The following is a 215,104-nucleotide window of genomic DNA, read 5'->3' as shown; positions in this document are numbered from 1 at the left end:
TTAAGTTCCAAACTATTTTCCTAAAAATATTTATATAAAAAATCATGAATTTGTTTGTGTTGTTGCTATGGAATTCAGTTAAACTGTATGCAGATGCAGATTCTATTAATAAGAAAAAAAATGAACTGTGTACTCCAGTGAACAAAGATTACCCTATGTTTGTATTAGAAGGTTGCTATGGCAGTGCATATGGTTTTATTTGGTGGAAATGTGTGGTGAAGTAGAAGGAAGTCATATGTATGCAAGACAAACAAATTGCAGCAAACAACTCAGAATAAATACTGAAACTGAAAGGGTAGTTGTGGATGACATTAAACCAGGAAAACATCACATGGGTAATGCAGCTTTTTTCCTGCCAGCCTCTCTATAATTTGGTAAAAAAGGTTGCACTCCTGCTGTGTCCCAGCTCTGTCAGACTGATCTGTTGGACCATGGCAGTGTTTCTAATGATGTTTTTCCTTGTTAAAGCTCATTTCCTGGGCTAGCTCTATGGATCATAACACTTGTTTTGGAAGCAAAGTTTCATTGGCTGGATCTGTCTGTCTTTTTTTACCACTCATAATTGAACCTGCTGAAAAGCAAATTACATTTGAAAGACCAAATAGATTTTTCAGTAGACTTAACTAGCAGTAATATAAACCCTGGAAGCTGCTGGAGACTTGACTATACCAAGTTCCTGTTGGTGCTAGAAGGGGTAGGTTTTTGGAAATTTTTTGTTTCTTTTGTTTGTTTGTTTTTAATTTCCCTAATATGGGCACAGCACAAACAGTGCTGCTGTTCTCACTCTTAGGTATACCCTTTCAGGCTAGGCTTGCTGCACATTGGCTGGTGCTGTGGGAAATTTTTCAGTGAGTTTGTACCTGCTGTGTTTTTTTCAATAGATAAATAGGATGTCAGGACCCAGGTTTCTCAATCTGTCTTCTTTTAAAGCTGCTTCATTTTCTTTCTTTCAGTACCACCAAGGGAAGAAAAAGAAAAGTTCCTCCACAACACTAGCTTGTTTTCTCTTTGCCCAAAACAAAAAATCCAGCCCACCCCTTCCCCAACAAATCTTGGCTATTGCTTGATGGGGGTGCATTTTTTAGGGGGGAGGGGAGTGGGAAATGTTCACTGTATTAAAATGTTTAATTTTGCTTAGCACAGTATTCTCAGTAATGTGATGAGCTGATATTGCCAGAGTTCTCCATATAATATTAGTGGAGCTTTTCGGAGAAATTGGGATCGTTGAGCCACCCACGCAGGCAGCCAGTGTTGTCCCATGGCATGTCAGTATTAGACTGCAAAGCTGATTCCAGCTTGTTTTTTGTCCTCTTTGATCTTAGTTAAACAAAGATCTGTGATCTTTACCACAGAATTTTCTTCCAATATAGCAAGACAGAAGTTGGCTTCTTATTAACATAAATAGCTTTGTAAAAGCTAAAAGATGGTGTCAGAAGATGGTGGTAGTACAATACTTTACCTGTCTTCTAAACAGTTCAGAGGAAGGTATTTGCTGCCAGCTACTGTTGACTCTAGGAATTTTTTTCTAGACTCTAGATACATATTCTGAGATCCTTCCATAATTTCCCTTTTGAAATGCTCTTTCTTCTCCCATGGACTTTCAAGACCAGGCATGGGCAGAGTTCTCCCACTTACCCCACTGCAGCGGGACATAGTAGATAAAACTGTGACCTTCTGACTGCAGATGTAACTGCTGCTTAATACTGCTGCTCTAAAAGTGGGGGTGACTTGCATTTGACAGACTCCCAGCACTGGTATGTAAATATTGTAGTGCTCTGTGGCAGCAGCACCCAGCCTTGCAGTCCCATGGACTGAATGGGTATTGTGGGGTCAGTCCCAGGGGGTGCAGTTCAGCACACTGGCCCAAATTTGGCTGTGCACTAGCCCTATTCCTCTTGCCTAGATCTGGCTGCCATCTGACCTGCAGGGCTACCTTAACTGGCCTTTGGGGCTCCCCACAGGACTAGAAGTTTGGCAGCAGGGCGATTTAGCTTTTAATCTTGCCACCGCTCCCTCTACAACATTTCTAGATCCTTGGGAAGCCTTATGGGGCAGATGACACAACTCTGAGGGTTGGATCTGGCCTTTGGTCCACAGGCTAAGCATCCCTGCTCCATGACACACAGAGTTCCAGTACCTGAGCTCTGGCCATGTGTATATTCCCTAGAAAAACATGATATTACACAGCCCCAAAGCAATGGAACTTCAGTGAGGGTAAAAGGAAGAGCAACAGGACTTACTCCTTTCTGGGTATTTAATTTTTTTAGCTTATTAAGTTTGATTTCTTTTTTCTTTGTACCACTCTGTTTGAAAGAGATGTCTTGTTAGTGTGTCTACTCTAAATTCAGTCTAATGAGCTTTCTGGGCATTTATGATCTTATTTTTGCACATGCTTTTTAGCCACTAAAATGCATTTGGTGGTGCAGTGATAGCATGGTGATATCAGCACAAATCTATTAGCTTTACCACTGCAAACCTTTGAGAGTTAGTACTACAGTTTGTTTGTCAAAGCTTTGCAATACAGTGGAACTAGGTCACCTGCCTTCTGAGCAGATTGGATGAAGATATTTGCTCCCAGCTACTGCTGATAACAAGCTGGGGTAAGAATGCATGTCATGTTTGTATCTTACATCAACACCGCTTTTATCCTGAAGGAAAAGGAAACAAATGTGGTGGAAAGAGGAATAAGCAGAAGCATAGCAAGGTCATTCAGTGCCTGGGGTTGGGGGGGTTATACCAACCACTGTAAAGTGGGGGAGGGGAAGGGAAGTCTTACTTGCCCAGGCTGTCTGCACATGGAATGCAGCTGGTACTGCTGCCACACTGCTGTAACTGGTGCCTTCCCCGTGCAGAGATCCTGGGCAGCAGAAGGTGTTTGGGGCAGGGGATGGCATTCTACCTACTCTCCAGATACACTGCTGGGTGCAGAGCTGCTCCTATGGCCAGGCAGGGGTAGTGAAGGGCTGTCCCTGCTGTAACAAACACTCCAGGGGGAGAGGATTCTGGTGTCCCCTTGTAGTTAGTGCTCCAGGTCTGGTGCCCCACTCATCCCATCAGAGTAACATTACTGTGAATATGTTTCTTTTTAGTCCATTTGTTGAATCAGCAAAGTGGAATCTATTCCTCAAGGGTCTTCTGTGAATCTGTGAGATTAAAATAAGTTTAGGGCTGGAAGGGACCTCAAGAGATCATCGGGTCCAGTCCCCCTGCTCTGGGCAGGAAAGACTGCTGGGGTAAAATAACCCCAGCAAGGTGTGCGTCCAGACTCCTTTTGAAGATCTCTAGGTGCCTGCACCACCTCCGCTGGGAATCTAGTCCAGAGTCTGGTCACACAAGCCGTGAAGAAGTTTTTCCTAATATCCAGTCTGAAACCTTCTTCTAGGAGTTTGACCATTGCTCCTGGTTTTCCCCTGGGGCGCTTTAGTGAATAATTGTTCACCTAGCCCTTGATGCTTTTCCCAGTATATTTCTAAGCTGCCCCCAAATCCCCGCAAAGTCTTCTAGGCTGAACAGTCCCGTATCTGTCAGCCTTTCCTTGTATGGCTTGCTCTTAAGGCCTCTAATCATATGAGTGGCGCTTCTCTGGACTCTCCCAAGCTTCTCCACATCCTTCTTGAAGTGCAGTACCCAAAACTGGATGCAGCACTCCAGCTGTGGCCTTACCAATGCCAAGCAGAGTGGGAGAATAACTTTCTTAATTTTGCTTAAGATGCATTGGTTGATGCATGCCAGCATGTTATTTGCTCTGCTAACAGTAGCATCACACTGATGGCTCATATTCATTTTATGGGCAATTATGACCCCCAGGTCCCTTTCAGATGTTTTGTTTTATCCAATATTTTCTTTCTCCTCTTCCCTCTTAATTATATATTGCTATTTAATTTTGCTTGTAAGTAGATGTTACAAAATATTCTTGAATGTGTCTTTATTTTTCTTTCTAAGCCTCTATTGGCACACTGAAGGTTTTTTCTGCATCATAGTTAATATTCATTTGTAGTTTGGTGGGCTGTCTGAGCAGAAGTGTTTAACAATGCACTGAGTTTGTAGAGGAAATGCTCCTTTTAGAGAGTGCAGAGATGGCTTTAAACCAATTTACCACATTCACTTCAACTTACCACCTGTGCCTCAAATAGAGGAACAGAATAACTGAGGACCAGGCCCTATGTCTTTCCATCAATTAAAAATAGACTCCGTACTTGCTATACATGGCCAGCCTTCTATTATGAGCCAGGGAACTTGTCCATCTCTGTATGGTGCATGTTGTAGTGTATACAGTGTGACTGAGTAAAATCCAATGATTGAGGAGGTGGAAGCATTGCTAGAAGACAGCTGTGCTGGGCAATGTTTGAAGCTTAACTGAGTTTTTTCCTTTCTGAATTCTCATCTGTATTGTTAATTACAGATGAGAATTCCACTGCTATAGAAAGGATGTGGACAAGTAGGAGAGAATCCAGCAGAGGTCAACAAAAATGGTTCAGTGGCTGGGGGACATGACGAGAGGAGAGGCTGAGGAAATTGGGGTTATTTAGTCAGCAGAAGAGAAGACTGAGAGGGGATTTAATAACAGTCTTTGGAAGGGTGGTTTCAAAGAGGATAGAGCTTCTTGTCAGTGATGGCAGATATCAGAACAAGGAACAATGGTCTCAAGTTGCAGCAAGGGAAGCTTAGGTTAAATATTAGGAAAAACTTTCTCACCAGGAGGGTAGTAAAGCACTGGAACAGCTTACCTAGAGACGTAGTGGAATCTCCATCCTTGAAAGTTTTTAAGACCCAGTTAGACAAAGCCTTGGCTGGGATGATCTAGTTGGGGCTGGTCCTACTTTGAACAGTAGGTTGGACTAGATGACCTCCTGAGGCCCCTTCCAGCCCCTATGATTCTATGAATTATTCTAGTGACTTCTGTTCCCGGCAGTGCTACAGCCCAATTGATATTAATAGGATTGTTCCACTATAACTGAGCAGAAGAAGGGGAGGGTTTTGCTTGTTTAGGTTTCTGTTGAAGAAATATGTTTTCTCCCTTTTAAAATCTCAGCAAGTTTCTAATCCTACCATTTTGGTCTGTGATTTAGTTAGATTTCAGCAGTGCTATGGCAACAAAGTTTGGAGCCGTGGGGCAAAGCCCACAGCAACAGCTCAGCCTCACCCTGTGCAAAGATTCAGGGGCACACGCTCCCTCCTTCCCCCCCCCCCCCCCCCCCCCCCCCCAATGCCTGCCTGGGAGTACACACAGCGGCAGGAGCTGCCCTTCCCCCATCTCCGCGCCCACTAAAACAAGCTGCTCATGGCTCCATCCCACACCCTGCCCCATTTGGGCAGCATCTGTTGGCACCCCTTTGCTTTGACACCTGGGGCGGTTGCCCCACTCCCCGCCCCCCTGCTGCTGGATTTCAGAAGCTCTGGATTTCAGAAGCTAGTTGGGGTCAGACTTGGTCTTGTTACTTCCAGGGAAATTAAACTGTTTTGGATGGCTCAGTGTTTTATGGTTTCCTTCTGATCTAGTACTGAACCAATGTCCCCAACATATTGCTGGAAAGTACTGCTGGATTTGGAGACGAGAATAAAAGTATTCAGGATCTCCATTTTTAATAAAAATGTCATCATAAGAGAACACATTGTTAATGCTTTTATCCTAGCTATACTCTGATATGGATTTTTGTGTGTGGTCTATCTTGGAAAAATTTCCCTTGTGGCCTGAGTTAGATAAAAAACTCATAAAAGAACATATAAAATTACTTTTCTGTGTTGGCTGATGCATTTGAATCCCATAGATGGCTGGATTTCAGAGGTGAATGGAGTTGTTAATATATTTCATGCATATAAAGTGCTTTGGGCTACCTCAGGGTGTTCTATAATACAAACTGTATTTAGCAGTCCCAGATCAGTAAACAAAATTCTTGCAGCACTTGCTTCATCTGTTCATGAGTTGTAATTATTTGTCTGGTGTCTTCAAAGTTTAGGTACCTTAGTGATGGTTCCTTCATAATCTGTACACAGTTCATCTGTTTCTGGGGATTTTGTGCATGTATTAAGTGGGCAGAAAAATAATTTGCATGCATAAAGGTGAAAAATTGTAATGTGCCTAAGTTAAAATGGCTATGAAGCAGAGCAGGCAGTAGTTTAGCATAAAGGGTCAATCCTGCAAGGTGCTGAGCTCCACCTCCCATCCGTGCAGATCTGACTCCTGTCCCTTCTGATGCAATCATCAGGAAATTTAACTGTGAAAGTCTACCTGTCTGCTGAGCAAGCAGGTTTATAACTTCTCTTAGTGGGGTGGATTCTCCTAGTAGAGACACTCCTGACACAAATGTCACCTGTCTTGAAATGTAAAGTCTGCTTCAAACCCTAGGGGCACTATAGTCTGAGGCTTTTATAATATGCACAAAATGTATTTTTCCCTATCCTGGTTTTTAGAATGGTTCAATTGTTTCTCTCATAGTATTGGAAAAAGAGATGCAACCTGGGGCAGTTACCAGGAATTGAAAATTTCAACCTAAAGATGTAAGTTTGGCAAAGTCATAAGCAGCTGTCATTGTGGTCTTATAATGGCAAATGTTGGGAAACCTGTAGTGCTAGATAACAGCCCTGCATTTTATATGGGATTGCCTGGCTCTAAGCCTGTATCTGAAGCTGCTTTGGGGGAATAAAGGTGGTCAGGGATTAGTTCACTTTTAGCAAGAAGATAGCTTTTGAGGTGAACATCTTCACACATCTGCTCCCCATCAGTTTGCCTGTTTGTAGTACAACTTCAGAGGAATTCCAGCAGAGGTGGCTGAATATATTTCTTGAATCTGACTTCCTGGTGAGTGCTCTAGAGTTGCCTGTAATTTTTTCCCCTTTTTCAGGGGAAGATAACATAAAAAGATGTTTTTCTTTGTTGCCTTATGTGAATAAGGTAAATAAACATGCAACTCAGTATGTGTTTTATGGTACTGATTGTTTTAGTATGTAAGAGGAACACTGGGCACAAGAATAGATAGAACTTTGGATTACTTTGGCATTTGGGTTCTGTTCTGGTTCTCATCATTGCAGTGTTTGAGCATTTCTTATGTGAATAATTGGCATGTTGAGTTCTTGACTGGATTTCATGGAGTCTGGCCCTGGTTACAGGAAGTTCCACTCAGAGTAGAATGGTTTGTTTGGTATTGTTAGTGGGGGTGTGTGAAGCATGTAATGACCTACTTTTAGACATGCTGAGCACCCCTAGCTCCTCTTTACATGAGTGGTTTAGGTACCTCTTAGAAGTAGCCTACTGTTCTTTTAGCATCTGTTAAACAGGAAAGAAATCATGGGCCTTAAAAGGGGATTTCCATGTTTTATTTTGCTATTTGTTTGGTAAATAAAATTACAGTAATGATCATAAAACATAGTTGTATATCCTGCTGTTTATAGTTTGAAGGAAGCCCCTGTGCATACTGTTCTCTGTTCATGTACAAAGCACCTGGTTTTCTGTTAGGGCACCGGAGAGGAGGGAGATGCTTGAGGAAGAATAAAGATTTTTATAGCAGGTGTGTAGGAGGAAGTGGAAGGTAAGGCTGATGATTTCTCTTACAAGATACTTTGCTGCAGCATTCTTTTTCTCTGATGCTTAAAAAAAATGTGCTCTTCAATATATTCTATAAGATGCATTCTCTGAGTAAAATCCTGAACCATGAAAGTTTTGTTGCTGACTTCAGTGTAGCCAGAATTTTCCTACCCTCTTTTAATAGGATAATTCCATTTTGTATACCCTAGTTCCTATTAATAGGGCCTACTCCTCCAATTTTTGCTCCCTGATTCCAGTTAGATTACTCCTGTTAGTGAAGATTATAAGATCAGGACTGTAATTTACTAAGCACTAAAAGCCAAAAGTATGTCATTCATGCTGGGACATGACTACTATTCTGTTTTACACTAGACTTGGAAGTGCCATGTGTATATTTAAAGGGCAGTCACCCAATTTAAATATGGGTATATTAAAATATAATAACCCATTGGTACAAACATACTAAAATTTGGGTTAGCTAAGAATGTAGCTATTATGTGCTTACCTTTGAGGGACATGTCCCTTTAATTCCTTCCCTGCAATAAGCCAGCACATGAAACCAAAAGGTAGCATGTTGGCAATACAGTCTATGCATCTGATGTATAAACTATTTGCTGCTGAATTTGAATAGAAGCCCACAAAAGTGTTCCATTGAGTTTCACACCTTTACTACCAACAAATATTGTACTGATAAGTTTTTGGTATGGCTAATATTGGTGGCCAGGTGGTAAATTCCAAAACAACTAAAGTTTTGAATGCCTCGAGGGAGAAAACCTGACTGAGCAGAAAATACGGTTATAATTTTTCCAGCAAAGCATCACCTGCCATATGAACTGAGCTTTGGCTACTTGTTTGATTGATTGAATATTTATGTCAGACTTTCATGGGAAATTAACCTTAACCCAGCACCAGACTGTCAATTTGTCTTTTGCCATGATATTTAGTAACTATTTTACTTCTGTGAAAATGCAAAATCCCTCATCTGTTTCTGTACAAGGATTTGCTTTCCTGCTTAAGAGTATTGTGAAATGTTTTGCTAGAGGACTATGTTGACGACCAAAGAGAGGAGGTATGAGAAAAGGAAACCTACTCTGTCATAGATTTATTGTTAGCCCTATCTAGTCTGCAGCTTTATAACATCCAACATTAATGTAAACAGTGATGCAACTTTCTCAGTGTCCCAGACTCACATGAAGAAAAATACTTTTTATTATGTTTAACTATTCAAAGGGTAGATGATTGACTTCATTCATTTCAGTAAAACATTAAAGTGTTATTTTATATGTATACATTCTCTTCTCTTCCTTTATGTGTGTGTGTGCATGTATATATAGATATAGGAAGAGAAGAGAATGTCTGTCTAGCTTTTACTCTCTCTATTGGAAAAGTACTTGAAATTCCTAGCATTCTTCTCCTGTTAAAGGCATGTTTACTTTTAATCACTGGGTTATTAGGATTAACACAAGTCATTGCTTCAAGCTCATTTAGTTTGAATTTAGTGAAAACTAACTACCTCCTACAGACTCTGTGAAACATTCTTTTTCCACATAACTATTAATTTGTAAGAAGCAACTATTGTAAGTAATGTGATCCCTGGCTAGTCACTTCGTCTCACTATTTCACAAAAGTGTGCACGTATTATATTCTTGTGAAACACCCTATTTTACAAATTCCAGCAGAACTTGAATATTATGACAATATGATAAAATCAAATAATTGATATGAAGACTATTTTGCTAAACACAACTTAGAACATTCCCTAATCCACAAAGAAAGTTAGAATAATCGTTATTTCCACAGTAGTGCTGGTCTTAGTTTTCAGAGGGACTAAGAGTTTATAGAAGTTTAAGCTTTTAACAGAGTAAGTCCATATCTATTACTGTTCAAAATATTCTGCTAAGAATAGGTAAATATTTCTTTATTAAATGATTAATTCCATAAATAATTTTTTTTAATTCATTGAATATAAAATTAAAATCATTTACAACTTATTCCAGTATTATGGGGGGGTCCAAAAAAAGCTACATTTTGATAAATAAAATATTCAGCTTTAAAACAACTGATTTCTGTTTGCTATTAAACTAAAGTTGGTACATAATAGCTGCCACAAGTGAACACTCCAAAGTGCCCACCTAAGGAAGGAATGTAACTTCCAACTTGTGTTTGGGGGGTGGGGTGGGGAGGGAAGCATAATGTTAAAACTGAACAGTATTGACAAATTTAAAGTTTTCATAACCAGAACAAAGATTTATCTGATCAGTTACAAACAGAAAACAGTATATCAATATGATAAGGTGCTCCAAAAAGAAGCAATGAAGTTGCTCCACTATTATGAAGCTTTAAATATGCTTATATCTCTGCTGCATTAGTGTCCAGTTGCACAGTGCACTCTTGTATTATCTCAAATGTTGCCCTCACAGGGACAAGGCACCATTTTCCACCATTAAAAGTTCCTTTTTCCATTGCTTGTTACTTAAACTCTGTTAACATCCCACCCCAATCACAATTTAGTCCCTAAATTTGTGGATGTCGTTGAAGAGTCTGTAGTAGGGGTAAGCTTCATTCGCATGTGGACAGTTGTAGTTGCATCTGCAAGACTGGATCATCATGATGTTCTTAGTGAAAGTTTCTCCATCATCACAGCGGAACCTGATCTTGATAGTCCTGGTCTGCTGAGGAGTACAGCATCTTCCATCCACACAAGAGCCACAGTATTTGGGACGATACTTCTTCACACTGGAACAGCCAGCGTAAGTGAACTTCACTGGGGATTGGGACTTCTTAGTCTTGGTGCATTTTTTCCCCTTCTGCAAGAAAGAGATGGCAAATAATATGGTTAGTAGAAGGTCTGTCTCCAATCTCCCACCTCTACCCAGGTCAGTTATTTGGCAAGAACGCCATCATAGGGATCGATTTACCTTTAAGGAGCCATAGCTTGACTGTCCACATGGCCGCACTTCACATATTCTGCTCTCCTTGACAAGTTTGCAGTCAGGATTATCATTCGTGACCCGGGTAGAGAGGCCAGTTCCACAGGTCTTTGAACACTGGGACCAGGAAGTTGTTTGAACAATGCACTTGGGACTCTCAAAGGTTTGACTGTGTGGCTCGGATCCAAAGACTAAAAAGAAAAAAAAGTGGAGAATTTGGCATGAGTTTCTCAAGTATCTTGGCTCCATCCCCCTTCTACTAAACTCTTCCCTTCCAGCCCAGCCCATGACCATCAGGCACCAAGTTGCCATACTCACCAGGCAGCATTTTCAGCCCTCCTTTCACAATGGCAATTAGCTCGTTGTTCCTGGTTAGTTCGCCTTCTGAAGCATCCAGACCCAGCTCTTTGCTGAAGAAGCCTTCCAGGTCCTCCAGGCCATCTTTGCTCTCATCACACATCCACTCCTCACAGCACTGGCCAGGGACTTTGACCAGCCGGGGGCTGGGGCAGCCCAGGTTGGGGAGGGAGAGCTCTTGGGGGCAGAGTGGGATGCAGCCTACAGCTCCATCGATGCACGTACACTGGTGCTTGCAGTTGGGCTGGAAGCTTTCTCCATTCTGGTAGATTTTGGAGTTATATTCACATGGCCTCCCCTCGGACTGGGCTGCAGAGGAACAAAGAGTGAGGAGGGGAGTTAGAGGTGAGATGCTCTTTTCAAGGCAGGCAGATTTGCTGCTCTGTTAAATTCGCTTTATGGTAACATCCCCCAGAGACTGGAGGCTAGAACAATAAGTTAGTCAGGAATCACTTTTCCTTCTGCGCTTTTAGTGGAGCCCAGACATACTGAATCACATTCCAGACTGCTGAAGTCATGTGCCTTTCTGCCAAGCTACCAACAACAAAGCATAACCATACATGGACTCCAAATTACTAAACTTCGCCACTCTGGGGACTGTTATTTTTTCAAGAAAGCCAAGCCACAAGTCTCTTACCTCTGCAGATCCCCTTCAGAGCCGTGGGACTGGCGCCGAAATTGCATTCCAACCCCTTGGTGTGATCGCAGGGCTGGCTCTTGCTGCAGTCCTCGTTGAGTTGTTTAGCGCAGACCTTGCAGCATCCGCAGCCGTCCAGGACCAGACCCACTCCCGGGGCGCACTTAGGCACTTGCAGGGGGCACTGGCAGACTGCTGGGCACGTGGAGAGTGCCTGGGGGGGCCAAGCAGTGCGCGCCGGTGAGTCTCGGTCCCAACCCGCACACGCGCAGCCCCAGCGTACGAGATCCGCGCCCCCCCCGCACCACGGCCGGGTCGCCCCGGCACGGGCCCGCTTGGCGCAGGGGAAAAGACCCGCCGCGCTGCGAGGGCGAAAGCCCGGGCTGAGTCTGGAGGTGACGGGCGAACTCACCAGCCTGCACAGGCAGAGGAGCGCGGCGAGGCGGACGAGGCTGCGGCCCTGGCAACTCATTGCTAGCGGATGAGGGGTCGCGGGGGTGGTTCGGACACGAGAAAGGAGCCGCGGGCTGCTCCGAAGTCCTGGCGGGCCGGGAGGGCGCGGGTGGGCTGTGACGGCGGGCGGGCAGGGGCTGACGGGTCCGCTCCTCTCGGGGGTCCCGGCGCCGTCTGAGCAGGGAGAGCGCGAGCGGCTCCTTATATAGCGCGCGGCCGCCGCGTGCTGCAGCTGCACTGACGTCGCGCGTTCCAGAACGCCGGAGCATCCCGCGTTCCAGGCATCTCCGGAATGTCTCTTGGCGCGGGCCGCGGCCAAGCCCCGCCCCGTCTCGCTCGCACCTTCCCCCGGATCCGCCGCGACCCTCCCGGGGGTGCTGCGCGCTGTGCTTTAGGGACGCCGGGGCTTCGGGGCCGGGCGCTCTGGCAGGGGTTCCGGAAGGAGGCAGCACATCTGCCGGGGGGGACGAATCGGTGCCTGCTTCGGATCGCGGCCAAAAACGTTCCGAGCTAGCGCCGGAGAGCGCGGGTGCGCGCCTGCCGGGGCCGGGCGCCTGCCTGGCTGCCTGCAGCGTTTGTGAATGGGGCACGTGCACGAGCCCGGCTCCCCCGCGCCTGGCGCGGCTCCACGGAAACCTCTTTTTTTGTTATTGTTGGGTTTTTGTTTTGTTTTTGGTTGCGGGGGTTCCCCCGCGTGTCTCGGTCCGCCCCGCCTCCCCCCCCGCCACGGGACTGCATCCCCCTCCTGGACCCGCTCCCCAGCCCCCGCCCTCGGGAGGCCAAGTCCGAGCACTTGTGCCTGTAATGCGCCGCCCGGGCGGAGAGGAAGGCGCGGCAGGGATGGCAGACGGGGCGGCCGTCGGCCGCTGCCCTTTGCCGGGATCCCGGGCAGCCTCGCAGTTTCCCTGCCACGGAGCTGTGCCCGCAGCCCCGAGCGCGGCTCCGCGGAGCAGTGAACTCCGGGTGACCCGCTGGGCGGTCGCGGTCAACATCTGCCGGAGCCCGCATTAACTGGGTAGGGGAGCCCGCCCGCTTCATAGGACTGCTCCCATCCGGCGGGCGGGCGGGCAGGGAGGCTCTGCGGGCTTTTCTGCTGTGTTCCCCCCTAGTCAGTCAATCTCCGGGCCGGTGACCGGTTGCAGTCGCAGCCCTGGAGCTCCCCGCCCCTCATTTCTCTGCATAACCAGGTGCAGCGCCGGGCTGGGAGCCCCGTGCCCGGGTGCAGGCCCACGGCGAGGCGGGAGGGGCCCGGGCCCGGCGCCCCCCGCTCCGAGCCGGGGGTTTCCTTCCCGAGGGTCAGGGTCGGGGCCGGGCGGAGAGCCGCGAGCTCCCGTTGTGGCGTCCTTTCTTTTGGGCTCGGGGCGGTGTAAATGTTTCCAGATGGTGATTTCGAGCCCAGACGTAACAATATTGCCATATTTGGTAGAGCAGTAGCCCGCATTTTCCACATTTTTCTGCTGTTATCCAACCACAAAGCATTCTTGACAGCTTGGGATGGTGTTAAATATAGACCTCGCTTGTGTTCCCAGGGCAGGAAATTCTTTGGAATTCCTGTTTTTCACGCAATCCGTCTATCATGATTTAGGAGGAATTGCAGTCCGGAGCCAACTGGCTTGTGCTGCAGTTTGCTGGTTTATTAGGGCGGGTGGGGGTGGGGAGCGAAGCCGTCGGGGCTGCTGCCCGGCACCGTTACAATAGTCCCCCATTCCGAGGATTTTTCTTTGCAAATGAGATTATTGTTCCTAACACAGGTTTGGGCTTTCTTCTCTTTTCTGCCTCCAAGGCCTGGAGGGGTGGGAAGAGCGGGCTCGGGAGACCGCTCAGCCTCCCAGTGCCGTGAACCGCAGCTGGGGGGGGGAGCCGGCGGAGAGGGAGGGCATGCCAAGAGGAGGGGGATCTGATGAACCTGTCTGCGCGGCATTTCCATACAATGCGTGCCTGTGTGCGGCTCGGGGAGGATGGGGAAGCAGAGCCCACCCGCCCCGCTGCTCGGAGCAGGCAAGCCCAGACGTCTCGTCGCCTGCTCCTTTCCCCCGCCGAAAGGGTGACGGAGAAGAGCGCGGCGCCGCGCACGTGTGTCAGGGTAAGGGGCTCCCGGGGCCAAGCCTGGTCAGGGGGTCGCCGCGGGGCCGCTTCCTTCCTGCGGGCGTTGTTTGTCATTGAGCACGGCGGCAGCCGCGGCCGGGGGCTCCTCGCTGCCTGCGGGGCGGAGGGGCGCGCTGCTGGCCACGCCCCAGGGGACTGAGATTTATATTACATTACATGACATGATATAGGTATATCTGATGTTTATATTACATGACACGATCTAGTTATGTTTCATTTTTATGTTATAATACATTACATTTTATTATATATTATATGATATTAGGGGCCCTGTCTTCAGCGGAGGCTCGGAGCAGCGGCCTGAACCTTGCCGGCGGCGTTTCCGAGACACGCGCGGTTTCGTTGCGCGCGGCCAGGCCCGGCCCGGCCCCCGCGGGAGCGGCCCCGCGATAAACCCGGAGCCACGAGCAAACCCGGCTCAAAATGGTGGCGCGCGGGGCTGCTGGCAGCCCGCCCCGGGGCCGTGCAGGGTGGCGCACGCCCGGCGCCGGCCGAGGGCATCCCTGGCCCGGGGGCAGGCGCTGGCCGCGGCCCTGCTGGGCCCGTGCCCGGGAGCGGGTCGCTGCTGCCAGCGCCGCGCGGCCGCTTCCAGCTCCCGCCCATATTTGGTGAAAGCCTCGGAGCGTCGTCACCCGCCCGCGGCTGGGCGTGAGGCAGCCGCCGCCTCCAAGCCCTTCGGAGCGGGCGGAAGTCGGAGGCCCCGAGCCCGGCCCCGGCCCCGGCCCCGCGCGTCGCCTCAGCCCGCCCCCGCCCGGCCCGGGCGCTGTGAGTCACCGCGTGACGCACTGTGAGCTCTGCTCCTCTCGTGCCCCCCAGCTTGGCGGGGTCGCAGCCTGCGGCCTTCCTCCGGGCCCGGCCCGCGCAGCGAGCGGGGGCCGGTCCCCAGCACCTTGCATGTGTTGTGCGATCCGCGCCGGGTAAATTTGGCCGGCTACAGGTGCCAAGTAATCGCGCCCCCCCCTCCCCCCCAAGCGGCTGCCTCGCTGTGGAAAGAACCAACCTGCTAGAAAGTTAGTGCTTGAAAAGGGAACAGCTGTATAGATGGTTTCTAGCCAGCTTTAATTTAATGCAATCGAGCCCTTCCTTGAGGATGTCTCTATTTTGTGCATCCCACGGGAGCCCTTGTGCCTGGGTGTGGGTGGAAGCAGAGGGCAGCCGTGGCCCAGGCGCAGGAGATTGGGTTGGCAGCACCCAGCGTGCTGCACAGTTGATGCCTTTCCAAGGAGCCTCCTGTTGATCCAGCTGTACCTCGGCTGTCACCGCCAGCTTGTCCCAGCACCCTGCTGCAACCCAGACACAGCTGCAGAGGGGCTGGTCGGGGGCTCCCTGTCTCCTCTTGAATCTTTTCATTAGTTCTTTTCATTCAAGTAAAGCTAAAGTGATGCGTGGGTCCCTGGTTCTGGGCCCTGTTTTCCCAAAACAAATCCCATATGAGCAGCAGCACTGCTTCCTGTCCTTTACACACCAAAGTGCCTCAAACAAGAAAGGAGATTGCACTCAAAAGCTTGCTAAGAACTTTTTTCCAGCTTCTCAGTTGATCTAAGAAAAGATATCACATCTGCTCAAAGAACCTTGTCAAACAAAAAGGGAGTTTTAGTCTCTAGTCACATATTTGTTGGACTCTCTCTTGAGAATGCCACTGTGGTGACAGGTTGTTTGCGTTCATACCTATCATAAAGAATTGGTGTGACACCATTGCGTAGCCACCAGTAACCTTTAGATTGAACAACTTTCAGTGTCTGTTGACTTGGCTGAGTTACAGCTGGTAACTAGGAGGAGAAAGACTTCATATCCTGTTTCCAACCTCAGAGCTATCCAGTCCTCCAGGTTTCCCTGTTGTGAGGTGTATGCTTTTTTAGGATGCCTTAATTTGAAGATCTACCAATTGCTTTTGAGGTGGAACCCATTGCTGATACAGTTTTATCCAGGATGACTAATATTCTGTGAGAAGTGCTACTGTGATGTAAACTGTTTCTATTACTTACTGTTGGGAACAATTTTTTAATATGGCAATTTTCTTGTAATAAATATGCGGAGACCTCTAAAGCAGAAGAAGATACACAACAGAATTAAATTGGGTTTAACAGACTGGTCCTATCTTTCAGGGATTCATGCAAATATTTGGTTTTTGTTATTTTTTTTTTTACAATCAACAGATACCCAAGTTTTAATTGAATTTTGGCTTTAATGATGCTCAATAAGTCTCACACAAACGTCAGTGAATACAGTGTTGTTGAAACATTATCTCACTTTACCAGAAATTTCACAGTATTTCAGTGGAAACCTGTAAATTGGACTTAGTTTGCTGAAAACAGAACCAGTAGTCACTGGAAAAGCTGTGAATGTTGAAACAAGTCTGGGCTGAATTTTAAGTAGTTAACAAAATCTGAAATTAAGTGAGCTTCTTGTGGGTTCAAGGTACCTTGTGAGCCTTTCATTCACCACTGCTGCACACATTTCCCTGTTGTAATCCACACATATACAAGACTGTTCCTACTTCTTCAGAAATATGCTTTGGAGAAAGAGATTGAGGGAAATAATGTTCTGCCCTAAGATGATGATGTCCACTAGAATCTAATTAGAGTCAAGTGTCAGAATTTTTGAGACACTGGATAAATTGGAAAATGAACGCTACTCAGAACAATTCACATAATGAAGAGTATGTTAGTGGCTTCTCCTATTTTGTGCATTTGCTGTTTGTTTGATAGAATCTATTAGGAGCATATAAAAGCAGGGATTTGGAATGGTTGGTTATACTCAGGTTGTGCTAGATTGGGGGATGTATATCATAATATTCATTTCACGGGCCTGGATTTTTAACTTTTATTTCTCCAGGGAAACAGGTTCGCTGTGGCCAGACCAGGAAAATGTCATTGAGGGGTGGTACTGGTCACCCACCTAAGAATTTCAGTCTTTCAAAAATATTTTCAGGGACATTGAAGTTTTGAGAGGAACTGTATGGAATAGATTTTCCTGTAGGTGCTACTGGTTTAAGTGAAAGGATGTGCCCAGAACTGAAATGGAAACATCAAAGGGTCATAATTAGGTGAATTTGAGGGAAGGTTCTGATTAAAACCAGAACTCAAACCTTTCTGTACTGTCTTTAATTTCCTCTTTCCCATTCTCTTTTTCTGTTGCTCATCCCCTACCATGTGTTTCCTCCATCTCCCCTCCTCTCTGTTCTTCTTTTCCCTGTTTCAGTTTCTTCTCTCACCAGCCTTTCCTCTTTTCATGTTTACTTACCTTAGATTGGGCCTCTTCTGCTGCTCCTGCCAGGCCACTGGTTCCTGCTACACTAAATCTGCTCTTCCAGAGTCAATAGCTCCTCTCAGTGACTCACAGGAGGTGCAAATCCAGTGGGGCAAATTAAGCATACAAGCAAAGCAGCAGAGTAGCAGGGAGGCCTCAACCTCTAGCATTCAAGTTGGTTCCAGTTTTTACTGCTCTGCCCAGAGTTACTGCAGAATTCTTTGGGTGCAGAATTTCCTCTTTGCCTTCTTCCCTTCCCTAACACCAATTCTACCCATCGTTTTAGCTGAGCTCCAGCCTGCCAGCTCTCTCAGTCTGGCCATTGCCTGTATTTTCTGGTATACTATATATCTATATGCTATATAGTGCTGTCCACATGTGTAGAGGAAGTCTGACTTTTCAATACACTGCACCTTTCCCTTGACTCCAGTACTGTGGAACTGGGGAGGAAAATAATGGCCTCTATCTAGCCCAACAGGAAAAGGAGATAAATTAATAAATCTCAGAATTCATTAAGTTGTGCTGATTCTGTGTGAGTAACAGAGTTCTGTAATGAGTAACTTAGGCAGTAGGCATAAACCACTGTCTTGTCTGGCATGACAGCAGAGTGGAATCAAGAACCATCCTTTTGTTTCTTGTTGTTCCTGTAAGATAGCAGTTAAAAGAGTGGGGGGAACAACCAGTCTCTCCCCAGTGGAAAATTCATTCAAAATTTCATGGGCTAAAACTTGCTGTTCTTCAAGTATGTTGCTATGTGGATTCCAGTCTGTGTGTATGTGCTGTTTTTTGAATAGCAGTGTTCCCTTGGGCCACATCTGTATGTGCATGCCCTCTCACCTCAGGACACAGAAGGCTGAGTAACCACAACTGTATCTTTTGTGGAAGCAAGAAGGAAATAATTGGGCCACCTCTGGCATAATAGTTCAGCTTCAGATTCAGACTTCCTAGAAATTCTGGTTTTCATTTAGTTGTATAAAAATGTTTTATGTCTGTCATATTTAGGACTACCATTTCTGCCAAAATGGTGGCCTCAAACTGTACTCATCCTGTAACAGTTGAATTTCTCTCAATAGGGGCCAGCATTTATACACCCTAAATCCATGATCAGTATAGAAAAGGATCGTGAATATGTCTGTCTGACCTGAAAGGTATTCAGATAACCCACTGATGGGCACAGTCTAAGAACCTGGATAAAACAGAGTAGAAAGAATCAAGCAACGCAGGGAATACCATCAGTGTTTCCATAAGTTCATATGGAACAGAGAATGATGCACATATGAAGAGGTCAGAGGCCCCGGGGAGCTTCAGGGGATTGTATAAATTCAGAAATTAATGATGTGAGGTTCTCAACACCTTGTGTGTGGTTCTCAGTGCATTTACTACACTCTGCAATCATGGTGGGGGAAAGGTTGAGTTTTCAGATTTGACAATATGTGTATTCAGCAACTGGGAAAATCTAGCCTTGTTATCTAGGCCTGATTACAACCAATGCACAGTTTTTTAATTGTCTGCACAAATATGTGGCTCTGAAGCACAGAAGGTGTCTTTGGGATGTACATGTGCCATGAGCTGGCTGGCGTTAGTAGAAGTGGGCAAGGGAATCTGAGACAAGGGCTTTCACCTATAAGCAACATTTTAACTTTGATTTTCAACAGCGGCAAACGAGAATGTTTGTCATAAGAAGATGCAGCGCATTTTAAATTTAGGAAGAGCAGACAAAACTCTGCATATACAGGGAAAGTACATGGATAATCTAGAGTAGATAAGGTAATGGCAGAGAAGCCAGGCCATCTGACTCCTAGTTCCATTTAAGATGTAGACATACATAGGCCAACACAGCAAGTTACAACCATTACAGACCACAGCCTAGAAATGTTCTTTACCCTGAGATTTGTTCAACCTCAAAAAAAATTCTTTCAAGGCTGCATGGTGGCAGATGTCATGTCAAGCTGTCTGAAAGCCCGTGTTGATGTCCCATTTCTTTTGGAGTTTGTTCAGTTCACCTTTTATTGAAATGTAAGTTGGCAGACAAATATTGCTCCATCTGGAAATGTTGCACACAGAAGGTCCAATCTTGAAATCTGGCAAAACTGCAGAAGTCAGTTGGGGTGGGCAGCAATTTGCCCATTCCTGGGTAGGAACCTTGTTTCAACAAACACTTGTAAAACGATATGAGCTCTCCAGATTGCCAGAGAGTCCTTGCTTTTTCAGATGACCTTGTGAACACACAGAGGGAGTCTGTGGGAGTCTTTCTATTGCAAATTCTAGATACAGGGTTGTTCCTAAAGTATGCAGGGGATGTAACTTGTAGTCTAGTGATACCACCTTTAACATCTTGAAGGAGAGGGATATCAGTCACTTTACTGCAGATCTAAAACCCTTCTTTATGTTGTCTAGGATGGGGTGGGCAAAATATGGCCCGCGGGCTCGATACAGCCCCCCAAAGGATCATATTTGTCCTGCGGCGGGTCCCTCAGCCCTATCCTGTGTGGTGGAGCTCGGGCAGTGTGGTGGCTGGACTTAGGTTCCCAGCAGCCTTGGTGGTGGTGGCTCCTTCTGGCAGCCACTGCCAGTGTCACTGCCGCTGCTGGACCTGGTGTCACTGCCCAGGCACCCCATCCTGTCCTCCTCACACCCCCTTCTGGGGCCACTGGATGGAGTGGGGTCTTCATGGAGACCAGCCAGGACCCCCAGGGGCAGGGCATGCTTGGCTGGGCAGATGGGATGGGGCTGCAGGCATGTGGGGAGTGATATTCAGGAGCAGGACGGGGCAGAGCTGGGGCTGGGATTGTGGGGCAGTGACAATGCCAAGCTGTGTGGGGAGCAGATTGCAGCTCTGTCCCCGGGCCCTGGCCCTGTACTTTAACTGTCTCACAATCCAGGCCCCTGTCCTGGCCCCTGCCCATCCCCTTCCTGGATGATACTCCCCACCTGCCCACTCCCCATCCCATCCACTGGAGCTGAGTTTAACCTGCCCGTGGGAGTCCTCCTGGCTGGTCTCCTTGGAGACCCTGCCTACTTGGCTGCTCCATCCAGTGCCCCCAGCAGTGTGTGCATGGCAGACTGGCCAGGGCTGGATAGGATCAATTGCTCCCCACCCCTGCCTGCCAGCCCTGGTTGACACCCTCTCCCAGCACACAACAGATCACCAAAACTTAAGTGGCCCTCCAGACAAATAATTACCCACCCCTGGCTAGGAGGAGGTGGTTTGACCTTCTGAAGCGTTGGGCAGTAGAAGGCATGCTTTTGTCTTGTCAGAGTAATATAACAAGATCCTCAAAATGTCCAATGTGAGGAGTCTCTTCTGCCCTGGAGAGGAATGGAGTTTTGGAGAGAACACAGGTGCATTAATAGACGGGTTCAAATGAAAGCCTTACAGTCTGGGGATTAAGCATAGGACAAGGTTTTAAACCAACTTTATTTCTATAGGTTGTTGTATAAGAAGGGTCAGTAACAGGAGTTTACCAACCCTTTTATCTTGAGAGTGGGAGATAGAATCATAGAAAATTAGGGTTGGAAGGGACCTCAGAAGGCCATCTATTCCAATCCCCTGCTTATAGCAGGACCATCTCCAACTACAGCAGCCCAGCCAAGGCTTTGTTAAAAACCTCCGAGGATGGAAGTTCCACCACTTCTCTGGGTAACCTGTTTCAGTGCTTTATTACCCTCCTAATGAGAAAGTTCTTCCTAATATCTAACCTAAACCTCCCTTGCTGGAACTTGAGATCATTGTTCCTTGTTCTCGTATATGCCACCATTGAGAACAGTCTAGCTCCATCCTCTTTTGAACCACCCTTCAGGTAGTTGAAGGTTGCTATTAAATCCCCCCCTCAGTCTTCTCTACTCCAGACTAAAAAAGCACAGTTCCCTCAGCCTCTCCTTATAAGTCATGTGCCTCAGCCCCCTAACCATTTTCATTGCCCTCCACTGGACTGTCCAATTTGTCTACATACTTTCTGTAGTGGGGAGCCAAAACTGGACATGGTACTCCAGATGTGGATTCACCAGTGCTGAATAGAGGGGAATAATGTCTTCCCCCGATCTGCTGGCAATCCTGCTAATACAGACTGTTAGGCTTCTTGGCAACGAGGGCCCACTGTTGGCTCATATTCAGCTTATTGTTCACTGTAACCCCTGGGTCCTTTTCTGCCAGTCAGTCCCCAGCCTGTACCGGTGCATGGGGTTGTTCCATCCTAAGTGCAGAATTTTGCACTTGTCCTTACTGAACTTCATGAAATTTCTTTTGGTCCAGTCCTCCAGTTTGTTGAGGTCTCTGAATCCTAGCCCTGTCCACCAGCATATCCACTGTTCCCTCCACCTTAATGTTATCTGCAAACTAACTGAGAGTGCACTCTACTACATCTTCCAGGTGTAACAATGATGTAAAGATTCAGAAATGGAGTCAGAGTGGGGCTCCATGAGGTTTGTAAGGACAGTATTAAGATCCTGTGTTAGAGTGGGTTCTCTCCTGTGTAGTTAAGCATAGAGTGACCCCTTTCGGATTCTGGATAAGAAAACTGGGTATTACTGTATGGGTAAGGCAGCCTGCAAGGTAGACTTTGATAGGATTGTCTACAAAAATCCAGGGTGCATTAAATGCAAAGTATAGTGAAGAATTTTGAGGTTGTGTTGGGATACCCATATGGAAAATCTTTGTCATTTAGAAAAGTAAATTATGTGCAGAGTTTTCTCCTTTGCAGTAGGATCATTTGTATGTGAAGGAAACAGTTGCATCCGTAGCACTCAGTCAGCCAACTGTTAGATGTGTTGACTGCAGGTCAAGTGAGGCTTATCAGGAAGGTGCTAAGTTTTTCTTCAGTGAAAGATGTTTTAGTGTTGGGCAAGTAGCTCCTGAAATATTTTAAGTCATGAGGGGCTGGTGCTGGAGCTGAATAAATGGCTGCTTTGGTGGAGGGTGATAATGGGACACTGAGAAATTAAACTTTTTTTTTCCAGAGGCTGTAATGTCCCCTCCTCTTCAGGCACTTATTTTTGTTCTTCCCTTCTGTAGATGAAGGTCTGACAAGACATACAGAGGGTAACTGAGATTTCTACACTTATTCAAATTACAGGAGGGAGACTGGTTCCTGGACACCCCAGAAGAATGTCCCCAGTATGCCCCCTGGGACCAACATAGTGCTTTATCCTGGTAAGAGTGATGCAGCAGAGGTTGACCTGACCATTGATGTTTTGGAGGGGGATGCTTCAGAGCTCTAAACTATGTCTGCTTTGTAGAGAGGGACCTTCTTTCTGACTGATGTGATTTGAGAGGAGAAGACTCCCTGTTGGAGGGAGGGAAGAGGGTTTGCTCCAGTAATGAAGAAGAGCAGACACCTCTCTCAGTTCCACAAAGAATCAACATAGTTCATAAGCAGCATGAACCTTTGAAGTAACCTTGGAATATATGCCAGTGCCAAGTGCAAAGATTTCAGTATTGATGGTATTGGAGACCTGGTTGCTTCCCTCTGCATAGAAGCCACAGATATCATTCGAGATGTCATTGATGGCAACTGTAAATACCAATAGCAGTGTTGATGCTTCTTCTGGTGTTGATGTGGGTAGAGATGCCACTCTTGACTAGTTACTGGTATTTTCACACAAGGTGACTTCTGTGAGTGTGACTTTTGCTTTTTCCATGCTGAGCCAGAGATTGAGTTGTTGTCACTCCCGTTAGGACACTTAATATTTGTTCCCTGGCAAGCAAAGGAGTCAGCCCATATCCTGATATTGAGACCTCCCTTGCTTTGGTGAGGAAACAGTTATGATCCTTAGTGCTAAGGTTATAGTTGGAACTAAGGTGATTTTTGATGCCAGATCCCTAATTGGTGATGCTGAGGATTTTTGCCAGTAGAGGGAATTTAGGCTGGCAAATAAGAACTCTCTCTCCGTAAAGGTTGTTAAGCTCTGGAACAGATTATCCAGAGAGGTTGTGGCATCTCCATCCTTGGAAGTTTTTAAAAGCAGGTTAGATGAGTTTGGGATGGTTTAAGTACGGGTTTGGACTAGGTGATCTCTTGAGACTCCTTCCAGGCTACTTTTCATTTTCTAGGGTCACTGTTGCATGGGAGCATATCATAGTTCTCTGGTGGTCCTGAAAGAAATAAAGTTGTTGGTTTTTTTGCAGTGTTTTGTGGACTGTGCCCTTCATTTGTAAACAGTAATACTTCAACAAAAAAGTCTGATCAGATTCTCTGTGGCAGAAAATACACAGACATGATGTCATCCTTGCAGATAGAAAGGATTTACAGACCCACAGATCACATATGTACTTGAGGGGTGTTCCTCAACACAAAGTAGCTATCTGGGAAGAGAGCACTCATCCCAGGTTTACATGCCTGTGAACAGTAATGGCCTTAGGGGAGGACAAACGGGGTGACTGCTCAGGGCCCCACACTTCAGGGAGCCCAAATTTTGTGGGGGTGAAGTTTTTGCAAGGAAGTGGCTCTATTTGCATTTTAACACTCAACTGTGTATCTAATTCCCCCAAAGAATATTAAAAAGATCCACGATACAGCTGTGGTGGGTTAATATTTACTTCAGTGCATACCTCTAAGGGCCCCAAATGACTCTGTTGCCCGGGCCCCCAACAACCCCGAGGCCATCATTGCTGTGAATTAAGGAGATGTGCTAATCCTGGCTAATCTTGGCTTGCTTAGATTATAAATCTGAAAGATGTTTCCAAATCTGTTTTGGGGAAGTGAAATCAAATTCAGTTTCACATGGAGTATCCCCATCATCTTAGCCATTTGTGGGTAAAAGAAGCCTCAGGGGAGCAGTCCACAAAGCACAGCACCAGGCTGTCAAAGCTGATGTGCCTGTTGGGCCAAACCCTTGCTCCAGCTGCATTCTGCTGAACCTATAGCCTGTGTCAGTTTATGGCTGAGTCAGGGGGAGAAAGTTATTCTCTGAGCCAGCCAAGGAGCAAGGATATGGCTGCCTGTCCTCGAGAATTGGAGCCACAGGAAGTAGTGTTTGGAGGTGATATCAGGTAAGTGCTTTTGCAGACCCTATCACCTTTCCTATGATTTAGGTACCTTTTTAATTGTACCATAGTAGAGAAATAATGAGTCCAGGTGCTAAGTGTTGAAATCATAGAAGGGTTACAAACAGTTGTGTTAACCAGTGCTAAAGTCTAGTTCCCGTGTTAATTATAGAAGAAAGTTAGCATGATTGAAAGCTTCTTGCTTTCGGAGCAGCTTCCTTGTATGTACTGTTATACCTTTGACCCCTCCCCTTTATATCACGCTAGTGCACAGTGAATGCTAGCGTATCATGATAGCTAGCCCTGTCTAATTGCCCAGAACCAGGGTAGGGTATGATCCTGTACTTGGGCAGAATGCCCAATGACTTCAAAAAGGAATTTTGCCCAAGTGGAACTTCTGGATTGGATGAAGAGTGAAGCCAAAGTTATTGTCCCTCAAGATAAGTAGTGGGCAGATACCCTCCCCCACACACACCGTCTGTACCTCCTGGTGACAGGATAGGCTGATATCCTGTGAATTTTCAAGATATATCTCTGTTTTTACATAGTACACTGTGAAAATCAGAATCTCTAATTAAAAATGCCTCTTGCTGGTGTTACAACTAACACTTTGAAATTATTTTCACTAAAAGCAGTAAATGTTTCATGCAGAAATTTACTTTTCCTCGTCTATGCTGACTTCACTCATCTGACAGGGAAGCAGCCTGATCTGTTTATAGTCAGTTCCATGTGCTAGCACAATGCTGCAGTGTTTGGCTCTCAAGCACCGCAGGCAAATGTTTAAAAAAATAAAAGTGCTCCATTGACATTTAAAAAAAATCATGAAAATGTTTCTATTAATATTAGCTGGTGTAAAAGCTTCCTTTAAAAACCCCAATCCTACATTTGAGGCCTGAACGATTGACAAAATAAAGAGCTAGATTGTGGTTAGTGGGGATGTGGACTAAGTCTTCCCTGGCTGGCATAATGGACCAAAAGAATGACAGGCCCTGTGCTCAGGGGGAGTACAGAGCTGCTGCTGAGATGCTCCCTCTTCAGCAGGAAAGGAAGAATCAGGAATAGACAAAGATATTGCTCTTCTAATCCCCAGTAGCAAACTGTGCACAAGAGGAAGTTCCTGTGCATGCCAGAATGCTTCTGATCTTTCACACTGCCCCTCATGAAAGGCTAAGTGCCTTGAGCCCAATCTAAGCCAAAGTTTGCATAGTCAAAGCATTATTAGCAATATTATAAAAATTGAGAGCCGCTGCTCTTGCCAGTGTAGAACAAGAGCCACTAGCGTTACTGTCTGTGGAAATGTGCAGGTCTCTTCTCATTTGACAGGACCTTCTCAAGCCAAAAACATTCAGGGCAGACACTTATCATTCATATAGCCACAGGATTTCTCAGAAAGCCAGTTACAGATTTGAGGGGATTTTTAAGGGTTAGCAGTGTATCTTCATCAATATTCAGTGGGGGGCAAAATTATGATCTCAGTTGTATTGCCTCTAAAACTGAATTACCTAGTTGAAATCAGTGGAATTCAGTTTTACATCCTTGTAAATGTAAATGAATCCAGAGTCTGCACTGAGATTTTGTGAAAAACTCCCAAAGACTGAGGGAATAGGAAGACACCCTGTCTCACTCTTGTTCTGTCTGTGCAGTTTCCCTGGGCTGAGAGATATCCCTTGAGCTGTTTTGCTAATCTAGTTAATCGGAGCAAGGAGGATTATAGTAATGCCTACGAGGAGTCACTTGGGCTAAGCTGCCTGCTTGACCTAGCTGGAAAGGTTCCTGATGGATGGAAAGTATATACTGGGAAGTAAGAGTCTGTGTTAAGGCATGTCTATTGGTAAGTTGTTTATGATTAAATACAGTCACTTACTGTGGACTGAGATTAATTATTATTTAATAGTGAATAGAGCATGTGAATAAAGCCAGGAGCCACAAGGAGACTGTTTTTTTCTCCCTCCAGCCAACACTTGTAGTGAATGAATCTGTCAAGCTGTGCTAAACCTGGCACTCCAGTGGCCTAAAGAGTAACTGTAACAACTGTGGGAAATACTCTTAGTATGGGGGGCAACATAACCCTGATGTAGGTAGCTCTGTGGCACCCTTCTGTCTCACTCCCAGCATAGGGCCATGTCAGCAGTAGGAAGAAGAGTTGTAGTAGTGCTGAGCGCTCTGGCTCCTCAGAGCTGTAGAGACAGCCATGTAAGCCTGTTGTAAATTAGTTATGCCCTGTGGCATAAAGCCATTTTGCCCTCTTAAGTCCTGCACTGCACTTTCTGAGAATCCTAGCACAGAGCCTGGCTTGTAGTGTTTATTACGCCTGTTTCTGGATACTTTGGTGAACTTTGTCCTCCCCTTGATTATGTGGTAGGCCCAGTAGAAGAGCTGTGGCCCCTCTATTGATCAGGTCCTGCATGCTTGAGGGCTTGGTCCTTAGTGGCAGTGGTATATTGAAGTCTGAAGGCCTTGGGAGTTGTAGTCCAAGGGTCAAGGAGCCTTATCACAGGTCGGTGCACGGTTCTATACAAAGCAAACTTGCGGCTTAGCGAGCCCAGGTCAGTGATAGGTGTGTGGGCAGAAGGACCAAGCCAATAAGTGATGGAACATGAAGAGGCCTGGGGGAGATCTAGGAAGGAGAAGTGAAGGGTTGTTTAGGAAGAGGCCTGGGTGAAGTCCTAATAGCCAAATAAGTCACCATGAAAATTAGACCCAGGGACAAGTGAAGCAAATCCAGAGGCTGAAGCTGACAGTGCCTCACTCATTAGGGTTTTGGAGACTGGGATAGTGGGACCAGTTGAACTCCCTTGCACCCATACAGTGTCACCAAGAGTGTGCAGGCATCTGCTGCCTGAGAGGGAAGAGGGCTCAGGAGTCTGAGGAAGGATTGAAGGAAGTCATGTCCAGGAGAAAACTTGCTGAAACTATTGAGCTTATGGAAGATCTAAGGAAAAAGTTAAAGAATTGTTTTAGCTGGACTCTGTTTCCCCCTGGGAAGGGAAGCCTGTACATAGGGGTTTATACAGAGACCTTCATCTAGAATTGCCTAACAACAAGTTGCTTTAGTGTAGAAGTTTTGTAGACTGCAGTGTTGTAAAACCAAGGTGCCATGTGAGGGAAACTGTGCTAAAGTGAAGAAAAATCTCCAGCTGGAGAGCCCTGCTAGAGTAAGTTTCTTAGGAGTAGAATAATAGAAACACGTTTGATTAGACTCCAAATTTAACTTTTGCTTTTCCAACCCCCACCCTCCTTCATTATAAGCTATTTGTGAATAATGATTCAAACAACAATTATGCCCCATGAACATTTGTGAACAGTGATCTTCAGACCCATGCTGAGATCTGCTTGTTCCAGAAGAAAAGAGTTTGCCTAAACACACTCTTATGTACTGGGTATTCAGCAGTGCTGCCTTCCGCTGTATTTCTCATCTCCTGTGGCTGGAGTGGCATGTAGGTCTGCAGCAAAACAAAAAATCTAACGCCAGGTTTCCAGAGGTTGAAAAACTAGCACATTGACCCACTGTGTGCCTGGCAAGAGATTTTCCTTTGCCTGAATATCATGCTGTCTGAAGGCAGTACAGTTGGTGCACAGTCCATTCCTCAGGGACAGCTGGCAAAATGACAGGAGACTTAAAAATGAATGTATTGTCAGCTTCAGCCTGGATGTAACCATCATTTTAATGCTAATGCACTTTCTCCTCAGCCAGCCTTCTGTCTGAATGTAGAGCACCAAAGCATCTTAATATTTATGGGATTTTACTAGATTAGTTAAAAACTGAAGAAAGGGACAGTTCATCCAGTAGTGGGGGGTGTTAAAAATGCCACCTCAGATGAAATATTATGGGAGCGAGTAACTGTAAATAAGAACTTTGCCTATGAAATGGTTTCTTATGTGAATTTGGGATCAGGGCCAAGAGAATGTCTAGGTTCTGAGGAAATTTATTAGGCCAGGTCAACAGTATTTCTGGGACTTAGGAGATGAGGTGGCAAATAATTTGCCTTCTTGCATCGGCACTTCCGCAATTCCCTGCCCTCTTTTGGCAGGAATTCTACTTGTAAAACTTCCAAGATGGTGCTGCTTGCATTTCATATTTTCTGGTTCCCGGATTAATAGTTGGGGTGGGGGGGAAGCTGGGAACTGGTCTTTGTGCTGTCCCAGCCTTTTGCTGTGACTCTGAGCAGATTCTTTGGCCTCTCTGTGCCTCAATTCCTATCTGTAAAAGGTAATAATAGCAGTTCCCTGCATCACAAGTGTGTTGCATGGAAAATGCACTGAAATGGATACTAGAGTGATAAGTACCACATAAATACAATAATAGAGCCACTAATGAACTGTATTAGTATGTACAAGACCTTATGCTCCTAAGCAGCTACCAATGATGGATGATCCTAGTGAGGCAGTTCTCCCCTTTGAGCACCATCACCTCATCTGGGTGGATACCTTGCTGGGTCCAGGTCCTTTCACCTGGGGAGTCAATTGCCCCATAATATCTTCCATTATGAATTGTCTACGGTAGTAGGTATATTGTGATCCTGGTTATGTAGTAAGTATATTCTGACCCTGGTTTCATCCATTTCAAAATTGGATTAGGGTTAAGATTACCTGGCTCTTAGACAACTTCTGAGGGAGAAGAAAAGAAATGGGGTTTAGCTTCTCAACTCACACTGATGCTCATGTTTCCTGACCTAATTATCTTGGTGTCATGAAACTTGTACTTTAACTGGTACTCTAGTTTAACAGAAGTTTAAGTACCCCTGCTGCAGATATTTTATGATATATGCATTAGGGATACATTGTACTGTGCCATATACAGTCAGACTTTCATGTGATCACATAGAGTACATCCATAGCCTGTTGGTAATGCACTTAACCAAAGTGTGGGAAAACTCTCCAACTTGAACTTGGTTTTGTATCTTTTTGCCATATGAACCTCTTTTAATGTTTGTCCTTTCCTTCACGTGGCTATTGCTTGCTCCTGTACAGCAATTATTGCACTTACATATGTAAAATCTATTTTGTCTCTTTTATAACAGACTATTTACAGCATAAATACAAAAGCAGACGGTGCTACCACAGAGAAATAACAGTGCAGTTGTGGAATTTTCTTTTTGCAACTAGTGTCTGAGATTAATAAACTATTGAATCTATCATGCAGGAATCTCAGGTGTCCTGTGTAATATAATAGTAATGCCTGTATATTTAGCTATCAAAATCTTTGTGCTGTGACTTCCCAAGCACCCTCATTACTTGTTGGCTTCCATGAACAATGAAGACATTGACCTCTTCTCAGGACTAAGTTCTAAGGAAATGACCTTCCAAAATTATGTATGTAAATTGTGCTTGTGTACTATTATTGTACATATATGTGCAGTATGTGCATCTAGCCATTTTGCAAGCTGAACTATGGTGTTTTAACACATACATTTTTTAAGCCAGTCCTAGAAGTTAAGGTTGTATTATTTTTTCACTGGCATGAAATGTGAACATTTATTTATTGACAGAGCTAGAGCTGATCGTTTTCCCTGACCAAGGCTGAGGCATTAATCCCTTTCAAATGAAAACAGGATATATTCTGATTCTGTACATAAATTGGGTTAAAAACAATCAGTGTCTGCTCCTTGGCAGTCGCGGTGAAGTGCTCACTCTCACTTGCTCCCTCTCTCTCTCTCTTTCTCTCTGTATGTATATACCTACCCCCCCCCATACACACGCGCGCGCGCGCACATAAATGAAAAGGGGCTGAACGCCCAGAAATTCTCTTGGCAGTCCTGCTGTCTGGTTAGAAAAGGAAGTGAGCTACAAAATTTGAACATTCAGTTCTAAGACTTGAAAGATTTCTGGATTTTATTACTGACTCAACAGGGTTTTCATTATGAATGTGGCCAAGAAGAGAGGTTTACGCAATAGGAACATATTGTAGTCAAACACATTTGTAATTTTACACTTTAAATAATTGAAATATTTAGGTAAACTTCTAAATGCACAAAAAGTTAAGTGTATGCAACTGTGGAACAGGCAAACAAATACAGACGGATGTCCCACCCCTTATCCTTAGTCCACCCCCTGCGCAAATGGAAATGTTAAATGCCAATGGGAGTTGTAATTGACTTGAACAGGAGCAGACTTGATATGTATGCATTTGACAGAGCATATATTAAACTTAGGTTGTTGATCAGTCCTTGAGGTGCCTGGGATGTTGTCAGCCTTAACTTTGACTTTCTTGCTCCTAGTTTTTCCATGTCAGTGCAGTTTAAACTACTTTTTGTGCTGAGTTTATTTTGTTTTCATTTGCATCAATGGTTGTAGAAAGGAAAATATTTTCAGAAGCAAATTGCCACCTAGATCATGAAGAAAACAAATGTTTTATAAATGGGCTATGTTTTCAGGGCTGACTACGGGGTATAAGCTGCTGTCCTCTTGCTGATATTTCACCCTGATTCAGTATAGGATCTGCTATGTCATGTCAGACTATAGGTCTGTTTAACTTGGTATCCTACCAATCCTGATGCTTAGGAGGAATTTGAATCCCCTTCCCAGAAACAGGCTTCTGTCTAATTTTGCACTTTTAGATGTGTGGAAATTTCTTCCTAACTTAAATCCTGAAGAGTCACTCTTTGGTAGTTCTTTGTTCCCTCTCGCACAGTGTCTTGCCAACTTTGTGTGCTAGGAAAGTACTGTTGTTTCCATTTTACAGATAGGAAACTTGAGGCACAGAGAAATGTCATGACTTGCCAAAGGTCACACAGGAAGACTGTGGTGGATCTGGAATTTCTTATTCCTAAGAAATTGTTCCAACAAACAGCCTGTCACCTGTCTGTATTCAGGGACAGACTGTTCATATTGCCTTAACTTGCAAAGCTACAAGTGGTGATAATGCTCATCAAATTCTACAGCCACATATTTTGCCTTTCTGGCTTTCTGTGTCAGTGAATTCCACAGAATAACTAAAAATTAGTTTTTTCCTTCATCATTCTGAATAGTTAACTGGCTTCTAATGCTTTTGAAATCCCCCGTCATTGTAAGTCCAGCCACATGTCTAATTATTTTTGTTGCTGTCCTCCAAACCTTTTCAGCTTGTACTTTATTTCACTGAGGTGACCAGAATTGCATCTGAGGAGCGCACTGTTCTTTAAGTTAAATAACCTCTGCATCATATCTTTTTCTATATTTGCTTTAACTGGCCTGTAGACTAGGCTGATGTCTTTGCTTACCAATCTACAGTGTCTCCCTAATTTCTGTTTCTCTGAGGATCTGAAATGTTCAAAGCACACAGGCATTACTGTGGGGAGTAAATGAATTTATGGCTTTATCTGCTCCCTACCCTGCCTTTTGGGTGAGCTTATCTAGTTAGGGGAAGCCACTTGGTAGCAGTCCCTGCATTTTGGGAGTATGAGGGCTGTGACTCTGAGCTGTCTTTTATGCAGGAAAATAATTGGAGGCTATGAGAGGCTCCTTACTCTAATTCATCTCCACTTGTTGACTGTCCAGAGCTAGCCATAACTTAGGTCAGAGATGCTAAATAATAGCATTAGCATTAGCATGCTAAATAATAGCATTAGCATTTTGAAGCTAGTAGCTACACAGAAAAATAATATACCACCCACACCATAGCAAAACCTTGGCTCACGTATGTAGTAGAGTTATATAAAATAAAGTCAATGGACATTGCTGTGTGGGTTTGCACCATGGAGGTTTTTTGGGGCCCTTCTAGATGTGTAAGTAGAAATGTGATGAGATCTGATATACAATCCACACACTTCCTTCCTTCGATCCACACTTGTACTTCCTGCCATGCTGCACATGCATGACAGGAGGTGTGATTGTGGGATTGTGAATAAAAGCCCATCATGCTTTATTGTGGAGGCAGGGGTTGCCCAGGATCATGAGCTCCCCCTGCACTGGCAAATAAGTTTCTGTAGCTGGGACTTCCATCAGCTGATAGGGCTCCTAGCTAGAGGGGTGCTCCAAGGGGCCCTATGGCAGGGAGACTGCATCTGTTGCGATCTCCTAGCTGTAGGGATACTTGGAGCACCTCTATGGCTAAGAGCCCTGTCAGCTGGTGGGACTCCCAGCTGCAGGGACATGTTATCCCACAGCTGTGGCAGCTCTGAGCTCCCAGGCTCTGGGGTGCACATGAGCCCCTGGCTGGGGGCCCCAATCAGCTGATGAGCTTCCAGCCACAGAGGCCCTGTGCCACGTGGTGTGATAGTAAGGAGTCACAAAGTTTCATAGATTCATAGATGTAGGGTCGGAAGGGACCTTGCAGATCTTCCTAGTCCGACCCCCTGCCCTGGGCAGGAGAGAAAACTGGGCTCAGATGACCGCAGCTAGTTAATCGTCAGCCTCCTCTTAAAGACACCCAAGGTAGGAGCCAGCACCACTTCCCTTGGAAGTTGGTTCCAGATCCTAGCCACCCTGACTGTGAAGTAGCACCTTCTAATGTCTAGTCTGAACCTACTTGCTAATAACTTATGGCCGTTATTCCTTGTTACTCCGGGAGGCGCTCGGGAGAACAAGGTCTCTCCCAAACCCTGCTGGTCCCCCCTAGTAAGTTTATAGATGGCCACCAGATCTCCTCTCAGCCTTCTCTTGTGAAGGCTGAACAGGTTAAGGTCCTGTAGCCTCTCATAGGGTCTGCCCTGCTGTCCCTGGATCATGTGAGTGGCCCTCCTCTGGACCCTCTCAGTGCTGTCCACATTCCTCCTGAAGTGCGGTGCCCAGAACTGGGCGCAGTACTCCAACTGCGGCCTGACCAGTGTCGCATAGAGGGGGAGGATCACCTCCTTGGCCCTGTTTGTGATGCATCTGTGGATGCACGACAAGGTGCAGGTTAGCCCTGCTGACCGTGTCCTTGCATTGGCGACCCATGTTCATCCTGGAGTCGATAATGACTCCAAGATCTCTTTCTGCCCCTGTGCTTTTGAGAATAGAGTTCCCCCGCTTATAGGTATGCTGCTAGTTCTTACTGCCCAAGTGCAGCACCCTGCACTTGTCAGTGTTGAAACCCATCCTATTCTCATTTGCCCATCCCTATAACTTGTCCAGGTCCAGCTGTATCCTGTCTCTCCCTTCTAGCGTGCCCACCTCAAAATCTTGATGTCATCTGCAAATTTAAACAGTGCTTTTCAGCCCCTCGTCCAAGTCGCTAATAAAGGAATAGAACAGTGCGGGCCCAAGGACTGAGCCCTGGGGGACTCCACTGCCCGCATCCCTCCAGGTAGAATATGACCCATTCACCACCAACATCCCTGTAGTTATTCTACATATATTTTGTGGAATAACTTTGTAGCTTATTCTTCCATCAGTCATGCCATTAATTGATTGAACATATAGCTAGGTGACAACTTAAAACATGATTAACTGGTTAATTGTGTCTTAAGTGTAAAGTGTAGATGGGGCCTTGTTTTTTTTAATCAAAGTCAGTTCCTTTAATGAAGGGATGCAGCTGGTTTTGTGATAAAACCCTTACAGGTGACATAAGCTAATACTCTTTTCTTGCATAAGGAAATATATGTAACTAGTTACAAGTATAGCTAGCTGCAATCCATCAAATGGAAGAGGCTCTCATACATGACAATAATCTGTAAGAAAACATAACCCTTCAGGAACTTTACTGGGAAAGGGTTTGCAATTATTTGAACTGCACTTGTTAGAAGAAGGGTAAAGCTCTGATTCTGGTCATTATTAACATGGATGCTAATTAAACTTCAGGACTCTGTGGAGCCCAAACTACTGCCAACCCTCATTTTTTTGGCCCGTATAGAGTTGCACCTCTAGCTTTCAATTCCCTTCTTATTCCATCACAACTAAGATAACTGCAGTGCAACCAAGTGAAACATTGGCCCATGTTAAATTACATAAAATGTTTTTAGGACACACCTGAGCATCTCACTTTATCCAGTACCTTTACTGAATGGCAGTATTATTGCTGGCCACAGCAACACCATTGCCCACCACTTTCCATTGGCTACACTGCCTTCCTTTTTTGGCTAGAAACTTTCCAGCACAGTAAATAAAACTTCCTTCAAAAGATGTATTACTGGACTTACTGGCATGTGGAAATGCCATCCACACTCTTCACAGAACTGCCTGAGCAATACTGTTCTTTGATCAAAGAACCTTAGCAGCAACCTCTCCAGGGGGCAGCACATTTTAAATGGTTTGCCCAACTAAAACTTGTAGCCTACAACTTAGTTGGGGCTGACAACCAGGAACATGTTACACACTGCATGGTCATTTGGGATGCTACAGTTGGTTAATCTAGCTATCACTAAGGGTTGAACTGCATCACCTAAACTCCCCTCAGGGAGTACCATGTGCCACAAGGTTAGGACTATAGAAGAGTTAAATTACCCTTGGTTGTGAGGAGAGGCAGGAGGACCAGGCACTATAAGAGCTAAACTGACTTGAAGCCACAAATTGGTGATGAGTTTGAATGAAATACTGTCTATGTTCTTAGACACCCATAGGCCTTTCCTTCTTCCTCAACTGGATTTAAAGGGGCACTTCCATTTGAAATCAAGTCAATTTAATAACAAAGTATTGTTACATGCACCTGAATGTACCTGTCAGTCTTTGTCATGTTACTGTCACATTTTCCAGTGTGCTTTCAGTATTGTTTTTATTGTGTTGCTATTCTAAAGACAAGCGGGGGAAACTTGGCTGTACAGAGGAAAAAGTGATACTGATTCCACCAAAAGCTCCAAATAAATGGTTTGAGAAAAACCCAGAAATCTTTTTTCCTCTAATCTCCATCAGTTTTTGTCATTTTAGGTGTTCATAACAGTAGTTTATTTTTTTTTAAAAACAGCTTGAATGAATGTGATTGCTGAACTGATGGTGTTTTTTAAGATGGCAAATACATATCAATAGTATAAGGAAAAAGACTCAAATATTTTAAAATAAATAAACATTCCTTGGAAAATGGGAAAATATGGTATTTAAAAACACCAAACAAACTTTGGTCTCTAACACCCTCTCTGTCTCATCTTTCTGACAAGTATCTGAGCTGCCTGGCATATTAAATCTTATATTCCTTAGCAGCCTGGCCACTAACCCAGAAGGGTTGGGGACATCTGAAACCCTCCATAGCGTGATAGTTCATATAAGGACTTCTCTTGCTTGCACCTGTGCAGATCAGGTTACAAAACAGATGTACTGATGCCCATGGAATTACAATCAGAATCAGGTTTACATACTAGATATTACATACATAACTGATCAACTTGGGCATTAGAGTGAAGGTATCCTCTGGTCTTCCACTGCAGGAACCTGATTGCTTTGAATAATAAGAGTTAAAATAATAGTCTGTAGCTTTCTCATGGTGCTTCTGATATCAAAGTAAGAAATGCTTCTCTACATTTTACAGCTAGACAGACAGAAGAAGCAGTTTGATTAAGGTCACCCAGTAAACGTGACAAAGCCAGGAGTAGAACCCAACTTTCCTCAGTGGCTGTAGTGTGCTGTTTCCAAAATGACTAAAACTTCCAATGCCTAGAGTCAGTATGCTCTACTAGGAAGGTAAAATGGGGTTTGGATAGATAAGTGATGTTTATGTAATGTATAAGTTGGGAAAGATTGTCTGAATGGAGTTATGGATTCTCTAGTAAAAGTTAGATTGCACTTGAGAAGTGTTGTTCTGTTATTTGAGTAGCCTAAGCCAGAGAATATATGTGCTCTATAGAGTCATTGTTGCATAGCTCCTTGTTTAAAAGGAAATTTTTTTTAAATTTACTTCCCCACAAAAATAGCATAAATGCAATAACAATTTGAATTATTATAATGAGATTTTTTGTAGGTGGATACGGGGCTCCAAACAAGATCAAATAACATAAACCCAATACCCAACCTTCTAAAAAAGACTAGTGCACCAACTCTCTATAAGTACAGAAGAAGAAACAAAATGTGGAGTTTTTATGTCAACTCTAGTTTGACATACAGAATTTGAAAGAAAAAATTAAAACTTTTCTACTTAAAGGTAAAAACATCTGAGACTTCAGTCAGAGCTCACGGACAATCTGCAGGTTTCATAGATTCATAGATGCTAGGGTTGGAAGGGACTTCAACAGATTATTGAGTCCGACCCCTAGCCTAGGGGAAAGAGCACTGGGGTCAGATGACCCCAGCCAGCTGCCTATCCAGCCTTCTTTTAAAGACCCCCAAGGTAGGGGAGAGCACCACCTCCCTTGGAAGCCCATTCCAAATTTTGTCCATCCTTATCGTGAAGAAAAGGTTGTACCAGAACTCCAAGGAGGGATAAAAGTGGCTTGAAAATCCACATAATACAGAGAATAAGTTGCTTCTGGACCAACTGAGATCAGCTGCTGTAAGTTGTACAGACTTTTGATAGGCCTTTGGGGTTGTCACCAAGATTACTGGAGTGCAGTGTGTTGTAGCCACAATCTTTTCTAGTTCACTAGGTTGCCTTTGCACATCCTCTGTGGTAGGTGTAGTGTGGAGCCTGCTACAGTTGAACAACCTAACGAAAGCCTACATTGTCTCTGGTTCTTTGCCTCCCCCTCTCTCCCAGCGCACCTGCATCATGTTACTTCCAGATATTCTAAAAGAAAGCACTTGCCCTACCAGAGAAATGGCACATGTATGTATCTGTTGGGGTAGGCTTGTTCTGTTTTGGGGAAACAGAGAGATCCAAAGCGAATTTGTGATGGAAAACCAGTAACTACTTTAACAAATGGGAGACCACTGTCTCTCCCTAATGAAAGAAAACATTTCAACTACAACAATAAATCCACTGGAAAATCCAAGTTCATGCAAAGAGTGGGGTAAGTGCAAGCTTTTTATTTCCCCTGTGAAAACCAGCACCTGATGTGAGGTAGAAATTTTAAATTTAGTTTCCATAGGATTCTTGTGAGACTTCTCATTTTTTGTCATCACACACATTGTGATATATAAAGGGCTTTGTAAGTTAGAGGGAAGAAGATGCAAAAGATTAAGGGCTATTTTATAAACAGTGGGCCACATGTAAAAAAAAAAAAAAAAAGCAGGTTTGGCACGTGCTGAATCCATTCCTTTCTGTGGAGGAAGAAATAATTTCTTTCACATATAACTGAGTTTTTTCACAATGTGCATTGCTCAAAGCAAGAATAATTGCCTGGAATCCCCAACCCCCAGTGCTCTCTGCACACTCCCACTTCACCTCACATTCCTTGAAATGCACAGCCACGAACAGCATCTTCTTTAGAAATACAAGACCTTGACGCAAGGTCTGCAGTGGAATTTGCACTCTCTCAGATGCACCTCCTGGCGAGGTCCCTGGGTCAAGTACTGCAAGCTGCAATAATAAAGCCTGGCTAAGACTGACCAGGGCCTGTTGCTGTCACACACTTCTCTAAATTACCTATACAATCCTGAATGAATTAAGGGTGATTTTATACTCTAGGAATAGAGTATAACTCATTGCCATGGCATCTGCCACCCTGAACACTAGACAGCGATGTCCTCTAGAAAACCTCTCAGGAGCTGAAAGCTTGTAATGTACAGTGTAAAGAAAACAGGTGATGAACTCTGGATATGACAGTAACTTAGATCAGTGAAAGTGTCATACAGTTCTGTAAGAGCTAATAATAACTGATACTGAAGTCAAATAGAGTGCTTCTAGATTTTGAGTGGCTCTGGAGATGCGAGAATGGATAAGACAGTACTAGTAAAATCTAGATACAAGGCTAACTCACTTTGGCCATCTGTGCCATGCAGTATCTTCAAGGCACTGAATATGTGTTAGAGGTCATGTCAGGTAGCCTACTCATCCTTATATTTAGGTGGAAGGCTGACGGTGGCATGCTTGTGAGGATTCCTCAGGCTTCTTCTACAGCAATCCTGATTGCGAAGTGAACATAGCGACGCACACAGTGCTGCAAAGTTTGAATCTCATCTTTCTGGCTCATCTTGGCTGGTGAACCTTATAGTCTTAAAATAGCAATTATCTAAGAGGGAAAGTCCCACAAGTTCTTGATAACTGGATTATAAAAATAGCCATCAGTGCTTGTATGACTTCCAAACAACTCTTGATCCACATTCTGGCTAAGCCTTGTGGAAATGTATCCATCATCAAGAAAGTGATGCAAGCGTATGGACCAACTGGTGGCTGAAGTTTCTCTTAAATCTGCCTGGCATCAAGCCAGTTATTTGTCTCTTTGCAGGTCAGGGAAGGTGTAACTATAAACATTATGTGACCACCACATCAAACAAGAAGCCCAACCCTTGTACTTGTACTTGTGACATGAGAGTGTCACAGAGACTCTCATGGACTCAGAGGGACAGCCTTCCATCTTCAGTTCCCTCTGTGCAAGAATGAAGTTTATTTCCTACCGATGGGGACTTTTTACCATCTTGTACCATCTACACTTTTCCCAGAGCCTGACAAAGGGACTTTGATCCTGAAAGCTTGCAGAAAAGGACAATTTTCTTGCCATTTTCCAGTTGGTCTAATAAAAGGTATCATTTTGGAACCAAGAGTTCTAGTTTTTTGTATGTCTTTTTGTCTCAGACCAACACCGGGCTACCAAGTACACCCCCCAACCCTTGTACTTCCATTTTTCCAATTTGGAGATGAAGTATGGGGCAGTACTCTGAGGTACGTTATCTGTCCTTTCAATCATCTTATATTTTCTGGACTCTCCCACTTACTTCTTTGAATTCTCCCACCAAAATTTGGACCAATCTTTTTTGCTTTCTTTCCTTTTATTTTATATGTTTATTTTATAATGCCTGTTACAGTAGTATCTAATCATGTTTCTTTACAGTAGTGATTAATTTGATTAGCTTGAATCCCAGAGCTGCAATGACATCAGTGATGCTAGTGCAAAAGAATGGAAGTCTTAATAAGCTTGAATGACAGGGTATCCTGTCATCTACTCATTCGGGCTTTGTCTGAAGAGGGAGTGCTAGTGGGCTATTTTAACCTATTTATACATGCTTAAAGTCTAGGTAATGAATATATTTAGGCCTTGCTGTAATCCCCATTGAAATCAATGGTGAACTTGATGAGAGGTGGATCAGGTACTTATCTGTTTGACAAATAGAGCCCTAGGACCCAATTCCTAAACTTACGGCACAGCTGTTGAGACATTTGAAGTTTGCCTGACAACGATTGCAGGATGTGGGCCCGAATAAAACTGTTGTAATAAAATAAAAAATCCTTGAGCATCTTAGTTTTGAGGCTCATTAAAAATATAGACATGGAACTACTAGTGTTTCAAACAGGCAAGGATAAAATTGTTTTTGGAGCAAGGCATGTAGAAATTTTTCCCAGCAAAAACAAAAATTAGATTTACAAACTTTTGTTAGTAATGTTTATTTGGTTTGGTTTTTTGGGGTTTTTTGGAACATATCTATACAAACAAAAAAGACCTAATGCACATACAATTATTAAGGCATAAAAATGTTTGTGATATAGCTTATTTTGCTGAAGGAATCAGTATAAGTTATATGGGCAAAAACACTTTTTTCCTGTTATAAACTGTCGCTGTGCTAGGAAGCTTTGCCAGTAGAGCTATACCAGCCAGTCTTATCTAATGTGGACCTGCACTAAAGAAAATAAACATTCAACATTCCTTAATGCTATTCAATAGTATTATTTTATAATAGTAAACACTTTTTATGTGTTTTAGCTGATTATAGACAAGGACCAAATCTCAGACCTTTAAAGTTAGTCTTGTGTAGGCAGACAAAGGCCATGTGTAGTTTAAACAAATAGAAATAGCTTGGTTTTCAAAGGTGCTGAGCATCTCAGTTCCTATTAAAATCAATAGGAACTTCAGGAGCTCAGCATCTTTAGAACTGTATCTTCTACTGAGGACCCGGTGGGCCTGATCCTGAAATGAAAGGTGAGGAAGCATTCACCTGACTCCTTAATTGCAGGCGTGAGTTCTAGGATTGACAATCCTGATTTTAGGTTTCAAGGTTTGAAAAAAATGTTTAAGCTGATTTTATAGCTGAGTTGTGCTATGGCTGGATTGAGAAAACTGAGGCTCAGAGCAGGTTCCTTCAAGCAGTTTTACTTTCTGCTTTTACTTTGATTCAGTTTCACAATATTTCAGCTGCTTTTGGAATGAGATAATCTGTTGTTTTCAGAACTACAACTGGGTATTCTTTTGACAGTTGATTTCATGCCATCTTTGGTACCCATTATATCTTACCTATAACTCATTTTGAGACATGAACAGATATTTAACACATGGCAAAGTAATTTTGTCCCTGAAGAATTCAATATATATATCATTACTGACTGCATCCCAGAGCAGGTGTCCATGGAAAGGGATGACCATTTTCCATCTGTTTGTTTTATTCTTTGGCTTATTTGTCACCATTAAATGATTACTTCAGTGACAGAACTCTCAAACTATGCATTACTGAATTTCTATTTCAGCTGGAGAGCAAGATGATAGCCCTTTGGAATGTACACTATTAAGGGAAGAAAAATGAGGACAAAGTAGGGGCTTTTGGTTTCTCATGCTTATGCATGATCTTTTTTTTTAAATATTCTTTTGAAGTTTGGTAATGATTCCACACTCGCATAGGTCCAGCTTCCCCATGATTTCAGCCTGTGATTAAACTGATTTAAACAGAAACCAGTGCAGGGATGGTTGAATGAAAGATTTTTACTACAGGCCTCTGTCCTGCAATTGCAAATACATGTGTTAGGACCAATGTGTCCAGAGTGGGTCCAAATGAATAAAACAAAGCTGTATAGAGGAACAGCAGTTTACCCCCATACTTCCAGGAGTGGCATGTCAAATCTGACTCCAGTAGAGGTCAGTGCTCTACATTTCTGTTTACTTAAATAGGAGGTAAGAATGGCTAGCCTTTGACAAAACCAGGGATTAGCAGTGTGCAGTGGTCACATTCAGATTTAAAAGGCAGCTTCTGTGGGAAGATAAGATTGTTAAAATGACTATCAAGATAGGGGAATCAGATAGCTTAGGGATTTAAGTAATGGGGCAGCCTGTCGCTTTTGGGGCACTGATTTGCATTGAGTTCAGGATGGCAATGACTGGAAGCGTTTCATATTTGACAGCCTTGTGGCCTTTGTGAAATGTGTCATGGTCTCAGGCCATTTCCTCACGAACAGGAGCTCATATCTCAGAGACTGCCATTGCAATGGGCTGTAATTGTGAATGACAATTTCATTGGGAATCTGAACCACAGGAGCCAAGACCTAATGATGGAAAAAAAAAGAGTTCATCCTGATAGAGAATTGCCTGGATTAGGGTTGAAAGATACTGCTGAAACAAAGCTGAGCCTTATTCTGTCCTAGTTTGGTGCCTAAATAAAGATCTGTTACCAAACCATTTTCACAAGTATGAAGTACCTTTTCCTAGGTACCTTTCCTCCAATATTACAAATCCTACTGTAAGGGGTGTTTGTTGTGCACCTACCTGCCAGTTTAATTCTTTAGACACTTTTTCTGATGCAGTACAAAAATAGCATAAAACCAGGATATATTCCAATGCATCCAGTACTTAGAGCAGAAAGGTGAACCACGAGTGTTTGTGAGAGAGATTTGTGAATAGTAGTGGAGCACCCACTATTAAAATTCATAGTCTGTGATGTGTGTGTTGTACAGCACATTGGGAAACTGTGTCCTGAAGTGCTGTAGATTATGGAGAAATGAGCAGGAAAAAGATTAATTGTGAGATGCATTTCACACTGTTTACACAAAACAGGGACCCCACCCTACCCACCTAGAAATATGTGAAGCATTTTTTTGAGTCAAGGACTGGAAAGTATCAGAAAAAGAACTGATGGTTAGAGAATATATTTCAACTATTTTAAAGTAAATAGAGTCTGTTTGATGTTGTGGGATTATTGAATAAATTGCATGTATGACACAGTGAGTGGTAGGATAGTATGGTCATTACTAATGTCCTTTGAATATTTGGTTAACCACTGTATAATCCTGCTACATACAGTAGCCTTTCCAGGGAGAATTTAGATCTACCCTTTTGGGCAGGATTAACTGTTAGTTTCTTGTTTCAGCAACTTTTCAATTATTTGATTCCAATGCTAAAAGCTTTCCATTTTGGAAAAATCATGTCCTTTTGACATCTGACTCTAAAGAATTGTTCCATGCCATAGCTTCCTAGTAATGAACTGGGAGGTTACCTCCTGTACATGGCAGAAGAACAGGTAGGGAAAGTCTGTCAGAATTCGGAAGCCATATATATGCTCTACTGCAAAAGTGAAATTCCTTTTTTTTTTTTACTGAGTTCAGCAAAACGCACACAAAATGCATTAACAACAGTGAACTTTGCATTTCCAATCAAATTCTTGTAGGGATATTAATATAAAAATTACTCATCTCTAATTCTTCTGTTCTTACTTTCTTCTATTGGCATTTAAGAAATATCTTGCTGCTCTCATCCTCTTCCTTGTGTCTTATCCTTTTCTTTGAAATACTTCATGGCAAAGTCTTCCTTGAGATCTACCAGGGGAGGATGCACAATAGGGCTGTACAAAGCTTCAGTAGCTGATTTGAGTTGGACGAGATTCAGCCCGATTCAGCAGCTGAATCTCTGAGTCTGGATCGAATTGGGAGACCCATTAAAAGCTCCAAATCAAATTGGAAGCCTCCGAATCGATTCAGAGGGGTTCAGCACCGATTCAGAGATTTGGCCGTTGACTATACAGGAAGCAGTCATCAACGATGCTGGACACTGCTGCCTCCAGCTGGTAAGTCTATTGTAGTGGATGGAGTGGGGATGGAAGGGGTGGGGGGGGCAGATCAGTGCCCCCACAGCGAGGGAGGGATTGGGGCTGGGGCTGGGGCAAGCTGCCCAGCTGGGGCAGGGGGGCGCAGGACTCGGGGAGGCGGGCTCCCATGCCTGCGCACCTCCAAGAGGGCACGAGAGGAGGCATGTGCCCCCAGATCTGCACGGGGTGGGCTGGGCCAGGCTGCACTCCATGGGAGCTGAGCCTTAGCAGCTGGGCTGTGCTCCACAGCAGGTGGAGCCTGGACTGTGCCCCAGGTGGCTAGCCCCAGCCGCAGACTGGAGCGCAGCCCTGGTTCCGCCCGCCCTGCAGAGCTCAGTGGAGCAGAGGCTATGGGGGGGCTGCAGCCCCCCTAAAACTCCCTATAGCCCCTGCTGCCAGTCCTGCCTCAATCCAGGTGCATGCACCCACCCCCATGTCCTGCTGCTGCTCACCTAACCGGGGTGAGTGGGGCAAAGCTGCGGCTTGTCCAGGAGGCACAGAGAGGCTGGAGCGGCTTCTGCTGCTGCACGCCACTTGTCTGAGGCAGCACAGCCCCTGTTCCTTTCACTGCCTGTCCAGAGCACAGCCCGGCCCAGCCCGCCCTTGCAGATCTGGGGGCACACACCCACTCCCATGTCCTCCTGGACCGGCGTCAAGAGCCACTGGAGGAGCCACCAGAAGAGCAGCTCCCAGACTGGTGGCACACACTGGTGGGATTCCCCCTCCCCAAGTACTGCGCCATCCCACCCTGGCTGGGAAGCTTGTCCCAGCCCCAATCCCTCCCTCACTGTGGGGATGTTGATCTGCCCCCCCTACGCCCCTTCCTTCCACCTGCTGCCCACCACAACAGACTTACCAGCTAGAGGCAGCTGTGTCCAGCATCGTCAAGGACGGCTGCCTGTATAGTTTATGGCCAAATCTCCGAATCGGTGTCGGATTTGAATCCAAAGCAAATACTTGCTGCTTCACACAGGCCTAATGCACAACTGCATGTTATGTAGAATCAGGGAAGAAGTTGATCCACTTTCCCTTCAGGGTCTGACACTTCCTTGCAATAGTGTTCTTGCTTTCAACATTTTAATATAAACAGTATGAGATTTCTTTTCCACCTAGTTAAAAGCACTGACCACTGAGGGATGAAAGCTAGATGCTTCTGCAAAAGGTGAATGCTTCCAACCCAAAGAGTGTCTAGGCAAATAGACATTTCTGGGGCAATACCCATGCACAGCAATACTGACATTTCTAATAAGAAAAATTATACTTATCAAATGTTATAAACAACTATTATTAATATGTTTCTTTCCTTTCCTAGAATGACTGTAGTTAGAAGTAGAGATGACTTGTTATCCTTTCCAATAACTGTTTTTATATAGACAGTGCCCATAAATTTGTTAGGTGCTTTACAGGAATACAGTTTTCCTTTTGAGCAAGGTCAATAGCCAGACATCTTACAGTGAAACATTGGGAAAGCTTCAATGAGGTTTCAAACAAAAGTAAGAGAAGGGAGTGGGGGAGATAGGAGTGGAGGATGAGAGAAATAGTTATATTAGCATGTGACTCAGGTTTGACAGGAGCACATCTTGCAAATCTGTTGCAACTAATAGCATTTGGTAAGTATTCATTTGTTTTCAGTTATCTCACTTGTGCAGGCAGTATGGTAGAGGTGAGGTTTAAAGAGGGATGTAAAAGCAGATAAGCAGCAAGGGCTTAGCAAGGTGTTCCACAGTTTGGGACTGTGTGTATGAAGAGATAGAGGTGGAAATAAGAAAATGAACAGGGTCTCAAAAAAGTAGTCTGAAAGTGGATCAGCACGCAGGAGATAGAGATATAGACTGGGAAAGCTGAGCAAGGTCTTTGAAAGAAGAACAAGGGGACAGAGCTGCACATGAGGTAAGTTGTAATAGTCCCACTGAAGGCAGTGGGAGCTTTGCCCCTGGTCATTAGTTGAGGGTCTGCCCCAAGACCCTTGAATATGAAGCAAGACAGCAAAGGACTCAGAAAGAAAGTGGACCGATGGACAGAGTGGTTATCAAGGAAGGTGGTTTTTCTCTGTAGGTGTAGCAGATGTGGATATGGAGTTTACCACAGAAGGCAGTATTGTAGTGAAGGCAGGAAGTTATTAAGCTGTAGACCAGCCAACTTGGGACAGAAAGGCCAGGTTGGATTTTTGGGTATATTGTGGAAGAAGAAATGTGTTGGATGGAAGAAGATAAGGAAATGGAGAGTTAGAGGTTGATGGAGCAGCAGGAGAAGGTTTAGAAGGACATGAGGATTCAGTCTGTCACCTGTTGAATGATCTGTATGGTCTAACTTTCAATAACACTTTTGATTTATCGCTGTTCTTTATTGTGAACTTAGTAGGAAAAAGTCCAGAATACAAAAACCTCCGTAACCATTAGTACTAATGCGGTCCATTCTTGGTAGTTGCAACAGAAAGACAAGGACATGACTAAGGGACATAGAAGCTAAGCTGTCCTAGGGGGTTTGAAGAACATTAGTAGGATAATTTGGGGAAACTTCCTTTGTAATGGCTTGTACTGTACTTGTGTGGATTAGTAGAGGACTTCAATCAATGGCCATTAATTCAGACCCTTTCATCAGCCTTAAATCCATTAATAAATGTTAAAAATATGTATTGCTATCACAGCAGCAGTTGTCCCGTGCAGCTGTTTCTAAATACGTGTAACACATTTTCTATGAAGATAACTCATTCATAGAAAATCCAAAGGTTCAATCATATATGCAAATAAATTAGCTAGTTATAAAACCGACTTACACAGCCATTATTACCTAGGTGGCTGCACCTTGAAGACACCACTTCAGTCATTAAATCATCATAGCAGAACGAATATATCCAAAAGGCCATCCAGGTATCCTTTTGTTGGATATACAGTGCACCCAAAGGGCATCCTGCTCACTCAAAATTTACAATGACTTAGGACAATTAATGCCACTATGCCTAAGTATTTTCTATGCTACAATGGATTAAAGAAACCCATTCACATTTAAATAACCTTATATACCCCTGAAAAGCTTTTGAATTTACCCTATTTTTACTTCAGTGGCTCCCACTTTATCCCTTTATTTAGAGGACTATACAGTGAGCCCTTGTCCTTTCATCACAGACTTCTCATTCAGCAACTGATGATTTCCTTTAGCCTGTGCTAGATATTACTTCTTCCTTCTGAGACTGCCTGCTATTTCAGAGGTCTACACTTTCTCATATTTAACTTTGTCAGACTTTTTCTATAAATTGCCTCACAAGACTGGTTGTGAAAAATGTTATAGGTTTTATTCGAGAACTTTTCACCTCCATCACCTTGTTCCAATTACATAATGTAAGCTTTGGTGCACTATTTTGTTGATCTGTGTGCTCTGTCATTGTAAATTGAATTAAATTGTTAATAAAAATAAATGTTAAGATTTGTCAAAAAATTTCTGTCCAACATACCTTTTCACATTTTTTATTAAGAGTAGCTGATCTTTAAAATCCAAAGGCCCTGTTTATGAAAGACTTATCCTGCTTACTTTGGTGCTAAAGATTACAGGAATCAAACAGAAGATAAGCATACAACTCTCAGGTTGTTTTTGAGATCATATTAATTTATAGCATTCACAAAGGGAAATTTGCCTTGTGTGCAACATAATAAGGGAGCTGACTATAAGAAAAGGCATTGCTGATCCCAGCATGCAAAGAATTATGATCCAAGAGTCACAATCATAGAAGAGTACTGGGAAATTTACCAGAAGTCCCCACAAATGTCAGGATATCACTCTTTTCCAACTTGTAGTCCAGGCCCCTCCATTCAACCTAAATGGTTTCCATGCCAAAATGAATTAAACAGCACTCTGCACTTCTACGTCTGATATTTATGCATTCCTAAACAAAAAAAACCCACTTTTTATACCTTTTATATAGATCTGCTAATATTCCCTTGCTTCATGTGCATGTTTTGTGATGTGATTTGGATTTGTACATGCAACTTGATGTTTCTATGCGCACAAAGAATTATGCAGGCAAAAATGTGGTTGGAATTGTATGCTTCAGTTAAGTACTGACTCACTTGGGGCATAGACAGAAGTGCAGCTCCATGCTGCAACTCAGAACGTTTTGCAGGAAGTGCTCTGAGTTACAGTGATCCCTGGAACCAAACAGAAGTTCACTGTTGGGTCCAGGCGTGAGGGAAATCTAGCTGGTTGCTGTGAGCCTGCAGCTGGTTTCCCCTAGCAATGGTCTTCTTCCCTCCCAGCCTACGCTGTTTTCAGAACGGGAGAGGGAAAAGCAAGCAGAGGGAACTCATTCTAGGGTTTCCCCAGCCAGCGCTGGAGGGTGTGTGTGGGGGGGGGGAGGGATTGGAGCCCCCCCACTTCAGGGGAGTCTCCAATTCACCCATTCCACCCTCCAGCGCAGGCTGAAAAAACCACAGACCTAACTCCCTTCACTCCCTTTCCCCCTCGCCTCCGGAAAACAGCAACAGGTTGGGAGGCAGTGCAGACAGAAGTTACTGAAGACACGCCGTGTTTTGAAATGTCTTCATCTGAACCCTCATTCTGTCTGTGCCCTTAAGCTCATGTTTAACCTTAAATAGGTTCTTTAAAGCTTTGCTGGATCGGGCTATTAAGAGGCTTGGTTGCAGGTCCTTTAAACATTATGCCCATAAAGTCATTGTAGCTGTGATTATTGGTAAACACAACTTGTGACTGCCTTCCAAAATGTGGTATACAACTGAAAACATCCATGTCCTGATATGCTAGAAATATTACTTAGATATATGTTCCAAATACTAATTTTAAAATAGAAGAACAAACATACTTGAATGTGCAAAAATGGAAGAGAATTTGCACTCTCTCATAGCTGTGTTGGCTCTGCTGGCCTAACTGGAATAAAACATTATTTCTGTCTCTGAAGGTAGAAAACATGACTGCACTTGCACAGGGCATGGATATAACAAGTAAAGAGGTGTCATTTTCACAGAATTGTTTTCCAGAGCAGAACTGCACATTAAAGCTGTGTTTGTACAACTTTGAAAATAGGAGCAGAGAAATGATGCACCTGACAACAAAACAGTGCTCATAGCCTACCTATAGGTATCGCTAATCCAACATATACAAAAAATGTTTATACCATTTTTTCTTCTTTGACAGGTTCCCTTGCATCTTGTTTGGATTTTTTCCTTTTGAACCAGACCAGTGTTTTTACAACACCCTTCCAGTCAGATGAGTATTAGCACTTTTTCTTCTAACATTCTTTTTTAAATTACATTTGCAAAAGTTTCAGAAAATGGCTTTTCTCTTGTTTTTCTTTCTTTTTTTCCCCCTCAGTGAATGTTCTTCATATCTACTGGCCCACCAAGAATTTGTGGTAGTTGGTAAGTGTAAAATTTTCATAATGTATTGTTCTAGCATTAGCTTTATAAACATGTATGTGATGCTGCTAATTACATAGCCTTTCACTAGTGCAGGTGAAGGCACACTGCATATTGTAAAGGAGAGTTTCTTACGTCAGCATTTGAAAAATACTTAAAATACCCTTTCAGTTCACAGACAAGTTAGCATCACTATGAATGACTCAGGAAGAAAGATTAGCTCCCCATGGCCTTTTCTGATCTCTATTTCATGTATCTCATAGCACGCTGATCTCTACTTAGTTCTTGCCAAATATAGATTGAACTACTGGTATCCGCCTACCCTCACTGATTTCATTAACATCAATCCATCCATTTTGCAAGTGACTATTCCCAGTCAGGTCCACAGTAAACTAATAGAAATGATAAAATAATAATCCTTAGCTTGTAGTGGCTTTTTTTTCCAAAGCGCTTTGTATACATTCGCTAATTAACATTAGGTTTAGGCCTGAATAAGACCTGTGCAAAGCTACATCTTTTTGCTCAAAGTCATAATAGAGGTGTTACTGGAAACATTCATCTTATCTGTGTCTGTCCATTAGTCACTGTTATTTATAGAGTACCCAAAAATGTGCCAGGCACTCTACAAAACATAAAAAAATCAATACAGAACTTTTGCCTAACCCACTCTTTCTGCTTTTCATCTCAGAAGTGAAGTAGAGCAACATTAGAGATGTAAAAAAACTGAAAAACGTAGATAAAAACATAGTGCTACATTTTCAAGGGTATCACAAACAAACCTTTACATGTAGAAATGAAACAGGTGTACATTAATTTTCCAGCACTCTTTGTCTGTGCTGATGATAGAATTAATTCATATGATACCCAACATCAAGAGATGCACATGCAGGTGTTACATGTACTCACTTGCAGGTCCAAAGATGCAAACCCACTTTTAAAGTAAAGCATATGAAATCTCAGTCATGGTTTTGCTATTTTTTCATTCTGTGATTATTGTGTCTTCAAATGGTGACGCAGGATTTCAAGCATAGCCTACTGTAGCCATTACTACAAATGATTATCAGGTGTTTATTGAAATGTAAAGCACCAAGTTGAAAATGATGAATAGGCAAAAGACAGTTTCTGATGGAAACTGCAATGGATAAAGATCCAGGCAGGTGGCAAAATTCAGTGGAAGGCAAGAATGAATTTAAAAAGCATTAGAAGAAAGAAATGTGGTAGGGAGAGAAGACAGTGAAACAAAAGTTTTTTGTGCAAGTCTTGCAAGGTGGCTGGCTTGCTATTTGCTATTGTCCTTCCAAAAGGGGAGTGTTGCTGATTTGCACACTTTGCTGCATGTCCTCAGGACTGAAAGGAAATCATTCATCCATGGAGTCATGCGCTATCAGGAACAGGCTTCTGTGTCTGTTAAAGAAATATGTCAGTAGTGGTATCAACAAATATTTGGACTTTGAAGAGTTTAATGAATTTGGAAAGAGGGATGTGTCAGGTATAAAGAGAGTTGTAGGATTACTTCTATAAAATAATTCACACAGGACACTGGCAGCTGGGTGAACTTTTAATTGCCATCTAAAGCTCAGGATGTTGCCAGAAAACAAACAAAGCTATTGATATCCATCTGGGCATGAAATTTCTTCTTAGTATAGCATCTTGACATGTAGCTTCATTCTATGTCAGCTTTGCACAAGCTGGATTTTCCTTAGCCTTCAGATTTCAATGATAGGTCAAATAAAATATGTGGACAGAATCTTAAAAAAATAGTTTTGAATACTGCCCCCCTCAGTTCACACTGTGCTCTAGCTCTAGGTTTTTCTATAAACCCAATCACTCTATTTTGGGAGGCACTTGGATACTAGAGTGTACACACAAAGATCTCTTTCTAGTCAGCTGGAACTAGACTATGTTTATTTTATATGACACGCTTGTTTTTAAATGTGGTGTTATTGAAGGGAAAGTAAGATCAAAGAGCTGGATTTTGCATTTTACTTTGAAGGCACTGGCATTTATAGTCAACATGATCTCTTCTGGGGGTGGCTTCCAGATTCATGGGCTAGTTGCCAGGAAAGCTATTTCTCTTACGCACATGTATTTCTGCCCTGCAGTTGACAGTTTCATTGTTCCATTGGAACATAGCTGCTGTGGAAGTTCATGATCTTAAAACAGAGACACAATGGGAGAAATACATATGAAGACATAAATTTGTCAAACTGTAACAATTTAATAAGAAAACATTGAAGGGACATTTTTTGCAATGGGAAAGGTAGAGATGTTTTTGCAAAACCAGAAAGACCAAAAAACCTTGCAGGTACCTACATTTTTAAATGCAGAGAGAACAGTTATGTGCTCAAAGAGGTTATTAGACAACTAATATAAGACTTATTTGACTTGTATGCAAGCCTATGCATTTTGGCATGTAAAAATAAGTTTCAGAAACAGGAAAAAGTCTGCTTTAAAAATAGGAGAGAGGGAGATAAAGTGTTTCATTCTGTTCAGCAGTCATTACCTATAAATACAAGCATTTCCATCAGTTGCAGACTCAAAGGACACTGAGAACTTTTACAACATTCACAGGACATGCAAATCATGATCACTTAAAAAAAAAATTAGGCCCCTGGCAGACGTAAGTAGAGCCGCAATGAGATCTGATGCAGGATACCCACAATCATGCTCTTTGCCATGCCACATGTGCATTACAGGAGGTGGGATTGTGAATTAGATACCATCACCTTATTGCTGGTGCAGGGGAGCCTGGGATCACAATCCTGGGCTCCCCCTGCACTGGCAAATAGCAAGCTCCTGCGACTGGGAGCCCCCAGCTAATCTGGGCTCCTAGTGGTGGGGGAGCACCATGCACTCCTGCAGCTGGGAGCCCTGTATGCTGATCAGGCTCCCAGCTGTGGGGGCATACCATGTGCTCCTATGGCTAGGATCTGCATCACCTCATCCAGGCTCCCAACCACAGGATGTGCCCCTGAGCTGGGGGCCCAGATCAGTTAAAGGGGCTTCCAACCACAGGGACACATGTTCAATTATAGATTCATAGATTGTAGAGTCAGAAGGGAGCATAGTGGATCATCGTGTCCGACCCCCCGCCCGGGCAGGAAAAAGTACTGAGGTCAGATGACCCCAGCCAGGTGACTATCTAGCCTCCTCTTGAAGCTTCCAAGCTAAGTGATAGCACCACCTTTCTTGGAAGCCCATTCCAGATCCTTGTCACCCTTACTGTGAAAAATTTCTTCCTAATATCTAACCTAAATCCACTCTCAACTAGTTTACACACGTTATTCCTAGTCACACCCTGGGGCGCCCTAGTAAACAGAGCTTCCCCCTATTCCCCGTTGACCTCCCCTAATACATTTATAGGCGGCCACAAGATCTCCCCTCAGCTGTCTCTTGTGAAGCCTGAAGAGATTCAGCTCTCTCAACCTCCCCCCACATAGGGTCTATCATGAAGGCCACTAATCATGCAAGTGGCCCACCTCTGGACACTCTCGAGATTCCCCATGTCCCTCTTGAAGTGTGGCGCCCAAAACTGGACACAGTACTCCAACTGGTGCCTGACCAGTGCCATATAGAGGGGGAACATCACCTCCTTTCATCTATTAGTCATGCACCTGCTAATGCACGACAAGGTGCAGTTGGCCTTGTTGATGGCCTTGTTACACTGCCGGCCATACATTCATAGATTCATAGATTCATAGATGTTAGGGTCGGAAGGGACCTCAATAGATCATCAAGTCCGACCCACTGCACAGGCAGGAAAGAGTGCTGGGTCTAGATGACCTCAGCTAGATGCATATCCAACCTCCTCTTGAAGACCCCCAGGGTAGGGAAGATCACCACCTCCCTTGGGAGCCCGTTCCAGACCTTGGCCACTCGAACTGTGAAGAAGTTCTTCCTAATGTCTAGTCTAAATCTGCTCTCTGCTAGCTTGTGGCCATTATTTCTTGTAACCCCCAGGGGTGCCTTGGTGAATAAAACCTCACCAATTCCCTTCTGTGCCCCCGTGATGAACTTATAGGCAGCCACAAGGTCACCTCTCAACCTTCTCTTGCGGAGGCTGAAAAGGTCCAGGTTCTCTAGTCTCTCCTCGTAGGGCTTGGTCTGCAGGCCCTTAACCATACGAGTGGCCCTTCTCTGGACCCTCTCCAGGTTATCCGCATCCCTCTTGAAGTGCGGTGCCCAGAATTGCACGCAGTATTCCAACTGCAGTCTGACCAGCGCCCGATAGAAGGGAAGTATCACCTCCTTGGATCTATTCGTCATGCATCTGCTGATGCATGATAAAGTGCCATTGGCTTTTCTGATGGCTTCGTCACACTGCCGACTCACGTTCATCTTGGAGTCCACTAGGACTCCAAGATCCCTTTCCACTTCCGTGCCACCAAGCAGGTCATTTCCTAGGCAGTAGGTATGCTGGACATTTTTCCTCCCTAGGTGCAGCACTTTGCATTTCTCCTTGTTGAACTGCATTCTGTTGTTTTCTGCCCACTTGTCCAACCTGTCCAGGTCTGCTTGCAGCTGTTCCCTGCCCTCTGGTGTGTCCACTTCTCCCCTCAGCTTTGTGTCATCCACAAACTTGGACAGAGTACACTTCACTCCCTCGTCCAAGTCACTGATGAAGACATTAAAGAGTATTGGTCCAAGAACCGAACCCTGCGGGACCCCACTGCCCACACCCTTCCAGGTCAAAACTGACCCATCCACCACGACTCTCTGAGTGCAACCCTCTAGCCAATTCGCCACCCACCGGACTGTGTAGTCATCCACGTCACAGCCTCTTAACTTGTTCACCAGTATGGGGTGGAATACCGTATTGAAGGCCTTCCTGAAGTCTAAGTATATGACATCCACCCCTCCTCCTGTGTCCAGGCGTTTCATAACCTGGTCATAAAAAGAGACTAGAGTCATAAAAAGAGACTAGACCATGTTCATCTTGGAGTCAGTTATGACTCCAAGATCCCTCTCTGCCTCCGAGCTGCTGAGAAGGACACTCCCCAACCTATATGTGTGCTGTGGATTCCTCCTTCCCAGGTGGAGTACCTTACATTTATCTTTATTAAATTGCATCCTATTTCTCTCTGCCCATTGATCCAACTTGTCCAGGTCAGCCTGAATCTGTTCCCTGCCCTCCAGTGTACTAACTTTGCCCCATAACTTGGTATCATCAGCGAACTTGGAGAGGGTGCTCTCCACGCCCTCGTCCAAATTGCTGATGAAGATATTAAATAATATCGATCCGAGGTCCGAACCCTGAGGGACCCTACTTCCCACCTCCCTCTAGGCCAAGAAGGAACCATCCACCACCGCTCTCTGGGTGTGGTCCCTAAGCCTGTCAGCCCCCAACCCGACCATGTAGGCATCCACTCCACAGTCTGCTAGCTTCCCAATCAGGATAGGGTGCGAAACTGTGTCGAAGGCCTTCCTGAAGTCCAGGAAGATGACATCAGCCTCGGCTCCCGTGACCAGGCAGTGTGTGACCTGGTCATAGAAGGCTACAAGGTTTGTCAGGCAGGATCTACCTGTGACAAACCCATGCTGGTTTCCCTTCAGCATCGTTTCCCCTGCTGGGCCTGCACAAATGTGTTCTTTGATTATTTTCTCTAGCATTTTCCCAGGAATAGAGGTAAGACTGACTGGTCTAAAGTTACCTGGCTCATCCCTTCTCCCTTTCTTGAAAATGGGCACCACATTGGCCGTTCTCCAGTCCTCAGGGACCTGGCCGGAGCACCACGAGTGCTCGAACAACTGTGCCAGCGGCTCAGCTATGAGCTATGGCCAATTCTTTCAGCAGCCGTGGATGGAGGTCATCTGGGCCTGCTGACTTGTACCCATCCAGCTTCTCCAGGAGCTCCTTAACTATTTCAGAGCTAACCATAGGCGGACTTGTGCCATGTGGACATCCGTCAATGATCGAGGTGGGGGAATTGGCTCGGTCGGTACATAGAAATACTGAAGCGAAGAACTCATTGAAGAGCTCTGTGTTTTTCCCCGCGTCAACCACCAACTGTCCTGATTTGTCCTGCAGGGGCCCTCTGTTGCTCTGAGCTTTCCTTTTGCCCACTATATACCTGAAGAAGGACTTTTTATTGTCTTTGGTTGTTGAAGCCAGCCCACCTTGGCCTGTCTAACTGATTCCCTGCAATAGCGCGCCAGGGAGATATATTCCTCCTTGGTGGCTGCTCCCTGCTTCCATTGCCTATACATCTCTTTCTTTGCCCCCAGACTCTCCTGGAGTTCCCTGTTCAGCCAAGGGGGCTTTTTTGCCCCCTTACCTCCCTTCCTACGTAATGGGATAGACTCCTTTTGAGCCTCAAGGATCACTCCCTTGAGATACCTCCAACCCTCCTGGACCCCCATTTGCTCTATGTTCTTGAGTTGCATCCCCTCACTAACTAGCCTTCTAAGCTTGCTAAAGTTGGCCCTTCTGAAGTCCAACACCTTAGCCCCACTAATTACTTTACCCACCCTTCGCTGGATAGTGAACTCGACCAAGTGATGGTCACTATCTCCCAGGCTACCATGAACTTGCATGTTCCCCACGAGATCATCCCCTGTTGCTAAGACCAGGTCAAGCAAGGCGCTACCCCTGGTGGGACTAGACACCACCTGGGTTAGGTGGAGGTCCTGCACACAGTGTAAGAACCTCCATGAGCGGCTTGTTTTGGCTGTCTGCTCCTCCCAGCAGATATCTGGGTAGTTTAGATCTCCCATGACCAGCGCCTCCCTCGCCTATGTGGCATCTGCTAGCTGCCCAGAGAATACATCGTCTAGCTCTTGATCCTGATGAGGAGGCCTGTAGTAGACCCCCACAACCAAGTCCTTTTCCCCTGGCCCCCCCTGGATCCTGACCCACAATGCCTCGGTGTTCCCCTCCTCCACCCCGGCCTTAATGGTGAAAGACATATACTGCTCCTTAACATAGAGTGCTACCCCCCCACCTTTTTTCCCCACTCTGTCACACCTGTACCCCTCAATGCCTACCACCCAGTCGTGTGTAGAATCCCACCATGTCTCGGTTAGTCTGACTAGGTCATACTGGGTGCTAGCAAGCAAGAGTGCGAGCTCCTCCTGCTTGTTCCCCATACTCCTGGCATTTGTATAAAGACATTTTATCCCCCAAAGGGAGCTCTTGGTGCCTCTGTGCCTTGATGTCATGTGTTCCCTTTATTACTTACCTGGTGTGGTCTGGTGCCTTGTTTATGGTTTACCAACCCTTTAATAATTACCTGGTGCAATCTGGTGTCTTGTTTGTGGTTTACCAACCCTGGGCTCTCTTCGACCACCAGTTTCCTGACCCCCGTCGAGCCTAGTTTAAAGCTCTTCGGGGGAGATCAGCCAACCTGCGGGCGAACAGATACTTACCTCTGGGAGAGAGGTAATTAGCGGTATGATAGGAACCAGCCACAAAGTTATTACACATTTTTGTGTAATAACGCCATTAATTGTATTAATATGTGGCTGGGTGACAACTTAAGATGTGATTAACTGATTAATCACATCTTAAGTGTAATATGTGCCAGGGCTTTAGATATGAATAATCCAGATTAGCGTGAAAGTTTGTATGGTGTATTTGTGAAGGGAAGTCAGTCCTTGCAAAAAAAATCCCCTTCATAGACATCAATTAATATAATCAAATGGAGAGAAATAAAGAAAACTTATGGGTCTCATTTTTTTCTCTCGTGTTTTATACTGGTGTAATGGAATTACTCCTGATTAATACCATTGTGAATGTGAAACCAAGCTGAAATGCCAAAGAAATCATTCTTAATTTAAAAATAAACAGATTGTTAATTTCTAATGACATCTTAAATCACTAAATTTATAGGCATATATTTAAAAATTATTTTTCCTGATATATCAGGGAAAGAACAGCTTCCAGTGAATAACATACTCATTGCTTAATTCCATCTTAAGTTGTTTTATTTGTTTTCAGGCCCACGCTTTAAAGGGATTCTACCTGACGTACTAGGAAAACTTAGTGTTTCCAGATTTGTACGTGTCCTCCTGGAAACACTGATTTATTTCCTGGTCAGTTCACTGACTAATCCCATTTACCAAACCTACACAGTAAAGCAAACCATATACGTAGACAAGATAATGGAAAAACCTACTTTCAGCTCTGTACTGGCCAAATGTGAAACATTGGTTTATTTGTATTAATTTGCTATGAAAAATATGAATTTCCTAGTGGTTAATTTGATCCTGAATTTGATGTCATACTATGTCATTTCTTTAAATCACAGAATATTGTTCACATTATAAATATGTGCATGTGTCCTCTTTTCTAATAGGGAGATGACAGTATTTGTTATATAAAATAGCTCTCAGTGTTCCTGCCTGAGATTCTTCAAAGAATTAGTTCATCAGAAAGTTCTTCACCAATCCTCAGACAGGCAGACAGGCCCTTGAAGGTATTGTAAAAAGGACACTCACAAATGAGAGTGTTAAATTTGAGTCACCTTTAAAAATATTGCTCTTTTAAGTAATGAAGAATAAAGGAATGCTTTTTTCTCAATTTAAAAAAAACGGATTTTATTTCAAATGATTTCCTAATTGAACGGCTTACAGAAGTATGTAATCATCATCTCCATTACTGCTGTTAATGGGCCTTTGTACACACCACAATATCGGCCTTTAAAGTGGCTTAAATGCCCTTTTGCACAACTTTAATGGCATTGCTGTTTGCACACTTGGCGTATTCCGCTTTAAATGACTTTGGTATGTAGCAAACTAAAACACCTCCAAGGTGGTTTAGTTTGTTACCTAACAAAGTTCAACAGTGCACAGGGCACTGGAAGCCAGAGTGCTTGGGGCTTAGTGGGCCCTGAGCTGCTCGTGGGCTGTGGGTCCCAGCAGCAGCCCATGCAGGCAGGCTCCACTGAAGAAAGAAAAAAAAGAAGCGGTGAGCCTGATCTTTTTTTTTTCTCCCTGGACCCTGCCTGCCTGCCTGAGCTCTGCGGGGGCCCAGTGCTTTCCTCCACGGCTACAGGGGGGGCTAGTGCTTCCCTCAACAGCTGTGGCACCTCCCGGGACCACATGGGTCGGGTGCCAGCAGACGGATGCCGCCTGGGGGGCTCCCACACAGCTCAGGGACCACTCAGCCTGCCAGCAGCTCGCCCCCACACCCACCGCTGAAGAGGCAGGTAAGGATTGGACCCCCACCCTTGTGAATATGCCATGGGGATTTTGTTTGGTTTAATTCTGCCTAAATTGAATTGGTGTTTAAAAACCCACTATTTCAAGTTTAGGGAGAAGTAAACCAAATTAAACCACCATGGTGTTTACAAGCAGCCTTAGTCTCTGCTTAGCAATAATTACACTTAAGTTCTATAAATCTTGTGTAACCAATAACATAATGTTTATACTTTTTCTAATTACGATATAAAAATCAGGCTTCTTCCATTTTCACTTTTACTGAATTGCCGACAGCGATATTTTTTCTATGATCCTGAGTGAAATAGGAATTTGACAGTTCTTAAGGATGAATATATATAGCAGTAAGGAGCAATGCTGGAAGACCATATGAGTACATTTCTGCTGAATTTTTGGTACCTGTAGAAGAACTGCAGGGACAGCTACCCAGAAGTGTAGCAAGCTCCTGCAGTGCCTTGGGTAGAGTGCAAATCACTGGAGAGTGGGGGAGAGGTGTCTTATGTGCCCCAGCTCCACGCTCTGGCAGCAGCTGCTGAGGATCAAGCTCACCATGTGCCAACTGCACAGGGCACCAGAATGCTTCCCTCTCCAGAAGTCTTTGTTATGGCAGGTGTAGCCCTGGCATAGAGGCTGCACAGCCCTGTGCACAGTAATGTCTGCGGGGAGGGGTCAAGAGGAATGCTTCCCCTCCCCGATGAGTTTTGCTACGGGAGACAGCTTCTCACCCAGTAGCATATGTAAAGTGGGGGAAGTGAACAAGGCACCAGGAACATCCCCCACGGAGCTGAACACTGCACACTGGCCCCACTGCATACTGGCCCCCAACACTGCAGTGGCCCCACAACAGAGTTTTCCTGCAGGCTGGTTATACATGGTGGGTACCATTCTGCTTGACCTCTTCCCCCTATTCATCACTGGATACAGGACTGCCCAGATTCTATGGCTGGGCTGTACCTGCTGTAGCAAAGACTTCTGGGGGTGAGTGCCAAGAAGGGGCATTCTGGTGTACCCTCTCTTAAGTTTGTGCCTGGGGCAGGTGCCCTGCTCACCTCCCCCTGTAGTTACACTGCTAGGGCTACCTACTGTCAGTGCTACTTCTCCCTTTTTCAGTTACCTAGTAAGAAGTATCACAAGTTCTCTGTATTGATCTCAGACAATCTGAAACACAGATAAACTAATAAGGTCACCAAATGTAACAGCAATACAGCCATATGTAAGAACTAATTCATAGCTAGAGGTTCTCTATAAAGACATGGTAAATGGAATATTCATTTCATTCAAATGAGACTACTAACAGTGCTGATCTTTGTTGTCTCTGCCAACAGTTAAGGTGGTTCAGGTTGTCACATAATGCTAAAACTGGCATCAGACATTTGTAAAACAGAGATTTAAAAATGCCAACAGGCCCAAGAGACATGAAAGCTGAAAGGTAGCTATGCAGTGAAAACGCGGAATGCTTGCAATGCTCTGCTTAAGGATCTTACATGCTCTTTATTAAACTGACGGAGAGTAACAGCTAACTTTTTATATCACATTAGTTTAAACTTTTTGAATAGTCAGTAATTTGCAAAACGCTGGAAATCTTCAACATCCCCAAAACCTAGTTTTCCTTTGACATATCAAATTCACAGTGAAATAAGGGGTACAAATTAGCATAGCTTCCTGAAGATGAATGAAGAGGTACCACTACATAGTCGCAAACCAATGGTATGGTAGAGTTTCCTGCTACTCAGATATAAAATACAAAACTATTTAAAGTGAAAGGACAGCATTGTTTGTATTTAAATATATTTGCATGGCATTTTTTTCCTAAAAGTCCTGGATACTTCTTTCCTAAATGCTTTAAAACATTTTAGCATCCAAATGTTTAAAACTTTTAATGTCAGGAATGTATCTGATATTCAGCTAGTTTTCTATACCCTACAATATCTTCACTTTGGTCTAAAACCTGTAAACTTTATTATGCTCTTATTGACCAGCCCTGTGGCACGTGTACAGTAAAGAGGAAATCTGTCCTGTTTCACTTGCTAAGGAAATCCCCTCCCAGCTAGCAATAGTGAATCAGGGCCCAAAAGTTTAGAAGCTGTTGTTGCAATAACCACTGAGCAGCCTGCATCGCAGCAGCATGGGGGCACAATGGTGAATCTTATAGCCCTACTCCTTCCTTATCTTTTCAATTTCCCCACTATTACAACATACATCAAGGCTCCCTGGGAACCACATAGAGGTTCACGCCCTTGTGCGGACTTGCCTAAGCCTTCTTTTTCCATCCCTAAAGAAGGCAAAACTTTGCCTCCCATTGCATATGGTTCCTTCTGCAGCCACTGAAGTGATAGCAAGATTTACCCCTTATGGGTTGAATTTCCTCTTAATAAATATATGTACACGCCAAGATCGCTTTTTTTCTGCCTCTTTGTTTTGAATATAGAAGCATTAGCTGTTGCTGCTAAAATGTTAAATGGTATCTTACTTAGTAAAACATATTCTAAGTTATCCTCCTATTTTGTCAGTCTGTTAGTGCAGTTGGAGAATTGCAAAGCCTTTGTTCCATCTCACTTCCCAGTTGTTGACAACATGTGCAATTTCCTTGATTACAAGGGAAACCAGCTAGAATGGGAAATTCTAGTCCTTAATGAACTGTGCCTTAACTACCCCTTGTCTTCATTCCTTTTCAGCTGCAGAATTAGTGGTAGCAATGCTTGATGGTGACTTGCAAGCAGCAGCTTCAATATGCAACTTATCAAGAATGAAATCAACAGCTGGTATCCTCTAAAGATTTCCTACTGGTATCACTTACCACATTAATTACATTCTGAGCGTGCATCCAATGGACTGAGCTGTGTGGATTTTTTTTTCTCAAATCTGAATAATCTATTGAATGTCTCCCTTTGAAGAAAGAAGATTTTTTTTTCTGCCATCCATTCTGTGATGGATTACACCAAAGATCTCTGCATCAACCCAGGATGAGTTGATATGGAAGCACATCCTTTCTGGTTATACAGCCTCCTCTCTATATATACACTCCAGACAGTATATCAATACATCTAGGAATAAGATCTATTGGAAATATTTTGTTTTCTTAGTTTAATTTGTGATGTATTAAACTGTCTGTTTGGCTCCAATCCTAATCATAATACCAGTCAAACTGGCAGAAAAACCTACTCTTGGCCTTGAAAGCACAAAAAGGAATCAACAAAATTGGTGACTTACACATAACCCCACCTCATGCCCTCCCGGACGAGCAGCAGGAGCAGCAGCAGGAGCTGCCAGATTAGCACTGGACAAGTGGTGCACAGCGGCGGAAACCACTCCACCCCACATCCCTTCCCACACTCCCCAAACCAGCCGTGGCTCTGTGCCACACCTGCCCACCCCTTCCCTCCCTCCTCCCCTCCCCTGCCCCCTCACACTACTCCAGACTTATTAGCTGTACACAGCTCTCCACGCTGCCGCCTCTGCTCCTCACTGCCTACGTGCTGCGCTGCAGCTGCCCACATGCACGGGCATTTATTGGACAAATTATCAGCCACATCAGGCCGATTTCCAGTACAGAACATTCTCTTCATATCGGTGCCAATCTGATATCAGACTGAAGTATCAGTGCACCTCTACCTGAAAGATGAAGATATGACATATTTCAAAGATTTTTGTCAGTTAGGTTCATCAGCATCAAGAATGTACCAAATATTTAAAGAACAGAATGAAACAATTAGGGGATGAGAAAGTCCAGGAACTGGTTCTCAAGCAGATAGCTCTCCTAGGTAATTTGAGGTCCAAGCTAAGTATCAAATTCTGTAGCAGTAATGCAAACATTATTGTATCATAATTCTGGCTGTCCAAGGTTGTCTTGGGGGACGATATTGTGGAGAACAGCAGTCTCCCACCTGGCTGGCTCCCTACTGATCACACCAGGAGAAGCTATACACTGGTGTGATGACTTAGCAGAAGAAAAATCGTAGATTTGACTGAAAATTCTCAAAAGTGCCTCAAGTCCCAATGACTTCTTTAAAAGAATGTATCTTTGTTTCTAGAGAAAGGGTTAATGTAATTTCTTGTCATCAGAACAAACACAACAAATTAAACGGAGAAGGTCCTCAGCATCAGCTTCAGACTAGTAAACCCCAACTCTCCAGAGGATTTCTACCTCTTGATCTCCCTAGTGGACATCTTGCAGCTCTTCTCCTGAGCCTCAAGGCAAGGCTAAGAAGACGCTATACTAGAATCCTCCCCTCATCCCCAGCCACGAGGGTGTGTCCCTGTATTCAGCCTCACAATCTTAATCAGGTGGATGAGGTTCATTAAATATGGGCTATGTACTGTCAGTGCTATTTCCTGTAATCTTTTTGCTTTAATTACTGGTTTAAGATCAGTCTCTCAGAGGGCAGATGTTACTGCCATCAGACTTCTGACTCCCTCAGAGAATGTTCTTATGCCTGGTAATATTCACCTGTGTTTACAGATACCCATTTTAGAGGCTCTTTAAATTGGAAATCACATTAATTAGATAAACTGTCTTTGTACCCTAATGGGTTTTTCAAGCAATCTTCACCCTGCTAAGATTTGAAGACTTCTTGGCTCATCTACACGAGATGCTTAAGGTGCAGAAGCCTAATTCTACTACACAAAACCCATGTTAATGCACAGTAGATTTTGTCTAATGTGTATTAACGTCACTAAAAAATCATTCATCTGCACTCATGTATAGTAGCACCGATTACATTGTCATTATGGGTACTAAACCTAATGTGCCATAATTACGACACAGTAAGGAATGTCTAGATGCACCCACTAAGGGAGAAACTGCCTTTTCCTGCCTGGTGCGAGGTGCTGGACCCAATGATCTTCTGAAGTCCCTTCCAGCCTTACAAACTATCAATCTATGAACAGCCTGACATATTCTTTCTAGTTGTCTGATATTGCCAGTTTGGCAGGGTTGCCATGCACCTCATTTTCACTGGCACAGTGTCATTTTAAACATCTGTCCTGGGCATCCCATCTTTTTTTCAGAATGGATGCTTTTGTCTCATTTTCAGTGGGAATGCAATGGTAGTGATGCTCTCCAGCCATGGGCTTCCTAGTCCTCTGGTATCCTGCAGCACTCCACCTCCCCACTCCTGTGACTTCTTGAAGCACAGTCCTTTCCAACAGACACATCCATGTTCTCCCATGCACTCAGCTGAGACTGGAGCTCAGAGACAGCAGAGCATGCTGGAGAGCAGCGGGGTGGGGGAGGGTTGAGCAGAAGACCTGCATAACTGGGATGCCAGAAGACCTGCATAGCTCCCCCACCAACATTTTTCAGGGTTTCCCCTTTTTAAGACTTAGGAATATGCTCACCCTATGTTTGAGGTAGTCACCAAGCAACAGATTTCCATTTCCCATTTAAAGCAGGACTGTCCAACTGGCAACTTGCAGGCTGAATACAGCCCATGAAGGGACAGTTGCAGCCCCCAGGCTCCTTCCCAGGGACCAGTCCCCCAATCACCCTGGCTGCAACAACAGCCAGAGTCTCCAGGGTCCCCCTCCTTCCTCTGCCACTTCCTGTCCTCGTTCCAGGAGACGGGGGCAGAGCCACACAGTGCAGAGATGATGAGGCAGCCATAAATCTGTCCCGTGCATGTGGATGGAGACCAGGCCTGCACAGGAGGGGAGATCACTTCCACATGGGGCAGTGGTGGGGGTGGGGAGGGCACTGATAAAGTGGTGAGTGGTTGGGATGCCTGCAAGGGGGCACATTGCAGTGGGAAGGGGGAATCCTGCCCAGATCGTGCAGCAATGGTAAGTGGAAGGGGGAGGCTGAAGGTAGCAATGGAAGGGATGCCTATTCAGAACAGTGCAGGAAGTGTCCTGGCAGCATGTGGCCCATGGCTTGCCTGGTGTAACCTATGAGGTGTGTGGTCCACAGAGACTTAGAAGTTGGACAGACCAATATATTTTTAAAGTCTGAAATTACCTTTCCCTTCCCTATCTCCTCCAAAGCTTTCCCCTCATATCAGATTAGTCAGCAGAAGATTGGACCACCCTTCCTAAATCCCTCAATGTATTTTTTAAGCTCTTAAAACAGGTACTGCATTTTTAATATTAATCTAGCTGCTTTCACGGGCTCTCCTATTCACATTGCAGGCTTACCATCGAAAGGGCACCACACTCCAAACGGAGGTTTAAATTCAACACTTCAAAATTGTGTCCTCAATCCTGTAATGAAATCTATGCAGGTCCAAGCGATCACAGCAATACTGGAGTCGCAGTCTGTAATTTTAAACCATTTGTCTTGTGCTCCATAGCGTTGAGTAGTAGTGATCAGGAAGTGCAAATGCTGCATGTCAAATTTCTTACAGGTCTGTACCGCTGCCAATAGGTGAGCATTTCCTATCTCAAAATATATTGCAATTGTGCAAAATGAGAATACATTCTAATGATCCCTGTTCCAGCAAGTAACATTCCTGTCAAGTCCATATTAATTATGAGCTGCAAAATGTTCATTGGCATTTTATGGCCAGCCTAAAAAATAACATATATTATTACAATGCTGTCATTCACTTGCATGGAGGACTACTTTCTTTCTTCATGTACTTAGCATGTAAAAGGTGTCACATGCCAAGACATTATTGCCTCATTTTTTTCTAGGGCAACCACAATGATAAAGCAGAGCACACTTACCTTAATTCCCCTGTCTCATCTTTCTAGTATTCACAGATTCACAGAAGTTTGAGGCTGGAAGTCTTGTATTTGTTTCCTTTGTCTAGAAAGTGCATCTATTAGTGAGCTAAATGTCACCTTCTCCACTCTTATGTAAGGAAAGTTGAATATTGTAATGCAGTATAAATTCCAATGCAATAATGGTCTTACTTTCATCTATATACCCTTTCAGCCATGGTAATATGAATTTGTGGTACACCACACTCCTAAATTTGTGGTTTTCCTGGCTACTAAAAGTGACAGGTTTCACTTACAAAGAAGGAATTACAGAACGTGGTGAGAATAATGAGATGCTATTACTATCACCGAATTTATTTTACAGAATTTAACAAGAATCAACTCCCCAAAAGTCTGTTTACCCAACTGTTAAAATCCAAAAGTTCATCCAAGCTGTACTAGTATAGCTTAATGTAACAAAGCAAGTGGGAAGAACATAAATGCTAAGAATGTATAGTGCCTTTGAGTTGTTTCTGTGCTCCTTGATGCCATATGTATTGGCAAGAATGCTGTCAAAGCTGATTGCTAAAGAAGCATCTTTGACAGCATTTTTCCCAACAACTGCTTAGCTGTCAGTTCATGGAAATTACTGCTTGTCTTGAGTATGTAAAATGCCAGCTGAGAAAGTGCCTGTGGTTCATTATACCACAGGAGATGAAACAAATATTGTGCTTATCCTGAACCAATGTGTTTAGAGTGAATTGTGCAACTAGGCTATGGATCTGTAACCACTTGGTTAGGTACCTCAGCTCTGCAGTCATGGACGAGAAAAATCAGAATAACCTTGTACTCACAAAGGTTTCTTCGAGAGCAGAGGTTCCCAAACTTTTTCTTATTGCATACCCACTTCCAGATTTACCAGCTGCCTGTGTACCCCTACCAGCATTTGTTTTATATTTAACCCCTTAAATGCCTATTATTGTTATAATGAATATTTAATCTGCCATTACACAATTTCTCCCAGGTACCCCCTAGAGATGTCTTGTGAACCCCCAGGGGTACGTGTACCACAGTTCAGGAACCCCTGTTTTAAGGGATGAAACATCTAGAAGAGATTAGTCATTGCTACCTAAAGAACAAATAATTGGTTAATGTTCAATGCGCAGTGAAAATGCAGAGTACTGTGGAAGTTATTATTTCATCCAGGTGATGGTCAATGAGGTGACTCAGATTGCCTGCCTGTAGTCAGTTAAAGCATTTTAATTCCTGTGATTTTACCTAGATTATAGAGTTGCTACCCTAATATTAAGATCTTTAGCAAGAAAACTATTTGTCTAAATGATTGAGTTATTTTATGTGATATGGAATTTTTTGCATGTGAAGCAATAAATCATTAGTCATTTGGGCAAGCCACTTAACTTCTTTGCATCAATTCCCCTACCTTTAATATCAGATAAATAGTGCTTGCCTCCCCCACAGAAATGTTCATTAGGACCTAATGTATCATTACTTAGGAAAAAAATCCCATTAACACTAATAGAAATTTTGCCCAAATAAAGCATGTAGGATCTAACTTCTTATGTTTGTGCAGCATTCTGATTAAGTGATTTTCAGAAGGCATTGGGTTCTGTTACAATTGGCACTGAGCTGTAAAGTAGTGGTGGTATTTTCCTACTGAAGTGAAAGAAATTATTTTAAATATATATCTATAAAAGAAATTCTAAAATTCTACCAATGTCTTCTCCCTGCGATTCTAGTCCAGATTAACTTCTCAGTAACAGAAGACGTTGCTGGTTGAATGCCTGAATTGCCTTTTTGTTCTGATCTTTCCTGACAATTTTATACAGCATTTTGTTAACATGAAGATAGAGGTACATATATAAACATTTAGAGAGAGAGAGGTGTTGAGAACTTCATATGTAAATGATGGAAAGTATGTTCAAACTTTACAGCATTCTAGCATGACAGAGTGCCCAGGCTGTTTGATATGCTTTTGCACTAGGCACTGATCCAACTTTTAGTTTGTTACTATCACATAAATTGTTCAACGGCAGTGAACAACTATGGTCTTCAGTTCTATGGCCATTACCTGATTTTTGGCACAAATTCTGAGACCTCATTGACTCACTAATTAATGGAAAGTGGCACAGAAACATCAAAAATAAAACGTGCTTTGTTCATTCTACATGACACAGTCCAGCAATAATTTTCAGGATCTCTGATTTGTAATTATCTTCCACCAACATTATTAATCATTTTCTGAATGTCATGTCAGAACTATGTGAATGTTACCAGTATACCGGATTATATAAAACAGGTGAGTTACTTCAGTGTTTATTGTTAACTCTTCTGTTTTCCCAAAACTTTAAATCATTTCTTCTTTCTTTTGTATCTCATGCTTTCTTCTGAAAGTGACTGCTATTCAGATATGCTTTCAGAAGTCCACTCCTGTAAAGTAATTTTCTTCTGTCTCTCCTATAGCTAACATCAGCTCTCAGTGTCTATCAGCAGATAACTCCTGTCATGTCAGTAAAAAAAAATCCACTTTTTTGTGAAAAGACAGCAAGGATGCCATCTGCTAGTCAGAAAACAAATGGTGTAATAAGGAAAATGTCCTAAATGAGTTCAACAACAAATAAAAAGAAGCAAAAGAACAACAAGGACCAAAAGATACTAATTAAACTATATGAATTTTGTGGAAACTAAGCAGGGAAAACATATTACATGTTTACATTTAAAAATCTTTTTTTTTTTTTGTGATGACACAAAGGCTTTTTTTTGTTGAATTCATTTAGGGAACATTTCTTATTACACCATTTCTTTTCTGGCTAGCAGATGGCATCCTTGCTGTCTTCCACTAGCTCCTATCCAACAAAATGTATTAGGAAAATACTCATTACATATAATGAAGTAGTCAATACATTATATGGAGATAAGTATAGCTGACCCATTTTGTATTAGTGCTTATGATTTTAACACTATTCCCATAAAATTATGGAGATGCATTCTGTTGTGTAGCGTTAACTCATGAAGTAGCTGAATTTCTTCAAACTTATCATAAATATGTTCAATTTTGCTTCACCTGCATGTGTTCAAAGATGAGTAATAATGCTTATCTATTGAAAATACATCTCAGAATCATAGAAAAGTAGGGCTAGAAGGGCTTTCAAGAGGTCGTCTAGTCCAGCCTCTGTTTGAGGCAGGATCATCCCTATCCAAGTCATCCCATATATATCCTTGTCTAACTGATTCCTGAAATTTGTCACACAACTACAAGGTATAGCATCCTAACCTGCCACACACAAAGCAAGGGGACAAGTGTCAGTGTCGTACTGCTCCAACAGTTGTTAAAATATGCTCAAGAGATCTAAGGATCATACAGGGCCATGCCCCCCACTATAAAGGAAGGTAACCCCCCCCCCCACACACACACACACACACACAGTCCACACCAATCTGACCATTGGGTAAAATTCCTTCCTGACTCCAAATGTTGTGATAGGTCTGACCCTGAGTGGAGGGGTAAGACCCTCTAGTTCAAAACATCCAGTTTTTGGTCCCAGCAGAACCACTGACACCCCCCAGTCAAAATCCTCAGTCTTCATTGCAGTCAGTGCCCAATGTTTCTAAGGAATGTGAGGGGAACAAAACCCCTCCAACATGTATAGCAACCAGATGGGAAAAGAAATTTCCTTCCAGGACTGATGTGGCAACCAATAAAGCCTAGAAACATGGGAAATAGCAATCGCATAGCTAGTCCTAGATCAACCCAGATCACTGCTGGTCCCTTTTTCTTGAACACCTTCAATAATGGATATTTCACAATTTTCCTATGCAGTCTATTCCACTGCCTCACTGTGGAATAGTGAAGTTTTTCCTGGTAGCCAATCTAAATCTGCTTTGTTGCAACTTCAAGCTATTGGTCCACATCCCACTTTCTGCAGCAAGAAAGAATAGGTGATCTCCATCTTCTTTGACAGCCCTTCAGATATTTGAAGACTGCAATTTGTCCCCTCTTAATTGCCTTTTCCAAAAGCTGAGCATGCCTTATTTTCTTCAACCTCTCAAGTCCTTTATTATTTTTGTTGCCTGTCTCTAGTCCCTATCTAACTTCTCTGCATCCCTTTTCAAAATGTGGAGTCCAGAAGTACAAGCAGCACTCTAGATGAGGCCTAACCAGTGCCAAGTAAAGAGGCATAATCACCTTCTGTGGCTTGCACCCAATTCTATTGATGCAGCCCAAAACTGTGTTTGCCTTCTGTGCAACTAGTTCACACTGCAGACTCATATTGAGTCTGTGATCCACTGAGATTCCTAGATCCTTTTCTCTAGGGCAGATATCCAGCTCGCTGTCACCCATTTGGTATTTGGGTTTTTTTAATTATTCTTCCCAAAGTGTAGTATCGTGCATTTGTCAACACTGAACGTCATCCCATTAACTACATAATATTTTTCCAATCTCAAGAACCTTCTGAATTGTGCTCCTGGTTTTCAGTGTGTTCGCAGTCCTTTCCTCTTTCGTGTCTCCTTCAAATTTGCTGATATTAACATGATCAAGTATGTCTTGATTTATATTTAAATTGCACCTGCATCTTTTTCTGTACACTTAAAGGGCTTCAAGTAACACTTTGTTTAACAGTATGTACATTATTTTTATAACTTTGTCTCAATATGCTTATAACACTTATGTTTAACATGCACTTTTTTCTTTTCACAAAGACCTCTGTCCATACACAGCTCATTTGGTGTCTCTTCCTGCTCCCGTCATAAAGCAGAATGGCATACAAAAAATACAAAGATTAATATCTAGTTTTAGTCTTCCCATACAGAGTAGACACTGTCTGAGAACATCCCATATAAGTGATAGTTCTTGTAAGACAACCACACTATGATTCCAAATTATATGTGTGCATGATGACAGTGATATCACTGACTATCCCATATTCCTTATATATTTTTGTGAGATTAAAAAATGTAATAGTTTATAACATAATTATAGCTACACTCATGAATGTCTCACAAGCTGAGCTGTTTGTGATTTCAAGGATGCTATTTCTTATGGAATTCAGATATTTATCTTGATTACTGATTGAAATTAACATTTATTCTTCCAGCTAAAAATCATGCTAACAAAAAAGCCCCCCAAAACTCAAGCCAGTGGCCAAGATTTGTTGCAATAAAAATTAAAAATAAATTTTCTTTAATTAAGGTGGAATCGTCACACAAAATTGCCACACTCTGCCACCATTTCTAATTTTTTCATCAAGATTTTCATGAACCTAACAGTCTCCTAAATGACAGCATTCTTTTTTTTATTTAAAAATATTTAATATCCTTATTTGAATGATATTCAGTTAATTGCACTCATTCAAATTACTATGCATAATTTAATCTAAAAGCACCCATACAGACTATTTGGAGAGTATGTAATATATATATATATTAATTCATTTATATAGATAGATATACAACATATATATTCTATATTATATAGAATATGTATGTATATATATATTCTATTTTGAAAACTGATTTGTTTTGATTTGCTTAGTTTCACTTTTTATTTTAAGTACTCATGCTAGTTAGTATATTTCAAAATACTGAATACTGAGTTATTTCAATGATAGTATGTCCAAAGAAGCCATTGTAGGTTTGTCTGAATCATCAAACCTATTTTTGAGAGTTCAGGTCTCAATTCTTATCTGTCCTAGTTTTCTCCTTCATTACAGGAAAGCAGATTGAAAAGTAGGCTTGATGGTAAAAGGGAAACAAAAAAATAAAAGGCATCGTGTGCTCCCCAGTGTTGAAAGAACTGAGAGAAATAGGGGGAGAATGGCAGCAGCAACAGAAGTGGGATGATGTTGGTGCTGATGTTGATGCTGAAGAAGCTCTCATAGTTTTTTCCTCAGAGGGAACCTGAAAGATACTTGGCTGAAGATCCCAGATAAAGCATAAGAGGAGACATTCCAAAAGAAAATGTGACTCTGGGAAAAGTTAAGAATTTTTATTTTTGAGTGGACAGCTGTGTCTTTGTTTGGGGTCACTGAACTACACAGGCTGGAGCAGAGAGGATCTAGGCTCCCTACTGATGCTACTTCATGGAGATACCTAACAACAAAGATTAAGGGAAGAAGATGATTTGGTCAGATGAGTAACTCCATCCATCCAAACCACCCTACCACCAGAAAGAGTGATTATAAAACAGCGTGAGGAGACTGAGGCAGAGCTGTGCAACCTGACCAGGGACAGGTAAGCAACCTTTCTACAATGTCCAATTTAGAGTTTAATTAACATATCTAAATATGTGCAGGTGCAAGCGATTTGAATGTCTAAATTGCCTGGTAATTATTTGAATCATTGCAAGGCAAAACACAGAGATACAGTTATGGAATCAGGTGTTCAAGTAAATACTTCTGAAGTTAACTAAAATAAACGTGAAGTAAATGTGGATTTTGCCACTAACTTAAATGGAGTTAGAATTCCCCTTGGGAGTTCGTATTGTTATTTAAGGATGACTTGTGACCTAGTCCTGGAAATAGCTCTGTGACAGAAGCAAGTCTTCTAATAAAATCAATGGCAATGCTCTAGTTCTCTTCAGCAGTGCTGACTCTGGCCATTTCCTGGTGAAAAAAAATGGTAGACAATGATGCTGTGCAGAAACAATGTGATTTTAAAGTTCATTGTTCTGAAGATGACATTCTCTCTAGAGTACTATTACAGGGGAAAGTCTAAGCTAAGTGTCAAAATTTCAACTCACTGTTTCATCTTGATACATAATTTTTTTTTAATTATCATGTTTTCTGGGTTGTTTTTTTTTAAAAAGACCCTAACCCTCCCATCCCCTGATGTTTATACAGGGAATTTGTGTGAAAGACAATCATAGAAAATGAGGGTTGGAAGGGACCTCAAGAGGCCATCTAGTCCAACCCACTGCTCAAAGGAGGACCCATCCATCCCCCTTATATCATCCCAGCCAAGGTTTTGTCTATCCAGGTCTTAAAAACCTCTAAGGATAGAGATACCACAGGGTAGCCTGTTTCAGTGCTTTGTTACCCCTTTTCGTGAGAAAGTTTTCCTAATATCTAACCTAAACTTCCTTGCTGTAAATGGCTAGCTGGTTCAATTTTCCACAGAAACTTGAAAAACAACTTTTGTACATTGTAATATAAAGAAGGTAATTGGATTTTTTTTCTTTAAATGCAGCAGGCAAGATGTCAAGAACTAAATGACACTTGGGAAGGGGAAACATGCCACCATTTGTGTACAACCTCCATTTCTAAAGATGTGTGTGAAGTGGTGAAGGAGGAGCCCTGAGATGTAGAAGGAGAATACGGGAACACAGCCACCCGCTAACTTAACCCCTGGGAAATCTCTCTCAGGCTGCTGAAAAGGCCCCTTCTTGGTTCTTGACAAGAAACCTCTTTAAAAATACGGTTGTGAGCGGTGAGAACAATTTTAAGCAACTGCTCCGGGGCACGCCCCAGCAGCAGCTCCTTTCCCAGCTGTGGTGGCAGGTGAGCGAGGCCGGGTGGACCCATCTCTCCTGAGGCTGAAGAGACAAGGGGCAGCTCAACCCGTGTCTTTCCTGGCCCCGGGGGTTTGGCGCCGTGCGCGCCCAGAGCAGCGCCCGAGGGCTTGGGCAAGGGTGCGGCTTTCCCCGCCCCGCGCCCCGGGCCGCCCATCTTTCACAACACAATACAGGTAAGCAGCAGCCTGCCAAGAGCGACCAATCCGCGGCTCCCACCCAAGCAGCCAGCCAATGAGCACTGTCTTGGACCCGGCCCAATGGCAACATTGCTGGTGGGCAGCCAATCCGGTGCGGCCGGTGGCGCCCGGCAGCCCTGGGGGAGGTGCGCGGAGGGTGCGGGCGCGGGCGCTCCGCAGCGGGCGGGCGGGCGAGCAGGGTCCGCGGGCGAGGAGCATGGCCGGGCTGGGCGGCGGGGCCGGCTTCGGGCGCTGCAGCCACGCCGTGGTGCGGGCGCTGCCCGAGTCGCTGTGCCAGCAGGCGCTGCGGGTGGAGAAGGGCGGCGCGGTGGACTTCGCCCGCGCCGAGCGGGAGCACCAGCTCTACGTGGGGGTGCTCAAGCACAAGCTGGGGCTGCAGGTGCTGGAGCTGCCGGCCGACGAGAGCCTGCCCGACTGCGTCTTCGTGGAGGATGCGGCCGTGGTGTGCGAGGAGACGGCGCTGCTCACGCGGCCCGGGGCGCCCAGCCGCAGGAAGGAGGTAGGGGGGGTCGTGCCCGGGACCGGCGGGATGCGCTGCGCTGCGCTGCGCTGCGGCGGGCGGGGCCGAGGATGCTCCGGCCGCGCGGGACCTGCCCGTGGTCCGCCGCCGAGCTCGTCTTCTCGGGGTGGGACGCGAGAGGCAGGGCTGGGCACCCCCTGCTGCCTTGAACGCGTTGGGGTCCTGTATCTTGGCTGACCACGCTGGGAAAGGCGCTGGCTGCTCCCAGCCCGGGTCATGCCTGCCTGCCTTGGTTTTGGGGCCTGCACACACAGGTGGCCACCCTGGCATCTTCCGGGCCGGCCTCACCCAGTCCTTTCCTGCACACACAATTCTCCACTGTGGTTCCTCTTGTTGGCTCGGTTGTGCAAGGATTGGCGTTGCATTGTCATCTGTGCAGAAATCAGAGTGCTGGAGAAGCTGGGCTGCAAGGGGCCTCGAGGTCACGTAGTCCAGAGCCCTGCCCGAGGCAGGACCATCCCTGTGCAAACCCACCCGTACAGTCCATCACCTAAACTGTGCCTCTGCTATTGTCAGCTCTGATGCAACACAGAGGAGCATCCAGACCTGCCACAGGTAAAGCAGGGGAACCCTGGCAGCCAGCGCCCTGCTTCCGTGAAACATTGTCAGCATGTGCTCAAGAGATACCAGGTAGAGGGTCATGCCTCCCGGTGCAGACAAAGGCAAAATGATCTGAGCACTGTGAAGTGAAACCCTTGCGTGAAACATGACAATCTGCTTTGGCTACACTTGTTTAAAGTATGCCATCAGGTCAGTTGCTCAAAACCCTTGTAAGTGTAAATGATTTGGTGACAGAAAAGCCAGCGATACGTTCAGAAGACATCTAAACTTTATTGAGCATCACTTTTAAGTACCATAGCCTGTACAGGTGTTGGGTAGCTGGACACCCAATTGTATAAACAAGCTTCCACGTCATCCTTTATTCCATTACAATACCGCCCTTTCTCCATCTCCGTGTGATCACAGTTCTGATCCTTTTGATTATAGTGTCTTCCACTCAATTAAATACTGATTTTTCCCTTTTTCATGTAAAAACATATGTAGATCCAGTTTATCCTGTTTCAGCTTGCTGATGTTCCTGATGCCCTTTGCTCAACATCCAGAACAGAAGCGACTCATGTCAGAAAGCACCTTAGCATTCCATTCAGACAGGCAGGGGAAAGATCAGTCAGCCAGAAAATGAAATAAAAGCAGCCGGTATGGTCTCATTTGGGAAATGGCTGAAGCAGATTTGAAGTGAAGAAAAATAGGGGCTGTTAGATAATATAATAACAGCAAAGATAATGCAATAACAACAGAGATCCTTCATGGAACAAAGATCCAAATGTGGTCATCACAAAATAATTAATATTGTACATTATAACCTTACTCTAACTGAACTGTTTTAAGCAGCACATGCTGTAAGACGCACACATTTTTTTTTGTTCCTGGCTCTCCCTGTTCCTTCGTGTAGGTTTCACAGTATGAGGCTGCCTAACAGAAAGAGGTTTTTGTTTCAAGTGCATCATATTTACCAGTAGGTTATGAACAGCCATCTATATATCTTGTGCTGGGGCTGTCCATCTTCTAAGCAGTTGGGGTCTGAATGCCCCTGGGCCGCAGCAATGAGGACTGCACACCCACAACCCACTCAAGGGCAAGCCACAGGCTCCCTGGGCTGAACTGCCATACTGCATTGCCCTGCCACATTCCCCTGGGGCAAGGGGCAGGCAACAAAAGCAAGAAGAGGGATGGAGAGCCCTGAGTTTCAGCTGGAATAATGGAGGAACTGGTGGCCAGCAGCAGGGGGGGTCTTAACCCTTCACTGCCTGCCAGTTGGGCAGCTGCGACTTACAGTACTTTGTGGAAATAAATGAACAGTGTGAACTGTGACTCATCCTTTCTCTTTTTCCATTGTGTTGACTTGTGCCATGTTCTAACTTGCAAAGCTCCATCCTTTGAAATGGACCTGCAGTTGCAATTTAAGAGTAATTCTAATATATCATTCAATGCCTTATATTATTTTAATGGAGTTAAATTTATCTTGATCTCATGTGTTTCAAAAAATTTGAAACAAAGATGCCCTAGTGCCAGTGTTCACATGATGCATGTGTGACAATACATGCAATATTAAAGTGAATGCTTTAGGGCTCTGTCCTGAACTCCTGAATTGCTACATAGTAGAAACCAGTGAGAAATCTGAGATTAAAAGGAATACAGGGCTGCTATACACGTGCAGGGAAGCTGCTCTAATGCGCTGAAATTGTAGTGTCAGAGCAGACTTGATTAATCAAGTCCACTGGAGTGTGGTAATTACCACACTCCAGCAGACTCCAGCATCATGTGTATCAGTGTGCCCATGCTGAAAAATGATGGCAAATGATTCAATCTCATTGAATGAGCTTTAGTTTAAAGTGCCCCGCCACCATTTTCGGTACACTGATACATGTGACACTTTAAATTAGCATGGCTCTCAGAGCCATGCTAATTAAAGTGTCCGTCCATTCCCCCACCCCACAAAATTCCAAACTTCTGTTTGCTAAGTTGAACTGTGCAATACATCCTTGGGTCACCAAACTATCCCCTTAGCTTTTGAATACCTCTGGGCTGCTGTCTGTCTGGGAGAAGTGAGATGGGGTTCTGAGTAAGGAAACAAGCTAAAAAATATTGTGAGACTGTAGATGCATTAAATTGGGATTGGGCCATACCATCTATTCAGATAATTTATGAATGATCATGTAACCCTTTTCCTTCTAGCTGTTGTCTTGGCTCATATGAGAACACTGACTGTAAACTGTGGAAGTTCTGTGAAACAACACTCATTACAAAAAAAACGGGGGGAGTTTGCATTTAATTTTTACCTTTTTCTAAAACAAAAGTTGATTTCACCAAATATTTCATTAAGCAATGAAACTGTCAGAGAGATTGCACAGACATTGCATGTGAATACATAGAGGCAAATTTATTTGTATAAGTGCATCCAGATGTGCACTTAACAGAGTTGTATATGCGTACAATAGTTTACTTTCAGATGCAGCTGTTTCTCAAGCAGACATTATATATGTTATCAGTGATCCTATGTTTTTTCCAGCATGACTATTTATGTTTGAATAGAGTTCCTTTGGACTTCCAAGGAGCTTGCTGTAGGGATAATGGACCATGCTGGCTTCAAAATAGAAGTTTCATCTTGCTTTTACTCATAGCATTGGTACCACCATGTTAATAAGCTGAAATAAAGGGACAGATTAAAGCCTGGGTCCCGGTCTATGCTCAGAAGGATCCCAGAAGCTTGCAAAGGAAAAAATCAGGTAAGGGGACAGTGCAAAATGTGACAGTAGATAACAGGCTTCAGCTTCACAACTAATCACTACTGGTGGCAATGGCAGGAGGTTAAGCTTCCTCTGCAAAAATAAAAGCTGGAGGCAGGCCAAAGGCAGGGAGTGAAACCATCTCTTCCCCACCCTTGGGTCTATCTTGTGCTGATGCAGAATGACCTTAGAGAGGATCTGATGAAGTAGTGTAACTAAATCAGGTATTGGCTGTAGCTGTTTGCTACACCATACATACACTACAGATCAAGGACTAAGGAGGGGGCCAAGAACGTGGAATCTGTTGTAAAACCAGTCGATTTTTCTTTCTTTTTGTTCCCTTTCAGTGTTCCTGCCTAGTAGTTCAGCTGGGACTTTAAAGGCAGGTGGCAAGAATAGACAGCTGAGGCTGGGGAAGCAGTTAAAGAGGGGTTATGTAGGAGGAGCTTAGGAAGGAAAAGGGGGGCTCTGCGGGGAGAAGGTCTTTGTGCAGAGTTAGAATAACATTATGGTGGACTAGGCCCAGTTACTGCTCCTGGTAATAAAACCAGCAAACAAGGAATGAGGGTAATCACATACTGCTTATTACATGTGGCAGCCAGGTGAAACAAAATTTAATTTTCCCATTAACCAAAAATACAAGACATGACATTTCTTTTTGTAACCCTACATACGTGAAAACTGTTTTAGACATAATTAGAAGTTATTAAAAAGGATGGTGCTGGAGGGGGTTGCATATGGTAACAAATTATCTTTAAATGAGACAATTAATTAATTAGATTGATAAGATAGAACAAAAAGACTGTATCATCTGTATTCTGTTCCCCAATTGACTTTGTGATCACACTACTACTGAAATTAACTATGATGGGAAATATTCAGTCAAAATCATCAATATTTGTATATCTGCAATATATGTTTATTCAAACTGACTATTGAAAGTCTATAAATAAAACAGTGAAAAGTTTAAATAAAAAGGAGTTAAAACTTGACCCTAACCTTTGAAAAATAAGCACATTTGCAGAGATGCTTCTCATAAATGTAATATTGTTTGTAGGAAAGAGGTGGGGATTAGAGAGCAGGTCCAAAAAAAGAGACATTTTACTTAAAACTAGATGTGTACGCATCCACAATTGCAATCCCAAAGCAGTGGCTGCCCAGAAGTGCACCAAACTGAACAGAGAAGAGCCAGGCTTCCATTTAAGCACCTTTTGGATCTAAAAGTTAGATGAGATGGTTTCAGAGTTCTCTGAGGGACCTCAGAGGTCTTGTAGATGGGTTCAGAACATGACTAACATACAAGGCATCATTCAGTTCAGCACAAAACACAACAGTTGTTTATTCTTTCATTGCAGAAAACACAGGAAATACATAATAAACTAATGGTTAGAGCATTAATACAGAAAGTTCAAGGTCTGTCTCTGCTTGAAGGATTTTAAACCCTCATCTGTGTCCCTGGAGAGTGCCTTAAACACTATGTGAGGGTGCTGTGCTTCATGATGGCTTACTGTGTAATAAGTCAAGATTCAAGGAGCCAGGAGAAAAGTAAGCCAGAGAAAGCCTAACTCTGTAGTCTAGTGCAGTGGTTCCCAATCTGTCGAACCAACTGTGGTACACATTAACACCTTTATTATAATTACTTTATATGACAAGAATTTACTGGTGATACTTAAGGTTGAACTGAAAAATGTGCTGATGGTACTTAAGGTTGTATCATTTTAAATTGGTGGTGCGCAATCTGCCAGAGTTTGGGAATTACTAGTCCAGTAGTTAGAGCACTCGGTTAAAGGGGTGGGTAGGGGTAAAGGTGGGGGTGGAGTTGGGGGCAAGTCTCGGGTTCTGGTCCTTGCTCCCTGAACTGTTTATGCATTTTATGTTAAACAGTCATTGCATAAAACAAAAATAATCCTAAATCCTTTTGTTGTTTTTATTCCAAAATCCAAAACTCTACTGACAGTGAAAAAAATAATTGTCTATTGTGTTTGGGAAGAGGTTTCCTATGATTTAACTTGGGTATTCTAAGACAAACTAGACAATCAAGACCAATCTGAAAGTCGATTATTAATATCGTAAGATCTACTTGGAACACTTCAGTAGGTATAGATTACTTGCCTTCTTTGGGTAATGTGTACATGTGTGCTTATGAATTAAAAAAGGGGGGTTGGGAAGGAGGAAGCCCATATTCTACGCTATAGGGGGACTTTATTAATTTGCTCCTATAGCTGGAAGATCCACAATGAATTGTTGATTGTTTGTTTTTTTTATTTCAAAAGTAACTGAACAAACAAATCCAGTCCAGGATATTGCACCATAAAGGATCTATTGTTTGCTTGATATTGTAGTTCTTAATTATTTATGACAATACTTCCTAGTGGACATGAAAGTGCCCAGCAGCAGTCAACTATGAATCTTGGCAGAGAAAGGAGGAGAGGCAACCATTTCTCTGTTTGTGTCCACTACCCTTTGTTTGTTTCATTTTTTTTCTGGTAGTCACCAATGTTAAAATTGCAGCACTAGCTGCACCTCTGTTCCCTTTCTCTCTCAGTGCATTCGTTTCATATCAGACCTCGTGCTTTTACCTATCTCGGGGCAGAACTCTCCTCTGAGCCAGAGACTTACAGTATGTTTTTATATCACTCCATGCTTTCCCCACAAATCCAGCTGAGCTCTGCACCTGTGGTTCTTTTTGAGAGTCTGTGACAAACCCTATCCAGTGATCAGAGCTTTCTCAAAACCAAAATATTATTTTAACCATAGAACATCTAGGAGAAAGAAAGTATTTTTAAAACAGATCTACCTGCACACCTGTTCTGCCTAAAGCCCTTTCCACCCTGAGATGGTTGGCTACAAAGGCCTCTCTCCTTCAGTGCTTTAGCAGGTGTTTTTATCAGTCTGGTATCTCTAACCTGCTCCAGTACAATTACCTGGCCTCCTCAGACAGTGTCTCTTAATTGAGCCCTTGCTCTTGTTGATTCCTGGGCTTGTGCTTCTTGACAAACCCCGCCCAATAGTTTTAGCAGGTGGTTGAGTCAGAATTCTTGGAGGCAGTAACCTAGTACAACCCTCACATGCTTCTGGAAGGGCTTGTCTTGAGATGATCTTCTTAACTTCTCCTTTTTTTTTCCTGACAGTCTGCTATTACGCTAAATCAAGAAATAGCCCCTGATCTTTTGGAAATTCCAAGTCAAATTTACACATTCTGGTTGAGGTTATGAAAATGCTGTCATTGAATAGCAGTATACCAGTCAGCCCTATACTGTCAGGGATGTGTCAGATTTCCTTCAGACCAGAGGCCACAGTTCTGTAGGGTTTCCACTAAGATGGAAGTACTTTAGAGCAGAGAGATGGTTGTAGCCTAGAAGTCTAATCAAACCTCCTGTGATGTGAGGGAGACATGGGGGACAGGTGTTGGGATCATTGGCTCTCTCCAGAAACATTACCAAGAGATTATCTGTTGACATCACAGAGCTTGAGGGACTCGGTGATGTGGGAAACTCATACTGAGTGCAACTTCCATTCACACACAAATGCTTGAACTTCAGCAACAAATTGAGCTATGATTTCTGTTAGTATATTGAAAGGGAGGCTCTGATTCCATTGCTATTAGGGAAGAGGAAGGAAGCTTGATAATCTTTGTTTTGTTTGGTTTTGTACTTTTTCTTGCCTCATTTTGTGAGGTAACCTTTTACATCTAGAGGTTTTTTTTTAAATGATGCAATTATAATTGCAGCAATAAAGTGTTGTGCAGTATGCAAAAAGAGAATACCATTATTGCAGCTTTAAGTTAGCGGACCTACACAAGGTGACAGACACAATGACAAATTTCCCCGAAAGGACGGTGAAAGCAGTATGAGCAAATAGTAGCATGTAGTATTTATCTTATCAATTCCACCATTTTTATGGTCATAGTTTTGCAATTCTGGTTTCTTCTAGTCAACATGTCTCAAGAGTAGGGTAATACTGGGAGCTGTAAGTTTTGGAAATAGACTACTATGAATATTATCTGCACAGCCGATCTTAGGGGTGGACAGAGTCAGCAACTGCCCAGGGCACCGTGGTCGAGGGGCGCTGCACACACACATGCAAACCTTTGACCTGCCCTACTGCTTGCTCCAGGTGGGAGCCATCAGGGAACTTCAGTGGCAACTAATCCCAGGGGTTGGGAAGTGGGGCCCACCCCCTCCCCGGTTGCACCCAAAGTTGATTTGAGCAGGCTAGCCAGGGCAGCAGGATAAAAAACCTCCAGGCAGTGTCTGTGGCAGGTGCTACCAGGCAGCATGATGGGCTGAGAGGAAAGTGCTAAGGACAAGGCAGTGGTGCCCAGTGAGAAGGCAGCACTGCTGGGCAGCCTCAGCTTGCGCATCAAGGGCTTCACCGTCACCAACCTGTTGGCGCCAGATGCTGAGCTGCAGCCCCGCCCCCCACTACTGAGAGTGTGCGTGGCGCTGGGTGGTGGTACCCTCTGCTGGGGCTAGAAGCGTTACTAATATGCTAGGGGTCTAGGGCTATAGTGTTCTCTTTAGGAGCCAAGCAAAAACAAATATAACTGAATCTGTGGGGCAGTGTTGGTGCCAGGGTAGGGCAGGCATCTGGTACTGGGGGAGGGGCCGCAGCTTATTATCCCCCAAGCCTGGCCACAGACAGAACTGTTCCCTGCATACAAGTCCCCCAACTATGACTCCAAAGTGCCCCTCACTGCTCTTTATGCATTGTCCTGTAGCCTCAAATGTCCCCCTAGCCTCTACTCTGTCCCCTGTTATCCCACATATCCCCAGGTGCAGCCCCACCCCATTTTGCCCCAAACCCATCAAACCCTTACATCTCACTGAGCCCTACCCTGGCCCCTGACTGTACCCTGTACAGATTTGTTCTTATCATACCCCAACTCCCTGGCCCTTCACCATCCTCATCACACTCCACTGAGCCCTGTCCTGCTCCTCTGACCATTTAAACCTCACTTCAGTGTTTTACACCCCCTGGCATCTCCTCACCCAAAGTCCATCTTGCTTCCTCTCACTGTCTCTGGTTTGTGGGTTCGAATTCCCTAGGAACAAAGCCACCCAGTATAGGTTCCTAGATAGCAGCACAACATTATTGGACATGCTGGGCAATGAGCAAAGAAACATCACCAGAAATAGATACAGCTAGTATTGATTAGAGAAGATTAAAGGTTGTTAACCCCTATGAATTGAGGAGATTAGCAGGAATCAGGTAGGTAATAGTGAGCAATGAAGTCAATTGACTCCCTCAGCTCCACCTGAACAGAAGTACAGCTCCCTGCTGGGCAGTTTATTTTAAACTGTGGGGCAGGAATCAAAGTGGGGGGGGGGGTGCAAATGCATCCCCAAACCTTCCCCCCTGGATCCACCCCTAATTGCACTAAAGTAATTTAAATTAAAGGGAACTAGATATACTTGTTTGTTAGGGCAGGTTGTAGCCATGTCCCTTTAATGGAAATAAATTACTGTAGAGTTGTATAAATTCCATGGAATGATTTGTTGTAATAGCAAAGATTAACCTTTTGGGCATAGCAGAAATAATTTTTTACCTTAAAACCAAGGAGACCACCAAACAGCATTAGATACTTTGGTTGATAGCAAAAATCCTAAACAGGAAGCGGTTTCTAGGAATGTACCAGTTTTTGCTCCAGGTTTTTTTGCAAAACAAGAAAAACAGAGATGAATTCAAGCTTGGTCAGTAAAGTGAACACATTCCAGAATTATTTGAGCAGGGTAAAAAAATAAATAACCTTAATCACAGCTTTAAGAGTTTAATGGAAAAAAAGATCTGATTTCAAGATATTAAATGTTGTTATTATCGGCCTAAAAACTTTTGTTTCCAAATTAAGACTTCTTGGAATTCGGAGTTTATTCAGCAAGTAAAATCTTAAAAAAAAACAAACAGTTCCTAATGCAAATAAGTTGGTATTTGCTCTAGCATTGTGCAAACACTGACATGCGAACTTTTCAAGCTAAGTAATTATGAATGAAGTATTGTGGTTAGTGAATTTATTCCAGTTACAGAACTTTTGGTTTTAACACTATGTTCAGAATCAGTTACTCCAGTGTGAACTCTTCAGGTCATGTTCTAAACACAGCAGGGTCTGTTAATCTGAGGAGCTTTGATCAGCACATTGCCCTCACTGTCTTTCTTTGGAATAGCACAAAATGGCACTACACCATCCTTACCCTGTGTAGGCAAATGGAAATTCAAAGGCTTGGCTAAAATACCACCCCCATGCTCTCTCCCCCTCCTACATGGAGCTACTTTAGTGGAGAGTGATGCAGGGAGCCTCTGTCATAATAGAAAATTTTATATAACTCATCTCTTGATGGTTTTGGGGAAGAAGTTAAGCAAACAGAAGAAAAAAAAAACCTCTCCTTAGGGCTCCAGAAGGGAATGAAAAGTAGACATGCCTTCCAGTAGCTAGAAGGGACAAGAAAACAAATGACCTTCCTGCAAACCTATCAGTCAGAAGAGGGGAAATCACATCTCTCTATACAAACAGTAAGATTATATCTGCAGAGAAGAAGCCATCTGGCAATCCCTTCCTCTGTAAAAGCAAGGAAAGAGCCCTCCATTCATCTTTCAAGTATCTGTGATTAGTTATAACTCATTCTATTGGTTGTATTCCATGTATTTGGTAGCTCATTATGATAGTTCTGAGATAGAATGACTAGGCTGTTGACCGGTCTTGTGGTTCAGGAGTACAGCCCTATTTTCAGGTCCTACTTTTTTTGTATTCAAAGGACATAACTAGGCATTCCCAAAAAATACCTGTTTTTGTTTTGTTGAAGGGGGGTGACTCAGAAGGGGTGGTAAATTTCACTCCCAAATTTAGTAAATCAGAGCTACTCCCTTATACGTGAAGAAGTAATATATGCAAACTTTAAACATCATGGATAAAGGCACTTTAACTTTCCAGTGTTTCAGTAGTAGAATTGTAATCCCTACCAAATGAGATGAAATTCAGCAGTGCGGTTTTTTTAGTCAGCTGAAAGTTACATAAGGCAGTTTGAAGATATAAATCAGAATAACATACTCTTATTCAGAGCCTTTCCTTTCCAAGTGCTTCATGGACTATGGACATGAAGTACTACTGACGTGCAGGTATCTTCAGAATGCAGCAGGGCAACCAGTGTACCATATTGCCATGTGGGAGAGGATCAGAAAAGAGAATTTTTGCAAAGCTCTTTGGGACAAACTTCTGTTTCTACAGGAAATGCTGCAGGACCCTTAGTGCTCATGAATAGAAGGCAAGATGCACTCGGGTGCTTTTTAATTCCTTTTCCAGATTATTTCTTTAAAATAGTCCTTCTTTCTGCACAGTAAATTGAACAGAACCCAGTTTCTCTGACTCTGAAGAGTGAAAGGTGGAATTGACTGTGCCAGGATTGGAGCTTGTGATTCCATTTTGTATATAACAGTGCTTGGATGTGTGAAACAGGACAGCCAGTCAACTACTAGGGACAGATCAGTCCCAACTATAAATTACTTATTTCAGATATGGATACATTGACTAATCAGTTCAGGCCTCTGACGAGGCAGAATTTGTCCTATTGTGCAAATGTGGCAATACAAGAATTACAAACATATAAATGAAGAAATGTATATAGGACTGGAAGCATCTTAGATGAGTTGTTTGGTGGCATTGCTGATGACTGACTCCTTGGGCATAGCATAGACCTGGATAATTCTGTAACACTATGGTGCTTGTACAAAAAGGAGTAGGAAAAAAAGACAAGTGTTACCAGGTATCATAAATTCTAGACTCCAAAAGAATGATGGATAGCGATGTTCTTAATAAGAAAAAACTAATCAAAGTGCTGGCTATACAGACTAGCTCCCTAAAGTTAATTAGGATAAGTGATTTCTTTACAGGGCATTCTAATGCCAGAGCCTTTCATTTGCTCACTGATAATTTAAAATGGAGTGTAACTGCATAGTTGGCAAAGACCAACTGGCATTTCCACAGAGGATTAGAGCTCACTGGTCTTGGAACTGAGGCAGAAGAGACTGAAATTTTTCATTAACACTTAGAATAATTCAAATTGTCACAGTGGCTTAAATCTTGCAAATCTTGTACGCTCACACTGACCCCTCTGCTTATTCTTCATGTACTGACTCTGTCAGCGCTATTGACGAGCCTTGGCATGCTGTTGTGAATACCTATGATATATTTATTCCCCTACAAAGGATTGATTTTTTTGATATAACTAGCGAATAAACCCAACCAACCTAAAAGCTTTAAAAGAAGTCAGCAAGAAATTGGAAGTAGGATAAAGGTCTTTCTACTCCTTGTGTATTTTGCTTTCCCTTGAATTCTATACTTTCAATTCAGTTTAGAGTCTTGTCCAAATAAATCTTAAGCATATTGATGCTTCTAATACAGTGGTTTTCAATCTCGGGTCTGCAGACTGTCTAAGGGGTCTGTGAAAGGTGATTTATGATCAATCAAAAGTATGAATACTGACACTTACAATTCAAAGAGACTCTTACCTCCATTCTAAATTTCCAAAGGGGTCTGCACCTCCATTTGAAATTTTTTAAGCATCCACAAATGAAAATATATTTAAAACTACTGCTCTAACACATCTTGTGTTCTCCACTTATAATTTTCCATATGATCTCCTCAAACACTGCTAGCTGCTTAAGGAGAAGTCAGGCAGTTCAGCTCCAGAAGGATCAGCCCTCAGCTGATGTGGCAGGTGCTGCTGGCTGATTCAAATTGCCTGACCCTCTTCTCTCAGCTGAGCTGGGTGAGCAGCCAGTAATGCCTGCCAGGTCAGCTAATGGCCCAATATCACTGGAGCTGAACTGCTTTGCCCCTCTGTTCGAGCCAGATGGATGCTCAGCTGACTCCGCAGGTGCTGCTGGTTAAGGTCAGGTCCTCAGCTGACCTGACAGATGCTGCTAGGAACCCACCAAACTCAGCTCAAGGAGAGAAGAGGGGCCAGGAAGTTCAGTTCGGGCAGCAGCTCCTGCCCCATCCTGAAACTAGGGGGTTAACAGAGCAGCCACAGTGTTTTGCTTCATCCCACACCACTACTGCAGCTACCTGTGTTTTCCCTGGGAAAATAATAGACATTACTGATATTTTCAAGCAAAGACTGTTCTTCATTCCGCCTTTCAAAAACAAGTCGCGTATCTTATTCAGGGGCATGCGGTATGTGAAAAATAAGGGTAATTACACATTTCTTCAAGAAATCTGACAGACTTTTCATTTAAATAGAGTTTCAGTCTTTCTGAGAATATTCTGAACTGGGCAGAAAGGAATTTAATGTTTGTTTAGAAAGAAGGAGAGGTCAGGAAATTAAACTGTTGGGTGTTGTTCTGAAGCTTCAAAGACTAGATTTTCAGTATCCAAACTATCTACTGCTGATTTAAAAACTTAATGTACACCCAAAGAAGCCTACAAAAGCAAGGGTTTATTGCAGCATCTGTAATTCTAACCAATTCTTGCAAAATCTTGGGGTTGAAGATGTCTCAATCTGAGGGTGTGGAGGGAAAAAACCCACGGTTACTGTAAAATTACTCACCCTGGATTTTACTGTATAAAATTTTATTTCCCTAGCAAGGCTCAAATGAATGATCTGCTTTCTCAGTCTGGCTGTCTGTAGTAGGTGCTATAACAGGATTTCACTATTGGTTGCTGGGGAGGAAAAGGGGAGCCAGTGTGCACTGAGCAAACAGCTACCTTGGGATGAAATTGGGAGTGGAAGTGTGGACATGCAACACTTACTCCATAGTAAGTCATCTGAGGGCAAAGCTGTTATCTTTTTTTGTGGGTTAACTTTACACCAGAAAGCAAAACCTTATTCTGTAAAAGGTCTATACATTGTGTGACTGCTCCATTTTTATTATGGAGCAAAGTCAGTTTACTCCTTTGTAAAGGTGTCCTGTGCTCTGAATTCTGCTAGAAGGGGTGGACTTTGTGAGTAGTCTCATTTACTTCAATTCTTCATTCTGACTTCTAATTCCCTGTTCTAACAACTAAGTTAAATGTGTCTAGATAGACTATGATAGAGAAATAGATCTCGTCTTTAAATAAACCACTCAACTTCTCTTTGGTAACCTTCTCTACTGTAACACAAACAGAACCACCCTGTGAATGCACACCCCTAGAGCTCACCTACCACCCCATCCTGGAAACAATTAGAAGAATCATCAAGCAATTATAGCCTATACGGAATAAAGAAAATACCTTGAGAGAAATATTCCTAGCCCCTCAGCTCCTGGCTTTCAAACAACCCTGTAACCTTGCTCAACTCATCAATAGAAGCAAACTCCCCAGTGTTCAGCAGACATAAAATGGGATGCAGCCTTGCCTTAACAATAGATACAGAACCTGTCAATACTTCCCCACTGTGACAACAATCAACATCCCTCACAATGAGCCCATCAGAATCCATGGTTCTTACACATGCCTTTCCCAAAATGTGATGCATTTGGTCCAGTTCACCAAATTCCCACATGGGATCTACCTGGGTGAAACTAAAGAGCAACAATGCACCAGAATGAGCTCTCACAGGAAGACACATTAATACCAGTAGGAGTGTTTTTCACAGAACAACATTTCCATTTCTGTCCTCGTTATCTTTGTGCTTAAGGGAAATCTACCAAGCACCTTTAAAAGGAGAGTTTAGGAACAAAAATTCTTAAGTTGGACATTAAGAACTGAAGACTAAATACCGATATTGATTTTATGGCATACTATAATCTACCCAATTCCTGAAATTCTTCCTTCACAATACAGGTGATAATGACCTTTTGATCCATCTTACTCTCCTATTAATCAAGCTTCTTTCTTTCTGCTATTTTTTGTCTGCTACCCCTTTCCAATCTCACAGCCCTACCCACTGTTTTTAATAACTGCTGTGCCTGCTTCTTTCCTCAGACCTGATGAGGAATGGCTAACAATTGAAAGCTTATCTAACTATATCCAAACCATGCAGTTGGTCCAATAAAAGATATCACCATGGGCGACTGGTGCCTCTTAATACTGGGGGGGCACCAGCGGCTGATCATCAACCGTGGGGGGAGAGTTCCCGGGGGGGGGACCCCAGCAGCCAGTGGCAAACCTGGAAGTGCTGCCGGTGCTTCTCTTGGTGCCCCCACAATCTTAGGGGGGCACCAGCCGTTTCCCCCCACTCCTCGGCCAGTGAGCACCAATCTCACGAGGGGCATGTGCACCCCCATGCCTCCTCTATGTGTTGCCTATGCCACCCATAAAAATCCTTGCTTCTGGAATATGATAATAATTTCAGTAGATCTCTTATCTCTTTCTTTTTTTGTTGGGTTACTATAATTGAGTAAGGCAGCCAGAGTTTGGCTCTAAATCCTAGGCAACCAAAATGAAATAGTGTATATGTTGGTTTCCTAGTAAAAATTTAAGTTCTTGTATGTTTTACTGTGCCTAGAATTATTTCTACAGTGATGAAATTAGAAATTACCATGTTTCCAGATTTTTCAGTGTTTTCAGTGTTTTTGTTATATTATTAATGTGAATATTAACTAATTCTAAACGAAAGATGGTCCAAAATATCTTGATATAAAATTTCAGTTTTGTTCATTGTCTACTATAAGCTTTTAAAATGTTATTAATTTATCCTCCCACCAAACCCTTTATACTAAATCATTTAGATGCCTTTGTAGTTTTTATAATATGCAGTAAGAATAGCTCAGACACTAGGTCTCTTTCATCATTTGGCACTCTATGTAATCTTTGTCCTGAGAAACTCCCTATATGCAGCTCTTTTGAAGGACCTTTAATGCATCTTCCACCACATCATCCAGAAACATGCACCTAACTTGAATTGTCTGCTATTCTACAAGATGATATAATATAAACCCTCTTGTCTTATCCTGTATCCTATTAAATAAATCTTCAGTCTTTTGCCCTCTTCACATACTTGTTCTTTCCTCTGCTCTTCCTTTGTCTTCTGCTAGCTTTCTAAGGTTAATATTTTCCAAATTCTAGAAATAAGTCTTTGTTCACACTTGCCTCCCTTAGTGCCTCCTTGGTACTTCCTCTTACCTTATTCACCCTCATTCTACAATTCTTAATGTTTTATGTTGAGCTAATGTAATTCTCTTGACACTCATTTAGAAATGTATATGAGCCCCAGTTCTGGCAGGAAACAGGCTAGCTCACTTTAAAATATACTCCCTTTCCCCCTTAGGAGCCAAACTGGGGTGGGGAAAGTAACCTCCAGACTCTTAGACAAATACAGAATTAGGAGAAATAGCACAGATTCCATGTGTGTTCTTAACAAACTTACAAACTTCAGTCTTCCTTCTTAGCAAGCAAAACAGTGCATGCAGCACTTAGGCAAGGATGAGTGCTTAAAACAGTGACTTCTCTTTTGCAGACACATGCAGACTTTAATTTCTCCCAATACCATTATTTTCCCTTTCTGGTTTCTCACACTAACACTGAAAGAGGCATTCAGACTTCAGTGCAGACACAGCATGACTCCATTGAGCATATTGCAGGAAATGACCACATAGGAAGCTTTAATCTGCGTTATTCCTTTGACTTTCAAAGTAGTCCACGGGCTCTTGTGGCTCAGATCAGCCTATGAAGACAGTGTCAGAGCTTCCGTAACTTTCTCTTTCTATAGGCTTTTTTGTCATTGATGTGAATTTGCTTTGTAAGTCATGTATAAGTATGGTCAGAAAGGAAAATTAGATTATTAAATGTATGACATGAAGCATGAGTCATGCATATCTATGAGAACTTTAATTATCCATAGGTCATTCCAGTGCCTATAGACATCTGTACTGAAGTGTTTATTTGATGAAGTCTTCCAGAACCTATTGTTCTTAAGGAAGCTGCCTAGCAGTTCCTATACAGAATTGGAACCTGTGTTTTTACACAGGGAGCACATTTGTACTCAAACCAAGTAGAATGGGAGGAAGAACCTCCCTCTTTTCCCCCACCCCTACTTTGGGCAGCCGTGGCATTGGACAATCATGATTCTACTGAATGGCAAAACCAAGTGCAAGTATTTTTGATTAATTCTACTGTCCATTTATGCATTCATCTTTTATATAATAAGTACATTTGAGAGAATTGGAAGATGACAGTATGACTTTGGATAACTGAGTCATGCCAGAATTCAGAAGAATTTGATCAAAATGAAAGATGTGTATAAACCAGGTGTATTTCTCAGAAAACAGTAGTTAAGCACAGCGTTATGACCTTGGGGTCAGGAAGGGACACAGAGACTGTTTTGAATCTGACCCACTCTAGCCAGGGGCCATGGGCAGAGACTGTGCAGTAAGCCAGGCTTGGCAAGGGATAGCAGCAGTGCATGGTTTCATCCTTCCAGTGCCTGCTCCCTGTCTGGTTCTCCTCCTGCTCCTGTGTCCGCTGCTGCAGGGGGCGGAAGGAGGAACCTGCACACTGCTGCCATTGTCCCCACCTGAGCCCAGTTCTTTCCACAGCTTCACCCTGCAGCACAGGGCAGAAGCAAGTCAGAAGTAGCTTTGTAGCTCCCCTTCCCTGCATTGTGCCTGCATCAGCCAGGGACAGCAGCAGCTGTGCACAGATTCCTCCTTCCAGCTCCTGGTCCCAGCCAGCACTGAAAGGAGAATCCTGTGCTGCTGCTTCCACTATCCCCTGCTGGCACCCTGTACAGCCACAGTTGGAGGAAGACAGGAGCGGCTCTGCAGCTCCCCTTGCATCCAGATCAGCTGAGGACTGTAGTCGCAGGCAGGTGTGTTGGCACAGACACCCCTTGGACCCACCCCTCTGCGTACATGAACTATATCTTTCACTCTATCAAACATACTGTGTTTTGTTAAAAGAAGGCAACTGGTCATCTTTGGTTTTCTCCATTTGTTTTACTAAATACTGTACTAAAATCCAAGATAAAAAATAGATATGTATCTAGAGAATAATAAAAGAGCTCCCGGGTGAGTTTTACAGTGATTTCATAAACGTCAGTTGCTATCCACTGGGTAGCATTACTTTAAAAAAAAAAAAAAAGACTCAATGTATTCTGTTTTGGAGGGCCTGTATAAATCGATGCTAAATGGTTAATAAAATAACTGGCCATCCACCTCTGTCTCTGTTTAAAGCCAACCTGAGTTCTTTGGCAAAATTAAATTGTCTGTCTTAGTTCAGTCCCAATTGGCCACTGTAGCAAACTGAAACAAAAACAGCAATGTAATTTGACACGATGCGCAATTCTTGAGAACTCTTTTCTGGAGGGGGTCAGAACAGGGCTGTCATAGAAACTGACTGAAGTGTCATTGTTCTTAAACTCCCTATTAAAAAGGGTGGGCTTCCTAGACAAAACACTTGGAGTGTGCTTTATTTTGGTAGGTCACTCATAGCAAGACTGTAGAAAATGTCACTTCCATGAGCACACAAGGTTCTGTTTTAGTGAAAATGATAGTAACATTTATGCCATTATTATTGCTCTGGGCAAAGACCCTTTATTCATTGCAGTTTAATGCACTATTTTATGTCTTTGCATCTACCTAAGTGTGACAGTGGCTCTTCTAAAAGGTGTAGCACAGCAGTGCTCAACCTGTGGCTCATGGGGCAGAGCCAAGTCATTCAGCCTGCATGGCTCCCATGAGTCCAGACATGGTGGCAGGAAAGCAGTGGCAGCTTTAATTGCCGCATCTCCCAGAGCCAAATTTCTGGACTCGTGAGGATCCTGCAAGCTGGATGTTGTGGCCCTGTGGACCAGATCATGCCAGTACACAGGGTAAGGCCACAGCCTTCAGGGTCAGACTCTGGCCAGATTTGGCATGCAGGGCTGGGTCAGCATGCGAGATTACACCCAGGGACCAATGCTGCACACAGCCCAGTGCTGGGTCAGGCCTGCAAATTGACCCATACATGGGATTTGGCCTGAGGGGCAGTTCTGTGCCATTCATCCATCCCATGGGGCCACATTGTCTGAGCACCATTGGTGTAGTAGACAGATACTGTTGCACAAGGCAGTGTTGTTCTGTATCAGAGCTGTCCAGCTTCTAAGCAACTGGGAGCGCCATACTCACTGTGGACCACACCAGCAAGGGTCCCCCTGGACTGCACACTGCATAGGCACCACCCCCTATACTGCACTGTGTATGTATATGCTCTGGCCTCACTCTCAGCATGTGTATGCTCTGGCCATATGCTGTACCATGCCACCCCATCCCCTGAGGTAGGGGAATGTAACAACTAGAGGAGAGAGGAGGAACCTGGAGCCCCTGATTAGTGCTGCAGCCAGACTGACGGCAGCAGCAGCTTGGTGGTGACAAGGTAGGAGCCCGGAGGTCACAAATTAAGCCCTTGCAGGCTGCATGCACCTCACCAGCTAGACAGCTCTGTTCTAGATCATGCAAAAAACTGGCTGGAGACACCAGTAGAGAATCACATTACATTTTTGTGGACATTTGAAGTCTGTTTTAGATTGGCTAAGCTGAAGTACTGAAGAGAAGGACCAGTTGGCTGAATATGAGCCAATACTGTACTCTTGTTGCAAAAAAATGTCAACAATATACTGGGTTGTATTAGCAGGAGTGTCACTTGCAAATCAAAGGAAGGGATTATTTTGCTCTGTTCAGCACTGGTGAGGCATCATCTGGAGTACTGTGTCCAGTTTTGGGCCCCACACTTCAAGAAAGATGCAGACAGATTGGAAAGAGTCTGGTAGAGGGCAAGAAAAATTATTAGAGGCTTGGGAAGCAAGACTTCTAACAACAGAGTGAAAGAGCTGTGGTTATTTAGTCTGGAGAAGATAAGACTGAGAAGGGATTTAATAGTGGTCTTCAAATACCTGGGGTAATTACAGAGAGAATGGAGATGAATGAGATTTTCTCTGTGACCAGAGGTGACAGGACTAGGAGCAATGGATTCAAACTTCAGTGGAAGAAATTTAGGTTAGAGATTAAGAGGAGCTTTTTGACCATGAGGGAGGTCAAGCATTGGAATAGGCCGCCTAGTGAAGTTGTGGAATCTCCATCCCTGGAAATTTTCAAGAGCAAGTTGGACAGAGACTTGGCTGGGATGGTTTAGTCGGGGATGATTCTGCCTCGAGCAGAGGGCTGGACTACATGATATTGTGAAGTCCCTTTCATTTTCTGTTATCCTAAATCTTATGCAAATTAGATTGCTCTGAGTAAAATGTTGTCAAATAACTACTGTAGCCATGGAAACCCTAAAAATATATCTTTTTTCTTAAGGAAGAAAGGAATATCAGCTGTTAAAATTTATTCTAAGTTCAAATACCTTTAGTTGGGACAGTTTACTTTAAATAGTTAAGGGATAATTACTTTAAATTTGGGTTTATTGATTTTTCTGTATTCTAAATAGGTGACTTTCCCAACTGGACTGTATAGCATCAAACCTCTATCCATTCTTGAGGTGTGACTTTTTTTTTTTTTCCCACTAATAGTAAAACAAAAAAACCCAATTTAGGCCTCATGCCAGATTAGGTTGTTCCTGGGGATCCTAGTGTAGTGATCATAAGATTCAGTATGATTACTATGCATATAGGTCAGTACTACCCAGTCTTCTCTGTTTCAGACCACAAATGCAGTCCTGTTAAGGCTTTTATTCCATCCAGGCTCAAACAACATGGCAGATGATACCATCCAGAGCCACTACTTGCACTATCTCCAGGAAAAAAAACAATAACTTCTTCCAGCCCTGGTTCAAGATGTGGTTTGGCATCCCAATGCAGATGTCAAAAATGTTTTGATACCACATTAAAGAAATAATGATTCTACTTCTAATACCAAAGCTTAGATATCCTATCTTATTTCATCTTCTTGCATGTGATATTTTTGTCACAACAACTTTATTAAACTGTTTAAATTATGTAAAACAGAGATTTTTGAGGAAGGAATTAGATATCTGGTTTCCCCACATTACCTGTAAAAATATACTGAAACCCCAAGCTTTCAAAAAAGATTCCAGGAAAATGACTGGCAAGGAATACTAGGTGTACAAAGCTCTTATCTGGAGAATCGTAGAAATAAGGAGCTGGAAGAGACCTCAGGAGGTCACTTAGTCCAATCACTGCTCAGTGTGGGAACATCTCATTCTAAACCATCCCAGACAAATATTTATCTAACCTTCACTTGAAAACCTCCCATGATGGAGATTCCACAGCCTCTGCAGATAATCTGTTCCAGTTTTTAGTCACCCTCATATTTGGACAGTTCTTTTTAATATCCAATCTAAAGTTCCCTTATTGCAATTTATGGCATTTACTACTTGTTTTGTCTTTCATGGATTCAGAGAATAGTTGATTGCCATCCTCTTTGAAACAACCCCTTTTGTATTTGAAGACTGTTCTCCCTCAGCTTTCTCTTCTCTAAGCTAAATAACTGCACTTCATCCAACCTTTCCCTGTACATCATGCTTTCTACACTTCTGATACCTGTTGTTGCTGTCTTCTGCACTTCTTAAAATTTGTTCACATCGTTCTTGAAGTGCAGTGCCCAAAACTGACATAGTAAGACTTCCCAATGCTGAACAGAGTACAAGATTCGCTTCTCCAGACAAGCATGTGTAACTCCTAGGATGCTGTTAGCTTTTTTCCAGTAATACTACGTTGTTGACATCTACTCAACTTACAGTTTCCTGTAAACCATAGGTCCTTTTTTGCAGTAGTGCAGTAGCCAGTCATTCACCAATTTTTATTTGTGCCTTTGATTGTTCAGTTCTAAGTATAGTACTCTGCACTTGCCCTTATTTAATTTTATCAAATTTATATCAGATCACTTCTCTAAATTATCAAGGTAATTTTGAAACCTAATCCTATCAAGTGTCTGCTGCCCCATCCAGTTTGGTATCATGTTCAAATGTGCTAATTAGATTCCATTCTCCAAGTCACTAACACAAATACTGAATTGTATGAGACCTAGGACAGACCCTGAAGATACCTCCTGCCAGTTGGACATTGAGCTACTGATGACTATTTTTTGAGCATGATGGTCTTTGGAGTTATGAACTCACCTTACAGTAGTTTAATTTAGACCAGGGATGCCCAAATCACCTGGGGACCATAGGGCTCCTTGTGGGTAAGATCCAGCCTGGGTCATCCAGACAGCCACTGTGGGCAATGCAGCAGTGGTGGGTCTGGCAGCAGTGACTGGTAAGGAGTTCAGGGGAGGGAGTCTACATGCACAGTGGCAGTCGGGGGCCAGCAGTGTTAAGCTTAGTTTGCTGCTGACAACCCTGGCTAGCAGGGCCAAAGGGTCCACTGATGGCCCAGCCGGCCAAACAGAGAGCCTTTGCGGGCTGGTTCTAGCCCATGGGGCATCTGACACTCCTCATCTAGACTCTATTTCCTTAGCTTACATATGAGAATGGCATGGGAGATAGTGTCCAAAACTTGCTAAAAGCAAGGTATATTACATCCGCTGCTCTCCCCCATCCACAAAGGTCAACAACTTGGGCACCTATACATGTGCCCGATACCTGCTCTGATGTGTTCTAATTACAACGCTCCAGCAGCCTCGCCGTCACATATTCAGCACCCCCGTGTTTCCAAACGGTGGTGGAAGCACTTATAACTAAAATTTGTCAAATGAGCTTTAGTTAAAACCCCCCCGCCACCATTTTGAAGCGCGAGATGTGGAATCCTTGTGATGCTGAGGCTGCTGGGGTGTTCTGCTTAGAGCAGACTTCATAGACTTTCATAGACATCAGACTTGATTAATTGAGTCTGATCTGATGCGTTCCAATTAGACTTGTAAAGTTGGGGAGCACATGTAAAGATGCCCCTTGTCTATAAGAACTAGGAAGAAAATTCTGGAAGAGCAAGGATCCAGGAGTCTGTGGAAAGTGGATTTGCTGGAGGCTAGTAATATTTCCTTTGCCCTAGGGATACTGATGCTAGTTGATAACCTGCAAATCCTGTTGTAGAAGACAAGGGCTTTGGCCAGGATTTTTTCACAATAGCATAATATGAAGCGAGTTTGCTTGAAAATATCAATATTAAAGACAACAAACACACATTCAAAGGGCACAGGAGGCCCAAGAAAAGAACCATTCTCTCTTTTCCGTGTGGTTACACAGTTCACTGGCTCATGAAGAATTTTAAAAAATCAGCAACTTTTCACTGCAAGCCTATGGCAAACATCCACAAGAACCATCTTAGATGCCTTTCTAGGTAGGCTTGATGAATAGCAGGTTGCCAGGAACAGCACCCATCTTGTTTTCTGAGATAATGCCACAAATATGCTGAAAACTTTTTCTGACTAAAAGGTATACAATTTTCTGACTCGTTTTACTTCTGGATAAATAATGCTTTTAAAGAAATATTTCAACACAAACATGAATTCAGTAATGCAAATGCCATTTTTAAAGCACTTTTCTGTTGCAGGGCTCCCCATGAGTCTCTGTGCAAACTGGAGATCTCAATTGATACCAAGATGTAATTCCATGACTTGTGCAATGGAAAACCTGGCATAGAGCTATGATTTTTGATGACTTCCTAATCAAACTAAACAGAACTGCAAAGAGAGGCTCACAGAGTTTGCAATTCAGGTTCTTTTAACTTGACTCTTCTGAGAAGGCAAGAAAAGTTCTTGAGATGTCGATGCATCTGTTTTGGTGCCAGGTATTTGGCTATAATATCCAGTTCACTATGGGAATGTCAAATTAAAACACAAAAGTCATGGGATAGAGAGGAGAGAGGGAAGCTCTTGTTGTCCATCTGAGCATTTTAACTGGTATATCTAAGGAAGGAAGATGCCACAGTTTTCATCTTTTAACCTTCTTCCCAACTCTGACATTTTCCAAACCGGACTTTATCTTCTGAGAGCTCTGTGCCTGTGAGAAGCTTGGCATGGATGCCAGCTGCTACCAAAGAACACAGAAAAGCTTTTTTGTGTTTGAACTGCAATCTGTCCACACTTGATTTTAAGCACTAATGAGACTACTTGTAATTCTACACCATGTTTCTCAGATTTTAACCTACTTTCTACTGTGCTTAATTTGCTTAGGGTCTGTACAAGATTACTGCATGCAACTCAAGCACCTTTACCAAATATGATTTAATATAGTTTTTAAATGTTCTGCTGATGTTTGTAATCCAAGAAGTATTTCTATTGAAATCTTAAAACAATATAATTAAGATGGGATGTGAATATATGACTCTTTTAGTAAAGGTATTAAGTAATGTCTTATTTAGATGTGTATTTATTTAGATACTGAACTGATAAAAGGTTGCCAAGTTGAATCCACAGAAGTGGTATACAAAAAAAGACTAATTCTGAATGTCCTAGTGTTATACAATGCACAGTGCTTTTTTTTTTTTAAGATGTTATGTTAATAGAATACAATAGCAGTGGATTCAACAGCAGAAGATTCAACCTGAGAAATAACTTATATTTTACTCTTCAAAGAGATACAAATGTTGGAAAGACATTCTGAGAACCCAGTATAGCTCAGAACAGGCACAGAAAAGAACACTGCACAATTAAGGTGAGTGAGTGGCAGGGTTTGCTTGCTAATATCATTTACTGGGCTGACTCTATAGTTAGGAGAATTATTAGACAATTTTGTGCACAAAGTGCCCTTCAAGTCTGAGGAAGAAGCAGATACAGCCTGAACACCAGTTAAAACAATATTTTCCTGGGCCATTACAGCTCCAACATTATTAGCCAACTAAGAAAAATGTGTAATTGAATTCCAGATTTAGCTCATGGGTGTGATCCAGAATAAAATGATCAATGGTTATGTTTGTAAAATATTTGGATGCCAGAAGCAAAACTGTTCAAAACTCTAAGTGAGATTGTGTCTTGGTTTCAAGACACAGGGAGATGAGTAAATAGAGGGCAGTCCTGCAAGGTGCAAGTACTTCTAGGTTTATAAACAGTTTCCTTAAGGCTACTTGTGCTTAAGTGCTGTTTTGGGCTGAACCAGAGTACTTGCCACCTTGGAAGAGTACCTACATTAATGATGTTGTTCAGTATGGTAAGGGCTGGATTACATACAGTATTATCATGGCAAAGATTATTAAGATTTATAGTGATTTTTCCTCCCAAATACCAATTGGATGATTTGAGACACTGAAATAAGTGTTTGGCTAGTTGACTGCATTCATGAATATAAATTTCATAGTACTTTCTACAAACAAATGTTTAGAGCAAGCTAAAATAGAGTTGTGCATGGAACTCTACAGCATATTTATCATCTTTGTAACTGTATATTCCATCTGTGTCTTCTTGCTAATCTGGGAAGGAAAGTACTACCTTTTCATGTATACATATAGCACTGATGGATCATCATCTTCAGTTGTTGTAGAGACATTGACTCACAGTTCAAATGAAGCTCCCTATACATTGATGCTATCATGGCTAATAGGTAGTTAGCCATGTAATCTGAAGTCAAGCAGAAGGCAGGGCAGGATGGCACTTCAGTGATTACCTGGTTCCGAGAGGCATACACAGAAAGAGACTGTTCAGAGAGTCTGTGGCCAATGAAACTTATTCCTTTCTGAGCGAGTTATACCTTAAGGTGCCTCCCTGCCTTTCATTATGACTAATAGAAAATGGATGCATGGACTTAATTTTTCAGAAGGATGAATGCAGGAGTGAGAGCGCTTCTGTGCTATGCTAATTGGTATTAAATTAAAGGAAAACTTCACAAATACTCCGGCTATTTAAGGTAGCAAGTCATCACTCCCCTTTCATGCAAGATGATGTAAATGATAACTTATTGAGATGAGATCAGCCGCATAATCTTTTTCAAGTGTTTTAACATTTCTGAATAATAGCTTACGTTGTGGTATGTGCCCTGTGACCTCTAGCCAAGCCTCTGAATGGGAAGTACAGATGTTCAGTATCTCTGAAAACAGAACCTTTTTATTTTAGAGTCTAAATATGATCTAGGAGCCCACTCATCTCTACACGCATGGATTTGGAAATGTTGGCCTCTGCTTTTAAGTTTCTCCTTGGAACTTTAAATAAGATTTTGGGAAATTCTCTCTACTAGCTGAAGGTAAGAGTGGAATCCCACTTCCTCTGCTACTTTTGGCATCAGAAAGCCAAGTGTGATAGGAGGGGATAAATTGGATGATGCAGCTAAAAATATATCAGATTAGTATTTGTTTGTTGTAATAGCAGGTCACAGTGGAAAGCTACTGTTTAAATGAAAATAGTTCAACATATTTGTGAAGGAACTTTGAAAAGGGAAGGTAGGTTCATACTGGTCTCTTACCTGTGCAAAGCACTTAATCATTAGCCTATTGTCTGTCAATGGGATTATTCCTACGCTTACAATCGAGTGTGTACTGAAGTCCTCTTACAAAGTGTGAGGGCTAATATAGTAAAGAAAAACCTGTCTAGGGAATATTATTCATGGTCCCAGTCTTGAATCCTAGGTTCAGTTTATGGAGTGCTTTGCTTGCAAGCTTACATGCTAGCAAGAACTGTGGTGATCACTCAGCACTAACAGTGCTATAGTTAGTAATCATCAGAAAAAGGGACAGAGAGACTTGTAGACTGTTACAGCCTTAACTATTGAACATGGATGCCATGTTCAATATGAGACACCAGTAGGGATGACAGATAAATTTGTCCAGTTGCATCTGAGACTGGCACAATAATTAAACAGAAAAAAATAGGAAGTATGGAAACTCTCTGTATGACAACCAGGATGCAAAAGCTTTTTCAGAAACATATATGAAAGATTGATAGGCTTCGATCTAAGAACTCTACATAGAGTATATTGACCTCCCTTCTTTTTCTCACAGACTTGCTGGAAGTACTCCAGACTCATGGGAACTTCAGTATGTGCAGTTCAAGGATTACAACTGTTGTTGCGTTCTATAGCCTTATATTTAGCAAAATGAAGTAACTTATATTTTTACATAGGTATGGTCTGACCAAACTTCATTTTGGGTAACATATTTATTAGTGGGGTCTTTAAGAACAGATGTTAAGTGGTTAATTAATTGTGATTCTTTTAACATGCCAAGTAAGTAAAATACCCATCACAACACAGAGCGGCATTCAGTTATTTCGAAATTCTAAAAATTTAAAGTTTTTTCCACTTAAACTTGCGTTTCTGGGCTTTGGCCTGAACTCTGAGTGGAAGTGCCAAAATACCGCGAGAGCGTCTGTTGCTGCAGTATGTCTGGCCCAACCAGAAGCAGGAAATACTTGTGAGAGCCTGTCTCAAGAGATTGCCAGCCAGTTTTGAGGTTTGCCTGTCGCTATTTATTAGAAGAAAGTGGAGAGCAGAGAATGTAGCTGAGAGAGAGAATTTGGAAGGCATGTAAAAATGGCCAACTAGAAATGATGGTAGACTTTTTTTTTTACACTGAAACAAGAATAAAATGAATACACAAAATAATCTTGAGTCGCTTTTCATTATCTCTCAGTGATGGTGGAAATACAGGTGAAACACAGGGAAAATGCTGTGAATAGAGTAAAAAGGCCTAAGCTCAAACTGGTTTGTCTGGTACTATAGCTTTCCTATCTTGCCATGACCTCTCTCATGGCTGGCTTAAAGGGAAGCAGGATCAGGCCTCTATTGCTAAATTCTTTGGTTGCCTTCTGGGATTAGAAATTCCTTGTGTACTACACTAAACTCCTTTACACTTTCTCACTACCACCATCATGACTAGAGGTACATTGGCAACAGTAACAATATAGGCGCTAGCATAGAAAGGCTGGTGCTGTTTTATCCCATCTGCTGTCTCAAACCAGGTTAAATTATTTTGCTATCAAAGCCTACACTAAACTAAGAGGCCAGCGGCAGTTGTATGCTACTGCTCCCACTATTGTCACTAATGGTGAGGGGTTTTTTTAAAGATCTAGTATAGAAACATACATAGTTGCAGCTGACTAAAAGAGGGGGTAAAGTCTCAGGATACAACAAAGGATTGACAAAAGGAGGGAAGAGGTATTGGATGAGGTCTTACAAGGCATTTCTTCTATCACAGCTGGAGAGAAAGCATTTTAGGACAATTTTCTTTCATTTCACTCAAAAATAAGATAGTACTTCACTTCCTGTTAATGTAGTGTGCTATTAAATGCAGATGTGTAAAAGTGTGAAACTTCATTGAGAGCACAGTTAGGCCAGTGAGCATTTGTGAATATTCTACCCTCATTCCCAACTGCTAAAACTATCTAAAGCTTTGTTTTATTTTTAAGGATGCTTTCCCATAACAATAAGGAATCCTCACTTTTAACACAGCTGACTTCATCCTTTTCCTTTTGGCTGTTGAGAATGACCAGTGGGTGAATACCTCTGATTTTTGTTTTTATTTCTGGTGTTATGTACCTGTAGAAATAGAGATTTCCCAGTGTCACAGATGTTGTTATAAAGAGAAAAATAACCTATTGCAACTGTCAATGCTAATTTTTTTCAGTTTTCTGCAGGCTTTATTTATACAAGTTCCATTAGCGTAAATTTTCTTGAAAAGGTATTCCCTGTGGATCTAACTGTACTCCAGTACAACCTCATTTGCAATTGAAATCTCTGTGCAGTTTGGAGTTTAGCTCAATCACAATGTTGTAATTTAGTTTGTAAATTGAGTAATTTAGCCACTACTTCTTTTAAAGGATCCTTAACAAAGCTCTAATACCTACAGCATACATTTTTCTTCCACTGCATTAGACTTTCTAATTAAAAAAAACTGTGCTTGTTAGGCAAACTATTCCTTAGTGGAGCTAAAGAGAAACTAAAGGTATTTTAATTGAGTTCCATTTTATTTGGTGGGGAAAGGCAGCTGTTTTCTTTCCCTTATAATAAATTTAGTGACTTTTCTCATCAAGTACCTTTTTAATTAAAGATGCATAATATTCAGTACAAGGCTACAGCAAAAATGCAAGTGATTCTGTAATCCAGTCTATGCAGCTGGGCCCTTATACCAGACTACTGTACCATTTTCAGTTATTAGGACTCTACAAAGCACCTACATCATCTCATAAGGTCTCTGTTGTAAGGTCAGTGCCTACCTCTCATGATGTACTCATTATTTTAACTAGTATACAGCGCCAGCCTTTAAATCTCTACCCTTTAAAAAAATGCTCCAAGTGTCTCTTAAGAGTACGTTATCGTTAAATTTTAGTTCTTCATAGGATAGCATGTAACTTAAGTTCTATATATACACAACTTTGTGCCCATGTGTTTAAAAAAAGAAAAGAAAACCTAAAGAGCATGGTAACTTCACTTTTGGAGGAGGCAGTAAGGGTCTAGAAAAAACATTCCTTGCAAGATCCACAGATGGATTAGGTAACAGAGGAATGTCTCAGATTTTCAATATAAATGTATACATTTCAGTTTAATGATTTTGTTGTTGTTGTTTTTATGAAATTTTCACAGATTTCACAGCCATTAGGGCTGGAAGGGACCTTGGAAGGTCATAGAGTCCAGCCCCCTGCCCCAGGGGCAGGAAGTCAGCAGGGATCATAGGATCCCAGCAAGATAAACATCCAATTTTCTCTTGAAGGCATTCAGAGTAGGTGCTTGAACCACCTCCATTGGCAGGCTATTCCAGACCTTGGGGGCTCGAACAGTAAAGAAATTCTTCCTTATGTCCAGCCTGAAACTCCAACCTGAAAGGAGTTTATAACCATTAGAGCTTGTCGTTCCTTGGGGCACTCTGGTGAACAAATGTTCCCCCAGATCCTGATGGACACCCCTTATAAACTTATAGGTGGCCATCAGATTGCCCCTGAGCCTACACTTTTCCAAGCTGAAGAGTCCCATAGTTATCAACCTGTCATCATAAGGTCTGTTTTCCTGACCTCTGATCATGCACATAGCTCTTCTCTGGACACTCTCAAGCTTCTCCAAATCCTTTTTGAATTGTGGAGCCCAAAACTGGACGCAGTACTCCAGCTGCGGCCTCACGAAGGCCAAGTACAAGGGGAGAATGACATCCTGGGATTTGCTTGAGAAGCATCTCTGGATGCAAGCGAGCATTTTGCTCGCTTTACTAGCTGCAGCATCACATTGAAGGCTCATGTTCATCTTGTGGTCAATCATGACCCCCAAGTCACTTTCATCCATAGTGCTAGCCAGTATAGCACTGTTGAGCCTATAAGCATGCTGCAGGTTTTTCCTCCCAAGGAAACGTTCTTCCCAATGTTAAACACCATCAGGTTCTCTTCCGCCCATTTCCTGAGCTTGTCGAGGTCAGTCTGGATCGCCCTCCTGTCCTCAGGTGTGGATGCTTTACCCCAGAGTTTGGTATCATCAGCAAACTTGGCCAGTCCACTTCTGACTCCAATATCTAAAGATGTTGAACAATATAGGTCCAAGGACAGAGCCTTGAGGGACCCCACTGGTCACAGGGCACCATGACAATTGACTTCCATCAACCACCACCCTCTGGGTCTGACCACGGAGCCAATTCCTCAGCGAGAGGATCATGGTGGACCCGAGGCCACAGTTGGCCAGTTCTGCCAAGAGGTGATCATGGGATACCAGATCAAAGGCTTTTTCAAAGTCAAGATATATGACATCCATCTCTTCTCCCTTGTCTAGGTGATAGGTCACCTGGTCATAAAAGGAAATAAGATTGGTCAAGCAAGACCTATCCACAACAAACCTGTGCTGGCTGTCCCTCAGGATGTTGCCATCGGCCAGTCCATTAAGAATGGCCTCTTTGATTTTTTTCTAAGAGCTTCCCCAGGATAGAGGTCAGGCTAATGGGCCTGTAGTTTGGCAGATCCACTTTCCTCCCTTTCTTGAAGATAGGCACCACATTGGCCTTCTTCCAATCTTTGGGCACTTCACCAGAACGCCAGGAGTTCTCGAAGATCTGTGCCAGGGGCTGAGCTATGATGCTTGCCAGCTCCTTGAGTACCCTGGGGTGCAGACTGTCAGGGTCGGCTGACTTGAAGGTGTCCAACCTCTCAAAGTGTTCTTTCACAAGGTCAGCATTGATGGAGGGCAAGGAATCTCCCTCACCTGGGCCTCCCTGTCCTGTGATGGGCAGAGGCATCCCGTAGGACTGGTGAAAAACCGAAGCAAAGTACCCATTTAGTAGGTTACAGGGGTGTAGGTTGTAGCCGTGTTGGTCTAAGGACATAGGCAGACAAGGTTCTTCGGGTGAATCTGATATCTTTTATTAGACCAACTTAAATAGTTGGAAAACAATTATTAAGCAAGCTTTCAGGTTCAAAAACCTTTTGTCAAGCTAAGGAAGTTTCTGCAGTTGGTGTGTGCTCTTCCTTTAGTAGGTTGGCTTTTTCCTGGGCATCGGTCGTCAGTTGTCCCATGTGGTTTAGCAGGGGTCCAATGTTGCCCTTGGTTTTCCTCTGGCTCCCCACATATCTAAAAAAGGACTTTTTATTATCCTTGATCCTAGTAGGCAGTTGGAGTTCTGTCGCAGCCTTGGCTTTCCTGGTTCACTCCCTGCAGGTCCGGATCAGTGTGGAATATTCCTCCTTGGAGGTGGATCCCATCCTTCATCTTTTGTAGGTCTTTCTTTTTAGACTCGGGTGGTCCGCTAGTTCCTTGCTGAGCCAAAGAACAAATGAGCAAATGTGTCCTTATATTGCAGTAATTATAAAAATAGGGAAGGGTGGACCTTGTGAGCATCTTCTCCCCTGCACCACGGTAGGGCCAACTAACATCTACATAGCTCCTAACAAATATTTGTCTTAATGTCTTATTACCATGTCTTAACGTCTCATGTTAAGGAAAGAGAGGAGCGGCACCTATAGGTCAGGCCACAACTAGGTCAATTGTTGAAGACTGTTAACACCTGAAAAAATCTTCCCTGAGGAGAACAAAGGAGTAACTTCATCCTAAATAAAGCATATCTTCTCCAGCTTCTGTATAGCTGGCTGGGGTTTGAACTGGAATTCCCTAAGAAAAACAAGGCAAATAAAATAATTATTTTCTTAATGGTTTTTTAAAAACAATGAAACTATTTAAATCTATATGAAGACCAAAAGTATACTCTAAATTATTAAAATATTTTAAGTTAAGAAATAAAACTCAAGTAGGGTGTGTTTGGTACCAAAATTTGGAAGAAAATCAAATCACCAAAGTAGGGAAAATCACGGACTAAACAACTGTCGCCAGAGATTGTTGAAGTGATAAACCAGTTTTGACAGTAGCACCCTTTTCTGCAGACACGCTATTGTCTAAATTTCAGTTTATTTATCAAGTTCAGTTTGATAAGTAGTTCAAGTTAGAAAAAAAACCAACCCTGTTAGCAATTGAAAATTCAGAAGAAAAAGCCCTCTTCCAAACTAAGCATAAAAATTAAGTGTGAAAGGATTAGATATCTTAGCTCTAAAATCATAAAGTTCTTGAAAGGAATGGTGACCAGAAAGGCTTAGTGACCACTTAATTCATTAAATACAGATAATTGGTTTTAAAAAAATCAGTGTTTTCAAAATGTAAAATGTGTTGATCAGTTTTTTCATATATCTTCTGCACATTTAATGTAGTTTTCTTTAACTAGTAAAAATAATTTTAAATGCTCATTCTATGGATTTTAGTTGAATTGCAACTGGTACCCAGATGCATATCAACACAAATCATGAGTAAAAATGAATTGTTCACCAGTCTAATAAAATCCAAACATTTAAGAATCTGATCATTTTATATGAGTGTGTGTGTGTGTGTGTGTGTGTGTGTGTGTAATATATTTCTCACCTGAGAAGTTGCATCAGGCACCTTACCCTACTGAGGCTCAGGAATGCTTAAGGCAAAAGTTGTTGACAGATGTTCATTTAAAAGCATGATGGGATCTTATCCTCAATTCCATCAGTCATGTCTCCTGCCATGCCTCAAGTGCATCTACATGTGCAGTTACCCCAGTGCAATAAACTCCGACATAGTTCGCAACACAGTCAGCTACTCCTGAGTGCAGCATTGACATGTACCTGGGATCACAGGAATTTGAGCAAGGACAGAGCAGCCTTGGGCTGACCAAGTCGGTCTGGGAGCTTAGCCGTGGGTTTTGGGAGGCGGTGACAGAAGTTCTGGCTGGGGAATGAGGGTGTTACACTGCAGGACTAGCTGGCATGCAGGCCCCGCACTGTAGTACCCTGGTGGCCCAGCCAGCTCTGGTCACTATCTACATGGGCATTGTGGTGGCATAAGTTACTCCACTGTGGGATAGTACTTGTGCCCAAATATGGATGCATGGTGGACTAATTTCTTGTGCCCAAATATGGATGCATGGTGGACTAATTAGCTCCACAGCAAAGCATCACCATACAGCATGCATGGCTGGTTCAGTTCTATGTGCTGTGGGCAGTACACAGCAGCCCTGGGCTCCCTGTGCACATGGCCCCTGTGCACATGCCCACAAAGTAAAGGAAATATTAGAAAAACTAGTACGTCTTATCGGATCCAGAATCCTCTGAGCTGTGCAAATGCTAGAAAGAAATTTAAATCTACCTTTTCTTTTTCTGGGCTGGTTAGTCATCCTTAGAAGGAACCCATCTGATGCTTTTACCAAAAAAAAAAAAAAGGAGAATTTTCCTATTGAGAGTCATAAAACAAGTACCAGTTCCTCCTCAGTACAAGCCCTTCATGGCCCCCCCATTCACTGGGATTCTTAGAATTCAAACATATTTTCAATATATTTGATTCTCTGCCAGTTCCAACCATTGAACTGCTGCCAGCTTTCACTTTACCAGGTCTGCTAAAGAAACAAAAAAAAGTTGTTCCCAGATTCTGCCATCAAATATCTGTATCTTGGCATCTAGCCTGTCCAGTACTGCTTTTAGATTGTGATCTAAAAGCAGTGAGTCAGTTAAGTGGCTTGAGTATAGAACTGGGAGCCAGTAATTCTCTATTCCAGTTTCCAGTTCTGGCTTTTGCCTTGGCTAAATTAATTGAGCAGTCAGGGCTGTCCAACTAGTGAACCATGTGCTGTGTGGGGCCCACAAGGGATTAAGTTGCCATTTTCTGGGCTCTCACCTGGCTGCTGCTCTTCCCATTGTTACAGCTGCAACAACAGTGGACTCTCTGGGCTCCCCCTACCCCTACAGTAGTTGCCACTTCCTGCCCTTACCTCTCAAGGGTGTAGACCAATGCAGTACAGGAAGCTGAGGGTGAGTCTAGGTCTCACACATGGATGCCTGCACGTGGCAGTGGTGAGAGGGAAGGGTGCCCTTAAGGGCACACATTGGAGTGGAGGGTCAGAGATATTGCACCTGTGCAGTGCAGCAGTGGAGGCAGTGCCCAATGCTGTGATCGGGGCAGGTGCCCACGTGCAGAGCAGCAGGGAGGTGTGGGGAGAGCATCTGCACAGCCCAGTGCCCTGTGATTTGCCTGATGCAACTTGTGCAGTGTATAGCACCTGGAGGCTTAGAAGTTGGACAGCCTTGGAGCGAAGAGGTTCAGTTTTCCATACGTCTACTACAGAGAATATATATCCCCCACATTGCAGCAAAGTAGTGTGGATTAATTAACATTTGTAAAGTTACAGAGAGAGACCTAGTACATATTAACAGGGTAATTTTAATTGTATTAAATCATATGTCTGTCATTTGAGCACTTCAGAAATGGCAATCCCCTTCAGATCATCTCTCTCTCTCTTTTCAAGTAGGTATTCACTTTTCTTAAAGGAGCAATCCTGTCTGTAAGATTGGTAGATGTTTTGTTTTTAAAGGTAAAATAAACCATTGGCTCTCCTCATCTGACTTCCTGTATAACAGGCCATAGAATTTCATCCTTACTCCTCCAAGTTCAATAACTTGTCTTGGACCATACTCACAAGACTTATAACTATAGGATCCACTTCTGTAGTCCTTTATGTAAGCAAAATTCCTAAGAAGTAATCATGCAGAGTGGTGATATAAACACCACTCTCATTGGCTCTCATTCTCTGCTGGTCTTGACTCTGGTCTCTTTTTGCATGTGTTGTCTGGAAATAGGCTCATATTTCTGAAGGAGGGAGGCTCTCATTTCAGTGCTGGTAAATCCTGCACATGATTTATTTGGATTTCAACACAGAACCGGAAAGTCGGTTGGATGCAAAGGGCTATGTTCACCCTTCTGAATTAGGCTTTCATTACAGGCTTGGATAGACATGGAGCTTCACTAGAGCACTTGTTTCTCCTCTCCCCTCCAACTTTATCTTTATGACCAGTTGGTCAATGTAGGATTGGGCCCCAGGACAGGATACCCTAGTACAGCACAGCTCATGAGCTGTTATGGGCAACCTTAATAAATTTGCTAGACATAATTCTAATATTCTGTAACATTTAATAGCAAAGTGCTTTCAGTTGATTTCTTAACCATTCTATTGAAAGGCTGTAATTCTGTTCCACTCTATAGACAGGATGTGATTACCTATTGAATTCTATAGTCCCTCTCTTAGAATGATCACACTAAATAAAATCCTGCAGTATTGTTCAATGAATTGAGATGATCTATACACTTCATCCATAAAAAGCAATGTAGCACTATTGGTGAGTATTTCTAAGGTATACACAATGGATTTAAACATGAAAATCTGAGTGCTACAATAAGCTTATATGTAAATCCAGGGCCTATACCTGCAAAAGCTTTGGGCAAGATGAAGTGGCTTTTTAAGTTAATGGATCTATGCAAACTTTACCTTAACTGTGGGTCTAGCCCATATATTTCAATATGTTTGCACCAAGCAGTAGGCCCCCATCCCACTATTTTGGAGGACTGAACCTTCAGTTACTAACTGAGTAGGTGTTCTTTGTCCATGCAAAGTATGGTTCAAGTGACACAATCTGGAGATCCAAGTTTGGATTCTGGATTTTTGCAAATGAAGACAGTAATTTTGGTCTCATTATAGCTCTGCCTGTACACAAAATGAAACAAGCACACCTTCTCACACAGTTGGTAATCTCTGCTTTAGGTGCCTGGCTTGTACTAATGTGAGTGTTGGCCTGTTAGGGAAGGTGCACTAGATCCAAGAACGCTGTGCAACCCAACCTTGAGGCACCTAAGCTTGCTATACAATGGCTGCAGTGAGGTAGGTGTTTCAGAAAAGTGAGACCAAGAACCTGCATGCTGAGAGATGGGCCACTTAGAGCTAATTAACAGAGAACTCTGGAACTCGAAGCCTGAAGGTATGTCTGAAAGTCCCCCATCTCTGGAGCTTGAGCACCTGAGTCAGGGCTGCAAGCTGGTGTCTCCATCCATTCAGAATCCTCTCCAGAAGGCAGGTACCTAAAGTTACTCTTTGTAATAACTAAGCAAAGTTCACTGTTTTCCTTTTTAAACCAGTGATGGTATTGTTCATATTATATACAGTAGCTTAGTGGTTAGAGCAGTTGCCCAGGAAGACCTGGATTTAATTTCATCCTCAGCACATAGGGTTTCAAATCCACATTTCTGGTCTCCTACTAGGGCACCTATACATATGATGGACATGTAATTAGCACACATCGGAGCAGAGGTCCATCACATGTATAGGTGCCCTAGTAGGAGATCAGAAATGTGGATTTGAAACCCTGTGTGCAGATTAGCACACATCGGAGCAGAGGTCCATCACATGGATAGATGCCCTAGTAGGAGACCAGAAATGTGGATTTGAAAACCCATGTGCTAATTAGCACACATCGGTGCAGACTCAATCAAGTTTGCTGGAGTGTGCTAATTAGTACACTCCAGCAACCTCCATGTTGTGTATTCAGTGAGATGTCACTGCACTATAAACTAACCTGGGCTGGGCTGAAGCTATGCCCCTGTATAGAGAGGAATGCAAACTTCCTGGGCCCAGAAGAAGAGCAAGTAAGCAGAAGCATGACTTCGTAGCTTTGTAATTGGGGCATTCAGTTTGGAGGCCCTGTGTTCTCATGCCTCTGCCTAGGTTTGTTTATGCATTTTACAGTTCCTGGATGACAACAGAAATAATCATGAGAGAAGGGACTAGAATCCAGGACCCTCTCTCCCAGCTGAGAGCTCTAACTCCTAAATTAGTCAGGCCACTTCAGTTGTAGTGCTACTCTTGCAGAGCTAAATGTTGATGAACCCTAAGATATGTTAAATGACTGAAGAAATTCATAGGACAGAAGTAAAAATAAACAGAAGCCAAAAATGTAGAAAAAGCCTTAAGTTCATGAATGGCTCTTTATCTCTCCTCCTCTATATTTTACTTCCCGTAAAATATTTCAGCAGCTTTATACAAACGTTCCAGTTTTACTTAGTTGGGGACAAGGAAGTGCTGTACAGTAACAGTTATTGGGGGGAAAAATGTTCTGTGCTATGTTGGTCTTGGACTTCCGTAAAGTATTTTTGTTCCAGATGTTAAACTGTTATTTTTTCAGAAGCCTTGTTAAGTTGCCAGAACATTAGATTTTTTGAAGGATTTTCCAAACCCCAGCTGATTATCACAACACACAGGAATCCAAACTCAGTTTTGGCTTAGAAGCATCTCAGCAGCTGCAAAAAATGTGTGAAGGCACAGGTTCACAAAACTATCCTCCAATGCCCTTATAAGGTAAAACAGTTAAGTGAATTCTATTTTGTTGCCTGGTATAACACTGGGATTCACATCAGCCATTGAGTAACATGCACTAAATGTCATAAACTGTTTACAGCAGAAATGTAACTTCAGTGCACTCTGTATTTTAAATGATTGCAAGTCCCTTGAGTAGAACTGTACTATTTTTTAATATTACAAAAATTTGAAGGTGGAAAAATTACATTAGGGTCATATTAAGAATCTATATTGATTCCAAGAAAGGATAGCCCAGTCAAAATTTAGATGGAAATACACAGCCACCCATTGGCTTGTTGTTTCCAGGTGTTAGAGCATGCAGTGATCTGTGGTGCCTGCAGAACCTGGCAGAGATCACACATTACTACTTGATTTAAAGTAATGTAGTGGGATATTTTCCTATTTAGTTCCCAGTATAGCAGAAACTTTTGTGCCCCAGCACATTACAGTTCCTTCATTGACATTCCTTCAGTCCTTTGATCTAATCCGCATGGAATAAATTCTGTTATGCTGCTGTTTGTCCGTTGAGATTGGACCAACACCATCTCAGTGAAAGTCCATGGGAAACTTTGCTACAAAAGCAATAAATGTGTACAAGTAACTGATTCCCACCCCCTGTCTCTGCTGCTTTGTGCATCTCCTTTTTTGCCTGTTTGCTGTAATCTCGAACCTGGGGTCCTGGCCTTGATGGTACAGCTGCTTATTTCAGCCAGCCACCCAGGTTAGTCAAAGCTCATGTGAAGCCTCCAGCAAGGCCTAACCTTCCACCCTGTCACTGGAATGGTCTGCTGGGGTCCGCTGACCCTCTGCTTCCCACACGTGAACAGGAAGCATCTGGGCAACAGGACTCAATCTGATTCTTGCTTGCTGTTGTCCCTGGTTTGTACCAGTCTCTGACTCCACTCTCTGTTCGATCTTGCTTTTCAACCTGGCTTGCTGTCTGATGGTGCTCTTTGCCCGACCTCCTGGGTTTCTGATTCGACTTGTTCCTAAACCCTGGTCTTGGATTGACCGCCTAGCTTTCTGACCTGGCTTGTCCCTGGATTCTGCTCACGCTTCCTGAGCCCAGTTGTCATGCTGATCCCTGAGTAGACCCAGACTGGGCCACCCATGATCCAGCATGACATTTGCTTGATAGGACAAAAATTACAGAAAAGACAAACATTTCTGTGAATCTCTGTCTCCATGACTTGCTGGACTTCCCTGCCTCATTTCTTCTGCTGTGAAAGGTTGTCATCCTGCACAAACAGAAGCTTCTGGCTGTCCTCCTGTTAAAGGCAGCACTCAGCTTAGTGTGTTCAAATTCTTCTTTCTAACCACAGACCATTTTTTAGAGGTAAAGAATGCCAGTCAAGTCAGGGTGCTATGTTGTACCAAGGCAGTCTAACAATGAGCCAAGTAGAGCTGCTGCTTGAGGCCTTCCCAGCAGTGTTCTCCTTGTGGAATGTGGGTGATCCCAGAATTAGTAATATAATGATGGGTGGGCAACCGGGGCATAAGCCCTGGGATATGCCTAATGGAGAGGTACTAGAATGGCGCCTCACCCTCCCTTCCCCTCTCTTCCCTTGTACTCTGCACCCTCCCTGAAGTGGCTGTGGCATGGAATTGGAGCAGCTTGTAGTAGAGGAACAGCATTTTGAGCAGGGGTGGGCAAAATGTGGCCCGGGGGCTGGATGCAGCCTGCCAGGCCATTCTATCCAGCCCGCGGGGCCTCTAAAAAATTTAGAAAATTAATATTAATCTTCCCTGGGCTGCCTGCCATGTGGCCCTCGATGGCTTGCCAAAACTCAGTAAGCAGCCCTCTGCCCAAAATAATTGCCCGCCCCTGATCTAGAGCTACACTGTAGCTGGAGGACATGTCACCTTTTTTTGTGCTGAAAACAGGGACCCCAAAGATGGGTATCTTAAGGTCAAAATCTACATTTCCCAGTGAAAATGATCATACATGTAAAAGCACAAATTCACCAAGTGAATACAAATAACTTATTATTTCTAGGGCACAGAAGCCCTTGTCAAGATTTGGGCCCTGGGGTGTGTGGGTGGGTGGGTGTGAGTGAAAGACTGTACAAATATTTCAAAATAATCATTTACACTCCTCTCTTGAGACCCTGTTATTTCAGTCTGGGTTGTATATTAGAAAGAGCTGTAAATATGTAAGGTATACAAGTGGAGAGGAGGAACATCTTCGGTGTGACTGTTACTTTAGTGCAGTCTAACAGTTTACTACATTGGCATAAATAAAAGGAGATTTAGGCCCAGTCCCCTTACTCAAATTAGATAATCTTCAATAAAGCATCTAATCGATATCACTGGTGATTAACCTACGTCCCCTGTAGACTTCCTTAATTATGCTCTCCACAAATCATCCATTTACATTTCAAGCCAGTCAAAAAAGTCTTGTCCCTAGTTTACATAAGATTAATCAAAGTGTAACTATTTTGTTTTAGATGTACCATTATTCTAATTAAGTGAAAATAACCAAAGAAAATAAATCAGTTATCAAATCAAGATATTAAAGTTCAATTGTATTTCTTTCCAGACTCGATAGAGCTGTTGGAATGCATGCAGTTCAACTTTCCTTTATGATATAATAGTTTAAAAGAGATCAGGGTACATTTTACCATAGTGTCTAGCAATGTGAGTTTATTCAGACCTTTTGGCAGACAGTTCTGCACACTCTAGCTAAAACTGTGAATCATCCATTGTTGGCTGATTCCACTCTAGTTGCTAAGAGATCTGTCAAGTGCATACTGAGGCTTAATTCTACATTTGCTCTAAGAAGGGCTAAATGTATTAAATTGGAAGATGTCACATCCTTCCTAAACAAGTAATTAAGGCGTTGCTGTGATCCTGTCTGATGGAGAAGGGAGGAGGCTGTTACCAGATGGAAGACTTAACTGGTTAAAATTGGTCTCCTCTGTCTGAGTACACTAGACATTGCATGCAGGTTTTTCATAACTTGGTACATAATGGAAAGGGAATAATTTTACTTGGTGAAATACTTATCCTTCCATAAGCCTCTTAAAATGATCTCAAACTTCTGCATGAAGCATAATTTTTGTATTGTAAACACAATATATCATGTAGCTCTGGTGCCATTTGCTCACTATTCTACAATTTAGTGTTCTCATTTTTAAGCACATTAATAGAAGAAACAGGCCAGTTACTTGTGGTGTCACTTGTCTTTTATGGCAACTTATTTAGAACCCTGGGGTCTGTCCTAAGTAGCTCCAAGCCTCACAAACATGTCTGCTACAACCCCCTGGGAGAAAACAATTATGCATCTTTTAATCCCACAGGCTTGTAACAAACTGAGTAAAACAGCTATTTTCTTGCATGTGTGGGAAGGCCTTTTTGGAAATAATTTAAAATGATACTTTAAAAAAATCTTTAATCAACATTTTAAAACTGTTTATTTCTAAAAACAGGCTGCTCTTTCATACTTGCATTGTGCAATGGTCTGGGAAGAGAGTACCATAATGTTCCATTAGACTCACTACCCTCTTCTTCCCCTACAGTCAGTGAGAAATAAAAACCTTTGAGTCATAATTTGGCAGCCTGTCTTCAGTGACGTTCAGACTATCCCGCTCCCACTGACTTAGGCCAAAACTTACATTGGTTGCAGTAAAAGTAGTCTGGGCCCACTATACTGAGCAAATGTATACTCTACATAGATTTATACAGTCAGGAGGAGCCATTATCTTCAGGCAGTGGGGGTCAACCTTTGGCCTGCTATAAATTAGCCCTGCATCCTTTCTGAGTGCCACTTCAGTCCCATTCCCCTGTCCAGTCTGCTGCTCTGGATTCTGCTCTCTGCCCTGTACTCCCCGCCCAATTCGCTGTTCTCCTTCCTGCTTCCTGTACTACCTGCAGCTGTGCTGCCTGTCCCTTCTTCAGTCTGCCGCATGCCACATGCAGAGGTGGTCTGTGCTGCTTGTGGCACACATGCTGCAGGTTGGCCACCTCTGTTTTAGGGTATATCTGGACTGTTGGCAATAGCATGGTGCTGACCCATCTAGGCCTTCCTGATTGCACATTTCAAATATAGAAATAGGCCAGCAAGGCTGCTCTGCCCCACTGTCAAGCATGCCAGACACTGAGATCTTGTGCATGGGCAGTCACTTTTTCTATGATTCCTCCTACTTGCCTGTACCAAGTATATATCTTTTAGATATTTTAATATCTTTCAGTATTTTGGAAGACTTCTTATTCCCCATCTAGCATCCATGCCCAATCTAGCATGTAGGGCCATGTTGTCTGGTTTGCCAGGCTCCCCACAGGTTCAGAAATTTAGCAGCAGGGAGTGGCAATTAATGCTCCCATCATTCTCCCATTGCCCAGTGGGCTGGATGACATGACTCCACAGCCCAGATGGCCTACGGACCAGGGGTTGAGCACCCCTGCAATACAGAACCCTTCAGCAGCCAAAATGCCCGGGAAGCCAGGCTCCCTTTCTTTTCACTTCTGCCTGTTCTTCTTGTCTCAGTTAGTAGTGTCTGAAAGACTTATACAAGTATGCAAATGTGGAGGGAAGTTCCAAAAACGTCCACTAACATCTTTGAAAAAGTGGATCTTGCAATGAGCCTTTGCCCTCCAAGTTTCCAGTGCAGTTCTTAAAATCATTATTGTTCTATTCATTAATATATATTGACACACATGAACACATGATGCATACACTATCTACACACTCACTATACATACATACATGTAGTGTATATGTGTGTGTGTTTGTGTACAGATACATACACGTATGTGTATATATAGTGCATATATATGTATGCATCTATATAGACACATAAGTGTATACAATACTAAATACATATTATCCCTATCAGTACAGTTCAAGTGTGTGTGTGTGTGTGTGTGTGTGTGTGTGTGTTTACACACAAACAATCGAACTGTACTGATAGGGTTAATATATATTTAATACTATATATTTTTCCTATATACACTTATGTGTGTATATAGTGCATATACTATATATACACATAAGTATATACGCTTATATACTTATGATGATATATATATGCACTTATATGTACTATATATATTATATATATATTACATATATATATAATTGAACAGTACTGATAGAGTTAATATATATAATATATAAACTACATGTAATATATATTATCCTTATATATAAATAAATAGGTTTGTTTGTGTACATGTCGTGAAGATTTTTTTTGTGGTTGTACCAATTAGCATGTGTCCAATTGAATAGCATGCTCAGACTGCTACGAAAGTTTGAAAATCTGCTGTGGAATGAAATCTAGATGGTGTTGGAGGTAATTGCTTGCAAGTATGGCTCTCCATAGCAGCAGGCAAATGAGCAATAAAGTTAGCAAGAATATGGGAACTATTTGAACTTTCTTGCTGAATGTGGCCAAATGATGGGAATGGGGAAGAAAATACTGTCTCTAGTTACTCCACAAGGAAGCGGGAGGGAGTATATTTTCTTTTTCATAGACTCTTTGTGTAAGATGCGCTCGTTATCTAAGAGCTATCCAGTTGACATAGATAAGTGATATGCGGTCACACTTGAGAGCCTGCAGTGCCACACTGCAGTGTAGCCCAGTGATTCTGGAAGCAGTCTAGCTAAGTTACCCTACTGAGTAGTTAGGAAGCTTGGGCATCCCTTCCATATTGCTCACTTAGAGTTAGTTCAGGTATCTCCACATCAGTAATCCTCAACCCAGCACATGGGCCACATGTTACCCATGAAACCCTCGGACACTGTGCCACAGGAAATTAAACCATTAAGACCAAGGTTGACAGAGAACAAAGTACAGTGTTACCCACAACCTGTTGCTGCTTATTTTAAGTTGTCCCTGAGCCAACAAAAGTTGGGGGCAACTTCTCAATTTACTAACATGTTCAGTGCAAACATAATATGTACTTATTGGCTTGTGTGGGCTGGACTGAGGGCTCTTCTAGATTGCGCAGGTAAAGATGTGATCAGATCTGATATGTGATCCACTCAATTGCATCTCCTGCCATGCCACACATGTATAGTGGGAGGTGTGATTGTGGGATCCAGCATCAGATCTTAGCATGCCTTATTGCCAGTACAGAGGGAGCCTTTTTGCACCTGCAAGTAAAAAGCACCTGCAGCTACAAGCCCTATAGATAACTGGACTCACAACCACAGCAGTGCCCCAGGGCTGCCAGAGTGGAGAATCCCAATCTACAGGATTCTCAGTCCTAGCAGCCACTGCTGGGACAGAGGCCTGTAAACTGTGGGATTATTGGTCCCAGCAGCTGTGGGGTGCTTCTGGGGCTGAATTCCCTAAGCTGTGGGACTCCCAGTCCCCAGCTACACATGCACATTGAAGCTGGATAGTAACCAGCTATAGAGTTACTGCACATTTTTGAGTTCTAACTTTATAGGTGGTTGGACCTTTTCATGGCATGATAGTTACTTACACGTGTAACTGGTCTGAATTAATTGCACAATTAACCAAATATGCATACATCCAGGAAATGAACCTAGGTTTTCCACATGGCAGGCAAGATTGCTACCACTGAACCACAACAGCAGATCAGCTGTAGATATATGGATCCAGAGCAGATGGAAGAGTTGGGCAGCCTTCCTCCTTCATACTCCTGTCTAGGCATACATATCAAAAGTCTGGGCGACCTCTCACACATACACCATGATCCAGAAGGATCAACGGTTGCCTACTATTAACCAGTTAATTGCATAATACATATCACATGTAGAGGGGGCCTGATGAGTACTTTGAAGAATTAAGCCTTCTCTGCAATAGCAGTGGCTATATGTACCACTCAGCTGTGAATGGTATACCTCATGCTGTTTCAGTAGTGACACCTTTGGACAGGTGGCGGTGATCATTGAGTCTGATAAGGTTCTCAGGAAGTGTCACTCTGATGGAGCGAGGATGCATCAAAAGGAAGCTGGGTACTCGTCATTCATCACTGAATTGAAGCATCACCTATCAGAGGAGAATGACAAAAACAGAGAAGATAGCTTAAATGTTAATGTATTCACAAATTAGCTTCCTAACACAAAGCTTGCTTTGTACCTGAAGCAGAATTCTACAAGTTATATGAACTTCCAGATTTTCTTACAACATTTCTTTTTGGAATGGAGTCTTGAAACAACAATATGTCATGTTAGTTCCACAGGTTGAATGATTTTGCTAGTATTCAGTGATGTTATAATTTCCATTTTGTGTAATTTTATAAATCACAACATTTCCTTTTATTTTCTACACTATGGTAAAATTGCATAATAAAATACCGAGAAAGGAAAAGCTATTAGGATAACTATAAAGGAATACTTGAGTCCACAGTATACTTGGATAGTGTTTCAGCAGACATGCTCTGTATTCCCACATGAGTCTGGAAAATGAACTTCTGTTGCATTCTGTCTGTCAGCTACTCTGTTGTTGTTTGCTCTATGGCTTAAATGGGTTCAGACTGTCCTGTGACACAGGTGGAAGTTTTAAACTGTGAATCTGCTGAAAAGATTGCAGAGGAACTGCTTCTCAAAAGCAGTTTTGGATGGCAGTCTGATGGCAAAAAGATCTGGTAAGGAAAGACAAAACTCAGATTCTAGAATATAATCTGGCAGAATTGTCACCAACAGTTCTTTGAAATGTTCTGATTTGCATGTAATCAAACACTGACATGGGGCATTCTGAGATGCAGGAGGCACAATTAAGCAATGTAGGACATTGACTTTGGTTACTACAATACTGTATTTCTTTGAAATGTCAGAACTGGCTTTTCTTCTTCAAAGTAGTTTATACTGAATAACATTTCTGTTTAACACATTACCTTTAATGAGCATTTAAAATCCTTAGAATTAACTGAACTAGAAACTAGTTTAACTATACATGATAAACTTCTATTTTGGGAAAGAGGAACTGTATACATTAGAAAGTAGTAGGTTATTTAAGAAATTTACTTTTCCATGATTGGCTAGTTAAGTCTCCTGAAAAGGCAGATAGTAAACTTAATGTAAATTGTTAATTGAAGGAAGAAAGTTTACAAAGCACAACTCTCATTAAAGGAACATTAACAGGTTGCAATCTCATACTGGAAAAAACTCTTTGCCACTCAATACATTTTGGTTAAAGTGGATTTTTAAAGAGAGATCTTTACTATGCAAGCCTTTTTTATTTCTCTCTCTGTATATCAATCAACTATCTTAGAATTTGCAAAACTTTGTTTCTCTTAAATGGAGCTATATCTTGTAAGGAATGCTTTAATTTAGATTACTATTTTGGGGGTAAAATTCTGATTCCACTGAAATTAAAGGGACTTTTGCCTTTGACTTTAATGGAGTCCTGATTTTGCTGTCTGCCTTCTATAGATAATACTGAGAGAACATATCACTTAGATATGAAGTTTACTTCCAAGCTACAGGTTTGTTTTTCCTAATTCATAGCCACAATTAAGAATTCTCTTAATAGTTTAGACAGCAGTTGCAGATAGTAAAAACATCATTGTCTTTTGTGATTTAGGAGTAATTGTGACTGCAAATTAAAACAAGTGATCTCTGCAAAAATTACAGCTCTGGAGCACACTAATCTTGGGCTCTAGGATTTTAAACTTAAACCAACCATTCTTACTTATCACCTAATATTAAAAGTATTGTATGACCCTGTATTGCATGACCTTTTGCATATTTGACTCAGTCTTTTCTGACCCTCTGTGCTTATTTCTATAATGCAGAGATTGTTTGTAATTTTTATATGTAAATGTCATGCATGGCATTAGCTTAAGCTAATTGAAATGCAGGCAAGTCCTAGTGGATTCTCTTGATTACTGCTTTGCTGAGATATTACTCAGTCCTTATCACACAAATTAGAGCTTTGTAGAATTTTCTCTTCTAGAGAACAGATGTGTTGGGAGTTAAAACTGATTAATAATACAAATATTTACTAAGTTCCCATTAATGAGATAGGCGGTGCTTCCTAGCCACCATTATGTTGCTTATACTTGACACATAGTGTATCTTAGAGAAGAACGATGCCCTACATTGTAGAGTTAGATGTAGAATTAAATTACATGTCAAAGTACACTGCTTTATTATTTATAGTAAAGAATATGTATGTTTTATGTTGGATTTAGACAAAGTCATGAAAAGGAATGACTTTTTCAACACATGAAATGGATAGTGTAATGAGGAAAACAGGAGACAGAGACTTAAAATTATCAGAAAGGATGCCATTTATCAAAATTACACAGTTGTCCTCATGGGGAAATAGGCTGCTGGAGACCTGGGCTCAGAATGCTGACCTCCATGCTTACTTGCTTGACTCCCTTTCCCTTTTCTTAAATTGGTGTGGTCCCATTACATGAGAATTTCTCATGTAGCAAACCTTTCGTTGCTGTCTCCTCTTTCCAAACAACTAAACTAGGCTGTAGATTGGGATAAAAACAAGAGAAGAAATCCAGTATTTTTCCAGAGTTCTCTTCTTTTTTTTTTTTTGCCAGTTGGATGGTACATGTACTTGAGGTTAGTCCTTTGTCAGTGCAAAAGATGCTAAAGACCTTAATGGATTTTTTGTTCTTTTTCTTTTTCTTTTTTTTTTTTAATAACCTTTCAGTGGTTCCAGTAGTAAAACAGCTAGTCTCAAACTAAAAGCTGTGGTTAGGTCTGTTTCGTTATTTTCTTTCAGAAGTCTTCCATTTCCTTACCTTTTATTTTGGGTTTATTGGGCACATCTACACATGTATACACATATAAACAAGTTCTTAACCTGCATTACTGCACAGTAGTGCCAACTGACGGCTTTTGTGTGATGCTGACCGTGCAGTAGCCCAAGACTACTGTGCAGTAGCGTTGCATCAGTTTCTGCCACATGAGGCTACTGTGCAGTAGTCTTGGGCTACTGCACAGTCAGCATCTCATGTAGACGTGGTCATTGTCACTTTTTTGTAAATGAATACTGTCATAACAAAAGTTTATTCACTTTAACCCCTCACCTTACAGTGTGTTGTAGTTCTACTCAGGCATCAATACAAATATGCTGGTTATTTTGTGATATTTGGACAAGTGATTCATGAATCCTTTCAGGATATTAAACTCGGATATATACTTTCAGTGAGACTTATATGACACACTAAAAATTAAACTGAGAGGTTGTCATATTGTTTAAATGGTGCTGTTTATAAATGTGACCTGTACCTGGTTACTGTTATATGCTTTGTCCTATTTTTTAAATATTGTATGTATGTGCTTATGTTTTAATGTCAAAGGCAAATTTTCTAAAGTGAACTCTTGAACCTTATAGAAAACTCACACGGAAAAAGGGTTAGAGAAACTGTAAACACTGGAAAAAGCAGCTTCAGATCATATTATAGTTAAACTCTGCATTTCAATTTTGCTTCTGCTTGTTGTTGCTACATCTGTTCCAGCATACATCCTGTTGAAGTTTCAGGGAGAAAATAGAGGTCCTTTTTCAAAGCTGTTGCTGTTGGCTTGCCAGTTTTGCAGGCGGCTGTCTGAACACTTGGTTAGTTTGCAAGAAGAGGGTACTTCAGATGCCAAGCTTTCCACTTATTAAAAATGTCTAACTACATACAGAATGTATTAATTGCTGTATTTTTCCATGTGTTCCTCTAAATCTTAGTACACACCTCTTTCTTCTTATATTACTTATATTAAGCTTCAGTCATTTGGGAAGCACGAGTGCCTTTAAAAAGCAGCTTTCAAGTTTGACTCTCTTTAGCTTCCTTTGATTGAGGAAAAAGGCACAGGATTTGAAGGAGGATGAAGTGCAAAAAGGTCTTGCCTAACTGCTCATGTCCATAGCAAATTTGTTAACTGACAGTGTTATGTTATATGATATATTCAGTTTGAAGTGGTGAGTTAGCTTTGTATTTCATTGTTTGTCAAATAAATTACTTCTGGTTTACTTTTTTCTACCATGAAATATTGGCTTGGACTCCATAAATGTTTTTGTGTATATTTAAAGGTTTCTTTTAACACTTAGTGTCACTGATCCATTGTAACCATACCTTATCAAGATGGATCCTTCTTTAACTAGGTAATGGAATCTAATCTGAGTTAAACAAGGGGACAGGGTATTTATTATCCCCTCCTTTAGTATTTATAGTTACTATACTAGATACTTCAAATATTGATCCACTCTGAATTAAATGAGATGAATGAGCTCTTCTTCATGAAGCTATTTGTTAGGTTGACTAAGATACTCGATTAGTGCATTTTCTATTCTAGGTCCTATAAAGTGAAGACAGAGTAAATGGATACTTGCAGTCGAAAATCCTGTTATCAAATGCACTTGATGTAAATAAATTAGAGTCTCTTTGCTGCCTGGGCTATTGGTCTTTTACTCCTAACTGAATCCTTTTGGCAACACTACTGTGTATTTTGTTAGCTAGCCTGAATTGTATTGCCAGAGCAGCCATTTTTCCCAAAGCTCTTCTTTTTGCATCATTACTGTATAACTTATGTAAACAGGGTGTACATTTTTGTGTTTATCTGTCTGTCTCTGTCATGCCTAGATGAGCTATAAAGGTTTGAGTCAGCTACTGTCTCAAGATAGAGACAGTGCTTCAGTCTTAGCAAAGACTAAGACTGCACTGCACTGACATAATATACATCCTTTTGCATGATCACATCTGTTAATATTAAGCTTTGGGCTCTTATCACCGGAGGAAAGAAAAACATGTAGTAGGCAAAATTTTCCACAAAAATGTATTTTAGGCCACTGTTAAGCAGCAAGGAAATGACCACAAGAGATGCCTCGTTAGCTTACAATCCCATATCAGTCAAGTGCTGTGGGGGTTGAAGCAGACATTGCCTGTATTCTGCTATAAAAAAAAAATTATGGCAGCACAGAGTGAAAGCAAATAGACGCTCTACTTTTTGTTGCACCACAGATGCACAGATTTGTGACTATGACAGAAGGCAATGATAATTTGTGTCGCTTTATTTCAGTGGATGTCTATTTGCTTATAAGGGGAGAGTACAGGCAGTCCAAAGCTGCCTGTGCTCTCCAGCTGCCTGCTCCCAGAGCTTGGGGGTCCCAATCTTGTGCACCTCAGGAATTCCCAGGCAGAATCGGACCACTCATACTCTTGTAGCACCTGTCCAGCTTTCCCTACTTACTGAGACATGACCCAAGGATCTCAAGGGGCATATCTGGGTAGGCAGAAAAAGTTGGGGTTTCTCCACTTACCTAGATGCTAGATGCATCCTCGGAGATCCTGGAGGTATATCTGTATAAGCGGGGAAACTGCTGACCCATGGTTCATGTTAAGGCATGGGTCAGTGTGGGTCCCATGTGGAAGCACTGGGTAGCAGGTATTGCTGACTTGCACTACCATGTGCTGATCTGTATGTGCATGAAGCAGGGTAACTAAGGGCCCCAGCATGGAGGCACAGAGCCCTGGGGATTCTCTAGCTCCTGTGCTGCCCTGCACTGGGACCCATGATAACCCATGGGATCCAGTATGAGCCAATAAGGAACATGGGAAAATCCCCAGGCAAGGGGAACACATCACCTGTTGTCCTATATCACGCCCTGGGGCCTGATGCAAAACAGCAGGAGATGTGTATTTTGCCAAAATTGTGGATTAACTGTCGGGATGTGTCCCATCACAACGGATGCACTTTAGTTTGGCAATTTCTGTTTCTACTGACAATTCTATTTTTTTTTAGCTCTATGTGGTAGGTTTTATTTTCCATTTCCTAATGATAGTTATATGCTTATTCCTGGCTCAGGCAGCTCCTTACACTATGACCTATTATGTAAACAACTTGATGAGCAATTATTGCTCTTAAACTCCACACCAATGGTTTTACTGTGTCACTTGTGTTGCAGTTGTGATTGCTTACTACCATACCTACTACAACTGCTGCCTTCCTCGACCCATATGAAAGCAGTAGTTAACCCTGTAGGCTGTCAAGGCCAGGTAAAATGAAAGCATAGTAGAATTAAAGGAAGGAAGGCAGTCACAAGGTAAAAGCTACCTTTGCAAACTTGGATTTTTGGCAAGAAAAGCTTTTCCTGGTCAGCTTGATTTCAGCTTCTTTTTCCAGCTGACTGGAATTGGGCTGGTGACTCTACAGTTAGAACTGTTCTGCTCTAGGTAGGTTATGTCTCTCGCACAAGCAGTTCCTGAGGAGAATGCCAGACCAGTGGTAAAATGATGAAAAGCAAATAGTTAACTAAAGTGAAACAAGAACAGTCTTCAAGGGAATGGCCACTAGGATAACACTTTTGGTGCATGTGGATGAAAGATCAGACTCCTTTTGAATGGCAGCATCTGTTATGACCATGGCTAAGCCCTTTGCACTTTCCAGGCTACCATTGCCAAGAACAGTGGTGTGGTGCCTCAGGTGCCGCTTGGGACATGTCTACACTGCTAACCTACCATGCCAAGCATTGCTGTGCTGAAACCTATAAGCCAGGAATAGTGTAGCTGTGTTCAAGTGATGCTGTACCCAAAGTCATTAGCTCAGCCTTTCAGCAGAATCAGTTAGCCTGCTCATAGTGCTGCCCTATTTCTGGTTCAAGGGGTTAGTATCTAGAAGTTGGTAAAATACAGGCCTTCATGCAAAGCATTCCATATAGTTTTCCTTAAGGAGAGAATCACATTTAGATACCGCCCTAAATCCTGGTGTTAGATGGTTCCAGCCTTTCATTTTAATCAGTAGACCTTCCAGCCTCTCCCTTCAACCCAGATGAACTGAAACAATACATATTACATAGCTTGATATTTTTTTTTTAATTTGAACAAAATGGAGACATTAGGAATGTCTCCCAAGCTGTTCAAAGCCTGTACAGTGATTCTCTTTGCAAATGCTATCTCTACTCATACTATCTAAGTGGCCTTCAGACTGCATGAGGGTCTGCTCTGAGGCAATGAACAAGGCCCCCCAGGACGTGTCCGAGTGCACGCTACCAGGGCTTGTTCCACTGCTGAGCTTCCTTCCTGACTGCTCCAGTTTCTGAGGTTTGTAGAACAACTACTTGGAATTCCATCCACACATGCTCCTCTCGCTGTGTTTTGCTGCAGGCTTCTTAATCTGATGCCAGCTTTGGCATAGTTCTCCTTCAGTCTTCAAGTGAGACTTCATTTCTGACTCCCACTGAGAGAACTGTTTCCCAGGCTCCCAGAGTGGAACCTGTGGACAATTGCTCAAAAAGGAAAAACAAATTACCTACAGTAACTGTGGTTCTTTGAGACATATTGTCCCCTCAGATCTATAACCCGAACTTCCATCTTTTCTAATCTGAGCCTCTACCTCAGGGTAGGGGTGCATCAATAAAGATTTTCTTGGCTGATACCAATAGCCAATTATTAACCAGCCATATTGGCCGACACTGATCCGATAACCGATTTACAATAATGCATCTGGGCAGCAGGGAGAGCAGTGCCTTGCAGGTAAATCAGTGGAGGGGAAGGGGTATAGGGGGCAGATCAAGGTCCCCATGGTGAGGGAGGGAGTAGGGCAGGGGCAGAGGCTGGGGCTGGGGGTGCTGCCCAGCCAAGGCGATGAATGGGACCTGAGGCCAGGGCAGGGAGCAGGACAGAGCTGCAGGTAGCTCGTCCAGGGGATCAGCATCCCAGTGCTTAAAAATGGCAGCGGCGATGCTTGAACTAAAGGTGTCACCATTTTTAAGCATGGGGGGATGCTTTTAACCAAAGCGGAGCCAAGTGGGGTGAGGGTGGATGCCTGTGGGCTTGGGGCTTTCCACTCTGCTGCCTTTCTCTTGAGAGCCCCATGTTGGTCGCACACCCCCCCACCCGCCTGGCAGCAAGAGGCACAATTTGCCACCTCCACCACTGCTGGGTGGGCAGGGGATGCCCAGCCAGCTTGGGGCTCCCAAGGGAAAGGGAGCAAAGAGCCCCAAGCCCACAGTGAGCAGCCTACATCTGCCCTGCACACAAATCAGGGGGGAGGGAGCCACATGCTGCCTCCCATACCTCCCCCAAAGGTGGGCATAGTGGTGGGGAGCCACCCCTCCTTCCCTAGCCCCTCCTGTACCCCCTGGATGAGCCACCCACAGCTCCGTCCTGCTCCCTGCCCTGGCCTTGAGTCCCATTCACTGCCCTGGCTGGGCAGCAACCCCTGGCCCTGCCCTACTCCCTCCCTCACCATGGGGGCATCAATCTGCCCCCCCCCACACCCCTTCCTTTCCCCCGTGTCCCTTCCCCTCCACAGACTTAGCTGCAGGGTGCTGCTCTCCATACTGCGAGGCAGCATTCCTGGCCATGTGTATGGCATGCATGTGCTTCACGCCTGCACACGGCATCCAGGGGCCCCGGTCAGAAGGCATATTGTATTTACTGGTGAAGTTATCGGCTACACCGGCCAAAAAAAGCAGATAGTCAATAATGTTGAGTTTCCTTTTATCAGTGCTAATCCGATATCCAACCCGATATATTGGTACACCTCGACCTTAGGTGATCATATTTGGTGAAAAAAAATTAGTGATATTGTGTTCCCCTTATGCCTAGGGCAGCCTGGAATATGATAGAGATTTGAGTACAGCTACCTCCATTGCAATTATGCCATATAATCACTCTCACAGTTACGGTACCAAAAAATAAGCTGTGGTGAACACATCTCAAAGAACTACAAGAAATACTGGATAAGTAATTCCTTTTGTTTGGCTGGTTCTCAGAATTATAATCTTTCATTTAATTTTTCATTGCTTGAAAACAAGTTATTAGAAATTTAGGAGGGGTATTATGGTAAATTAGCCATTAGTGCACTATTTAGAAATGATTAAGCCATTCTATAACACTGCTTATGACTTTTGTTTTAAAAGACCCCATTAGTATATTTAATAAGAGTCTTACTTGATTAGTAGCGCTGACTGCAGCAATATTAAAAAAGTACATATGGCAATACCTTTGAAAGTCAATAGAAGTTAGGTACTTAATTGCCTTTGTGCCTTTTGAAAATCTCCCCTTGGAGCCCTTAGATGTGTGTTTCTCTAGTTTAACTCTTTCGTTTTCCTCTTTCAATTATATTTTGACCTTTGCTGTACATTTAAAAAACACTCCTTAGACAAAGATTATTTGATTATTCTCCTACATTTATTTCTAATTATGATGATGATCAGGAATTTATAATGCATGTACTTAATACAGTGAAAATGTAATAACTTCCAGCATGATTATGGAGCTAGAAGTAGGGCTAATCTGTAGTATGGATGGTCTATTTGCAAGATAAAACAATATAGATAAACCTGCCCTTTGAATTATCCTCATTGGAGGGGGATTTTAGAGCAGCTTGGTGAGTTTGTTGGACTACCCTAGCAGGATTTATTGTGGATACAACTTGTCTTTGCACCTTGCCAAAAGTAACACAGCTAGTAATTGAAAAAAGTTCCTGCATTTTTCTTGTCTCTCTAAAAATGCTGATAAAGGGACGAAACCTACAGTATTGGTTTCAATTCTGCAGCTGTAATATACTTTTGGACCTCTTTTATGCAGATCTACAGAGCGCTTTTGATAGATATCTTGATTTAAATGCTTTTCAATTTTATGAATATTCAGTTATTTGAGCCTTGCTGTAAATTGGCAATGTGGCATTTATGCAAAAAGAATATCAGAAGGCAATAGTGGTTTGACCATTAAAAAATATAAGGAATTTAATCTAAATCTTTTTTAAAAGTAAAGTAAACACTGCTTTTTAAAAAGGTTTTCGTATTTATTTTGAGAGACTAAGCAAAGCTTTTTTTTTGGAAGATTAGTGGCTGAACCCCAAGCTCAGACAAAAATTCAGACAAGCCTAAACTTGCCTCCTGGCAGGAAAAAAACCCAAGAAGTTCTGTCTGTATGTGAATGCTAATGTTGTTTACTACATACTTTAAGAGCCCCTATTCTGTAAGCCACATAAAACAAAGATCCCAGTTACTCTATGTTCGTTTTTCACTGACATAACATAGGTTTACCTAAGAAACCAGTTTCTACTTTAAAGTAAATTGAAAATAATCCCTTGCCAAGGATCTTTCAGCCTTTTTAGAATAGAGTAGCTAGATTACTTTGGACAGAGTAAGCGTCCTGAATACTCTGTGTCAAGTTTTGAACAAATGGCACAGAAACAGTACTACTGTACAGAATGAAATCTGACAACTCAGTGCTAAAGGAAAGGAATGTTACTGTATGGTTTGATTGTAATCAACTTATCTTCAAGTGGGTTTATTAGCAATTTAATGGAATATTGGTTATTCAAGAGCAATAATAGCTCTATTTGAAATGTCCATTCTGTTCTTTTTCCCATTCGCTTTGGAATGAGTAGAATGTGACAGTTCAGCTTTCAGCAAGCTTCATGAATTTTAAATACTTTTCAGCTGCAAAATGGGGTACATGGCGTGTGGTCAATAGTGGACAAGGAGCTGGCAGCCACTCTTGGTATTATGGGATATTGGGTGTCTCAAAGATAATGAATGCTTGGCTTATCCAGGTGCATTCTTGGCCCACCGTGCATGTCCAGACAGAATGGAATATAATTCTCTGTCCAAAATTTAACAATTGATCATTTTGTAATTGTAAGCAGAAAAGTATTTAGAATGTTACTTTCTCAGCATGCTTGTATAAGATTTAAATTTCATGTCATCATCTTTATCCGACAAAATCTTTACTGGTATTTTGTAACAATCCAGCTATGCCAGCAAAACTTTTCCATAGCTTTTTAATTGAACTTTATTCTACCTTGGTATATCTTAGAAAGTTTTTTCCTTTGAATTTATATCTTTACCTTTTGTAAAGTGTTTAGGGTTTTGTTTTGTTTCATTTTTTTTGTTGCATATACTGTAGCACATAGCTGACTTAAAATCAAGTCCTCAGAATTGCTTCCCGTTACTGTAGGCTGAGATTTTATCCTAACTTTTTCAAAATAACAGAATCATTACTGATCAAATGCTTTATGAGAAATAGATGTTTCTAAATAATAGAGAGAGGTAGGGAGATTATTGGAGAAAGTAGAATTTAAATTTAACTTGTTGCTAGTGAGTTGTATTGAACTGTTCTGTTAAACTAACATTCAAACATTCATCAAGGAAACTCAGAGTATTTTAGGCACTCTGTGTTAAGAGGACATATAAATCTGAATACATTAAGATTCTTTGAGCTGAGCGGAATAATTAACTATAAAAATAAGTATACTAACTAGGAAGCTCACTCCATGGGATATGCTTTGTGTCAATTTACCTGAATTTGTTAAAGGAATTTTGTTCGTTGTACTTAAATGTTACAGCTGCATAAATCTATCGCATATCTGCATGCTGTGATGGTGCTAGTGTGGTATGGGACCATTTAACAAATTCCTTTTGACCAAAGCCCTCTCAAGGTGGAGACTGGCCTATGAGTATGGTCTAGAAGTACCTGGAATATTCTTACTGCTCTTGACCTTGACCAAGTTTGTACTATTAGAAATGGTTTTAGTTAAACTTTGATGTATGAATTGTGTGTGCTACTGTCAGCCTAGATCATATCTGGCTGAACAGCCAGGAATGTGCACTGTCTTGACAAAAAGACGAACTCCATGATTCTGACAAACTAATGCCAGTAGTGGTAGTGTAAAGAAATTAACACACCAGCTGTCACTAAACTGCAGGCAGTAGTAGAAACTGTTGGTGACTATATAGATCTGCTTTAACATAATAGTTATGCTGTGTCTTAGCACCCTGGCCTGCATTATGGACAGTCTAACCTCCAGTTGTTCTGAAGGATCTTCATCCTGGATTTCTCATATAGGAAGAAAATAAAAGGACTTGGTAAAACTCCTAAAATCGTTTTTCCTGAGGATATATCCAGAGCTTGGTCTATCAGATGATTTTTCTGTAGCAATATATAAGAGCAGTCCAGTTTGAATGGATGGTGACTGACCATCCATTCAAACTGGACTGCTCTTATATATTGCTACAGAAAAATCAGTCTTCATTGTTACTTCTGTCTTCCCAGGAAAGCATTTTTCTATGCATTTAGGTAGCATATGGCTTCAGTTGCACATGGCATTGCAGCATGGTCTGCATTAAGCGCTACCATTTACAGCTTACAGCAAGTTAGCTGTGTCTGGCTTCTCCAATGACACATGCCTAACTCTGATATACAGTGAAAGTGGCCAAAACGTGAACAGTGTGTCTATAACCTTCCTATTTGTCACCCTCCACCAACTTTAGAGATGCATATGAAATAGGTACATATCCAAACCACTTCCATTTGGCCTCTGCGAAAAACACCAGTGGAATTCTTCCAATAACCCAAGAACTATTCTAGTATTGGCTAGTTCTCTTCAAAATGTAAATCATTCCTTTTTTATATATTTATTTGAAGGTAGAAACTTCATCACCAGGCAGAGCAGATTCAGATAAAATAGAACCTGGATCATAACAGTCCTTGTATTTAGCTTTTCAAAACCAAAAGCTATCCCCTGGCAACTCGTATATTGTCTATCTCCATTTATAAATTCTGGGGCTTTCCTGAAGATAAATGCACTATATATGGATACTGTCACTTTGAAGCAACAGAAACAGCTTGATCATCTCAGAGGCTTCATAACTTAACCTTTGCATGGAATATGTATGACTTTGCTGTGTACAAGTGTAAATGACTATACAAAGGTAAAAGAGAATGAAGCCAAAAATTCTAATGTACTGTCTAAGAACTACATATGTAGACTCTAAATCTTTCTATAAGTACATGTGTATAACTACATATAAGATTTAGACAGTCAATGTAATTTACCAGGTCATAAAATATGAATTGCTTTACATAGGAACTGTGTTGTTTATGGGACCAGCACTTAAACAATCAGCGGTATAGATTAGAGGCGGGACTTCTGGGAGACCTGCATTTATTCTATGATATACTGTGTGACCCTGTGCAAATCTCATAACTTCTCTGGCTAGGTACATTAGACTTATCGCCCTTTAAGCACACAGAAAGTACTCTAAAGCTGTAATTGAATAGATGTTCGTGGCTCTTAGAGTGCTTTAAAAATGTGGGATTGTGCTCTAAGTTAACCCTCAGTGGATGAGGTATTACACTAAAGTTCTTTCTGTTAGAGTGCTTTATTGAACATCTGTGCCACAACCCATCGAGAGTTAACTTAAAGCGTGATTGCCACCATCCCAGGTTACAGTTGTGCAGGGCTGCATTGTAGCCTGGGGCAGAGCTTGTTGCCGTGTACAAGCACTGGGCTGGCTCTGCCCGGTCAGCTGTCACTAACCCAAGTCACTGACAGCCTCTGATCCCAGCCCTGCCTCTTCCTGCTAACCAGCTGGGAGGGTGTCTCTTTCCCTGGTCCTGTAGTGCACTGCAGCCTGGCCAGAAGGGTTGAGGCGGAAGGGGTGCAGGGTCTTTCTCTGCACAGCAGCCTCAGCCCTGCAGCGCATCATTGCCTGGCTGGGGGCTGCAGGGGAATGGGTCTGGGCTCTTTGACCCTGCAGCAGCCCCGGCCCCATGAAATGCTGCTGCTTGGCCAGAGCTGCCGTAGAGACAGAGCCCAGTCCCTTTTCTTCTGCAGGCCCCCCAGGCTGGCCGGGAGGGCTGCCTGGCTGCAGGTGGTCACAGGGCAAGGCATCTGGGGTCTCTCCCCCTACAGCCACCCCAGCCCTGTTGTGCACTGCTGCTTGGCTAAGGAGGCTGTGGAGGAAGGGGTCTGGGGTTTCTTCCCCTGCTAGCCACTGCTGACAGTCACCAGCTGGCTAGAGGGGCAGGCCTGGGGAGAAGGGCAGCTTTGGCAGCCTCCTGGGTGGTGTGCAGGAGTTCCCCCAGTGACCAGTGTGAGTAGGCTCAGAGCCCCACCCCACTCAACAACGAATGTGTGTCAGTTTGCTCACCCTCTAACTTATAGCACTTTAAGTAAAGTTTGACTGTTAGAGCATTTTCACCAGGGGCTTTTTGAACATCTGTACTTCACCTCTGTCTCCATTTACTCAAAACAATAAATTGTAAATGTTTTCTCACCTCAGTCAAGAGCTTGGAGATTGACTGAAGAAAGGTTCTATATAACAAGTGTTCTACCTATGATTAAAAATAACATTATTAATACAGTAACATCAGTCACTACAAAGGTGAGGAGCTGGTACTGAACTTGTCTTTAATCACTGACTACTTTTGATGGAACTGCCAGGAAAGTTTTTTTTTCTCTCTCGCCCTCTATTTCTTGCTCTCTCTCTCTCTCGCTCTCTCCAGATTGTACAGTGGTAGGTTCTGGCCAAAGCATTAATTGATGAGAGGCAATTCACAGTGTAAGTGGTAAATAGTCCTTGGACTTGCCACACTGCACTGGAACAAATTTCCCAACTGGAAAGTTGCTCTGCTACTCAGGAGGCAGATCACATTGCAAAATTCAGATCTAGACCCAAAACACTCCATAGAGCTCTGAACATTATGTTCAGGCTCATCTAAAAAATACTGCAATCTCTTCATTGCCTTTTCAAAAATAGTACCCTTCTCCCTCCAAGTTGTCGCGTCTGTTCTTCTTGGGAAAAGATTTGTTTAGTACAGAATGCCAATAAATAACTGTTAAAGAAATGACACCAATTGAGAGTACATCCGACACAAAAAGAGAGAAGGATAATATCTTCATGCAACAGTTATTGTAACTCACATAACACATCTATCTGGGCAATGGGTTCCATTTTTTAAAGTGCAGAGAGTGAGGAAATTAGATTCTTATGAACGTCAGACATATTTATTGTCTTCTTTCCTTGAAACAGAACTGAGCTGGCTGAAGTCCACTGTCTCTCAACCAGATTTATTATGGATTAGATACATTCCATCTCACAACAGGAATGTGCTTATTAGAAAAAAACATCACTATACAAAGCATAAAAGCTTTAACATTCAACCACTTGATGTACTAATGGGCACAGATATAATAAAAGCCTTGTATTTTATGGCAAAGCTAAAGTTGACCTTATATAATATGACATAGGAATCTTAAATTCTAAAGATGAGTATTTTCTTTGTCAAAATTCTAGTTGTGTGGTAAGGACAGTCAGCCGTATCTACGAGTATTCTAATGAACGTACTATATTTCACAGTGTATAAGTTGAGGTTTGAAGCCAAAATATTTACCTTTAAATTTCCACCTTGACTTATACACCATATCAGTACTTTTGATCCCCACCCCAGCACCGCCTTGGCCAAACCCCAGCCCGACCCCAACCCTACCTGACTTTCTTTACCTACCACTAGATGGTGTCCCTGTTGCTGGAGGCCATGGTGCCTGGACCTGGCCTGAGCGCAGCATGCAGGCCTTACCATTACCATAGAGACACCGTTTGGTCGAGCGCTAAGCGTACCCCATCCCCTGCACGTGGTGCAGCCTGGGCCATGTCAGCCAAGTGCCAAGCCCAGCCCCATCCCCTGAGAGTGGCGCTGCGGCACATTTCCACCCCCCAGCTGCCCAGCCCACAGTGAGGGCACACAGGGGTCAGTATAAATCAACCCTATATTTCTTATCCAAAAAGTTAAGATTTCCATAGATCCAGTGTATAAACTGACCTCACTTTTTGGATCAGAAAACCGGGGTAGACTTATAGAGCACTTTGGCTTGTATGCTGTGAAATATAGTAAGCAATAAGACTGCCTTATATTAGCTATGCTTGTATTAACTGAATTTATTTCTAAGCTTTCAAGACTTTGAGATGCAGTTTCCGAGAAACTTCTGCACCTGTCTCCTTGAAACATGGCAGGCTTCATGCCTTCAGAAGGGGCTACCATCCCTGAAATTTACATCCGAATCAGGCAACAAATGACAATGTTTTAGGCATTTTCATGTTTCCCCATTATAGCCTATAGGCGAAACGCTGAAACAGTTTCGATGAAACAAAATGGGACAGTGCTTTGAAATGAAACAAAATGACGAAACGAAACACTGTCCCTTCTAAATGGATGTCGAAATGAAATGATGGTGTTTTACACAGCCCTAACCATTATTACCTCTTATAACTGTACACTGGTTAAGCTGCAACACTTCAGAAAAAACACAACTCTACAAGTAAAGTATGAATTATTTTAGAAGAAGAACATATAGCAAAAGACTGAGAGATCTCTATTATACCCAGTCCTTTCACTGCTGCATTATTTTCCTTTTTTTTTTTTTTGCTGTATGATAACTAATAAGGAACAAGCAATTGTGGGTCACAGTTTTCATCTGACCTTTAACAACCCTGCTGTTCTAGGTAGGAAGAGGTTCTCCTGCAAAGTGACAGATCCTTCCTAAATTGGGGCCACAGACAAAAGTGTCAATTTTCACCTGATCTGGCCTCAGAAAGCAGTTTATATCCGTGACCAAACACCAGTACATGGCCACAAACAGCTTAAAAAATGTCTGATCAGGTGAAAATCTGACCCCTCCTTGCATAAGGTATCACATGAAGACATTTCAAAATGTAGCATCTTCTGTAACTTGTCTGTGGAGCTCCCAGCCTGTCACTGTTTTCAGGATGGGAGGGGGAAAGGGAGCAGAGGGAGTTCAGTCTTGGGTTTTTTCAGCCCACCTGGAGGGTGGGGTGGGTGTATTGAAGCCCTGCTGAGGTGAGGGGGCTCCAATTCACCCACCCTACCTGCAGCACTGGCCAGGGAGCCCCTAGAATGAGCTCCCTCCTCTGCCTTTCCCCACTCCTATTCTGAAAGCAGTGAGCACTGGCAGAGAAGTGTGGCCATTGCTATGGGAACCTGGCTGCAGATCCCCTCCACCCCCATCAACAGTGAACTCCTGTTTGGTCTGGGATAACTTTGAAACTCAGACGACATGCAAAAAACAGTCCAAGTTACAGCTGGGAGCTGCACTTCTGCTTGCACCCCCCGGGGTGGTTTTAGAAAACCTGAAAAGCACTAGATAGAGACCAAAGTTTCAGTATTCAGTGGTAAATAGATTGAAAAACTGTGCCACTAACACAGCCACTGATATTGGTCAGGTTTGCAATAAAGTTTACTTAGTTATTTTGGAAATGGATACTAGGCTTACTCAGTGTAAATTCACTCATCATTGGTTCTCTCTGGGGAAACTACCCCACAGACATGAACAGCCTTAAACGACCATGGACCTTTACTATTTTGTAGATAGGGATGTGAAAGCTTGTATTATTTAGTGATGTTGCCTTAACCATACTGCTTATGAGCAAACTAACCATAATACAGTAGGCATTACAATCAAATCATCAAATATGGAGTCTAAAGCTTTACACTAAAGCAAAAGTGTTATCTGCCCATTATAAAATGAAAAGGCAAAACCGAATTAAAATAATGCAAAACAAAAACCCCACTGTGGCTAACATTTAAATTTAGGAGCTTAATTCATATTTAGGTACTGAAGGAACATCCGAGTTTTCAGATGCTAAGCTTTATTTCACTGGAAGGTAAACGTAGCTGTTAAGGAGTTTGACAATGGCACATTTTTGTTTAGGTGCCTAAATATTGTTTTAGAGCCTGACTGTACCCACCCAAACCTAGAAATTGTGGTGGACCTTGCTAGTTCCAGTTGACCAAGAATCCAAAATGTTGCAATAGAATAGTATATTAGTGTGAGGGTAGAATTTGACTTTGCATTTCTGAGTTGATATGGCAAAGTGAATCTACTGTCCGAGACTTGGAGTTTGTACTACAGAAAACCTTGTGATCTTCTACAGAAGCCTCTTCATTAAGGAAGCACTGTGCACAAACAATTTGTTTTTATAATCTGATGAGGAAGAGGTGTCTTAACATAGAGCATCATGCAGATTATTGTTGTATTGCCATTTCTGTATCTTTGTTGGCTCTGTTGCAAATTCTGTAGCCTAAATCCTAGCTAGTTTGGGGTTTTTTTAGTACATTTTAATACAGGGGTGGCCAGCCTGAAGCATTGATACCACAAGTAAGCAGGCTCTTCGTGGCATACAGCAGATCAGGAAGGGGAAAGATAGACAGGTCAGGGACCTGAGAACAAGCAGCAGCTTGGCCAAGGAGCACAGGGGAAAGAAGCAGGCAGCAGAGCAGGCAGGGAGCACAGGGCTGGGAGCAGAAAGCTGAACAGCATATTGGGCAGGATCAATGGCACTTGGAAAGGATGCAGGGCTAATTTGTGGCACACCTGCCAAAAAGATGGACTCCCACTGTTTTAGCACACTGTTCTCTCAACACCTCTCCCCGCTCCTCCCACCCACCTGTGAAGGCCTGCTGTGCTGTCACCAACTTTTTCCCTGTATGTTTTGCCACTTATCACACCCTCACAGTCTGGATGCCCTTTGACAGATGCTGTCAGTTTTATTTGCCAAGCTTCTCTTAGTGCCTCTAGATGCCAGATGGGAGTCCAGTAGCCATCTACAGAGCACCATATCATCTTGAGGAAGGATCTGTGTCACAGCAATGGATTGTTTATGATGTGGTTTATTCTAGTGTGAGCTGAGCTCACCTTTTGTGACAGCCACCTTTCCCGCTTACATGTGCATCAGCAGAAAATCTCATAGCATCTCTTCAGCTTTGCCAGCACGTTCAGTATTCATATCAGGGAACATCACCTCCTCTCGTATTTTCCTGAGGTTCCTGTATTTTCTGTTTATTGCACTTCACTTTCTTAGGAGGATGGTGCCTCTTTATAGGGCTGTGCTCATCAGACCTACAGTACCTACCTGACGTATGTATCTTGGCATTGGGTTGAGACTGCATCTTTCCTTCACAGGTCCCAAAGTAACTTTTCTTACCCTAGTTACAGAAGGGTGGGACAAGCAGTGCTGCCCACAGGCATATCAGATCCTTTGCTTGGCCTCAGGCCCCTAGGTCTTCAGTATCTATTTCTTAACTGTAATCACAGCTCCTTGTTCAATATCTCCAACAGGTTTTGTTGGTGCTCTTTGAGCATTGACAGGCTGCACTTAGCTGCCACCCTGAGCTGATGCAGTCTCCAGAAGCCTCAACGTTCTCCTCTGCATACCTGCTTCCTATCTAGTACATAGGTTTTCAACTTTATCCAAGAGCAAGTTGGGAACTTAACTTTCCAGGATCTTTCTGTGACTATGAATCATGATTTTTCCTGGTTTGCTTTTCAATAATTTTTCCCTTTTACATTTATTTTGTGCTACAGCTTTCTTGGTATCAGACTCTACTGACTGTGTGATGTGATGTTCTTGGTGTTTAGCCGTGACATTGAACAGTCATTGGTACATGCATGGGAAATTGAAGTTGCAAGATATTCCTGGTGTATATAGACTGTGCGTGCCAGCATCACTTTAAAAGTACAGGTGAATCTCAGCACTCCTGCTACTAGAGATCTAAAAACCTTAAAACGCACATTTAAAATAGCTATAGGCTTAATACATTAACACCTGTCATGGGAGAAGAGCCAGATGGACAAAATGTCTAAATAGCATTAACAGTTTTAAAAAGCTTTGTGAGGCCAAAATGAGCTGAATTGTTATTGAAAGACACGTTGGGCATCCTATAAATATCATGAAGACCTGGAACAATTGTGAAGCAAACAGAAGATGCCAGCTTCCTGCTATTTTGACAACTTTTTAGACCTGACTGCTAACTTAACTTTTTTGAATGCCTAAGCTGCAGCTTCTCCAGCCCCCTCCCCCTCCCCCAAGGTGTTAAAGACGTTACAGTGCTTTGCTACAGCCTGATAGTTAACTTGTAATCAGCATATGGTAATTAAAATGTACATCTGGCTCAAGTAGCAGATCCAGAATTGGTATTTACCTTCCAGTATTCTCACTAAGTAGGAGCTCTGTTTAATAGTACACAGAGCAGATAATGCAAATAGGTTTTAGCCATTTTTACAGGCACAGAACTTCAAGTTGTAATTTCCCAGCATCTGCCTGTGCAAGCTGCACCACAGGGAAAAGCAGCCTTAAGTTATAGCATTATGGTCTGATCTGGGTCAGTGCATCTTTCAGATGCCCTTGCCATGCCCTCTTCCCAGCCAGCACTAGCCAGTCAAGGCATAGTAGCTGCTGGCTCTGAATCACCTACTCAGTAGGGGCTGTGTGCACCACAGTACTATTTATGCTTCCAAGCAGACTTTCCTGGTCCAAAGAACATGCATCACCAGAAGCCAACACAGCCCTTGTGGGCTGGTTTCTTGTATTTAGTCACACAAATATTTTTCCCTCACTGCCTGGTTTCAGGCCTCAGTTTCCCATTCTTCTTCCAGTTAATCAAGCCTCATATTATGGGTGTGGTTTTTCCTTCCTTCAACAATCCTCCCCTTTTGAAGATCTACCTTATTAACAAAATCCAGTGCACAAATTTTCCTTTCACCTGGCTCATAGCCCTAACTGTAGGGTTCTTTTTTCTGTCCTTGTCTTTACAATAAGACTGCCTCTCCAGTCTTCCCGCCCATTTCCTGCTCCTTGTGAGCTTTCATTCCACCAGGACCTCTGCTTGTGAAGCAAAAAGATCCTTGCAGCTTGCACAGCACTACTACTTCCTAAAGTGGCTTCCTTTTTAATGTGCTCCAGTTCTCTTTATATTTCCAGCTGGCCCCGCTGTGCGTCATGTGGCCTTGCAGATACTCCCTCCATCTAGGGAAGTAGGCAAAACTCAGCACATCTGAAGATGTGCCTCAGCTTCCTTACCTGGCTAGTTCACCTTGTAGCCATCTTGCACAAAGACTGCATATAGCATGCTGAGACCAAAGACTGTATATGTGTACCCCAAAACAACAAACAGACTTGGGTTTTACTAGTATGTCACCTTTGCATTCTTTTCTACAACTGTATTTTGCAAAATAATAGAGCAGCAACAAAGCAACTATCATTACCTTTTATGGATCTGGACTCTACATTTTACATAAGCATGTTCCTTCACTATAAGCTTCTAGATTTTGCTTTCATATCATGCTACATATTATGAGATGGTACAGTTTACCCTCTGCAGTGATAATCTTCGTCTTCATTGATACACAGTGGCAGTCCTGAAACTATGCAGCCTGTGCAGTCACATTGACCCCTGCATCTCCACCCTTACCACCCTCCATCTGTTCAACTGATTGCTATCTAATTCCTTGCCTGCAGTCCTGTCTGAGTCTGGTGTCAGCATGCTGCAGCAGGTATAGAGTTCCTTAATTGCCCTCTTGCTCTGTGCTTGGAAAGTTGCCTTTTGGCTCCACCTCCTGGCTTTCTAGACAAATAGGACTAGAACCTTAGGGTGTTTTTTTCATTTAGAAAAAGGAGCAATAACCACAGCTTTATAGGGATCTAACACAGAAGCTGCCCTATTCTGAAAGTGGGGAGGTCTTTGTGGAATATGGAAATACTTAGGACATTGGCATGGATGGAAATAGATATGTGCCTCCATTCACCCTATACTGAGCCCTGCAGAACATGGACATGGCCCTAGTTAAAAGTTGCCAGAAGGAGGGCAGAACATCCATCTATTATTAAATACACTTGCCTTTCCCTTTTGTTGCTTAACACAAGAGAGAGGCAGTCAAAGGATATGGTTGCTTGCTGTCAAAAAGCATGCTTCAAAGAAAAAAGGTACCAGCCCTCAGGCAGCCAAGGAAAAAAAGCTTGAAGTCATTTAGGCTGCATTTGTGTAGCAGAGAAAGAAGATGTATGGAGAGACATGGTATAGGGTATTCAGTGACAAAGGGGAGAGGGAATGTAGCAGTAGCTATACAACAAGCAAGATGCTGGTGGCAGATGGGAAGTGAAGCAGAAAATCCTGAGTAGGAAAACTCAGAGTGTAGGAAAGGAGCAGTACAATGTATTGGACAGGGGAGGTATGACATGGATTCTTAGGGGATGGAGCACAGCAGGCCCAGGATGCCTGAATCAGTGACCTAGACCTTAGCTTGCTACTTCTCCTGGAACCCACTTACTTGACTGAGCACTGCTTTGAGCCCTGACTCAGCAAGGCAAACTCCCTGTAGAAAGTACTATTTTAAAATAATGGAGAAGGTAACTGAGACAGCAGATTCACTGGAGATGCACAATCACAGAACAGGATGGGGTAGGTGGGGGGATTTTTTGGAAGTTTAACCTCCTCCCTGCCATAATCCTATTTGGTGAGTATATTTATTTACTCTCACTGTCTGTGGTTGAAGTGCTTGTGTTCTTGTGCCCAGGGTATCACTGTTGCTAGTCATGAGTTAGTTGGTTTGTCTGTCTTTGGCATAAATTCCAAGTCTACATGCCATTGAATTGGGCATCTTCTTACATAATGCCCCAAGCAGTGTTTAATTTATAGCCATTTTTTCCTCATTGGTGCCCTTGCTCCTTCTATACATGGTGCTGTGTGCTGTAGGTAAAATGGGAGGAAATGTTAATATGGGTCTATGGTACACAGCTTTTGTTGTATGATTGCATAAAAGTTGTGAAATACGTAACTGGGCTTGCACAATTGCTGGTTTCCAAATATTAACCCAGATGTTTCACATTAATTTTTAAAATACCACAAGGGTCCAATCCTCCTTTTAAATGCAATTTTAAAGATCATAGGAGAGGGAGCAATAAGGCTAAGAAGTGCTGTTTGAAAGGGGTACACTTCTTACTGCTAAACCTTAATTTCAGCTGTATGGAAACACGTCCACTGTTTCTGGCTGGCAAACTTTACATGCAGACTTTCAGCCTGAAATATTTTTGGAGTTAGGTTGAATATAGACTGTAACAGAAAAGCTGAGGGCCTTCATGTTGCTGCAGGATAAGCTACTGTTTCTGGGTCTGAGCCACTGAGCCCAAAATACATGGCACCCCATGTAAACTCAATGGAGTCTCATGTGCAGACATCTAGCCCCTTTATTTCTAAAATTCAATAGGCCCAGATTCTCTATTTGTAATGCAACTTGTTTGCATCCCTCTAACAAAACATGATAGCCATATATATAGCATGACTTGCCACCCAGGAATTTCTAGTGGTTTTCAACTATCTTATGTTGGGAAAACCATGCTTACTGTAGAGTGACTGTGCCTGCAGTCTTTCATGGAGCAGTGGATAATGGTCAGAGTCTGTACACTGCCTGTTTGTAGCAGTCAGAAGGGATCTTCTGAGATCATTTCAATGTAAGCCAAGGCTAGAGGAGCCCTAAGGTTGCTATAACTTGTATATGGGATTAAAACCAGTCTAGCCTTCTGCCTTGGGCCCTTTGCTGAGTGCAAGTCAACAGAATGCCAGAACTGGGTTACTCTAGTATCTGGGGGAAGATGCCTGCATGGTTACCAGTGCAAAATATAAGTACACAGAGTTTGATGAAACAGTCCATTGAATGAATAGAAACTACAGATCCCTTCTTTTAGACATGGGTTTCATTTGAACTTTAAAAAAAAGAGGAAAATGCATTTACTGTGCTCTAGCATTTGTTTTTCATAAAGCTATTAAAACTGTGAATACAGACTTCTTGACAGAACACATAATTTTATTAAATTGTAAATAATAGCACAGCAAATTCTCTCATTTGTTATACTTCCCTGAAATATTTAGAATAAAGTTAATCAGCATGACTCCCTCCCACTTTCTGATAATATCACTTTGTTTTATTTAAACCTTATATATTCTGTTCAAGTTATGGGCCTGTCAGGCATGTTGGAACTCTTGCGTTTCTTGTAGAAATGTTTTAATTGCCATAATACAAAGATAAAGGATGTCACCTGAAAATTTGATCTTCATAACAGATGTTTCTTGGTGCCAATAATTTTTTTAATGGCTGGTAACTAGCTCTAATAATGTAACGCAATTATCAGGGTCTACTGAATACAAAGCATGTTGCTGAAAAGGATCATACTTTGTGAAACAGGTTGTTATTTCCGTTGACATAAGAGCTTCACCCTTATTTGTCCTTTTTATGGATGTCTCAGAAGCTTCTTTTGGCTCAGGTAACATAGAAGGCTGGATTCTAGCTATAACCCACTAGCAAATACCCTGGTTGTAATATAGCTTGTGATACCTTATATGTAGGATAGCTGTACAGCAGTTATGGTGGCTTCTACAGTGGATATCCTTGATTGCAGTTCCAGCATAGGAAGAAAGCTGGAGGAAAATGGGGCATGTTTGAGTAGATCTCTACTGATTCCCTACTGCTAAAATGTTCTTTTGCACCACTAAAGAAAGAGCTTTCCTCTGGTCAGAAGCAGGATTAGACAAACTTACAGTAGCTTTCTAATACTTCCATTTCATCCTCCAGAACTGACACAGGGAAGAATTGAGTCTCTAATCTATAAATGTCTGTAAGAAGCTTTTGCAGTCATGTACCGTAGTAGCTCACAAATATAATGCAATAGAAATCAAAGCCAATAAAGATTCATATGTTTAAAAAAAAGTTTCATTTGTAGTTTTTCCTTCATTGGACAAAGGCCTAAAATCCATAGTGACCTCTGGGCGATGGAGAGGAACACCTTGGGCTGGGTTGATTTGCAAGTATGAAATGTCACCTCTGCGTTTTCAGTTTTAACCCTGGAACCACAAAGTAATTTTTGCATGATAGTAGGACTATACACTATAAACTTGTGTAAACAACTGGTAATACCTACCCAACAATTAGTGCAGGGTTCCTGCAGAAAACAGTGACAGTTTCACTACTGACTTTCATGTACATTCCCTACAATTCCTCCTGAGGGATTCTCAGAACTGTGCTAGTTCAGACCTATGGGTTGCGAGGGTACCCACTTTTAGTCTTACTAAAGGTTATGTGCTATGCCTGTTGCAGTTTGATTCACTCATGTTTTCAGTGGTGCTGACTAAGTTTCTTTCTTTTTTAAACAGACAGAAGCAATGAAGATAGTGCTGGAAAGTCTTAACCTCAATGTAGTAGAGATGACTGATGAAAATGCTACCTTAGATGGTGGAGATGTCTTATTCACAGGTAAAGTGAATTTGCTGTTTATGTATCTGCATAGTACATTTCATATGACCTGGTTTCTAATCATAACATTTACTAGTGTAAAGTTCATTAGATCACTTGCTTACCAAATGGTAGAGTGACACTTAGGTAGCTGAGAAGCAAACTTTCCCAACTGCTGCCAAAATAATAGAAATAGCTATGTACATATTGCAAAATGCCAGTTATTGCACATAACAATTTTTAAGCCTTTATTCTATCTTATGAAGTATAATGTTCCAATACAGAACATGCTTTTGGCAGCCAACTTACTTTAGTTATGTCATGCTTCTTGTTACTAGCAGCCATGTTTTTACAGACCAGTTTTCAGAGATTGTAATAGCTCGATTCAGACACAAATGTAGCTGGTTCAGTGAGTAAAATACTAAAAATGCATTTTTAGTTTATGGGGTAAGTAGAGTTGCTTGCCAGATGTCATGTGCTGAACAAATTATATGCATGACTGACTTAAAAGGTGAAGATACTGATTGGGTTTTTTGTAATTAAGCCCATTATGTGTAATCTCACTGAGAGTATTTTGCTCCTTGCCTGTGGTAAATATAGCTGTTTACTTTGAGCAGTATCATAGAAGGCATACCTCTTGGCTTAATTTACCAAAGGAATGGGGGAAGGTTCCAGGTTAAGCAAACCAAAACCTAAGAACTTCCTACTATGTTGCAGATCCCAACATCTATTTCTTCTGCACCTTCAAGATACCAGCGTCTGTGTAACTGTTATGGGGGATGGGAGAAATCTCGGAGAGAGGGACTGTTAGTGATTTATTAATCCATTCCAGCTGTTCTTTTCCTTTACACTATGGCCATTGCAGGGTTTTAAGGAAAAGAAACTGTTTATGTTTCTGATGAAATGCTTCTTCTGGTAATGGGTAGTTGGTTTAAATGATCAGCCTGCAATTGAAGGTTGTATTTTTCAATAAGCTACATGTTTAATGTTTGTAATGCTTAATGTTTCAATAAGCTACATGTTAATGTTAATAGACTTTTGCCATAGTCAAGTTTCAGATAGGTCCTGTGAAGGACTGTTACAAAACCTCTCCCACAAAGTTGGCCTGTTTTTAAAATGTGTGTCTTCAGGGGATTCAGTGCCGCTGATGACTTGCATTTCTGCAGCCATTAACAAAAAAAAAGCCCTAGTGTTAATTTGTTCCTTACTTCTCTTTCCAATTTTTTTTTCTTTCAGGGAGAGAGTTTTTTGTTGGTCTTTCAAAACGGACAAATCAACGTGGTGCAGAAATTCTGGCCGACACATTTAAGGTTTGTAGACTCATTCTTCACTAATGCATTCTAGCCCTTCTGTCCATGCCACAAAGCATGAACAGTCCCCTGAACTGAAGATGTTGGGTAATGGAACTGGTACTGTTTTAAAATATTCACAGTGAACTGTTCTCATTTCTGCACAGGATTATGCTGTCTCCACAGTTCCTGTTCATGACTCTTTGCACCTGAAGAGTTTTTGTAGCATGGCTGGACCAAATCTGATTGCTATTGGTTCAAGTGAAGGCGCACAGAAAGCCCTCAAGGTAAAATGCACAAGATGGTCCTCTGGGATAAGCAGCAACTTTTGCTTTTATCTCTCTGCAAGAGCACTTGAGTTTAAAAGAGATGAAGAAACAATGCAAAAATAAAACAAGACACTGAAGGGAATGCTGTGTGTGCATGGTGTAAGGGATATTGCTGTTAAGCAGAGAAATCATTATGTTGATTAGCTTTAACAGTAAAATGCTTTATACGTGGCCAGAAGTATAACAAGGTGTCCTAGGCAGCAGCCATGGAAAAGGTAGTGGCAGTGGCTGGACCAGCAGCAGCAACTGTGGTGGTTCTATTCTTGCACCCCTTTTATGTTGGAGCCTGGGGCATGTGCCCTGATTGCCCACCCATAGTTACGTTACTGTATACGGCTTATAGATGCTTCTATTTGATAGTGTTGAAGTGCCTTGTTTTTGTTCAATTGTATGGGAAGACAATAGTAGAAATCAAGGCTGAAAGTTAGACAGAAGCAGAATTGTCCAGATTCTTTAATATAGTGGCAACAGCTTTGACATATAAAGGCTGCTGACAAACATGAAACCCCCCCCCCCCCCCCCAAAACAGTGCTTTGCCAGAAGCGGAAGTTTGACCGAGCTCACCCAACTTCTGTATAGATTGCACTTATTAGCAGGGCTTTTGGCACTTTTATCTAAATCTGTTTCAATCAGCTATTGGACAAAAGTGCCAAAAAGGCCCGCTGAAGCGCACAAGCTATACCGACATTGGGTGAGCTGAGTCAGACTAATACAGTGCATCTTCTAGGCATGCACCGTGCTTGGGACAGGGGCACAGCAAGCTAAAAGTAAAGCATTTTGGGGGGGGTCACATCTGTAAGTGGCCAGAGAGAGAAGGATTCAGTGAGAGAACTTGAGTAGGGAGCTGATGCAATGGGAGAGGATGATTTATTGGAGCATTGGATGGGTTGGAGAAATGTGAAGTATTTTAGAAATGTTGGAGAGAAGTGAAAGGTTTGATCAGAGGTAGGGAGAAAAGGGTATGAAGCAATAGACACAACCCCCATGCTCGTAACCTGAAGTGAAAAAGGAGGATGGTGAAGCTTCATAGAAGGTTGGGGACAGGAAGTTAAATAGTTAGGTGGATACCCATTTTAGGGAGGTTCAGCATAACAGGAATAAGGAAGATGAGGCAAATAAAATATAGGTTATATTTTCATGTAATTCCATGCTGTGCTAACATCTACCTTTAGGGGGTGGGCAGTTGTTGCGGAAGAGATGAAAATGCCAAGCTAGGTTTCCAAGAGTGCAGCACTGACTTCTTGTCAGTGAGGAGTTTCCAGGATTTTAACAACATGAGAGAGTATTCTGAGCTCAAGTGTCTAACATGAATACTATTGCTCCTTCTCATTTGCTTTCATAGAGCAGAGTAAGCTGTAAGAGATCCATCACTGTATATCAGTTGTAGAAAACAAGGTGGTTACATATGCCATTAAGAAGAATTACGTTTACCACCTAAATACTTTACAGTTTGCAGTTATATTCCCCAGGCACCAATGGTTGCCCTGGAGAGGCTTTCTATCACAAAATGGACAGTAAAAAGTCTTTTTTTATCTGCCTGGAAAGGCCAAAGTACAAAATGTCCTTTCTTTAAAAAATGTGATGTCAACAAATAAAGTGAAGCCATGTCCAAAAGAATTACGACTAGATGAGCATGTGCATTTCTCATTCCATCAGGATGTCTCGTCAAGAGTCACGTGAGGGTTCATGTGTTTAATAACAGCAGCAGCCTGCTTCCCAATGCTCCAGTTATAATTACACTGCAGAGAATGAAACCACGCTTTGCTTTTCAGTGTTACCAAATCCATTCTGAGGATGAGAATGTGGTGATTATTACTAATAATTATTATTATTGTGCAGTGGTGGATTAAGATTTATTGGGGCTCTGGGTAAACAGAAAATTGGAGGGCCCCCACCAGGCGAAGGCAGGTTCCCTCTGCACCCACCAGGAGGCTGCGGCTGGCCCCACCCGGCCTCCTTAGCATGTCCAGGGCGAGCCAGGGGGCACGAGTGCCGCTGAGACAAAGGTGGCTCTGGCCTGGCCCCTCCGCCCAGTGGGTGTCGCACAGCTGGGGCTGCAGTCCCTCAGTCCTGTGGGACGAGCCAGGGCTGGGGTCAGCCTGTGAGGAGGGGCATGGTGGCCAATCTCCCCAGTTGGTCTGTTGGTCCTTTATTGCTGACTCTTGAGAAAAGCGTCAAGTGACAAGGTATTATATAAAGTGTGGCCTAACTCATTTGCATTGTGCTGAGGGTGCGGCAGTGTAGATATACTAGCTCCCTAGCACTTATGCATCATATTTTAATCGATCTCTGTTAAAGTGTAGCTTGTTACGTAGATATCTAAATTTGTATGTGTTTGTATACCATACCCACGGTATTTTTAAAGATTATGGAGATGAATATTTATACCATGATTTTTGCTTGAGACTTCTGAACAGGTTTCAGACCCCATTGTACCAGGCAGAACATGGTGAAACTCAAAAACAGACACTATCTTTACCTCTAAGAGCTTACAGACACAGGCCCTGATCCTGCATAGACGTATGCACCTACTTAACTTCCCTAGGCTAACTCATGCATAAAGTTAAGAATTAAGACAAATTGCTATGACATATTCTTACATGTTTCTTTTTCAGTTCTTCATATACTTTCTGTCTAGGGACATTCCTAAAGCTTTACATTTTCCAGGAATGTGACTTCTTAGCAGGGCTGAGCAGGATGTTTTCTCATCCCATGTTCAATTCTATGAGTTCATGATTGTTTCAGACATGAGTCTATCAAGGTGCCAGACTTTTAAAAAAGTTTTCTACTCCTAAATTGGGACTAAACCAAATCTTAAATGTTTGCCAACCAAAAAAAGTCCCAAATACAGTTCATAATAGCTCAAATGAAATAATCCCTCTCAACAGACTTTTATATACACACACGTGCACATAAAGTACATTTCTGAAGGAGAAGTATTTTTGATCATCCAAAATAACTACTTTCATTTTGAAAATGTCAAAAAGTGATGTTTCAACACCTTTGAAACTTTGAAAAAGTTTTGAAACAAGAAGTATCTAAACCAAACTTTTCCTACATTTTTTGGTTTTCGATGAGTCGGCATGTTAAATGAGTTCTGTTTATTATACATAACATATTTATTACATATATAATAAAGGGAAATTGTCATCTTCCAAAGACAGGTTGCCAGCAAGCTATTTGTACAGATACAACATTGCTTATTCATCTTATGAAATCGGTGTCTTTAAAACTTATTGAAACTTTAATCTTGTCAAAAGAAAACTGACTGGTGCAGTTAAGATTTTGTGGCCACTAATACATAATATACATATATATTACCTATTGCTAAAGCAGTCTTGCTATTTACAGCTGTAGCAGTAGGCTCAGAATCTCTGAAGAGTAGATTTAGAATAACACCAGTCAGTGAAGATTTATTAGCTGAGATCCTTGGTAGTGGTAGGGGGCCATTGTTAAAGGTACTATATTTAACAAATTTGGTTCCCAAATGGGTTTGCATAGGTTTTCAGGCTTTGAAGCTTAAAAATGCTCATGTTCAATTAAGCTCAGTGTTAGCATGGTACAATCTCACAGCAGTTCCTCAGGCAGCATTCCTTGGCTCATATTTGCTGGAATAGAAGTCTCTGTTCTAATGTGACAGAATTTGGATTTCAGAAAACCAGTTTTCCCTTTCTAAAATTAGATTAGGATGAACCAAATTATAAAAGAATAATGAGCCAGTTCCTAGTAACTGGAGGAATGACAGAAGAGACTTGGGGCTTGGAGAAAAAGGCTTAACTCTTACCTTTCCATCTCTTACAGAAAATTCAGGCTGTATTTTCATAAGCAATAGCTCTACGTTCTACCCAGACATTCTCTCAGACAGTGACAAATGCACTGATAATATGCATCCGCTCTTAAACAGGAACAAGACCACGACAAACATGACTACTTTCCCAAGACTTAATCACCTATAAATCTTGGCAGTGGTGGCCTTCAAGGTTATAAACTGTGGTTGTTCAGGGTAACTTCTAAGGAAACCTGTATTTGATTTTGAATTTAAATGCACTTTCTTGAAGCATGCCCTGTGGTTTTTAAACTGAGGTGTTAGAATCAACCCTTTTGGTACAGGGGGTAGATGAAAGTAGAGGCATGACTGACCAGAACTGCACCCTGGGCAATATGTGCCCCCTTGCTCACTGCATCTCCCCAGCTTCAGCTCTGTCTCTGGCATTGGGAAGGGTAAAGCAGTGGTGGTAGCATAGGAGAAGCAGCCAGAGATTCACTGCTGCTAGGGGAGATGTCACCTTCTTCTTTGCTGCTGACATGGATGTCAAATAGCCAAAAAAGCACTGATATTGGTGACAAAGTATAGGAGAGATATCTCTCCTAGCAGCAGCACACCTCTAGCTGCTGCTTCTCCCTGCTGTTGAAGCTGGTGCAGTTAGCATGGCAGGATCCAACTCTGCCCCATGCATTGGCAGCTGCCCCTGAGGATGGACGCATCCTGCTACACCTCTGGTGGAAGATGTTGGCTCCCCAGCCCCCTACTGCTGTCTTCTCTGCAGCCCAAGAGCAGTTGAACTGTGAACCAGGAATGCTCTGAGCAGCTCTTCACACTCCTCAGTGTATTTGTTTAGTTGTCTCCCACTGGGCATCTTCTGTGTTGCAGAGAAAGGAGGAGAGAGATTCTGGCACTTTCATGCTTCATTGCCAGTGTGGAAGCCCAGAGAAAAGCAGAATAGTAGCTTCACTGGCTCTACCTGAACCTCACCATAGACTGGAATGACTTTGGGGTTAATGTAACTTGAGCCATTTTCTGAGATTCACCAAGAAGCAGGATAGAGAGGACACAGCTTACCATATATCCACTCTGCCCTCAGGCAGAAGCTGGGGACATCAAAGTTGGTCTTGTTGGCAATATGGTCATTGGGGTCATTCCCACAGCCCTAACCCATGGCAAGGAAATCCCCAGCAAAAAATATGCAGATGGCTGTAGTTTCCTTTGGCTACTGGGTTATGCAGAGCAAGTAGAAAGCAACAGGAATCTGCCCCTGTGTATTGGGTGGCACTTCGCCCTTTTTTAACATCAGTTGCCACATGCTGGGTATGTTTGGCAGCTCTGTTCTGCTTTCCCATTTCAGGTGGACTCCTGTGTATACAGCTGAGCTGAGGGAGACAGGCAGGTATTTATGTCTGTCTATTGGTGCAGCTTGTGGCTGGTAAAAAAGCTACTGTGGCAGCTACTGAGCAACTAGCCAAGCATTTCCTCTCCCTGCTCCTGGTGTTGAATCAGGCATAGGGAGAGCAGCACAAGATGAGAGATCAGACCTGGCTCCAAACTGCTCAAAGCTACCCTACTGGCCTGATACCAAGCTTTGTATCTCATGGCTTGCCATCCCTGAGGGCAGGGTGTATAGCTTTAAGTTAGCTTTTATGTCTGCATGCAAGTTATGTACAAATTATCAGCCCCCTCAAGCTGAAAAGATTGCGTACCAGGTTCTTCATTCCATGAAAAAAGAATCTTACACAGCCTGTTTGTTGAAGTAAGCTTCATCTGATGAAGTGAGCTTCAGCCCATGAAAGCTTGTGCATGCTCTCTCTTTCCCCAAAATCTAATGCTGGGAAATTCCTGAATGTCTTTCACTGACACTTTTTAAAAACTCACTTAGAGACAAAAAGGAAGCACAGTAGAGTTTGGCCCAAGTACTTAAACTTTGGCAGTGTTACAACCAAGTGAAAAAGAGATCTTGTAACAAAAAGTGTTATGCAAACTTAGCTATTGGCCTCATTACCAGTTCTGCCTGTCATATCCTCATTTAATTCCTCTGGAATTAAACTTGCCCCTGTGATCTTCATAAAGGTAACTAAAACCCAGAGCTAAAGCCTATTCAGTGGCTCAGTAGGGCAGAACTCAATCGGCTCCTAGTCTTGTTATCCATACTTTATACAGGAGGCTGTAGGGCACAACAATCCTGGCAGCCCAGAACACCATTTATTTATTTTGATGGCTTATTTTTTTTAACCATTCTTTTGCCACTTTTCATTTTCCCTGTAGAAATTCAATCCTGCAACCAAGATGGTTCAGCTGTATTTGAGTACCTCTGGCAGTTCAAGTTGAATTAAAGATGCAAAGGTTAGAAAACGCAGAATGAATTGTCTTGTTAGCAGAAAAATGGTCTGTTGTGTTCTACTACTTTAATACTTAATCCTGTAAGATTCTCTTTTCCAACAATCTTGTTGGAAGGAGGGAGCTATTTTTAGTTGATTTTTCTATGTTGCACTGCATGTAACCATACAACTCTTGAAAAATTTAAACTTAGAACTTAAATGTAGCACACTGGTATTGATTATAATCTTCAGAACTGCCTGTGTTGTATCCTGCATGCAAACTATAAAATGGCTGGAAAGAGTTTAGGATAATAAAACACATGCTAAACACAGATGATAAATCAGAAGTGACATTTTGACTGTGAGATCTTCTTCAGGCTCTGGAAAATAGAAAACATGGCTATTTGGACTGCAATTGGCAAGCAAGACTGTAAGAAACTGGATGAGAGGATAAAAAAAATTAACTGATGAACTACTGCTGCCTGAAATAGGTCTCATAGCTGAAATATTAATCTCCTGTAACTGCTTTGTGCTATTTCTAGCATGCATATCTTTCCTTTTTTTTATTAATCCTGTTTTACATTCTGTACATTGGATGTGTGCTCTAGCTATCAATTGGGTCAAGAAAGAAAAAAGTAGAGGCATATTTTTTTGTTCTTCAATGGAGCCAGGATTTTGCCCTCTGCAACAGTGATCTCCAACCCCTTGCTTGTGGCAACATGTTGCCCTTAAGACCCTCTGACATTTTTTGCAGTGACAGGAAATTTCACTTTCCACAAGTACGTTTCTTCAGGTTGCCAGAGAGAGTAAAGTATGATGTCTTCAACATGTTCCTTACTGTGCCTTATTGGAAAGGGGCTTTTTAAGGTTGGGAATCATTAATCTTTACATCTTCTTCAAACCAGGCATCTTTAGGCACTGATTCTGCTCTCCTGAAATCTGTGAACTATACTATTGACTTCACTGGAGACAGGTTTTGGCTTTTCGCCAGTGTGCCTTCAGACTGAAGGGTAATTGGTACTGTTGTTTTAGAGGTGCTCTTTACACTGTTGTTGTCCTTTTCAGGGTACTTTAATAATTCTTTGAGTTGTGCTGCAGCAACAGTCAAATTGACACAGATCTCAAAGTTAAAGTTTTGTTAACCAGAGGTACAAATGCTAAGCAAGGTTACTGCAGGGACAGAGACCCAATTAATTTCTGTTTTGTGCTTCTGCTATTAGAAGCTAGAAATCTGGAAAAAAAATCTGTGCTTGTACACTTTGTATTTATGTTGGCTGGTTTAGCAGAGATGCCCTCGAGGATCTGAATTACTTGAAATAGCAGGCTTCTCATATGACATAGTCCAGTGCTTTCCGTGGTGGGTAAGTTATGTCACTTATGGACAGTTCTGTCAGCTGAGAAAGCCCCATCTGAGGTCAAATGATTTTCTATCACACTTCAGACCCTTTCAATAAGTCTCATAAAACCTTATTACTGTACACAATGGCCCAAATCCTGTTTCATCTCCAAAGCACCTGAGTGTCTCATTCGGGCAATGGACATTAGGCAACCTTTGTGCCTACAGAGGGCAATCCTTTTCTGCTTCAGGGAGATACATACATACTTCTCCCGTTCTTTTCATGGGCAGACTTATGGCTGTTCACATACTTTTTGTTGTCATTGGCAGAGAGGTTCCTAGCAGGGTGCAGGAACAAGGGCAAAACAGCCTGTGTGGGGCCTGGACACGAAGAAGCTACGGCAGCAGGGGACAGTGGCAAGCAGCCAGATGTGAAGCCGGTGGAGGGTGGCGAGTGGCGCAGAGTCACCAGTACTAGGAGGGGCCATGGCCAATCTGCCTGGCTCCATGGGGTCCCCCAAAGTTCAGGGCCCAGGACAGTTGCCCTGATTCACTCCCTCCCAGGGACAGCACTGGTCATTGCCAATCCCTCAATTCGAGGATGATCTCTACCATGGCTCATTGATAGATCTGTGACCCGAAGTTGGAAGTCTTTCCTGAGGGAAGTGTAGGCTGCAGGCTAGGATTCCTCTCCTTTTCCTTCCTTCACTCTTTCTTCTCCACTTTGAGGGCAAGATACTTTACCTTGAAAATGGGCTGCTGCTTGACTGATATTGTGGCACCACTGGAGTTGGTTGGCAGCTAGGTCCTCCCAATTCTTGATGTCGGCATTTGTTTTTTTGAGGTATGCCTTCTGTGTGTCCTTGTAGCATTTCCTCTGGCTGCTGGAGATCTCAGCTAAGCTATCCCATTACTAAGCTGGGAGTAGAGCATTTATTTTTGGATGTTGAGAATTGGACATCTGCACCAGTGTCTGGTCCAGTGAAGTTGGTGCTTGAGAATCACCAACTCAGTGCTGGTAAGATTGGTTTCAGCAAGGATGCTGGCATGTGTGCAGAGGACATCCATTTGATGCGGAGGACCTTCTGGAGACATTGTTGGTGATACCTCTCCAGGTTCTTGAGATGACAATGGTAGGTCAACCTCATTTCAAACTTGCCATGTTACAGTTCAGCTTAATTCAATTACTAAATGGGATGTGCCCATTTGGGACTCCAGAAGGCGAATAAGCCCACCTTTTGCCCAGTAACCTGGTGCTCAAGAAAACGAGAGATTTGGATGCTAGGTCCACATCACTTTGAAATATATCTTCTACTTCCCAGGCCACGTGACATCCCTAACTATCAGGCCATGGGTGGTGGTCCTCCTGTTGAAGATGGACTACTGGTAAGCATGAATGAAAAAAGTCAAAGGTCTAAAAATAAAGCAGTCAAGAAGGAGCGTGTCTTCGTGACTCAGTGAGGAGGGCACTACTTTTGGAAGAAGGAGTTGAGGATTCTGGGCTCTATCTATTCAGTGCAAAATGGACAAGCATTTCTGACAGCAGAAACCAGAACTTAGGACTCCTCCTTCCCAACTGAGTGCCATAACCACTAGGCTACAGTGAGGCTCCTTTTTGTTTCTTCCATGGACTGGTTGTGAACTTGTAGCAAATGGTAGACTTCACAAAATAGTTCTGTGGAGAAGCAAAACTATTGCAAGGCTGTGACAACCAACCATTTAATATGGTTGAACCTGCAGCCGTTAGCTTCCTGAACATAGGCATAGCATATAGGGATTTAGAATGGTGGTGACATCTGTTCCAGAACTAATTCTTCATATTTGAGACTCTAACCCAAATTAGTCTGTCATGTTTCTGTTGGGTTACACTACAGCAGTAGTTCTCAACCTTTTAAAACCAAAGGCAGCCTATAGCAGGTTAGGGATTGCTCAGCTCAAATAGTCTTTAAAACTCAACACAGTTCTTTATTTTCCTGGGCATAGTTGCCTCCCAGGAAACACCATTAAACATAAATCAGTAAACAAACATAAGCACAGTCAGTAAAGGGTTAACTTACTACATAGGATCTTTTCCTAGATCCTGACAGGGAGACTCCAGCTTTGTGCTGCTGCCTCAGCACTGCAGTCTTTCCTCTCTTCCTCTGGAGCAAGTTCCCTGGCTCAGTGCTGCTGCTTCCAGCCTTGCAGCCCCAGGTCTCTTTCCAAACCCTGAGAGAGTACCCTGGCTCCGTTCTGCCACCACTAGCTTGGTACCGCTCTGTCTCTCACAGTCTTTTATCTCTATTCTCTCTCTCTCCCCCAGCTCTGGCCTCTGGGAGCCTTTTTAATTGCCTGTGTGCCAACTAATTATCAATCTCAACTGGCCCAGTCCCCCTAGGCAGCCTGCAGTTGGTTTTGACTGCTTGCAGCTGGACTGTAGCCCTAGCAAGCCTCCAGGCTGCTATGGCCTGATGTATGCAGCCTGCTACAAGCCTCTGGAAGCCGGCAGTCTGCTATATACCACTCAGTAACTTTTTGGAATTTAGTGGCACCCCATTTAGAGAGTTATCTATTTCTTACAGTATTTATCTTCTCACAACCTGTAGCACCCTTAAAAGGATCTCATGGAGTGGCAGGATGGGCAGGACACCTATGAGGGCATGGCAACTTGTGGTGCATAGGGGCTGAAAGGGCTGCTTAAGGTGGGTCATTAGATCCCTGAAAACAGTAGCTGTCCCTGCATGAAGCAGAAGGGGTAGCAGTGACCACTGGTGCAGAGGCTGATGCAAGGTGAGGGTGGCAGGAGTAGGACCCTTCTGTGCCTAGCACTTATCATGGTCTACCCCTTCCCTGCCCCTAGGTTGTACCTGAGACGGTGAGCAGTCCCTGCTGCTGCAGCTGCTCCTTCAGGAACTTACACGCCAGTGCCTGGAGCCACCATTCTCCACAGCTCCAGGAACATGGGGAAGTGGGGGTAAGAGAGAAGGAAGGAACCAAACTGTAGAAGCACAGCCCCATCTCTGCCAACCCTCAGCAGCGCATGCAGTTCAGAGCACAGTGGTGGTAGTACAGGGGCTGCTATTTTTAGCACAGCTTGTTCCTCTGCTCCTCCCAAGCTCCTGGAGCTGGTGGGAGGGGCCACAGAGATTACTACTGGGGTGCTGGGGCAGGTGCAGGGTGCCCAGCATCTGCTTGCCTCCTCTCACAGGGGCTGCATTGCAGTGCCTCAGAGTGCTGTGGTACCCTGGTTGAGAATCACTGCGCTGGAATCTGGAATATAGTTGAATATAGCAGTGGAATATTAAGCCTTTGACAAATGTCCATCTTTTCTTCTGAAATAAGAGACATTCAGAACATATTTGCTTTGTCTTGTTCTTCACTTCCCCATTCTACACCTTGTATGAGATTTGGATTGGGATTGATCATTCAGTTTCTAGATTCCCCGCATGCATCCCAATAAATAGTTCTGGAACAGATTAAGGGAAGTTTATCAAAACCACATCTGAGAGTAAAGAAAAAATGGGTGTGTTCCAAGTAGTTGGTTGTTTGGTTTGTATCCCGAGTTGAGGTTCCAGGAGTGCTTTAAAAAATGTAGGGTAAGAACTTGTTGTAATATAGGCTGGGTCACCCCTCTTCCTGTGGTTTAAGGTCTTTTGTTTTTATTATGCCTTGTATAACTAGAGTCTCTGCCGTGTGCTAATTTTGAAAGGCAGAACACTGCTTTCATCTACCAGAGCCCAGTTGCACTCCTTGTGTGAATGCCAAGAAATTGCTAAGTATGCAGTGCATAAGCAATAACACACTAGGGCCCCCAAGTGGCAGCTTGCTCTTTTAGAGTATCAGGCACCTTCTGCACAATATGAAGAACTGTTTATTGACATAATTTTTGTTGTACTTCTGTACATTCTCCTGGGGGCTTTTTTAGTAATAAAAAAGTTTGCATGAAAACAGGACCTCTTATCCATTAAGAATTCAGCATTTATGCCTCTGCTTATTCCCCACATGAAATCATAATCGTCTATGTACGATATCATACTGGGTTGCTGTGGAAATCAATACAAATATTAACAGCCCAAAGAGGATGACTTCAGGTAGGGAATAAGGAGCAAGTATGGATGAATTATGACTTTTACGTAATGTAGCAATAAAAAACGAGGTTAATAAAATATACAGAACAATTGACAAATTGCTTCTAAATATAACTTAAAAAAAAAAATCTTTCCATGAGACATCTGCTACGCTCAGCCTTGTAGACAGAATTATATGAACACTACCCAATTCTGCTTTGCACTTTCCTTTAGCTTATAGTTTCTTCCCCATAGTCAAATTCTGGGAGGTCCTGCCCTCCTTCACCTTCTATTGATGTTCCATTATTTTGGAAATTATGAGCATTCAACATCCCATAGGACTTGGCTACAGGAATATACCTGCTTTCAAAAACCATTTGCATTTAAGGCAGTATACATTTATAAGTTGGGTTTTTTTTGTTTAATTGAGCCATATCTTAGTAAAATATATTGTTTTGAATTTAGTATTTAGGATTGAATTTAGACTTGGATATATTTATCCATTAGTATTTATAGTGTACCAGTTGCTTAGAATCTGGTCTTCTAGTTTAAAGAGCTAACATTTAAAAACAATAAGCTAATAACTTATTAGCTTACTAAGACTTTTTTTTATCTAATTGTACCAGACATGGCAGGTGTAGGGTCCCTTTAAGTATATACCTATGACTGTCTGGGAAGCTGTCATCCATAAGAGATATAACAGAAACTACAACAACAAAAACTAAGGGAACTGCCAGCTTGCCCTACATCCATTGCAACTTATTTTTTCTGCTCCTTTGCTTTCTTTCTTTTGTTTTGTTTTTCTGAATATCAGCTTCCCTTCTCCTTTTCTAGTTTCCTGTTCCAAAAGACAGGATGTTCGTGCCTAGAGTCTTTCATTAACAACAACAACAAATTTAAGCCATTTCCTTTTCCCCTACTTGAGAGGTGCTCGCCCTGTGCAGGAGCCCATACGCAATGCTGATGTCCTAGTACCAGCCTGGCCTCCGCACAAGGTTATTTTAAGGTTGTAGAGCAGCACAGGTGTGCTCTCAAGCAGTGCTAATGAGCAGCATATGTTATCAATTAACTTTGAAATGAGATAGGAGCCTTCTTGAGCTAGGGAAATATAAAATGAGAGAGATTCTGTTCAGAACTAAGCACTATGGAAGATGTGGCTGAAGAGGTCCATCTGCAGGGTACCCTCAAAGCCCTGAGTTCCTCCCTACTGTTCCTCTGCTTATCTCAAGGAACAGACCAAGGTTTGCTCCAGGATAATCCCTTATCTCTGCACACCTCAGCTCCACAGCCCTTATACCAGACCTACAGCTGCAGCAGGGCAATCTCTGCCAGCTCCAGATGGCTTCCCTTTGCCTTCGAAAGAAATGTTAGGTTCCCCTTTCCATAGAATGGGCTAGCCTGGAATATCACTCACTTCGAGATCACACTCTAGCACAGGCAATCAGTAAAAAGACGAAACAACAAAAGGATGTATTATATAAGAGAAAAGAAGTACACAAGAAAAACGGCTATATAGTTTGAAGATGGAACAAAAAGCCAAGCTAAGTTTCTTACCCTCCTTCTGGCTGCTGCCCCTCTGAGAGTACTGCCAGTGGGCACATTTGCACGTGCTCCAATGTGTTCTGATTTGAATGTGTCGAAGCGAACTTAATTAACTGAGTCTGCTAGAGCATTCAAATCAGAACACTCCAGCACGCCACAGCATCTCATGTATTCAGCATCCCCGCATTACAAAATGGCAGCAGGGACAAGCTTTAGATTAAAGCGCTGCCATTTTGAAACATGCGACACAATACATGAGATGCTACGGCATTTTTAATTAGAGCAGCTCCTGAGAGCAGGTCTCCCCCTTCCGCACCGTGGAGCACATGTATAGGTGCCCAGTGTTTCCAGAGATCAGCCTTCCTGCTGATCTTGCCAGACCTAACCACTGGGGAATCGGACTCTTTCCAAGCCTGGGAAAATGCAAAGACCAGGATCACCTTGCAGATAGCCCCTAAAATACCTTCAAGCTAGAACCCCTTCCCCTCCTCTGCCCCCTCAGCACTGTCTTAAGTGCTCAGGAGTCTCAGTATCCTCACCTTTTCTTTTCTGCCAGGGCAACTGGAATTCCTCTAGCTAATGGCCCATTACTCTGAGATGCCTTCACTGTTAAGGGGTTGAATTTCCCAATACAGGCAGACAATGCCTTGAGCAATTGTTGTTGCCTTAGTAACACAAAGATGAGAGAAACTTAGCAGTTTTGCCTGGTCCCTTTTCCTTCAGTATGAATCCCTCAGTTACTTTGACTAAACCATGTCCAAAATCATAAAGATACATACAGGCAACATAACATAATACATACAGCGGTGAACATGGCCTAAGTGAACGCAGCATAACATTGGCTTTTCAACAAGACCACACATGCCTTATCAGTAAGTCAAATGCTAGGAAATCTGTATGAAATCCCAGAAACACCCCCAAATTTAGTGGGGTTTATGACAGGCAGAAAAATAGCAGAAGCCTAGCTCCTGAGAGCACTAAACATGGAAGGGGGATTTCATAGACATTAGGGCTGGAAGGGACCTTGAAGATGATCAAGTCCAGCCCCCTGCCCAGGGGCAGGAAGTCAGCTAGGGTCAAAGGATCCCAGCAAGATAAGCATCCAAAGGTTTCTTGAATAAGTCCAGAGTAGGTGCCTGCACCACTTCTGGTGGGAGTTTGTTCCAGGCCTTGGGGGCTTGGTCAGTAAAGAAATTTTTCCTTATGTCCAGCCTAAAACGGTCTTGGAGGAGTTTATGACCCTTAGTCCTTGTTATCCCTCGGGGTGCTCTGGTGAACAGGCATTCCCTCAGATCCTGATGCACGCCCCTTATGTATTAATACGCAGTCACCAGGTCCCCCCTGAGCCTGCACTTTTCCAGGCTGAAGAGTCCTATGGCTCTCAGCCTCTCTTCATAAGGCCTATTCTCTTGCCCTCTGATCATGTGCGTGGCTGTCCTCTGGACTCTCAAGCTTCTCGACATCCTTCTTGAATTGTGAAGCTCAGAATTGGATGCAGTACTCCAGCTGCAGCCTCACCAAGGTCGAGTACAGTGGGAGGATGACATCCTGAGATTTACTTGAGAAGCATCTATGGATGCAAGCCAGGGTTTTGTTTGCTTCACCAGCTGTGACATCGCATTGGTGGCTCAAGTTCGTCTTGTGATCAATCAAAGTAACTCCATAGCCTTAGTGTAGACAAGGGGCTATCTGCGAAATAATCCTGGTCTTTGGTTAACCACTGCTTGGTTCCCCCTATTTGCTGTAGCCCATCACATTTATGTCAGAACTAATTCCATGTGAAATCCAAAATACAATAGTTACTGTCCCTGTGGGGTCTTATATGAGTGTCTGTGTAAGAGGCGTCTAATGAAAACGATAAGACACATTTCTGCAGCAATATATGCCATTTCAAGCAGCAGATTCTTCTTTATCAGGCCAGCTTTGCCAAGCCCTCCACCGCTATGTCTGGATTCTACAATGCTCCAAACAGATCCTGAAATCCAGACAAGGCCTCTAGCTTTTCCTGGTCCTCCTCCTCCTCTTTGTCTCAGAGAACTGTTGCTCTTTATCTTACCTCTCATGACTGCATTTCAAGGATGCTCTTCGCTACTCAATAGAATTTTGGTCTGTATAGAAGGGTGACAACCAGAGATTTGGTGCAGCTCATCTGTCCCAGCCGCCTGCAGAGGGTTTGGGATTGAGAGTATGGTCGGGGGTAGAAAGGTAAGAAAGATTTATTGACTTGACAAAAACACAACTACATGTAGTAACAAGACAAACAATGACAGACAAAAGCAATTAGCGTCGGCAACTTATCGGCAGTCCCCCCGATGCCTGATACATAGCAAGCTTTTTTTCCTCAAAGTTCAGCGAAGTCAGGCATCCCCGAACGACACTGTCCAAAGGGGTACCGGAAAGGACCCTGGGATGCAGTTCTTGGGCTCTTCGAGGTCGACGGGCCTGTCTCTTCCTTTTGAATGGTTTCCAAATATTCCAGCTCATTTATAGCTTCTGAATAGTTCTGATAACGAACGACCACTCAGATTCCTTTTACTTCAACTGTCCTTAGACTGACCAATTAGCAGTACAAGCCTTGCATTCCTTTGATAAGGTAATTTTAACTGCGCCACAGGGCCTTACTACTTCTAGGCTTTGCCAAATTTACTAGGCCTTACTTTATACAAGGCCTCACTACATCTTAAACTTTAATTAGGCTTTTAGCAACAATGTATAGCTTAATATCTTAACAAATACAGAAAAACACTTGATATAATCTTCATAGAGCCTTCAGCAAGCACCTTTATCACACAGGCACGCTTTTCAGCTGTCACACTCATCATTGAACAAATCTGATTTTTCTCCCTGCACTACCCCTATTCTCACTGTCTCAACTCTTCTTCTATTGTTTCTTGAATTCCCATATCTTTTCACAGTGCTGCTTGTTACTCCACAGGATGTCCATGTCATCTATGTTTTTAGCTGCTGGTTTCATAGTCCAAAAGGACTGTATTGGAGCTAGCGTGCCAGAAATTCCTATCCACAGTAGCACTGCACTAGTGGAGATTCATACAAAGAAGGACAGTAGGGTAGCTAGCCTTCTCTGAAGCAAATCTAATCTAACAGGGATATAGCCATCAGTAATACATGGCTGGGAGACAAGGTAACTTAATTTCTTCCCCTTCTGACTTTTTACTTGAATAGGAAGCTATGCAAGATTTCAGAGTAAATAAATTCTGTTTTGGAAGCTACAGATAATTTCCTTTCAATCTGATGACCATGTTGGAACAATAATCTTTTTTATTTATTTATTTTTTTAAGATAAGATTCAAAGGATCATACTTTGGGTTTATAAGTAATGTTTCTTCTTCCATCAACCAGGTATCCACAAGGGAATAGTCTTACATATAAGGACTGTACTATAACAGAGCTGCCCAACTGGCTACCTGTAGGCCACATGTGACCTGCAAGGGGTTAATCTGCAGACCCCGGGCTCCCACCTAGCCTCCACTTCCCTTACTGCTCTGGGCTTCCCCTCCAGTTTCTGCTTCCTGCACTTGTCCCAAGGGGGAGCACAGCACATGGGAGCCCAGCAGAGGAGCTGGCAGCTGGTGAATTGGGGGCAGGGGGAGCTCCAGCAGTGGGGAAGGGCTACCCGCATGCATCATGCAGGGGGAAGGGGGAGGCACTGGGGAAGGGAGCCCCTGGCTCACACTATTGCAGCCCATGTGGTATGCGCTCCCTTTGGGGCGTGTCTCCTGATATATCCCAATTGATGAGATGTAGCCTAAAATACAGGCTAGTGCTCTAGCATCTACTCTTGAAATATATAGGCTTCTTGGGCCCTAACATTCAAATTTCAGCAGGCGTTTCCTTTGTCCTGGGGTACAAAAATAGAGTACTATGAATTTAATTATACTGACGTGAGCTGAGTGGACATTTGCAGGTTAAACCTTAAAAGACAAAGTTCTCCATGTTCTCTGACCATAAGATATTCATTGGTGCTTTGGTAAGTAAAGATATTTTCCAGGTGGCAATGGCCATGATTTTCCTCTTCCCTGCTTTGCCTCTTTCCATTCATCTATTGTAATACATTGTCCATATGTTTATGTCATCTTTTCATACCTTCACTGTGCAAGATGTCTGAGCTTGCTACTACATCCAAGCAAATATAACTGCAAGCAGAAAACTTTTATCCTTTTAACAAGTCATAGCCAGGCCAGCTTGGATGTCATTGCCTGTTGCTACATTTCTGTCTCCTCTGGATGTTAGTCACCACCCACTCAAAAAAGGTTTAATATTGATCATTATAAAAAGAGCTCATAGTAAGACCTGTAGTTATGGTCACCTAACTTTTTCCATTATAACTTTGTATTTTGAGTTGACAAACTTTAATGTTTTGGATTTAAATTTTTGATACTGGTTCTCTATTTCAGGCTGAATTCTTTTTGATGTTTCAGTGCAAAAAGTTCAGACAGTTTTAAAGATGTTTGGAGGAGAGCAGTGATGGTAAAATTGCCTATACTAAATATTTCCCTGTAGTTTCGTGGAGTAGTTCTATTACATTTCTGTTTGCTGAAAGAACTTAGAATTTGGTGAGGGGACAATCCTGGGGAGAGAGAAGTGCCTTTTGGTGTTCTAGTGAAAATCCACCCAAGTCTGGCCCCCGTCTAAAACTCTAAAATTACCATTTTCACATCCTTTATAGTAGTGGTTCTCAACCATGTTAAACTCAAAGGCACTCCTTGTTAGAGTCAAGGCATCCATCAGAAAATGCCAACTCTTTCACTCACTTTTTGACTACAGAAAAAACAATAGAGCAAGTCTTCTTTTGTGAAGAACTCAAAAAGACCACAACAGGTCTTCACACTATGGATTTGTTTTTGAAATTTTTGTGTTTATCACATGTAGGTGTTTACACATCTAATGGTGCTAATATTGTGTGGCACCCTGTGGCATGCTTTAAATGACCTCCTGGTACCCCAAGGTGCTGTAAGAATCACTGCCCTATAGAGACTATTAAAGGTTTGCTGCTAAACTTTGTCAGCCTGCCATTGCACTGAACTCATTCCCTATGTACCAAGTGTGCCCTCTGATGTGAAGCTGTCTGCCTGGTTCCAGACAGTATGTAAATGAAGCAGTGATATTAAATGCCCTTTGACCTAAGATAAAAGGAAGAGGATTGTGGTGCAAGTAAGAACAAGACAGTCAGTTGTAGAATTAGGTCTTCCAACACACTGCTTCCAACTTGTGGTTGAGCACAAGGTCCCATATTCTTTGTTAGAAGAGACAAATATCAGTTAACCCATTTTATAGATAACATACCTGGGAGACTGAAAAGGTTACATTTGGTAGAGTTGGGAACATAATCAAGATGACTAATGTGATAAGCCCAAGGCTCATCCATTTACCAAGACTGCATTTCATAACAAATGAACCAAGCCTATGGGGCTTGCTGATTCTTTACATTCTAGCAGACCACACTCCACTCAACAACCACCAACAAAGCTTCCTGCTGTTAAACAAACTGGTTAACAAACAGCTCTGTGAGTCATATTAGCCTATCCTTTTTGCAAGATGGATTTTCCTAGAAGACATCAGGCACAACTGCTGCCAGTGATTTGTTTGCTACAGATGATAGGTCTGTTTGTGCATCCTTGCTGATGACCCCTCTAGAGAGAATATGACTCAACATGATGGCTTTGTTTCATAGTTTCATAGCACCTTAAAAGGGTATTCATGAGTACCTGGGATAACAAGGAATAACGGCCACAAATTGATTGAGATCAGGTTCAGGCTTGATATTAGAAGGTATTACTTTACGGTTAGGGCTACCAGGCTCCCAGGGGAGGTGGTGCTCTCCCCTACCTTGGGGGTCTTCAAGAGGAGGTTGGATAGGCATCTGGCTGGGCTATTATGATCCCAGCACTCGTTCCTTGGTTCCTTGTTTTTCTTTTCTAAAAACTAACATTCCATAGTAGAATGTGAAGAAGATATTAGCACTGCAGAATCAAATACTGAGAAGCTAGGAAATGCCAGAATTAAGGTTGTACAAGCAAACTTAAAATTGGCTTAATTATTGCATACTAGCTATTAAATAAGAGTTCCTGCCTTATTCATTGCACAGTTTGGATAGGTTTATAGAAATAGACAGGATGGCCTCTTATTTTTAAGGCACTGAACTGGAATGGAGTGCTATTTTTTTGAGTCAGAGACAGACTTTTTGTATAATCTGAAGGAATATGCACTTGTTTTATGTGACTAATAGAGCGCATGCATAGGAGCTTAGAGTTGAATGAGTTATAATTCTGGTATGTTCTACGAAAGATCCAAATGTATTTGAAATGGTGACTAATGATAATACTATAACTGACTCGACGCAAACTCTGAAAGGCCTGCAAAGAAGTGTCTACAGAGATATGGATCTGTTAGAACTGGTTTGACTATGATGTGGCACAGAGGAAAGGGATAGTTGGGTCCACTCCCAAGAAAAAAAGTTTGGTTTTTTTAAACAAAAAATTGAATCTGAATTCTTTGTGTGCTTTGAAGCTTCTGTCCATAATATTCTGAAATGCTTTCAGTTTGGGGACCTTTAATGAAAATGAGCCTTTTTGACAAATGTCCATTTTGATGAGAATTTTCTGACTGGCTCTAGTATCATACTACATTCATGTTCTATATGCTTTGTTTTTGTAGATAGTAAGGTTGTGGGATCCTTCCTTCATGGGGATATGGTGCACTGTATGTGCAGGATTTATGTTGACTATTGTCCCAATCATATGGTGAGGTGTATACAAGTAACCTCAGTGGGGCTGAGCACAAGGGTCTGCCTGCAAGGATTAGCGCTATTGTCATGACAAAATTAAGCTGACAATGTGTACTTTAAAGTATGTTAAACATGTCAGAATATCTCCTAAATATGTCTCTGTTTCATATTTGGGAGTATTTTGCGTATCCATTACCTCAGTTGTCTGAGGACATGCTATAAAACATTACAGAAAAGGCATTTTAGGCCATGTGAGTGATTGATTTCAATATAAGGAAAGCATGACTAAGGGCTGAGAGAATGTGAATCAAAAATTACCCTCTACAGGCTGGAGAGAATTCCCAGAAAAACTAGGCCTGCGGGAAATGCCTGGCTGCTACTATAATTGATCATACAAATGCTTTTGGGCACAAAGCCAGGCCTCTACAAATGTATTCCATGACTACTGTAATCTTTGTTAATAAGGAATTTCTTTAAAAATCTTCCCAGATGCATGTGTAATACACAACTTGAGCAAAAGGACCTGTCTCCTTATTTGGGGATAAAATGGATATATGAGGCATCTATGCAGTTGAGCTTAATATAATAGGAATATTATAAAATGCCAATGTCACAAATAATTGAAGGTCACTTGATTTGGGGTGATACAATGACTGGGGAGACCACATGTCCTGATTTTGCCAGGACAGCCCTGTTTTAAACGCCTGTTCAAGAAGTTCTGCTGGTTTTGTCCAATGAACATTTTCAACCCCTGCTAGAGCTGAGCAAGCCAGAGAGATTCAAGGAACATGGTCACCCTAAGAATAAGTATTTAATGAAAAAATATTATTGTATTTGAAATATTTTAGGCTTCTTTTTCTATATGAAGCATATTTAGAGTATACAGTAGTGGTCTGGTTACTGCTTAGACTTCCTCCAAGAAGTAAGATTTAATTTTTCTTCTGCCTGTACATCTAGTTGTAGCAGGGATTAAATTGGGGTGGAGGAAGAAAACTAACTTGAAGTTTTCATTGTGCATGAAGTAGAAACCTAGAAAGAAGCAGTCTATACATGGACAGTCTGACCAAACTCATCTTTACTCAGGCTTTGAGTAGTAACAGTCTACTCTGAAGTAAATGAAGTGAGCTTTCTTGATTCTCCAGTAAGTAAAAATAAGGCTAGAGAGAAGCCATTTAGATGCTGTAGAGTGGAGACACTTGTTCCTGGGCCATATAAACCACTTGAATATAAGACCTTGGGGAGGAGTTACTTTGTATCCTAGAATGTGTGTGTGCGTACATGCGTGTGTGCGTGCATGCACACATGTGCATCTCCAAAAGAAGGCAGGGTAGATTTGCATCCTGTAGACTAACCGAAGTGTGTGTGTGTGTGGTTGTGTGCGCACGGGGGGGGAGGGGTGGTATCTAGCTACAGTAAAATCTTTGTTATCCAGCATTTAAGTAACTGGAAATCCTGTTAACCAGAATTTCTGGCCAGCTGGTCGGAGGCAGGGGCAGGGGAAAGCTTGCACGCAGAGGCCACTGCCACAAGCCATCACCCTGTGCTGTTGCTGCTCTGCGTGCAGCCGCCATCCCTCTCCCCCTGCTCTGCATTATCTGAAAACCCTGCCGGGTTATTTCAGATAACAGGAATTTTTACATAACCAGTAATCCCCTTACCCCCGGGATGCCAGGTAACAAAGATTTTGCTGTATCTGCCTATCTATAGATCTAGGCAAGGGTGTGTGTGTGTAATATATATAATATAGCATAAGTTTTCATGAGCTCACTTCATCAAATGCCGTGAAAGGCCAAGTAACTAGGATGTGGCATATTATTTTGTCCCTTTTAAAGAACTAGCTGATTTAAAATTCTATTCTCGCCATCACAGCTGGCATCTTGGATGCTTGCTCTTGTTATCTCTAGTTAGCTGCACTTTTTTTTTCTTTGCTGTATTTGGATTAATCCAAATGACACTTCTGTACTCTTTCATCTTGAGAGGAATCAACCCAATATGTTTGTTTTATCATCTCACACACTTCCTATGTCTGGCATGTATCTATTATGACTACAGTTAGGACCTTCTCTATTACTGAAGGTGGGTCTCCTTCTGCTTAGGACATAAGTACTGTTTTGTAACTTAAGAATATACCACACAGTGAATCAGGATACGTTCCTGAGAGGTGAGCTATTACTACAGCGGAACTGCAATATTGTAATTACAAGAATAATTTTTACTACTGTTTAGTTGGTCTAATAAAAAATATCACATTTACTCTTGGACGAGGCAGTGAAGTGTACTCTGTCCAAGTTTGCAGATGATATCAAACTGTGGAGAGAAGTGGACACACCGGAGGGCAGGGAACAATGACAGGCAGATCTGGACAGGTTGGACAAATGGGCAGAAAACAATAGAATGCAATTTAACAAGGAGAAATGCAAAGTGCTGCACCTAGGGAGGAAAAATGTCCAGCATACCTTCTGCCTAGGAAATGACCTTCTCAGCAGCATGGAAGCGGAAAGGATCTCAGAGTCCTAGTGGACTCGAAGATGAACATGAGTTGTCAGTGTGACGAAGTCATCAGCAAAGCTAACTGCACTTTATCGTGCATCCTCAGATGCATAACAAACTGAACCAAGGAGGTGAAACTTCCCCTCTATCGGGCGCTGGTCAGACTGCAGTTGGAGTACTGCATCCAGTTTTGTGCACCACACTTTAAGAGGGATGTGGATAACCTGAAGAGGGCCCAGAGAAGGGCCACTCGTATGGTTAAGGGCTTGCAGGCCAAGCCCTACAAGGAGAAACTAGGGCACCTGGACCTCTTCAGCCTCTGCAAGAGAAGGTTGAGAGGCGACCTTGTGTCTACCTATAAATTCATCATGGGGGTGCAGAAGGGAATTGGTGAGGCTCTACTCACAAAGGCACCCTTGGGGGGTTACAAGAAATAATGGCCACAAGCTAGCAGAGAGCAGATTTAGACTGGACATTAGGAGGAACTTCTTCACAGTTAGAGTGGCCAAAAACTGGAATGGGCTCCCAAGGGAGGTAGTGCTCTCCCCTACCCTGGGGGTCTTCAAGAGGAGGTTGGATATGCATCTGGCTGGGGTCATCTAGACCCAACACTCTTTCCTGCCTATGCAGGGGGTCAGACTCAATGATCTATTGAGGTCCCTTCCGACCATAACATCTATGAATCTATAAGAATGAAAAACACCATTGTCACAAATCTGAACTAAATCAAGGCACTAGCCTGTTCTACAGTGGGCACATCTACACATGCTGTTAGTTTGCATTAAGCTTATTGGCAGTAAAGCGTCTCATGTTGTAGGCACGCCCACTGATACCTATAGTGAAGTGTAGGCTTAGTAAAATGTATACTTCTTTAAATAAGGCCTGTAAAGCAATTAACAAAGAAACGAGGAGAAACCGAATCGAATATCTAAAATCCTGATTCTATAGGCTTCTACTACTGGAGAAAGTGGTAACCACCACAGGTTCTCCCACTGGCTGCAGATAGAGACTCCTGTTGAGCAAGAAAAATGATTACAAACCTTGGAAGCAGGGTTTAGAAGGAAAGACTGAAAGAACTAGGACCATTTAGTCTAGTGAAGAGAAGACTAAGGGGGGATTTGATAACAGTCTTCAAATATCTTAAGGGAGATTACAAAGAGGATGAAGATAGACTTCTCTCTGTGGTGGTAGGGGACATAACTAGGAGAAATGGCCTCAAACTGCAGCAGAAGAAATTTAGGTTGGAGACAGGAAGAACTTCCTGACTCTGCGGGTGGTTAAGAACTGGAACAGGCTACCTAGAGAAGTTGTGGAATCTCCATCCCTGGAAGTTTTCAAGAGCAGGTTAGACAGACATTTGACTGAGATGGTTTAGTTTGGGATGATCCTGCCCTGAACAGGAGACTGCAGTAAATTATTTCATGAGGTCTCTTCTAGCCCTACTTTCCTATGATCCTTTCGTACTTGGGCTTAGGCAGGCGAATTCAGACCAGCAACAGGAAAGTAAAGACAATGAATGCAAGCACAGAAATGCGTCTGGTGAAAGAAAGATGCTGGAATTCCTTTGTTTTTGTGTTTCACAAAACCTCTTAGCTCTTTTATGGAGGTAGATGTGACCTTGGAAAATCAGAAAAACAAAATGTGAGGATCTGATAATATTTCCTCAGGAATGCATGACACTCTCTACGTCAGTTTAATATTCTCCACAGGATATCTATGAATCAGACTACAATGTGAAAAGTGTATTCAGACATATAAAGGACCTGTTATTGGAGGTGTGTGCAGAAGTCAAAATGCTTTGTTTCTTATTAGTATGCTGTAGATCCTGTCTGTGATTCAACTCAGAAAGCATTTTATATTAACGTACTGGAATAAATCTGACCTCATGCGTTGTTCAGGCGTAAAGTCAGCTAGACCTAAGGGGCCAAACTCTGCTCCTGATGAGAGTAGCATAAATCTGAAGTCAGTACAGTCACTCTGGTTTTATACCAGTATAAATGAGAACAGAATTTGGCCCAACATCTTTGCTCACAGAACCTGCTTGGGAATAATTTAAGGCAGGGATAGGCTACCCCTGGCATGCATGCCAATTAGTAGCACACAAAGACATTTTCCTTGGCACACCAGGAGGTGTGTGAGGGAATTGTTTCTTTAAAAAAAAAAAGAAAAAGAAAAATGGTTTTTTAAAGTTGCTACTCCAGGCTGTCAGGAGCAGCCACAGGTCTCAGCACCATGACGGGCACCAGGGGCAGAGTCAAGAGCGTGCAGGCAGGGACGCTGTCTACATCCTGCTGACCCTGTTCCCAGGCTGCACACCCCAGCCTGGCATGGCCCCTGGAGGGGAGGTGGGGTGGGGGCAGGGCTGGGGCCAGGGCCAGGGCCAGGGCCCAGGCAGGTGCTGCAGAGGGCCACTGTGCTGGAGGCTCCCAGCTGGCTCGGCCCAGAGCACCACCCACAGCACCTGTTCCGGGAGACTCCAGCAGCCAAACCCCTGCACTGAGGGTGGCTCTGCCCCACTCACGCTTTGCCCAGCACACAGGGAGGCCAAGCCAGGAGCCCCCCCAAGCCCAGCAACCTGCCCCAGGCAGGTGGCATCCCCTTGCAGGCAGGACAGATGCAGCCCATCCCCACAGAGCCCCAAGGCAGCCCCCCACTTCTCACCCAGCCCTTGCTCTCCTCTGGCTACCACCTTCCTGAGGGCCTGGCTGGGCTGAGCTGGGCTGGGCTGCCCTGCAGTGCCTCCCCCTGTGCTGCCTGGACCCTGCCTCAAGCTCCTAGCTCTGGTGCTTGGTGTCCCGGTGCTGCCCCCACCCAGGTGGGACAGGGCATCTGTCTGCCCTAGCCCTGGCCAGGCTCTCCCTTCCAACCCTGGGCCTGGGCTGCCCCTTCTCCAGGACTGTCAGGGAGGCCTGAGCACCCCAGGCCTAGCAGCTGCTGCTGGGGTGTCACTGCCTCTTTCTGCCAGACAGCCCTGGATCAGTGGGCCCGAGCCACAGCCAATGGCACTGGGAGACTTGGGCAGCAAGGGACACACCCTCTTTCTCTTTTTTCCTTTTTTTCCTCTCTTCTCTCCCCTTTTTCTCCCCCCCCCATCATAACATGCTTAACAAAAAGAGAGCATACAAAAACAAAGGGAGTATATGAAGTTTTATTTATTGTCGCAAGGTTTAGAATTTTTAGGAAACTTGTTACGTACTGTAAGAAAAAAAATTTTAAAGCAACATTTATGATTATTAACTATATTAATATGCAGTGTGTTCTGCCACGTACCCTCCAACCCCGGTTTTGTTTTTCTGGTACGCCAGCACTCTGGCACCTTACAAGGTAGACATTGCATTCTCTTCTGCACTCCAGCTAAAAATGTTTCCTACCCCTGATTTAAGGAGAGATTATTTTCCTTCTAAATTATCACAGGATTACTGTACCTTTGCAGTGTCTCTGTTGATCAATATACACTGCTTTTGCCACCTGTAGAAGTATACGCTCCCAACCATGCCATGCCCACTTGCTCCTGATTGCACGGCCTAAACCCAGATGCTGATGGAGGAGCTGCACTGTGTGTGTCCCTCTATAGCCTCTCTTAAGACCTCAGTCTTTTGCTGAGTCCAGGCCAGGAAGATCAAGATTGTACTCAGAGGCAAAGGAAAAGGCAGAGTTTTTGTAACACAAGAATGCAGAGGGGCTATTTTAGAAGTTTAAGCTTACTTAGGTTTTTGAGTAGAGCCAAAGTTTGGGGCTGTTTGATTCGGGCTTTGTTCACTGCTGTAGTCCTCTAGTTCTGTGTTGGTGTGCACCAGTATGTCAGTGGTGGATCAAGTTTGCGGTCTCCAAAGTGTTTTTTCTGTCACTAATACTTCACATGTAGCCTAAGTCAAAACTTTGGCTCGAAGCCCCATTAAGTCCATGGGACTCTAATTTTTTTCATATGATCCCTACATTTATAAGCAACCAAACCAAAGTTCCAAGCTATTATCAGCTCTAGCAATCTCACAGAGTCCCTGTGTGACTCGATGTACTCAGGTGCACCCTCTCCCTCCTCCAGCCTATGTGCTTAATGGAAATGCTAGAAGAGTAGTTTCTTGAGAGACAGAGGAAGGGCTACACTGAACCCCCCCCCACATTGAAGACTTGTTCATTTTCTGTATATAATAGTCTAATGCACTTTCTTTCTGCAGACTCTAGCAATGACCACATTTTTGAGGATGCTCAACACTGGTAGCTGACACTGACATGATTAGGAGTTTTTTGGTGTGCAGTATCTAAGGAAAACCATGTATAATTCTTATGGAAAAGACCTGGCTGACTAGATCTTTTTTGAGGGAGTGGTAAGAAGGCATGGAAGGTTTCTGTTTAGTCATTTCACCATTTACAGAAGTTTTCAAGGTCTAAATCTGAGTTTATTAACATTTATACTTGATACCAGTAGGTCCTCTACTTGAAGTACAGACTTAAACATATTGTGCATATTATGGAATGAAATAACTCTTGGTTTGACTCTAAAATCATGATTGGCTAGTTTTTCAAGGCTTGTGTTTTCACATTTACCTTCGAAATGTAACATGTTTGTTCTAAAATAGCTCCACTCCACTTCTCTCACCAGACTATGCAGCAGATGAGTGACCATCGGTATGACAAATTGACAGTACCTGATGATGCAGCAGCCAACTGTCTGTATTTAAACATTCCAAACAAAGGCCATGTCTTGCTTCACCGAGCTCCTGAGGAATATCCAGAAAGTGCAAAGGTAAAAGGAGAATTTTGAATTAGGGTTCATTCCCATGAGGTACAGAGCAGCCCTGGCACCCATGAAATTTAGTGGAAGTTGAAAATTGTCATAGTCTTTTAGAGCCAAGCTTTAGCATTTCACTTACAATATCTTTATCAGATGGTGAGAGCACAAAGCTTAGAGCAGTTGTTCTCAACTTTTTTAAATTCAAGGCATTCCTCGTTTGACCTGAAGCACCCCCCATAACTTTTGTGAATTGAGCAGCAGCACCCCGTTTAAAAAACTACTTATTTGTTACTGTGCCTACTTCCTTTACAGAGAGGCCAGGCAGTGGGGGTAGGACAGTGGTAGTGAAAGGATTCATTCGTTGATGTTTGAAAATGTCGGAGTATTATTCCCTCTTATTACAAAGAACTAGTTAATGGACATGGTAGTTGTAGGCTGCTCTGGGCAGATCACAGCAGGGTATGCTTGGTCAAGCTAGTTGAGCTGACCATTTTACTTTTGCTGCTGGCTTTGGCCAAGGACCCTTGCTTCTGCTGTAGCCAGGCTAGTAGATAATACCTGGAGGCCACCCCAACTTGTTAGCAATGCAAAGCAAACAAAAGGAGTTAAACAAGTAAGCTGGCACTTAGCTATCTTCCAGTGATTCTTCCAGGCTTCACTTTCTGGTTGCCTCATCTTTCAGAGGCATTGCAGAGCCTGCAGGCTTGTACAACAAAGCAAATGATCAAGCAAACAGAAAAGCCCTGCTCTGGGCTCTCCTAGTGGCTACTTAACCCCTGGTAACTCCAGGCAGCCTGCTCCTTGGTCAGGTGCAGCCTCTTGAGGCTGCTTTCAGTGTCTTCTATCCTTCCCACCCTGGGCTCGCATGGCCAACCCTCTCTCACTCCCCATACCTGTGTCAGCTCCCTTGCTGAGGGACTCACCACATCCTAGGACCTGGTTCCCCAGCCTCCAGTTCTCTCAGGTCTGGGGTGGGTATGCAGAGGTGCTTCTGGGGTGTGGGGCTGTTCAGACTCCTCTGAACCCCTAATAACAGGTCAGGTCCCTGTTACAGTAGTAAAGAAAGTTTCTTGTTTCTTCTCTGGCAAGAAACTTCTAAGATTAGTGAAACAGCAGGAAAATGAGACGCAGCTTGGAAGTCTCCTAATTCCTTGTAAGATAATAGAAAGAGTGGGGAAGAGTTGGAGATTTTTCCTCTTTTTCTTGTTGTGGCTTCTTCAGAGCCTCATAGTGTCCCTGGGTCAGCAGAACCACAGCAGCTCTTATGCTATCAGTTGTCTTGATGGCCAAAGCAAGAATGGTGATGGGTGACAAGGCTTCAGACTTGTACAGTTGTCGCTGTGGCATTGATTCAGTAAATAACTGAGTAAAGGACAGAGAGATGCATGCATGGAATAACTCTCTTCCTTTTTATTTCCTAAACAGGTTTTTGAAAAGCTGAAGGACCACATGCTGATCCCTATAGCCAACATAGAACTGCAGAAAGTTGATGGTGCACTGACCTGTTGTTGTATCCTTATTAACAAAACTTCAGAATTATGAGTTCACAGAATCCGTCCTTGTAACCGGCAATAACGTACATGCAAGGTAGAAGAATCTATACCAACACTTGTATTGTTTTTATTGACAATCTACTGTACCACTGTGCTACTAACCCTTGTTTACAAACCTTTTGCTTTGTGTATTTTTATTATGTCCTTATAGATGGTATTTAAGGCTTGTGTATGTTTTTGCTGGGGTGAACATAACTTCTACAGCATATTAGTCCAATGGGCTAGGAAAAGGCAATTATGATAGCTAACCCCTAGCTTTAGTAATTTATATAATCTGTGTGAAAACTATTTTAGAACCTGATCATTGGTGAGAGTGTAAGCATCTCTGTTGTCTTGAAACCTTTCTTCTGTCTTACCTTTTACCACCCACCCTTTCCTTTCTATTTCATCTCTTCTCACCCTTCTTCAGTCTTCCCCCTCTCTATTCCTCCCCTCCCACTCCCACTTTCAGAGATCCATGATATCAGTAGTTAATGAAGGAAAGTCAATAGGTTCATGAACTTGGTCTCTTGTGTAGTAAGGATGCTTTCCCTGGGACAACAGAAATAGTGTGAAATTGCCTATACTTATTATCCTGATTGGTATCACTTTGCTGCTTCTGTGCAGCATTGAGACTAGAATACACTTCAGACTGCAGGTGGCAACCTGGGAAAAGCCTCTTTGTACAGGAACATTCAAGGGGGGTGTTTATTTGCTAGATTTAAATTACAGGAAAGAAGATAGTTCATCAGCCAATCTGGATGTGCCCCAGAGGTTCAGACTCCCAGTTTGTTTATTCTTCTTTCAAACTGGGTTGGAATGGAAGAGATGTGTAAGTGTGCCATATATTGATTGCCATTAAAGAAGCCCATATCTTTGTGATCATAAGACCACATCCTATGAATGTTTGAGGCCATTGTAGACAAAATGTTTGCATTACACAAGATATTTAGAAATATTTTTTATATCTTCAGGTGATTTTTTTTTTTTTGGTCCCTACCTACTTTTGTGACATTCTGTCCTCTTTTGGAGTACAGTCATTGTTTCCTTTATTCAGTCTAGTTCTAATCTTCTGTAATCAGATAGACAACTTGCTACCAAAATTCAAAAGAGAGAGATTGTGAAATTTGTTGAAGGGCAGCTGTTCCTGGATTATGCTCATGAATAAGGGAAGCTATTGTGTCTTCCACAAGGTTGGCATGTGTATTCAATCTGCCCTTTGAGCAGTTCTACTTGGAACAATGGCCATCTTTTTTTTTTTTAAATTGCATGAATATTTACTGTGGTATTCAGTTAAGATAAATATATTTGTTTTATAGCAGATTCCACAACATGCCTATCCACTGAGTCAGACTTTCTTCACCACAGTAAAGTGAAGTATACACAGTTGTGTTAACATGAAACTTGTTAAATCACTTGCAAACTAAGAATGGAGAAATCCCCAAACAGAAGCAGTGGTGGGAACTCTCTGGAGGTTGACAACATAGTCTGAACATTTTATCAACTTCCTGGTTATCCCCACCTTTCCTGTGCTACTTGTGGCTAGATGCCAAGCTACAATAGAAGCCAAGGGAAGGCAGACTCAACCACCATAGTCTGTATAGAAAGTAAACAGTTCAAATTAAATGCACACTGTGATTGCATTGCATCTCTTGGAAACCCACTATGCTTTTCTACATAGTAAGAAGGAGGGAAAGACAGGTACTTGCATCATGACACTTCCCTGTGCTGTCAGTATTATGGACACCTTCATTGATGCACCTCATACCAGTAGTTAAAGTAGATCCAAAGAGGAGCAGCAACTCATCAGGTCTGGCTGCTCCCCAAAATAGGTGTCTGTGCCCTCAGTACATTGCATCTTATGGTGGCAGGACATACCACAAGAAAAAGAATGCTGACTAGTAAAATCTTTGGAAAATGTGTTCATATCCCAAAGACAGCTAAACAGATGTGTTGTTTTTGTGCATCTGCAGTGTCTCTGGTTTTTCTGTTGCCCCTTCCTCATCCCCTCTATGTCATGGTTTAGGCCTTGATGTCATGGTTTAGACCTGACCAGCATGTACAGTCTGAAAGAGTATAAAAATGAAATGGAGGCTCACTTTCTCCTATGCTTCAGAGGAGTTTGTTATTACAGAAGGAGAATTTGAGTTCATCTACTTCAGGGGTTCCCAAACTCTGGTACATGTTCACTTGTGGGGGTATGCAAGGTATCTCTGGGGAGTATGCTGGAGAAGTTGTATAATGGCGGATTTACTTTTCATTATAATAATGATAATTGGCATTTAAGGGGTCAAAATATAAAATGTATGCTGGTAGGGGTACACAGGTAGCTGGTAAATCTGGAAGGCAGTATACAATAAGAAAAAGTTTGGGAACCTCTGATTTTGTTCTTAATTGTGATCTATCACAGGCAAGCTCTGTTAAAACATGAATAGATATGTGCACCAAAGACTGCCAGCCTTGAAAGACCCATCCCCCTGCCTATCATCACATGTACTCAGCTCTTCCCATCCACAGCCATGTCCTTCAGCTGCCACTCCCACCTCAATCTTGGACAGTAAGGGCCCATGACACCTATGGGGGAAAGTCTGGAGCAGCGTTTTGGAGGAACTTCCAGCTCTGGAGTACCTCAGTAGACATACATGAGTGAGGCACGCTCAGTCCCATCTTCCTCAAGACCCACAGTGGTTTAGGGAAGTCCTAGATCTAACATTATAACATTAATTCAGCTCTGGAAGGTTAATATCAATACCAGAGAGGTTATGAAAGGGGATGGGTCACTCAACATGTCCCATTTATATACTGTCCCTTTAAAGCATCTAATACTTGCCACTGTTGGAGACAGGACACTTCGTTAGATGGACCATTGGGCTAACCTACTATGACTAGGGACAGACATTCAAAAAGCCCGAGCCTGAATTGATTCACTCTTTACAGATTAGTCTAAGCTGTGAATCTTAAACTGATTAATAACTGGACAGACATTCTCTATTAAACTAGGAAATACAGCCACATGCCTACAGTGGCTCAAGCCAGAAGCTGGGGGGGGGTACTAAAGCATGCCTGCCAGCCACTGCCAAAGGGGAGAGAAGAGAGATGTCCTCCAAGGCTCTCATCCCTCCCTGCTGGAGCAGAGGGGGCATGGTCAGGCACCAGCTTGGGGCTAGCACAACATGCGGGATGCCAGCCACCAGCCTGGGGAGTGGGGGCAGCTGCTGCCAGGCTGAGGAGTGGGGATGGGGGAAAAGTCCTTTCTCTGAAGCAAGCATGTATTGAACACAGCAATTTGCAAAGCATACAACAGGGAACTACCAAGAATCCTCGCCTAAGCTAAGATACAGCCCAGTAAAACACATCGTACACAACTTAGTCTAACTTAAAATGTAAAACAGGAAGACAAGAATTAGTCTTACCAAGCTCAAGGGCAGAGTGTCTCCTTACAGCCAGGCATTCAGAAAGGCTTTGTTTAGGTATGTAGGTCTCTGCATTCTTTGGTGAAGCTGTCTGCAACTTGCCTTAACTACATCTCCAGCATGTGTGATAATTGTCAGGTCTTTGCCAACACTTCCCACCTCTCAGTCTGGTTCTGCAGGTCTTAGCTCTAGGCTCACAGGTGCAGGGCTTAGATCTGCACACAGGAGACTAGCTTGCCTCTCTCCCTTCGCCCCCCTCCCCCTGGAACACACTTTGGAATTAATCCCCAAGCCACAGAGACTTCAGCCAAACCCCCGGGGGTCCTGCGAGGGAGAGGGGAGAAAGGGAGGAATTAACTCCATCCCTGCCTGGCAGCAGGCAAGCCATGCAGGTGTGGCTGGGGCTGGCAAACAGCAGCTGCAGTCCCCAGAGTTTGCCAGTGGAGGGGGGGAGAGGGGACAGAGGGAGGAATTTGCCTCAGGGACCATGGCCACCCCCTGCCCCTGCTCCAGCTAGAGAGCAGAGGGGAGGGGCCAGCCCAGCTCACTGGAGCAGAGAGCAGAGCTCCTCCCAGCCCAGAGAGCATGGTGAGGTGCTGGGGGAGTCTGATTTAATTGAAACCAGCGAAGGGTCTGGGACAGACACTGCATAAATTGGTTTGAGCCAGATCAGTTAAGTCTGATACTGCATTCAACCACTTTTATCTCAAACTGGTTTTGGCCATTTTCAAACTGGTTTATGTGCACTGAATATCTGTTCTGTTACAGGTTTAAACCAATTTCTGATCACTTAAACTGGTTTATGTGTAATGTCTATCCCTAGCCTGTGAGGCTTTCTTATGTGCTTACAAATTGGATTCTCTTCCAAGCTGTCTCTCCCCCTCACCTTTCATTTCTTTTCTCACACCTTTAACCCCACCTGCCTCTCTCGTTTCCTTAGTCTGGGTTTAATTTTTTCTGTAAGTGACACTTGTTCATCCCTTTCCATTCTCCCTTCCTTACTCTTGGCATTTCACTCTCAAGTACCCCATTTCACCTTTGTCTTGCTGTGTGGACATTAGCAGAGAGAAGCTGATGGAACCACTTTACTATCCTGAAATCTGACAAAGCCTATCTTGTCTCCAGATGGAAGAGGTAGTCTGCAGGTGGAGCTGTATCTTTGGAAGGATACAAAGGTGACTCTTCTTCTGGTTTTTTGAACTGGAGGAAGGGAAGGGATTCAGCTGTAGCAGGGTCAGGTGGTTTCTTGTGTTCCTTCTCACCCCGAGAACAATGGAAGAGGTTGTGAGTGCTCTCTTTCTTCCACTTTCCTCTTAAAGAGGAGACTTAATGAAGGGCAGTTAAGGACTTAGGGCCGACACACCTCTTATTTTTACATGTACCTTTCTTAGAAAAGGAATGAACAGGATCTGGGAGATTTGAACTCCTTCAAGTCAGGAGGAGATCTCTTCTGCTGTTGGCACTCTTGTGTGGCCCTGGCTCAAGCAAAACCACAACAACTTCAGATTGTACATTTGTGATACAGTACACATGGCCAGCAAGGCATGTAAGCAGCTTAGTGTTCTTGCTTAGCACTCTTATCTTTGTTGCCTAGCTGTAGAGTGCAGTTGTAAGTACACTTTTGATGCAACATGCATATGTCTAATGAGCATCCTGTACACCCAACAACCTTGTCCCTGAACATTTTTCAGATGCCTGATGAGGTCTGGCTGAAGATCTACATATAGGGAAATCCCAAACCAAAAAAGGAAATGGAACACTGAGTGCTAATTGAGTGCTATCCCCTGTTAACTCTGCCTTGCCAGCCATCAGACCACAATGTACCAGGCTGATTTTTATGGTTAATAACCAATACAAAAATGTCTAATTTCTCAGCCAAGTTTTAATAAAGTAGTTTAGTACAAAATAAGGGGATGCAGCACACATGCGAAACCTTTACTCTTTCCAGTATGTCGTTTTCCATTATCATGAGTTAGGAAGACCAGAGGACATGTGGGTTTCCACTTTGACCAGAAAATGAATATTGTGTCAAGTAGTACTCCCTTCTTATGCAGTGAATATATACTTACATTCCGTATCTTATAACAATACACTTGATTTCTTCCATTCTTGTATTTCTCTTTTGCACATATATATACACTCATTTAAGTATCATACCTAGACCACTGTATAAAAGTATTTTGTGGATTTTTAAGGGATATGCAGCACAGTGATTCCCATGAAAATGCTGCAAAACTCATAGGGAACACTATGTTCAGTTTTAAAAATAAAAGTCCTGTGGAATGCAGAATGGTGAAACTGTCTTCACCATTGTTTACAGCAGTTTTTAAATGAAGCATGGAAAAATCTGCTGCTGATATTACTCAGCATCCTAAATAGTATTTAAATAGTCACAGCAGAATTGCCTTGATGCTGATAAGCAAAATTTACATGGAAATATTTGAAGAAAGATACTGATTAAGGTTCTCTGTTTTGTTTTGATTCTTAATTATGGAGATGAACAGATAAGAGTGTTAAAAAATATATTATTTATATAGTGACTGTGAACAAAATATTAGGAACCTCACTTGAACTCTGAGAGCAGTTTTAGAAGATGTATGATGTAACTTATCTAGAGTTGCATGTGAATCCTATTAGTTGCTGTTCTACTGTGTGTTGTTCTGCTGAACACAAGTATGACTTACTAATCCACAATACTGTTGAATTCCTTTAACTTGGAAAACTATTATACTGTAATTGTTTCCACTTCTTGTGCCAAAAACATCAATGCATTCCATAGCCTGTTATAACTGGAAACAGTTTGCTTTTATTTTTGTTTGTTGCAGTTAATATATTTGTCCATCACTAAGGAATAAAGTGTCAGTTGTACAGTGAATTGTGTTTTTGTTTCTTATTTTGAGACTGAAAGTACATATTTGAAAGTTTGTGTTATCTCTGGCATGCTAGCTTTTGATTTCAGATGTTTGAAATCAACATTTAAAACATTTTAAATTTAATTTAATAAAATCTTAAAGCTTAATACAGCCAAGCCCAGATGTCGAAGCAAATAGAAACTATGCCTTTATTCAATCTTACAAAAGACATAATGATTTAACATTGATATTTAAAAATTGCACATGTAAAAAATAATACTGACTTACTATTCCAGATACCGTGAATGCCTTTTGATTCTCTAAGATAACTGAATAATCACTGGTCACTAAATGATCCTTCTGGTGTGCTAATGTCTGGGGTTGTTATGTGTGTCTGTCCTGGGTGCCTGGGTCCCTGGCACATCACTCTGCACTGATATCAGAAGGATACCAGACATCTATTTTATGCATGGAGAGACAATTCAATGACTTGAGGCTTAGCTAAATGGTAAAAAAAATTACAGTTCTGCAGTACCATCTAGTGGTGGTGGGTCCTACATGTAATCTATATTTTCTAGTAATTTTAATGATCCAGAGGCTCACTGATTTGCTTCATCAAATTTTATTTTAGGCTTCAGAAAATCAGTATGAAAAAACAGAACAGTATTGCATCAATTCCTGGCTGCATGGCTTAGCTAGGAACAGTGTGACTTCCAGCATACCGCAGCTCAAGACTCACCTCATTACAGAGATAGAGAGCCTGTCATTGAAGGAAAAGTTGGTTAGACCTGATCTAAATGTAGCTTTTAATCTGTCAGTTTAGGGTATGATTTAATACAGGTATAGTTAAATAAATATAATTACTGATATGAACACAGTTTAATCTGGTATAAATCTATACAGGAGCATGAACGCCATGTGCCCCCAGAGGCTGGGGGGACACGGCAAGCTCCTGGAGGCAGTGGCAGCGCTGTTGGCAGCAGGAGCGTGGTGGCGGTAAGCAGGGAGCTCCCACAGGCAGCCATGGCACTGTCAGTGGTGAGGGGAGGGAGTGGTGAGCACCAACCAGAAGTTGGCAACCACCCACAGACACCGCTGGCAGCGGCAGCCAGCAAGTGGTGACCGCCTGCAGGCACCAGCAGTGTCGGCGACACCTTTTCACAGGGGGTGCACCATCATGCTCAGAGGGTGTACGTGCACCCGCCTGCATCCCCTACGCATCGCAAATTTACAGGAGTAAACTGAGCTAGCACTTTTTATACCGGTAACACTGTGTGCACCAAGGGAGTCAGACCAATTCAACTACACAGTATTTGTTTCTAAATCCCTACAAGGCCCAAAGGGCAATGCCATACAGCCCATGGCCTCCCCGTGGTTCCAGAAACTTTCAGGGCCTTGGCAATTAACACTGCTACTGCCCCCCTGCCACCAAATTTTTAGATCTGTGGGGAGCCAGGACCTGTACCAAAACCTTATAACAATGGTAAAATTTTAAGGAGATACAAAATATTTGCATTGGATGATGCCACAGTTAAACCAGAAGACAGGGAGTCAGAAACTCTGGATGTCTGTCTCTGTCTCAGATATTCTGGGTAACTGTGGGCAGGTCACTTACTCACTGGGAACCTTAAGGGTTCTGAAAACCACATGTTTGTAACCTACTATGGATTTATTACGAGCATAATTTTTTAAAATTTAAGCTTGAAAAATTTCGCCTTACCAGGCTTTCTTTGCCTCAGCTTGCTCAACAGAAAGAAAAATGAGTAAATAATATCTGCCTACCTCATGTGTGACGTGTAATCATTAGTGTTTACAGAGAGCTTTCAAATCTCCAGCTGGAAGGCAGCAAAGTATTCATGAGGTTGAAAGAGTGGCCATGAAAAGACTCTCGAGGAGTTTCCCGCTCAGAGCACCATCTCCTGGATTGCTGGTCAGGAGCAGTGAGTATGATCCTTGTGTTTTAATCTCCCACTGAAAGGAACTGTGTCTTCCTCTGTGTTTGTCAGGCAGCACTCATACACCAGTGCTCCATAAATAATGATAAAATATGTTGTGGTATATTTCTCATTTGTGTTTACTCTCAACATGAGATCCTTTTTCAAGAGCTGCAATAAATTAATTGTATTTTATGTTACAAAATAAATGTAAAACTTTTTAAATGGAAGTATGTTACTTCAAAAATAATGTAAAGTACTATAAAATTAAATATATCCTATTTATACAATACATTGAAAAAAATGTATAAAATTGCTAGGTTTTTTCCCCTTATAATCTTAATATTTACTGTTTCTCTTTTCTGTCTGCCTTTTATATATTTACCTTCTAGATGTGAAGAAGTCTCTTCAAAACTAAGACTAATTTAACAGACTTGTTTTTGTTTATAAGTGCAATTTCATTTGTAGTTAGGTGGCTTCTTTAGACTTTAAATTTTGTTGTAATTGTACTACAACTGGTACAGCTGAACTGGTGAAACCAATGATTAGCATAGACCAATGGCTCTCGGTCTTCTTAGACTTGAGGCAGCCGTTGGAAAATACCAACTCTTACTTTTCTTTCATTTTTTGACTACAGAAAAATAATTGAACATTTTTTTCTGTTGCAAAGCACTTAGACAACAGGTTTAAATGCTTTTAACACTATAGGGTGCCTGTACACGAGCTCCAGGTTGGCGGGAGGAGGGGCATGTTTCAATTAGAGTGGCTCTTGGGAGCTGCTCTAATTAAAACCACAGCAGCTCATGTATCCAGTGCCCCACATTTCAAAATGCCCATGGTGGCGCTTTAACTAATGTCTGATGGGCTTTAATTAAAGTGTCCCTGCTATTGGGATGCTGAATACGAGAGACGCTGCAGCCCGCTGCAGCATTCTAATTAAAGTGCTCCAGTAGACTTGATTAACCGAGTCAAATCAGAGTGCGTGAGAGCATGTGTATAGGCACCCCGATTCCAATTTGAAATCTCTGTGTTTCTCTTTTGAATCATGTTTGCACACCTAACAATGCTAACATTATGTGGCACCCAACAGCACCCTTGAAAGAATCTCAAGGCATCTGTAGCAGGTCCTTGCCCCAAGGACAGTCCTGATGCCACCTAGAGGCCAAGCAACTCCTGCCCCACTCCAATTCCTTGAGGTGCCCCTCCCTTATCTACCTCATCAACATCCCTTGACGAACTTACAACACCCAGGGGCCAGAGTGAGCCACAGTCCCTCAGCTCTCTTGCAGTCTACTTGCCCAACCAGCACTAGTCTTGCCCTCAGGCACTAAATGAATTTAGGGGTATTAATCATGGCCTCCGCCTTAGCCATGTCCATGCCCTGTGGGTCTTACACTGGCTGTGCCCTTCAGCTGAGGTCCACTGCCCCAGACCTTGGCTTCTGAGCCCCAGCCCTGGTTTTGCTGTCTTTTGCTCTGGGCTCCTCTGGTCTCGCCCTCTTGGGCCCTGGTTTTGCCCTTTTAGGCTTCATCCCCTGGGCCCTGATCTCTTGTGGCAGCCCTGGGGCTCCCTGGTCTGATCAAGGCTGCTATTGCACAGCCCCCTAAGGGTTCCTGCCTCAGGCAAGGCTGCCCTCATTCTGCTCATCCCCCTGGGGTCTCTGACCCTTACAAGAGTCTAAGCTGGGTGCCCCCTCCATACCACCCCCATAGCCACAAAGCTGGTATGAGCCTCTGGCTCCCTTTCACAGCACCCCAGGGTACCACTGCACTCGCTGAGAATCACTGGCATAGACAGACTGTGGTATTTACCAGTATTGTAATCTTTGTGTCAGGTTGACCTGCTTTGAGCAAAGTGAGATCACTGAGGAGCTGAAGTGTCACTGTGCCAGCTACTTAGTCACCTCGAGTGCTGAAGCTGCAGCAACAAAAATTTAACTTACAAATTTGGTTATAATGGAAAAAAGATTGTGTGGCACAATAGTGACCTCTAGCGACCAGTTTCTTTAATCACAAGTAATAAGAAGCTGTTCCCAAATTTTTTGCAGTCATCAGCTTAGGTTAATCATGTCCCTTCCAGTATTTCTGAAATAATCTGCATAATATCCAAAGCTGAATCATGTTTCATGTATTTTGTTATACATAAAGTCACCATTAAAGTATTGATATGACAATTTATAAAATTATTTTCCATGTGTCTTTGTCTCTTATGCCTGCTTTCCAATTTTCTTTCCCACTTTTCAGCTCCTTGATACCTTGTTTTCCTTGGTTTCCATATTTTCCCTAGAGACTGCCTCCACTGTATTTTCTTTTCATAGCATTTTTCTCCAATACTCTTGCCTGTCAAAGATGTTTTTTGAATGAATTGGCCTTTGTCCCCTCGTGTAATTCCACTTGCAGGGATTTCTATCCCTCAGTTGTCTTAGACTCCGCTGTTTATAGCTTGATTTCCATCGGTGGCTGTGGAGAGAGAGCTCATGGGACAGCTTCCTCTAGAGCAGCAGTGACTCTCAGCCCTGTTGAAGCAGGGCCCGTGTGTAGACGTCCGTGCCAGCCCTCGCCCCCAGCCCTCCCGGCCGCGGGGCGGGGCGCCCAAACAGCCGCTCGCGGACTCGAGCTCTGCCAACCTGCAGGGAGGGGAAAAGCCGCCGTTTCCCACGTTTTTCTCCTTTAAAAGGAGCAGCTATGTCTAAAGTTGGTTGGTGACCCTGCCAGCTATTCCTGCGGCCCAGGGGTTGGGAAGGCCTTGCCTACACTGGGAACGAATCCTACAGCTGTACGGGGGAGTTTTCCTGTTTCAAGCAGGGCGGAGGGTTAGAGCTTGCTCTGCCCTGGACGGGAAACAGCAGCAGCCAGGCCCGCCAGCGACGCGGGGCTAACTCCCCCCCGGCGCGGCTATCCTCTCCCCCGCGGCCACGATCAGGTTCAAGCTCCGACTCCTACCGAGACCGAGGCGCGGGGCGGGGCGGGGCGTTCCCGGACGTGCGCAGGGCGGGGCGGGGCGGGGCGGGGCCCAGCGCGGCGCTGAGCGGAGCCGGAAGCGGCCGGCGCGGGGGTTTCCGCCATGGAGGGGCCGGGGCTAGGCCCGGGCCTGGGGTCCGCGCGGCCGCTCACAGAGGACGAGATGGCGGAGGTGAAAAAGGAAGTAAGCGACACGCTCCTCCTTGTACCCCCGACAGCCGCCGGACAGGTCCTTGCCGCCCCTGCGGGGCCCAGCGCCGCTTCCCGCTCGTGCCCGGCCCGGGCCGGGCCCGGGGTCTTGGCGCTGCGCCGGCGCCGCTTCCGCAGGCGGGGGGAGGGAGCAGCCCCTGGAGAGAAGAGAAGGGCGGGCCAGGGGGCGCCGCCGCCGCCTCAGGCTTCCAGACCCGCCGGGACCTCCGCGGCGCTGGTGCTTGCTGGGGCGTGGGGACCCTCCGGGCCCTCTGTGCTCGATGAGCCCCCTCCGCACCTGCCGGGGGGGCTGCGGGCTGCTCGGGGGAGCGGGAGGGAAAGCCCCAAGCTTTACAGCTGTGGCAGTTCAGCTGCAGGGGGGAAGCGGCAGCAGGTGCCCGGCCAGGCCCCGAAAGGAGGCGGTGGGAGACGCTCCTGCGCTGCGCAGAGCCGAGCCGAGCCGAGCCGAGCCGAATGGCGCAGGTCAGGTTGGTTCAGCGTAGACTGAACTGCTCCTTGGCGGGAGTGCAGCAGTGGCAGCTGCCTCGCCTGGGATGTGGCTGAGGTGAGCGAAAGCATTGAGGTAACTGTATATGAAGTGTGTGAGGCATTTCGGTTGTGAAAATTAAGTCTGCCTCATCTGTTTGTTTGTAGCACATGGTTTAGAATAATAGGGAGAAAAAGAACAAGAAATGACTTAAATCACGTAGTTCGGGAGTATCAGAGCCTCAACCTGTAGAGCCAAGTCATCCAGCCTGCAGGAGGGCTCCGGACTTGCCAGGGATTTGGGGGTGGGGCAAGCAGGGGGTGGAGCCCAGGCCCAGATCCATAGTTGGTGAACCCAACTTCTAGTCACCTGCCTCCCTTTCCCCACTGCTGGAGGCAGGTTTGGATCTGTCTGCAAGACTAGCCTCGTGGTCTAGATCCAACAAGTTTGACAGCCCTGATCTGGTTTGGATGCTCAAGGCAGAGTCATCTCTGTCTTCTAAACCAGGGCTGTCCCACCGGTGGTCAACAAGGGGATACATTTTGGCTCCTGGGCTCTCACAGGGCAGCAGCTTCCCCCATAATTTCAGCTGCGGCAGCAGCCTGGAGCCCCCTCCCTCTGGCTTCTCCTTCCTACTACTGTTCCTGTCTAAAGGGGTGGGATGGTATAGGACAGCACAGCTGGCAGTGCTGGGGGAGGCTGCAGCTCAGGATGCCTAAGTGGCACAGTGCAACTGGAAGCTAAGCAGTGAAGCTGTGGGCTCTGGGAACAGCAGCAGCAGCAAGGGGACTCTGGCCCACAGGGAAGGGGATCATGCAGCCCCTGGGGCCCACAGCCTCCACTAGTGCAGCCTCTGGCCACTTTGAAGATGGACATCTCAAATGTTTGTCCCACCTACATGTAAAACCTCAGTGACAGATTCCACAGCCTTTTCAGATGATCTTTCCCAGTGTTTCAGCCATCTTTGTTGTTAGGTTATGTGTTAGGAAGAACTCTCTAACTCTTCCCAGTAGTCTCTTCTCTAGGCTAAATCCCAGTTTTTCTAACAGTTGCATAATGGTTCCCTTTTAAAAATTAATTTTACTGATTCTGTGTGGCCCACCAGATTAACTTGCTTTCAGTGTTGTGTATCCATATCTTTTTCTTCCCCCTGTCGCCCACTTTTTGATTAGTTCAGTGAAGATGTTTGTTTTACTTTCTTAATAGCTCTTCCAGTGTTTATGTAACTTACTTGAAGTGCTTTGTCATGATTTTCTGAAACATTTTTTTGTTATTGCTTCCCTTTAAAGAAACACAAGAGAAATATTGCACTAGGTAACAAGTGGTTGCTTTCTTAAAGGATAATCTTCCTTTATTGCATATGTGCTGACTTGAATGTAATATTAAATCCTTTAAATTTAATTTGATGTGCTGATTTGTTAATTTTACCCAAAGGAAAACAGTAGCTATGTCACTTTAGCTGTAATCTTGTCAAGCCCCATAGCTAATGAGCTGGGTCAAGTCAGTCCTTGGATCTGAGATCTGTATAGAAACCTAAGGTGCTGCAGGAAATGATGTTAGTAGCTGATGCTGTTAATACTGTTCTGAGTTGGTGGGAGCTAGTCCCAGTTTGATAAGAGTTGCTGAGGCACTCTCTTAGAGGAAATGTAAAATGGAGGTGTATACTGCTTGAGGTTAGTAGAACTACAATTTCTGCAAAAGCATTGTAAGCTTTGTGTGTCAGGCCAAATGCCAGTGTTGGAATTAAGAATTTAAGCTTCCAAAAATAGATTGGACATCAAGAATATCCAGTTATGTGAGTGGAAAAGGAATGTTTTAATTTTTGTGCTTCAGGGTTTGTCTCTCTCCAGAGATTTGGGGTTTGGGGGGCTGGAGGTATAGGAAAGCAGATTCACATGCCTTCTGCAGGTTTTGATGATGTCTGATATCTTGTGTTTGTCTTCATGGGGATACTAGTGAAAGTTTCAGCAAAAATTAAGCTGCTAGGAGGGACTGATATGTACAGTAGACTGTTTGGTATAAGCTTTCCTAGCAAGCCTCTTGCTTTTAGCTCTAGTTTTCTTGAATGCCTTAGAACATCTTAATTGGAGCAGAAGTCTGTTATGGGTTTGAGGTGAGTATTTTGGATATCCTTCAGGTACAGCCTAGTGCAGGGGCAGGCAATTATTTTGGGCAGAGGGCCGCTTACTGAGTTTCGGCAAGCCATCGAGGGCTGCATGACAGGCAGCCCCAGGCGGATAAATGTTAATTTTCTAAAATGTTTAGGGATGCCGCAGGCCAGATAAAATGTCCTGGCAGGCCGCATCTGGCCCCCAGGCCACATTTTGCCCACCCCTGGCCTAGTGCAACCTTTTGGTCCTGTGGGCTAAGTGAATGGCATGGGCTGGATTGGGCCCTGGGGCCTGGTACCCCCCCCTCACCCCAATCCTGGATAACAGGGAAGGAATGCAGGGAAGGGAGCCCAGTGACACCCACATACCCCAGGATTGGACCCCTGAGGGTTGGCCCCACCCCCTTCCAACCCCCCACATCAGGATTGGCTCTGGGTTCCAGTACTGCCTCCACATGCTGGGATTGGGCCTCAGAGACCTAGTGTTGGCCCCTGTGTGCCATGATTGGGCCCAGGCCAGCCCAGCCAGCCCTGCATGCTGGTAGATGGTTTCCTGATCCAGCACACAGGGCCTGAGACTCCCCGTGGATCTGGAAATCTGGCACCAGGGCAGTGGTGCCACTGTTCCTCACCTGCCAAATTTCCAGACCCTATGGGTGGGTTGATGCTGCACTGGGAGTTGACCATGCATGGTCTAGTTCATAAAATGTTTGCCTGAACATTGCTGCCATAGATGGAACACTGCTGCCCCTCTTGGAAAAGTAAGTTCTTACCTTTTAGTAAAAAACGTTTTCTTCTGTCCTCAACTGCCTCTTGAGTCCATTTGTCTCACACTTGTCTCCTAGAGCGCAAGCATCTGTGTAGCCCCTTACTTTATTTAATTCTTTCTCTTTGCCCACCCCCTTCTCTCTCTCTCTCTCTCTCTCTCTCTCTCTTTTCCTGAATTGAGCAAGGAAGCTTTGAGAGGTATTCAACTTGGTAATCAACAAGTGGTGTATATTTGAGCCCCTTTTAACTTCCATACAATAAAAAATACTGACAGAGAGTAGTGAAATAAGGTCTTGCTTCCACTCCTGAAGATGCAACTCAGCTGTGTGGAGGAGTGAAAGTATGATACAGATGACAGAGAATGTCTTTGCTTATGAAGAAGGGGAAAGAATTGTGGTTGGTACAGAGACAAAGAAATGAGACATGAGGCATTTTTCATTAGAAATAAGACATAGTTTAAGGATTAGAAAAATTGCTTAAAATTCTCTCTTCCACTTTCCAAAAAACTATAATATATTACATACATTCTGTGATTTCTCTGATATCCTCTATATGTGTGTATGTGTGAGCATGAGAGACTTATTTTTTAAGCCAAAAGAAGAACAATTTATATAAGGTAAAAATAAGGAAAACCCATGTGCCTTTCCATTCCCACACCTATGATGATACTTTAAGGACCCACTGTCCCTCCTTTGAGTACAGTGGAGAGGGAGAGAGAGGAGAGAGCATGCATCAGCATGCTTTACACATGTGAAATGTGGCCTTGTTTGACTGCTTCTGTTTGTGTAAAATTGGAATTTAGTTTGCATTTTTTTTCTTTAAGGCACAAACGCAATGCAGGCCCAAAGCCCTAAATAACAATTTTTACCCTAGTAACATAAGTCAGTTGCCCAGCAGCAGTTACTTCGTGGTGGAATTATGAATCTCCGATATTACACTGATATTGTAAATGGTAAATATTTATAATTTTTTTTTAGGAAAGTCACACTGGGCAAATTAATATTTAGCATGTCATGTTTCCATACTCAAATGTCTGTTTTGAACAGATATAAGTATATAGATTAAAGGCAAACCATCCTTAACCTAGCTCATTGGTGAGGGATTAAGCCTCAATTACCAGTCATTATTGCTGGTTAACATTTAAAAAGTATTTAATTGTCAACGGAGTTTGGTTTAATGGAAAATTAGTCAAATGTGAAAGGTTTCTCATGGGTAGATACAGAGCTGTCCCTAGGGGGGTGAATCGGGGCAACCACCCCAGGCCTCACACTTTGGGGGGCCCTGCAGAACCGGGCAGAGAGGCCGCAGCTGCAGTTTAGCCCACCCAGCGAGTTGAATGGCTCTTTGCCTGTTCTGGCCAGAAGCTCCGGCCCCTACTTGTCCCACCGTGTCCAGTGTGCCAGGGCTTTCGCTCCCTGACACACGTATCCTGTGGGACCCTGCTGGGAACATTTCTGGGTAGATACACGTGGCAATACTTAAGTCGGTGTACAGTAAAAGTTACATAGGGGAGAAAAAGCCTCTCTGGCTGTTATGTAATGACACTGGGGTCTCTAATTCTTACATGTTACTTGATACACTAGATAATGACATCTCAATTTGACATTTTTATTTTTTAGCGTATTATTTTAAATAAATGGAATATCAGCTAATGCCTGTTCTGTCTTTCTTTTAGGCCTTAGAAAGGATGCGTCCTTATTTATGTGACAAAATCATAGCTGAGAGACACTTTGATTACCTACGATCAAAAAAAATTCTTACCAGAGAAGATGCCGAAGAAATTTCTTGTCGACCCTCAAGTAGGAAAAAAACTGGCAAGTTATTGGACTATTTAGCAGAAAATCCAAAGGGACTCGATACTTTGATTGAATCTATCAGACGAGAGAGAACACAGAACTTCCTCTTAGAAAAGATAACTGATGTGGTGTTGAAGGTCAAAAATGAAAAACTTGAAGCTCTCAAAGGTGAGTTATTTAATAGTAAAGTAGAGGACATTTTGAGGACATCTGTAAAAAGTAAATCAAAAGAACTGTCATGTTATCCTACTATTTTTTTAAGCTTTTTTTATTTGATAGTAGGGTTTCAGCCTTTGAAGCCTTATCTTGCAGGGCAAGGCAGTCCTGTCAGACTTGTACTTAAACCCCAAGGGGCAAGTGTAGAGTCTTCTGTCTTTTACCATGCTAATCATATAGAGATGCATAAGCACAAAAGTGAATTGCGTTATGCTCGGGGATCCTAGTTTTCGCTATTTAAAAATCCCAAAAATCTCTTGATAAAAATTCTAAAATTCTCTCATTAAAAATCCTCAAATCCGTGTTTTTCCATGATTAAAATGAAATGCCATTATATGTAGGTATCAATTGAACACAGTGTTTTATTGATATATTTACAGTTTTAAAGCAATTTGGAAGCCTGCCAATGCCTCAGTCAATATAATAAATTCTAAACATTTGTATATTTTGGCATTTGATTTTTTTTTTTTTTTTATCATGGAAAATCAGAGCTCACGGGTCCAACTGCAGCTATTTCCCCCCACCCCCTTTCGCTGCTTTGTGGCACTGAGCAGCCCTGACATGTTGGTGCTCCTCACTTCCAACTCATAGCTGCCCACCCCCTACTGCCTGAGCCCCCAGGGGGGGTGTAGGGCAGTGAGTGAAGCATGGGACAGGGGGATGCCTGACCATAGACGATACCATAGGTGACACATCAGAGGAACATTGTGGGGCGGCAGACATGCCCCCCAAGATTTGTGCACCCACAGCAGGGCACAGGGCTACAGCCTGGTGAGACTGGCATTGGGCAGAAGCCACCTCTGCAGCCCAGTGGGCAGGACCCAGCATGAGAAGGTGGAGCAATGCAGGAAGATTTGTTGTTGCCACCACCACCAGGACCCCTGCAACAGTCACATGGCCATGGAGTAGTGCCACACCACCAGCAGCACAACTGATGGACTGGGGGGTGGAGGGATGCACTGCCCTCACTTCTTCCTCCCATCAGCCATTCATGTGCCAGGCTGCAGCTGTACCCTGGAGGGGAGGTAGGGAGGGTGGGGAGTGAGGGTGGTCTGTGGAGAGCTCTGGTGGCTGTTCTGTGGCAACAGGGTAGAGCTGTGGCATGGCACTCAAGTGGCTGGCAGCCAGAGGAGGTGAGGGCAGGGCTCCCCCCTTCCCCTTTCTCTTCACACTCCCCATTCCATGGCAGCATAGCTGGCACAGGGGTCCCGGTGGTGATGGCAGCAGCCACAGTGAGTCTCACCACTTGGCTCAACCCTCCTGTGCTGGGTCCCACCCGCTGGGCCACAGAGGCAGCTCCTGCCTGATGCCAGTCTGGCCAGGCTGCAGCCCTGTGCCCTGTTGTGCATGTACAGATTTGGAGTGATAATGTCCCCTCATGCCTCCCTAAGATGCCCAGCCCAGCCCCTCCCCAGGAGTGCACACAGTGGTGGAGAGCCACCCCCACCCCACCTAGATGAGCTACCTGTGGCTCCATCCTCCTCCCTGGCTGGGCCTTGTGACTGCACATTCCCAGCCCCAGGCACTGTTCCTTGCCCTGGCTGGGCAGTGCCCCCAGCCCCAGCTGCCAACCCTGCCCCACTCCCTCCCTTACTGTGGGGCTTGGTGTGAGCCCCCACTGCCTCAGTCTGCCCCCTCTCTCCCCCCACCCATAGACTTGCCTGTAAACAGCTAGGGGAGCTGCTCTTCACCACTGCCTGGCTGTATGGCTGGTCACACGCATGTGTGCATGCACATGGCACTTCATGCATCTGATCAGCCTCCTTCCATGCTCCAAGTAGCCCCTCTGCCAGCCTGCAAGGAGAAACCTGAGGTTTCCTACGTTTAACGAGAAAATCCACGTTTTTCCACAGCAAACAGAAAACCCAGATCCCTAGTTATGATGCACGCAGATTGTGGTTTGGAGGGGGAAGAGGTCTGGGGGGGTGGCTTTTTTTTAGTTCAGCTAAATTTGTGAAACTGCTTCCCATGAGACTACATTGCAGAATTTGAGATGGGTGGTAATGTTTTCCTCATGCATTTCCTCTTTAAACTATTTGCTTTTTAAACTGTACCATACCATAAAATAAGCCTGTGAATGCAGAACTTATAAGATCCAACCACTTTAGGAGTTGGTTCTAAAAAGCCCAAGACAGACAAGAAGCTAAATTTACAGTACTGCGACTCAACAGACTTCTTCAGAGTATACTTTTCCTTTGGCTTCACTTAAACAGGCAAGGTCTTGTCCCCAGTGAATTGAACCCAGAGTGATGAATGCCAAAATAATTTAAATTTCATAGATTTCATGGACATTAGAGCTGGAAGGGACCTCGGAAGCTTATTGAGTTCAGCCCCCAACCCGAGGGGCAGGAAGTCAGCTGGGGTCAAAGGATCCCAGCAAGATAAATGTCCAAATGTCTCTTAAAGGAGTCCAGAGTAGGTGCTTGCACCACCTCTGGCGGCAGTCTGTTCCAGACCTTGGGTGCTCGAACAATAAAGAAGTTCTTCTTTATGTCGAGCCCGAAATGTTCTTGGAGGAGTTTGTGACCGTTTGACCTTGTTATCCCTTGGGGCACTCTGGTGAATGGGCGTTGCCCCAGATCCTGATGCACACCCCTTATATACTTATAGGCAGCCACCATGTTCCCCCTGAGCCTGCGCTTTTCTAGGCTGAAGAGTCCCATGGCTCTCAGTCTCTCATCGTAAGGCCTATTCTCTTGCCCTCTGATCATGTGTGTGGCTTTCCTCTGGACTCTCTCAAGCTTCTCCACATCCTTTTGAAATTGTAGAGCCCAGAATTGGATGAAGTATTCCAGCTGCGGCCTCACCGAGGCCAAGTACAGTGGGAGGATGTCATCCTGGGGTTTGCTTTAGAAGCATCTATGGATTCAAGCCAGACTTTTGCTCGACATCGAATTAGTGACTCGTATTCATCTTGTGGTCAATCATGACCCCCAAGTTCCTTTTGGGTTTTTTTTCCCCACGGTGGACTACCTTGCTTTTTTTGGTGTTGAATGCCATCAGGTTTTCGTCCACCCATTTTCTAAGCCATTTTCTGAGCCTGTCTAGGTCAGCCTGGATCACCATGTGGCAATTGCTGCTTCCTGCTTCCTACTCCCCCCAGCCCCAAGCAACCCCTTGCAGGCTGGAACACTGACAGCCTGCGAGGGGAAACCTGCGGTGTCACAGGTTTTTCTTCTGTAAAGGAGAAAATCCGTTTTTTCTGCAGTGAAGTGAAATCCCAGATCCCTGCTGATGAGCCATGGTCTCCTACAAGGTACAGCTCTCTGCAGATCATGAATTCAGACCCCAAGCTAAGATTTCTAAACATTAATTTAAGTAGCCTACTTTTCGCAGGTACTGAGCAGTTACTGGGTTTCGTGCTTTTCTTCTCTGCACTTGTAAATAACTGGCTGCTTCAAAGTCGAGCTCCAGTATCTAGATTTATCCACCAGTTTAGTATCCCCTAATAACAAAGATACCAAAACTCCTTCTGAGGTTAAATGCTTGAAGAGTGGTAGAAGGTGGTTCAATCTGTTCAGCTGTAATGCTGTAAAAATCTTGTACTTGCCATTTTTGGGATGAGAAGGTGTGTCGGAGCATGGGAAACCCTGCAACAGAAAGAGGAAAAGAACTGTGATTCTCCTTCTCCCTCCGCTTACCTCCCCAAGACAAATTAGGCTAGAATTCAAGTGCATGGGTTTACAGTGTTTAAGTAGTCGATTGCAAAGGGAATTTAACGAATAAAATCAAGGTTGGGAGGAGAGCAGACAGACCTACAAGGCAATCCAAAGTAAGTGATCCCCACAGATAAAACGTTAATACTTGCTCTAGTTGGAAGGCTATTGGAATGTTAATGTCACTGAAATAATAGATGAGCAGAAGCAACTTAAGTATGTAATGTTTCTTAATGAGACTTAATCTGGTTTTTATTGCAGGTCTAAGCTGTAGCACCTGTATGACCTCACTGTATGGAGGAACAAATAATCTTTCTAGGTCATATTCTGATGAATCGAATTTCTATGAAAAAATAAAAGGCAAAGAACCCACCCATGTTTATCTTACAGAAGAAGAGTTCAGTACAGCTGCCTTTATGTCTGCTGCATCTCTTCGTTCAATGAATCTACCAGTTGTGGAAATGGGAAGTGCAGAAAATACAGTTTTCTCAGCCACTCTTCCAGGACCTGGAGATCCTGGAGGACCCCCTCTTCCTCCAGATCTGCAGTCTGAACAACAGGAAGCCTGTACCAGCTCAAGTGACAATCTTTTTCTGCCTTTGAGATCACGTTCTCTTCTACCCCAATGATCTTCAGTGATACTTTTTTTAAAGCCTTTTCTTTCAAAGAGCCCATTGCTTGAATAGGTGTGGAAATTGCAAATTGGCACAAATTGTGTGATTTGCAACACCTTTTTTTTTTTTTTTTTTTTTTTTTTTTTTTTTTTGAAAGCTCTTTTTTGTCTAATAATGTTTTCATTACTTTTTGGAAGCCTTAAAAACGTCACTGGTGCTGTACTTTAGTTTTAAATTGATATTTAGGGTTTCATGTTTTAACCTTGGCTGCAAATACTTGAGCTGCACTACTGGAATCTGCTGTATTGTATATTTTTGTGAAAAATCAAAGAAAAAAAGAAGGCTAAAAAAGAACCCTTAAAAAGCAGATTACTTTAGAATTCTAATTTTTCTACTGTTTCTAAATGTTTAAATTTGTTTAACAGTCTTATTTTTCTGTGTGAGAGAAACTCCTGCCTCCACCCTTATGTGGCGCTCTGGTTGCTAGAGATCTACCAAACTTAAGGAGGTAGCCAGCCATTTTTGTGGGCAGATCACCTGGGGCTGGCTGCCATTTTCATGGGCTGAGCATGGCACCATGCCTTTGGCTGAGGGGCCCCATCAGTCCCACCCCTCCCTGGTGATTGCCATGTTGCCTAAAAACCTCAGCTTAATTAGCCTGATTAAACCTGGGGAAGCCACTAATACATTTGTTAAGTGTGGATTAGTGGCTTCCCATGGTTTAAACAAGGTAATTAAGCCACAGTTTTGTGCTATCCCTAGCGGCAGGCTCTGCAATTTTGGTGGGCTTGCTGCAAAAAAGAACCCCTCCACCGCCCCAACTTGCTGGCAAGCAGAGAAAAGGCCAGGAAACCCTGTAGTCTTAAACTGGGGGGCAGGGCGGCAGATCTGCTCGCGGCAGATGTGGAGGCAGCCTCTGTGCCTCCTGCTGCAACCAGACCTGCCTTGCCCCTCTCCCTTCCCCCTGTGCTCTAAGACTGCAGGGCTTCCCAACCTTTTCTCTGCTTGCCACCAAGTTACATTTTGTAGCAAGCTTGCCAAAATTGCAGAGCCTGCCCAAAACTGCAGTTTCTGTAAACATGGCACAGTCGCAATTATTTTAGGTCCCTACTCATCGCCAAGCCAGAATTTGGCCCTTCTGTAGCAGTATATTGATGCTTATTTCCAAATAATTCTGTTTAGTTTTCCAAACTCTTTTATCCAGATAATACTAAAGTGAAAAGTATGCAGATATCACTTTAATTTGGTTTAGCATATGCTAAATATGCTTTCACATGGCTCCAAATCATGTTTTTTATGTAATATATCAAAATAGCTGGCTTGAGACGCACTTTTAAAATGAATTGTCATGAATTCTAGAAAGGAATGTAAGGTACTCTGACCGCTCTAAACTACTCAGAAGACTGAGGGGTTGTTTGCAGTCCGGGTAGTTAAATTCATACCATATAGTAGCACGTTTACATTGCACGTGGCTTAGAGTCCAAAACATAGTTTTAAAATTATTTTTAACATGGGAGAGTTCTCAGATTGCCAGATATGGTACCATGTGCTTTACACCTCTTCAGTTCTAATACTCGTTTCATAAAACGGACTGATATGATCAAGTGTACAAATGCAGAGTGAAGCTTAACCTTATATATGCAGTGAGAAAAGTGCTCTTACTCAGGCATATTTTAAAGGACTGTTTCAGTTTACTGAGTTCAGTTGAGCTTGGATATTTAAAATATTCTAATGCTAGTATAGCACTATTGCAGGAGTGTTCTGCTTTGTCTGAAGCCTGCATTTCTTTTCTAATCCTGGTTCTGGTGTTGTAGAAGCCTAAAGGAGGCTGATGTCTTGGGCCTCAGCACAGCCAGCAGAGTGACCTGTATATGTGTGCAGGTTGGTCAAGATTAAGGAGATTATTCTGTGGAAACATCTCAAGTATATTAATGAAGAAGCTTGCATGTGACAACAAATATGGGCTCTTATTAGTGTATATAGCAGTCCTCTTCTGTTTCCCATCTATTTAAGACATGCTGGGATAGATTTTTCAGTGATACTCAAGTACTAACTGTAATAGGCATTATATGCTTAAATACCTTTGAAAAAAATTGATCCTTTGTGTCTGGTTTTAAAAAACCTGCAGATCCCATTGACTTGGGCTGGAGTTGTGCATGTTTAAATGCCCCTCCAATTTGAACATTCCAGGTACGTTTTTTATGAATTATGCAGGTAATCTCATAATTTATTTTGGAGTTCCCTTGTTGGAAGAGTTTGTGGAACTTGTGCTTACAAACTAAGTCTAGATCTAATCCTGAGAATTCCCTTGACTTCCAGGGACCAACCAATGCCCTTCCTCTTAAAAACAGAAAAACTTCTTTGGGAGCAGGAGGGAAATGCATAGGAGCTGAGGTGCTTAATTTTGGATAAGATAATGTTCTGTGATAAATTCATCCCCTCCTACCCCCTTTTGGAATTTCCTTAAATCAGAGGGAGGTTGGGACCCCTCATAAAGCAAGAATTATGTATCAGTTCAAGATAGATATTAGTTAGGTAACAAATCTCGAACAAATATCCGTAACAAATACGATGTATACTGCACAGTCTACATGTGCAGTGATCGCTGTTTAAACAAATGTGTATAATATGACCAAATACTTGGAATTGGTGTACTTTTAGATGTGAAATTTTTATCGTAAGTGAAATAAACATTTTTGCATACTTGTCTATTTGGTACTTCTCCACAACTATTATTTTAAGAATTGAAATAAATAAACGTTGTCTTTTGGGCTGAGGCGCCCACACTAAGTACCTATATATTTTTTGCAACAGGCTAACTTACCTGGTTTAATTTAAAGAACAATGCAAGAAAATGGTGTCAATTCTGTGTCGAAGAACAGATGCTTATGGGGATTAGGCATCTAATTGCTATAACCTGATTTGACTGAAAAAAGGTTAAGCACTCACTGATCCATTTGTTCACCAGCTGAACTTCCTCCTGCTGTTGGAGAGAAGGTGAGGGGCTAGAAATTAATAGCCTGTGGTTGTTGCTTTTAGGACTGATGCCTAGCTACTATGAGCCTATTCCCTTATTTAGCTAGAATAATTTTATTCAGATGATAAAACCACAAACCTTCAAGCATGTGGGAAACTAACTGGAAAAGGAGCAGGTTGCAGTGCATAAGTTAGCATAGGAAATATTCTGCCACAGGATGTAGAGTGGGAGTGCTCTATAGCTTTCTAAGTCAGAGCCACGTCCTCTGGCCCACAGGGCTCTCCATGGGTCCAAGAGTTTGGTAGTAGGGGGTGTAGTGGCAGTAGTAATTGCTACGCCCCTGCTGCCAAATTTCAGGACCCATGGGACCCTGCAGGCTGCTAGATGGACTAGCTGTGCCACTCCTCCTGCCCCAGGGCAAAAGCTTGAATACAGCTGTGGTAGAGTCAGTGCATATAATTGGGTGGATTCTCAGTAGGGCTATGCAAAATTTTGCCTGGTGTTTTGTTTCAAAGCTGTTTCAATGTGTTTTGAGCTCAAAACAGTGAAAGTGAAATAAAACAAAAGCCTTCAAAACAAAACAAGGGTACTCGAAGCGTTTTGAAAGTTTTGAAACATTTTGAGTTTTGAAATCAGGTTTACTTAGCTTCAGCACCAGTCCCAGCTGGTGGCAGCAGCAGCCTCCTGTGATCCAGCAAGTAGATGGGGGGCTTGCTCGTACCCCCATAGGGGCTGTGCTGGACTGCTCCCGGGGGTGCAGGCCCCCAATCTGCCTGCCAGATCACAGGAGGCTGGTGCTAGCAGCGGTGATCTTCCCCGCACTGAGTGCAGAGTAGTAGTCTCTGAGCGAAATGTTGAAACAGCGAAACAGAACAGTGCTTCAAAATGAAACGACACTTGATTCGAAACACTTCCCTGGAAGCGGAAGTGCTGTTTTTGCACAGCCCTAATTCTCGGCTGCCCTGAGGGACCCTGCAGGCCAAAGGAGTTTGCCTTTTCCAGCTCTTATATGTGACACTCCCCTCTATAAAGCATCTGGTATTTGGAGAGCAGGGTATGTTTCGGTGCAGTGAGATGTGCTTTGATTCGAGGAGCAGGCGGTACCGAGAAGGGTTGAGCTGGTTCATAGCTTAGGTCTCTCTAAAGAAGGTCCTGGCAGACCGCGTGGTTACCGTGGGACGGGCAAGTGCAACCGCCTCGGGTTTGGACCTGCCCAAACTAGGGGAAATGTCTCAAGAGAAACGTGCAGTTGCAGAGCTGACCTCGGGCGGACTGAAGCCTCCTGGCGGTCGGGGAGGCGAGGGGGGCGCACGTGGCAGGCAGCGCTGCCCGGCGGGGTCACGAGCTAAGCCGGTCTCCGGCCTGAGCTCCCGTTTCTCTGTGGCCCAGTGAACACGAAGGGGCGGCCTCCGCGACGACTCCGCCCTGCCAGCGGGTCGAGGAGGAGGAGGAGGCCCAGGCCGGGTTCAGCCGAGCGCCTGCCCCGGAGCCAGGGACTTCCGGGCTCCTCGCGGCCGCCGCCGCTTCCTTCCTTGCCCGGCCCGGCCCGGCCTCGCCCCGCCCCGCCCCGGGAGGCGGGGCCGCGTTTCCGCGCGGGCGGCCCGGCCAGGCCCCGCCATGGCGGCGGAGGGGAAGGATCCGCTCGGCTACTTCGCGGCCTACGGCAGCGGCAGCAGCAGCTCGGACTCGTCGGACTCGGAGTCGGCCGGGCCCGCGGGCGCGCCGGGGCCGGGCGGCGAGGGGCCGGGGCCGGGCGGCGGGAGCCCGGGGCGGAGGCCGCGCCTGCCGCCGCCCGACGAGCTGTTCCGGAAGGTGTCGCAGCCGCCCGCCTTCCTCAGCAACCCGCTGCAGCGCCACATCGACTGGGACCGCCGCGTGCTGCGCGCGCCCGAGGAGGTGCGGGGCCGGGGCCGGGGAAAGCTCTGGGCAGGCCCGGCCGCCTCCCCTCTCGGCCCCCTCCTGACGGAGGAAGTGGCGCCCCCCGGGCCTGTGCTGCCCCCGCCTCCTGCCCCCTGTGTCTGCTGGTTCCCGAGCCTCCCTCGGGCAGTGCCGGTGCCGGCGGAGGCAGCCGGCTGGAGGGGCTTGTCCTGACCGGGGCCAGGGAGCTTTCTCCCGCGTGGAGCAGGGGCAGCGGCGGGTACGGCCTGTACCCAGGACCTCTCCAGCATGTATTGGCAGCGCTTCATAGAAGCAGGACTGGGCTGCTGCAGTTCCCCTTGCCTGACCTGTCTGGGCATTGGGTCGGTGTTGTGGGGTGACAGTAGCAGTACATGGAGCTCAGGTGATGGGCTGGACAGGGCTGGGGACCTCTGGGGGGGACGTCCCTTCCAGACCTGCTTCTCTGGTTCTGTGGCCCAGTAAATGGCGTCTTGTGTTCACTTCCGCAGCCGCCTAAGGAGTTCAAGGTGTGGAAGACCAACGCGGTGCCCCCACCCGAGACCTACAGCATCACCGAAAAGAAGGCGCCTCCCCCTCCTGAGCTGGATATGGCAATAAAGTGGTCTAATATTTATGAGGACAATGGTGACGATGCTCCACAGCAGACCAATAAAGTGAAATTCTTACCAGAAGAGGAACAAGAGCCGGTAGGATCAGGTAATCACATAACCTGGTAAAAGGCCCCAAAACTAGTGGTTCTGTGACTCCTGCGTTTGAATTTCCACCATTTGCCACCCCCACCCCCCCAAGACTGCCCCTAGACCCTATGAAAGGCTGTGTCTAATATATTTAAAATACTAGATTGTTTGTCGAAGGCATAAGAAGATAAAGAATTGCGTGTGAAAGCCCAATAAAAATAATCCTTCTAGTCAACTAAAAGATTATCATGATTTGAATCAGCTTTCTGAATAGCTATTAAGATAAAAATATTTCAGGATGGGATAATATCTTTTTCCTAAGCAATCTTATGCTAATCTGTACACTTTTTCATAGTACAACACCCAGGATTTTAACTGTGTTGATTGCTTCTCCATGGCTGGGTGGAGGTTTTGGTGATGTTCTGCTCAGATTCTGTACCAAAATCCTGAAGCTTCCCTTGTATTAGATTTAATGTTTTTATCATATTAAGCTTTATCATTCAGACTGCAGTTTTATCATGGGGAAGATAAGACAACAATCATAATAATATACTAGGTTATTTAGAGGACTGTAAAGGAGTTGGATGCTTGTACAGTTGCCTGCAGAGTTAGGGACCAAAATTTCATAGATTGGGACTTGAAACCATTGGTGGCCAAAGAATTCAAGACAGTCCATTAAAAATCTGCTGCTCTAACACATCATTAATGTGGCTCACTGCTTCTCTCTACATCACCGATAAGGGTGGTCTGCCTTACATTGCTATTTTCTCCTTGTGTTGTCATGTTATAACATGGCCGTACTTTCCACAGTCACATCAGGATGTGTGGATCTGCATAGTAACAGCATTTCTTCTGAAAAGCAAGATATATTAAAGGTGGTGTAGACAAGTAGGCTCTGCTACAGAAATCTTTGAGCAAGGGCTCTGGTGAGCTGTTTTTCCTCCTCCCCTTGTACCAGTTTCTTTAGAGCAGTCATATCTGGTTGCCTCACTACTTCCCCCTCTCTCTAAAATCAAGCTGGCTGAGGAGTATTTGCAAGGGTAGATGAATGGCTTTGCGCCATATACAGCCTGTCTCTTTGGGCCTGAACTGAGGCTGCCAAAAAGGCACTTGGATTCCTGATACCATTAGCAGGACTAGGAAATGACAACAGATGCTGGAGAACTTTTATTTTCATATTTGATCTGTAATCCTTTTCTGTTCATCTTAAAGTTTGGATTGAGGGTTTATACTGTCAAGACTTTAAAAAACAAAACAAAGCAGTAAGAGTGTACTCTTCCACCCAAATGTCTTGGTGGTGTAAGCTCTGATGGCTAGGGCTGTAAGAATTCAGAAAATAGCGTGGAGCAGGGGTTGGTTGGAGTATTTTAAATTTGGCTGAATATAAGCATATTTGCCTCTTGCATGAAAATAAAGATAGCTTATGACAAACTGTAGAGAGTGGTGCTAAGACTAGAAAATTATTCTTTTGAAACGGCTCTGATAGAATTTCAGGTATCTGTGGAGCATTTTAGGTTTTCTCACTGAGACCTTTGACAAAGGGAACATCATCTAGAGATATTGCTAGACTGCTTACTTCAGTCTGTTGCTCTGGATGTTAGCTCCCACATACTGATGGCTCTTTTTGTTTCTACACTTACTCCACTCTTTGCCCCACCTGACCTTCATGTCTCTTCCTCCTATCTTGGCCTCCTTCATCCCTCCTAATAAATCCCCAGTCAAAAATTTAAAAAAGTGAAATGAACTGAATGCCACTTGGAAATGATCACAGTCTGCTTGTCTGTTTCCATTTCTACCCTTTGTCTGTTTAAAATAGGAGCTTCTTGGAGCAGGGACTCTCTTCAGTGTCTAGCAAAATGGGATCCTATTTTGATTTGACCCCTAGGCACTCTGATAATACAAAGAATATGTTTGTATGACTGTTGTGCTCTTTGCGTCTTTGATAACATCCTCATTCTTGGAATGTACTAAATGCTCCTTTATTTTGGCAGGAGGATAAGGATATATGACCAAAGATATTGAACTTGCCAGCTTGAGCTTGCATATTGTGCCTGCATTGATTAATGCTGTCTTTTATTTAAAGATGATGAAAAGGATGAACCAGCTTCTGCTAAAAAACGCAAACTAGACACGGGGGAGCAGACAAAAAAGAGGAAGTAGTAAACGGGACTTAACTGCATTTGGCCCTAATGAAAATTTCTGTGAACTTTGATGCCACTACTGGAATGGGAGACACATGTTCTTTCACTCAATTTCTATCACCTGCTGTTTAAGGAATTTTTATTTCTGTAAAATGTTTGTCATTTGAAAAGCACAAAGAGTTAATGGATCAGTGTTGTGATAGAAACTTGCATCCTCTGAACGAAAATTAAGTCCATTTATTTAAAACAGAGTTTCTTAAGGTATTGTGATGAATACTTGTGCTCGTGCAAGGTAGGGCTTTGCAGTATTCTATTTATCAAGAAACATGCTGACTTTTGGTGTAAATTTTTCTCGACTGATCTTCCATTGTGTTAAAACCTTTTATAAAGGAACGTATCTTTAAAATGTTTTAAGTAATGTATTGTGATACATATTTGAACTATGCTGTTTTAAAATGTATGTAAAGAGTATATATAGATGAGTGAAATAAAACTACATTTGAAAACTTGTGGTATAACTATTGCATTGTATGCCTAATGAGCTCAAGGGACACATTCTGTGCTGTGTGCCTTTCAGTAGTATGTTATAGAGCAGGGGTTGTCAACCAGGGGCATGCATACCCCCAGAGGTACTTGAGAAGGCTCTAGGGGGTACGTGCGGGCAGGGATGGACTGCCACTATGCACAATCCCATGCTGCCACGCAGGTGCTGCCCACCTAGCCGGAGGGGGGGGGGGGAGGAGGGGGGAGGAGGAAGCTTGCACACAGCAGCTGCCACTCCACATTCAGCCATGCGCCCCCCTGCCCCCACTGCATCCGGTCATGTACCAGCCCCTCCCCTTGCCCCGCCCCACCCCGCTTTGCATCCAGCTGTACACCTGCTGCTCCCCTCTGTTGCTGTCCGGCCACCAGGGGTACGCTGCTTGGCATTTGGCTGCCAGGGCTATACTGATCCAAAAAGGTTGAAAAGCCCTATTATAGAGATTTGACAGATGCCTCGAGGTTTAATGTGTAATAAACAGATGTACTGTTTCCTTCAGGACCATGGCCTTCAAAAGATTTAAACTGAAATTTAGTGTTTGAAACTTATGTGCCTTTTGCCTGAGCTAGTGCCTTATGAGCCTAATTAATACATCAGGAAATTTTTCAGTATTACTGAATGGAGACATTGCATTTTTTTTTTTTTAAATCAAAATGGAAAACAAGAGGTGAAATGCAAACATACAGAAATTGTCACCCACTTTCCTTTACTTGTAATCACTGTTGCTAATAACATCCACATCAGCATAAACACTTTTGGCAAAGTCAGATTAATTTGTTATATTATCACACCCTGGGAAGTTTGGCAGTAAGCAGGCAATCGTGGCCTCTGTTTCAGAAAGCAGAATTGAGTTCAACAGCCTGCAGAGGTTATTTCATATGGTTGGGACATCAACCCAGATCTTGCGATCAGGAGTCAGTGAGGCCTGTTCAGGTATAGCTAAAGGATTTGTTTTGTTTTTTAAAAAATCCCAGCAAAAAAGTGTTTTTTTCTTTCCCTTACAGCCTCCCATCTTTATAGCAGAAAAGCTTCTGTGCTGCTACAAGCCTATGATTTATTTTAAAAAAAGCTACTGTCAGCCATTCACATTTTTAGTTTCGTCATCTTATTTTGGTTAATTTTAAGGTGTTGGGATAAAAATTTAAAATTATTTGTGCATAGAGAAATTCATTAATGTGAAAGTGATTTTTTTTTTCATCCTTTATCTTCAATGTGAGACTTCTTAGGGATTTTAATCACATTTTTTGTATTATCAAGAAATATGTGAAAATACAAAGCAACTCTTTACATGGAATCTATGAGCTCCAGAGCTGTGATAATTGTAACTATGTTGTTTGTATTGTTCTAATAGCTCTTGGTCCTCCTGCAACTGCAGTCTACCAGCTTTCCTTCCTGATTTCATGGACTCTGGGCCAGAATCTTTGATGCATTCTAGACCTTTCTGCAATTGTGACAGTTCAAAGGAGCCAGAAGGTAATCAGAGCAGTGGTGCTCAACTTTCTGGCCTCATAGGTTGGTATGTAGTTAGTCTGTGGGTGCCATCTGGCATGCCAGCACAACCCCATGTGCTGGATCTGGCCTTGACACAACCCCATGTGCCAACATGATCTGGTGTATGGGATGGTGTCATCCAACCTGCAGTGTCCTTACATCCCCGTGGGCTAGAGGTTAAGCAGCACTGTAGTAGAGCATTCCTTGTTGTCACGGCAGGGTCCTTCAGGAGGGCCATGATCTCCTCAAGGCCCTCTCTCCATGCTAATTCAGCCCAAGGGCACCCTCCATACTCGCCCGCCATGTCTTTGCTCTTAAGGAAAATGTAATAGGGAGGCTGCCTTGCATCTCCTCAGGCACGTAAACTCCTGGACCCCTCATAGGTCTCCCCGTACGATGGGTGCTGCTCAAGCACCCTAGCCTTGTGGGCTACACGTGGCTCCTACCACCCCTAATACCACGCCCCAAGCCTCGCTGGTGTACCTGACGTTGGTGTGTCCTTCTCTATATAGTCTGCCCCCTCTCTGGGGTCTTCTCTCACAAGGCACTCCCCTCTTCGGGGCTCGCCGTGCCCTCCTTGGGCTTCCTAAAATGCTGCCCCCCTTCTCTGGGGCCTTTTCTACCACTGCCCCTCTTCTCTGGGGCCTCTTCTAAAAGTGTTGTCCTGCTCAGGGACCCTTGTCCACTTTGGGACTCTCACCTCGAGCCTCGGGTCTTCCAGGCCCACCGCACTGCTTCCCCTCTTGCAGGATGCTGTGCTGCTATCCCGTTTCCTTGGGGACCACTGCAGCACCCTGTCCTTCTCTTGGGGCGCTGTGCTGCTAACCCTTCCTGTCTGGGTCCACCGCAGCACCCTGCCCCTGTCCTGGGTTTTTCCCTGCAGCGCTAGCCGATTACCGGGCTCGCTTTGCCCGTCCTGGGCTCCTCACATATTGCTCCTCTCGGGCTCCTTGTGCCCGCCTTGGGCTTCCTAGTAGTGCTGCCCCCTCTTTGGGGCTCACTGTGCCCATGCTGGGCTCCCTAATAAAGTCGTCCCCCTCTCTGGGACCTGTTGTGCCCACACTGGGCTTCTCCACAATGTCCAATATGGCGCTCCCCCTCTTTGGGGCTTGCCGTGCCCACCCTAGGCCTTCTCAAAACGCCCCTCTCTGGGGCTGGGGTCTATGCACCCCGCACACAACCCGGGGTCTCGGTTCCCTGCCCGCAACCCACTGGTTGCACTCAGTTGCGCCTCCACTGGCGCACAAGCTGCGCCTTCACTGGCGCTAAGGCACCCCGCCCCTATGGGGTCCCTATAAGGCCTCCTCCAACCCCTACAGCCTCACCCAAGCCTCCGGTGTAAAATACACAAATGCAAACTCAAGCCACCTGGCTATAACGCAAACTCAAAGCCCTATGACTCCAACAACATTGCTCCATATCAGCAGTACTTGCTGCTAGGCTCCTCTCCACATCCTCACTCCTGGAGCTGCTGGCAGGCCACTGCCAGCCTGGCCTTGACTCTTAGCTTTATAGGAGCCAGGCCCTGCCCCCTACAGGCAGCTGATTCTTATTAGTCGCCCTGGCAACCTGCAGCTGTACTCATTATGGCTGCTGGGGCTTTTCCCCAGCAGCTTTCCCCTCTCTAGGAGTGGGGCAGTGAGGTGTGCTGTGACTTGTGCATTGAGGAGCTTTCTGCTGTCACAGATCCAAGGTAATATGTCCCCCCCAAATCTGGGTTTGAGAGGAGAGGAGGTTCTAGCCAAAGTGCACTGAGGTTGGTTGCTGCAGCTGTCATGGTGTGGGCAAGACTATTTTTCAATGGGGATCCCTTAAAACCATTTTCAGAATTAGGGAAATACAGTGAGAGTGGGTTCTTCCAGTTGAGCCTTTTTTTGTCTTTCACCAACATTCAGCCTAGCTAAGATGAAGAGCAGCCAGCTATTGTTTTCTAGCACATAGATATACAGTCTAGTAAGTGTGAAATAATGCTTTTAGTTAGAAATATGAGAGTTATCTTGGTCATATTTGAATTTGTGTAGTGTGGAATTACCATCAGCTGTGGTAATGAGATGGGATAGAATTTCAGCTTCATATTTAATTTATAAATTGGTATCTGCAGCAACCTACTGCTTTTGCTAGTCTTTACTACAGTATAATATCACTCTTTTCAACACAGGTAAGGAGAGATTACTCATGCAAACACCAGTCCAACCTGACTACCTAGGAACAGTTTATGGATCCACTGGTTATATTAAGCATGATCTTTTCTGAGTACCACTCACAAAGAAGGGACAGAATTTGTTTCTGAAGTGTAACTATGAAGCCTGAAGTGGGTGAACAATCAGGCTGAACTGAGCCTTCTCTCTTTCATTTCTGCAGTCCTAGGATTGCTGGAGTGGCAATTTCTTGCTTCAGAGGATACTTTTTGGAAAATAATGCTTCTTTGTCAGCAAGGAGCCTAAGTATTGGCTGCTGTACAGAGAAAACTAGAAAGGGGAAGGTTATAGTGTTCTTGATGATATGACATAATATTTTATTTTAATGCTATTTTGTACCTTTGTGGTCTAGTTAACAAGATGAAAATAACCTTTTCCTGGATGCTAACGTCTGGAAAGGAGTTTCTCTGAAATCAACCTTCCTTAGCAGATCTCAGTACATGCAGAGACACTGGAGAAATTCAAGTTGTTCAGACCTTGCGTGAAGTGTTACCTAATGCAGTAGGTTACCTAATGCTTGTGTCTTGTGATAGCTACTGTCTGCTGCTTTCAAGGCCAACTGAGGCAGTTTACAGCTGAAGTGTCAAGCTAGCATCCTGACTAGGGATGCATTCCTGCAGCCAGGGCAGACTAAGAGGCTTTTTTTCCTTGTGCTGTTACTGTAGGTGGCAGTTCAGGCCAGAGGTGATCATTGTAAGTGGCTTCTGTTTGGCTTTCATGGTACTCAGATAGTATTGTGATATTCATAGGACTGAGGCATGTTGAAATTAGCATCCAAACCTAGTGACAAGAACAGGGTGCCTAACTGTCTGCCTTTTAGGTTAATAATGTTATGATGATGGAAGTTGAGAGAAGCTTTGTTAAAGTTGGTAGCCATGATGGGTACCCCAAAGTCAGACTAAATGTAAGAATTAATGAAAGTAAAAAAGTTGCAACATTAGGAACCACCACCCAAAATTCAGGCCAGTCAACCTGAAAGCAAATGAAGGGGCCTGGGTATTATTTGGAAATTAATAAGTCAGTGAGCAGGAGCAGGCACATTTGAAAGGCTAATGGCAAGAGTATTACATGGCATATGTCTCATAGCCTTTACGTTATGCCTACACGATATCTTAGCGCATGCTTCGAGGAACTGATATACTTATGAATGGTCTGTAATAGGCTTGAAGCTGCCAATCTGCAACTGAATCCAGGGAAGTGCAAATTGTTCCAAAAAAGAGAGTTTATCTTGGGCCTATAATCAGGGAGAGGGGAATTTCCAGAGACAAAAAGAAAACTGCGGTTGTGCAGAACTAGCCAACTCCCCAGATACTCACAGATACACCAAGTTCTGTTAGTTTCTGCTCCTGTTACACAGGTTTGTTTGTCAGTTTGCCAGAGTTGTGAAACCATCACAGAAGTTGGGTGAGAAGATGAAACCATGTCAGTGAGCAGCACCGTGTGATTTAACATTTTCAGAGTTGAAAGAGGCTCTTGTGTTTGCTCCTCTCTGTGTCTACTTGTTTTTCAAAACCCTCCTATTATTGGACACCAGTGTTAGTGATTACTGTTTTGGTGGCTGGGGTAGCACTGACATAAGAACAAGAATACAAGACTATACTCAGAGGCAGGGTGGCTTTTAACCACAAAGGCTTCTGGAGGAAATTATTGCATTACTCAAGATTTCTGTCAGTAATTGAACGTACAGGACATTTTCACCAGTATTTCTTTGTGAGAAGAAAGTACATGGTTAGGATAGATTTCACACTTGCAGGAGTACTTTAGATTTAGGAATGCTGAGAATTATGATTTCTCTATCACATGTGGGCCTAAGCAAAAATAGCCATCCTGATATTTTGTTGTAAACAGTGTCCTAACTAGGAGAGGAAGAAATTGGTTATTCAAGGAAATGTGCACACTCTGATGTGTGTCAGTCTTCCCCTCTCCCCCCAAGTTAAAGAACTGCAAATGTTTCTAATAGAAGAATGAATGTGGGATTGCAAGGATGGACTCTGGAGCAACTGGAAAGTTTCCAATGAGTGCATTAGAATAATGTATGACTGGAAAATCATTGGCAGATGGAGCCATTGTGGAGTGTAATATCTCCTCACAATACAACAGGGAAAAGGTTTCTGGTCATATGGCAAAGCATGGAGTAGAAAGATGGAATTTCATAAACACAATGGGAAGAAGTGGTGAATAATGGGTTTACATACCATATTTCACAGTGTATAAGTCTATGCAATGTATAAGTCAACCCCATAGTTATGATTTAAAAAGTTAGGATTTTCGTAGATCCAGTGTATAAGCTGACCCACATTTTCTAATGATCCATTTGTAAAAAATTGCATGTACAGTAAGTATTCTCTTGTAGCGAGAAGAATTCAGAATGAACAATCGCTGCCAAGATTGTTTCTGATGACTGTCATGCTGACTACCACAAGCTGCGGGTTACATGCAATGCACAATTTAAAATCCCTCAGTCACTTCCATCATCAGAAGTGTCGGCCCCAAACAGTTCCATCCAGTCATCCAAATGATTAATTTGCTCCTTGCCATTCCTCATTTTGATCTTCATCACACAACAAAATATCATCCTTCTCACCATCCATAGAATTACTGATCCCGCACTTTTTGAATGAATATGAAATGGTATCTGGTTTAATATCCTTCCAAGCCACAAGAACCCACTGGCACACAGTTGCTAAGGTGACTGCTTGCATGTTTCTACCTTTTGTGTACAAATGTTGGCTGCTCATCATCCAATTTTGCCATTCAATGCTAACACAATCTTTGAAGAGTTTGTTTAAACACACATCCAATGGCTGTACAATCAATCGGCCTTTCTCCATAGCTTTTCAATCCTTTCTCCATAGCCCACATTTTGACTTGCAGTTGAATGGTGTTCCTTATTACAATTCTGCCAGACTGTCATGGTTCATTGACCCAGTTGGCAAGGTCTCTTTTGAATTCTGGCTGCTTTCATTGCTTTCCACGATCTATACACTTGTCACAAGGCATCTTCTTAATTTTGTTAATATTTTTCTACCAGTCATGCACCAATTTCTCATTTACACCAAACTGATGGACTGCAGAACTGTTGTTATTCTCAAAAGCAAAGTTAACAACTCTTGTCGTGAATTTGGTGTCATATTTCATTTGTTTTGGTGGCAGTTTGAGTATCATGTTGTATGGATTAACTGTGTAATGGGTAATATATAGGCCTGAGAGTGACACTTAAAAGTGTAATGGGATAATTAAGCTTAATTGGATAGTTTGGGGTAATTAAGTTCATTCGGTCTTTGTTAAAATAGTGCTGAATCGCGAGTCTAAAACAATAATGTAAGATGATTAAAGAGAATCATTGGGGGATGTGATTACGGTAACTAATTAATGTAATTAGTGTGACCACACCTCATGCTTGTTTCAAAGACTAACAAACTTTGAAACACAATATTTTTTATTTCAAAATATTGATACAGCATGTAAGTCGAGGTGGAAATTTAAGTGTAAATATTTTGGCTTCAAATGTTGATTTATACACTGTGAAATATGGTATTAGCCAGTTGTACCAGATTCATTGAAGAAAGGATACTTTGAGGTCATCAATTTTCTAACAACAGAATAATCAGAAATTTGACAAATCTTAGCTGTGTTAAGAGAGAATCTCTGTTGAGGGCTGGCGGGGATGTCTGCAGAATGTAGAAAATGGGTGCAGGAAATATGCTTGTCTTGTAAAGAAGGTACCTCTCCTCCCCTAGCCCCAAAAACATGGTTTATGCATCATGACCATCCTTGGAAGCATGTGAGGAACAGGATACAACCCAGTGGTAGAGTCAGGAATAGAACCCACCTGTCTGAAGTCTCAGCATGCTGCCATTAGCCTTTTGGATGACCCTTGTTTATGCCTCAGTTTTCCCATCAGGAATCTATTGATGAAAAGGTCTGTGGTAGGAACTGTCAGATCCATAGCTTTGAAACTGAGGCTATAACCTCCTTGCAGCTTTGAAAGCAGATTCATGCCTTTCAGCAACTGTGCCAGAAATGAATCCTAAAGATCTTCAGGTTGAGGGAACTTCATTAGCTTAAAAATAAACCAGATATCATTGAGATACATTTACATTGGCAATGGATTGTTGCTTAAAATTACCGATCTAACTTCTTTGAGCTTTTCATTAGATGTCTTTGACATCCTTTTCTAGAGTATTTGAATTAATTTTCTTCCAGATTTCTTCTGGTAGCTTGATATCCTCACCTTTTTCATAAAATAGCCAAGGAAGGATAGATTTGTAGACCTGGTTTCTAAGGAAAGGAAAATCTCAGGTGAATGTAGATAAATCTTCCTAGTGTTAATCAACAGGTTTACAGAGCCTATGGTGGGAGCTTAACATGGAGATGTGACATACAGCTTTATTCACAAGGATTTGTCTAGCACAGGTGTTGGGAGGAAAACAATTTGAGAAATCTTTTATTAAGGTAATCCCTGCTGGTTCAGGCATACCTAAGAGCAGTTCCAGATACAAGGAACATGCTTACTGGACAGGATTTTTGTTCTTGGAAGCTGGGAGAGTTAAAATGGCAACTCTGTATTTCACATTGCTTCGAACCTAGTCAAAACAGTCCTTGGTCTTCTTTCAGTAAGACATAGCCATCCATCTGCAAACATGAGTTGATTTCCTTTTTTTTAAACTGTGCCATAGTTTCTAGCTCTGCTATATGAGTTATGAAACAAGCATTGGTTTACACAGAGAAGCTTGAAGCAATGTGATGGGGAACTCCAGTTCTTCTCAGAAGCCATTGGGACAGGATTAACTCGGAGGAAAGGCAGCAAAAGGGCACAACAGCTCCCTTGGCTCTCCAGGAAACTAGCGGACCTCCTGTGTCTTAAAAGGAAGACCTACAAAGGATGGAGGACTGAAACCACTGTTGGCTACAAATGTCCAACTCGGGATCCTTAAAATTCTAGTTAATTAGGTGGATTGAAACACTATAATCATAAACCTTGGGTCTGGTCCCCCCCCCCCACCCACACACACAGAGTAGCAGGCTACAGAGTCAGGTATACCTATCCTACAAGCTCTGGAGTCTGTCGTTGAGGCTTCTTTCAGCGTGGTGTTATCTTCCAGAAGGGGGTCGCTGGCTGATCCTTCTGGCTGGACAGGTCTGGTTGAGTTGGAGATCAAGAGGGTGCCACTGAGGGTCACTTTTCACTGCCTTTTATCTGTCCTTGGCAGACTTTGGTGACTCCCCAGTTTTCAGGTTTGCCCAATCCAGGGGTCATTGACCCTCGTGGGACTCCCCTCCGGTGGCTACTGAATGGCATCTGTCAGCCCCAGGGGTCGTCCACATGAACGTGCAGGTTTGGGAGTCTGTTGATGAATTTAGAATAGGACTCTGGGAGTGGTTGATCTGGAGATATTCAGCCCAAAAGTTGGTCTCTGGCGTTTGATTAACTCAGGCCAGGGCTTCTAGCCCTTGATCAGTGACGTTTAGAGATTTCCCGGTTGTTACATTGTCTTCTATTGAGTTCTTCCCTTGGTTGATCTGCAGCTTCCAGGTGATAATTGCTGTCTGCTGGTACTGTGTTACACATTCAATCACTGATTCACTCGCTCTTTCAGAGGCCAGCCTGATACAGGGAAGGACAGTTTGATTCCTGCCCTTATTAACATTGTTACAATGTATAACTTACTAAAACACATTTAGTTGAAAGGTGAGGACTATAAAATATAAGCTACAAATGCCATGGCACACAAATAGATCAAAATACCAAACTACAAGGGGAGATACAAAATGCACACATACAAATTTTAAAACACAATTCCTTATCTTAAAGTGAAAGAGAGAGGAAGGAAGAAAAGGTAGAAAAAGAGAAACATATCCAAAGAGGGGAAAGCAAATGCAGGCAAGAGGAAAAGGGGGCTTTCTGCTACACCACCACCAAGGAGGAATACTCTTCTTTGGTCTGGACCTGCAGAGAGTGAACCAGGAAAGCCAAGGCTGCGATGGAACTCCAGTTAGCTACAAATATCAAGGACAATAAAAAGTCCTTTTTCAGATATGTGGGGAGCTGGAGGAAAAGCAAGGGCAACATTGGACCCCTGCTAAACCAGATGGGACAACTGACAACGATGCACCTGAAAAAGCAAGCTTCCTAAATGGGTACATTCCATCAGTTTTTCACGAGTCCCATGGGATGCCCCTGCCCACTGTGGGTCAGGGAGGCCTGGGAGAGGGAGATTCCTTACCATCGAAGCTAACCTCATGAAGGAACACCTTGACAGGCTGGATACCTTCAAGTCGGCCAACCCTGATGGTTTATACCCAAAGGTACTCAAGGAGCTGGCAAGCATCATAGCTCAGCCCTTGGCACAGATCTTTGAGAGCTCCTGGCACTCTGGTGAAGTGCCCAAAGATTGGAAGAGGGCCAATGTGGTGCCTATCTTCAAGAAAGGGCAGAAAGTAGATCCGGCAAACTACAGGCCCATCAACCTGACCTCTCCTGGGGAAGGTCTTGGAAAAGATTATCAAAGAGGCCATCCTTAACAGACTAGCTGACGGCAATATCCTGAAGGATAGCCAGCATGGGTTTGTTGCAGGTAGGTCTTGCTTGATCAATCTCATTTCCTTTTATGACCAGGTGACCTATCACCTGTACAAGGGGGAAGAGATTGATGTCATATATCATGACTTTAAAAAAGCCTTCGATCTGGTATCCCATAATCACCTCTTGGCAAAACTGGTTAACCGTGGCCTCGACCTCACCACAATCCGTTGGCTGGGGAATTGGCTCCGTGGTCAGACCCAGAGGGTGGTGGTTAATGGAAGTCAATCGTCATGGTGTGCTGTGACTAGTGGGGTCCTTCATGGCTCTGTCCTGGGGCCTATCTTTTTAACATCTTCATTAATGATGTAGATGGTGTCAGAAGCGGACTGGCCAAGTTCACTGATGACACCAAACTCTGGGGTAAAGCATCCACACCTGATGACAGGAGGGTGATCCAGGCAAACCTTGACAGGCTCAGGAAATGGGCGGACGAGAACCTGATGGTGTTTAACACTGAAAAATGCAAGGTTCTCCACCTTGGGAGGAAAAACCTGCAGCATGCTTATATGCTCGGCAGTGCTATGCTGGCTAGCACTATGGATGAAAGGGACTTGGGGGGTCATGATTGACCACAAAATGAACGTGAGCCTTCAATGTGATGCTGCAGCTAGTAAAGCAAGCAAAACGCTGGCTTGCATCCATAGATGCTTCTCAAGCAAATCCTAAAGTGCTATTCTCCTGTTGTACTCAGCCTTGGCGAAGCTGCAGCTGTGTCCAGTTTTGGGCTCCACAATTCAAAAAGGATGTGGAGAAGCTTGAAAGAGTCCAGAGAAGAGCCACGTGCATGATCAGAGGTCAGGAAAACAGACCTTATAATGAGAGGCTGGGAGCCATGGAACTCTTCAGCCTGCAAAAGTGCAGGCTCAGGGGTGATCTGGTGGCCACCTATAAGTTTATCGGGGATGTTCACCAGGATCTGGAGGAACGTCTGTTCACCAGAGCGCCCCAAGGGATGACAAGATTGAACGGTCACAACCTCTGCCACAACTGATTCAGGCTGGACATAAGGAAGAACTTCTTTACTGTCTGAGCCCCCAAGGTGTGAAATAGACTGCCACCTGAGGTGGTTCAAGCACCCACTTTGAACGCCTTCAAGACATGTTTGGATTATTATCTTGCTGGGATTCTATGATCCCTGCTGACTTCCTGCCCCTGGGGCAGGGGGCTGGACTCGATGATCCTTCAGGGTCCCTTCTAGCCCGAATGTCTATGAACTCCTTGAGTAAAGACAGCAGGTGTAAGCCCTCAGTGAAAAAATAAGGGAATCTGCCCATAAGAGAAGCAGAGCGTATTGGCTTTTTTAAAGTAGGTCATTTCCCTGAGCACAAAATCGAATCCATGTGACTTTAGTGACTTAGGGTAGGGGAGGAAAGAAAAACATTCTGTAAGCACTAAAGTTTTGTTCTCTTTCTCTTTGCACAAAGCTGTTCCTGTAGTAGTGTAAACTCTACCTGCTGTCTTTACTTGAGTTCAGCCCAAAGGAAACTAAGCTCTCTGTTTAAATTTCCTGCAAGCTTGTGCTGGAAATACTGGTTTTATAGTTGCATGTCAAGAGCCTGCTGTAGTGGTTTTGCACTCAAAAGTTGCTTGCTTGATCTGTACCCAATATGTTCTTAATGGGAGAGCTATGACTAACCTGGTATGAGATCCTGGGTGAAGCTACACGAGATGTTTACCATGGAGTTGCCTAATTAGCTCCACAGTAAATGTGTGCTATCATCATGTGAACCTCTGTTAGGGACCATGAAACTAATAAACTCCTCAGCAGGGTAGTACTTGTAAAAACCCTACTGCAGAATATTTTTGTGCACAGCAACACATGTAGATGCTGATCCGGCTGGCTGGAGCATGAGGGTGCTTCAGTGTGGGGTCTGTCTGCTAGCTAGCCCCACACTGAAGCACTCATGCTCCTCTGCAGCATGTTGGGCCAAATCAAAGTAACCCTGGGCTGGCAGGCTGACCCCCCCTCTCTCCCGGGGCCCCCTGCTAACTGGGGCTGCCTCTACCCTGCTCAACATGCTGCAGCCCCAGGTGCACTTATACAGGTGCAGGAGCAATAAGCTCCAATGCAATATGGACTGAATTTTAATGCTGCACACTAATAGCAAGTATAGACACCCCCTCTGTGTAGCATGGGGCTTTGGTGCAAATTAGTTCTGCTCTTTCTTTTGCATCCTGTGCTGCAAATGTCTACAAAGACCCTAACCTATTGTACTTCAGGGTTATTACAACCCCCCCCCCCCCCAAGCTGGAAATGTTTGGCTTTGAATAAAGACTTGTTACTATGTTCTTTGCTAAGTACTTTTGAAATAAAAGGCATTTATACTCCTTGTTTTGAATGAAAAAGGGAGAGCGCTCCACTCCACTAGGTAGCCTTTACAAAGGGGAAGGGGGTGCACATGGAGAAGGGCCCAGCAGGCTCTGTTGGCCAAAAAGGATTTTCTTTTAAATTGCTATTATGTAGGAAAAAGTCATGGGTCTCTAGTAACACCCTGTCTCTTCCTTTCAGTTTTTGCTTTGGCAGAATAATAATGTTCTGTATTTAACAAGATTTCTAGTCAAGAAAAATGCACAGGAGCTCTTCTGGGATTGCCAAAATAATACTAATGATAAAACTATTGATTTCAGTGTTAATTCTTATGGAATTTAAGGGGATTGGAAGAGGGTCTCAATCTTTCTTCTGTAGCTATATGTTTAGAGATTGCTTAGGATGGGGCATAGTGTAAAATCTGTTGATGTAATTAATAAGTTTGAGCCTTATGCAAACTAGGGCATTGTTTGTAGGTGACATGTTCTCTTGGTAATCTGCATACACAGTGAACAAAAGATGTGTGAATAATCCAGATGCAAGTGTTCTTTTTAGTAGTAATGAAATAATGCTTTCATCATGCAAAATGTACACAGAGTGTAAACAAGCCAAGGCGCAGAATAATGTCCCACGGAATTAATTTTCAATTACTACACGTAGGTAGTAGTATCACTCCCTACTGGTACCTATCAATTTGTATCACTTTCCTCTGCAGCTGTATAAATAACGCATAGAAATAATAAAATATTCTGAGTTATAAATAGGAATCCATGTAATTTAACTATTATTATAATGATGAAATATGAAAATCGTATGAATCTGGATCAGTTTATATACTCCCATTTAAAGTTATACTTGCTAACTTTCCCAGGAGAGTCCACTAGAGGGTGCCTGAGTTCCAAATGCTATGGTGGCAGTAATTATCCCTGAATTTGGAATACAGGCATGCCTATTCCTTGAATCAACTACTTTACCACTTTAGTGTGTATTTCTCAAAGTGTGCACGTCTGCTTTGGATTATTTTTTTTTTTATTGTAACCCACAATCTTTGATTCTGCTGTGTATTCTATACTACAACTTTTATTTGTACTGTCAAACGCATGTAAACTGCTTTTACATTGTAAAATCCAGTTTTTAGCTGTCTATTTGCTCATTTAGTCTGCAAGTTTTTATAAACGCTGCAAAAAGTAATAACTTAGAAAGATTATGATAACAGATTCACAAAATGAGTTGTACAGGGTTTATAACCAGTTTCAATCCCCTGCTCTTATGTTTGGCCAGTCTTTAAAAAGGCCTTCTTTCATATCTAAAAATTCCTAAGTGAACATTTAAAACAATGTTTAACAGGATGAAATTGTAAAATAAATACTGCTAGCTCCTATGCTCAGCTATGACAATCTAGTGCAGTGGGTATGTGGGTACACATCAGCATAAATTAGCAAATTAATGAGGGAGTTAAACACATTATTTCAAATAATGTAAGAATAAATAAACTCCAGGAGCCACTTGCCAGAGACCTGATGTTTTCATACTCGTCTCTGCTGATTTCCATGTGAGGAGGCATTTTATCAGTCAAAATAAATTTGTGGAGTTGGATCTACTTACCCCTGCCTGAATTCTGTGTTCTCAAAATAAGTCATGAGGAAAATCCCAGCACCTTCTACGCACAATATGTTCTTATTCATGTGTTCAGATATAATACTAAAAGTGTCAAGTTATATGAAAGAACTACTGTATAAACAAAAGACTACTTTCTGGTTTTATTTTGTTTTCACAACAAAAAAATCCTAACCAAAACCATTCAAGTAGAAAGGACTTGGGGTGCTGTAGTCCTGTTCTTCTGTGGGTGATCTGTAACCAAATTCAATGAAATTAGGCTCTGCAGTTTAATTAAAGCTAGGCTATCAAAACTATAATGTTTTCTTCCTTGGTACTCCCTGTATTCTTCAGAAAGGCTGAAATGAGCTCTCCTTTCCTGAACAGAGTTGTGGCAGTACTGCAAGTGAGAGGAAAAGGAGATCCTCTACTGTTTCTATCATAAGGTTAGGCTTTTATCTTGAGTAGCTAAATAGGACTTAATTCATCACAGGCCAGGTGTCTGATGCTTACAAAACTGAAAATAAAATAGGATTTGCCCAAAATCTTGAAATAGCACATGTGTGAAGTGAAACATGCATTATGTCCATCAGAGTAAATGAGACTGTTCATTTGTCAGTGCAAGTGGACAGACTAACTTGTAAACTGGCATTGTTTTAAAGTGGGGGGGGGGGTTTTTGGTACCAGTGTAAAATTGTACAGTGATAGGAGTGAACAGACATGCAGCTGCCCCCTTTCTGCTCTTACAGGCAGACAGTAGTGTAGAGGTGTACCTCAGACTCGCTGAATCGGAGATGGAGAATTATAAAATGTATATGCTCAGGAAAGCTCATGCA

General features: G+C 43.2%; 4 protein-coding genes and 3 long non-coding RNA genes across 8 annotated transcripts; 5 read left to right on the top strand and 2 right to left on the bottom strand.

The window, feature by feature from the left end:
- Nucleotides 1-9,425: 9,425 nt before the first annotated feature.
- Nucleotides 9,426-12,088, bottom strand: CCN1 (cellular communication network factor 1). Its single transcript, XM_006277505.4, has 5 exons — nt 11,859-12,088; nt 11,447-11,660; nt 10,771-11,118; nt 10,441-10,643; nt 9,426-10,329 (listed from the first exon to the last, which is right to left on the bottom strand). Exons 1-5 carry the CDS (start codon nt 11,916-11,918, stop codon nt 10,030-10,032), a joined length of 1,125 nt encoding a protein of 374 aa, XP_006277567.1. The 5' UTR covers nt 11,919-12,088; the 3' UTR covers nt 9,426-10,029.
- Nucleotides 12,089-13,796: 1,708 nt separating this feature from the next.
- Nucleotides 13,797-61,779, top strand: LOC109283576 (uncharacterized). The gene is made up of 3 exons (XR_002090798.2): nt 13,797-13,982; nt 48,081-48,304; nt 60,133-61,779. It is a non-coding gene; the product is annotated as an uncharacterized LOC109283576 (long non-coding RNA).
- Nucleotides 61,780-71,966: 10,187 nt separating this feature from the next.
- On the top strand, nt 71,967-177,147 carry DDAH1 (dimethylarginine dimethylaminohydrolase 1). The gene is made up of 6 exons (XM_006277506.4): nt 71,967-72,317; nt 140,650-140,749; nt 141,965-142,038; nt 142,185-142,304; nt 169,196-169,339; nt 170,753-177,147. Exons 1-6 carry the CDS (start codon nt 72,015-72,017, stop codon nt 170,867-170,869), a joined length of 858 nt encoding a protein of 285 aa, XP_006277568.1. The 5' UTR covers nt 71,967-72,014; the 3' UTR covers nt 170,870-177,147.
- LOC109283573 (uncharacterized) lies at nt 90,541-98,921 on the top strand. The gene is made up of 3 exons (XR_002090795.2): nt 90,541-96,068; nt 97,460-97,586; nt 98,341-98,921. It is a non-coding gene; the product is annotated as an uncharacterized LOC109283573 (long non-coding RNA).
- A 169-nt stretch (nt 177,148-177,316) lies between the features above and the next one.
- Nucleotides 177,317-182,033, bottom strand: LOC109283563 (uncharacterized). Its single transcript, XR_009462361.1, has 2 exons — nt 181,313-182,033; nt 177,317-179,229 (listed from the first exon to the last, which is right to left on the bottom strand). It is a non-coding gene; the product is annotated as an uncharacterized LOC109283563 (long non-coding RNA).
- Nucleotides 182,034-182,082: 49 nt separating this feature from the next.
- On the top strand, nt 182,083-194,565 carry BCL10 (BCL10 immune signaling adaptor). Of its 2 annotated transcripts, none has more exons than XM_014594606.3 (3): nt 182,083-182,202; nt 187,248-187,536; nt 191,502-194,565. In XM_014594606.3, the coding sequence occupies exons 1-3, from the start codon at nt 182,122-182,124 to the stop codon at nt 191,867-191,869; spliced, it is 738 nt and encodes a 245-aa protein (XP_014450092.1). In that variant the 5' UTR covers nt 182,083-182,121; the 3' UTR covers nt 191,870-194,565. The 2 variants fall into 2 exon arrangements, with proteins under 2 accessions (XP_014450092.1, XP_019344612.1); XM_019489067.2 differs by lacking the exon at nt 182,083-182,202 and adding an exon at nt 182,641-182,772.
- Nucleotides 194,566-196,300: 1,735 nt separating this feature from the next.
- Nucleotides 196,301-200,054, top strand: C5H1orf52 (chromosome 5 C1orf52 homolog). The gene is made up of 3 exons (XM_014594593.3): nt 196,301-196,727; nt 197,219-197,426; nt 199,491-200,054. The coding sequence occupies exons 1-3, from the start codon at nt 196,449-196,451 to the stop codon at nt 199,565-199,567; spliced, it is 564 nt and encodes a 187-aa protein (XP_014450079.3). The 5' UTR covers nt 196,301-196,448; the 3' UTR covers nt 199,568-200,054.
- The last annotated feature ends 15,050 nt before the right edge of the window (nt 200,055-215,104 follow it).

This window comes from Alligator mississippiensis, chromosome 5, assembly GCF_030867095.1.
Source record: "Alligator mississippiensis isolate rAllMis1 chromosome 5, rAllMis1, whole genome shotgun sequence".
Taxonomy (NCBI): domain Eukaryota; kingdom Metazoa; phylum Chordata; order Crocodylia; family Alligatoridae; genus Alligator; species Alligator mississippiensis.
Note: the sequence above shows the minus strand (reverse complement) of the source record. Positions and strands in the feature narration are given on the sequence as shown.

What these genes read in the sequence shown, in the direction of transcription:
- CCN1 (XM_006277505.4), bottom strand. Translation starts at nt 11,918, where the DNA reads ATGAGTTGCCAGGGCCGCAGCCTCGTCCGCCTCGCCGCGCTCCTCTGC. An exon ending in AGGGCTGAAAATGCTGCCTG is followed by an intron (nt 10,644 to 10,770) that starts GTGAGTATGGCA and finishes TTTTCTTTTTAG; the next exon opens with TCTTTGGATCCGAGCCACAC. An exon ending in CAAGCTATGGCTCCTTAAAG is followed by an intron (nt 10,330 to 10,440) that starts GTAAATCGATCC and finishes TCTTTCTTGCAG; the next exon opens with AAGGGGAAAAAATGCACCAA.
- DDAH1 (XM_006277506.4), top strand. Translation starts at nt 72,015, where the DNA reads ATGGCCGGGCTGGGCGGCGGGGCCGGCTTCGGGCGCTGCAGCCACGCC. An exon ending in CGCCCAGCCGCAGGAAGGAG is followed by an intron (nt 72,318 to 140,649) that starts GTAGGGGGGGTC and finishes TTTTTTAAACAG; the next exon opens with ACAGAAGCAATGAAGATAGT. An exon ending in TTCTGGCCGACACATTTAAG is followed by an intron (nt 142,039 to 142,184) that starts GTTTGTAGACTC and finishes ATTTCTGCACAG; the next exon opens with GATTATGCTGTCTCCACAGT.
- BCL10 (XM_014594606.3), top strand. Translation starts at nt 182,122, where the DNA reads ATGGAGGGGCCGGGGCTAGGCCCGGGCCTGGGGTCCGCGCGGCCGCTC. An exon ending in TGGCGGAGGTGAAAAAGGAA is followed by an intron (nt 182,203 to 187,247) that starts GTAAGCGACACG and finishes TCTTTCTTTTAG; the next exon opens with GCCTTAGAAAGGATGCGTCC. An exon ending in AAAACTTGAAGCTCTCAAAG is followed by an intron (nt 187,537 to 191,501) that starts GTGAGTTATTTA and finishes TTTTTATTGCAG; the next exon opens with GTCTAAGCTGTAGCACCTGT.
- C5H1orf52 (XM_014594593.3), top strand. Translation starts at nt 196,449, where the DNA reads ATGGCGGCGGAGGGGAAGGATCCGCTCGGCTACTTCGCGGCCTACGGC. An exon ending in TGCTGCGCGCGCCCGAGGAG is followed by an intron (nt 196,728 to 197,218) that starts GTGCGGGGCCGG and finishes TCACTTCCGCAG; the next exon opens with CCGCCTAAGGAGTTCAAGGT. An exon ending in ACAAGAGCCGGTAGGATCAG is followed by an intron (nt 197,427 to 199,490) that starts GTAATCACATAA and finishes TTTTATTTAAAG; the next exon opens with ATGATGAAAAGGATGAACCA.